This window comes from Syngnathus acus, chromosome 16 (genome assembly GCF_901709675.1).
Source record: "Syngnathus acus chromosome 16, fSynAcu1.2, whole genome shotgun sequence".
Lineage (NCBI taxonomy): Eukaryota > Metazoa > Chordata > Actinopteri > Syngnathiformes > Syngnathidae > Syngnathus > Syngnathus acus.
The window spans coordinates 4,136,170-4,424,527 of record NC_051101.1 but is presented as its reverse complement, the minus strand read 5'-3'; the positions used below and the strand labels follow the sequence as shown (position 1 = coordinate 4,424,527).

General features: G+C 39.9%; 4 protein-coding genes and 2 long non-coding RNA genes across 8 annotated transcripts; 3 read left to right on the top strand and 3 right to left on the bottom strand.

Moving 5' to 3' along the window:
- Positions 1-42,054: 42,054 nt before the first annotated feature.
- On the bottom strand, positions 42,055-73,688 carry tshz1 (teashirt zinc finger homeobox 1). 3 transcript variants are annotated; one of them, XM_037272830.1, is made up of 3 exons: positions 73,247-73,688; positions 72,512-73,049; positions 42,055-46,907 (listed from the first exon to the last, which is right to left on the bottom strand). In XM_037272830.1, exons 2-3 carry the CDS (start codon positions 72,549-72,551, stop codon positions 43,363-43,365), a joined length of 3,585 nt encoding a protein of 1,194 aa, XP_037128725.1. In that variant the 5' UTR covers positions 72,552-73,049; positions 73,247-73,688; the 3' UTR covers positions 42,055-43,362. The 3 variants fall into 3 exon arrangements, with proteins under 3 accessions (XP_037128725.1, XP_037128726.1, XP_037128724.1); XM_037272831.1 differs by having other exon boundaries at positions 73,251-73,688; XM_037272829.1 differs by lacking the exons at positions 72,512-73,049; positions 73,247-73,688 and adding an exon at positions 58,956-59,113.
- On the top strand, positions 52,408-54,746 carry LOC119135343. Its single transcript, XR_005100547.1, has 2 exons — positions 52,408-52,874; positions 53,254-54,746. It is a non-coding gene; the product is annotated as an uncharacterized LOC119135343 (long non-coding RNA).
- Positions 62,660-65,087, top strand: LOC119135342. The gene is made up of 2 exons (XR_005100546.1): positions 62,660-63,165; positions 64,693-65,087. It is a non-coding gene; the product is annotated as an uncharacterized LOC119135342 (long non-coding RNA).
- A 419-nt stretch (positions 73,689-74,107) lies between the features above and the next one.
- LOC119135341 (prostaglandin reductase 3-like) lies at positions 74,108-78,163 on the top strand. Its single transcript, XM_037272832.1, has 2 exons — positions 74,108-74,801; positions 76,501-78,163. Exons 1-2 carry the CDS (start codon positions 74,512-74,514, stop codon positions 77,429-77,431), a joined length of 1,221 nt encoding a protein of 406 aa, XP_037128727.1. The 5' UTR covers positions 74,108-74,511; the 3' UTR covers positions 77,432-78,163.
- Positions 78,164-111,931: 33,768 nt separating this feature from the next.
- znf407 (zinc finger protein 407) lies at positions 111,932-230,471 on the bottom strand. The gene is made up of 10 exons (XM_037273037.1): positions 230,357-230,471; positions 228,388-229,056; positions 226,011-228,107; positions 222,375-222,489; positions 177,530-177,604; positions 159,218-159,384; positions 153,405-153,488; positions 152,784-152,904; positions 149,432-149,610; positions 111,932-116,770 (listed from the first exon to the last, which is right to left on the bottom strand). Exons 2-10 carry the CDS (start codon positions 228,959-228,961, stop codon positions 115,950-115,952), a joined length of 4,233 nt encoding a protein of 1,410 aa, XP_037128932.1. The 5' UTR covers positions 228,962-229,056; positions 230,357-230,471; the 3' UTR covers positions 111,932-115,949.
- A 15,303-nt stretch (positions 230,472-245,774) lies between these two features.
- has2 (hyaluronan synthase 2) lies at positions 245,775-258,726 on the bottom strand. Its single transcript, XM_037274110.1, has 4 exons — positions 258,195-258,726; positions 248,348-248,974; positions 247,309-247,410; positions 245,775-247,229 (listed from the first exon to the last, which is right to left on the bottom strand). Exons 2-4 carry the CDS (start codon positions 248,972-248,974, stop codon positions 246,300-246,302), a joined length of 1,659 nt encoding a protein of 552 aa, XP_037130005.1. The 5' UTR covers positions 258,195-258,726; the 3' UTR covers positions 245,775-246,299.
- Positions 258,727-288,358: the final 29,632 nt, after the last annotated feature.

Here is a 288,358-nt window from a genome sequence, read left to right as displayed (position 1 = left end):
AAAACTGCTCTCTCTTGAAGGCCCATTTGAAATCCAGCAGGTCCTTGAATGTAAAAGAGGCAAAAATGGGACAGTCGTACTGCATGTGTTAGCGCTCCACTTATCCACTAGGCATCGATATATTCAAAAGGTCTCTTTAGGAACAGACCGCTAAGGGCTATTTGCCTTCCCGGTGTTAAGTGCGAGAGAAATTGGGAAGGCCGAAGCCCTTAATGGTGTTGCCCCCCTACATCGCACCCGCAGCCCTCCATCCTTAAATCTGTAGGGAATAAAGAGTGCTGTTAAACCAAACTGGAAGACAAATGGTTTTGTTCAATAGAAAGCCGCCTCCATAAATCCCCACTTAATGCAGTGGAGAAAGGCTGAAGCAAAAACAGGTGACTTTTCCACAAAGGGGGAAACCATTCATTACCGCTCAGCAGAGAGGTTGAACTGCAGAATGAAGGCCAGCCTGATGGACAAGTGGACATATGAAACAACAAGCACACACTCTGTCCTCGTTTCATTTTCAAGCTAGATGTTAGAAATGTCTAACTTTATTCCAAAGCCGTTTTCTATACCAGCGTGACTATGCACCTGTACAGAGAATGGTGGGATTAACTTGGCGTGGAAGAACTTGAGGGTTCTAACCTCATCCCCACTAAACCCTTACTTGAAGGGGTGAGTTGGCAATTGTCAAAAATGAACATTTATGTCATATAAGTAAGTGTGACCCGACAGTAGAATATGATTAAAATCATCTTTTGAAGAATTATTGGCCCCATTTTATGGTTCTAATCTAATTTTTAATTAAACTTGTCATGCCACGACAAGAACTGCCTATGAGGGATTGTTGTGGAAGAAGGCATAACTGAAACGTGTCAATTGTTGTAGTTAGTAGTGTTTTGCCCTTTTTTAAAAAAAAAAAAAAAAAAAAAAAGGGCAGGGCACTTCATTGTGGGTGGGAACACGGCCTACTCCATTCAATTCCAATTAAATCACCTATCATTTGCTTTAAATGTGGCCCACTCAAATCTCACATGAAGCCAAATGAAGGGGGAAAAGGATGCAGGGATCCTTGAATGACCCAAGCATTGTCAAACAGGCTGAGCTAGCCTCGCACCTACATAAAATTCCGGATAAGCCAGCATTTCCGAATGCGTCGACGATGAAACAAGATCCCTAGAAGCTAGATCCATGTTTGTTGTTTGTAAATAGCTTTCAAGTAGACACGGGTCTTCTAATTTTGGCACTAATACAACCCAGCCGAACACATAGAAGAAATTCTTCTGAGCCAATTCGACAGAGAACATAGGAGGACCCCTACAGGGTGATTTGGGGTGAAATCGGGTCACGGAGGGTTGGTGTTTGCAATAAGCGGCAAGTGAGTTATATTTAAATCATTAGGCAGCTTATACGCTCAGTGCAAATGAACTCGTATTATCATCCCGGTCTCTTCCCTGGAAATCGACTTCCGCTGTAATACCGCAGCAAAGTGGACCGGTCGTGAACTTTTCTCCTCCGCAGTGCCAGCTAACCCCCAAACGGCCGACATAGAAAGCGAGACACACACACATGCATAAGCGTGCACACGGACAGATTCACTCATACATACAGCCAATACCCTTCCTCTCCCAGGCACCCGCCCAAATCAGAGATCAAAGGCTGGATTTGTAAAGCTAATGGCTGCTGCGCTGAGCCAGGAGAAGGGAAGGAGAGAAGAGAACCACAGCAAAACAGACACAACCATGGAGTCCAAGTGACACAGGTGCATGCACCAAGAAAGTGTTTGTATTTACCACACATTGGTTAACACAGTGCTGCATTTTTCCTGCCCACAACAAATGGCAAGTTATTAAAAAAAGAAAGGGCGATACAGAATATAGTGGGTGGCATCTCCGAAACACCCTGACAAATGCCACACTCAGGCTTTCACACTTTAACTTTTATTGCATACACTTTTAGTTGTAGACTAAGTGTTGAGAAACACATCCACAGATGGTGACTATCTCTCACTCATCACTGTGTGGGATTGATGGTGTTGAAACAGACCTTTCTCTTTGTCTCGCACATGGCGCAAGTACGGCTGCAATTCCCACAGTGCACTGAGAGGCCATTGAGATAAATGGCATGCATACAAGAAAGGAGAGAAAAAGAATAATAGGAACGGACACAAAATGTGTCTCTTCCCTGAAAAAGAAGACACAAATATAAACCATGCAGTTTGCCAGTTTGCTTTGTCCAAACATTTATAATGCTTCAAGCTTGTCAGAAGTGTTCAGTCACTCCCACTCATTACATTGAAATCCTTTTTGTCACCAAAAAAAACACATTTTATTCATTTGCTTTGATTTCCTCATCATATAATCACTGAAGAGCTTAATTTTGAACTGCAGAGCATTGATACCAAATTCCATATATTACCATCTCTGTTCTAGGCTTTCTGTTTCTAGATCACCTAATTAGGAGCCATTTTGATGGCAAGCGGCTGGTTGCTGGAGTGATGAGAGAGGAAAAGTAGCTTTTGAATACATTAGTGGTGGAACAAGGCCAAAATACGAGATTTCTCCTGGTGACAACAACAGGGTGACTTCATTATCATGACAACAAACAAGCAAAATGAGCAAAAATAAGTGTCAGAGCAGCAGAAATGTGTTGGTAGCTGGTTGATCCCTCCCCCATAATGCCAATACCTTATTCAATGTGTTAATAAAGACAGCTGGTAGTTTCAAATTGAGATTTAACGGTTTTCCTTCTTTTTACGGAGACGATTGTTAAAAAAGGAGGCTCAGTAAGTATATTCCAACCACCCCATTGCCACAAACACACTTGGATGCTTGTCATGGACTTAGCCAATCTGTACTGCCACAAGAAACCATTTCTTTTTCACCCATCACCAAGACTACCATCACTCATCATGATGTGGCGCTAAGGCTCCTTCATAAGAGCCTTCCAAGAGAGAGGATGAGGAAGAGGATGATGCAGAGGGATGAGGGCCAAAGCCAACACAAGAATAGTTATCAATCATTCTCCAAGCCTGTCGGATTATGCGGATCACTATACAGAACGGCAGCTGTGCTATGTGGTGTATAGGTGTGTTTTAAGGAAGTAGTGTAGGTTTGTTCATGGTTACAATCCGTTCTGCTAGCAGCAGCAGATCACTATCATTCTGCTTACATATAAAACAATTCCGAGAGGAAGACGAGAAGTCTCACTTAGAGGTCAGAGTAATGCTCCGATATGGCAGTGTACACTACTTGTGTTTACTTTTGTTCAGGATTGATGGGACAATCTTGATATATTCTTTTTTAGTAATCTTTTTAGAGATACAGGACAATGAATACATCATAAATCAGGTACTGTACGTAAATAGTTTACCGCTTACCCGCACTCGGATCACGAGAGAGCTAGAGCCTCCTTCCCAGCTGACTGGTCAAGAGGCGGGTTGTAACCTGGAGTGGTTACCAGCCAAGCGCAGATGGGTGATTCTCATAAAGTGACTTTGAGAGTCATTTTCTTCTCTTTCGCTATATTTAACTGTTTACAGTATTGCAAACAGACTGCAAGGATAAAGTCAACAACTTGACTGAGATTTGTGCTTTATTTTCAGTGGTAAAAAATTGAAGATTTCCAATGCAACGCAATATCGTTTGAGTCCCAAGCTGCCCATATTGTGGTAATACTAGCCCTGGATACCACGCGTAGGTCACGTGTGTTCAGCCCAGCGAAGCTTTTTGGGTGTGTCCCTGCGGTTCAATTATCGGAAAAAAAAGTCTGTGATGCTCAGTTTCGTGACGGTGTTAAATGAGGCATAAAATGCATATTTTTACTCACAAACTCGAATGTGAAACCACTATATTTTCACAGCACCATGGATGACTTTGTGGCACATCCACTCACTGTTCTGTAGTCATTGTTCAAATCTGGCCCCTTTTCCTATGAGGAGTTTGCAGCTTAATTGAAGTCTCTAAATTGACTGTAGTGTGAATGTGACTGTGAATAGTTTCTCTATGCTGACTGGCTGGCTACCAGTTCAGGGTTCAGCCCGTCTCTTGCCCAAAGTCACTTGGGATAGCTTTCAGTACACCCGCAACCCTACTGAAGATAAGCCGTACAGAGAACGGGTGGATGTGTACATATTGAATGCACTTTCAACTTTGGTTCATCGGCGTTGAGGTTACATTTTTGAGCTCAGCAAAGTTTTCTTCAACATAACAATTTTGATTAAAACAAAAATGTTAGGGATGGGCCAAGTGGGCAGCAAGTTGTCATCTATTTTTGGATGTGTTATTTCCCAACTTGATTCTTGCAGAAAGGAGCATTTTTTTGAACCGGTTCAGATAATGGATAAGAAAGCACATTGGCAACGACCTCTATATAAACTCTCACTGAGGTCAAAGTTCAGGGTGAGCACAATGCAAAATGATGCAACTGGATGGAGACTGAGAGTAGCGGAGTGCTCTTGGCAAAAATCAATGTTTGACCGGTGGATGTTCTCCTTCTCAATCAGCCACCATGACAGCTGCTCCAGATGGCCACTGGGCAAGATGGCTGTCAAGTCATCAGTATCATCATTACCCATAAGGCCCTGCTCAGTCAAAAGGTCAAGTTGTGGCCTCTGCAGATTTGTCAGTCACCAAGGAAGCAACAAATATGTAGTATTGTCACTGTGTGTGACATTTATTTTAATTATGAAAATTACATATTTTAATAGTCAGCAAACATGGAATAGTGTAAGTAAGAGCATGCCATCACCTACATGGGTATGGGAATGGCTAGTTTCTCACAAAAATGTATTTTCTATGAGGTCGGCGTTAAAAAGGCATTAGCAGGTGTATTCTTTGAACTTTTCCCAATTATCTATCAATGGCAAGCTTGAACATGAAAACTCATGCAGCAGGACAAGCCTTCAAGGATCATCTGATGGTGTACATGGCCAGTGGCATCTTTCTGACTCTTTGAAGAGTAGGGAACCCATGTGACCTCTACACAGACATTGCCTTGATCAATCTGAGGGTGCTGGGTCACCCCAGGGCCAGGGGGTCATGCAAGGGGCTTTTGAATGATCTTAATGTGCTTTACTGATGTTGCTGTAGAATGAGGTAAGAAAGTACAATTGAAGTACTTAATTCTCAAACTTCCATTTTTCACTGTAACAGATGACATTTATGCCTACATATTTAGCAGTACTCATCTAAGTCAAGGCAACATGAATGACCTTTGATTTAAAAAATGGTTTGATCGACCTCAACCACTTCCACCTCCGCTTCAGAGCTCCGAGACACATTTCTTACCTTCTACTCAATGACAATCAATTATTATCTTTAGTAGGCTGCTTTTTGTTTCGCATTTACTGTTTGATCAAATTACCTGGTAGGAGTTATCTGAAGCTTTTATTTTTCAAGATAGGAATGGTTACAGGGAGTGAAACAGTAGATCTACCACTTTATGATTTGACACCGTTTGCCCTTTATGATTGGAATGAAAGAAAGAAGCATAAGCGATGTGTAGGTGTTAATATCAAAGCCAATAGTGCTGCTACTGTCAAGCCAACTGAGTGCATTTGTGTTTGCAACCGCAAGTCTCCTTCACCCCCTACACAGCCACCCACCCACCGGTCGATGCACAGCAGCCAATGTCATGTAAACAGTTCAATCAGAATAGTCAAGCCGTGTCCGGTCTGTGCATGCTCTGTCTCGACGTAATGTGTAGTGACGCCACCGTATATGCAATTTGAACCAGCGCTCGTCGGCGATGGGATAACTTGTTTTAAAGTATGTTTGAGTTGTTTTTATCAAGATGTGGTTTTAATAACAGTAATAAAACTTTAACAACTACTGTAACCTTGCCTGTAAGCTGAATTCCTGTGGTATTTGTGAGTTTAGAAAAACACAAGAATCCACAGAGCCCCCTGATTTTCTCTCTGCTGGTGGCCAGGCCAGTCACAAAGTACCAATGTTTGGGGGCGGGATATGTGGCTGCGATGAAAACAAACAGTGCTGAGGTGCTTTGTGCATTTCTATCTGGAAAAAAGGTTTGTGCTTCTTTAACTCCTTGATTAGGATTTCCATTGTGTGATTGGTCAAAAAAGACCGCTCGGTGATGCACTGGTCAGTGCGTCTGCCTCATAGTTCAGAGGTGCAGGGTTTGATTGATCTGGCCTTCCTGTGTGGAGTTTGCATGTTCTCCCTGTGCCTGCGTGACGTGTGGATCTGTGATGGATGGATGGATGGATGGATGGATGGATGGATGGATGGATGGATGGATGGATGGATGGATGGATGGATGGATGGAGATGCAAGCTCTTTAACAATGAAATCCTTTTAAAATATAATCCAACTCAAATCATCTATAAAGCCTGATAGTGTTGAAAAAAGAAGCAATGCCACATTAAAACAAAAAGACACTAAAGGCTATTGAATTGCTGCTCTTAGACAGCAGAGACAATCTGCCGAGAACAAGGAAGGGGCAAGCAGATGGAGGGGGCTGTAGTATTGTCCTCTTTGCAATGTTGGAGGGGTGGGAGGGAGCATGTGCTATGTTATTGAAAACGCAGAGTCCTGAAGCACTTTACTGTACTTCTCATTAACCAGCACAAAGTTTGCCGCGTTTCCTCTTTATTATTAAAACTACATTCCCTTATTTGCTTCTTTTTTGCAGACTTAAAGAATGTACTAATTGAATCAACAGGAGCAGGCACAATAACAAAAAATATCATCAACAATATGGCACCATGGCCTCCAGTATGGAGAGGCCAACATGTTTGAAAAGAGGGAAAGTGATGTGTGTATTCTTGTGTATGTGTGTGTATTTGTGTGTGCCTGTGTGTTAGAGATTGCAGAAATGTTAATCTCAGTTCAGCATGTTTAATGATTTTAAAGTGTCAACTATCCGTTACAACTGATAAACAGGCAATAATACTGACTCTTGTACTCAAAGCAAGCCACAGTGACCATCACATGACCCCGATTGAACAGCCAAGCTCAGTATGTTGGTAAACTGACTTAACTGACTCACCATTTATTTGGTACACACATGCACCCAACACACACACACACACACACACTTCATACACACACACACGCACGCACACTTGTAGACATCAATGTTTTTTAGGATGACTGACCTCAAGCTCACCCCATGATAGTTCATCTGACCTCTTTCTCTCCCATGACCTCTGGATAACCCCGCAGACAACACTATGACAGAAGCCTCTTTTGTACACAGATTACTTCACACACTGTAAATATTCCAAATGTGACTAAGCATACATCTCACTATATCCCTCAAAGCGACTTCTTTCCAGTTACTGTGATGGAAAACAATATAGCATATTTTGATTACAATGCATGAAAATTTGCAATCATTTAGATAGGGATGAGACTGTTCAATGCTGTAATATTGGCTGAAGGGGTGGAAGGATGCAAAAGAATATAATTCTATTGACTAATTCAAATTAATTAGTTGAGGGATTTGTTTGTGAAGGGAATAAATGACAGGCTGCAAAAATAAATGTAATTATCCAATCAAATCGTGCATGTGTGCCTGATGTTCATGTTTTTCAATGCCCTGGATATAATGTGTAACTTCAGGACGTACTATCGATTTAAGACCGTATCACATTTTGCCTGAATGACTTCTGAGGATTTTCCAACAAAACATTTATTTATTGCAAATTAGGGTTTCCTCAAACATACCTGATTATGATCATTCTAGTCATGTTCTGGAATATTGCGCATAAACCAACTAATGTCAAGTCGTAGTGAAAAGACAGCATGCATAATTCAAAACATTATTAAAAACCTTGGTTGTCAGTCAGGTGTAACATGCTCGTTAATAATGGGAAAGCAGGGAAACATTGGAAAAATTTGTGCACAATGCAATAGCTCCATCATATTTGAAATGCAAACTGGCTCTGTTGGTGTGAGACTGGTGGGAGCTGGAGGTGCACTGCAATGGCTTCTGGGAGTAGAAAACAAACAGTGCTGTCAAAACAAATGCTTTAATGCCTGCGGAGGCTGTCCTGCACTCTTCAGTTAGCGAGGCTGGTCCATATACCACCCTGCCTAATGGGCTAATATGGATGAGGCCTATTTTTCCCTGGTGGTTTTGTAAGCCCAACTTTACATCAAAGACCCTTGAGTAATTGCTGATAAGGGGGTTAATAAAACATTAATGTTTTTTTGTAATTAACTACAACTCAGCGATACAGTACAGCCCCTTTTGCCAACACCTCTCTCACTCACCCCGAGCCATATCTTGTCTTCATCTTTTCATGTCACATTGTGCTGTTCGTGCCATCTCGCCCTTTTTCTGAGGTTGAAGAGAAATCATTAAAAGAGAGCATAGTATGGGCCAGAAGGGAACAAACACAGGCCTCGCTTTGTTTATCCTGCTCTAGAGAAAGACGGGGTGGCGTGTTTTTAATTAAAGTTTTGTGAATATTAATTTGGAAGGGTGATGGAGGCTCCAGCAAGGTCAAGATAAAAAACAAGAGCTTCATCACGCTGACTTTTACAAGAACTGTGCCTCCAGAAAACAAAACACACTCATTAATTGTCTCACGTAGGCCAGAAGAAGGTTCAGGCAAAAGTAATGTTGCATCATCAAAATGGGAATTGTTGTTTTCGTTTACCTGAGACAAGAAAAAGAAAAACAGTTCCCACATTAGGTACTTTATGTGCTGCTTCGGCTCTTTCATATTATGCAACCGCCCTCCAAACATTTAAACAAATTAGTATTTTCATGTTATAAGTGGCAAAGTTGAGAACCGCAAACAATCCGTCAAGATTTCTTGTCAAGTCAAAACTTCAAAGTTAAAAAATATTGTATGGTACGGTAAAACTGATTAGAATCAGTAAGCCTGAGTATTACTACTCTCTTTATTCTTAATGTGAACTAGTGTGATATGTACAGTATGTGTGTATATAAAATCTTCGAAAGATCTTCTAAAAAAGTACGGCAGCTGACATCTGGGTTTCGCTGCGATTGTTTTTTTACCATTATGTTTTGTAAAGAACAATCATTTATCACAACAATACACATTACATCTAAAAATAAAATAGCTGCTATGTAAGAAATACCTCACAAATAAAATCACAATCATATTATTGAATGAAATAAGAAAGTTAAAAAAAATGGAACCCCATATTTTGTATAGAATAGTCAAAAACTTAAAAGTGAAATATTTTTGTTACTGATCGTACACATTCATTCTAATGACCCTTAACTGCATAAAAAATGAGAATTCCTACATAATCACATTTTCCTTGACAGGATTCTCAGCTGTGTCCAACAATGAACTGCTGACTGCTTGATGATGGGATTTAGTTGTATAGTGTATAGTGTAGTTGTTAATGTAGTTTGATGTTGAAAAGGACCGTAAGTAAGAGTCATGCACATGCCACACAAATAGAAACAAGAAATAGCTCTTTTTACTGGCAAAGCACACAGAGACACACAGCCATACAACTAGACACAGTGGATGAGATAGTGGGAACGTGTGGTTAATATTTAACAAACAGGAACAGAAATAGATGGTTTGTGTGTTCGGTGCTGAATGCGTTTCAGTAGAGTGGCCTCTGTGGTGCATGAAACATTTAACACAGTGCAAACTGTAAATCATAGAAAATAGGAAACTAAAGTTTAGGAGGATAGACTTGTACTAAAAATTGAGTTGATGAGGCATTTAGCTCACTTATTTTTCAACATTGAGAATAATAAAACTTTGTTTTACTCTGTTTATTGACATACACAAATACATATTGTTTTCATCCCAGAGAAATCGTTCCATATCTATCCATATATGTATTCAGATGATAAAAACAGGGTTATTTTAAAGCAGTCAAATCATGATTTTCATTCCAAAGACTGTGTTAACTTTAAGGCAAACAGATAAAAACATGAGAAAGGCAGTATTGTGCTGTTTTTCCCTTTTCTCAGCCTTCTCGACCTGGCACATGTGCTACCTGTACGTATGATAAATCTGTTCTTTCTCATAATCTATGTGATTCAAAATGTGATATATGTGAGCATGAACTTTGAATTATGGCCGCAACAGAGCATCGTAAATCTCTCCTCCCAAACTCCAACTGAGTATACAATCTCACACTCTTTGGTTAGGTCCACTCATAAATCTCTCCAAACTGGAGCAGAGGTGCACAATGTTTCTTTCCAAGACTCTTTCTCACAAAAGTTGCAGACTGCAGGTTAGACTAAACAACGCTTCAAAGGCCTGCCAACTTTGGGAAGCACTCGTGTGAAAGCAACTAAGTAAGGGACTTAAAGAGGATCCGTATATTTCTCTCAATCAGGCAGGAGCGGAAAATAGCATTGGCATCCTCAGAATAAAGTCAGCAATTCTGTCCATACTAAAATGTATAATTTTGTCTCCGAAAAGGAAGAAATAATTTAAGATGAATTAAATTAAATAAGAACTGTAAAATGAACCAATTGAGATGATGTGTAAAAACAATAAAATGCCGCTCACACCCGTTGATGGGAAAGAGTGGTGTGATTTTCCAGTTGGCTGACAGTTTGTGTCAAACCCAAAATGAAATTGAGAGGAATCACAGCGTCAGCACAAAAATACAAAAATGGTGAGAGGACAAACGCTCATGTGCTAATGTGACCCTGCTCATACTACTGACACTACCCTCAATAATTAGCAGGTTAGCATGAGGTACATCAGCAACACCCTCAAACAAAGACAAATTATTTGGCAACTAATGACATCCATGCGGTGATCGAAACATTTTGTGGTAAAATGTATTATAATTGATCCTGTTTAAGATTTCACTAACTACATGTTTCATTTATCTATTTATCTATTCATTCATTTCTTTATTTCTTTCTTTATTTATTTCTTTATTTATTTATTTATTTCATTGACATTGGGTTTTCTCCTGTTACTTAGGCCTCCCCATATTCCAAAAACATGCATGTTGGGGAAATTGAAGTCTATATTTAAAAAATGTAAGTAAATGTAAGTTTTCATGGTCTGTTTGTGACCTGCAATTGGCTGGACCAAAGTCATTTGGCATAGGCTCCAGCTCCAGATCCCAATGAGGATAAACAGTGTTGAAAATGAATGACTAGTATGGTGCTACATGAAATCTCTGCACCTAAAAACAAAAAATAAGTCCAGGGAATTTGAGTGAAACAAACATCATCAGTTGAGTGTTGCTCATTGAGTTAATAACAACAAATGTGATATGTTCTCTCATCCTGTGACTTCCAAATCACGGCTGTAGCTAGAGAAAGCAGCCAGATGTTAGCGCAAACCAGTGATTAAAAAAAGGATGCAATCATTGTAAACAAATTGTACTTAAACTATTCAAATTTTTACATTTAATTGTTATGTACTCAATCATATGAGCTGCTTTCAGGTGTAGTTATCGTCAAATCAATGCAATGTCCCAGAAAGTAAATCAGCCTCACTGCTTCTACTTTGTCCTCTCAAATTGCAAATGGTGATTTTTTTTTTTCATATCAAACAGAGCCACAGCTTGCGTTCAGTGAACTGATGCACCTGATATGGTTCATTATGATTGTCATTTCCACTTCTGTTCCTAGTGGTGCCACTGCAGCCATTTGCTGTGGCACTGTATAAAGTAATTAGTGTGAGTGTGTTGCTGTGGCTATATGGGATGCAGCCTTGTCGCCTCCATTTCGACTGACATTCATCGCTCATCAGTCCACTCACAAATGATGATGATCAACATACGGCGCATCATCGCCACTAATGAGATGCGCTTTGCTGATGAAAGCCATTCCTCGAAATTCAAGCGTAAAAAAATAGAAGCAGAGGAACAGAGCCAAAGAGAACGAGAGTTTAAAAAAAAAAAAAAACAGGAAGGTGCCTTCGGACAGCGCTCATTTTTCAATTTAATAGCATTAACTAAGATTCATTAACCACCAGCCATCTTTGTCTTGCACAAATGTTTGATGAGTTTGTGTGTTCTCTGTTTCTTTTTCATATCTTGTGTGGCATTTGCAATGTTTAAAATGTATTTGTTTTAACGACAATGCCTTTTTGTTGAAAATTCATCTGTAATAAGGGAAGTCAATTACAACTACCACCAATGACTTGCTCCTGAAAACGTGCCCATGTGTGTAATTATGTGTGTGTCTATTTTGTTTGCATGCACACGCACATGCGCGTGTGTGAGTGTGTGTATGTGGTGTTGCCTGTGCAGACGGGGTGCTCATCATCTCCTGGAAGGATTGATATGAACATTCTGTCACTCATGGACGGCACAGATGGCTAATTTCCGGAAAAGAGCCGATTTGAGCCAGGTTCTAAAGAGAAAAAAATAGAAATGGCTTTTTAAGGTGTGTGTGCGTGCGTGCGTGCGTGTGTACGTGTGTGTGTGTGCGCGTTTGTTTTAAGTCGCTGCGTGTTTGAGAGTGCCTATAATGTAGCCAGGGTTCAGTCAGGCTTGACCACCGACAGATAAAAGCTTTGTGTTGTTGAGCTGCCAGCCCAACATGGCTGCCTGTCAGAGTGGGGGAGCGCTACGTGTGTGTGTATTCATGAGTGTGTGTGTGTGTGTGTCTGTGTGTGTATGATTATTCAGTGAAACCTCCAATGTGATCTAGGTGCCCACAGCTGTGGAGCTCTTCCAGAGTACTAACATTTAGACAAACAAACCGACTCCACATCAACTGACTATTTAAAAAAAACAATGACAAGAAAAAAGCTGGAGACAGAAAATGTCACTTCTCTAACTGTTTAGCTTGTGTTTTTTACCAAAAAACATTGGCCAACAGTGGAACACAGATTCTGGAGGATCTAATGACCAGCAGTTGGCACCAGACTACAGGCCAGAGGCATGGAGAGACAAAGGCACATATTTGAGTGATCTTGTATAACTCCATTGAACTTTGATGTGATGGCCAAAGCTAAAAATATTCCAAAAGCAGGGGAAAAGGAAAAAAAAAAAACACAAGCACTTTATTTTTGATTGAAATAGGACCTGTGTCCAAAGTTAGGAGCTACACCTTTGGAGAACCCTGTGTTCGAAAAGTTGAGTCAGTACTTTGCTTGATGACAGGAAATTACCACATTAATAATTTTAATCTAAAATTTATGGTAACAGCATCTATATCCTGAAGGTACCTAGAAAGAGGTGCCAGGACTTCTGACACTTGAAATATTTTCAGTTTCTTGAAGGGTGAATGTTACTGTTCACAAATTGTGCATCAACTAGGAACATGGCAGCAAAATCTAGGTTTTACACATGCTTGTCAATATGTAATTTACGTTTAGTAACTGTTGATTTTTGGTAATTTGCCCCAGTTTTTACCTAAATGTCTTGGTATGAAGGTAGTGAAGTAGTTCAAGTGTAGAAATAATTAATTTAAACAATGTGGTACTTGAGTACTCCGTGTTTGGTCTCCATGTGACACCTAAAGCACTAGGTAGACCACGACATTCAACGACAAAGTGCGAACTATCTATTCATATCACACTGCCATAATGTTTTAATATGAATATATTTCACCCTGTTTTGAACAAAAAAAAAAGTCAGCTGTCATGTCACAACTCCGGGCCATAGTTCCAGAGAACCAGCCATGTGTGCATATGTTTCTGTTCATGCTGATGTTCAGTGTTGTTGATTTCTAGAAACAGCAGTAGTACATTGTTTTACACAGATGCGTGTGTTTATGTTAACTTCGGCTGTATTCTATGTGTGAGGATATGTGGTCATACATTGCAGAACCACAAATGTGTTCATTTACCACACGAAGATCTGTTGAACAATGCTAAAAACAGAGTCTTGTCCTTGCCCTTGTCAACATGGAACCGTTCGTTATCCCTCACCTAGCAGACAAAGGCAATTCTTAGAGGAAGGCTCATCAGTCGCCTTTGCAACTCGGCAGATTCACTCCATAAATCCTAATTATACCCCGCTAAACCCCCCCCCCCCCCCCCCTTCCTGCGCACACAAATAAATGGTCAGAAAGTGTAAAACATCTGCTGTGCGCATCGTCTCAGTGGTTGTGAAAGTAAATCATCCTTGTCAGGTTCTGTTATAAAGTCAAGCGTGTCAAGAGACGTCAACTACTCCGAAAGTTAAGCACTTCTTGTCTGGTTTGTACTAACGGGTCAATGACCTTAGAGTCACTGACATTAAAAATGATTATTACCTTGTGTTTATTTTTTTCTATGTGTATACAAGGGGAGATGACCTCTGGAGCAAAAATTTGGGTCACGAAATTTTGGAGTTGAAATTGGGTTGTTTTGAAACAACTCGTTTTTTGTACAAAATGACCTAACCATTTTTTTTTTTTTTTTTTCTGTGTTGGTCTAAATTTTAACCCTGCAGTTCAAAAGGTTTATACTTATATCAACATTAGAGTGGTCATGATTTAAAAAAGTCATGCCATTAAGCCTTTGCTGCTTTGCACAGCCCTCCACTACCTTGTACTCTTCTCATTTCAAGGAGACATGATTTTTTTTCTGAATTTAGAATAATGAATTTAAAATAATGTGTCTCAATACATGCTTTCATCAAAATACCACAAGGCTAAATAATTAAAGCAAACATTTACCCTATTTTGTAGCCTTGTTGAAATTAGCCTCTGTGTCGTGTCTCATGCACACGCCACTGCACCTCACCCCTGTCAAAATTGAATGTGCAACACAGGTACGTCCTTGCATTACTGTGATGACCAGGAATGGATGAAGCTTATGGGCAGGGACAAGACAAGTGCATGGCTACTTCCGCACAAGTGGTTGTAGCAGTCCCAAAAAAAACGACCACCCATTAAGATGGTAAAAGCATTGATTTTCACTTGTGGAGGCGGCACTTCATCACCAAGTTGGCAAATTACACTTGCTAATTAGTGTAGTGGAACGCTACATGTGGCGTATGCAACAGATATTGCCCTACAAAAGTACCTTGCTCCCCCAATAAATGAAGATCTATAAAATGAATAGACTGCTTGTACTGACAATACATCATTGAACATTTGAAAAAGACTGCTGAAGAGCTGATTTCAGAACTGAGAAGGTGGTGATCATCATGTGTAGAAGGTTGTTAGTTTATATTTGGGGCCATCAGAGTACCTGACAACTCTTCCGATATGCATCTAAGACATGCCATAGCTCTTCAGCATCTCATACCGTCACAATGAGGTTGGAGTGGGAAAGAGGGTGCCGTTTTGCAAAGTGTGATGAGGTTTTAAAAATAACAGCTGGTGTAAGACCTAAAAGGTGGATGGTAAATGCTTCAGCAGAATGTTTGCTCTTATAAGTGACACCAAAAATCCCAAGGTGTGAAAAGAGATCAAGACCGAACACAAGTTTAAGAAAAAAAGTGCTGTTAAATCGATGTTAAAATTACGCAAGACAGATAAATTGTGCATAGGAGACCTTTAGCTTAAACAACAGCATCTTTTCAACTCTTTTAATATGAAACAAGCGAACTAACCAGGCAGGGCCTGTTGGTATTGATAGTGCATTGTTGTTTACCCGTGTTAAAAACCAGATGGCCCTAAAGTATGTGATGTGGGGGTGAGGGGAGTGTGGCAGCGGGTTCATGCTAGTTTAGTTTTCTATGTGTTTGTCAGTGCAAGCGTCTGGTATTTTCTTCGCCCTCGTCCTTTTCTGCCTGTCTCCTCGCTTCTTTCTCCTTCTCTCCTCAGCAGCCAACCCGCCACGGTGCAGACAGGAGGTCAGGTCACGCCACTCTGTCCTGCTTGCCGTGAGTGCTGGGTCACCAGCCAGATAACACCACCAACTGTTCAATATTTGAAGAAATCAAGCATTCCATTGGTTTGGAATTTCATTATTTGTTTGTATGCAGTCTACCTCCTCTGAGAGGTCTTTTGTGAGCAAAACGAATGTAGCTCAAGGGGAGAAGGTAAAAACGAAAAAGAAGAAAATGTGTGTTATAAGAATAGATGAAGAGATTTGATAGTATGTGTCAGGAATACACGTTAAATATTGACATTACTTGAGAATAAAACGTACCCATATATATATTACCTTACCTAAAATGAGGTATTATATGCATGATAATTTCACACAGTTCGGCTATTTTTGTGTGTGATGAGAAATTTTATTGCCTTGCAAACAGTTTGGGCTGTCAATATTTGAGCCTCCGTCAGATCGGTCACCGTTTCCGGTTTTGAGACGAAGCCATTACGTGTGACTTCACAAAATGGAAGAACAGCAGAAAATCTCAGATATGCGCTGATGTTTACCAAATGGTGACAGCGTTGTGAAATGGTGATGTCGAGAAAAAACTTCAGAAAATACTTCTGCTATCTGGGGACTCACTCTTATACAAACCATGACTTCGGTTAAATCATGTTTGTTTTCATTCACGATCGTTTCCTTGTTTCTCACCTCGACCTTTTGGGACAAATCCATTTTGGGGGCCATGATTCTTGGTGAGCAGCAATAATTATGGTATTAGATATAGATTTGTGATATTAGACATTCAATACATTGAAATAATACCAAATGTTCCGAAACCTGCTACTTGTTTCTCCACACTTAATATCTGATGCACTTTATTCATGAATTTTTACTGATAAGCTTTATGCTGCCAATGGATTTTCCGATAGGTTTCGTCATATCGGAACACTGAAATCGGGTAATTAGTAAACCAGGGAAATTATCCAAGTCTGAGTCTTCAAATCTGTCATTTGAAATTTTCAGCGGGTGGCTTAGATGATGAAAACCTGTTACCAAAACAGGCCTTAAGTGAAAAGTGAAACATAACAGTAACAATTACAAGAGTAACTATTGCTGAGGTTTGCCAGGGAAGCCTGACAGTGTGTCAAAATCCACCATTACCAATGAGTTTCCAAAAGCTGCACTGCTGCATGATTAAAAAGACAGCTCCAACTCATTCTCGAATTTGCCTCATGATGTAATTGCCATTGAATACGTACATTTACATTCAGTCAATAACCCTTTAAAAAAACAGAATTTGGGCAGTATTCAGCTTTTTAAAAGCCAAGTAAATGCTCACAAACCCTGAATATGCTCTAATCAATTAGAGTCTAATGTGACAACGAATGATATTATGTAACTCAAGGAGTTCTGAGGCTGATAAAGATAGCAATCAATCACTACTGGCTACGGTGTATCGAGCCATATTTGGCATTGTTTGGAAAAAGCATTTACTGGTGTGATTTTTTTTTCTGAACATAGTATCTTATACTATTATATGGACACTAGCGGCTAATAAAGCAAAGTGGCAAATTGCACTTTGTTCTTGGGGAAATTTTGGTACTCTATTTTCACAACATCCTCGTAAATGTCTATAGGTCTTTTGTGATTTTGCACTTATCGGTAATTTTCAACAACAACAAAATCTAGAAATTAAAGTACCAGGTTTTTAAATCTAAAAAAAATCCTCAAATCAGTTTCAAGTGCTCAAGTGAGAAATTTGCCATTTCTCAGTTATAATGAATATTCACAACTACATTGTTTTCCAAGACTCTAAACAAAATCCGTGTATATCAGACACCACAAACACAGTGGTTACAGATTAATCAAAACTTGAAATCTCTCTACACCCATATTTATTCTTCAGAGACACACCCAAATAAAGACACTGCAGTAAAAATATTCCAAGATGACAAGCAAGGGAATGATTTTTGTAAGTAAATAATAAAATGTAAAAGAGAAATGAGACAATCATTGGAAAAAATCCAAGTGAATGTGTTTTGTGAATGGCCCCACAGAAAGCAAGTAAATCCTACAGCATGTAAAACAAGCATCAAAGGATAAACTTCTCCATTTCCCTTTTCATTGGCTTTTTGTAACACTTGTTTCAAAAGAAAGTGAATATAAAAGAAGATGTATCAGAAGTTATGAAAGCTGTTCCTTTCAAAGTAGTAAGGGTTTGGCCTCAAGGCACGCCATCAGCCACATCGATGATATGGCCCATTGTGAGCAGGATGCCTTCTTTCTGAACAATATTTCTAACATAGTTATCTGACATTAATCTGGATTGTGCCAATTGATTGAGCAAAATATTCCAAAGGCCAAGGTAAAATAAAGATGTTAAAATGTTTTAGCATTATAAAAAAAGATGAGATTGTCAAGATTTGGCTATAATGTTGCCATTCTATTCACTTCAAAGTAAAATATTTGGTAATTGTGAGAAGGATAAAGGCTACTTAATTTTCATGATGGTCTGCATTGCGTCTCTTTTGGTGTTTCGATCCAAGCTGCCATGCCCTCGATGCAGATAAAAAGTGGACTGTGCTCGGAATCAAAACGAGCGTATCTCCATTTTCATGTCAGGGCAAGTCTAATTTAGCTTGTTTGTGAAATTTGTATAACGCGCTGCTAAAGAAAAAAAACTCCATCCATGCACAGGCTGCATTTTGCGCAAAGTCTGTTCTTGCCACAACAATTGAACACCATACATTTAACTTTCTGTGGCTCCTGATTATTTACTGCATTAGTTGGAATTATTAATGTGCAGTATTGTTTTATGTTTAGGAGAAGGGCTTATACTGCTTTGTGGTACAATTTCACGTCATCTTCTGCTTCATGTGACTGCACAGGTTCTTTGCTCATCCTAAATCTCCCTTCCTATAATGTCCTCTCAAGACACCAGTAGACTTGAGGGGTTTAAAGTAATTGCACTCAGGGCTTCATCTTAGCACCGCTCTTCTCTCATGTGGAATCATTATCCAGCCTAACAATTACAGCCTGCTCTTGTAATTGATCAGAAACTGTCACGGGGAGGTTAAAAGGTATTAAATATCACCACTTTCTTAATTTACAGCGCCTGTCAAAGAAGAAAAGTCAGAGAAAGAGTGAAAATGAGTCTTCAGCCCACTTTCTCTCCCGGCTTAAATAATGACCCCCAATTAGAGTTCTGCTCTGTTACTATGCACTGCTCTAATGCAGGTGAGTTGGCCCTCTGGCTAATTTTGTGTAAACAGAGTCATGGAAATTTTAATTTGGCGTGCGTGCGTGTGTGTGCGTGTGTGTGGGTGTGCGTGCACTCGCCTGCGTGCGTGTCTGGTTGCTTTTAAGAACTTCTTTTAGTGTCATGTGTTTGTGCAACACGTGAATCTGCATGCATTTATTTGTGTGCCATATTTACTTTTCCACTTTTGCCAAATTACCAATTCTAATGACTTGCCACTGGTAATTATTGCCCACTTTAACGCTGACCCCAAAAGATGGGGATGTATGCTTTGTATGCTTCAAAATGAGGAAGGCAAATTATCAGAAAAACACAAACACAAGATGTTCATTGTCGTCTAAGTGGTCCATTACGTCCTCTTTGCGTGCTTTTTTAAAACACCATTTCGACTCTTAACATTTATCTATAAAATGGAAGAAACTAGAACCATATCTGGATACCCACATTTAAATTTGAACATGCAGCACATGCCTCATTCAAAAAATTGTACATTAGCATAGCAATGATAGTCCATGTCATTTTTTCACATTTACAAAAAGTACTATGTCAAATTGTGAAAGACTTTGAAGAAAAAAGATGGGCGCGAAAAAACATGTACAGTACGTTTAAGTCCTCATCTCACCTCTCACCCTCCTACCCACTACCTTCTACGAACCCTTATTAACTCTAAGTATGTAGTAGGTGACAATACCGTTGGAAGTCAAGTCACTTAGGACAGCCAATTGGAATTTCCCTTCATTCCTTGCTGAGAAGTAGGTAACAATGGACGGTCCCTTGAATCACACTCAAGGGGTTCTATTTTCATAGACAGTCCATGCAAAATTGCTGCACCCCGACTTTCATGCAGGCACAAGCCTTGCAGTGCCCGGTTGGGGAATTGGCAAACGGGTTTGCATCACGGTGAGCGTTCTGGGGTTGCAAAGGTGTAACCCTTTGACATGGACCCAACGCAGCTGACAATTTGGTGGCAGAAAGATTTTGGTAGCATTTTTAAGAGTGTATACTGTCTTTTCCCAAACCGGCCAAGCGTAGACAATGCTCCATGTTTCCAAGTCATATTTAAAGAGAATGAAAGGAGCCTTTTTAATTGGCAGAATGCCACCCCCAACACACTTTTTTTTTCTTTTTTTTTTTTTTAAATATGCCTACGCACAGATTTAGACCGTACATCGTGCTGGATTTGCACTCGTCACAATAATAGAACCCTTGGTGGTCAATTAAAAGTAGCACCAGCCGGTCATTTGCATGTTTTTCTGCCAATAATGCTCAACGGCAATGATAGGCAGACAAGGTGAGGTGGAGGGGGGTGATGCAAGGAAGACAAGGCAGAGATAGCAGGATAGAGGGTAACAGCAGGGGACAGCAGGGCTAGCAGGGTGAGCGACGCTCGATGCTTCTCAAATCAGGTCCATTTTTTCATTAGCTCATATCCTTGCCAGGCTTTACAGCTGGCTGATCAGCAATCAGCAGCCGTTTGTTTCAATCAGGCCGCACCTTCACTACTACGACAGGGCCAGATTACAGAGAGGGGGAACAAGGGAGGGATGAAGAGTGGAGGAGAAGGTATAGACAACGTGATTTGGGGAGGTTGTCGTTATCTCGCCATTACCGAGATGAAGAGGGGGAAACAAGGGACATTCAAATATCAAATTTTCAACACAAATTGAAAACATCTTGTAAAAAGAGTGTAAAGTGTTGTGGAAATAAGGAAATGTTTTCTGAGAGTGGAGAAACACTGGACTGTGAGTCATTTTATGTTTTCTCCAGTATGCTGGAAGAAGGACAAAGTGAATAAATGGTAATCTGCGAAAGGTCTTTTAACAAGAAAAAGGACAGGCTGAATGATGAGTAAATTGCAAAAGTCTTTCAACCAGTTTTTCTCTGCAAAATAAGTGAAGCCAAATTTCCATATCCCCATTTATTAAAGATAATTCAGATCCTCTTAATAAAACGATGACAGCTAAAACTCTATGACCAACAAAGATGCTGTACAAATTGCCTTTTCGTTTTCGTAAAAAAAAAAGGCCTGAAGTTTAGAGATGAGCTTCAAAGATTTCACGCGAAAGACCTCCTTCATATGTCGTGTGACCAAGTGAAATACAGAAAGAAAAAAAAAAAGTGATTTTTATGTCTCACCCAGCCAGAGTCTCGGTGTTGAAAGAAGGGAGTGAAAAAAAGATGAGTGTGAGGGATGATTTAGAAAAGCAGGAGGGATGATTGGGGGGGTGCAAGCACCATGCCCAGGGAGGCCTTGTGCCTACTGAGCGTGCCCAATGAGTGTCAGAGGCTGAGGCGTGTTGGATATATAAGCAAAGCATTTATCCTGCCACGGATCCTGAGAGATTAGCCTCTGCAATGGTGATTTATACAGACACATGGCCGTCCTTTACCTTCTATCCTCTCCATCCAATCTCCCTAGCCCACACTTTCCCTTTCCCTTCCATTTCTGTCCCTTTGCTGCGTTCCCTGTGGACCGTGTCTGTCGGGGGGCCCTGATGCCCAGTTAGCCTGCAGCTATGATATTTGATCATAGTAACTACTGTACTCTGTCAGCTCCATTTCTTTTCTGTTCAGATGCATTATAAATAAGGCTGCTATGACTTAGATGTGTGGTGAAAATAGGAAAAATATGGAGATGGATTAAAACAAGTCCAATGAATAGAAAATGATCAACCTTGGACACTGGATGAATTAACTATTATTGTCACAATAAAAACATGTCACTGTGATATAGTAGTGCTTGTCGTTCACTCGCCTGACAGAGCACGGGTTCGGTTCCCACTCTCAGTGTGAATCAGTAAATGTAAGTGGTTTGTCTCTATATTTGATCAGTGATTTGCAGGAGTCAAGAAAAGGGTGTAGTCTACATTTCTCCCGATGTCATTGGCATAAGCAGCGGCTCCGCACTACCCCGAAAAGGAGGTGTCAAACAATATGGTGGAACAGATGGATGGCAAGTTGGATGGATTGTTTAGATAAATGGACAGCAAATGAACAACAGATGGATGGATCAAATTAACAAAAAGTATATGTTTGGGGGGGCGCCTCACAGTTCAGAGGTGGTGGGTTCGATTACGGCATTGGCTTTCCTGTATGAGTTTGCATGTTCTCCCCGTGCCTGCGTGGGGTTTCCATCGAATACCCCAGTTTCCAAAAACAGGCATGGCAGGCCGATCGACCGCTCCAAATTTGCCCATACGTGTGGTTGTGAGCGTCAATAGTTGTTTGTCTATGCCTCATGTGAGGAAACATGTTTTGGTAAGTGACACTTCCTGTGTCTGTTTATGTCTCCGTATCATGTTTTCAGACACTTTTTATATGCATTCATTGTCAGGTTAATGTATTTAACATTTTCATAAAATATATTTACTTGTTCTGATCATATAAAACCACAGACAAAACGCTTGAGGTGAGACAGAGAGCATACAATGGTGCTGTTCTTTGACACAGATGTATATAACAGAAAAATATACAGCATAGTACTAAATCATGACAGAGGCGGCACAACAGTGCTATCACTGGAAGAGTGCAGGCATGTGCAAGCATAGACCCGTGGGGGCAAATACATTAAGTGCCCAAATTCGACTTATATTTATTTCAAGTTTTCCTGTGTAATACACTCATAACAACTTCTACTTGCCATTAGGATCTCAAATTGTAACTTGCATCATTTTTGAAGTGACATTTTACAGACATAAATGCATTTTTTCTATGTTCAACTGATTCGCAATGGTTAGGGTGTTACATAAATAAATATCCCCAAGCTATTGGTGACTTTCATCACCATTCCAATGTGACACTTTGATGCACTTACAAATATGCATCTCATCGGTGTCACTTTCACTGTCTGTTGGTATATAGCTATCGCTATACATTTTTCACCACTTCTAAATGTTAGGCTGCTAATTTAATATAAAATACACCACTCTATCTGGCTCATGAATTTGTAAATCTGTATGATGCAAGTGCCTCACCAGTCATTGACCTCACTACCCGTCAGTGCGACGAATGCATCTTCAAGCAGATTCCAAATACATGGTGACAATCACTTCCAATACAAAAGGTCATGGGCAGTGAGCCTTGGTTGTAAACTTTCTAATCTTGTGGTAACTTCTCACGATCACCTTACCTGCAGGTGACATTCCAGGCTCTGTTTTTGGCGTACTTAGGATGGGTCCTTTGTGCTGTGTACATATGAAAATTCTGAGGCAGAAATTTTTCTATACTTTATGCCTGCTTCAACTCTAAGTAATGGCGCAGCTAGGGTAATGCGGTTCTGGTCAATTTGATCAGGGCACAGGCAGACAGATTCTGAGCTCCTCAGACATGTGTCATGGATGTCATCGTATTTCATTCAGATATATGACAACAGCGTGTACTGAGTGTTAGTATCATGTTAGACAAGTGGTGAGCACATCAATCTGTCAGTCAGCATTCTGTCATTATTTCAGGTCGACCCAGTTCATCTGAGTCATCGGTGACAGCCAATCGGCATCAGGAACATATGTACTACATCACGCTGGCACTGCTTAAGCAGATACACAGCCAAATAAAGGAAACCTAAAATTAAAAAAATAAAGAAAAGACACTTACACACACAGTGTGGTGATTAGTTAAATTAAACTTAAATTTGGGACAATGTCATTTTTTGGTCAGTGGGACTCAAAGGTATTCATCACTACTTAATCATATCTAATTTTAATTTATTTGGCTGTATGTTTGCTTGAGTGACGCGTGCGTGTGCAGAAGAGAGAAAGAAAGCTAAAATTAGGCAGCCAAATGGTTACTAAGTTTGTTGAATGATTGATGAAATACCAAGGCACCAATCAGACCACTCAAGTTTCATTAAAGTTCACTGTGAGTGTGTGTGACGACTAATATTAGCATTTGCTGCTGTCTGTCACTTCGAGTCTGTTCAATGCAGGAATACTACCTGGTATGCTGTCACACAGAGAAAGTCTACAATTGTGACAGTTACATGTTAAGTGTACGTGCAATAAAGTAATCGAGAAGAATGCTTAAATGTAAGAAATAATGTTAAATAATTCCTAGTTACAAAATAGTGGTTATTTGAATTGTGGAGTGAGTATAAATTAAACAAAAGGAAGAGAGTAAAATATAATCATTAGAAACAAGACGTAGCCTACAATAGAAACACAAAATATTTCCGTCAAGTGTAAAGACATTTTCTCATATCCTGAGACTGGCTAAAGTGCTATTATTTAAAATTAAATAATATAATAAAAAATAAAAAATAATAAAACATTATTATATTATTAATATCTTCCAATAAAGGTTTGACAAAACCAGTTTTCATTTTTTAAGTTGAGCCAGCGTTTGTAGCTGCTGAATGTAACTGATAAAGCAACTTGTAATCTGAGTTACTTTCAAAAACCAAGTCAGTCGTAAACGTTCATTTTTTTTTTTTTTACTGAGGCAACGTTGTTAATGACTCATAGCATGCACCCATATCAACTAATGAGCCAGAAAAAAACGTGACATTGCGCAAAAGAATTTAAACCTATCCAATTGGAAGTCTGCTATTTGATTTGAAGTACAAGGTTGGACATTGTTGGAGCCGTTTTGCAGAGTGGCCAAATCTGACTTGCTGATAAAATCTAAAAATGGATGTTTTCACAATGTTTTATAAACTTGCTTGTAAAAAGCTTCACATGATTTGCAAGTCATCTTTTTTTTCTAAAGTGAGGTTCTCAGAGGGTTACCACTTGTATTTGTTATGCCATTTTTGGGCACGTAACAAAGTATCAAACACATACACTCACCTAGTACATTTTAGTATGTATGAGTATTTTAAGACTGAAAAATTAAAACAGAGAAACTCATTACACTCAAGCAGTGTGAACACATCCGTTCAATCACCGACAGCGAGGCTGAAAGCGCGTTTAATGAAAATGTGAAGTGACTTAATTAATGAGACGATTCGATACGTGTCCACGTCCCATTGATAACCACAAGCACAATCAACAATGCAAATTTAAACTTGATGCTTTGTCTAACATTAGGCTTCTTTTGGTGGTAGAAGATAGTGAGATGTGAACCTCCCCACAGCACACCACCCCAACACACTCATTTACACACATCACTTCTGTAATTGGCCATACTCAAACAAATACAGTGTGACAGGCAAAATCAGCAGACAAGTTGGGACATTATGCTAATTATGATGTGTCATTAAATCTTTAAAAGAACGGCTGGCGGGCTCAGAGTGAGGACGGGTGTCGGCGAAAGCTATATCAGCACTAGACCAATTCATTAGATACTACATACCCTCAAACCCCTCCCTCTACATGGCGTCCCTCTTTAACATCTCACCCTTTGACACCAGCCCCCTTAAGCCCTGTAATTGTCTAGTCTGACCCAGTTAGGCGCGCACACCACTGCTTTGACATATCATCACAAGGTCTCACCTCAACAAGCAATGACAGAAAAAGACTGCAGAGTGCTACTAATGACGACAAACATCCCACCGACGGATAACTGGCTTGTTATTATATCATTAATGTCAGAGTGAACCAAAAAGTGTAGAACATGAACACTGTGCTATTATGGTAATAAAAAACAAGCAGTTCTTTTTTACATGGTTTCATACTTCTTATGGTGGTCTGTTGGGGTTCGGTTAGGTCATCTGTAAACATGCTGATTTATATTATAGCTGTGCAAGTAGACACATATGCATTGAATGCGATACTGTTTTTTTGTCCATTTTAACTCACGGCAATGTACTGTAATAATCACAGCAATAATTTCAGTCACATTCCACATGGTAAATGATATATTCAAACACTTTTTGCAATTATTTGTAATATTAGGGTTTTTATCTATTGAGTTTTTATATATAAACTCAGACTGCATTCAAGTAAGAACAGATTGCATGTGGATGTTGATATTTTTTTTGTCATTATGTAATATTTGTCTGAATGCAAGTAATTTTGAATTCATCTAATTTCCTATCAGATAATCAGCGATCTCACTCTGTAAAAATCTTTTTTTTTGTCAATCTGCATGTATATGTTGTGTAGACATATCTTGATTGTAGTTTTATTCTTATTCCTGTTGGGTGTTTTTTCTTTTCTTCACCACCAAAGTATTTTGGTATAGCTACAGTATTTTGGTGTAGCTATTAAAGTGAATTTAGTTTATTAATTGCCTTTTTTTAAGAATGAACCAAACTTTAGTTCTGAGATTAATGTATCGTAGTTTTTCAAACAGATCCCCTTGGACTTTATATTATACTATGCTATATTTTTTTTAAAATACTTTGCTTCATTTAGATTCAGCCCATTACCCAGAGCATTTAGGAATTTTTCATAAAAAGGTTGTCATTCTAAAATGGTTTAAATGGTATATTTAGTCAAATTTATTAAACTCGTCAAACTTTAAAACTATGTTAAAAAACTAATGGGTTATAAAATAAACCAATATTTTGACCTGGCAGTTTGAAAAGGGTGATGCACACTCGTTGAACATTTCTCATACAAATATAATGAATACACATCTTTCTTTGGCATGAAACTCACAAAAGATAATTAAAACGTCACCCTTTTTCGGACTACATCTTATCGATTGAGTGAAAAGGAAACAAAATACATGCATTCATCATTCATGTGTGTCAATAGATTGATCAATGTATAGAATATGAATTTGAATGAATATTGAATCGCTATGAAAGTCAACAACTTTCATGTGTAATACTGTGTGCCTATGAATGAGATTGGATTGAAGTCAAATAAAAAGATGAATCACCAAGCTGATAATAAGATTTCTGTTTGCTATTTGTTTGGCGTGCATGGCGGATTAAGTAGAAAAGCAGGGTTAAACACTAGGATGATGAGCACAGGCCGCATGGTTATCCCTGTAGTTAGCAACAGCCACAGACTGCGCTCATTTGCATGAAGAAATAATGCTGGCATTGTTGTACGAGTGTTGCTGCTAATTAGAGGTTGTGAGAATACTGTTATGATGAATTAAAGCCTTCATCATTAACACTGAGAAAACCTACAAATGATTGGATGGGAATGGGGGTTGGGTGAGGTGGACCAAAAACAGGAGCTTGAAAGATTATTTACATGGTGTCATGTTGACTGACAGCCTCACCGCCAAAAAGGTGTCAGGGGTGGGGGGGTTCATTTACAAATGCTATCTAGTACGTCAGAAAAACCCCATAATGACAAGACTTTAGGTACACGTTTGTGTGTATGCATTGAGTCAACACGGTTGCTAATCGTGCACACTTGTGAGGGATGTGTGCAGTAGATGGAGCGTTCTGCACATACGTGTGTTTGTGTTATCTAAAGTGTCTAATTAAATAGCAGCGTGGAATTGTCATTTAATTTTAATTATGTGCCATAAATGAAGAGAACAGCCGGCTCGCTCTTCCGCTCTCTGTGAACTGGTCCTTCAAAAATATCAGTGACTTAAACCTTAATATATTATATGGTTGAGTTTGGAATTACGCAATCTGATGAGGCATGGGGAGGGTGTTGAGCGGGGGTACAAAGGGAGCCGGTGCTAATTAAAGTCAGCTCTCTGTCAGTTCTAGTGGATAAACACTTGAAGAAGCTTTGCAGATAGACGAGAGATGCCTTTGTGTCATCGAAAGCTCTCTTACGTGAAAACACACTCTGCAAAGGGTGACAGTCCCTGGGGAAAAGCGTCTGATGAGGACCTTGTCTCTGTTTTTAAAAAGACAGAACGGGCCTCATTAAGATCCAAAGTCATATAGATATGCCCTTTGTCTGGTTTTATACTGTAGCTGGCAACAATACTAAAAATGACAGTGGTAAGAAGAAAAATGCATCATATTCCAAACTAACTCTTCACACTATATAATTTGTGGTTTTGAAGTGAATAAAAAGTATTGCTCGCAATGGTATGACTGTGTTGGAGTAGAATTATTTCTAAAATGTGTATGTAAAAGTAGAACTCATTGTATCTCATTAATTTGCTGAACATGAACTCTCAATAGCAAAACAATCGTATTCACTGCCAGGTTCAGTTCCCAGACGTCTCCTTTGCTTTGATGATGATACTGTGGAACTTCCTGGTCATGAGAGGCAACCGAGGCCTCAGTTCTTGTCCATGTTTTTGTGGGTTAAAATGAGCGGCTGCTGTGGCTACAAGGGGGGTAGTGCCTGTAGGCAAAGCTGACCCTGTTGTCCTACTCCAACTGTCTGCTATGAATCGTCAATCCTTGCTTCAGGCTATGAACCTACAATAAGGGAGGATGGGTGTTTGCCCGGGGGGTGTGGAGGTGGTGATAGGGGCAGGCTGCATGGGCCAAATACTTGTTTTTTCTTGCTATGTTTATGAGTGGATACTCTGAAGTGCAACAGTTTACACTGGGTTTAATCCCAGTCAAACAAGGGGTTAATGGGGGAACAGGCTGAAAGATTTTGGGGGGCGAGGAGTTGTTTTTAAGGTTTTTCTTGAAGTGCTGAGTGCCCTTACTAATTAGTTATTTTGTAAATGTTATTTAAAACAATTACTCATTTCTTGTATGTTCTTTCCTTGGGAAAGCATAGGCTGAGCATTTCCATTATTTCCATTGTTATTTTTTTCCGATCGGTGGTGTTACGTGACATGATGATGTGGGTGTTTTCAAGACTAAAAACGCAATGCATGCAACCACAGTATCATTATCGTCTTCAGAAATGCTGGACAAATACATGCACTAACAATGACAGAACAAAGAGCTGAGAATGGAAGAAAGCGTATACTATATTAAGTTATATGTTGTACAACATTTCAAAATCAATGAATAGTTCTCCAAACATATCCTTTGCGAGGTTGAAGTCAGACCTGCTGGGTTAACCCAAATTGCAAACGGGAAGAAAATCATTATTTGGATTGTTTAATCTATAAGGTATAATTAAATCAAATACGGATTAATTAAAACAACACGTTACAACTGATATTTATTGCGCATCTATTGTCTCATGCAAATCGGGTACCTGTGTACCATCTTGAGGTTTGCGTCAGACAAACCTTTGGAGAATGTGCACCGTTTGATCATAAGTGAAAGACTGATGAGCAGGAAGATTATATACTCAGTGAGAGTAGCATGTTTGTCTTCATGAGACGACTACTCACATGTTTTTTTTGCATCTTGTCAAGTCACCCAATGACGGACTATAACCAATGACTCATTGTAGACCAGTTAAATGTCCAGCCAATGATGTGATACAGTCATAATAAAATGGCTGTGGATCAGAATAGTTAATCTTGCAAGATTTGGCTTTTCTTGTCATCTTAAAATCTCAATACCAATGCAAACATGGGGCTGCAATGAAAAAAGGCAGTGACGCTCTAGTTTCATCGCAAAAATTTTATTGAATGCCCATTAATGTGTGGGCAACAACTCTATGATAATGAATAACTTTATTCATATCACAACAACATCAAGAAATGTCGTCGCATTTGTCACGGTATATCTCAAACTAAAGAGTCCTTGAATGCTCTATTTGGATAAACTATTCTGAATAAACTCGAGCTGCAGAGTTGAGGCTAAACTAGCTGTAAAAGTATCAGAACTAGGTCTACAAGAATGACATGAAACATTTGCGTTTGAATACTTTAAAGATATTTACACACCTAATTAATATTAAGCAAATCATATATATCTTACATATTAGACATTTACATCAAAACTCTTCCTACTTGCCGCAGTGTACATTTATGACATGTCTCATAATCATGCTGCGCCAATTTATTCAATAAAGTTTATAATATTTTGAGTAATCTGTGTCCAGTGCCCAGGGCTATATGATGTTTCCCGGAGGCTACTTGACTTCAGCTTACTATAGTTAGTTACTTAAATGTGCAATGACACCACAAACTCTACAGTTTACCTCCCCCTGTATGCACCTCTAATCTTGATTGGTCAACATTATTATGCACTTGTCCAATTTCAAGAAAAGTGAATAAAGTCTTGTTTTTTTTCTCTTCCAAGAATCATCAAAAGAGCTCTCAAATGTTTGTCTAAAAATCTTCATGTATTCATCCCTTGAAAGACATTACTCTTGATTCTCTGTAGTCTCACTCATGTTTATTTTTTTTAACATGAATAGCTTTCTTAGAAAATTGTTTCAAATGGTGACACTATTTTTTGCTTTCTGCAATAGTAATTTGTTTTATACAATTCCGACTTTAAAGTCAGAATTCTGAGAATAAAGTCAGAATTCTGAGAATAAAGTCAGTTTATTCTTCTCTTCCGTAGTTTTATTTTGTTTACCAGTCATAATTTGTTGACTTTTTATTTTGCTTTCTGGAAAATTGTACCAGAACATACAGCATATTTCCAAAATGGTTCCAAACATCTACCTCAGTTACATGTTTTTTCAAATATTTGTTTTTCCACAATGATCTTTTGTTGTCATTGATTTTTGTTTCGTCATTACCTTATGTCTCACGTTTTTGTGGTCTTTGCATTTTCAGCATTAAATTGCATTAGGGTGACTTTGGTTGTTTATGGATCCTTTATCACAGCATCTTGACACATGGGATTATATGGAGGCACGTGCTGAAGACCAATTTAAACTTGGTGTATATTCAGATAGAAATTCACACAGATTGTAGATTGAGACTGCAGATTATTTTGTGCAATGAGTCTTGACGTTGATTAATTGGCAGTCACGTGTTTTGGCAGCATCATTGAGGTCTTGCTGAAATCATGAGGTGGCAGATCCAAATAGCAAACAGCTTCTTGAACGTGGCGATATTTTACTGAAGATTAGATTGAAAGCACAGCCACTTGCAAAATATGCATGCCTATAATTTGACAAGCGGCTTTAAATCCTCATGTCAGATGTCAACAAATTTACCAAACACCCTCCGGTAATAGTGAAAATAACAGACAATATACTGCACGAATAACCCTTATTATAACTCTTTGTTGTAAAAATGTTGACAGAGAAAACACCCAACTAGGGTTTCGTTCAAATGGGACCCTTAATCTGGAAGACAGTCAATGCATACACCCAATCCACAGTAATGCCCCCAGATTCACTCATCCAATCACAAATCGAATATGCCTTCGGGGTTTCACAGACAGTAAAACTAAGGTTTGCTAATATACATTATTGTCAAGCATTCCCTCCCTTAGTAATTTTATTTTAAATCATACACTATGATTGTGTACTCTAGCGAGTAGCAACCCTGTCGTTCAACCCCTTGTAGAAAGTGGCTTGCTAGCCAATGAATGGAAAACCAATTAATTATGCATATTCATTTATAACTTTACAGTAGTGAGTTCACACATTGGGCCGCGTATGGTTTCATCATGGGGGTGGACATATCTGGTATTCTAATTGATAACATTGATTTAAAAATAATGTAAAGTCAATTTTAGGGGTTTGGCATTGTGATTATCACAAAAAACAGACTGTACATTCATTTTTATTTTATGCCATAACATTAGGGGCTGTTAACACTTGAAAACGCAGACACAAAAGGTAGTTTGCAATGGATTTTTGGAACAACACCACATTTCTCTTTGAGTGACAGCCAGCAGTGTTTTCAAGGCTTTGCTTGCTAGTGAAGCCTGGGCGACAAACCGCACATCACAAGGTGGCCAACATGGCATCCATCGCGCAGCCCTGCCACTGATCTCACTACTGTCGGCCGCCAATCAGACTCATCACATAGATGCCTTCTGCTTGGTGACAGCAGCCAAGGCCAAGAAAGTGAACTATTCCTGCTCCAGCCGGAATTGAAATAGTACAATGGCTTTTTCTGAGTCATTCTTGTTTGTGGCCAGACTCTCTTCAGGATCCGACCAAGGCTTATCACTGTCAGCAGGATATAGATGCAATGTTTGTTTTTGTTTTTTTTAAATAAGGTTAGTGTCCATCCACCGTACTGCGGTAAATAATTGTGTGCATGCGTTTAGATAACATCTCTTACTTAATTGGGAATATTGAAGAGCAGATAATTAGATATTTGATGTGACACGTGGCGTCTAATGGGCTTGATGCAGTGGTCTCATATTGTTCCCATAGCGAGAGGGATTTTTGATATGTTGTCAGGTCCCAGTGTAAAAATAACTGAAGTGACAGCAGTGACTTGGTTGTCAGTGTTGTCGAGGCTGTTGCGGGTTTTTCACAGTCGTGCTTCCTGTGTATCCATGCGAATGTGTGTGTTCCTACATACGTGTGTGTTAGCTTTGCCAGTGTGATTGTGCATTTGTGTGCTTTGGGGAATGTGTGTTTGTGTACTGCAATGTTGTGGGTGACAGTGCTGATCGTTGTGTGATGACAGCCTATCATTGTCGCTGTGCAAGAGTGAGAGTGGCAGGGGGGCCTTTTTGGCTTGTGTTTTCTCCACGCCTTCTTCTGTGTCTATGGGACTCGAGCTTGGCTTAACAAAGGATAGGCAGGGTAGTGGGGTGGTGTGCACACGTGTGTGTGTGTGTGTGTGTGTGTGTGTGTGTGTGTGTGTGTGTGTGTGTGTGTGTGTGTGTACATGCACACGTACTGGTATGCGCAATAAAGCTACATTCTTCTATATGAATAGTGAATTGATGCAAATAATTGTTGCTCCCAAAAAGTGATTACTGATAATGATTACCTACCTGTAATAATAGTTTAAACTTTAAACTATAAATGTACTTTAAACTAACCCCAACACACCTTTCAAATTCTATCAAACCAACCACTATAATATGGAATTATTCATTTCATCTTGCAAAGGCCAATCTGCACATGATATTCGACTATTACTTTCATTTATTAAAAAATAATCTTGTGATTATTTGTCAAAACAAAGCGTTACTGTTAAGAGTCTCAGCAACCTCCTTTAACGATGTTCATTAACATTTATAGATGAACAACAGCCCGCTTGTACATCATATATTTTCAGTCGTATTAAGTAAAAAATATAGATGAATGAATTAATAGACAAAAATAAGGGCAGTCACCAACTTTAATCAAGATTGTTAGTATGGAAGTAAAAATGTGTTTTACAGCTGAAAAAAGGTCGCTACATAGTTTGAGGAAAAGGCTGGCGGGGTTCTCCTTTGCTCACCAACAAAAAACATGTTTTTAATCACTACTTTGTTGTCCTCTTTGTGACCAAAGTTTATTACAATTGTACCTACTCTATGCTGTGTCTCTCATCTTATTATTTTTTGGTTCAATAAAAAAGAGGGACAGGTGACGGGAGAAGGATGGAGGGCATCGTGAGCTTTGGGCATAAAGGGCAGCTATAGCCAAGTGGTTCAGATCATCAGGGGGTGTGGGGGACTCGTGTTCAAGACCCGAACAGAGACACGGCTGTAGTGTCCTTGAGCAAGACACTAATATCACCATACATTACGTACATATTGAAAATAACATTTCGAGCTTTATGGGATTCTAAAGCTCCATTGAAAATCATGAAAGGATTCATTGCAGGTTTTACGGACTATTGAAAGAAAACCTACACATTGGAATTTTTTCAACAGCCACCAACATAACCAGACAGTTACAGTAAGACTACAATACAATATTATTAGCAGGAAAGAAACCACCAATGGACTTGTCTGTTTTGTCCAAATGAATGTCCCAATTCAGAATACTAGAAGCCCTCAGCTTTATTTTCCAAATTCCATTTTTTCCATCCTATCATCCTATGTAAAACAGAGTCTTGTGCTTTTGTTCAGTCTATTCGGGCTTTTTTTAATCAAATGTTATAATACAGTATTTTTGACTGGAATTTATTTGAATTGAATTTATTATATATAAACTATCAGAGTTGCATCCAATTTTAAAGGCTCTAGTAGACCTTGTGGCTTTCTTTAACAAGCTTTGTATGTACCTTGGAAGATGAACGGTTGATCATGGATGGGTGGTAGGGTTAGCGAGCAGGAGTAGCAGGCCAGGTTAGCAGGCAAGATTCCAAGGAAATCAATAATCCAATGAAGTGGCTCTGTATCCGTGGGTTTTCCTGAGTCGGAATTGGTCTGAAATTTAAACTTTCAAGTAGGTTTCAAAATAGCTTTCTCGTGATTTCTTAATGGTGTCCAAAGGCTTTCCAAAAAGCTTGTATAGAGCTGTGTGACCATCAGATCCTTCAAATAATTCTACTGCTGAGATTCTACAGGTGTGACTTGTAAGGTTAAAGGTGACCAGCAGCCACTTTAGCTCTAATATACTTCAAAATAAGAGTCCATGGTGCTTCAAAATAAGAGTAAAAATAAATAAAAAATAATGACAATATCTAAATAAGAGTCCAATAACAACTCTATGTAAGATAAATGAACCAAAGCTCAATCAAAGTTTCAAGCGCTCCTATAGCACAATGTCACATGTTTTATAAAATAAAACCAAAAATGGCTCTTTCAGTCAGGGTTACTTATCTATAGTATTTTATTATCGTCATGTGAAGTAAGAGACTGGCATACATTAACTTCATTTATTTATTTTATTCATTTCTTGGGGAACAACATTTTCTGCATTAACATCCAACATCTTTAGAGAAAAAAATTAATTATTTATTTATTTATTTATTTCATGCATAGGGTCAATCAACATTTATCAACAATCTTTTAATAATTAATACATCTATATGCGTACCAGGTCCTTGATTACTCTTTACTTATCAATTTATCAAATAAACGTCTCTGTATTACTTCAGCATAATATTTAGGTGAACTATTGACATGCAAAAAAATGTTCATGTAAAAAATGGCCTTTGAACAGGAGACACACAAAATAACAAATCTGGAAATACAAAATCAGAAAAAAAAAAAAAATTACCATATCAATGGAAATAAATCAGGAGAAATATGTCTTATTCTTTAAAACACATTTTGATAAATATGTTCTAGATTCTATAGATTTTATTAGTGTTTTCTGACTGGTTTATTTACACTCAGTCAACTGCTTTAATTGTTTCAAAAGATATTAAAATAATCACTTGATCCACATAAACATTGTCAACAGGTCAGGAATTTTCTTTCTTTTTCATCTTTTCTTCCTTTTCTTTCTTCTCCCTCCTTTTCTTTCTTTCTTTCTTTCTTTCTTTCTTTCTTTCTTTCTTTCTTTCTTTCTTTCTTTCTTTCTTTCTTTCTTTCTTTCAAATAACATTTAATGGCCAAAGATTCAGTAGAAATGAACATCATATTACCATCAACCAATCAGTCCCATAATAATAGTGGACAATTAAGTGACCTACGGGCCTGTAAAACCTCCGTATCTTTATCCAAGGCTGCCCTGGATGTGGTCTGCCACGAAAAAAGGCCTCAGGGCCCTTACTCTACCTCAGAGTGATGTCTAATCTGGTTACCTCGGCAACAGTAGGGATTAGGAGAATGATGAGGGAGGGGCTTTTCTAACGAGACTGGTCATATGCATAATTCATGCAAACGAGCACAGGAAGGAGGGGCGCAGGAGTAGTTGACGGTTGATGAGCTTTTTTCCAATAGATGAAGGAGCCACACAAACATGTACATGATTCACAACTATCACTAAAACCTAACCATAACCACTTCTCATTATAATGGTAATTACTTATCTAGACACACCCACATCCATTTACCATTTTCAATTAAACCTTGACTTTATGGTTATGCAAATTCAGTACTGCTTTTATTCTTCAAAGAAAACATTACAAACACATCCTCGTATTTATTGTGAAATGTTTTATTGAATCAGTGGAGCGAAAGTAATGTGGAGCTGATGAGAAGTGGTGGCAGCCGTGTGTTAACGTAGCATTGGAGAACAATCATCCAATAAAATGACAGAGGGTCATTTCAATAGTATTAGTCAGTCACTCATGAGCAGATGAATCACAAGATTACAGCTGCAATTTGGTGACTCAACGTTCATATCACAAAAGCATGTATAAACTGACTGTTTGAAAAAAAGTGTCTGTCTGTATTAGTGTATTTGAATTTACTTGCTTATGTAGCTTCTCAGTGGACATGACAAACGTGTCGCCCCTTCAGTGTCTGCTACACGAGGACGCTTGGAGCGCCCCGGCGAAACATACACATACACACATATCCTGCCACCTCTTCACCCTCACCCTCCTCCTCATGCCCTCCACCCACCCCACGCATAATCACCCCCACCCTGCCTTTCCTGCCAGAGCACCCATGTCCAAACCAAACACAACAGATCAACAACTCGGCATGCAGATCATGTCACAGATAAATTATGCGCAGTGTGTCAGCCTCATACGTGGGCTCTCGGCTGGCTGTCCGTGACATGTGTCAGGGTGCCCCTGCGTCTCTGTCGCACAACGCTAATGACGTGATGCTGGGTTAGCCTCCAATGCACCCCACCTCATCTTCCCGCCTGCCCCAACAACCCCATCGCCCACTCCGCACACCCTCTACCCATCACCCGGCGACAAGACAGCGTGTCACCTCCAGAGAGGTCGGAAGGGGAAAAAATGTTTTATAGAAATCAAGACGGACAACAATAATAGCGAATCCAGTAATGTCACAGATTTTTTTTTCACTACAAATATACCAACCAGTTTCCAATATCTTTAATATCTGCAAATTATAACCTCTGTGTAGCACATAGAACATCCAATTCGAGAGCCTTTTTAAAACAATTTACCTGGCTCCCCGTCCTTCCATCACCATCTCTTGCTCTTAAAAATCTCGCGTCTCGCCCCTCAAGATGGTGTGTTTTATTCATTTATTTATTTCTTTTCCATGTGGTCTTTGTATGCAAATCCTGTCTGACTTGTCTGAATTATGTGTGTCTGTCCGGGAGCCTCTGTGATTCGGAGTGACTGAGGATTGCACACACGGTGATTGCATCCACTGGGCCTACTCTGAGCCTTGCATAAGTAATTGAGATGTCAGTATGTGTTCTCATATTCCCGCAACAAAACTGTAGGAAAACATGCACTGTTGAAGGTCATTTGAATAATTCCTTAATGGAAGGCAGGCTTTGTTTTTCTGAATGCATGAAAAAGCAAATGTCAATGATCAAAATCAAGCTGTGTCATATCTCATAGAGACAGCACTGATTCCTGGAGCACTTCACCCTCCATCTCCTTCTCTTTTGCTCTGAAAAGATAGATAAGGGAGAAGTGTCTTTGTGCATATCAAACACAACACGAGCCACTATTTCTCTAGGGCCTTTTTGAAACACAAATTGGTTTGGAGACATTTTCCATGTTGACCTCTTTGATTTGAAATAGGAAATGACAGGGAAATGCTAGTTCTCATATTCAAATAGAATCCTGAGCGGTCACTGATGGAGTAGCATATACAGTATACACACTGAATAATACAAAGAATTTTCAAAATAAGAAATTCGAGCTATAGACATCTATTTCAATACACGATTGAAAAAGAAACCCTTCATTCACTTAACACCATGTTTTTCCACACTTGGATGGCAATACGCACCTTAATTCTCACCCGCAAATGATCAGAAGTAATGCACCTTAAATGATCTCCGAAACCCATAAGCCTGACGCTGTTCAAACAAATTAGTCTCCTTGGACAAGTCTGTCAAAACAGCCCTCCCACTCAAATAACACACCATCGACAAAAACTGCAACCTGTCCATCAAAGGAAAGAAAACATTTTTCATCACACAGGCTGCTGTTATTGTTACATCAGCCTTAGCATCATATTATTGGCTGATGGTTGTTATTAAAATAAACTGTTCAGTATTAATCAAATTGCTTAGATCTTGCAATGGATGAGTGGCAGCAGAACAGTGACATGGAGAAAGACAAAGGAGCAGATTGGACCGAGGTATGAGTACTGTTACTTTAGAATGATATGACTCCAGCAAAAATAAAAGCTAGTCCTCGGAATAATTAAGTACTCAGTGAAAACAACTGGTTAAGGACTTCTATCAGAGGGGAGTCATTTCTGATTGATTCTGAAATCAGCATGAATGTCAAATAAATATGAATAAACAAAATATGATCGTGCACAATTTCAGACATTTTAAAGAAAAAGAAACGAAAGAAAGAAAAGTTTAAAGAAAAGGAAAAATAAGAAACATTTTTATGAAATAACTTCAGGCAAATTCAGCCTTGAGAAATGGTATTCAACGATTTTATTTCCATTTCTTAAACTGCACTATTGGCTTACCAATCAGATATTACAAAAACAGGAACAAGGCAGTTTAACAGTGGAAATAAAAAGTCTACACATCCCAGTTTAAATGTCACATTTTTGTGATGTAAAAAAGGAAACTAAGATGAATAATTTGAGAACTTTCTCTACCATTAATGTGACTCATCAATGTACAACACAATCGACATTAACAGAAAAAAAAACTCAGAAAGGGAAGGTAAAAATAACTGGGATATGACTGTTGAGAATTTACCAATCACACCCAAATTCATAATAAATGAGAGTTCAAACACCTGGCACCCTTTCATATAGAAGCATTGCTTTCCGTAATCTCTTAAATGGCTGAATGAAAAAGCAGCTTGTCGACCAAATTTATTGCTCAAGTATGGTATATTTTTTGGTCCTGATTTTCTTCACTTTTGGACCCCCTAGTGGGCCAGTGTGCTGCCCATTCTGGTGTATGCGTCTTGGCACGTGGGGGCAGTATAAAGTAGACATGGGTTTATTGATATTAATGTAAATATTCTAAATGTGAATAATCTCAATAATAATCTCAAGTCTTTGAAAATTCTGTAGTTAATAATATGTTTTCACCTTCTGGCGGTATTGGATGTTAACTCTTGAATTATGACCTGTATGACTTGAACTTTAGGGAAGGCTTGTATCCCGATTTCAACGTTTAAAGTGAGTTGTTTTGGAAGCATTTATTACAATGACAAAAAAGTATTCAAGCGAATTCAAACGCTAAAAACAAGTGTGGTAGATGGTAGATACAAGAACTTTTTTTATTGCCTCGAAAACATACAAACGACCCTTTCTAGTGTGCACAAATCTTGCACATTTTACAGACTGAGGCTTGGAAACAATTGAATGAAGTCCACAAGCTGAGTTAAATCAACATAAAAATAGACTAAGGCAGGTAGAACATGTGAATACTGATAACTTCTCTCTGAATGCAATTTCCGCAATGAAGCATATCACGAGCCAAACAGATTTCCCAGACTTTAGTTTCCGATCCAGAACAAAGTCTCTTACCCGTTGTTGCTTTCTTTGTTGATTCTCTGTCAGACATTGTTTGTTTGGTTTGAAGCATTTTGGAAGGGTATTAAACTGCAACAGGGTTCTGCGCAAAGTTGGAGGTTTTATAGACTGCACACACACAGTGAGATGCTCAGTGGAAGCTTTGTTTCATGGTAACAATGATCATCATGCTGCTATCGTATACAGGCCAGAAGCAAGAGCATATGAAACCAAAGGAAAAGACTTTAAAAAACAGAAGGGTATACGTCTGTTTCTCAGAGCAAACGCACATTGGCGATAATGCACACCTTGAAGCTTCAGAGCCGCAGATAAAAGACCCAACACGGATTAACCTCAACGTCTGAGTGACACAGGAAGGCCGGAGCCGGAATCAGTAGCATTGTATCCAGCTGAGTGTACCTGTTTTTTTTTTTTTTCGAGGAAGAGTCAGACCTGATTAAAGGGACTACAACTCCCGCCTCATGTTCCCAACCGACGAGGTAGTTTTGTTATTCTGTTTGTGCCCTCTGTCCCCACCCAGTGCTGTCTGCTGTTCATAATGCTTGTGTCCCTGTGAGGAGGCAGGCATTTACTTGAACAAAACCTTGAGGAAAGCCCTACCAATCCTCAGGGCACACATTCAGCAGCGCCCCAAAACACAAAGGCTATGCAAATCTTCACTGGCTGCGTTATCTACTCTCGGTTTCCGCTAGCACCACGGGAACCTGCATTGTGCCATGCACGGCGATTATCGCATGTAATTTACATAGAATGCGCACAGGAAACACTGCACTGATTTCTAACAAAGCAAAGAAGAGTATCTACTCAGGAGCTATCTGACGCCACAGCAAAATTATAGGTTTAGCTGCGGTGCATTAAACCTACAAAGGTGTTTTTTCTATCACCTACAAATGTTGCTTGTTTATCTGTCTTATTTGTTTTAAAACCCAACTCAAGCGGCACTTTTTTAGGAAGCTGAATCCTTCAGCCAGGCTAATCTGCCCTCTGCCTGTTTCCTTTGTCACCGAATCCCTGTATCGACACAGTGAGGTGAAGCCAGATCAGGGAGGTGTGTAATTGAACAAAGACGCTCTTGCTAAAACAGCTGGAGTATTTAGAGTGTTATGTGTGTGACTGAGCAAACGCAAGACAAGTTGTGAATGTGAGAAATAGAAGGCATAACATTGGAGGTTGCTTTCAATCATATGTATAAAGACTGCCACTATAAGCACTAGCAGAAACAGAGACGTGACAATGAGATATCGAATTTCTGATCCCGATGCAATACTTACAGGCAGGCAGCAAGAAGAAAAGCTACGAACTTACATTATCTTTGGAGTCATTGGAAGGTCAGTGTTCCTAAAATTAATTTTTCACTCTCTCTAAAGCTGAATATGAAAGTCACTGCCACATTGAAATGTAAATGCAAAATATAGTAAATGCTGATTTAAGAGAATTATTCTCAGTCAGGGTTGGAGGGGGGGGCAAGTGCTACTGGGCATCGCACATAGGATCACACACTTCCAAACCAGAAATATGAGAAAAATGCCATTTTAAAATCTGAACTAAATATGTGTGAAAATTATTCGGTGTATTCACATTTTAAATATATAATATAAAATGGACTAGTTGCAGGGGATGAAGGCCCACAAATAGCTAAAATCTGGATATAATTGACGCTCGTTGAAATGCATTGCAATTTTTTTTGGAGCCCCCAAAAATTCTTATAAAACACTAACATGCATCTTCAACAAAAAAACGGTGGTTTCCTCTACCCCCCAAAAAATATATCAATAAAATAATGGAAAAATATCCCATAAATATCCGCAAATAGGTATAATAGTATGCAGGGTTCACTGGTGTGGAGGAAACATCTTTAACCCCCCTCAAAAATGTTTTGTTGTTTTCATTACTGTTTTTATTACTGTATTCATCAACAGAGCACTCAAGAGTGTCAGTGGGCCACAAATTGCCGATCTCTCTTGTAAATGACAGATTGTAGAAGTTCTCTGTATGAAGGTGAAGGCTTGAGAAATGTTTTCTTCCTGACATGAGAAACTTGGACTGTGTTGCAAATTTTAGACTTTGTCTAACAACTAATTTATTTTGAAAAGCCATTGATCGCAGCAGACTTGATACTACTACTATGTATGTACTCTATATGTGCCATATATAGTATACAGTATATAATATACTACGTATGTATGTTTTTAGTCTTTATAAAGACACCTTTAAAGATGTAATAATTTTTGACAATATATCCATTTTCTGTGGCATAAAACTACTGTTATAAGTGAGAGTAGTTTTTAATGTTAGTTAACCTTGTTAAGCTAGACCTGCTAATAACTCTGCATAAAATGAGATAAGCACCTGAACATATTAACGGTAAATGGAAATTTAATTTAGGTTAATTGCAAATCCGCTGCCAAATGCACAATGTTACTTTATTTGATTAAAATATATCCCTAAGAATACCTACTTATACAGACTTGGAGTTGATATATCAAAAACAACAACAACATGAATTAGGTTGCACAATACAAATTAAAACACCAACAGTAAGTGTTTGGTGGTGACTCTATCAGGAATAAATTTTTCTCCAACCTTTCTTCAGGACACTTTTTAGTACATGTCTTAAGACTTTCATGCCTGCCACAAAACCACACTAAAGTGAGTAGAGCAAATTTTGTTTAAAAAAAACAAACAAAACAAAACTGTATGTTATAAAATTGATTTTTTTCGGGGGTTTCGCGTCACCAGTCAAGATGTTGATAATGTCAAGCTAAAGAGATAAAAAGACACCCATCTGATCAGATCACAGGCTAAAATACACTGCTGTCATTAATAAATGTAACAGTGGGTCTTCAGAGCAGGGCCTCCCGAAGGCCAGTCACAAGCCGAGCATGAGTTTCTCCAGCACAATCGGCACTCTTACTAGCATATCATTCTTGTCATCTTCATCATTACTATAGTCGGTGGTGGTATGATGTGGCTTTGCCATCAGTTATTTTTCTCTTAAATGTTGAAAAGAGATAAGAGCATTTGTGAAGAATTGTTCAAAATGGGGTGAAAAAATGTATTACACTGGGCTGGGAATGGATTTCGCTGTGATCGCTTTAATGTGCAGCAAAAAGGATGCTACAGAGCATTTTAATATACATTTGATGCACCATTATGACGAATGAATACACAACCACAAATGTATGACTGTTAACAACTGCTTTGGGGTTTATTTTACAATTGAGAAAGAAAAGAAACAATCTAACCGGTGCTAAAAACATTTCTTTGTTGTTTTTACAATATTGTTGATAAAACATTGAAATGTATAGTCATTGTGCATCGCTTATTTATTTTCCACATTATTTCATGCATCAAATCGGATGCAAGTAGAATTAAAATCATTTCTGTAAACCAAGCCAAAGAAGCTGAATTTGTATTTTAAAAAAAAGACACTTTGTAACTCTACAGCATATATCTATATACACAATTCATTTTTTGCTTTTTTTTTTTTTTTTTATCATTTTAGTATAAAATGACAATATAAAAGTTAGAGAATGCACACACTGTAAGATACAAAGACTCCAGGGTCATTTCAAATGATGTCTTATGGGAGTACTGACATTTCACTGGTAACCATTTACAACTGTTTTCTTTACAGCTGAAAGCAACACCGGTAAAAAGAGGCAAACTGGAAATAAAATCAAAACAACAAAACAAAAACAAACATAGTAAGTAAATTTAACAATTGGTGATACTTCACAATAAGGACTTTTTTTTTTATTTTAGCAAACTTGCATAAAATGGCGACCTTTGACTCACTGGAAGCAGCATTTCAGTTGTTCCAAGTGTTCATATAATCTTTTTTAATACAATAAAGCAGGCCATCTTCAAAACATTTCAATAACAGGAAACCATAATTACTTTTCTTTTTTACAAACGCAAAATTCAAACGTCTAAGGTGCTACTTCAGTCTTTCGGGGTGTCCTTAATTATTTTTGGTGTATACAATTAATTTTCATCTTCATGTCAAGTATAGTACAGATTTCCATTCTTCCAATGCATTTTTACTTTTCACCATTGACACAGTAGTTGTATTTTTGCCATAAGAATATTAAAATCATTTTGTTTAACCTTGATTCACTAAAGTACATGCACAGATCAGACAAACAGCATATAAATATCTTATGAAATAAGTGTTAAAAAAAGTAAAGTTTGGCAAAACAAAAACAAATCAACATGGTCCAGTCAGGCAATCATTACAACAGAAAATAAGACTTTTTTTTTTTTTTTTTTCTGTTGGCTCATTTCGGCCCAGTGCAGTTAACTGTGAACAATGTTGTTTTAGTGCAATGAAATTCTGGTCAGTTCTATAGCTGTCAATGTCTCTTGTCATTGACACCCTTTTTAAACGGACTCCATTTTGTCTAGTTTCTCTAGTTTATCCAAAGCTGTAACAAACACCAGGTGGTCCTCGGGAGACTTGCCATGGGTTTTACTGAGGTGCAACTTGACTGCGTGTTTGCTGACGAATGTCCGATTACAAAGTCTGCACTGGTACACGGAGCCAGTGTCGTCCTCTGGCGTAGTCAAGGCTGACAGGGAACTGCCGAATGTCATTTTGTCCGTGATCACCTTCGAGGCAGCCTGCTGCTCCCGTAGGTGTTCAGTTGACAGTTTGGACAGGTCCTTCAAGCTGAATCCCAAGTGAGACTCCAGGTGGCTGATATAGGAGGAGGGAGTTCTGAACTGGGAAGCGCAGTCACCACAGAGGAACACCGGCTGGCAAGAGTCCATGTTTTTGAGAAACTTGGTGCCACCGGTCCGTCTCAGCTGGTACTTGACATTGGCTAGCCAGTGGGATATGGTCGTCATCGAGAGGCCTGTGAACTTACAGATGTGGACCCTTTCCTGAGGGCCCAAGTCAGTCATAGCGTAGCGGCCTTCTGGGGTCTCCCGCAAGCTGGAGGCAAACTGTGCCTGCAGGATAAGGAGGTGCTGGGGATTCCAGTTGGACTGCCTCCCTTTTCTCTTCTGCACTGGGGAGAGATCGTCCAGAGCATCCTCAAATGCACTGCCGTCGGCATCTGATTTCTCTGAGATGGAGGAGGGTGTTGACGATTTGGGAGTCAGTCTCCCGGTGAGGTTCTTTACCATATCAGAGATGTCCATTAGAGCGTTCTCTCTCAAAGGAGAGGAAACTGTTTCCGGCATGCTAATAATAGGTTTGTTACCATTTACAACATTGTTGACCGCACCACTGCTGTTGTTATTGTTAGTATTACTGTTACTGTTAGTGCTAGACTTGCTTCTACTCAGGTCTATGGGTTGGTCGTTGTTTTCATACAAAGCAAAGTGGTTGATGGGCTCAGCGGTTTTGCCCTGAGGTGTTGGGTTGAAGGCTGGCTTTTTATCCATCATGCTGTTACTGATTTTGTAAAGCATGGACAGTGGGTCTGCTGCTGGGCTTACTCCTTTGGAGGCCTTACCCAGGTGTGTGTTCATGATTGACTGGAGTGCACTGAGAGGATTGACAAAAGGACTTTCTGGTGAGTGATCGGTAATGATGCCGAGACTGTTGCCGTTAGTGACCGGCGACTGGCATGCCTCGAGGCCGTTCTTTGAGTTGTTGTAGACATCCACAAGGCTTTCTTTAGGCTCCTTCTTGCAGATAAACTCGGATTCTACACTGCCCGGGCTGGTACTTCTCACACCAGATGCTTTACCTGCAACTAGGTCATTTGGAGAGGCCAGTTGCTCTCTCTGCTCCCTCAGTGCGGGAGAGGGGGACTTAACCAACGAAGGAGGTCGAGCTCGCTCCGCGCTGACCATCTTCTCCTCCTTTTCTTTCTTTACAGCAGCAGCTTTCCCTGTCACTTTCTCCACCAGCTCCTCCATCGCAGTGACGTTGCTCCTGAGTAGAGTAGGAGAAGTAGGGCTCCGTGGCGAGTGGATGACTGAATTGGGGTCACTGGCGAGCCCTCGAAGCCCACTGTTAAACATTGGCTGCATCTGGACACTCTGGATAGTGGGGGGCAGAACAGTAGTCGAGCTCTTCATGGCACCTTGCAACTGATAAGCTGCATGAATGCTCGGATATCCACCCCAAGTGGGAGTGCCTGTCTGAGCCTTGCTAATAGCGCTTGACACCGTGTTTTCAAGGGATTTAAGAATATCTAGACCTTCTTTCGGAGTTTCCTCCAGATCTTCTTCTCTAAGATATTTATATGATGTGGTGTCAGTCTCAACTTTCTCACCCGAGTCATCTCTCTCCTCCTTGATTTTTTTCTCAAATGGCTCCCCACTTTCAAATCTCTCGTCCTCACTCACTTCCTTCTTTTCCTCTGAGCCCGAGGAGAGGGCAGGGGAAACCGGCTGAGACTTAATACTACCAGGTACAGGGAGTCTGGTGGTAGTAGGCGGCAGTGGGATGGACTGAATCTTCTCTTCAATCACAGGATCAAACACCAGCTGTTTGCCTTTCTTGGATGCAGAATTTGTGACCTTCAAAAAGTGACCTGTGACCATCATGTGAGCAGTAAGCTGTTGCAGTGTATCATGCGAGCTACCACACTCCATGCATTTCAGGATCTGAGCTTTTCGTGCTTCAAACTGCCACGTATAGCTGGCCCCATTCTGGTAGCCATATCGGTTGTTTGCTGTTACATAAGGATTGGCTACTGATTTTGCATCTTTGCTAATGTCACCAAGTGATAAACCTCCTCCCCCACTACCGGCATGGACAGACTCTGGAGAGCAAGGGGAAATTATCGTATCGTGCATTGCTCGTTTTTTAGTGGAGGCGGGAACCAGTTTAGTGGCCAAGGCTGGCACTGGTTCTTTGAGAGGCACTTTTTGGTAATGCTTGGTCTTGATCATATGAACGCTGAGGTCCTGCAGAGATTCAAAGGAGTGGCCACAGTACATGCATTTCAGTACCTTCTGAGCATCCTCTTTGCCTTCCATTTCCATCAGGGAGCGTTTGCGGGGTTTGGACCAGCGCTTTCCCTGATCCTCCTCTTTGTCCTTGTTGTCATCTCGATAGTGGCCAGTCTCATTCATGTGGACTGTCAAACCAACCAGGGTGTCATAGGCCGCGCTGCAATCTTTACAGCGGAATTTGCTTGCACCAGTGAAGACAGAGCCATACAGCTTATTGTTTTGACGGTATAGCTGCACTGTGCTGAAAAGGCTAGGTTCGGGTAAAAGATGGTAGGGGGTCTGCTGAAAAGTCTTGGCAAGTGCTGCTTGGTGCCAGTCATAGGCCACACCACTGCCATTATTAGTCCCGCCACTGCTGCTCCCGCTGCTGCTGGTTGCATTGTGGATGCTAACCGAGCTAGCCGCTGTGCCATTCGTGTTAACGGTTGTGGTGCTTGTGTGGCTAACAGTGGTGCTGGACCCCCTGCCGTTGTGAGGACTGGTGACTATGTTGACCCCATTGCTCTTGTTTGTGGTCGTTGTTGTTGTTGCTGTAGAAACCGGGGCAGAAGAGGCAGCTTCTGAATTGTTGAGGGTGCTGTTTATACTGCCAGCTGCAGCAGACTTGGATTTCATTAAATCCATTGTAATGCTGGACCAAGAGGCATCTGAAATGAGGTTTGCATAGACGGCTTTCATCTGAGCCAAACTATCTTGGAAAGATAGGCCATTGCTGGGCGAGAAGGGCAAGGTTGTACCTTCTTTCTCGTGACCATCCCGAGAGGAGGTACTTTTGAAATCTGTTAGTCTGTCACTGGCGTCACTAAGCGGGGACCCATAGCCAGCATCAGGGTTGGTGCCATTGCTGAGGGGAGAGTCTCTATAACTAGGTGCTTGGCCTCCTTCCACATCTTCCTCTTCCTCGTTGCACAAAAATTCAGTGTCCTGGCCGTCTAATGAGAGGCCGTCATCTTGGAGGTGCTCTTCCTCCTCTTGAGTGGGCGCCTTAAGTTCATCTTCGGGCATGTACGCTGTAGCACCGACAGAAGACAAAAATGGGAGAAAATTAATTATATAAATCAATTATATAATTGATATATATAAACCATTGACAGTCCATTAACACTCACAGTGAAAATAAAATGACACAAATCTAACAATGAAAAATGTAGCCTTTCTATTCTGGAATTGTACATCTGTGTCTATATATATATGCATGCGTGACTTTATATTTCACACACATGTGGTTGTGAAAGCGTGTGGTGGAATAAGCCTCCGAGGGAAATATAAATCACTGCGCTTCTGACAGTTGTCCTTTTCCTACCCAACTCCCTATTCCTTCACACATGCCTCATGTTTCCCGGGAAATGACTGGCTGTTTGGCCTTGTTAGTCAGCTGCATGCTTGAATGTCCAACTCCCTTTTTTACTCTTTGTTTTTCTATTCTCTAAGCTTTATTGCCTCTCAATCATCCCGTGCTTGAAGTTCAACTCCTCAAATGTTAAGATTATGCAACTGATCTGGTGAGGGGAAAAAAAAACACTAATTGGAAGGGATTGCAGCTTTTCCTAACCAAGTCAACCAAGCTAAAGGTCACTCCCATTTGAGATAATAAGCAGAGAAACTGACAAAACATTGTTATTTGGAATCAAACTGCTCGTGATTGTTAAGAAGCCGAGTATGGGGTAGATAGACAATGCATTGTAAAAATGAACAGATATCGAAGCTCGAGGGCATGGGCAAGTGTGTAAGTGTGTGTCCGTACGCACATGCGCATACACACTGGGTAGAGAACACACTCCGAGCAAGCATACGCAAGAAAGACATTAGGTGGTTAGAGAACAACGTGAATGAAAAGTAGACACGGGGAATGAAGAACAAGTAAGGATGAGATGTTGGGTTTCCTCGGCGAGAAGGGGGGAGTAAGTAGAAACGTGAGGATAAAAAAATAGAGAGAGTGAGAGAGGCAGGGTGACAGGAAAGACAGCCCCCTAGCTTCTTCCTTTATCTCCTTCCTGCATGGTGAGATGTGTGTCCTAGATGCCAGTATCAATCTTTCCTGATGAAACAGATGTGCTGTCAGCTTCAAACGGCACGCTAACCTGTCATATCATAATCTAAGTGGACATAATACCTGATATATATACACTGGCACCATTTACTGCTGCCTGAGAGGAGATGGGTGGATGAGGTGGGGGAAGTGAGCAGCTGCACCGTGCACTGTGACTATGTGATGATGTGCATTTGAGCGCATCGGTTTGGGAATGCACGTTAGCCCGCACGCTCACCTTCACAATGCAGCGCACACTTAGCTGCTCTTACAGTGCAAACGCGACTCCGTCTAACCATTATATTGTCTATAAATCGAGAGTGTGCTGCGTGCTGCTGATACACCCTTCTCCAAATGAGCAACTTACCCCCCCCCTCCCTCTCCCCACCCCAATGCCTGACAGGATTTCAGTGAAATGAGAGCACTACAGGAGAACCTGGCTGCGCTTCAATCCCACTGACAGACTGAGACCGAGACAGTTTCTAAAACTCCTGAAAATCCCTAACACAGCAGATTAGCATTATGTGATGTACTCTCTACAACACATCTGCAGAGTGTCTCCGGTTAGGGTGACTTCCCGCACCAACCTGCTTCCAGAGCATAAGGATGTCAATGCATATCAGCCATCTAATATACAATGCATCCTGCAGAATGGCTAGCCATTCATCACCAGCCCCATTGTACAGTAGGAATAACCTAGCTGAGTCACTCACGTCAGCTGCAGTCCAAAAATAGCTAAAACCCCAATAGTTGGAGATATAGAAATCACATTGTAGGAAAGAGAAAAATATGTGGATGAGTGACAAAACACAGACTGCAGTAAGGAGGGGCTTCGAGCGATGAGCAGGTCGCCAGGGAACCCTTTGACGATCCCTGTCAATCAATTTCTGTCCTGCCACGTTGTCATGGAAACAACAAAGAGGGAGCTATCAAAAGCACAGAGACAAAAGGGTGGCAGAGAGAGACATCTGTAAAAATCATAGGCAGTATCCAGATTGTTTTGCAAACCATAAATGTACATTAGTGATGAAACACAGTTAAAGTTAGCCTGAAATAAATGATCTCTGCCACGCCTTTGAAATGCTCATCTGGCAGGATGCTGAAATCTGAATTGGCAATGAGGAGGTAAAAATATTAAGAGCTACACATCAAACATGTACACATCAATCACGGCTACTCGAAGATGTGTGAATGTAACATGAGATCATATTAACCTCCTTCCTTGGCCCGCAACACCATCACCGTGAGTTTGTGTCCTGGACGCACATGCGTGATGTCACAGCAGTAGGAAAGGGCGGGCTACGGGTGGGCTAGGGCTGGCATCCCTTGCGGTTTAGGTTGCAGAGAGGGTGATAGCTGTGAGCAGGGCCATCTGCACGGGCACCAAAGCGCTTGTCACTTTTGCTTGGGAACGCGCCGCATTCAAGGAGACAGGCGGCAGCGTGGCCAGGAGAGTGCCACGACTCACTGTCACAAACTGCCGCCGTCAAGCCCCGCCACCAGCCACTCTCGCAACAACGGCAATATATTAGCATCTCAGTGTATCACTCATCTACAGTGGGGAGTACGCGGCTAATAAGTGTAAAAGTGCAATATCAAAGATGGTAGATTTTAAGAAAGGTTGAGTAGCAGATATTATAAAGGGGCCCCCTTGAAAAAAAATTGATTGACACACTATGAAGCTTTAAATAGGTTCTCCCATCTCACACTACAAAATATTGGACAAAAGGTTAAACATGAGCAAGAGGCTACAAGAACAAAGTGTGAGTTTCCTCAACTACCTCATAAATTGTTACTCGAACTAAAATGGAAGAAAATTCTTCCCTTAGATGTTACAATATGATGTATCAAAATTAAATGTGCCCTTGAAGTATGTGCTCTGCTATGTAAAAAAAAAGAAAGTTATTCTTATTTCTTAAAGAGCAGACCAGAGGAGAGGCGGTCCAGCCGCACAGAGAGGACAGAGACACACAGTTGATTATTCTTGGCAGTGAACGCCCTTCATCTCGTGTCAATACAAAATTGGGCTTCAGTGTGACAACATGGTTGACCAAAGAAGAGATCATCTTTAAAACATTTTACCCCATACACAGTGACTTTTTTTTTTATAACTTGATTTCTGTAAACGATACCAGATTGAATGCAAGCAGAGTACACGTCTGCAATTTGGCAAGGAGTGGAGCGGCAACACATCACTCCTTTTCAAAACTTTTCTATCTCTTTCCCACCCATCTGTTTTTTTTCCCCTCTGCTTTTTCTCTTCTTTGCAGCGAGTCGGCTTGGTTGTTAAATCAATAACACTCTCTGTCAGGCTCGCAGAGCTTCACCATTTGGCCGCTGTCAAAGCCAAACAAACCAGATAAGAAAGGCAGAAAGAGTGAAACAAGAGTGAAAAGAAAGAGATGAAACCAGTCAGCTTCTCCTCACTGGCCCCTTTTCTCCAACACCCCTTCTTCTATTTATTTGCACACATTTCTTTATTTATTTGATGTGCGTTTGGGAAGAGGGGGCAATCACAGCAGTCATTTGCAGCACTAATGTCCAATCACAGGCCCCTTCACTCATGTGATTTAGGCAGTGCAAGAGTGGGTTTGCGGAGAACAAGGCTGGCGGAGGTGGTTTGTTGTGTGGCGGCATGGGGGGGGCGGGGGTGCAGGCCAGGGCCGTTTAGGCTGGCCCCTAATAGGAAACTGGCAGTCTTATTCCTTCCCCAGATTCTGTTTGTCACCCTGCTCTCCATTACGTGCCTCTCAACACTGATGGCTTTGGACAGGAGCTGATCAAAATGCCATCGCTTGACCTACACGCTGTGGCAGAATGAGACGCACACAGCGCGGAGAGAGTAGGGGGAGAGGGGGAGATGGGATGAGATATAAAAAAGAAAAAAAAGGGGAGGAGTTTTGTATGGTAGATAGAAGGGAGAGTGCAGCGGTGGGGAGGGCTGGAGGGGAGGGGTGATTGCGCTCGGACCTGGACAAGAGGGCTGTAAATAAAATGACATTATTATTTCCTCTGTCCCGTCATGTAGAAAAGCCAATTATGGTAATGCTGCTGCCGGCGTGTCAGAGGGAATGTTGGGATGTGCTTCCCGTGAAGCGGCTAACATGAGAGCCATGGCCTGCTTGAGGAACACAGGACTAATTTTGACAGGCGATTGCAAAGAACCGGCAGAGGACAGAAAGACAAGGGGACCGGGATATGCAGAACATAACAAAGCCCGAACCTAAACTTTTGTGTGATTCCCAACCACTGTTCGGGTGTCATGATCAGGTGTATTCAATTTCATATAATCTGGTCGAAAACCTCCTCTTTTTGTACCCCGAATTAAGTAGCTTTGTTCACTTATCTATGCCAGTGACATGTAGTTGACAGGAAAAACTCTTTCTTTAGCAGAAGGTACATATCACAAGTGCACCCACTTGTCATTTGTATACCAGAAGGATTTCACGTTGAGTTAGTAAATTGAGTCAAACATGATTATCGATCATTATTATTTTTGTTTGTGGTGTGCATAAGATTTTGGTTTTATTTAAAATAATGAAAAAAGCACAATATTATACAATATGTTAGAATGCAGAATTGTAAATACTTGACAGAATTTCCAGAGTTTTCCAAAATGTTGTTTACTGCTATGCATACGATACAAAAATTGTATAGTGAAAAGAATCAATGACGTGCACTAGTGATATGGATATGATATACGTAGCTACACCAACCTCAGAGCAGCTTTCAAGCTAAAAGTTCACCTGAACATCTGATGGGTTGAATTATGCAAAGATGACAGCGAAAGAGCCGGATATTAAGGATGAAGGCGATCATTTACTGATTCGTTCTCATCTGATTGTAGGCTTCTCCGTGTATCCCGTGCCTCCAGTGTGCCATAGGGGGGCTCACCTTCAAGTAACACCTCTGGTACATTTCCCCTTTGACTCTCAACACCCCCCTCCTTTCTTGTTTAATACCATCAAGCTCTTCCGCTCCCCCAGACGTGCTCACATGCTCACATGAGCCTCCCCCCAAGTGGAATAATAGGAGCATATGGTCTAGGCAGCACCTACAGGGCCTTAAATAACTGCTGCAGCATTCCAACTCGATGTACCAATTTATCTCTCACCCCTCTCTCCAGCCCATTTCAAAACACCTCTAGCCTGAGTTGAGCTCAGCAGATAGTAGCAGATGGGACATGTTATTCTGCAGATACATAGGGCTGCATAATGGACCTAAGCAGAAAGTGGTGGGTGAATGCGAATAAGCGCTGTACAAACAGGACGACTGCAGAAATTCTGCATTACTTGCAGATATTTAGTCAAGCAGCGGTAACAACAGTTTGCACCGGTAACAACAGTTTGCTAATAGAACTGCGTGAAAGTCTCTTTCAGAAAGCAACAAAAAAAGCTTAAATGAAAAAATCTCCCTGGGTGGCTCATGTTCAATGTCTTCACCAGCTGCCATAATAGTGCGATGGGAAAGTCCTCCATCAGCTACTTGCTCACCTTGAATAAACGCATCATGCCTAAATGTATCCATTGGAGCTTAATGTCGGGAATACATGACTGTAGGTCAAGCAGAAGAGGTCAGAGGTTAGACAGGTAGTCAGTGCTAAGCTTGTAGAGGTCACACTCTCATGTAAATACATCAATATGTCCCACAGACGCCCTTCCACCTGACCTCTAAAAAGTGCGCTATGGATTAACGGTAGCTCTGTCTTTTTACATATGATTGTGTGTGTATATATAGGTGTGGAATCCGTGTCAGCCTGGTTAGCATGTGTGTTTATGTGTGCATGTGTGTGAGAGAGAGAAAAGAAGTGTGAAAGGTACTGCTGTTTTATTTATAGAGTAAGCACTATTTATACCCAACTAAAAGATGGGTTTAGAGAAGCGGCTCTCAATTACAGAGGGCGCGTGCACACCAACACACATTCATGCATTGCTAGGAGCTGAATGAGGTAAGATTTTTTTTTTTTAAGTTTGTGATAAAAGTTGATTGACTAATGTTATTGATATCCAGTCTGCAGCCATGTTTTCCCCAAAAATAAAATTAAGCGTTGAAATAGTTTGTATGTGGCTGTGCTACCAGTCTTATTTTTGCTCAAATACTTCCACACACATGTTTTTGTAAGTTGTGAATGTGATATGAATAAAGTTGTTGTGAACACACATTTGTTGTACAAATACTATGACATAACTAGCGGCGATTGGAATGACCGAAGTGTGCGAGGCTAACTATTATTGTAGTCTCATTCACAACCATCTTTTTTTGTACTCTTGACGCTGACGTTTGTAGATCGAATTGTCTATTTAACCAGACATTTTGTTGCTGTATAGGACAAGACCGACAGAAGACGGAAAACTCAAAAATCCTGCTCAATTAGAAGGCAAGATGCCAAAACGCATGATCGTTGATTAGTTAAATTCAAGCTTTTAACGTGGAGTAAAGGCTGACTAATCGGTTCAACCACTAAAACACACACAGACACACACACAAATACACACACAAACACACGCGCACACACAGGTATGGCTGCAAGAAACATTGGGTCTTTTTTTTTTTACAAGCATACCCTAACAACACATTCAGATATTGGCAATACATATACTAAACAGCTGTATGTCAGTTGTGCAAGAGTTGTTTTTTTTTTTCTTCAGCCCACACTGACTGAGTGTTCTTCACGGAGTACGGGAGGGTTTAACATGCTGGGGATCAATACTGTGAACCAGCGGCAATCCATAGTAATTCATCTGGCTTTTTTTTACATGTTCATTCTCACTCACACTCACCATGTACAGAACCACAGAAGCGCAATACATAAATAAACACACCGGCATACCCCTAACCACAGAAACGCAGTAACACACACCTGAATGTCTGAAACGATTGCAGTCTCTATGCAAACGCAGGTTCAATAAACCCGGGAGGAATTTATTTATTTTTATTGAGCATATCAGCCCATCCTGGTCTCTGCATAACAAGGCTTGTATAATTAAACCATAAATTTAAGGGTGCTCCTTTAATTACCACAGACAATGTCAGGAGGCAGCAGAGTAAACAAATGGCGTTGAAGTGAACTAAGAAAAAAAAAAAAAACACTATGACAGACCAATGGAGATATTCGATTCGGTGGGCTTGTTGTTGCACTTGAAAAGAATGAATTGACTCTACTGTATGTGTAAAAGGAGCATGATATGTATGTCCTCCTTCTTATTCCAAGACAGCTTTTGAGTAATGCAGGCTTTCTGCAAAGTGAAAGGAAGAATAACCAGTGAAATCTTATCACTGAGCGCATGCCTAAGCGCAAATCTGTATATCTGCATGGAGAGGGTGGGAGAATGTTTAAATGTGTGTATTCATCTCTCTTACGGATAATACCGTTAGTAGTATAATGTATTTGTGTGAGGTGCATGAATGGATGGATTTGCGTGCGTGCGTGCACAAAGGCACATTTCAGGTCAATGTCAACATGCAGGCCTGCTTCCCAGCAGCTCAGCTAATTACACAAGAGCCCCGAAGGCCACTTAGAACAGGTTAGCTAATTAACAAACAGACTGATTGCAGATTAATTGAGAGGTGTTCCTAATCTCTCCCCCCCTAAACACAATGACAAATGCTAACTGATGCTAATTAGGTCGGTATGGAAGAGTGGATGTTGTATTTACAGTTGCAGTGGCTCATACGACTTGTAGCTTTAATACAGATACCTTTCAAATCCATTCATCCATCTTCCATCTGTGACTAAGGTCAAGGGTCTTGCAGCCTACCCCAGCTGATTAGGAGGCCTGAGGCAGTGAACACCCTAAACTGGTCAGCAGCCAATCGCAGGTCACAATTAGACAAACAGCCATTCACAACTACGTCAATGTGTAGTGTTCAATTAACCGACCAGAAATGTTACCTGGAGAAAAGCCATGCAGACAAGGTGGAGAACATGCAAACCCCACACACAAACCCAGAGCCCGGATTTAAACCCACGACTTTCACGTATCGAATACATTGTGACAAATATAGAATAATTTATGATATTTCACAGAGTAACTTATTACCTTCAATCAGGAAACAAGGGTAATACAGTAACACAACCCCAAAACTTCCTTGCTCACGAAGGTGTGCCAGTGACCTTTTGGTGTCCAATATGCCTGAGTTCATGTCTACTTCCTTGTATAGGTCATGAAATCTGAAACAGCCTCAACACAATGGGCTATGGCAGATTTCCGCAGCAAATGGAAGCCAATAGGTCCCTCAGGGGACCTGATCCAGCACCCATCTGTGATGACTGCCAGTGGGAAATACACACTGCTTTAACCCCCCCAACACACACACTCTGTCTCGCTCTCTTTCTGACTCACTTTCTTTCTCTCTCTCGGTGGTCGGCTGGTTAGCACATCTGCCTCACAGTGTGGAGGTTGTGGGTTCGATTGTAGCTCCAGCCTTCCTGCGTGGAGTTTCCCCGGGAACTCCGGCTTCTTCCCACATCCCAAAAACATGCATGGTAGGCCGATTGAGCACTCCAAATTTCCCGAAGGTGAGTGTGAATGGTTTGTCTATGTGTGCCCTGTGATTGGCTGGCAACCCTGTTCAGGGTGTCCCCCTGCCTAATGCCCGAAGTCAGCTGGGATAGGCTCCAGCACGCCTGTGACCCTCATGAGAAGGAGTTCAAAAAATGAATGGATAAAAGGATTGACTGATTGGTTGGTTGATTGATTGATATCACTCTCACATATGCAGTGCACATGCAAAGACAGACACACGTGTATTTTAAGCTGCCCCACAATATATACACACTTTCACCTTTCAACCTCTGACCTCCATCAGCACCAAAGTCAATAATCTTTGTCTATGCATTCCTTTCTCACTACCACCTGCATCTTTTGAAATCCCGCATCACCTGATTACACACACGGACAAGAAACCAAACAGTACATAGTACAAACACATTCACTAAGTACGCACGCACGCACACACACACACAATCCATGACAAGACAACAGCCAGCAGCAGCTGCTTCCATCTCCTAGCAACGGCCAGCCTGATACATGACCCAATGATGGATAATTACCGTAAATCACCACAGCTCACACACTAACAGGGAGCTAGAGGTAGGAGAGCTGGGGAAAGAATGGAAAACAAGGACATAGGAGGGAGGGAGGGAGGAGAGCAAACGGGCAGGGGGGGAGTTCAGAAAGAGTGGGTCCAGACTGGTCGTGTGTGCACTAATGCATCTTGAATAGCTCAAATTCATTTGCTTTTTGAAGCACACATTCATTTTGTCTTTGGTGTGCTAATGCACTCCGTCATATACAGTTTTAACACACACTCCAGCAAAGGGCCACGCAAAATAAATCCATGCATGACCACTACTGAAAACACATCAATACTGAGCAAAATGGGGAGGAAAAAAAAGGTCCACCTGCCGCTGCTCTAAGGCCATTATCACTGTAATCTGAAACTGTAGGCCACGCCTCCTACTGAAGCTCAGTCGGACGATTCAGCTCTTTCATAAGCAGGCGCCAATCAAAAAGGCAGACGGTGCTGGAGGGTGGCTTGTGATGACAAGAGAAACAGCTGCATTGATACAAAATAAATTACCACAAAAACTGAATTTTTTTCTTTTATTTGTGTAATTGGTCTACTTAATATATTATATATAAAAATAAATAAAATATTTACTTGATACACTTGATAGTTTGCTTTAATGTAACTGTATTTATATTTTCTAAACGAGATCATGCCTTTTTTTGTAAATAGTGTTATTCTAAAGTTGCAAACTTTGATAAAAAAAAATGCACGTGTTGTTTACTTCATTATCGCTCTTTGCCTCATTGCTTTGTCATTGTTTGTCATGTCCTCTTCTCCCCCCCCTCCCTCCCTGTACGAGTCCTGGCTTCTGCAGACATTTGATCTGGCTGCCTTGTGATAGATTGACAGGTAATGAGGAGGTTGAAGGAGCGACAGAGACAGGAGCAGGTGTTCAGCACAGTCTTTTTGGCCAGCGCTAAGCTGCCATGTCCTTCACTGCTACACCTCACGCGCCACTCTTCTTCCTTGCTCACTTACTGAATTCTTCCTCTCTTTTCCTGCCTTCTCCTCCCTTTCGCCATCCCCCTTTCTCTTCGCGAGCAAAGAGGACTATGCAATCCATCACACAATGACACGCTCGGACATGGACTGTCTTTATATGAAGGGAAAAAAAGAACAGCGATGTGGAAATAAATAGATAAATGAGCACTGAGTCCCATGGCAGAGGGAAAGTAGGACTTCAACTGGTTCATTCAGACCGCTTCAAGGAGAGACTGATTTGTAGCATCCAGTGCAGAGGAAACTTTTTTTTTTAAATTGGTCGAATGAAAAAAAAAACATCCGTTGTGCCTAATATTGTAGAAGATGCAATGCACGCTCAGTATCTTAATCCCTGAACACACAAATGTGCAACTGAGGTCAGCAAGTTGACATTCATTTTCGTCTTTTAATATTATTTAGTTGGTATTTATAATAATGGTGCTTTGATCGATTGGCCAGTGATCACGAACGGATAATTTCCGTGGAAAGGTATATAATTGTCATCTGATGTTTTTATACGTCTCTGAGAGAATGGCGGACATGAACCAAAAATCAGCATTCTTCTCTTTGAAATTATCTCAAATGATTTTTTGCGTACAGCTCTTGTATTGGATCTCAAGCGATTGTGCAGCTGTACATAATCAAGTGTTGTCTCAGTCGGAGCCCCCTCTACATCTGACCTGTTTCGGTACTGCTGACTCTGCATTGCTTAGTGTCATAGCTCACCAACTAAGCATGCAGGTGGAGTACAGAAGACAATTTAGTGAGAGCAGATTTCTGACAAACAATGAAAGGGAAGGATAGACGGCCTTGAAAAGGTCAAGCAAGGGAAAAATGTCTTTCCAAAGAGTAATTTCCTTCAACTTTGCTAGTCTGTATTTAAGTTTGCTTTAATTACAAGTAAAATATCTAACTAACCACTGTAGCATGAATATACGTATCTTGAAGGCAGTAAAGGCGGCGCTTGTTCTGCTGTCAAAAGTGCAGACAGTAGAATAAAAACAACAACTCTTGGGCCTATAAATCCATCTCTCTGCTTTACAACTAGCACTAAAGGGCGAGTCACCCTCCTAAATCAGCAGGCCAGAGGAGACGCCATGGTTAAAATGGGAAGCATTTGCATGTTTCTTCAAGCATTCCTAAGAGGTGAACAAGTAAGCAGTTATATCAACATTATAGTTCAAACACTTCAGATTGATGAAGAATGTTGATTACACTCAACGCGATGGATGCCGTGGACTCGCTGTCATAAAAGACTCTTCTAAAGTTAAGTGGGAGTTTGTATATAAATGAAGATTTTTATCGACATTTTCCTTTGAATCTGCATAACCACAAATGGATTTACTGTTGAAATCCAGCACCTGAGCAGCTCTCTTTCTTATTCCTAGTTACATAAAAGTTGCATCACATGGACAGTCTTACAGACACTTTAATTATTAAAAAGAAAGCCAGATAAAAGTGTGTAGAATTAAAGAGGAAGCCGCCAAGCTTAAAATGAGCCTTCCTCGATTGTCACTGTTCTCAAAGTGAATTTGCCATCAGAAAAAAAAAAAAAAAAGTAAAAAATGTCACCGATGGTATTCAAACACACTTTGCCGTCATTTAATAACTCCAATAGCCACACATATGTGCACAAACCTGCACGCGGGCACACACACACGGACCAAACACACAGACACCCACAAATACGCACTTTTTAAGCCCTCGCTTGGCATCAGCTGTCACGCAACCTGTCTCGGAAAACTAAGCAGAGACAGACGCTGTCAACTTAGAGTGCCTCAAATGCCCACACTGAGAAAGGCAGAGGAGAAATCAGGCCTGTCTCCCGGTATAATTTGCACTAATCCTTCATGGGAGATAGTAAAGTCTATGGCATATCTGCCTAATAGCATCAGTCAGCGGCAGGTTCTAATCTCATATTTAGACCCGTTTCCATCACGGACTGACGACAAAAGCACCAGCACAGTGTGATTACCTTCTTCTTCTGCTTCTTCTTCTTTTACATTTCTGCATGACTTGACTTCTGATAATGGTGGAGGTTTGACAAAATATAAGACGCAAAACTTCATCTCTTAGTGGAGGTGGGAAGAAAGTCATTCCAGGCAACTATAAAAACAGGTAGATTGAGGCAAAGGGAATCAAGTAGCTGGCTTTCCACTGAGTATAAACCTGCTGGAGTCTGCACACACAATCACGCGAGTGCACATTTACATTTACAAAACACGAGCGTATTTGCGTGCAAGCGCCAACACACAGTGCACACACACCTTTTCAGAGCATTTACAACCTGTGGTGTTTGTCCTGTTCTGCTGGCTCCTTTTACCACGTGCATTTGAATGCGGACTGGAGTGCATCCCTCTCTTTCAGACAGCACCATAAAAGAAGACGCACACAATGAGGGCTCCTTTGAGTCGAGTGGGGCTGCCTGGGGGTAGGCAAGCACCTCCAAAACTGCCACAGTGCTTTAACTTGCGTCGCAATGAGGTGCTAAGCCTTTCTGAATAATAAGAGATTACTCATAAAGATGACAAACAGAATAGAAACAAACTACACAAATGCCCTTTAGTAGCAGGTTTTTCTACAACTGCGTGCGAGTGTGTGTGTGCGTTTGTGTGTGTGCGTGTGTGTGCGTGCGTGCGTCAGTCAGCCGAGAGAAGGGAGACAAAAGTAGGGGCAGTAGTGCAAGGATCCTAATGAAGCCGTAAATCAGAGTCCGATGAGAACAGACTCTGAAGGGAGATCACATCACTGGAGATCAATGCAGACAGCCGTACGCACACGCACGCACGCACAAACACGCACACACCAGGATGAAGATGAGAAGCAGCCAGACGCAAACACATGCCAGAATTCCCTAGCGAGGCCGACTTATGGACGTACAAGCGAGTACGTGTGCATAAACGCACGGAGACCAAAGCGCACGCTGTCATCTCCAAGCTATTAAACTGTGTCCATGCTATCCCACTAGAACCCACCCATGGGTTGAGGAGTCCCACCTTTTTTGTTCAATCCAGCTCGTCGAAATCACATCGGCTGTGATATATGGTGCCATAACTCTGATAGCCACAATCAATCTCTGCTTTAAAGACACATCCATCTTCAGGAATGCTGATGGTGTGGGGAGGAATAGGAGGAGGAGAAGCAGGGGGAAAAGGGGTGCTGCTCTGACCTCATTGTTTTGGGTTTTGGGGTCTTTATAGGTCATCTGGGATCCACTGAGTGATATCTGTCAGCTCACATTTGCCTTCAAGAGTAAGGCTCATGAAAATAAATGACAACGGTGTCTTCCAAAACCCATTCCACCAACCTACAAAAAACCTCCAAAAGTAATAAAAAGTAAAAATCTTCATAGAAAAGCGCAAGCTGGTATAATTGCAAATATTGTTAGCTCCCATAATTGTTATGGCAAGTTCCCATAATAGCTACGTACATACGTATAAGTTGAGCACAGTACAGTACATTGAGTTTTGCATCTTGCTGGCGCTTGGTGGAATCCTTGCAGCTCCAAAACCATCACTTGTCAGGAGGCCCCCAAAAATGTTTAGATTGGTCAATAATTGGTAAAAAGAACATCCACACATGTGGACTGACCAACGACCAGTGATACAATGTCAAATACTTTAAGTCTCTCGTTTCACTAGTAAACGCAACACTTTCCTCTGCTCTGGACCAAAAGCTTTTCTTGGCCATTGTACGACTGAAACACTCAGCATTGGAACTCCCACACGACACACTACCTTGGGCTGTGTGTACAGAGGAGGGGGCGGGAAGGATTTAGTAGACTGAGATGGGAGAGTTGAAAGGGATGAACTATTCATGACCTCTAGGAAGGGTCACCACTCTGTGATACCGCCACTGAATATTGGCCACAGTGACATATAACGGCTTTTAACCCTCTTAGACAAAGAAAGGAAACATTTAGACTGTCAGGAAGGCTCCCTTCTGTTTTCTTCTTTTGGGGTTTTGCTTCCCTTCACTGGCTCCTTTTCTTCTTTTCTTACCACCTCATGCTGCCGAAAGTTGGATTTTTAATTATTGAACAAAGACTCTCACAGAATTTCTGCAGAAGCTCTTCAGGCTTTCTGTCCTGTCTGCCAAGTATCAATCGATAGAAGAGTTACTGGTGCATTCTAATGTTATGTAGTTTTGTTGTTTTATGATTTCGATCTAAACTTACTGTAAGTAATGTGTGAATTCTGACCCAAGTGACACGAAGAACCCGGAAGAGTGAAGTAATATCAAGTACAGGGGATGTAAAAAGTCTACACACCACTGTTCAAATGGCAGGTTTTTGTGATTTAAAAATGAGCCCAAACTAAATTTAAATCTAAATGAAATACGGGCTAAACCTGTACAACTTAAATTTAAACACGTGTGGATGTTTTTTTTTTACCAATTAGTGACCTAGTTAATGCCTTTGAAATTATTTTTCCACACTTCTCTGATTGATACCTTAAAAACAATAAGATGCTGTACTCTACAAGACATGGCTTTAAGATGTGACGACATTTGAACTTTATTTGGACTTAATCAGAGGCACTTCAAATGGTGGCAGGTCTGTGCTGACTCCCATTTAACATGAGTTTAGATGTGATCGAAGCCACATCCCCAGTTATGACAGTGTGCGAACTTGAATAACATTTACTGTTTTTTTTTACTTCTTCTCTGGAAATATTTCTTCCCAATTGAGTTGCAAAGTTTATTGTTCATAATAATGGTGGTGAAAAACAATGCTAATTCTTGTTGCTGGAGTTTCCAGTGGTGTGGAACTGAATTGCATTCATCATTGGTAAAATGAATTCCAAGACATTTTGCAGCATCTTTTTGACAATTGGGATGGCTGATGCAACAAGACAACAATCCAAAGGACACAATTAAATCAACAGGAAAATGGCTTCAGCAAAAGAAAATAACAGCTTCTTGAGAGACCAGTGTCCTGATAGCAACGTGATTAAGATACTGTAGTATCGTATCATGAGAGTGATTCACAAGGGATATTCCAAGAATATTGTGAAACTACAGCAGTTTGGAAAGGGGAATGCCCCATATTCCAAAACTCAAAATTCCAACATTAAAGTGAGATGCTTTAATGGTTCTGGAACTGGCTCCGATGAAGTTTACCCTGGCAAGGAATGACAATATGGATGGATGAAGGGTGCGGATGAAAGGTGAGCCGGTGATGGATGGGAGGAAGTTCGAAAAAGTGCAAATGCACGGTGCTGAGACATTAACTCAAAAAGTTGTAGAGAGCATGCCGTAACTTTACAGAACTAACTTGCTATTGTAACTCTCGCTTTCAGACCCCTTTAGACCTCCAACGGAGGTTCGACCAGGCAGGAAAGCAGAAATCTCCTTGTCAAACGACACTTTTGTGGCAGCTATGCAGAATGTCAATGTAAGCAAAGAATGTTAGAGGGAGAGTGTAACCAGAAGGCAGCCAATAAAAATGTCTTCAAGCCGACTCCTTGATTTAACTCCAACAATAAAGTGATGTATGTTATTGGGAGTAAATTATCAAATTGTTGCTGAGAAACCTAAACTGGTTTTCCAAAGTTAAATGATCCTCAATGTTTTTGGGTTTGGACTGACAGGCAATTTCTTATATAATTGTGGACTCACACTGTAGTCAATCAGGTACGCCCAGTTGTAATGAATACAGAGCGGACGGAACCATAACAGGGCCTTTTTTTAGCACCAGTCAAAGTGAACAGGGAGGGTTGAGGTAGTCGGTGGGAAGGGGGGAGAAAATGAGGAGAGTGAACGGCGGGGGTGGGCTGAGGGTGTAGAGATGAGGGAGGAAGGGAACAAGGGAGAGAGGGAGGGTTGAGTGTTGGAATGAACTCTCTCAGGCTTTGTGGTGCGCGTTTCCCAAGGCCCCTGCCTGGCCCCTTTGATAAATGACACATGTCATTCTGTCAGCTTGTGACACTGCAGCTGGGAGGCCCTGTGATGTATGGCTCTGCTGAAAAAGGAAATCAACTTTTTTCCCCCTCTCGCTCTCTCCTTATCCCAATGTCTGTCTGCCTCTCTCGTCCCTTCTCCCTCTGCTCTCTCCCTCCTCCCCTCAGCCTGGGCTGAGTGCATGGCCTTTTTATATGAGGATTTAGGTTTCCCCTGGTCTAGTGAGCTCCCACCTCCTCTTTCTTCCTACTGCAATAGAGAGGCATACGCAAAGCCAGGTTGAGGTTAGTTCATTCTCAAAGCCACGCATGCACACACTGCGTTATTATCATCTTGTGCAAGGCTGAAACTTCAGGAAAGGACACTGTATTGGAGTTGAACACAGGTTTCTTTCTTTCTCTCCGTGTGTGCGCGTGCGTGTGTGTGTGAGGGGTGGGGGGCACAGAATTCCAGTTAAGCAGGATGACTGGTGTCTCCCACTGGGTCATCTGTCATCCATGTGTTTGACTGGAGGATGAGCACATGCAGCTTAACTGTACACACACACACAAACACACGCACGCATGCGCACACATGCAGTCCCACAGGAACTGGGAATGAACTTTGAAAAGTAAGCCACGCACACACACATGCAAGTATAAACATAAGCCCTTGAAAAGCAAGAAAAAGCAAGGAGCCTGCACCATCAATCTTCAAACGGTGAAAACACTTATGATGTAGAGATGTTATTTTGTAGTGCAAAAGGATCCAGCCAATGAACCGTTCCCAAGAGGCCAACCCTCGGCCGCCCTCATGGCAGACAGCCTATCACAGCAACCAACTGACCCCTCCTCTCCAAGCACCGCCCACACAATGGGTGGGCTTAAGTAGAGTAACTGAAATAAATAATTACTTTAATTACAGTATGAAGGCATAGTAAAAAAAAAAAAAAGAAAATCACATCATAGTATTTTTGGGTCATAGTACATATACGGTAAACTGAGCTGAGGAGAAGGATAAAACTGAGACAAAAGGAGAAAGAGAGCAAACAAAACATTGAAGGGAATTCACAGATTGTCCGTACTGCGGCTACCTGGAGGTCATGACCTGTTCACGACCCCATCAGATGTCTTCTCTGGTTGGGGGGTAGGTCAAGGGAGGGGGGGGGGAGGAAGGCATCATTAGGACTGAATGATGAGTGGTGCGAATGTCAGACGACTGTAGAGCAGAACTACCACTGCATTTATACGTGCCAGAAGGCCCTCACAACACTGTAAACAGCAGTGTGTGTTTGTCTGTGCACATGCTTGCTTACTTGGGGGGAGGGGGGGTCATCACCACTGGTATGCACCCCGTTAACAAGCTGCCTCTGTGATCCATGGGGCAGTGACATACCCAAGGAAATTTGTTTTTTGCTGAATGTTTTGATTTCTCTGAAAATCACAATGAAAAAAGAAGAAAGTGATATAAGTAAATGAGGGAAGTGACTTGACAAGAGGGGCAGTATGCTGTCGTTTGCAAAGCCAAAGGGAGCCGTGTAGGACCTCAAGGTCAGCTGATTAACAACACATTCACAAGCCAAAGTGGCGAGAAGGCGAAGAACTTGCTACATCGAGTCTGCCCCATTCCTGTGCTCCCAGTTGCGTGCATGCACCTCAATTAATCACTGCAATCGTTACACCATGGTAATACCAAAAACAATCTTGATGATCACAGGCACAAACAAAATTTCAAATTGCTATCATCCATCTCACCTGCCCCTACAGAATGAGGAAGGGGGTTCGAGGTGGATGAGTGATCCGCTCATTGCTCTCCCTTTCTGTTTTCTAAAGGCCTCGCCAGCACCATGATAGTGAAAAATTAACAACAGGCAGCCAAATGGGTGAAGGCGCCAAGGAGATGGAATCAATGCACGGCATCTGCGGCAAGAGCAGCTATGTAAAACACTTGCCTTAAGTCAGCCGCATCCGGTTAATATTTAATCCCTCCATCTATCTCCACAAAGAGCATTTCCCTTTTAGCTTTAGCTGCCGTTTACTTTGATTACACACAAGCGTTTAGGGTGAGCGGGGGCAAAGCAAGAATGATAAGAGAGCATGCATGCTAAGTGATTTGCATGGGGATGGGAATATTTTCAGGTCTGATAATCACTCCGAAACAGGCCATTGCCAGTTTCAGGCGAAAGAGAAGATATAGGCCGGAAGAAATAAAAATAAATACATAATTTTAAAAAATGATGCATAATAATGTAACTCTAAAAACATCCTGGATTCACTCAGAGGGCTTCTTTTACTATAAAACACGAGATGCAATTAGAGTGGGAGTAGCAAAATAACAGCAATATCTGTGTGAAAAATTATTTCAAGACAGTAAATCCAAAACTCACAACATGAACATGCAAATAAATCTTTTTGTATTTCTGGGCAACCTTCTGTACTAGCATTTATTTTTATTTTTGTGCTGCCGTTTTTGCTTCTTGCTTCTACAAAGCAGCCTCGTGCTTATTCTGTATGGGAACTGAAAACAGTGTGAGCAGTGTGCCAAAAGGTCAATAAAATTTTGAAATACACCAAACACATGTGATATGCTCTATAATTAGAAAAGGTTACTTAAACTAATTTGTATCTGTTTCACACATACCGAAACCGCTATGGCCAACCGTCTGCCGGTCTTTTACTCACTGCACTTGGATGAAACATCACATCATAAAACCTTGTGCCACAGCAGAAATAACATTAGAAAATGTAGAATGGCATCATGAAGAATGTAGAATATTGGCAGCTATGTGTTAAACCAACATAGTGGATAACTGGTGAGAAACATGTTAGTTACTCTGAAGCTGCAATTCGGAAGTATTCAACACATGACAACAGTACTACCGCTGATAGAAATTAAGCTCTCAGTATGATGCAATGCAGTTCTAAAGCCACTGCAAATTACAACCATATAATTGTTAGTTGAATTTCTCCCTGAGACAGTCAATAAAACAGAACATTATGAAGTCAGCAAAAGCATTTGTTTATACTGTTCTCGTGTTGTATCTCATCAAATAGTCTGAGCTGCCAACCTATAGAAATTCCCTTCCAGAACATTTCATCTGAATGCCAGGAACATAAATTAATCATACATAGAGTAAAATATTTACTAAGATGATGATGAAGTTCAGTTGTGTCACTGCCCTTGTTTCTCATCGCTAGCACCAATCGGGGTTGGCCTCAAGTCTTTAGCTTTTGGCTATCACCGAATGTGGCTGGCACGTAGTGTTCACTGCGAGCACTACTTTTAGTGGACCACATCGGTAGAACAATGACAATCTAAAATGGGTTTGTTGTCAAACATTTATCTTGCAACTATTTAGCAAGTATTTTCAGGATTATATTTTTCAAATATTTAAATAATCATAATCTGTGTTACGGTCCTAACGAGCAAGCATTCAGTGATTTCCACAACAAAATACGAACAATCCGAAACAGTTGGGAGCTCTGTATATTGCAGGTCATAATGTTGTTGTGTTCATCTTTTGTCACTGCCATGCCTGCATTTTTACATTGTTTTTGGATAAATAAGCAGGAGATGGCACGTGGAAAAAAAAAAGGCCACTCTCACACCTTCAGTGACAGACAACGATCATCATGATCAAGCACGATCAAGCACGCCGAGTTATTGATCAGCAAGCATCTGCTGCTGGCTGCTGCCTCGAAGAGGAAGAGGAGTGAGGCTGCAACATCTATGACGACTGACAAGGGTAAAATGTTACTTTTCTCGCACCTATATCGACAGCTGGACGTGTGTGTGTGTGTGTGTGTGTATGTGCGTGTGTGTGTGTGTGTGTGTTTGTGTGTGCACCCGTATGTCAGGGGAGGAGCTGGGAAGAATACAACTAAATGTGTGTGAGGAAGAAAATGGTGGGGGTGGGGGCATTTGGCCTGCAATAATTCTTAATTGACACCTGTCAGGATAATGGCGGCGGGCACAGCTGTTGGGGGAGAATTTGTCCATCGTCTCATTCTTCTGTCAGCTCTAATACACATCCTAAAGCGGCACGTCCACCCTTTTCCCTGCCTGCCGACCTTAAGCCCCTATCTCACTGAGCAGCGAACAATTGCGAGTTTTTTTGAAGGCAGCGTTCTCGTCAGGGTTCGTTCAAGGTCGCAAATGTTCACCAACAATGGCCTGCACTTTTTTGTTGCAAGGAATTTCCTTATGACAAGAAAACGGGGAAACTTACTGTAAGTGCAAGGGATAAAAAAGGAAATAGGAAGTGCAGGGGTAAAAGGCGAGATGAGAGGTCCTTAAAAGAGGTGGGGGAGCGCGAGAGCGAGAGAGAAGGGGGGGGGGGGGGGGGGGGCATTAGATGATGCAGAGGAGCATGCCGGGTTTGGGTGTCCCTGGATAGGACTCTTGTGAAGTGGGCCCATCTTGTTTGTCTTGTTTGTTTGTTGGCATCAAAGCTGTGCCTCTCTCACTCCCCCTGCTTACTGATGTAATGAGTGGGTAAGCTCCATGTTGTTGTTGTTTTTTGCTTGCACTGAGGAATTCAAATACTTATTAGACAAAATATTCTGTAATTGCTCATCTTTTATTGATAGAAGCAACATGTTAAATTTGGCTCGAGCAGCCAACACGCATTGCCTCTTGAGCAGCCAAGGCACTGATCAAGAGAGCAAATGTACCCTGCCTCCAAAAATGTAACACTTTAGTTAAGAAAATTTTAGATGTCAATTTTTGCGCCTTAAATCTTGCATGACTACTTCCTTCCAGCGATTCCCTGCTTGTCTTCCTCATGTCTTTGAATAATGCGCCACAATGTTTCGATAAATTTGCCCTTAAATCTCACATTTCCTCTACTAAAAGCAATTTTAAGAAGTCACCCTCAAAGCGCAGATAACAGCATGCGTGCATTTATCAGAAGTTTTGATCCAATCTTAATGTCACTAAACAAAAAGACTTCACTGCTACTGCTTTCTGCTGCGACATTATAAAATTACCAATAAACAATAATGATTCAGAAATTTAAAAAAATTCCACGGAAATCAGGAAAAAGACTTCATGTCAGCTCAGTCCCGGAAGGCAGCTTTCTATCCGTTTTAAAGTTCTTTTTCGGATCCCATGACTTGTTGCTGTTTTTATGCACTGCGAGGCAAGCAACAAAGCACATCTGGCTACTTTAATGATATGATTTCCCATCATACTAAGCCACCTGCATGGAGCTGGCTTCACTTTAACCATTAGGTATGTGTGCGTGTCTGTGCGCATGCATCTATTTCTGTGTGCATAAAGTGCAGCAAGGACAACACAACCACCCGTTCTGATGGGAGAGTGCCTTCGGGGCATGTCTGGTTAAGGATGCCCTGAAACAAGGTGGTTTCTGCATATCTGGTCTTTTTTACTTCCTTATCTATGAAAGTACACAATGTTTAAACTTCCTTAATAGCGGCTATTAGTCACTCGTAATCAATACCATACTGTTGCAGCAGGTATTGAGAACACTCATCTCTAACAGTTGCGAGCACAGATGAGACACAAACCAACAGACCAAGAGTCTTAGTGACATGAAAGTAGCCTTTAAATGGACCAAATTAAACAATTTGTGAGATGGCGCAGGAGGAAAAATTGCTATTGATACATCCAATCAATGCCACATGCTAACAGAAATTCTGCCCTAACTATAGTAACCTTGAGCGGAGTCCGAATAACACACACACACACACACACATACACACACACTGACTACGAGGGAATGCCTCAAACACACACAGCAAAACTAAAACAGGGAAATAGAAGGGGTTGCTGTGGATCAATGTGTTTTCCAGCTCCCCTTTTGATTGTGGGGAGTGAACAGATTTGACAGACTGAGGTGTTAAATGTGAGAGATACTTTTCTAAGGTTGTTTTTGTGCTCCAGTAGGGAAACAAAACAAAAAAAAAGAGATGAGGTGTGTGTGTAGTGTCTTTGAAAATGGGTCCTCCTGCAGAGGATGACTAACATGGTATGGTTACAATTACACCCGTTCAAGTTATTCATTCCAGGAAAACTAACTCCGGTACGTGCTCAGATACACTCTCTCTAACGCTGTTACACTCTTGAAATGGATTCGTTTACACTCTCAATTTCACATACAAGTAATTTTTAGCGTTGATTTTGACACAATTGTTTTATAAAATGCGGAGTCATCATTAGAACGACATTTGACAATTTTGGAGGTGGGGTGAAAAAAAAAGCCAGTTCTTTTGCTTAAACACTTTTTTTTTTTAAAAACTGGGGAACGAGCACACCTCGAGATGACACACTCCGTGGGACAGCGGTTTAGACAGAAAGGCGGTGGGGCACATAAATCCGGGCATACTGTTGATTTCAGGGGGAGAATATCGCATAACAGTATCATCAAGTAAGAGCACAAAGGTCGCTGTGTAATCTTAGCTACCCCGAGCATGCAAAATCATTAATCCCTGGGCACAGCAAGCCTCCAGCTGGGAATAAACTGGAGGCCTTCAGCGAGGCAGCGACAGAACTGAGGCGGGACGCCGTTTTCTTTTTTTTTTTTTTCCCCCTCCAACTTTCACACAGCCAAAATATTATGATGTGGCTGTGATTTAATCCGAGGAGCGCAACATGCGCTAAAGTGTAAACACGTCTACGGAATGCCTTATTTTAAGAGGGTTCACAAGAGGCTTATACATGAAGATGTTGGAAGTGGTCATTAATACAAAAATGAAAACTTCTGCAACAGCTGGGAATGCTCCATCCACTCACTTTTTTTTTTTTTTTTTTAAGAAAAACGTTTCATTCCACTTTTAATTACAGAAATGCATTTGAAGTGAAATAATGTGAAGGAAAAGAATTTGAAAGAAAATGTGGTTCGCCGTCGTTGCTTCAACATGCTTATTACTAGGTTATAAGAGGGGTTGGCGGTGAGGGTGGCGAGGGCTTACTAAAGGTCATTAACTGGCATTGTCTCCTGACGTGATTAGTCAGGTAGCAAAGTCCATTTGTCACCTGCACAGGCAAATTGAGTTGGTGCTGCACTAGGGGCTATGGGGACTGTATAATATCAGCTTGATTACATCAAGGCAGCTGCGGACTTGACACCTTACTGAATTTGTCAGCATTAATCGTTAGGGCCTGTCACAAATCCATCAGCAGCACAGATAATTAGGGCTCTCTCTAATGAAGCCGACGGGTATAGCAACCTTTCCCCCCTCTGAATGTGCACACACACACACACACACACACACGTTTATAATTACCATCAGGAGCCACATAAATAAAAAAATTAAAAAATCTATTTCTCTTACTCATCTGCACCCTTTTAAGCTGAATGTTACCCTTTGTAAAAGACAGCATCAATCTTTTTTGTTATCCTACTTTCTTTCCTTTCAGTAAAGTCGCTCAATGATACAGGTCTATAAATTTGATAAGACCGCACACAGAAGTAAGGAAATTATTATTGTCGCCAGACTTTTTAATGGGAAAAATATTCTTTGTATAAGAGTTATTTTCAAATAAAACAGAAATAATACTGGGAGCGTAGTATCGCCTATTTATGGCCAGTTTAGTGGATTTACAAAAATGACCCAGCTTAAAAAAGTATGTATCCGGTAATTTTAACAAATGTGTTTCATAAGAATTTTTAGAAAGCGACAAAAAATATTAACTGTAAAATAGGATGAATATTAATAGGGTCTATAAAACACCAAGTTTTACTAGAGTGTCACAATAATATTCTGCAATAATAATTTGATCACCTTGGAAACTATCATAAAAACCAAAATGCTGATAATAAACGTATTAAAAACTTCAAGAAAACACATTTAAGAGTTCTTACATTGTAATATATACATTGATATTTGTTTTTAACTTTTTTGGCTCTGATTTATGTCTAAATTTAAGCGCTCTCCGTGTTGTACTAAGTGGTAGCCATAGGCCACTATTTGGCCTCACATTAGTGTGGTGTGTGTGATGTGTGTGTGTGTCTGCATGAGTGTGTGTGTGCGTGTGTGTGTGTGTATCGTATATTAGTTATATGATGCGATTTGGATCATGGCAGAGTGAGCGGGTGCTACTTTGTACGACTGTAGAGTTGATGGGAGAATAGAAAACATCCTATATGCCAAGTTGTGATGGACCATTACAACAGATGATGGCACTCAGTGGACAATGTGATGGATCAATGGGGTGTGTGATATGAGCGGGAGGGAGCGTGGGGAATGGAGGGGTCAAAGAGATGTCATGTTTTCATGCAGAGGGCTAATGAGAGTCACTCTGATTCCAACAAGGGTGACCTTTTCCAGAGGGGGTATTTTATTGAAATAACCAAACCTCCGACACACGCACGTGCACTCGAGAGAGAAAAAGTCTGCCTGAAAATCTTGATCTGAGTATTTTCCACACAGTCTGGGCTTGAATTCACACGAACGCGGCTTTGCTCGAAAGGCAGAGAGAAATAAGTCGACTGTGAGCACCGGTTGCACGTTCTCGACTCCTCCACATCCTCCTCCTCAACATCACCAGCAGCAGCTCTACGCTTAAAAAGATAAAACCTGCCGAGTTCAAAGTCTTCGGCGGCTGGCCCTCCTCTTCGACCCGCTTTGCACCTCATATTTCAAAATCTCTTTAAAATTCTGTAACTGTCTTTTGTTCACTCCAGTTGTTAATGCCTAACTTCAAAGAGTCAGCCTCATTAGCACAGAGGTAGAAACCCCTGTCACTCATTTACATTTGTTTAAAGGCTGCAGGGAGACGAGAGGGGAAAAGGGGGAGTCCAGATCCAAACCACTAGAAGTCAATGGTGTCAGCCTTCTGCCAACACCTGGGTTTATCAGCTGGCCACACAGTAAATATTAGACTCCCCTTCAGCGCTGTATATCGATTCCGATACCACACTGAGTCTTGGCGAGGATGTAAGGTGAATTTGGATGGGAATAAAAAAAAACACAACATTTCTTCGTGACAAAAAGACTGCTTGATGTGACACAAATGTGTTTGTTTACGTGCATTTTTACAATTAACCATGCAGCACGCACACCAGACTTTTTCATTTGACTTTGCTCCCTCAATTTTCCCGTGGTGAATCAAAACTTTTTCTGATCCTTGCTGAGACAACAGAGGGGTTGAACGTTAAACCTGACAGTGTGCCTGTCTTTACAGAGGAATTTGTTGAAGTTTATCAGGTATGAACAGACCAGAGAGAGCCATGTGACAGGCGATCAATCACCAGTCAAATGAAGGATGGCAATCCTCTAATAAATTAAAAGAAAAAACAACAAAGAAAAGAAACGTCACTTGCCAGTTTACCCCTTTCATTCCCATTCATCATTACTCACTCTCGGACCTCAAAAGCTTCCTTTTATTCCCCCAAAACAGGGACATTCTGTTCAATTTCCCATCTCTAAAACGTCCCTGTCAGTGAATAATCGAAATGGATTAACGTACAGAAACGCGTGTCATCTCTGTAATTATACACAAATAACAAAAGTAGGGGTCTGGAGAGGGGTAGGGACATTATGAAAATAAATGTAAATAAAGAGTTAAATCGTGTGATTTTAGCATGCAGCACAAATAAAATAATGCAATGTTAAATAAATAGACTACATGAGTGAATATAAAAGAAGTACAGTATTTCGCTAGGGGGGAGAAAGGGGCGGGTGATACCTGCTGATCGGCGCGGCTCTTGCTGCTTTCTCCTCGGCATAGTGACCGTCAGCCTCCACGATGTTTCTCATGCAGAAATTACAAAGAACTCGAGACTGTCAGTGGTGAAGAATCATCCCTTTTTGGTGGGAGAGCGTTTTGATCTCGGAGCTGAAAATGTCAGTCTTCTTTTTCACACTGGCAGATATTTTTAGACGTAATAGCTGGATCGGCTCCAGCGACGTGGAGCTCAAAAATTACGAACGGATTGGAGCAGCTCGGGAGACCTTCATGTCCATCAAATATCATCTTCCTTCATCTCCTTCGTGGCTGGGTCGGAAAGAGGTCGAAAGCCAAAGTTTGCAGTTCGCTTCGGCTTGATTTAAAAAAAAAAAAATCCACAATCTTCAATGTCTTTGAATGGAGCGAGTTTGCTGCACTTTTTACACACGACAAAACTAAAATAATAAATAAACAAAACAAATAAATCCGACGTGAAAGTCACGCACACTTCTTGATAACAAAACGAACCCCTGCAGTTTCGTCCGAAGCCAGAACCCTAAAAAAGAGGGAGATAAAAGACACACAGGCATTAGATGGGTTAATGTCAGTTCCGTCACCACTACGCCAGTTCAGCCCGCCCGGATCCAGCCTCACGCGTCCGGCGGAGACTTTTCCTCCCTCTCGTTCAAACCACTTTCTTTCGGCGTGAGGAAGAAAAAAAAGAAATAAACACCGATTGTCTTGCGCTCTTACCTACACTCTAGGAGTGGCGCAAACGATCGCTCGTTGCATCTCGAGGACAGAGTCGCATTTTGGGGGGCGGCTGTTTGATGCGGCGAGAAGGAAAGAATCACTTGAGAGGCGAACAAGACGCATCCAAAGCTTTCGCCAACAACACATCAGATCGACATGGACTACTAACACGTTTGTCTCTTAAAAGAACGAGAGGACAAACGAGGGAGGGGGCTACTCCGGCGACAGATCCGAGCTCTTTTCCCCTCTTAAAAAAAGTCAAAATTGAAACACGACGGATCCAGAAGCTGTTTCAGACATTCTCAACTGATAGACAGACGCATCGAGTGGCTTTTCCTGCTACATTTTTACTCCTCCCCTTCTCCACAAGCGTCACCCCTGACAGAGGAGGCTACCTGTCAATCTTTTTAATTGTCTTGTCCCCTTACCCAACCAACTCTCTCTCTCGCTCTCTCTCTCTCCCTTTCTTTTTCTCTCGCTCGCCCTCCCTGTCCGCTTTGCTGTGAAAAGGAAACCCGACAATAGCAACCCATCAGATTCTCATGAAGCCATGAAAAGCACACAATCAAGAACCTTGAAGCACACTGAAATATTAAAACTACGTCCGCGTCATCCTTAAAGAAAATTAAAGTACAAAAGCGACGCAGCCTGAGTTGGCAATTCAGTGCCTGAAATGTGTCATCAAAACAGATCCCCCCACCCAACATCTGCCTATTCAATTAGCTGTCCAAGCTAAGGTTACAGGTGTACTTCTCTGCATGCAACCACGTCTTTCTCAACACGTCGCTTGACCTATAAACGCGCTACGTTCTATTTGTAATATTATTCGAGTGTTGAATGTGAACACGGGAGTCACGCTGTTATTATTTTTACTGAGGAAACGGAGGTTAGGATGTGTTGGGAACCGGGGACTGATTTGTTTCACCTTACTAGGAAGTGAGTGTCGCGTCCGGGAAGAAGAGGAAAGGGGAGGGACTCCAGCGACGCCGACTAGCGTGTGTGGGTCGCTGCTGTGCTTCTCTTCTCCGAGGCTTCGCCTCAGCCAAACGTTTTGTGTTAAATACTCCACATATGGACGGAGACGCTTTGCGTAAGCAAACGAGAGTCGCGCTACGCGGTACCGTTATGTTTGTGCACGGTTCAAAGCAACAGAATGGGCTCGTTTGAGCGGGGCTGGGCCTCTGTGTTGTACGCGGGTAGGACGTGCTTTTAGCAGGCTAACGCCACCTCAAGTTGCCCGTGAACTTTGTCACATTTAGGGGGCAATGTCCATCGCGATGTGGACAAAAAGTGCTCGGAAGGCGTTTTTGTTTTCACTCGTCGGTTCGAGAAGAAAAGGCAACGACTTACTTTCTGGACTTCTTCCGGTTCCGAGGCGCCCCATCATCGATATGTCCTACTCGGCTCACTTCATTGATTTTAAAGGATCCTCCATAGCGAGCAGTATGAAAAAGGTGGTCGTAAACAAGCTGAGCCCAAATTTTAGAGAGGCCGCCTCGGTGCAAACTGTTCCGGTTCCGACACCCGCAGACGCAGACTTGCTCGTCAGAAATCGGTAAGTTGTCATTTTCTGAACGTTTTCAAACCAGACCACAATCGTGTTCTCTCACTATGTGTGTGTTATTCTGATGTGTTTGCAAGTTGTAAATAAAAGAATCGGCTTTAGCCCCACTTGCCTCGTTTCATGCAGCCATGTCCACCAGAAGCAGCAATCATCCACATCATAAGATGGCAAAATACGTGAGGAATAAGAGCTGTACTGTAATTCCAAGTTCCGCCCTCTCTGCATTTGTCTATCAATCCATCTCGGCATCTCCCCCTCTCTTTCTCCCTCTCCCTCCCTCTCTGTCTTCATGTTTGTCTACGTCACCAACCTGCGAATACAAAGTCATGGGGGTCCACTGGCACCTGCACATGTGATGATGGAGGAGACGTGCAGCACTGTCTTTTCAACTATTCAAAGGAGCAGAATACTGGCCACTGTACTTCTAGGCGATTTAATCGCAATTCCTAACTATCTGGTTATTAAGAGGTTAGGATTAAACGTAAGAGTTTTAAGTTACTATAAATCCTACTGAAAGCAATATTTTAAAATACAATATGCTTTTTATTCGATATGCATGCTTGACCAGAGGTTTTATGTGAAACACACCTTTCATAGTCCGCTTAGGTTTTATATTGTGACATTTACGGCCCAGTAAATTGTAGTTTTGCACCAGGCTGAGTGAAGATCATATTATAGCCTACAGGATTGTGATTATTTGCTTGTAAACTAAGACCTTTGACCATCAGATACTTTGCGGTTGTTGATCACGTCGGCGTTACAGTTCTGTATCGCAGATGGTTTAATTTCAGCAAACGGACTAAAAAGCACATCAAGGCTTTTTCAGCAAATATTAATACACTGGTCTTAGCCGCCACAAATATGAATCTGGCAGAAATACGACTTGTCCAATAATTATGTAATACACATTGAGAATATTTGCACACAAATAAAAACTTGCATAGCAGCAATCTGAGGCAATAATGGAAGTGTATCATTTGTCAGGTTTCATTTTGACATTTCCACCTTTATCAGGATAATTGCCTACAATTCCGTATGAAATCAAAACAAGATGTTTAATTTAACTTTTAAAGTGAAGTAAGATTATCCAAGTATAGGTGAAAATCTAGCCGTGGGAGACATGATTAAGGCTGTACAATTGATCTTACTTTTAAATAGATTGGAAAGTCAGTACCACACGTATTTATTTGACCCCATGTCTCCTCTGTATTTTCCGTTTTGTCTGTGGTACTAGTTTTATTTTGAATTTGCAATCAAGTTATTCAATCACTTTGACCCATCCCTAGCCTGAGGAAGTATTAGCAGCATACTTTCTATGCACTGTAATGAGACCTAAATGCTGATCTAAAAGACAGTAAGACCGTTTATTTATTCAACTCCTCCATTTCACATGTTTCTTTCCATCATGTTGCAGATGATGAAGAGTCATCTTTGTGTTGACCCAACTATGTATGGTTTTGAAAATGCAGTCTGTTATGGGTGTCTGAAGGCAATGATTCATGATATCAAGCATTGTGTTGTCATACAAGAATTTCCTGTCAGTGGAGATTGCAGCTCTTTTCAAAAGAAAAAGCGGATTGTTACTAGAACAAATCCAAGTACAGAAGTATCTAGACGGATCAACGTATTGACGGTTTTGTCTCATCTTTCATCCTAAATGAGTTTTTTTTTTTCCCCCATTGTCTTTCAGCTTTGTGGGGATCAACGCCTCTGATATTAATTATTCAGCAGGCCGTTATGACCCGACCGTGCAACCTCCCTTCGATGCCGGATTTGAGGGTATCGGTGAGGTTGTCGGCCTCGGTCTCAGCGCCAGCTCCCGCTGCACTGTCGGGGACACAGTGGCCTACTTCAGCAGCGGCGCCTTCGCTGAGTACACCGTGGTTCCCGCCAAGGAAAGTGTGCCTGTCCCTTCGGCAAAGCCCGAGTTCCTCACCCTGCTCGTCAGCGGCGCTACCGCCTACATTGCCTTGAAGCGTCTAGGGGACCTGGCCAAGGGCGAGACAGTTCTCGTCACTGCGGCTGCGGGAGGAACGGGACAGTTTGCGGTGCAGTTTGCCAAACAGGCCGGCTGTCATGTGATCGGGACCTGCTCGTCCAATGAGAAAGCAGGTTTCCTTAGGTCTATTGGGTGCGACAGGCCAATTAACTACAAAGCGGAGGATTTGGCCAAGACCTTGAAGACAGAGTACCCACAAGGCATTGACGTGGTTTATGAATCAGTTGGGGGCAGCACTTTTGAACTGGCAATTAACTGTTTGGCTAAAAAAGGCCGACTAATAGTCATTGGCTTCATCTCAGGTTACCAGTCTGCATCAGGAATTCCCCAATTCAGAGGGTCAACTCTACCCGTCAAGCTTCTCCAGAAGTCAGCAAGCATTCGAGGATTCTTCCTTCCTCATTTCATCAGCGACTACAGGGAGGCTCTGACTCGTATGATGCAGATGTTTGCTATGGGCAAGCTCACGTGCGAGGTGGATTATGGGGATTTGGCCCAAGAAGGGAGGTTTGTCGGCCTGGAGTCAGTCTTCCGAGCAGTGGACTACATGTATGCAGGAAAGAACCTCGGGAAGGTGCTGGTCGAAGTGGCACCTCCCTGTAATTCAAATAGTAAACTGTAAATGTTTTTTGCCAGAAAGATTCTACTTTTACTTTCAAATCATCCACAATGCAAGTATGGCCTGTAATGAGCAAAACTGGCAATGGCTTTTTTGCCAAATTAATAAATCAGCTATGCAAAACACCTGTGATACATATGTATGCATAATTTTGTAATGCCAAATAAAAAAACTTATTGCAATTTGAAGTGTTTGGTCAGTTGCAAGATATTACTTTGCACAATCAGAATCCAACATCAGAAAAAAAAAGAAATTAATTTGCATTTAAAAAGCTTGCCTAAACTTCTATTTCAGGTGCCGCTGCAAAATGATCCCAGTGTTTAATGTTCAGACCCACTTTCACTCATTTCAGACCAGATGCCTTCACTCCGCTACCTTTTAGCACTCTCCAGCACTTCATCCACCATAAATGTTTTATAGACTTCATTGTTTGTCTTTTAGGGGCTTACGTGGATATGTCAAAAGTGAATACTGCTCCAGGTATGCCTGATATTTTATTGCCCGTGTAGCTGACAGAAACACAATCCAAACAATCAATCTTTGCCTTCACATGCCCCAAAGCTGCACGTAATAACAAAAAAGTGTCAATTTAACTAGTAGTCAAACTTGAAATTGCTGTTTTTACTGCAATAATACCCCCCCGCAAAAGAAAAATATGTTACTGTGCCCTACTTACACTTTGATATTTGTCATTTGTATCCTTTATGGCAATAAAGCAAACATTCCGGGTGCTAATTCTGCATGAGGGGCCTATCTATTTTCAAATGTAATTAGGTCACACTTGGAGACTTTTAAAAAGTTTTAGAGCCTTTTTCTAAAGAATTTAAAAATAAAAGGAAATGAAACGACAGAAGATAGCTGTAGCCTTAATATACCACCGACATGTTATTTCCTCATCCAGGTGGCCGCTCACAGTCCAACCCAGTGTGACATACTATACAGGTGTGACCCAGCACGCACGGTGGCTAACTTCACCAGATGGGACAGGAAATCACAAACACACCCAGCCAAACTCTGTGGAGTAAATCAGGGGGAAACATTCAAATTAGGCATTGCAATTGTTGCTTCCTGGAACTCTAAGAACATTTACAGGTACATGCATAATTATCAATTCAAAGTTGATCTCTTCTTACTGGGGTAAAGTGTATAATTAAGGTGCAAGTGAAACCGAATAAGTTGATCAAAAACACAAGCGGGTGATCGTTTAATTATCACACTCACCTCAGCAACACACCTGTTGTTTCAGCATTATGGAATAATAAAAAAAAACAGCGACAAAAGGTGAGAGGGGAGATGATGGCGATGCACATGGATGTTTAGATAAATTTAGCATGCTTGGCTGCTGTTTGCATCTATGTTGCATGGCAATGAGGAGGCCAGGTTTAGCAACTCTTCAATTAACAGGAGAAGCCTTGTCTTTGCGTCCTCCAGGGCCCACCTGTACCTCGGCTGATTAGTGAGCAGTCACAGCCCCAATTAGAGAACACGGGAACCTGGAGAGACAACACTCTTTATTTAATTGGATTGTGTTGCAGAAAGAGGTTTCTTACTGGCTACATCGGGAAGTAACCTGGAACTGCTGGGAGTAAACAAGACATTAAAGACTGCAATAATCTTTTTAAGAGAGTTTTGGTACAATGGTGAAGCTGTGTTTATTGATTCCATGAGTTGTCTCACTTATAAATTTTGTGCTACTACCCATAGAAGAATTAAGTTCATTATAGCTAATGAGAATTCACAAAAACACTAATTGAAAGAGTCTTTAAAATAAAATACCCACCGGAGTATAAGTCGCACCAGCCATAAAATGCCCAAAAAAGTGAAAAAAAACCATATATATGTATATAAGTCGCTCCTGAGTATAAGTCGCCCCCCCACCCAAACTATGAAAAAAAACGCGACTTATAGTCCGAAAATTACGGTAAGTGTTTAAAAAATATAACTAACATTACATTTTTTTAAAACAAAGTATAATTATAGTGAAAATGTCCTTATAGTTCATTACGCAACATTTAGTGACATTTTTTAAATTTATTTTGCACTTGACAAATAGCGTGTGTGTGTGTGTGTGTGTGTGTGTGTGTGTGTGTGTGTGTGTGTGTGTGTGTGCGTGCGCGTTTTTTTTTATTTTTACAGATGACTGATCAGTCTAAATTGTTGAAAATAGCTTGCTCTCTTTGACTATAATATATTTTTTTGGTAAATATGTCTTTTGCATCCTGGATCAATCCATCCAATCTTTTTAAACAGCTTTCAAGTTACTGTACAGTAGACGGGATCTATTAGCAGGGTCAAGGACCAGCCTGGCCCACGGCTTGCCAAATTTGACATAAAGGTGTTGACTATTGAAACACATTGGGAAAAAAATAATAACACTTAAACTGCAAGAATTCTACCCAAAATGCTAATAAATATTAAATATAGAGAATGTGATGTAGTACTTCACTGCATTATGCTGCAATACTGTAAGTTTTATAATTTGTATTAAAAAACAGCTGTATTTAAAAACAAGGCAACACTATTAGAAACACTGCACAAGTGCAATCGCACTAACATAAATGTTGTTCTAATTCTTGGGGTCAGTTAAAACAGGAAACTTTGGATATACATATACGTATGTCTTGTAATAAGAATATACATAACGATAGATTCATTGTGTAACGTTTATATAGTAATAGAAACAACTTGCTAGTTGTATCAAAACTAGTCTGGTACCCTTATACAAGACAGATAAATCAATTATTTTAAAATTTACCATTCCAGGTGATAGTGTCCAATTCAAAAACAAGATGTTCTGTCTCTCTTCATTATGAATTTGCTTTTTTTTTTTAATTCAGGTTTTTGCCCGCTGTAACATGTGGCACGAAACAAAGACATCATCGCTGTTGTGCGGGCCGGGCCGCCAGATGCCTAAGGGACATTGTTGGGCTGGCTGTTGGCGCTGCCAGACAGTCCAGTTTCTTTCCCTGCAAGTCAGTCAGACACCCTCAACTCCCCAACTCCCACAGCCCCCGTCACTCCTGCCTCTGTCTAATTACCAAACCTAAAACCCCACTCAACTAATTAGCCACAGCAGACCCAGGAACTGTGAGTAAAGGTAAAGAGATGGCTTCATTCAAGAGTGTGCCTGCATGTGCGTGCACGTGTGTGACAGAGACAAGAAGGGAGACAAAATGGAATATTTGAGCCTCCTTTCGCTAGCCTGTCTCTACAGCCAATTAAAGTCATTTATTAAACTCTGCAGAAGCTGTTGAGTTGTGTATGACAGAGTGATTGGGAATGTGTTTATTGAGGCCATTTTTGTACTCCACACTCTCATGCCCACTCATTTATCCTTCTTGTGCATGCACTTGCATATGAGCAAATGGCAATATGTCTGTTCCTCTGTCCATCATCAGCGCCAGAATGCAGTGGGATATAAATTACGATATGTGGCAGCACCACTTGTGTAAGTCTTAATGAAGGGGCGAAATAATGTTATTCATCAAGTCCCTCTGATTAATTGTAATGAAGGTGTCATCTATAAACTTGATTGAGTAGTTAACGGCGGCAGAGTTTGTCCGTAATTGGGGTGTTGGATAGGAAAAAGCGGGGGCTAACAGGTGTTGCTTGGGATTGGGGGTGCAGTGTAACAGAGTGCTCAGAAATTTTGGAAGCTATTCTCACAATCAGAAAGGAGGAAAGCATCAATGACTAAACTGATGGACACATTATTTGAAGGCAAACAAAAACAGGAAATGATGCTTAAAATGAGGCAAATCTCTCAGTTTTAGTCAAGTACTCAGTCCAATATATATCAAAATGGAAATTACATTTTATTTTGTGGTTTTGAATGAATGTCGTTTGATTTGTAATTTTACAATATTATCGCATGTGGCCTAACAGATCTGTGACTCATTAAAATTGCCAGTGGCCTTTTAAAGATATGTATTTGAGTTCACCTGTTCTAAAATAAACATGTGGCAATGAATTTGAGTGTGAATGCTTGTTTGTCTCTGTGTCCTGCAAGTAGCTGGCAACAAGTTCCAGCTTCTCACCCAAAATTTGCTGGGATAGGCTCCAGATCAACCACAACTCGAATGAGGAAAAATGATACAGAAATTAAATACATCAGTGGATTGTATTTGTGGAATATGGTTTTCTTATTGGCAAATATTTAACCGGAACGTTATAGGCATGAGAGATCATGCAAACACTGTATGGTAAAATAAATGTGATAATAGACTTGAAAAGTGCACCGTGTGTGTTAAAATCTCTTAATCTCTAAAAATAAGACCAAGGATGTAAGGATGGTTGTGGCCAAGTCCGAAAGCATTTTCACAACACTGTTTCAACAATAGCATATATAACCGCACGGTAAATGAATCATTTAACACAATACAGTGTGATAAAAACTTGCCTTTAGTGGCTGCGCAGCCTGCAAAAAGATACATACAAACAAACAATTCAATTCAACAGATGAAATCACACAGCACATTCATCATTTTCTCACCTATATTAACCCTTGTGGCAGCCTCTAGAGGGGGTCTGGCTCCCCAACTGCATCTGTGGAGATGTAGATATGTATTCAGGTGAGCGGTAAGGACACTATTCAACACTTTTACGATTAATGACGGCATCATCGCTGTTGCCTTGCTGACCAGCCCTGGAGTTTCATTGGCCGGATAAGAGGAAATGAGAGACGGCGCTGGGAAGAAAAGGGAAATATGAGCATCCTGTCGACAGGATAACGGACAGGTCCTCAGTCGTTCCCCTAGGTCCCCCTGTCCTCATTCTTTACTGGCCGAGAAGGCTAGCCAGACAGCGTTCTCTGCGGCCAAGGACACAAGGGTGTCAGCTACGCGTCTGGGTAACATCGTTCATCAGGGCCGCATCGGTAATGGGTATCTCTCTGTGACAGTGGTCATCAAGACACAAAAGCAAAAAGGCTCATAAACATTACATGACAGATGGCAGGGTGGACAGCTTTGGACACAGGAGGTGGGGGGTGGATGGAGAGTGAGAGATAAAGTGTGATAGTGAGAGAGAGGCAGAAGGACAGAGGTGGAAGAGAGATCTCAGTTCTATGAAAAGTCTCAAGTGCTGGATGCTTTATGAATGCTCTTGTCCGGTGTCAGCTGTGAAAGGATGAACTGAAAATCACAAAGGAAATGCTTTGTGTCCATTGTCCTGCAGAGGAGCTAAGTGCAGTTAGCACCTATAAATCAGGATACAATGTTACACCAAATCACAAATCTGTTCTAAGCCCGTATCTCACTGAGCGGTGAAGGTTTGCACACGTGGTGTTGTTTTTTTTATCAGGGTTCATTCAAGGTTGCAAGATGTGTTCATGCAATAAATTTTGAAACATGGCAACAAGAAAAAATGTGACTTTTAAAAATTTCTGGGAATGTCTAGCGAATGTCTTTGCAACCTTTTGTGACCCTAAATAAATGCTGCCAAAAAAAAGCAACATTTGCCACGTTCGCTAACACTAGCAAACTTTCACCACTTTACTATTAATCATGCACAAACACACCACAACATTAGACCACAGACAAATCCGTAGCTCTATCAAAAGAAAAATGTTGTAATTGACTTTGTCAGTGTGGTATTAATTGAACGATTCTTACGTTTGCATCAGTTCACTGCATTGCATTATAGCAAGAGTTATGTCTAACAAATTTACTCTCATGTAGCTACAAACCCCATATTCAATTGAATACACTACAAATACAAAAGATATTTAATGTTCACGTTGATGAACATCATTATTATTATTATGTTGTTTACAAATATACTCTCACTTTCAATTTGTAACAGACTTAATCATAAGTCAGCAGCTGTTGTTTTGGACTTCATTCAGATAAGCTTAATGTTGTGACTGTTCAGTGTAAAGGAAGAGACATGTTCACAAAAGAGATGGACCGTAAATAATGTCACCACATTTAGCCATTTAGAGTAGTAGCAATACTATATGTACTTTATCCTCCAATTGGTGTATATATAATATGCGGTGTTGGCATGAGTTGAGCTCAGCATAATGAAACTTGTTCCAAGCAGAGAAAGAAAAAAAAAAAGTTCAACTTGTGGAGAGCAAAACAAGCCTACAGCGCTGATATGTCAAAGGATTTCATCAAACACATCACTGGCACGACTCGGTCTTTGAAGAATTTGACGGATAAGCGTTGGAGGAGTCTGCCTGAGGAGGATGTAAATAAATTGTGGTCTATGCAGTTTGAAGCACACTGAAAGTATGCTAAAGAAATAATTATGGAGGTGGCGACAATGACAAAATGTGAGAAACAGGTTGTGTGAAAATGAGGTGAGGGTGTCAGGCCCGTCTTAGAAGCAAGCAACTGTCGAACCTGTTACAGGTCCCCTCGGAACCAAGACGATTGTTGTGTTAGCAACACCTTTTTCCAATTGCTGATGTTTACTTTGTCGGTACAAGTCCCAAATGTGAGCTTCAACAGTCAAATGACTTTGCTTGCTTTGCAGTGATGCTGGAGGCCTCCTCCTTTGTTTAGTTGAAATAACCTTGCCAACGAGTAATCGTCATCCATCCTTTGTACCTGTATAGAAAATGGAAATTAGAATATCCATCACCCGTGCCAAATGTCAGCATGACTGATGGTTTAGTCACAGGATCCCCTTTGCCTTGTACCCGTGTCAATGTTTCAGAGTGAGAAGTGAACATTATCTAGCGCCATGATCTGATTTAGTCTGCACATTTCCATCGAGGAGAGCTTTTGGAGTGGATGATGCACAATGTCTGCAAGGAGGCAGCCAGCAGAAGCTTTATGGAAATCTAATACCATGAGAGCTTTTATGCTATGTTGGACTTGTTATTCAAAGAGTGGCCAGGCGACATGTTTGATATAAGACAATGGAACGAGGCAGAATCTCATATTTTTGAAGTGTTTCTGTCAAACTGCTCTGAAAGATGATGGGAAAATCTGTGCAAACAGGTTTTGAGTGGGGTGTGCTAAGACTAAAATACCAACTGTTCTCAGTAAAAAATCCTTTAGTAAATAACAGGAAACGACCCTTGAGAAGGCGCTATGAATGCCAGAGAGCACAGACGCAAGACTGTCTATTAAAACAAGTATTGAAACACATAAATAAATAAAACGATTCCGTGCAAACAGATGAACTGAATAAAATGGAAGCATCAAGCCAATGTTAGGCTTTTATCAAAAACACACTGCCTGGAAGGATATGGTGGTGCAGCTGTGCACTCAAGATGTTAATTTAAGTGGGAAATATTCATTGCGAATAATGTCAATCCAAACATACCAACAACTAAAACCCCACGGTGGTTTAAGATGGTGTCCCTCCTTGCTCTTTGCCTGTTTATATGTGTGTGCACTTTGACGAGGTAGAGACAGGAGCCCTAACGCTGCAGGATGGAGAAAGGTGAACAGGAAACAGAAGGTGCCCATGGAGGAGGTATATGACATCTGTCAGGTTCCAGGGTAGGTGGGGGATTCGGCAGCCCCCTCCGTCGGCCATGGGTCACCCATTGCCTCTGTAGTCGCTGAAGTTGTCACAATGCTGTGACACTTTTTTGGCAGTGGCGGGAGAGAACCGTCAGGACAGCCATAGACATCCAAGGCACGCACATATTTTGGAGCTAAAAGTATCTAAGGGGAGGGGGTGGGGGCCATTTTGTATATGCTGTTTTGTTTCTTCTCCATGCAGAAATGTCAGCGTCCCCCTCCTCTCTTCATGGCCCTGGATGGAGGGAGGTCAGCTGACATAGCAAGGTCAACAAACAAACAAACAAACAAACAAACAGAAGGAATTAAACCGGAGAAAAAGAGCAAACATGGCAGTGTGTTGTAACCAGTGTGAGGTTGATGACATGGAGCGGCCATTACTCTCAGTTGTGTCCTCTGCCCCCCATTGGCTGCTACAACACCGCCTGGCGAGGTTGCCAATGTCACGTCAACTCGAGCATTCACGAGGAAGATTTCACCTCGGTGATCGTATAATTGTTTCTTTCCGTTTTTGTCTTTGCTCAAGGTGGCTTTAAATCTTGATTTACTATCTAGTTTAGCTCACTCACCAAAAGTCCGTTCCATTTTTACTAGGAACTGCGAGAAGACCAAAATAGCAGATCATTATGGTTATTTTACAACAGAAGAGTTTACAAGCTTTTAGGTTGAACACCCCTGAGGTCTTTTAATTTGTTCAGCGTAAGACATCAGCAGGCCTCACGAGACCTCCGTTCAGCCAGAATCAAAGGATTAACTGTCTGAACTCAGGGTGAGTGAGGCGTTAACTAAAAAGGGAAAAAATGGGAAACACCTGCTTTGTTTGTCGCTAAAACGATGGGACCAAACCATCAAATTTTGTTAATCAGTTCAATTGCGAATCGAAACTTGAAGTAGTATTGTAGTTATCAAGACGAAGAAGACGTCCGACGTGCTGAATATGTTACTGTGCTACAAAACAGCTGATGATCGCCGAGGTAACAGCAATATTTTTCACATTAAAAGACAATAAAATACCTTGAAAATTAGTTTTGGAGGTTAATCGCTTTTAGTGTGCAAGTACATACTGATATGATATTCAAAATAAATCCTAATGCTTTGTGTTACCGCTATAACGATGATTTTAGAAGGGTACTAATTTTGGGCACTAGAATTGTAAAGTTAAATGCTCTCACCGTTTTATCTTCACATTAGAATAATCCTTTTTCGCCCATCAGAGCAGTGTTTGTGGTGACTTGAATTGATTCAAGCTCCTGCGAGCTTCTGCCTCACACATCTGTATGCAGTGTGCCATTTAAAACAAAAAGCATGGTTCTTTTGTTTATTTTCTGCATTGTCTTTTCCTTTCCGAGTGGAATTTTGACATTGGAGATGACAGGTGTCTGTGGGGGTGCGGAGGAGGAGGAGATGGTAAGAAAACAATCTTTGACTGCCTATGGGTGAAGGCAGACTCCTCCAGGCAAGGCGGCCTTCAGCGTTTAGCTGGGGGCGCAGTATCAAAATCACAGCCTCTGCTGTACCCCTAAGGCACTAATCTCAACCAGTTACCGTCAAGTGCTGCTGCTTCTTCATATAATCCTTCATTTCCCCCCTTTCCCTCTGCTCTTGCCATCTCCACCAGCCTTCCACTGTTCCAGACGCAATCCACAGAGGTGAGAGGATAAATGACAGCTTGAGCAAGTGCAGAGGAAACCAGACATCTTGAGCTGCGAGCAATATTTCTTTACTTTGACCACAGTACAAAGCAACTGGACCAAAGTAGATGACAGATGTTTGAGACTATGCTGTGGCCATCTTTCAGATGCCAATGGAGTTTGCTGTTGGTCTCGACGTGATTGCTAATTTAGGAAATGCTAACGTACCTTTCAATGGTTGGAGGAAAAACTCAGAATAATAAATCAACCTTCTTGGAATAATCCATGTATGCTAAGGAATATTTGAATGCATTCAGTTATACTTAGCATAATACTTTGAATATAGTGAGAAAGAAGTGCGTCAAAAGTATTGGGCAGCATCGTTATGAGACGGGCTCAAACATGCTGACTAATAGAAAGGGGCTGCAAGCATTTCTGATTTGGCTTCACAAGTGGGATGCTCTGCCTTGACACTATTTATACACAGGCCGACAAACACTCACAATGAGTCTTGACGCAGACAGTTGGTGAAGGATGCTGTATGTCTGTCTTATGAGTGAACGGCGATGGAGGGAGCGGTGGTCCGGTTGGAGGGATACAAGGGAAGAGGAAATGGGAGGATTAGATGAAACCTTTCAATGCGTGTCATCATCCCTGACATTCTGTAGGGCTTGACCTTAACAGAGCAGCATCGTGTCAGAGGCAGGGGCTCATCACTGACTGGGAACACACACATAGACGCACGCAGCGAGCAAGAAAAAGGGAAGTCTTCAAAGCTACGCAACATGCACACACACACACACACACACACACACACACACACACACACACACACACACACACACACACTCATACACAAAGGAAATAACACAAAATAAAGTCTCCATTGGTGTTCACTTAAAACTCAATTTTAATGTATTTCGCAAATTAGAATTAAAATCTGTGCACTCACTCATTTTAAGGACCTGTTACATAAGGCGAATTGAAATTCAATGAAATGTTTCTTTGTCTAACAGATTAATTTGATGATTAGGTTGCATACTTGTAGCTTGTCGTTTCAAGAACTGAGTAGATATAGTACTGTCTTTACCCACACTCATTTTGTTTAAGTCCCATTACCCATAGAATTTTCACACAGTAACTCATAGGACAAGGATTCCACGGGAATTACAAAAGCAGATTCAGCAAAGAAGTGTCATTGTATTTTGGCGAGGATCTGAATGAAGTTGCAAATACAAGAATTTACTTTTAACATTTGAGTCACAGGAGTATCAAATCAACATTCCACCCTGTAAAATAATAGGCCAATGGCATTAGTGACAGCTTATCATCTATCGTGAATCAGGAAGAAGTGTAATAATGAATAAACTAATAAACAAACACAAATATAATGGTTAACAATTTTTTTGATAATTTTTTTGTGGCGGTCCTCTCCATTGTGTTATAATGTTACTAAGGTCAGTTGGAATAATCAGGTTCGTTTTCCATATTGTTAGATTATTTTCCTACAGGTGAATCTTGAATTGCAGTCTTGTGACCAGTTTATATAAAGTTAAATCTTTTCCTCACGAATGTTCTATCTTGAAAGAACCTTACATAAGGCCACGCTATGAAACAGAAAAAAATCCTGCAGAGTCCTCCCACTTATATACGTATATAGTGTGATAATAAAGCAGGCGCCAAATTTTATCGCCCACACTTTCTCATTGGTAGCCTCCCTATTCTTTGGATTTAGTGTCGGCCATCACACTGATACTCCAAAAATATGGTTGACCTTTGAGGACTCGGGATGGTTTAGAGCACAATTGTTCCTTCTCTTTGCTGTTTGGACAGCCTGCTCCTCTTGGACTTATTAAGATGTGCTAGTTTCCTTCAATGCTCCCAGTCACTTTATTAAAAAATTTAAATGTAACGCCATTAATTTTTTTGATTGACCCCATAACAGAGGCACTCGTAGTCGTATTTTTTCATGGAAGAGTTAACTTTGCGAGAGAAGCTCAATGATTTACATTATTTCCATGTCTTTCTTAATTATTTGAGATATTCTCCAATTCTGCGCTTTTTTGTTGCTAATCCATCTTTTTGTCATTTCAGATGGTACAATTCATTTCAGTGAATATTTCCATCCGCAAGTTAAGAATGTTGCCTATATCAGTCACATAAAGTCACAATAAAAGCGGCATGAAACTTTAGCTGCTTGGGGTTTACATATTTTTTGACCCCATCATGCTATCTGTTCTAATGATGCTCAGGCCTCCATCAAAGTAGGGACCCCTGTGGTTCCTGGGGCCCCTGGGCTCAGGCACTGTTGCTTTGCTTCAGTTTTCTCCCCTTTTTGAGGCCTTGCACAGTAATGAGAAACAAAATTTCAAGAAAAACCAAAATCAAACAACAAAACTCTCTTAGATTGACATCCAGCCTGTGATCTGTCAGCCTTGCTCGTTTTCTGTACATCAAATATAAAGATTGTTTTAATGGTGCAGTTCAAAAACTGTGACTAGCTTTTGTTCAATACATCTTTCTCTTCCTCTCTAAACACATCATGAAGGTGCATATATGCACACACAGACAAACTCTCGTTCTCATCTAAATGGACCAAACGCAACATAAATATGAAGAATATAGATTCGTAGCCAGACTTTCTATTGATCCTTGGAGACGCATACATTTTGTCAGTTACACAAGAAAATCCAAAATAGTCTCAGACTTGTTTTGTCAGCCACCAAGGCAACAAAGATCATCCACGTAAGAGTGGGGTCAGGACGCTAACAAATGCAGTTTCACTGAAATTACATTAAAATATCCTCCATTGTTGCTCATGTTTGCTGAGTTTAGCCTTGGAAGTGTCTTACTGTCAGGTCCAATATTGACACCAGATTAACTGCAACAGCCCTCTATAACCAACATGGCATCTTAGTCTCTGTTTTACATTATTGATAAGATTCTTGTAAAAGACATCTATGGCCATTGAGCTGCCAATCGCATGTGATGTCAAAAAACATTTGGCCGTCAGAGTATCATGCCCAGACTATCACTTGCTTTGCATACTGTGTATGTCACATTTTTAAAGGTAAAATATCTTTGACCAATTAGACATATGTATATACTAAACCAACCATGCTCATCTAAAAAGAGGCATAACCAAATTTCAAAATATTTGTATTTCACAGTGAATATTTTCATTTCTTTTTTTGTCTTCAAGGAAAGTAATATGGTGAGGACCATGCATCGTGGGGCGGACCCTGTCTTGACCAGCTGCCACTGTTTGCACAGTCGTATACTCGCGGATTAATTTTTTTATATATATGTTTTACTGTAAATGTTTGTCAGTGTTTTGTGAAGATTTATTAAGAAGTTTGTTTAGCTTTGGGTTTTTTTAACCCTCACCTAAACCACCTCCACCATGCATTTGAATGGGCAATTCTACCCGGAGTTTCACTATTCGCCGACTGGCCCTCCCTCACCCAAACACATTGACAGTAATATATTGGTAGAACATACTATTTCTGATTAGTTCGAGCATAAAGTAACACAATTAAGTGAGCATGAGAAAACGATATTGCGTTACTAAAACAGCAGATTTATAATAAATTATGCTAAGACATGTTTTAGTTCCTGTATAAACTTGCTTCATGACATATTTAGCCTCACCCAAGGAGCAGTTAATTGCTAACACCTTTGCCCTGAAAAGAAGGAAGTCACCCCCTCGCCCCCTAACACAACGCACAGGGGAGGCGCTTCAAACAGACCAACACAAATTATTACTGCAGAATGAAGACATAATGGTTGTTGTATTTTTTTCCTCGTCACGTTGTAGTAATTGAAAACACTACAAGCGTCACAGACTAATACAAGATTATTTGTCATTTTGACAGACAAATGAAGATGAACTCATCATCGCTCAAGCCATTTTACTCTCACCACGCCTTTCACCTCTGGATGTTCTACAACTCTCTGGCCAGGGTGCATCCTTCATTCTTTCCACTAAATTACTTAGATTATTACTGTCATTGTCTATTTGTTGTCACTGTGTTTAAGTGGTAATATGTTTCCCTGTCCCTCATCCAATTTGCTTGAAGTCGATGCGTTTTGGGGGATGTGTGCAAAGAATAAAAAGTGGAAGGCTTCTGGCCAACTGAGGCTAACTGACTCTCCTCAGGTGATAATTGGCTGCTGATGCAACATACAACCCAATGTAATTAAAGTGTGTGTGTGTTGTGTGTGTGTGTGTGTTGTAACATACAGTAAATAGCATATGCTCATTTCTATGTCGATGATGTAATACACAAAATGTATCACTTTACCTCCTTACTGAGCCTGGTGTTTTGTTTGTCAAAACGAGTTTGTGTAGAGGGGTGGCAGTGTAAAGTGCAACTGCATTTAAATTGATGAAATGTCATCTATCATGTAATACATCAGTGCCAACAAATCACAAATACCTGTACGAATAATATAAAGAGACATTATTCGTTAAATATTTGTACATCTTTACTAAACCAGACTAATTTTTATAGGCAACCATCTTGTTTTCTTTCATAATGTTCAGGGTTGCAGGGAGCTGTAGCCTATCCCAGCCAACTTTGGATAAAACAAAGACGTGGTTTCCTGTCAATCATAGCAAATTTATAGGAATTTATTTAAAAATAATTTGATTTGAGTACTCCGCTTTAAAATGTAAGCGTTTGCATTTGGCATATTGACGTCCGATCTGCCAATTTACAGTGGACTTATGACTCACCCTTGCTGGCAAATATATGGACTATAACACTGTGGAACAAAAAAATGTCTGGGCAACAAGGTGACAGTCATCATGAGAGTACAAAATACTGGTTCAGCTATTCTGATAGCTGTTGGTCTTGAAATGTTATTATTCATATCACAACACCTTAACAAACATCACAACACTTGAGTGGCCTTAACATACCGTGCCATAACACTTGTCTCAGCACGGCCGTGTGGAAATATTTTGTCAGGTGTCTATCCTGAAATACAATAAAAGCACATGAAATGGAAGCAGTGAGAGATATGCCACATTTCAGGCACAGTGATCAAGTTTCCAAGGAAAAGTCAGTGTAGCTGTTGCAATTATATCCTTTCAACATGTCATTTTGGCAAAACTACTTATTTCATGTAAACACCAGTCAATGTAAAAATCTTTCTTTTTTCAGAAACTGCTTAGGTCCTGACATCAGAAACCACAGCATAACCTGTCTGTTTCCGTAAAAGAAAAGAAAAAAATACGTGGAAATTCTAAACAGAAACATTTATAACATCAGTACCATCTTTCTTATTATTTTACATCAGTCACTCTAACAGACGACAAAGACAAAGCAGCTGCTTCTATTTGACTGATGTCAATTCGTCATGGAGGTCTTAACAAAAGGCTGCCAAAGGCCAATGCTAATGTCTTTACTTTTGTTCTGAGTCATTCTGATGGCAGGCATTAGGAAGAAGCAAGCCTGCTTCCCTAAGCTTTGTTCTCTGTTGACTCCCAGTGTGAGTTCCGTGTTAATTGGGTAAATGACGGTGTGTGTACAAACGGTGCCACCCAGCACTAATGGCGAGACCAGCAATCACAACAAAAGGGTCGCACCAACTAAGGCTAAGTTTGTGATTAAAGCAAAGCCGCCATGGTGAGGTGCAACAAAACGGCATACAGTGAGCTTTGAAGCTTATTTATGGCGCGTTATCTAATCCCTACCACCCGTGGCTATGAATGAGTTATGGATGTATTATTCATTTTAATGTATGGCCGTAACCCGTATGCAGATTCATAACAAAGGATTTCTTTTTTTTTTGCACCGCAACATGACCAATTATTTTTTAATCTTGCACCAACTACGAACGGATGAAATAAGAAGTCAGTCAGTGTTTTGATGTTTGATTGAGCCTTTCATTTGCCTATCTGTCTTGGGATGCTCACACTCACGCAAAGAGAGTTCTTCGTGCAAAATGTACTTGGAAAATCACATTTTCTTCACTTGAGGGAGGCCAGAGAACCTTTAGTCTCATCTAAAAGCCACAAAAGGAACACAAAGGGTCCAAAAATAAAGACATATAAATTAAAATTGTGTCTATTACACTTGTGGATATATTGTAATTGGAAGCGAGAATATTCCCAATTTATCAAAAATTAGATATTAAAAAATGTCTCTGTTTCTGATCCTAACATGAAACAGCTGAGTAAAACACAAACACTCTTCTCAAACAGGACACTTCTCGATATGTGGGTTTATCGATCGGCCATCCAATCACTGTTAGTGCCATTTCTATCAGATTACTGTCATGATCTTCATCTGCAGGCCATCTCTGGTCTGCAGATGGGAGTTCATGTAGTTTATAGTATGCCAGTACCCAAATTAAAGAATATGACTCATTTGTGTATGATCAGGTATTTGAAAGTTTTGTCTTGGCCTGGAGTAAATCCTAATAATTTGCAACAACTAATACATGTTTAATTAGATATATATACATTTCATGATGTTCATTTTACGCTAAGTCCTCTTTACTAATGTTGCCAATACTCCAAAGTGCAGCTCAAATCGCTTGGAATACGTCCATAATATTTATTGTACTTTATTAATTCCATTAGGGAAATTCTTTGCACTAAACTGGATTCTTTTTTTCATACTTTAGACAGAAGATTGGATTCACTGCAAACATATGATATTAATGCACTCAGAGGGAAAAATATATTATGAAGAAATACGGATGATATGGAAGGGTGCCCAGGTCACCAATGAAGGGCGAATGACAGACCGGCAAATTTCTCACCTCTGCGTTTAAGAAATATCACACATAACAGAATGGCATAAGGAAGTTTGGTATTTGTCGTGTGTTGATAAAACTCACACTTCTCAGAGCTTGGCTGGTAAAATTAGAGTGTTATCATGTACCTTCAAGTTCTAAAAGGAATTGATGACTGCATCTTTTCCATCTGCATACAAACTCAAAAACCTACACAGTTCCGAATATCAAATGATTAGCTTGAGTTAAGCATTAATTGTAACATATTTTGCCATATCATAAGCTCACACGTTTCCTCATAAACATTCGAGTAATTGCATGAGAAACTCCCAGTTTGAACAAAAAAACGATCCTCTCCTGGGACACAATTCATACTAGATGCTCGTACTTGTTGTGAGTGGCTTTTGTTTTACAGCCCATGATTCCGAACAAAGTTCATGAAGATTGCTAATAAATAATATTCTGATATTCTTTAGTGAGTACTGATCCAGTGCACACACAATACAAAATTAGTAGTGAGTGCCACACACAACACTGTTACTAGTTAATATTTTTAATAGTTGGTTGAAACAGTCAGCAATAGACCTGTTGCTAAAACCTTAAATTGCTTTTAATAACATGGCAGTGACAGATATTAGTATGTACATTGTTCGTCAATGTATTGTACGTATGCTCTAGTCTAGTAGCTTTCAGAGGAGCATGCAAAAGCAGCAACACCATCAGCTATCAATGAATATTTTCTAATCCCACCAACGGTAAAGTGATTTTTTTAAACCTTGTAATTATTGTTATAGGAGGTTTTATCTCATCCACCCCTATGTGTCTTTCTTTCACTGAACCATTTGTTCCCCTTCTACTTTTCAACCCAACCAGTCAAGCAGACGGCTGCCCCGCACCAAGTCTCTGTTCTGTTCAAGGATTCTTCGTTAGAGCTATTATTTTTCTTTCCTTTGCCGCTGAAGTACTTTCTTATAGTGTGTTTAGTTGGTTTTCTTAAATGCTGAGGAGTGGGCTTCTCAATCTGTTCCCGATGTTAAGTGCCTCGAGATCATGTTGTGAATTGGCGCTAAATAATTGAAAATGACTTGACTTGCTCAAATGGTAAAATGTCGAGAGCTCGCTGAAAATGAAAATGCATTAGAGCACATGACGGTGGATGGTCACCGAGACAAATAAGTGGTGCTGGAGTTATAACGTCGTCAATCATGATAGGCAAGAGTAATAAAAGATCAAGAATCCAAGACATCAGATATCAGAAACTTGAGTTTATATTTTTTACATAAAAATACAGACTACTAGAACAAATGAACTTCATTTTAAACTTCTACAAGGATAGCCTTTTCCCCATAGATTTATGAAGCAGTTACATGTGATGACTTAAAAAATAGAATATATTACAGTAATAGAATATATTACTGCACCTAAAATTAATGAACAGTTCATATTGAATAAAATGTATCTTTTTGTTATTGGTTATCACTTATACATTTTTTTCAAATATGTTTTTGAGGTTTGCATTTGGATTAAAACAGCATCTCCCGTGGTTTTTATCTGATCAAATGCAACGCCTTACATTTGAAGGCTATGGTGCAGCACATCAGAAAAACAATGTATGTGTGTGACATATGTGTAAACCACAGCGCGTGTGTGTGTGTGTGTCTGTGTGCATGTGCGTGTGCCACTTTCTCCTTCTGACTGAAGGAGAAAAACAGCCAGGGAGAGTCTATCAGTGTGGCACCCTGCTCCAGAACATTCTTGATGAAGCAAAGGTTGTCTTCATTAGGTGCATTAATATTCATGACAAATGGTAATTTTGACACAGAAAAGGTCTCAGTAACCTTTTCTCGTGCATTTTTTTTCACTTCTCAAGGAAATTACAGTCCGGCAATGACTTAATTAATGCTTGGTTTCCTCGCCAAGTCGTTTGAGGGCCTGTCACTTTGAGGTGGGATATCTGTCTCATAGCGACACCAATCGAGAGGGAGAGATAGAAAACAAGAAATGGAGGTTTTTTGTAGTGATGGGGAGAGACATGATCAGTTGATATAACGTCTTTCTTATTTATCTTTGAACCCTCCATCTCTCCTTTGACTCCACCTCTATACCATAGCATCCAACCCCTCCACATCTCTCTGCCTCTTTCATCCTCTGTACGTTGTGGCGTGTCGCCCTCAAGGCCCCTGAAGGCCTCGAATTTCAGCCTGCAGATCATGAGACGTGACAGGATGTGACTGTTCACTTTCCTCTCTTTATCATCTCAGGGATACTTCTGCAGCAAAGCTTCACAATGCCACTGAGCAGCGGAGCACTGCAGCCCTCCATGCATTCGCCTTCTCCGAGCTGGCGTCGACATAAAAACAATTCATGTCACACAGCGTCACCGGTGGGGAACAGCTCATGGACATCTGACTTATTTGACATATCACCTCTGTTTGAAGGAATTTTACTCATACAGAACTATGTTTATGAGCATATTTGAAAAGAACTAAAATATGTGGTTCACCTTTGATTTTGCTGGATCTCTAATTGATTTATATCCAACACAAGATAATAATGATATGATATTAAAGCAATGTCTATGATGATATGATATTAAAGCAATGTATACAATCAAACACACGCACACGTACGCACACATCAGTGACCCCCATACATGTGCATATCTGAATGTAACAACAAACAAACAAAACGAACTGAAGTTAGATTTACCCGCAGGGTGGCAATTAAGGGTGCTTGCTCTTTGTCTTCCCATCTTCCTCAGAGTTATTATATCATGTGGCAGTGTATTACTTGTTTATTGCATTTTAACCCCTTAGAAACACATTTTTATGTGACTCTAACCAATCATCACACTATCTGTCAGCTCCAACCGTACAGACAATATACAAAACCACATGCGCACGGACACACACACAGATCAGAACACAAAACACACATAGCAATCTACACCACTCAGTCCTTCTCTCTTGTTCTTAGACAGTAAAACATTTGAACATAAGGCAGCATTTCCTTTATCATGTCCCATAAAAAACAGTAATTTGCTGGAACCCCTTGTAGCACAATATGGAAGGCAGTGTGTTTTCCTGATAATGTAGAGATGACAGATAGCTCCGTACTGGGAGGTTTCACTTCACTCCTGGTACCAGTGTAATAAATTGCAGAAAGAAAGAAGGAGGAGAGAAGGAAAGAGGCGGTCAGAGGCAAGCAAGAGATGGGGTAACAGATAGCAACTCCTTTGACATCTCTCTTCTCTGGCCAGTGGAAGGCTGCACTGATTTTACGCTATAAAAATATAGGATTAATTAGGCCGGCAAGGGAAGGCAGCCCTGTCTCATTACTGGCAGACTACCCCACCATGTCCTACCCCCCTCACCCCCCCCCCAAAAAAAAAGATATCGCCACTGACAAAGCTGTCGCACTAATGCCAGAAGACATAGTCCTCTTTTTCTCTGTACACCGCCCTTATTATCTTATTTAAAGCCACTTAAGGAGGGTCCCAAAGGTGGACAACACAGTGGATTCTCCACACTGTGCACCACTTTAATCAGGGCTTCTCCTCTCTTTTCACCTTAGTTACTCAGAAGAAAATGTAGCTTTCACTGACTTTCTCAGATGAGCGCCACATGTGTGACTGGGTGGGACACTGGTGGCACACTTTCCACTTTGTCACAGGAATAATTAGTCTACGGAGACTGTGTTGATCCTCTGTTCTTCTTTCTTCACCCATTTTCAGAGTTAACGTGTGACACAGTCATCGTCTGCCCCTTCCTCTGATACATCAGTGACGCTCCATCATACACTGCTCAGGGTCAGCTCGTTATTCTTAGTCATCGAGTGCATGGAAGATCACTATAGAGGATTTTTCCCATTTTCAAGTGATCATTGAGTTGATAATCTTGCAAAGATTGCTTTGCTTCATCATCGTCAGTGCACAACTGCCACAGGTGGGGGTCTTTTGCTCAGTTTTATTGCAAAACTGTCTGTCTGTCCCATTAACCCATTGTCTTTGCCTCTTCAAAGAAGACTTTGGGGAAGGGGACAGACAAAGGTTTAGGGGTAAGAGGGAGGAATGGGATTCAGCACAAATTCAGCCATGACCAGAATCATGCACAGATTTGCACATTCAGCAAACATTTAGTCAACACATAATAAGAAATAAAGGAGGTAAAACACACCCTCTTACTGACCAACAATCACAGCAATTTTATATTGTGGAACATACAAGTAATAAAAGCAATTTCCATCTTCAACTGTGAAGCATTATGAGATGAGATCATCTACGCCCTATTGTCTGTGGAAGTCATGTCACATATGCGCCAAGTCACGTTTTCTGCACGTTGGCGCCTCACATGTACATACCAATCAAGGAAGTAGAGAACTTCACATTTTTAAGCTGGAAATACAGTCCCTATGTTGGTTTTGTGTCAACTGATGATGACAATATTAAAGTTGTTTCAACACTCCACACTGCCAACAAATTGTATCGAGAAAAAAAAAAAGACATCAAATTTGAAACATTTGGAGTCGCAGCATGGTATGTTCACGCTTTCAAAGTCCCAGCTTGTGTGAAGTAGAGCTGCGACTAATGCACGAGGTTGTTGAATTTTTTATTTTAATGTACATTAATAAGTTTGACCTTTATAGAATCAACAGAGAAGTATGTTATGTAAAAATAAATCTCTGACGGTGAGACAGACGTGCCAGCAACATGCTCTGCCATTCCGTTCAATTCAACCAGATAATTACCATGACAGCTTCGAACATAAGGCTATGTTGACCACTTCTTGTTTTGTCAAGGCGAATGTTCGATGTCTGAAGAACAAGACGTGAGACTGTCAAGAGCAGCCACTCGTGACTGTGACCTTGTTGCCCTGTGCACCATGCACACCTCGACGCCAATTGCAACATGTTGTGGAGCCGACATCACAAAACCTAATTAGATTGTTGAGTCAATCAGCATCCCACAGGTACCTAACATGGCTGTAGAGAACAACAAACCTTTCTAATTGCCTTGAGAATGATTACACCTCTCACCAGGATGAGTGCTTCAAACATGCTTGTTTTTGTTTTCGATTGCCTTGTTATTACGTACGTTAATTGCGCCATGCAAACCCGTTGGAGCGAGCTTGGAGACGGAAGTCGAAGTTGATAGCAGTCAGTAAAATAAGACTGCACACAAACTGGGCTCCTGCAGTGGAAATAAAACAATTTCAACCCACCAAACTGTTGTTCAGAAGCATAGTTAGAGCGTCACCTACGCCAAGCGACGAACATAATTAGCCAGGTTGCACTGCGATAACGCCTACTGTCACTCCTCATTTACAGGGCCGGCTGGAACTCTACACAATTAAGTCATAAAACATGTTCTTTGCTAGTACTCTCTACCACACTGATGCCACCAGACTCTAGTTAAATTGCTAAGAAAGTTATGCAAGGAAAAAAAAAAAACAAGTTCCTCATTGAATCTTTGAACTCATTTAAACTTCTTCATCACAATATAGTTCTGCAAAAACTCATCTACGAGTGAATATGCAACACTTTATGTAAATACATTGAAAGAGGCTTTGCTGTCTTAAAAATATACCACCAATCTTTTGATGAAATACGGAATCACACTTAAAAAATGAATTCCTGAGGATGTTTTCCTCAATAACAAAAATAATAATCAAAGAAAATGGATAGACTGGGAATAGATGAACCGATTAGAATAGCTGTAAAAATGATGGACGACAAAGCGTTAAAGTACTTACTTATTCGAATGTAAATACAAATATGAATACTTTCCATAAACTTCTCCAGCTGTCTTTTTACTTCCTAAAATATGGTGGATTTAAAATCATGAAAAGGGAGAACTGTGCAACATTACGGGGAGTAATGAAAGTGTCCCCCCAGTATTTATGTGCTCACCTACTTGTCACGGTAATGTTCCTTCTCAGGAGTGTCAGCAAGCTGCGACGTCTGTTTGTGCCCTACACTACAGAAGTATAAAAACAGCTATATTAGCACGGTGGGATTTATGCTCTCAAGCAAATATTGCCAGCTCCTCAAATGCAGGCCAGTTGTGGTGGCAACGGGAGACCTGAGTGCTAGAAAAGAAATGTGGTCTGATGCAAATGTTGGCCTGCAGTCAGAGCCCTAAAGTCGAACCTGAGGCAGTTAGCCTCGTCCCACACTGCCTTGTACACTACGGTGGATGCAAAGTCGCCATACTAAAGTTGCGTTGTCGCCGCTCACCTCACTGCTTTTCCACTAGGAGCTCTCCAGGGCCCCCTTCTCAGCAACACTCACCCGTCTATGCACTCATGCCTGAGACCCTCACCACGCCTCTCAAAAGGGGTAAGGCTCCTCTACAAACTGAAATATGTCAGTATTAAAAATGCCAGAGATAAAGTATGTACATGCACCGTTCGCTGGAAAGGAGTCAGCACAGGTGTCATAAAGAAGCACAGTCTTACATGACTGCTGATCATCTGGGAAGAGTCATTTTCACTGGTCAGAATCCAACAGTGTATAATACAGTGCACAATCCTCATTTATTACCCAGGACAAAGTTTTTATTAACTTCCATTTTAGAATATGTTCTCAAATTCTGGTGCGTTTGATTGCAGTTGCTCAAACTTACAAAGCAACCATTACATTTGAGATTCCACATTTTAATTCTAGAAAAAAGTAGCATTATTATACATCAGTGTTTCCCAACCAGGGGTACATTGGGCGTATTGCAGATGGAATGGTCGGCTGACTTATCCCAGTGGACGGCTCACTTGCCTCTCCCCCCCATTCAAGTTTCGGCGACACAAATTGGTGTGTATAATTTTCTTCCACAATGTAAAAAATCAAGTTGTCTGTATACCCCCAAATAGCTCAAATTATGTTGATATTATAAATGTTCCTGCGAGCTTACTAAGATACTAAGTTATTCGGCCATGCGTGAGAGCTTACCAAAATACTGCATGAAAATGATCCAGTTTAAAACAAGATACCAGTAAAAATCTAATGCACATGAAATACATGAGGGTAACATATTTTTAACAAGCAAGAGCTATTTTACTGGAGAGGAGTGCAAAACAAACCTGCGCGAGATGATCACACAAAAATGGCCTCATGAAAATTGGCGAAAACGAGACAGTTCTCACAAATCAGAGTATGAAATATAAAAGAGAAGTTTTCAACCAATTGTCCAGCAATATTACACCAACAAGAAATGAAACCAAATTTTGCCACAAGAAAAAGTTTTAAATCAGGATCAACTGGCTTACTAAGCAGAGCTGACATAACAGCAGATTGTTTTCGTCGTATTTAAGGTTAACACAAGTTGAGTGTGAGGCCAGGGGTCTTCTGACTCTTCTGACTATAAGTTGCAGACCATTGCCTCTACCAGGCTTCATATTAATGAGTCACTTTGAAAACTGGGAGGCGGCTCTCATGTCTCTTAATTGCAACATTTCTTTCTAGCTTCTCGCTCCTTGATGCTTCAACCTAGAAATTATTCTCACTCTGCCATATTAGGAAGCAACTCAATTGGCTTCCATGCACATCGATTGCGTGTGGATTGAGCATTGACTAATTTAAACCAAGGATTCACAGATGTGTATACTTTGTCGATGGAGTTTTGCTACAGTGACATCGTATGAAAATGGGCGGGTGCAAGCTGGATCGTAAACGCAGCGGCACTTAAAATAAATAGTCTTTGTGATTCCTTGAGTATTTTAATTTAAATGGCAATTCTTTGTTAAAATGTAAACAAAATCAGTTTCACTTGAAATTCCTCTCCTGAGTGTGTCAGTCTGTCATAAGGGAGGTGCCCACTGATGACTGAGGGTGGTTCTCCTCTGTGGGAACAGAGTAGAGGACTGGCTAAGCTCTGTGCCATGTCAGCAGCATTTAGCAGAGACCAAAAAGCCTCACTGCTGTCGCTCATTGTGACCGCAGTGTGTTTGCGTTAGCGTCAGCTCACAACACTTGATGCTGAGCAGCACTCAGACATGGGCCAACACAGACAAAGGAGGAACATGCAGAGGAACCATGAGTATTTTGGGTAAGGGGATCCAGCAGGATCATGGCAACCTGCCATACTTTATGGACTTAGTTAAGGGACTGTTTATTTTTTTTTAAATAGGTATATAATTGTAATGCTGTTTTTGTTCCATACTCTAGTAGCAAGGAGCCTATGACATATAACAGATGAGAACATTTGAAAAAAAATTTGGATTTTCAAGTCAACTGCAAGATGAGAATGTTTTTTTTTTAAATTTAATTATGGTTATTATGTAATAAGAGAATGGAACACGATTTCACATGGTACACCTCAGTGGTACTCAAAATGTTTCTTGTTAATCCAAATATAAAACTGTCCCCAGTCACTAATTTACTGCATCCCTTTCAATCTACTGTTGAAGAAGCCATTCACTTCCCTCAGAGATGTTTTAATTTAAAATTGAGCAAACATTTGAAAGGACATCCTTTTACTTTTTTTTGCAAAGCACATTTATCATGATACTTCTTACCTAACGTAAGTGTATGCAGTTTTGAGATGTCAGTGAATGTTGCAAATCAGATTTTTTAAATTCATAAATGAACACAAAGAAAAAAAATGCACGTGGTTGTTATTTAAATGTGAGTTTGTCCTTCGCGCTCATGATAAAAGACTACAAAAGTGAAGTACGACGGCCAAAATGACATTAAAGTTAAACACACTTCTTGACATTTTACATCTATAAAATACGTTGAGTTGCTCAGGCTGTGGCTTGCGGACCATGGTGAGAGGGGGATGAATATCGGAGGCTTTTAGTGGAATCAGCACGGTATGACTCCAATAAGGTATTACGGCTTTATCTTATGGTTTCAAATCATAGAGAGACAATTAAAAGTGTGTTAAAGAACCTGCTACTCATCCCAGGAAATTATGATTCCAGTTTACACCGCTTAGGTGATGAGATCACATGCCTATATTGGGATAGCCTAGAATGTGTTTGTTGTATAAACACCCCACCCCCCCCCCCCCCCACACACACACACACATACATACACACTTCTGCATGTACACATTCTTGCATCAGGAGGCTAATTACTGGAGCTCATGCGTTACTGATACAATCTCTTATTTTTCTCCCCTTCCATGTCTAATGGCTGTGACAGTAAATGAAGAATGCCTGGGGGGGCATTTTCATTGTGACACGTTTGAGAACGCTAGCAAGCATGATGTGCGTGTGTGCATCTGTGAGCGCCAGTGAGCCTCTTTGCGACACTTCAAAGTGCTGTCACAAATCACAAACACACACACTGAAAGCTTGATAAGATCTGTTCAAATTCTCCATCAAAGATCCACCATTAGTTGTCATCTGTCACCACTGTGTTGAGGCTAGGATGAAGCGGTTATATTTCCATCAAGATGCATATTTTTTTATTAGTATTATTACTATTTTTATTTTTTTTTAAAGGATGGATGGCTTGATAGCAGCAAGATAGACCTGGCATCTCACAATTAGGTCGCTATTGTTGGTGTTCACAGCTGACCACAATCTTGTTCTCCGCATCGTCTAATTGGAGCTCTCACAAGGACTTCACTTTAATAAAAGAATACATAATGTGTCAGATAAAGTGCCTTTTACATGTTCAGTTTGTTCCTATTCCATTCCAGTAAATCACAGGTGTCAAAGACAAGGCCCAGGGGCCAGATACGGCCCGCCACATCATTTTAGGTGGCCCGCAAAGACAAATTGTGCAACAAATTCCAATTCATTTCCAAAATTTCAAATTGTTTTCACTTTTAAAAAATAGAGATATTGATAGCAATTTTTATTACCGTTCATTTTTTTAAATAATTGTTATTTTTAAATATTTGATTTGATTTCAATACAGTGAACCCTCATTTTTCGCGGGGGTTACATTCCAAAAAGAAACAAAATAGTGACCTTTATTTTTCTTGCAATTATTATACGTATTTCATTTTTAAATATTTGAACAGTTTTTATTAGTCTCTGTTTTGAAAACTAGTTATTCATCAGTTTGTTGTGTAGCCTATACTATATTACTATATGAGACATTCATACATTTATTTGAGTTGACAATTTTAATGGTCCTTTGAGGCAACCTATGACTATGATGCGGCCCGTGACAAAAATAAGTTTGACACCCCTGCAGTGGGTGAACAAGAGTTGACATTGCAGCCTGCTATCAAATCTCAAAAGTTAAAAAGGATATATTGAGATCTTCCAATGGTTCTGGCGCACTCGATCTTGTCGTTTCTTAACAAATGCATGTCAACATCAACATCATTTTCAGCATCAACTTTGTTTTGATCTTTTTACATGGGTCTTATCCTAATTCTCATGACCTTGTTTATTTTTACAATGACTCCTCTATCCTGATGTCTATTCTAGTGTATCTATAGTGCGACAGATGCTGTCCCTCATGACATTCCTGCAAGGGAATGCTTAAGAATGCAGGAGGCCCAGCACTCATGGATCACACTGACATGTGGTCAGCATCAGCACATTATGAACTCCAGTTACTTGACACCTCACCATTGTTGCTCCATCTAAATATGAACAATAAGGCTCATCCGAGGCCCACACTGACAGCACATTTGCGCTTATCATTTCGGCGTAGTCACCTCGCTTGATATGGCCACTTCGCTTCTATTCATCGGCTTCCCAAATTTAACCGACTAAGATCCCCTAAAAACAGCCCCCCCCACCCCTCTTGATGTTTCAGTCTCTTGTTAGATCAACCACAGGGCAAGTGTAGAAAGCAATGTGGCAAAGGGCATGGAGGAGCTACTCAGTGGAAGATGATCTTATCTTGAAGGCGCCTCAATGTTTTGTCTGAGGCACTTGGGGGCAGTCGTGTTTAGCCCCGTTTTGGCCGACGTGTCCATCTTGATGGTTCAGTGGCTGGATGTTCCTATAATTGCGCGGCCATCGGGTTGATTCCCACTCAAGCCCTTTTGTCTCGTCGTCATTACTGTCTCAGTCCTCAACTGCTTGTCACTGAAAACTGTCAGTTGAGAGCAACGTCCTTTGGATAGATCTTTAAGAGGTCAGAAACTGTGCAACTTTTGAGCATCGTTAGAACATCAACTCAACTTTCATTTGACCTCGGGATGCCATACATTTTCATCTATAGCAACACATCTGTTTGATTGGATTGGTTATGCAAAATAAAAATGTAAATGTAAGTTGCGGGTCTGTGATGGATGGTGAACTCCTGCGTGAATGTCCAATTCACCTTCCGCTTTGCTATTTATAGACACATTACCTCCTATTTTGGTGTTGAATGTACAAGTAAGTGCTTATGGGATCATAAAGAATATTTTTGTGTATAGTGGTTGGAAGTACTGGGGGTGGAATAGAGCCTAGTTTGGTTAATGGACTGTTTCGCCAACCATGACACTGATCTGCACATCTACTGTATGTCACCGTCAAATACTCACACCCTCTACCAGCTTCTAATGAGACTGCTGAGGTCCCTGTCGACAGCATACCTTACATAAAGAGCAGGAAGAGAAGGGAACAGTGGCTGAATGAAGTAGTGGATGAGAGCAGTGTGGGGAAAATTAGGAAGTGAACAGAGGTGGAGCGCTGAGGCTTTGTGAGAGAAGAAGAAATTAACAGGACCCCGGGGATGGTCAGATCGCAGCCACAGTCCCTGGAGAGAACATGCCACAGGGCTCCCCGCCCAATGCTTGTTACGCAAGGCGGGGGCCACTAGGGGACTCCTTGGGCTACACTTCACAAATGTGAGGCTCAACTTAAGTTCACCCAGCAAGCTGGTTAAAAGTCAGCTTGGATGGGAAGGAAGCTCACCACAATTATGGCCTGCTTTAAAGCATTCTATTAGGACAGAAACCGGGAAATTATCATAAACTCAGATACGTTTAAAATCAATTTGGGAATAAATCCTCACAATGACGTAGTCTTATTCTCTGAGAACATTACACTCAATAGGCCGAGTGAGTCCCATGTAGGGAATTTTAGGGGACTGAAATGTCAAGCAGATCACTAGGGATGAGGGAATTGGCCAATAATATGCGTCCAGCTCAATGACACTGACACCTTCCATTGGCAGCACCATAAATTTGGGACTGCACTTTTCCAAAGGACAGGCGTAGCATCACATTCAATAGCAGTGAAGAGGGAAAAAAAACTCAATACAGCAAATGAGATCATGCTGAGAGTGGTGGTGTCACTTCCTCATTTTAAATTAGAAGGGAGAGTAACAGAAAAGGAGAAAAGTCACATTTTGTGTTTGTACTCATTTATATACATTTGACACTGTGATGAGGGCGGGCAATAGCATGGTAGTGGTATGAATGGAAACCAAGAGATGTTTATTCATCTTCACTAAGGGTATTTGTAATGCTCCTATTCTTGCCACTCGGTCAAGTTTGCACAACATAACGGCTCATTCGGAATGGCGAGGTGGAAACGGAGAGTGTAGGATAAGGAGGGACGGAAAGGAAAGGATCCAACGATTAAAAAAAAAAGTCCTTTATGGTAACAAAATCATCACAGAACAATGTTACAGTGGCTGAACTAACAAGCACTTAACACAGTGTGCGTCACAGTTATCTCTCCACTGTGGAAACAAGATGACTGCAAAAATATTCAGTGACAGTGAGATTGCAAAATGTGGTCGCACAAAAAATGAGGCTTTAGTTGAAAATGCGTTGGCACCATTTAGTCAACGTTTGTCACCAAAGCCCAGTATTTCAGCGTCTGTTCTGATGCATCAAATTCTGGCCACACAAAGGTGTTTCCTTTCACTGTTCAGTATTTGGTGAATTAAATTAAATCCAAATAGTCTTATCTACCTACACCAGTTATATCAGTTACATTTCCTCCTACGTATTTGTTTAGCTAAGAGTAGCAAGCACCCACAACACTCTAAGCAATCATGTAAGCTGTTTACACTTTACATTGCTACATTTGGTTATTCTTACAGACTGTGAGAAATTACATTACTGGTTTTTATTCCACATAAATAAACAGAACCTAATTATTTATTCTCCCTTTTTCCCCCAATACTGCCCCCAGGTGTCCACAACAACAAAAACTGTCGAAAATAAACCAAAATAATAAAGGCCTGCTGTCAAATAGTGTCATTTTTACTAACTAGAGCTATAAAATTGAAGCGTAGATGGGTGATTTTTACCTAGGTTTAGATGCGCGAAGGGCCCCGTTGCTTACAAATAAAAAGGTTGATTCGATAGTTAAAAATTTTAACTTAAAATCTACAGGATTTTGTCAGACACAGGTGGCAAATTTAAATTTTAAATTTAAAGGGAGCACGCAGGAGCTGTCAATCAAACAGTGCGAGCTAAACAATTTAAAAATGTCTAAACAGCAGCACAACAATGTTAACTATAGTAAACATCACACAGTGTACTCACTCGATGCAAACTCCACACAGGAAGGGTCGGAGGACCACTTGACAGTGAGGCAGCATTGCAAACTACAAATCCAAAACACCCTACATTTTTAACAACAACAATAATAATAATAATGGCAATTATTATTATCATTATTATAATGATATCTTCTACATCATCTTTTTTCGATGTGACTGACTGATGAGTGTACCTAACTAAAATTCATACACCAAACTGCATTTACAACTTTGCACTGTACTTGACTGGATGACCGCACTGCATGACCCATTTTTGCCATGTAAACTATCCACGTCATTAAACATTATTCCAAGATTTGAATTAAAAAAACAAATCAACAACCCAAATTAAAACATTTTATTTGACTTCATCCATCACACTGTTTATTTTTCCAAGATGAAAACAGCAACAGAATCAAGCCCTATGCGGCAGTGCTGACATAAAGCAGATGGCTGCAGCAGCCGTGTAGAAGGTGTTATCGCAGGCTGACAGTGAAGATCTGCTATTCAAGCAAGAGGGGCGGAGTGTTGGCATAAGGTAAAGTGCCACCTTCTCTCAGTCTAAATGCAGTATTGCCACTGTGTGATAAAACATGAGCTGCTCTAATGGCAGTAGTTAGATTTAAACTTGAAATTCCATCAATCTATTTGCTCTGTTTATTCTGTTAAGGGAACTTGAGCCTATCTCAGCTAACTTTGCGGGGAAAAAAAGTTACTACTCAATCACGATGTATAGAGACAGATCACCTTTCATACTTTCTCTGAGTGGGACCTGGCTGCATGAAACTCAGGCAAGTCAACTAGGACATGACGTTAGCTGACATCTTTAGAACATCAAACAATGACTATTTCGATTTCGAAGTACGGTATGGTTGCTTTCAGAGCACTCTGTTTCAAATTAGTTTCAAGTAGCCTTTTCCAAACTTAGGGTCAGGAACCAAAGCAGAATTTGTTATGCCAAAACACAATTTATTTTTAGATGTTTCAGTGCTGGACTTGCAGTTGTCGATAGATAGAATCTACATGTTTTGAAGTACAGACCTTGCACTGTAGCTGATTTTGTACTGATTTTGTTTTAGGGCAGTTGTCCCTAGGAAGAAGAAATTGCACATGACTAATGCTCCATAAATAGTATTATTTGTATAGTTACACCCCTACATACCGTTTTACTTTTACTAACATAAAAGCAAACAAAAACGCAGATCAACTTACAACAAAGAATAACAAATGTTTTTTGAGTCTGTTACAGAAAAGATTTGAAGAACATCAAACTGCCCAAAATTTTAAAAAAAAAGAAGGAAATAATAGCTAAAGATAAGAATTAGGAGAATGTTTTTGATCTGGTTAAGCAGATAATTAATGGGAACAATTGTTTTGGTTTGTGAACATATCAATTTGCAAACAGTCTCAGAAAGAATTAAGTTTGTGGGCTGAGGTGCCATTGTGCCAGTATTTGACAACGAAGAGGAGTCATTAGCAAGAGATGAATTATTCATTCTTTTCTTTATCATTTACATCCCCTTCATTCAACACTCAGGGCCCTATTTTCATAGACAGGTGCCCTTGCGCTCGTTGTAAAAACAGGCGCAGCTTCATTTTTGTGCAGGAATAAGTCCAGTTTACCATGTTTGAGACCGTGTTGTGCCTCGCTGGGGGTTCCGGTGGACAGAGCTGCTGCCCACGGCGCATCTGGCAATTTGGTGACAGAACATGGACTGCGTTTGGAGTAAAAATGCATGAATTTTCATTTTCACCTCTCGTTTAGTGTGTTTGTGAATTTGGCAAACCATCTTCTCTTTCCACAGCGCTTTAACTGAAACTTACATAATTGTTTTACGAATGTGAGCTAATCAGGTCCATTTCCAATCAGACTTGGTATTTAATATAATACTGCCGACTTTGAATGGGACACAAGTTACTTCCTCTGTGGCTTTAAATTCTTTTTGGGGTGTAAAAGAAAGCTTCCCTATGAAGGAGCAGAGGATGTTTGCCAGTTTAGAAGGTGGCGGTTGGTAGAGTGGGCTGTCAATTTGTGTGTATGCTATGCAGACCAACGATGGGGGAGGGGGCTCTAGACAGGGATTAACATGATCAAAGAAACAAATGCAGAACCACATAGAAAAAATAAGAGAGCCAGAAGAGCCATGCAGGGCCCATACAACATCACCCACTCTTAGTCCTTTCCCATAATAACTCCCAGGGAGGCAAAGAACTAGAAGTGAACCATGGCTTCAACTGCTCTCAACCCCTCAAATACAAAAGAAAGCATTTTTTCTTGTATCTGGCATTAGTTTGTACACATCATTTTGAAATCATGTGCTGGCATGTGCAGTATCGGACAGCAAATAAACAAGCAAATGGAGTTTAATAGAGTTGTACCTGAAGCCTCCAGGACATGCACACATGCACGCAAACACACACACATGCACGCACGCAAGTAGAGCATATCATAGCTGGCATGCTAATACTGCCAAAGGGAAGCCAAAAACTAATAGCGGAGACATTAAGGAAATGATCCCCAGGCTGATGTGTTTTCTATTGATGGCGACTAAACACAATTGCTATATTTATCATACTCCGAGAAACAGAGCGAAAGAGAACCCCACACCATTCTCACTGTCGTCCCTCTCACTTGTCCCCGGGAGAGTGATGAGAGTTGCCTGCAGGAGGGAGAGCAACTTAGTGTTTCGTGTGTATGTGTGCGAGTGTGTGTGTGAGTATGTGTGTATGCATGCGAGTGTGTATGTGTGTGTGTGCATGTGTGTGTCACCCATCATTGTACTGCACTCTCGAAACAGAAATAAGTTACGAGCTATACACTGCACTTGTTTGACTGGGAATATGCATATTCCTAGTACCAAACTATGAAAAGGACATTCTTTAAACTAGATTAAGAAAACAGAAGACATTTTGTACACTTGTATGTTCAATCTCTCTTGCTACATTCTACCTTGAATCCTTTTTAAAATGACGGGGAACATTGCACGAGTGGACAGTGAGTCGCAGGGCATATACTAGATATAAACAAACACAGATTCGTGGACAACTCAGAGTAAATTTCAAGTTCCTGTAAAGTGAAATCATAGATTTGTTTCTGAACACATTGTAGGTTTTCGAAAAGCTATTCATCAATTATCTGAAGGAGTTTATCCTTATAAGGGTCATGGGCAGTAAGGTGCACCTTGAACTGGTTGCCAGCCAATTGAAAGTTCCATCCATCCATCCACGCGGAAAACATGCAAACTCCACATAATCAAACCTGCACCCTCTGAACTGTGAGGCGGACGTGCTAACCAGTGCGAACCAGTGAAAACTTGCAAAGGACTATATCGTACTCACTTGTGGAAATCCTGTCAAACTACAGGTGTCCGGTCTCGGTGGGTCAGTATCCCGATTGTTTGTATAGTTCACTGGCATGGCCACTTTAGAGCGCCTCGTTGTCATGACATGGAACATTTCCACCATGGCCAGATTGGATTTATAGTATTCCACCCAGTGGCACTGAAAATGGGAGAATGAGAAGGATAATTCTTAATTGACAGGGATTAAAATACTGGCACAACAACATGACAGTCAGTAATAAACTAACTTTAATTTACAATGCACCAGTGGTAGGTAGCACCAAGTGCATTTGCTTTGCATAAGATTTTTCAACATTGAGTTCTATAAAATGCTTCAGGCTACCTGCTCCTACCTGCAGAGTGCTAACTTTGCACCGACAGGGAACGGAAGCTGAAACAGCAGGATGCCTAAAAGAAGAATACAAGCTCTGAAAGGAGAAAGGTGTCAGACAAGGTGGATCTGCTCGTGGATCATGTGATGGAAAGTTCTGCAACACTCTTTGTTGTCTTTTCGTAACAGTTGACATATTCTATTAGCTCACTTTAATCTCCTCATAAACTCGGAATTGACCCCCTCCCCTCCACTAAAAAAAATGGGCCCCAACTTTTGATAGGGGTTATTTATTGAATTTTTTTGTTTTTAATTTGGTAGCGACTGCAGTTATCAATAATTTGTGCTGAGAACATCTTATTAAAAAAAATAGTCATTGGCTTTTCCTTCTCCTTTTTAAAGCATGTGCTTGAGATGACCACCATTCAGCATTTCTTCTTAATCTTCAGTCATAGTCTATCTTCATGAGGGTTGCTGGTGGGTCATAATTGTTTTGGATATTTCATGATAGTTACTATCTTAATTTCATTTTGAGTTTCTTTTGATTAGTTTTTAGAGTGGGTTTGTTAGTTTTTATTTGTTTTCTTTTGCCCTCCTCCAAAATGCTTCATTTTAGTTTTGCTTTTATTAGTTAAGTATTATTTTTTTAAATATATTGACTGTATTTTGATGGCAAAATAAAAAGGTTATCTAGTTTTGTGTAATAAAGTAAATAAAACTACAATTCTCACATTTAAAATGAATCCCAAAAACTCACGTGTGATGTTAATTGAAAAATTATAAAAACAAGGGACATTTTTGTGATGATTCCAATTCATTTTATAAAGGTAATATGTAAGTTTACATTGTTGTTGTTGTTGTTAATAACCTTGCTCCGAGGCCTGTTCACACCCCGATGTGCCGCCTTGACTGGTTGCCTGTCTTGTTCATGCAATCAGGGTCATACTAGTTCAGGGAAGAAAAAAGTCAAAAGACAAACAAAACACCAAAATATTTTTCATGTACACTTAAATCTACACTTTTCAGTGAAATAAAGAATACTGATTTCAATATATATTTCACAAATAATGACTTGAGCAGGTGAGGTATGTGACACTGGACCTGTTGTGATGAGGAGAGGCGGGTGAATCCAGGGGGATGGGAGAGGTCTTTGGACCAGTGCCAGGTGAGGCACCCCCTCTCTATTTAAATATGAGAGGGACATTGGCCTGAAACCCAAATCATGTTTTCATTATTCATACTTTTCCTTTCTTCCCATTACATATTTGTTTGAAATTGAAACTTTATACTGTGGTTATTGTTTTTTTCTGTAGTTTATTTTGGTATGATTACTGTTTTTGCGTCTGTAAGTAATAAATACAAACGAGTCTCAAAAAAAGTATTATTCCTCAAGATAAAAGTTTTATTTATTTATTCAAAACAAAAAGCTTTCTTCAAATACACACGTCAAGAGGAGCAACAGTAACTGTTTGTATGTCAGTCCTCTGTGCCCCATGGGAAAAAGCCCAAGTACATTGGAAAAAAAAGGTGTTTTATTGACTCACTTTTATTTTGTTAGTGGTTGCACAAAATAAAATCATCTGGATCCAGATACGTATTCTAAGTAGAAATAAAGTCTACTTTGGAAATGTATTTAAAAATGAAAAAAAATTGAGAAATGATGCAGAGGACACATAGGAAGAATTCAAACCCACAATGTCTTGACTATCAGGCAGATGTGCTAACCACTATGTCCCTCTGCTGCCCGGCTCCAAATTTGGAGGCTGAATTAGACCTTAACCATGAATTGTCAATGTATCACTTTGATGACTTTGTGGTGCTTTGTGAAACTGGCTTAGAGGTGGTCCTGCTTCTCTTGAAGTCGAAAATTAGCTCTTTGGTTTTGCTTGTGCTTGTATACCAGTTCAAATTAGATTTAATATCAGAAGAAAATTCAAGTTTTTTCCACACATAAGTGGTCATTTTATATCACACTGACAGAAATGATGATTTATAAGGGTTATCGGAAAAAACAATATAATTGATTCCAGTCAAAATGTGGGAGGGATGTTAAGTCGGGGGATTAAAATCAGGATGAAAATGCAACCACAGCAATTTACTTTCTCTTGTTGCTACTCGGGGCCCCATTTACATGTTGAACTGAAAATAACTTATTTTCCCAAAATGGTTTAGTTTTGACTTATATACACTGTAAGAAAGCAAGGCAAACACTTCAAAGTGAGTATCAAAGTAAAGTATTAAAAAACTAAACAATACAGTGATCTCTCACCACTTCGCGCTTCATCTTTCCCGAATGTGCTACTTATGCGGGTTTATAAGTGACGGGAGAGCGGCGTTCAAATACATGCTGATAGGAGTTGGGACAGTGGCAATGAGCCCTGATCGCGCGGGGCGTGCCTCTGAGCAATGTGCGTCACTGTGGACGTAACTGAGTTCAAGTGCAGGATGCGGCAGCTGGCCACGCGCACCAACTGGTGCAGAAGGAGTTGGTACACGTAACAATATCACGTGATTGTTCTTTTATTTACTGTAAAGGTACAATACAGTGTGGGAATGGTAATTAAGGGAATGGGAAAGGTTTATGCAGCGTAAAAGTATTGGGGAGGATTCAAAAGGCCTTAATATTGTGTACTGGACCACAATGCAACAGGAGATTCATGCGTGACTCATTTTGGTTTCGCTGTGCATGATGTCCCCTGGGTTAGTGTAGCGTGGTAATTCTGAAGGTGCACACTTTGCAAAGCTAGGCAATAAAACCACTCCCCAATTGACTTGCAATACACCCATGTCCCCTAACGGCCAACAAGAAACAGTGTTGGAAGTTTCATTACAATGGTGTATAAATAGAAATACAGATATCGTTTCGATTTCGCGAGTCTTCGTTCATTGCGGGTAGATCTCGACCGCACTTCCTGCAATAAACGAGGGATTGCTGTATTGTTTATCCTATGTAAAAAAACAAAACAGAAAACTTCAACTGAACAGCAAAGCTCTTATATCTTGCTCAAGATAAGCTGAATAAAACTTCTCCAAAAATAGTTCAGAAAGAAAATACTCCATAATTATCATAGTACTACCATGACTGCTATTCACAACCCAAGGTTTTAAAAATAAGATTAAAGATAAAATTATGGATGAGACCAGGTAGATCAAACAATTGGTTGTAATGCCCATCGTACAGAAGCAGGGTAAGGAAACAAAAAATTTCTCAGGCATTGTGGGAATTGCGCGACTGGATCTTCTGGATGTGGAACTCAATGAAAAAAAAGCTTTTACACTTCAACATCTTTCCCAACAGTGTGTTTTTGTGGCTTACATTCGCAGAGAACAGCAAAGTCCGTTCCAACAAAAGAGTCGCTTCCTGATTAGTCATCCTTGAACAAAATACTTTTACCGTGCATCATTTGCAGCCTCGTCTGTACTTTGTCACGCTCGTCTCTCATTCCCCGACCCCCCTTGTCCCCCGCTGCCCTTTCCTGCTCTCCAATTAAACTTCAGCGGCAGGTTTCCATCAGCCGTCTGGTCATTTGCAGCCGAAAGCCTGTCAGGAAATTAACTCATCACTGGGTGACAGCTGCTAATTTCTCCCTCCTCCGTGTCACACAAGTGGTCTGCTGCAGTTAATAACGAGACATCCTGCACTGATTACGGAGATATAGACAGGGAGAGAAGGTGGATATGCATACAATACAGCACACAATCACTCAGTCAGACGTGGAGAATAATAACTGCGCAGATGAACAGACAGGCGTCCATATTTAGAGCAAGATCATCAGCAAAGTTTGCAGCGGAGGGCATAAAACCTGTTTCACTAGGTTCCGCTTTGATTGACACACAGAAATGCTAAATTTACTGGCAAGATGAAGCTTGTCAATAAAAATTCAGACATTAACCGCATCGCATTAAAGGCAGCAGGGTTCAAACTCCAAACATGGGAAAACGTAGTCCGTAAATTACGGTATGTACCGATAATATCCCCTTTACATAATAATAATGCTCGTATACTTTCTCAGGAATATTATCAATAATCATATTTCTCTCCTGATTTTCTTTTGTCATCTGAACCTCAGCGAGTTGCTAAAATACTTTCAAAATAAAATTGAACTGACTTATCTGTTTTGAACTTGCAATCCTTTTCAATTCAGATCTTATATATATGGTCAACCTTTGCGGACTAAAAGTCACAAACTTGAGTGCTTTATACCAATCCAACATTGTGTAAATGTTGAGCATTCAAATGTGATTCCTCCACTCAGTGGCTGTTAAAACATTGGATGTGCATGACCTCTGATAAATGCGCAGGGTCTTTGCTGAAAGAGGAGGGCGAGGGGAAAAAAAGAATATAAAGTGTGACTTTATGAAATGCTGTATGAGCGTGAGAACAGAAGACAGGTTGAAAAAGCAGACGGGTGTTTTGTGAAATTGCAGGCTCCATGTGTGTTTGTGGGCTTTACTGCTCTTCCACTTCTGTGTGGCTTCACCTCTCTCAACATCCATCTGAAATCCTCTCATTTCTCCTGCCCACTCGTCCACCACTTTCTCTCTCAGCCCACCTCCTCACTCGCTCAGTGTGTGTGTGTTGGTGTTAAAGGGATGATCTTTTGATGCCCTCGTAGTGTTTGAGTGCTTTCTCCCTCTACTTTTAGCGGTCAGCCATTGTGCTCACAGCCGTCATACTGCTCTCCCACTCACTCCATCAGAAACTACAGGCCTGTGTAGCGGCCTAAATGAATATTGATTCTCCCTCCAGTGCCAAATACTGCATCGAGGGGGGAAACGATGAGTGTATTACACGCAATGAAGGGAATAGGCCTGATGGGGGGAAAGGAAGAGAGGATGGCGATTAGGGTGATCATTGTGGTGATAATGATAATGGTGATGATAATGACTGTGTTAGTGATCACAAAGCATGATGGGAGCTATCAGTAAATGCATGTATGTGCATGGAGGTTTCTCACTGGACGGCGCAGTGCTGTGAACGTAATTGCCGTATTGATGCTGAAATGACATGACAATCACAGCGCACGCTACAATAAAGTGTCAGGGCAACAATGAAAACCTATGGATGCACTTGTTCAAAGTGGCTCGAATGTTTATTGTTAGAAATTAAAATGAATTTAGAACACAGAGAGCTTACAAATAAGCAGCGGCCTTCCAAACATCTACATAATGTAGCCAGCCAGCATAGAGCCTCAGCAATGCATAAACCAACAATAAGGTTTTAACTATGCAAAACAGTGGTTCGTCGCTCATTGTATGCTAATAAGTATAAAAAGGAGAAGAAAAAAAAGACAAAGGCTTGAAGTTATGTTATACAAAAGGATAATGGAGGGAAACAACAATACACTGCAACACTAACAAGCAGATTACATATGGACACCCCACTGATGGCCAAATACAATATGTGATAATAAATGCAAAAGTAATTTTCAGAAATGTGGCATGACATTAAGCTTTGTATGGGTTGTGGCAAAACATTTAAATTCACCCAATTATACAAAAAATCCTCTTTCCTTTGTTGTATAGTCAATGATAGGTTGAGGGGTGGTGATGAAAAACTAAATTTCAATTGCTGGCCAAGACAAAATGGTGCTTCTCCAATTACGGGGCATCATCGTGACGGCCCTCGGCCTGCTGCTCTTCGGTTTCGCCTGCTGCAGCCTCTTCATACACACCTCCCTCCACCTGTAGGGTGCAGTTGTCCAGCTCCGTAACGATGTAGTGGGTGCCCTCATCGTTGACAATGACCTGGGTGAGACCTTCTTTTATCATCCTCGAGGCTGCTAGCTGCAGCAGATTCTGCATCTCTTCCTGGCCCGTCTGGTTAATGATGTGCACCTCCTCCTCCTGCTTGATCACAGGCTGCGCTTCACCTAGCGCCGGCTCGGCCGTCGCCGTCGACATGGCCTCGTGAACGGCTGACGCCTCTTCCTGCATTTTCTCCTGCTGGCCCATCTCGCTCACAACGCTGAGCAGGGCATCCAGAGCAGTGGACGACTCAGACAGGATGTGACCTTTTCCTGCAGCTGCACAGGCTTCGTCTGCTTTTTGAGCTGCGTCCTGCAGCTCATTCACAGCCTCCCCTGCTGACAGCACCACATATTGGGCGCTCCCTCTGGCCAGCTGGGCCCCTGAGGACGTCACCTCACTGCCTGAAGCGATCACTTCTCCATCTTCTGTGATGTGGAGCACCTCTGTCACCTGGCCTGCCATAGCCAGAGTCTGCAGGGTGGCGGCAGCAGACTCCTCCAGGGTTTGCTCGACGCCCACCTCTCCATCGCCGTAGCCTTGGATGATGATGACCTGCTGGACAGCTCCTTCATCACTGAGCTTCCTCTCTACAGAAGACTCCACAATCTCTGTCTCCACAAAAGATGCTCCCTGGCCTTTAAGACGGCACTCAAAAGCTTTGGACACGATACCTGAGGACAAAAAGGGAGGCACACGTTAGCACCACATTGGCTTGTGACATTTACTTCGTTCCCCGATCAAAATAATTCAAACAAGCAAGTATATGTTGCATGTTCTCCCACTACTCTATATGTGTTTGTGGAAGAGGAATTAAGCAGATTTTTCCATCCATCTCAGGGGGCTGCCCCTCTGAGGCCGACTAAAATTGACGTCAAACTGCCCTACGGCTCTCGTTGCATATGTCACATGACCAAATCAAACTAATAAACTGCTTAACACTGATGGCCATGTGAGCCTGAAAGCAGTTTGACCTCAATTTCAATCGATAGTAGAGGGGGATATCAGCGTGGCGGAACTTCATTGCATGTCTAAAACAAAACAAACAAAGGGAGCAAGTAGAAATGAGTGATCAGCATACAGTCCAGAGGGGAGGGGCAATTTCAAATAGTGACATGTCACTTTTACATATTTGTGTGACTTTTTGCTTGATATGACACAGAATGGAGAGATAGAAAAGGCTGCCAGAAAAATGTAGAAAGAGACATCTGGTACTAATTGAGCCACGTGGTGCCCTCTTGGATCACAGGTTGCCATGGTGTTACCAAGGTGATAGGAATAGTGCTAAAATGCAATGTCTGGCTATGACACAAAGACTAATCTTTTCCATGAAAAAACGGTAACTAGTAGGACTAATAATACTGAAGTGTGGATGGTGGTAAAACCTCTGAGAATGGATTTACTTATTTGAAAAGCACATTTTACCTGTTGTTATTACAGACTGAGGAAAAATGAAAGAAAAAAGCTCGGAAGATTTGACTTTTTTTTTTTAAAGGAAAAAGATATAGTTTTCATGTATTTTTATGTATGGCTTAGGTGACGTTGACATTTTAGAGGTCCAGGATTTAATGCTCAGATGACATCACAAAGATCTCCGAGTGTATGGAGGGAAAAAATCATCCATCACTGATAGAACTTATCTCTCCCAGACATTTCATGTCCAGCACCAAAGGTGACAATGTGATCACAAAGTCAGATTTGTTTCTGCAAATGCGCCTTTGCTTTGGAATGCAATGACTACAATGCTGTATCATGACAAAACAACAACTAATTGTCATGTTTCTTATCTAAATTTTTGTTACGTTGCATTATTGGAGGCATTTTTTTCCTCTATGAATAATAGAGACACCTTAATGACAGCAACATGAAATCTATTGACTAACAAAACCATGGGTGAACGTTTGTGTGTTGGCAAAGAGGTTAGCAGGGGTTCGTTCTTGTTGTAAAGGTATTTTGAACAACAAGAAAAGTAGTCTGTTGAGCGTTTCAGTTGGATGGCTTGTATCCCAAGTGAGGCGAACATTTGTAAAGCTAGTAAATGTTGCGTTTTTGTCAGGTTTTGTCCAAGGTCGCAAAAGCTCTCCAAACGGTTGCCAGAACTTTTCTTCTGGCAAAGGAATTTTGAATATGTTCCTTGCGACAAGAAAAAACATTAAGACTATTGGCGAGCGTTATATACCGTGTCATACTATTTATAAATCTGATCAAGAGACCTACTTACATGCTGAAGAGTGGACGATTTGGTTGACATTTTCAATGATTTGTTTGCCCTTTTACATAAAACTCTGTCTCAGATTATAGACGGTGGTATGTATCTGAAGGAGGTTACCGATACGAGAAAGATCCTAAGAAGCTGTTTGGCAGGAATAAGTGTTAGATTCTAAACAGAAAAACTAAGAGGAACAAGTGTTACCATTGACAACAACAAAGCACTGCCTGTAAAATAGGAGTGCATGCTTGTAGTCTTTCTTCATTGCAAGCTACCAGCACGACCTGATGTTTAAGTGTTTTCCATTGTTTTTTTGTTTTTGGGCATGGGGTGTGTGATAGGATCAATTTAAGATAAAACCCAATACAACCCCAAAACAGGAAACAATTGCTCGCTTCTATTTCACTCCATTTTTTTCATCCATCCCTGTGACTCTTAATTCTTCATCTGAGTTGAAGGCATTTTGAACTCTATGCTTTTCTCTTTTCCAGCACGACTGATCCCGTAAACGTAATTGAACGGTTTTATTTTAGGTGAGCTTGAACAGAAACGTATTTAATTTTTTTTTCGTCATGTTACGTGCGTTTAAATGCACATTTGTTTATTTTTGCATTTTCGGCATCTGTACCTATATACTTTCATGGACTGTACAGAATGCCATGTAAGAGTCCGACTTGCCAATGTCAATGCGCTATCTGCAAATGGATTGTTTGATGAGGATACCTCAGAACGATCGCCATACCCAACAGAGACCTTTCAATATATAGCCATGCTCAGTATTTTTTTTCTCTCCAGTACTTCATTTGTTTATGACTATCAATCTCACATTACTATTCACAAACTGTAAAATGTTCAGACAGATGGATATTAGTCCGTTCCCGTTTCTATTAGTACAAGATGTCCCTGTATGTGGTTGTGGGCGTACTTATGTTGTGCCATGGGGGTGGTGAGGCTATGCGTTGCTAGTGTGTGTCACATTAGCCATGGGGTGCTGTTGGCAGGTCCCAGTGGCGGCCTGCTGAGGTTTATGGAGTGTCACTCAGTCGTCGCAGCCGTGAATCAAGTTAATGTTGCACATCCCATCTCTTGTGCTGTCCTGCACTCCCGGTGGAAGAACAACATTTGAGCAGCGTGATTTGGCCCTGGCGAGAGGTTGATGCCTGTTTAATATGTGTTCTGAGTGTTCTACGTGACTCATTTCTTTAAAAGGAAGTACTAGAAAGGATGAGAGAGAAAGTCAAGAAGGCTGCTTCATTTACTGAGATGTGAAATAAGATGGAGGATTGCTGAGAGGAGTGAAATAAACACGAAGAAAAGCAGAAGCTGAGATTGTGATGTCATTTAGAGGTTTGATAACAAAAATGTCTAGGGTAACTGTTACTGGGGCACTGGGATCAATAATTAGAATCGTTATGACATTGTTAAGATTTTTGGCTCAATGGCGGTACATTTTTTTTTACTACCGATGTGCAGTGTTGTTTTTGGGAGCCAATTTATTTTTGCTCAGTCTGCTCCACTTCCAAAATCACCCTTAAAAAGTTGTTTTCCCTTCCTCTGTACTTGTGTACAACACAGTTCTCTGATTTGTTGGCATCCTTTGTTATACTGGTCAATTTTTTGTTTTTCGAGTGGCAGAGATATAGTTTAATGGATTTTAAGTAATTCTGGGCTGCTGAGTCTAGAAATGGCATCCATTTATTTGAATGTGCTCTATTTTTTATAATTCATGATATTGGATAAAAAATGAAAAAGTACTGTATTGCGTGAAAAAACAGATACAGCTTCAAAGTTGTGGATTAAAGGGAAAACAAATGCCAAAATATGCATATTTTAGCCATTTTTTAAACAAATAAAATCTCAAAATTTAGATCTAATTGAGAAAACACTGTCATTTTCGGATTCAGCATTATCAAAACTGTAAAAATGCTCTTGCCACGAAAATATTTGTTGACCAGTGTTATCAGAGTGACTATGAATGGGGGATTAGATTCAAAACATACCAATAAAAAATAAATACCTTTAAATCCAGGTTAAAAACTCATCATAATTTTGTCATCAATGAGCCATATTTGGTCTGTCACTGTTTAGTTGTCATCATGAAAAACGGGCGTCAACAAAATCATTTTGTCATCGTCATTGTTGACGAAAACACGGTACCTACAGGGAACATTAATTGCTTGCGAAATTATTGCTGTTTTGGTAGATGATGCTTCTCGTACCCTTCAAGTGGTAATGTATGTCGTTTTTTTTCCATGCGTGCGCTACGCGGAGTGCCGAGTCTAACAGCAGTTGGTGTGTTAGCATCCTTGTTCGGTGTATGCTCCAGATGCAACTATTGATCACTGGATCAATGGGTTGGCCAGAAGCGAGGGCCCGAGGCCTCTAAGTGGCATTACTTAAACTCAGAGAGGCTACCAAGGGAGTGGTCAGACAGCACTTACCAGCAGTTACAGAAATTAACCTTAACACTAAGACACCAGTGCATGCAAACACAACCAATTACACTTGATGTGACACAAACACACGCACACGCACACGCACACACACACACTTAGAACACACACACTTAGAGCAAAGTTGAGGTTAATCCACCCTGGTCTTGAGCACGTCCAAAACACACAGAAAAATAAATAAATAAAGCTGAATTGTCAATTATAGTAATAAACACAAGCATACTGTATCAAACCATAACACACGAGAGGACAACAAAACATGATCAAAATCTGTTACAAGGTCAATGGCAGCAGCACCATGAAAGGCCAGAGTGGAGTGACACAGAACTCAATCAGTTTATCAAGCAATTACCTTCAATTATAGATATAAAGGGAACGTGGTTGAAAAGAGCAAGATGGAGACCTTTGAACCTTACACGCATATGGCTGTTATTTGGGTGGATAGGTGGGAGGGTTAGAGAGTAGGGGTGTAAATGCGTGTCACTGGTGCAGGTTATTTTGAAGGTGAAACTGTTAAGTTGATTAACTGTCAGTTGTTGGTGTATCTAGGTCACGGAAGAACAATAGTATTGTGACATCTATCCATCTACTATCCACCTATCTATCTATACCCGTTTAAAAGTGAAAATTCTGCTTTTTTTTTGTAAAGGAAGCATATTTGATAGAGCTCTTATTAATGTATACAATTTTTGCGTGTGCTGACTGCATGAACAGAACAACTCCTCAGTCATGCATGTCTTTATTATGGTTCTTTGGTCAAGCAGTGTATTTGGTGACCTTAACAGACTTACCTCTCCACACCCACAAGACCTGCATGTGTTTTCTTTTTTTTATGTATTGGTGTGTGTGGGGCGGTGTAAAATGTAGCGGGTCAGCTGAGGTCCAGCTAGTGATGGCTGTACTTTGTCTGGTAGGGATAACCGCTACTGTCCCCTTTACAAACGCCATGAATCAACACCACTGAGGACAGTCCGGTCGACCAAAAAACAACCAATTATACAGCAGGCAGATTGACACCAAGTGGACAGGGCAGCGAGATGGCGACTCACTCAACCCCAAAGGACGAACAAACAGAAGACAAGGAGGGCACAGGCTGACAGAGGGCCTTCTGCCTTCAATTTGATTCAATGACACGAGTGTGTTTAAAAGTCCCTTATGGCTTCAATCTCCTAAGATTGATTTGATTGTTACTGATGTTGTATTATTCAATTGTATATACATTCAGGTATTTGCTCAAATGGTGAATTGAAAGACAGGGGATGACATTTTGTCAGCTTCTCACTAATTCATCTGAGCAATCAAAAGCTAATGTCGAGAAAATGGTATACGTTTAAAAGTCCATTCTTTTATGTCTCATTTCCTACGACTTATATTGCTCAGGGTCACGGGTGAGTTCTCAGCTAACTTTGGGTAAAAAGTGGGGTTCATTGCCAGTCAATCACGGGGCACATATAGACAAACAACCAAGTTAAGTTAAAGTACATAGCTAACGTGACATTACATTAACTGGTGATGGAAATCCACGTCACTGGTATTTCAAGTTTACTCTAAACTATGAAAGTGAAAAAAAAAGAAAAGGTAATAACAATAAATATTGCAATTTGCCGATTGAGGTGCACAGAACTCAGAGGGGGTTGGAAAAACACAAACACGGAGTAAGCGTGGGCCGGGGGGGGGTCAGTGTCCTGCTCTCAGCTCTTTTTCTGCTGACACTGGATGACCCAGTATAATCTAGTCCACAATAACTCGAACTCTATCCCCCTCGGGGTCAAGTCAGCGGTCTAGAAGAAAGGAAACAACTACAAATAAATACAACTTAGGAGGTGTGTAATGTGGTATAGAGTAGATCTGCAGAGTAGAACATAGCCACCCTACAAAGTCTTCCCTATATACTGTATCTGGCAAATTACTTGGACAACCTATATGAGCACTAAATCTTCTAAATCTTTCAAATTTCTGGCCCACGTAATTTTGATTGTGTCAAATGTGAATGTAACATGGAACAGCAAGAGAGCTTGGTAAGGTAAATGAAGATGCACCCGTAACCTTGAACGAGGGTAAGTGGTACGGAGGAAGACATGTTCTCGCATTCAACATGAAATGATGTAACAACACCATGAATTATGTTGACTTTCAGAAGAGCACATCATTTAAAAAATGTATATTCATTCATTCTCCGAAATGCTGATCCTCACGAGGGCTGCGGGCGTGCTGGAGAGGCTCGGTAAAATGTAATATATGACACCCAAAATATGATGACGAAAGGCAAACTTTGTCTCGGAGTGGCGGGAAAAAAAAATGTGTTTGATTTCTTTGGCACTTGATGAAGAGAAACCTCAAATCTAATTCAGTGAGAGGGCAACTGCTGACTGTTGGTTATATCAGCTGATATTGGCCATTGATATTGGCCTTGAAACCCATCAGACAAGCCATCTTTTCAGCCAATCAGATACGAGTAATGTAATACCATTGGTTGACATGCTGGTTATTTCCTTGATGCTGTAAATCTTTGCGATTCGCTCTTTACAGATGAAGGTCAGAAACGATCAGTGTGATAGGGCCAGATACAAGCATTGGAAAAAAAAAAACCCAAAACAGATTGAATATAAAAACCTCATCTCGGAAAGAATATGACATTTGACATAAGAAATGATAACAACGATCACTTTCTCGCTTCTCCCTAATAAGCATTCTTTCTATTTCTTCGGCACGTATCCTCTCTTCATTTTTTCCCTTTCAAAATCTCGAGAGGTGGACCTTTGATTGCTCCTTTAATTAGCCATGTCAGACGGCTCAGTGGATTTACTAGGGATGTTGAACTTGTGCAGATAATTATGTGTCTTTTCCTTTTCTGTCTATTGCTATTGCATTCACCCCCTCCACCATCCATCCCCCATCTTCCTTTCACTTGGCCTCCCTATCTATCCGTCTCACTCACTCTCCTATGATTTAATGATTAATTATGGATGTGAGTTTGAGAATAAAAGCTTTTTTTGCTAATCAAAATGAAATGTCCCTCATTCTTGTAATTACAGTGTGAGAAGTCTCTTTGTTGCAAAAGCCTGGACTTCACTGTGATCAGCAGTCCATCAAGGCAAATGAAATGAATAATCGTAACGTAATGACTTCAGAATGCAACTGAATTTCAAAACAAAAAAAGGGGATTGATTTGTAAGAGAGAATAAACAACGAATAACTACAGTGGAAATAACATAGAATGCAGAACAAATGCTCCAATCTAACGTCTAGATGCCTAGAATGGCTAACCTAAGTTAGCACAGCTGGTGATAGAAAGTTTCAAAACCAAGGACGAATGCTAAGGTCACACTTGACGCGCTTTTACTAGGGGTCACATCTGCTGGTTGGGTAGTCGGATGGTTGATCGACAAGCCCTTGTCTGACGAAATTCTTATTGGTTGAGCAATTGCTGATGTCAATTTAGTTTGTCAGAATGCCCATCATTAAAAATACACCAATGAAGAAAAAATATCATTAGACTCGCTAAAGCTCACTAAAGGACTACGAATGTGGACGAATATTTACGGCCCGCTCTGAGCTTTTAGACATGTTCAAATGTTTTCTTCAGTTCACTCGTCTTGGAACATTTCCTACTCTTTTCCAAGCATCAGCACTGCCAAGATAATGACTGGGTCCTCACTTTGTGACATCACCAAGTGAGGAGGCACCACTGTACCACCACCGCAGACTAAACACAAGCTTGGTTTCTCAGAGCAGCTGTCCGTAAATGTTAAATTGGCATGCAGGTTTTCTATTCAAGACACATTTAATAGATGCACTGCGATGCATCCTCGCAACATCGCAATACGTACATGCTCACCCAGGCGACCCAGCCGGGGTTGATCAAGTCTCAACTTACCTCCCATTGCTTTGCTAGCAGCTATGATGGCCGTCTTTTTTGCCGTCACTATAATGCACAAGCGATTTAGGACTTTGCACAGCTGGGGTCCCGAAAACCGACCACCAATAAGAGCTTTTGGGCAGCAGCTGAGGAATGTTCTAGAGTCTCTTCCACAGCAAAGAAGATTGAATTATTTTGGTTAACCTATGCATTAACATTTCTTATTCAAGCCAATCAAATTCGTTGTTTCTGTACATATATGAACAGAACTGTAGAAACCAGGGGCAAGACAACAAGTAAGATTAAATGCAAAAACAGAATGTGTTTGGATGAATGGGCAAATGTGTATTATTTTCCTCAAAAGGACACCACTAACCCTTTGAGTCTTATATGCATCCAATAAAAAGCATTGGATTGTATTACGGAATTAGGCACGTCTTTTTTTGCTACTTGCCGGGGAAAACACTTTAACATAATTATTTCATTTGATAAGTTATTTTTTATGGACCGTCATCAAAGCAAACATTTTGGAACAAGACCCATTAAGTAACTCAGATCTACCGTATATCCAGTCCGCACCAACAACAATGACGATTTTTCCTTTAATTTTGCGGTACACTAACAACATTCGAGCTTGAGCGCAAAACACAAATATGAGAAAAGAAATCAAGATCTCAGCATTTATTTTGCTCCTTTTGTTTGATCCCAGCCACTTTTCATGTGAGCAAAAGAATTGGAATATGTTACTGATAGGGTTTTTTGTTGCCCATGCGTGTCTTATTGATATTCATTATTCTAACAATAAATAGTGCTGAATGTCTATGCTCAGGTTCAAATTTGGCTTTTGTCAACAAAAATAAATGAAAACCAAACAGCTTTCTGTGGGTGAAAAACAAGCAATTGTAAAGCTGAATGAAGACGGAAAATCAATCAGCGCCATTGCAAAAGTATTGGCTTTAGCCAATACAACCATTTCTAATGTCCTGAAGAAGAAAGAAACCACTTGTTTTTAGCATTGAACGGCAGACAGAAACATGCCTCTGACATATTACAAATGCAGGATTTTGGTAATGCCAGTGGGTGGGTCACACACTAGGTGCCGTTTGCAATTACGTAAATATTGGATTTGCGATTAAAGTATCAGTTCAACTATCGCTACAAGTGAGGTGCTTCACAATCATTGTCAAGCTATATTTTTTCCACATCTGTCCTTCGACCCACCATGCCATATTTACTGGCTATTTATTCACTTAACAGAGGGATACTCAAAATATTTATCGTTCTGATGGCATTATAGGGCCGATGAGCTTGCGAGAGCAGAGGCAGGCGCGGTGGGAGGTTGTTCCTCTAATCTCCATCTCCAGACTGACAGGCTTGAAAAGGCCCTAATGAATGGATCTTTTCATCTGCACGCCTGTGTGTATGTGACAGTATAAATATTTAGCAATATTGGAGTCAGCTCGTGATTTTACACAGATGGAGTGATTGATGCCTCAACCCTGACGCATGCCAATGAAAATGCCGGAGTTATATAAACCACATCTTTCCCTCTAACACCGTCGTATCCAGCTCACTTTCTCTCTATGTTTCACACTGCCTCCTCTGCTCTCCGCCTCCTTCCCAGCTTGTCTTCTCACTGTCGATCTGCCCTCTGTGGCACTGCCAATTGGCTTCATTGTTGAATTTGTATCATAAATTGTGGCATCGCTATGGTTAAAACAAAGCAAACAACCTGACAAGGAAGGTTTGAGCAGATAAGTGCCCTGTCAACATCGTAAAGTTCATATTAAATAAAAAAATATCTTCAGGATTAAACGGCCCAATGCTCGCACGTCTGCCTCACAGTCATAAGTTCAGCTTGTTCTACCACATGCCGTGTTAGTTTCATTGAAGACTCTTCATTGCCCCAAGGTGTGATTAGCAACTGGTGATCAGCAACTGGAATCCGTCTCACGTGCAGTCAGATGGGCTAGGCAACAGCTCACGATAATGTGAGAAAGCAGTAGAAAATTGATGAATGAGTCAAACAATGTTTGACAGTATAAGCTAGGCAAATGTCTATCGGATAGTGACTTTGGGAAAGTCAATTCTCAGGTCACATTTCTCAGTAAACTTTTAGATTTACACAAGATCAAGATTGTTATGTAGACGTAAACTCAGAGGTTTCTGGTTGTGATTGCTATGCTCTTCCTCACATAATATATCAAGACTGAACACTGGGTCAGTTGACACATACATACCACCCAAACAAAATCTCTTCGCCCACACAGAAGCAGAACATGATTCACACAACATTCAGTTAAGTAAATATATTTGTCTTCTCTTTAGCCAAAACCAAACCAAACTATGCTTTCGTTGACCATATCGACTTGAGGGTCACTGTTTAAAATTCGGGATCCGGTGAGGAAAAATGCGGTTATTTATGTGTTGCTTCTGGGTTTCATACCTTCCAAACCGAGGACAAAAATGTAACGGAAATATATTATGCATAGTATATACTGCATTCATAACGAAATATATCTATTAATAACATATTTGTCATCAATATATTTAGCGAGTAATGAACATTTATTGTTTCATTTGGATAAATTTGTTGTTTGCACTTTCACCTTGCGTTTGCGCTCATTTTCATTTATCATATCAATCTGAATCTAACTGTGCATTAGTGGTAATATATTTCAACCGTGATCAGCACCCCTGAGTGACTTTGCCACTGCTTGTAATTCCAACAAAATCTACTCCAATTCAGAAACTATAGTGCACTTCAAGTGCACTTCTGCCACCCATTGACAAAGCATTGATTTGTATTTGTTCCAAAATGAGAACAATTAGTCTTTTACTAGGCCTCCATCTATCATCTACATGTTATTGTGCCACCTAGCCCATCCCTGTCTTTAAAACCCAGCTGGTAGTCCTTTCTTTTGGCAGGCAGCACAAAAGAAGAAAAGAAAAACACAGATGAGCACACCATAGAAGAGCAATAACAGAGAATTGTTTTTCCGACAATGGCAAAAAAGTATGACTATAATCTTGTGCAAGCAGGTCAGACGTCTCACCCTATGTGCTTCTCGATTAGGTTATTATAGTCATCGTCAAACACTGTAGGGGATACTTGTTCCACTTTTTAAAGCAATGAGCAAAACTATTACAATGAGGTCTTGTTGTCATATCCTCCCCAAAATGTTGTAGTATCTCCAATAACTGAAAGCCATTAAATTAACTTCTAATGGCGTAACTGCACAACAACGGGATTCAAATGAGTTCAGTAGCCTGATGGTCAAAAAGTCAACTGGAATTATGGTTGGGTTAAGCGTGAAATGGTAGGAGACATGTTGAGAGAAAAGAATTAATTTGGTATTGGGGTAAATTTTAAAGTGGTCAGTGGAAGGTTTAAAAAAAGAAGTAAGGGCAACCACACCGCAAAAACATTTTGCTGTAGTTATGTGCTTTTATTTATTTTTGAAAGATATATTCGTATATTAATTAGCTAAAGTGCTAAATTCTTTTCAGAATGAAAATATGGGAGTATATCTCAGAACACTGGGGTTAAAAAGAATCAATGATCATCAGTCAGCCATAAAGCTAAACAACCAATCACAATCATATTCCCACCCAAGGGCAATTCAAAGTCTTCATAACATCAAATATATGTTACTGAAAGCTGGGACGATAATTTGTACAATCCAGAGTTTTTCGTATTGCTATTCTTCAAAATGTCTGATGTTAACGTGTATCATAAAAGGCTAAAACACAATCATTTATATTCAGCCATTAGTAGCCATTTAATTTCTGCTATGGCAGAAGAGTGGCAGCTGGGGCTGACTAGCAGTGATCAGGAGACTTTAGATCCAATAAACTACTTGACTGACATGGTGATTTGTGACTGACTGACTGACTTGATAAGTGGCTGGCTCTTTCAGTGAATTTGTGAGAGCATGTGCGTGCGTGTGTGTAACAGCTATGGCCAGTGAGGAATGAAGCATGTGAAATAATTCATTTCTTTTAAGCCGTACTCACCCTAATGATGTATAATAGCCTGCAACTACACTTAGCATGACCATTACTGTGGTAAATACTGACCGAGAGGCACGGACAAACACGTATCCTCATAAAGAACCTGTTTTCTAGAGGCTGTTTACCAAAGGCTTTGAGGGCAGGAAATAACTTGGCATGCAGAGAAATGAAGGAGTCACAAATTACACTCCGTCAAATGCGATCCGATTGCAAGATGTGTAAAAACATGCACCCTGACAGCTGTATCCTGGTTTTCTCGCATCCATCTCTCGCACTTCACTCTGTTGTAATAAGCTAAATGTTACAGTTATAATTTGAATCAGTCATCTTAAAATTAAACTCTTCTTTTGGTATGATTAAACATGCAGTGTGTTATCCAGCCCTTTAACCCTTGATACATTCATTAGTGCAAATGAGATGAAGCTCATCACTAACATGCATACTCCTTAAGTGTCGTGATGAACGTGTATGCATGCAAGACAGGTCAGAGACAGTGGAGAGACAGTAAATGACAGTGTCACGTGAGGCGGCTACTGTATGAAACCTCAGATCTAATCAATAGCGGTGAGGAGGACGCCAGGCGCCAGCCGGAGGGTCACCACTCATCACTCAGGTCAACAGTGAGCATACTCACGTACACATATGCACACATTCAGAAGCAGGCCATTGTGTAGGTCATATTAGTAGACAAGACGATGAGGAAGTAGAGAATGGGTCAGAGAGAGGGTGAAGCACATAGCAATACATAGAAAGCTGGATCAATAGGAGAGACTACAGGACCAGAATCATGGATGTCCAGAATACCGCCAAGCAGAGTAAGCAGACAGCTTAAACAGTTTTGCACCACAGGTAGGAGGCAACAACAAGCCACCAAAGAGCTTAGGTAAAATGACAAATTTTGATTTTCATCACGGTTGAAAGAAACGGTCTAATTACCAGGATCTTGAAAAAGGGATTATTGAAGAGGGATTCATGCAATGTCTGAAACATAAAATAAACTATAACAGGACAGCAAAATTACAGCATAGAATTAATGCCTTGGTATTGTTATGTGTTTTTTGTGTGCATTTGACATTGTTCACTGAGAGAGATGAACCACGCCTGGTGGCATTTAGCCCTCCTCTCTAATGACACTGAGAGCTGGGGAGGAGACACAGCCACTGTTATTGAATTATTGAAGGTGCACAGTGAGGTATAAATCCACCATGGTGTAGCGCGCAGACACACACACGCAAAGTGAATATACAAACTCATACACAGAGGCCAGTGACAGGGCTGGCGTGACGACTGCAGGCTTTGACTTGCTGACCTTGAGGTTGTTAAAACAAGCACTCTGTCAGCTTTTCTGCAAATGTTTACATCTTGAGAGGGACACACATAGAGGAAGGAAAACTGCATGCGTGCTGCGCTGACAGAACTGTGCTTGTCAAAAGCAACAAGGGTTAATTGTTTTATAGCTTACTTATAGTGATAATATTCCATTAATATTGGTGTTACAGCTTCAAATCATAATTACAATGACTACTGTGTTTTGTCTCTGAAAGTAAAAGTTGATTTTCAACTTCTCTCATTCGGTGCAGACCACAAAAGCAAACAAAAAGAGAAGGAAGAAGATGTGAATTGTCAGATTAGAAGTAGAGCACAACATACAGGCCGAGGTGAATATGTCAGACACATGTTAAGATGCCATGAAACATGGCTGTATCTTTGAGTTGTCTCTGTGATCTTCACCCCAAAAAGGTTTTTTGTAGTTCATAATATCACTGTCATTTAATTGTAATTATAGCTCGTACTTTTAAGTATATTCTTTGGATGGATTTTATAATTTCTGCAAAATCTGCCTACGGTTTCATTTGGTGCATGTCTACATTTTGGTAATATTGTGATGATAGTGAAAAGCGTGTTAATTTTTGTCACATTTTCATACCGTTTCATTTTTGCAACAACATTGAAGGAGAAATAAGGTGACAAACTGCCGCGCCTGAATAAAAGGAACATTGTGACGGAAAAGGCAGATGAAGCAGTGAGGCTGCTAACAAACAGATTCCTGTGAAGTCACGGTGCTCAAACAGAATAGCCGCATAAAGCAATATATGGGTAAGTACATGTGTGCACCTGTAGCCAAACTCATACATCAACCACCAATTACTGATTTTTATCTGTTAAATAAAAAGAGGAAGAATATTGTGACATGCATGAAGACCTTGCGATATCACATGTGGTAATTCCCCCTTCCAGCAGATTTTTACTGCATCCACAATTGCATTTGTACTTCTATTATTATTTCTGTATCTTGGTAAAGAACGGGGTGTCGTTTCTCATTTCCATTGCTTTCTTTTTTTGAACAAATGAAAAGCCTTAAGTGCAATACTGTCAGCAAATTGTGTGACGAGAAAATGTCGCTATTTGTATGAATGCATATTTGTGCATGGATATCTGTGTATGAGGGCAAGGCATTGGTGTCTGTCCTGTAGCCAAGGGGAGGGGGGCTCATCTTATTAACATCATCAGTCTGCATCATTACTGGGCTGCCAGCAGGTACCATAACAGTGCCATGGCTACAATGGCCCATACAATTGTACTGGCAAAACACACACACGCATGCACGCTCACACAGCGGACAAAGACAGACTCAAAGCCCCCTTTTTAAATCCTCCAAAGGGTATGCTGGGTGTGTGTATCTATCTGTTATCCAGCGGGTGACCATTGGATGCCTGGCCATGTTTTCACTGGGTGGGACAGACTCCATCCATCCTCTTGACAACAAGGCTGTGATACACAGCAGAGGGTGGAATAAACTCGAGTCAGAACATGGGAGGGTCCCAAAGTCAACCATCTCTGAATGAATAAACACGGGCAAACTATTGGGAAACCTAGCTGTTATCCCTACAGATATGGAAAATGGGAGAAAATGTAGAGCTTGTCTACCTTTTACATATAGGTTTTCCTTCAAGGTTTTACAGGGTGTCTTTTGGACTTTTGCGCAAATCATTCAGGAGAACACTGGTAAGGTCAGAGGTCACCGATAAAGGACAAAAGAGCCTGTTCTTTAGTTAGTAGTGCTTGATGCCAGGACGAAACTCAACCAGTACTTCATAGAGCTTGCTTCGTGCAATGTGCAAGGGCCTTCCCAACATCAATTCACGCTACTGCATATCCTGTTAATGGTCACAGGAAAGCGTGCACCTAGCCCAGCTCACTGCAGGCAAAAAACAGACTTTGCCGTGGATATTTTACCCGTTAATTGCATGGCACATAGTAGCAACAGAACCATTCAAACCCAAATCCATATCTATGGCCACCAAGTGGTAATCATTTGCCAGAAGAGGTGTAAAAAATAATCGATTAATTGACAACAAATCCACGATCACATTAAACACTTTGTATTTTAATGAGCAAATAATCTTTCAGAGCCATTTAAAAAAAAAAGGTTTGTCCAAATCTTTTAATTTAAGGCCCTCAAAAATAATAATTCTCTGATTTCACTAGGGAAAACAATGGGCACCAAATTCGGTATAGTTATTAATCACTGAATAATATCAAAACAAGTACAATTGGTTAATAAACAGTAATCAAAGAAAAAATTAATACACTTTAACGCAAATAAAACTGTGTGAAATTATTCAATTGATTGTTTCACGCATAACAGGTCAAAATGAGTCTGTGACATGCTTTAATTTTGATATTTATACAGTTTGCTGTAAAATAATTGGCCTGCAAAAACAAGCGGATTGAATTTAGACTTTACTCTAATTATCATATCGTACAGTAGCTGACTGATTAAGTTCTGTGTCTGGAAATCTTTGTCCATAGTATCTAATAAAAAACAACACATGGTGGAAATTCCAACATTGCATAAATATTCTGTAAGACATCATTTGCATATTGATAGACGGATAGCTGTAGAAGTGAAGTTAATGGTAATAAAATACTTTACGTTATTATGGCATGTAACTGGAGAATGGTAATGAAAGCTCTACTGTAGGAATGGCAACCTGCCCCAGTCTAAGGCGCCTGTACGGCACCACCCGTGACACCAAAGATGCGTCAAAGGCATCAGACACTCAATATAGCGCTACTCTACCAACTGTTATGGATTATGTAGCCGGTAAGCATTCATGTAAGATACACATTGATTTGGCATTGACAAACCAGTTCATATTAGCCAGGGTTTGCTCTTTACAGCATCAAGGACAATCAGCCCAGCGATACCGGATCAAGCTAAATTTAACCTCCTATCAATACAAATGTGATTCAAGTTATCCTGCTCCTCTACGAAGGGGTTTAGTAAATACCAACCTATTAAAAAGATTCAAGTAAAAATGAATGAGCGACAAGTGATGACTGATACTGAGAGAGAGGGATAGAGTGATAGAGGAAAGGAAATTCAGAATGATAAATGAACGAATGCATTTGCTCTCGTATACTAAAGCAGGAGAAATAAATGTTGCCGGTTAGTTAGTGTTGTTAATTGGGCATGCAAAATTAATATGTTAAAAGTCACCGCTAGAAATGCAGAAGGGCCCTCTAGATGTGTTTGACCTAACAGAGCATGTTTCTTTTCATTCCGTTTCTCTCTGCCACGTGTCTCCAAAACTAATAAAAAAAAGCCGCACAAATCCCCCATGAAACTCTCCATATGAACTGTCACATTAATAACACTGCACTATCGTATTCAAATTTTCTGTCGAAAAGCTAAAGAAAGATTGAATGCCCTGCCGTTGCACAGCCAAAGATTGAAGACGTGTCTCATTGACATTGTTAAAAGTTTATGAAAATATATGAATTCTCAAACGTGGTGGGCCACCGTGCAGCTCCACTCTCAACACTTCTCTTAGAGACCGTGGCTTTTAATCAAAATGATTGAATACCACAAGTTTGGATTCAGGGATTTTAATAGAGGACGGATAAAGTGTCACGGTCCAGAACTAGAAAACCCACATGGGATCACACATGCATACATAAAACCTTACAACACTTTTCTTGCTTTCTAGTTACGAACCAATGACAAATACATGTTTCCCCAGTAATACAACGCTCAAATGAATGACATCGAAGGTGATTGAGTAGTGGCTAGTTTGTCGTCAGATTATTTTCCCATAATGTTTTGGCGCTGGTAATCATTACTTAAATGGTGGTTTTATAATCATTAGTCACGTACTCAGTACTCAATTCAACTCAACTTTATATAGAGCACTGTAAAAACAACCATCGCTGTACATGGAGTAAAAATCAGACATACAAACAAAGACAAGAAAACAATGAATGAATAAAAGAAAAACTGGTGTCCACATCTAACCCTCGAGGGCCACTGTCCTGCATGTTTTAAATATTTCCCTCATCCAACAGACCTAATTTAAATTATCCTGATCTCTATCAGGCTTCTATAGCGCTTGCTGATGAGTTGATAATTTGAATCAGGAGTGGTGGAGGAGGGCAAAATCTAAAACATACAAAAATGTAGTGGCACGCTTGGACCGGATTTGGATACCCGTGACAAAACAATGGCAAGTCTCATGCTGAGTTAAAAAACAGACTAAGAATGGTGTTTTAAGGCGAGTTTTAAAAATGGACTGAGAGTGGGCTTGCTTAGCATTTACTGGGAAGTCATTCCAAAGAGATGGACCTGCAACAGAAAAACCTAGCTTAGTCCGTACCTCTAGTAGCATCTGGTCCACTGAACTGAGGCACTGGGCACATGTTCAGGGGGCCAAGACAATTTAAGACTTGAGTACAAGTGAAAGAATCTTAAAATGAACTCTAAAATGTACAGAGAATTAGTGAAAGGAGGCAAGGGGGAGTTATGTGCTCCCTCCTACGAGCTCCAGTTAGGAGGCGAGCACCAGCTTTTAAGACCAATTGAAGACACTTGAGGTAGGACTGGCTGACTCCAAAATAAAGTGCAGTCGAGATGAGGAACCAAACAAGCATGCACACGTGAACGAGCAGGCAGATGGACAGACTGACAGACACAGTCGGCGGTCTTGTCACTGATCAAGCACTCTTTTCAGTCCACAGTAATGCATTCGCACCAAATATGTTGCCAGTGTTTCTGGCGACGCGATTCAATCACATTCAGTGTAGTTTCCGTATGCGTGTGCATGTGAGTGTAGAGCGTTTGGACTGTGGGATGCGGAAACGTGCAACGCAAATGTCCTCATTCCGCCTTTCCGCTGGATCAAAGTGAAGGCAACGTTTTAGGTGCTACACCTTGTATCAGCCAATCAGCTTCGAGAATATACCACGAGACACTAAAGCATACAAGCTGCCACTCGCATTCGTCCGCTTGCATCACACACACCCCGTGTTTGATGTGCACGTAGCATTAGGCCTAGACTACATTAAGATGACTATACCAAGATGCAGATAGATAAGCAGTCAAAGTTGAGATGGTGTTATTGCATGCCTTATAGTGTTTTTAGATATTTTTATTATTTGTCATTATTTCATGTTGCACAATTGTACTGCAAAAAATATTTTGTGAACTCCTTCCCTGACAATGGTAATAAAGTGAATTTCTGATTCTAAAACTGGGAGTATTTTTTTTTCTTTCTTAATGCATATTTCTGATTGTTGCCTGCAGTGGTTCAATGGGTAACATAAGTGCAGTAGATTCCATTTCCATGTACTGTTTAGTATACTTTGTCTTCTCATGTTGCTGTGGTAGGTGGTATTTTTCTCTCACTCCAGAAGGCTACCCAAACAAAGAGGCTTTTTTGCCAACATGCTGTATCACTCTCTACTTTGACATCCAAAATGGTTGCGTGGGGGGCCGACAGGCTGTGAGGCGAGAACAAGTACAGAAAACACACTTAAGGAAGATGCTTGGGTACACAATGTATGGGCCGCCTGCGTGGTGTTGTGGGAGGTGACTCTTACCTGTTTACATAAGTATCGATGAAAACTGGTTTTACAGTCAAGGCATCACTTTTAGGGGCAAATGAAGTCGCGTTCACATTGGAGATGATCTCTTTCTTGTAAACAGCACAGAAAATCATCCTATGGTAGTCTAAAGATGACGATTTGAAATAAATTTCACCCAAGCCGGATGGAGCAGAGGTTGAAGCCCGTCCAGTAAATGTGGTGAGTTGCAAGTCCTTCTACAAATAAACGTAAAGGCCTCATCTTTCTCACAGTTGGCCTTTTCAAAGAAGCTCAGGAGCCACAGCTATCACTCTCTCTCCCCCCGCCCCCCCTCCTCCACCCATCATCCACCTTCTTGATTCTCCTTTTCATTATCTCTACAGCGAGTGTGGGGGGGCTAGAGGAAGAGCGGAGAGGTCTGAAGAGGTTTTCAAATCCACTGAAGCCTGTCACATTACAAAAACATGTCGCTTTAAACTAAATGTGAAATATCAGTAATTGAAGCCATAAATCCACTTTTGTGTTTCCCTCCTCACCTCCGCCTCACCCCCTTTCCTCTCTTTCTCTAAGCTCCCTCGCTTTCTCTCTCTTTTTTGTATGAGTGCTTTTGATGAGCAGTAAATTGGAAATTATTTTGTGTTGTACTGCTGCTCTGAAACGTCTTCCCATTACCATGTGTCAGTCAGCACTGACAGTGGAATTACTCATCTGTCAATCTGGCAATCAAAAGACGTTGGTGGAGGTGGTTTGCGGAGGAAGGTGGGAAGGCAAGGAGGGGTATAAAAGGAGGAAGAGAATGATCAATAAAGATAGGGTGACGGGAGAGGCTGCTAAAGGGAAGACGTGTGGGGGTGGGGGAGCGTTCAGTCCGTCATTTTTCTTCTGTTTGTCTGATTGAATAAATTGAAGCTCTTGTGCCATTTATTGCCACACTGCTGGAGAATGTTCTAATTATGGGTGTGTGTTTTTTTACATGGTATTGGCGCCATAAGCTGATAGAAGGTTGTGAGGGCAGCGGCAAATTAACCAGAATCGCCAATAAAGGAAAAGGGAGCAAAAAAACAATGTCGTTGTATGGCAGTGTGTATTGTTGGGGTGACCTGGACAAATTTCTCTTCCTGACAAGATGTCCAAGTCTCAGATGGTGGTGCGTTACATTTTTTTTCATTTAAGAGGCCATGTGGACCTCCGGATGATGGTATAATACAGGTAGAATTTAAGTGTAAGTAAAGCCTATTTTTGAGCTCTCACATTGACCTCAACGGTCGCTTCACAACAACTACTTTACACGAACATCATGAAAGAAGATGATTGCAGGATGCAGGTTTACAGTGTGATTGTGCAGAGTCAGGTTTTCTTGCTTTGCTGAGTTCTGTGTAAACGAGGTTTTCAAACCCTAAAGTGAGACGCACCACCAACAACGTGCACTATTTTCAAAAGAAAGACATACTCTGCCAATATTTAGAATCACTTTGGAGTTTAAAGCAATTCTATATTCTGCTAAAAATAATAAATACTAATGTGACCGTTTTTCTTAATACATATAAATAGTGCATACTTTCCAAAAAAATCCTACCATGCGGTCAAGAAAAGACTATTTGCATAAAAACCTTCACCCTCACCTGCATGTTCAAGGATAGTTCATGATCATGTTCTAGTGACATCACTACAACACTGTTTTTGCTATGTGTCTGTAATGAATGCTGGGGTTGAGAGGTTTTGCATTAAATTCGGACATAGAATTACAAAGACAGAGGAGAGTGAGAACTACTCTATTGCTCAATGCTAAATTAATTGCACCAATTATTCACAGAAAGAGTTGTCGAGTGGCGGCCTTTGGGGGGCAAGGCCCTGACCGCTCTCCCTCATTTTTAATTGGGTGTCCTGTTGAATAATTGATTGGAGCAAATGTGAAATGGATGGGAAGGTCCAAATGTCTTTCATCACAACTGGCTGGCTGCTCTGACAGTCGGTCACAAACAAACTCTGCTGCTGTGCGCACTAAACAAAACACATGCACATACACAGCATGTGTAAATACGCGGGCGCACACACTCACACATATACAAACACACACACACATGCGCACACGCGCACATGCCTGCTGCAGTGTGGTTAGAATAGCAGATATGACTTCAGTAAGACCTCTACCTATGACCCCCCCTCCTTTTAGACCCCAAAAAGAAAAACAAAAATCAAACAAATGGAAAAAAAAACAAATCCTGACAGACACAAAAAAAGAAAAAAAGAAAAAACGAAATAAATGAAAAAATAAAAAAATCCTAACAGGGAAGGAAGCACCTGTGCAGGTGAGCACAGTGGCGATTTGTATCATTGAGAAAAAAGGGACATGATGGGAAGAAATACTAAGAGTTCCGTACAAGGAAGGCACTTCATGTTCAGTCAATTTATAGTTATTTTGACATATTGTAACCAAATGATCAGCATGAGGGTAAAGGGATTATCTGTACCAAAAATACTCTCAAATCTGCCTGAAATAATATTTTGGTGGAGCCCCACAATTTATGGAGGTTGTTTTCCAAATGGCAAATTTCCCCTAAAACTGAGTCATTTCCATACCTAATATTGAGACACAACAGTGCTTGTGCGAGTTTTACGGCTGAAACAGCACCAGAAATAAAGGCAAAACTGAGCGGACTATGGAGCTGATGCTTCCTCCAACCACTCAGGAGATAACTGAATGACAGTACAAACATTTGTTCAGTGAATATATTACATTGTTTCATATTCTTAAGTACACACTCGCACGCATGCACACGTGGCAATCTGGTAATCAAAGGCTATTAACTCCTGATGCTTTCACAACAAAACAGATGTAAGATTCATGACTTCCAGCCCATGTCTGTTGTCTTTGCCACAGCCTAGTAAAGAAACAATTAGTGCAGCGCTAGCTTCACTGTCCACTCCAATCGATAGTCCCTGATGGTCTTCTAAGCTTATTGACTGAGAACCGTTCCTCTGTCTGACCCCCATCTGTAGCAGCCGACAGCAGTTTAAGTCCACCTTTCTAGATCATGAGAGAGGGTTACAAGGTTAACCAAGACCCAATCCATACTAAGAAAGCATTTATCAAGACCTTCTGCCTCAATCTGCATTTTTGTGCTGAGATGCAATAAATTTAGGTCAAAAGTGGATACAGTGAGTGACAGAGAGTCTCCACTCTTGAATGTTGCTGTGTCCCTAATGATCTGATTGTCTTGAAAACCTATCCTATGTCTAAACCCTGTCATTACTTTACTCAAGATTTTTTTTCCTTGTAAACGTAGCCACTGAGGCAACATGTTGATGTTAGTTGTCAGTGTCTTGACAAGAATCCGACTCCTTTCTCGCATAAAAGAACATCTGGACCTGTTTTATTAACCGCTACCTCACCTGACGAGCCTCGCCTCTGTGTTGCATTAGTGGGAGGAGGGGACGAAGGAGGGCAGCGAACAAGGAAGTGAGAAAAAGGCTGAAGCAGTGGGACGAGAGCAGCTGTAAAGATGAAGTGGTGAGCAGTGGTGAACAGGTGTCACTCCCACTGACAGGCTGCCGCTGTGTCCCACCATGACCCAGGCTACCACGTGCACACCCACACAGGGTAGGTGTGTAGCAGTAAGTGGAGAACGCGCTCCTTACCAGACGCCTACCCTTCCTTATCCTCAGTCGGCATTCAAGGCCCCTCAATCTGGCTGTTTTGCTGACATACTGACATACAAACACGCACATATGCCCTAATTAGCAAACACAAATGTCTGTACATATTCATAAGTATATGCACTGGGCATAAAATTGCAAATGCATGCAAACAAATTAAAACAGAGACCTTTGTTAGGATTTAGTTCTCTAACATGTATAATCTCACAAAGTGATAGTTCCAGTCAATCATCACAGCTTTCATTTTGACGAAAACTAAATGGGTTGCACAAAAGTGGAGGTGGCACCTAACTGTTTTTGCTAAATTGGTAACATTTAATTAATAAGAAAAATTGGCACGATTCAAGAAACTTCAATGGTAAATGAACTTCTTTTATCCTGTTGACACTACACATTGGTAACAAAAACACAAAATTTGTATTCCAGTTCATTTAAGAATCGTGCACCAGCCATTCCCAAAGTACTGAAACCGTGAGATTCTTTAAGAGTATTTTTGGTGCAGAAAGAAAATATAGACTAGACATCTAAAATTAATAAATATAAAATATAAAAAATATGAGACAGTACTCATCCATCCATTCTCAACACCACTTATTCTGTTCAGAGTCGCCGTGGGTGCAGGAGCCTATCCCAGCTCACTATGGGCGAAAGGCAGACTTCACCCTGAACTGGTATTTAAGTTCAACTCATTTGGTAATGAATAATGTTTTATATATTTAGTACTTGTTTTTTTCGTCTACTTATCTTTCTTGGGGCATTGCAAACATTCCTGAATGTAAAATAGTAGGAGTGAATGATAAGTAGGAGTGAATGATAGATACTGATATCTGTGCAAACCTATCAGACTGGTTTTGGTAAAAAAAAAAGTTCAGACCAATATCAACAAGACTGGACTGACAACAAGAGACTGTCACGTTTAAAAGCTAGCGCAAAGCCTCTGTTACATGATGTGGCACGGCCATCACTCATCACCGTCACGAACACGAGTGTGAATTTTTAACTTTTACTTTATTCCAAGCCGACACTACTTTGCAGAAACGTGTTTTACCAGAACAGTACAATTTTGTTACTACACAAAGCGCGGGACATCAGTTTTACAACGGATGTAAAGACATCTGACATTAGTCCAGTGATTACACGCTCAGCTTGACAGTACAGATGGCCAATCACTACAAAAGATAAGCAGCAAAACTTGTGGGGTACATTCACACGCACATGCGTGCGTACACATAGCAAGGGTGATCTGGAAGGCTTTCAAACCCATTTTTCGGCAGGGGAACATAAGAATATGGTACAGGTCCTGAGGGACGATGCGTTTTTTAAGGCGTCAGGTCGCTGTAAGAAAGACTGTGGTGAGCCAGAGGACCAGAGTGATGTTTTTCTGTATTTCGATCGTTGATGCACTTTCAGGACTGCTACCTACATGTAATGACTGATTCTGATCGGGCATTGAACCCGCACTTTCAGCATGAAAGGAAGCAGCATGTACCCACCACACTACCTCTCTTGAATTTACGTTATTCATCATTGCTAAAAAATACAGTTATAAATGTGAGTGGTGGGGTTCAATCTCTTTCTCGAGGACAACTCACTGGAGCTAAACCATGGCTGGAGAGTCAGAGGGAATATTAACTATGTCATGTCTGATGACATAGATACAAAAATGATAGAAAATCAAAACATAGGTCTATGTCTACCCATCGCAATTGATTTATACTAAAACGTCCCTTGTAGCCTTGGGTTTGTGCATTGGGTGTTGCAGGAAATTGTGGATGGGTAGGGGTGGGTGTGTGGTTCCAGAGGGTGGTTGGGGTGTTTGTATAAAACTGCTATCCGGCCCAATAGATACACCTAGACACAGACCACTATGCCCTCAGCCCACTTCCACTCCCTCCTCTCAGTGTTGCGGTGGTGAGGAGGTAAGTAATTACTCTGGTGTCAGTGTTGCTAGGTACAACTCCTCCCCCAGCAAGGGGCGGCGGGCATCCATAACCCATCGTCCTGCCACAGGGTAAACGCCGCGCCATCCATCACGCACCCACTTGACAAATACCTTCCATAATAGAAGTTTATTTTTATGGGAGGCTGAATCAAGGACTTTCCCATGCATACAAAAACGTGTCAGAATTATTTATGGCTTGTGCTGAGACGCACAATATGTCATATCAAAGCCCCATCCCATTTGCCGGCGTTGCTGGAAGCTGCCTTGTGCTTGGCCTGTCGATATCTTTGCTCGCTATCAATAATGTGGAACACTGCCACGATAAGCCTCGGTATTCGGAGGTCATACGCACACAATCGCTTACACATGGGAGCTGATAGACATAAACAAGCATTACATGCATACACAGGAAAGGACATTTACAAAAAACACACACACAAGATGACACACAGAGATGTGCTTTGAAATGCATATCAAATAAAAACGCACACATTGACGTTTAACTCATGCAGGAAGGAAAGACGCACCCAGATAAAAATGAAAATATAAATTTAGTTTCACACATCTACAACAAAAGAAATATGTTGCATACAAAAAAACTATACAATAGAAATACTTGAGTCCAGGCCAAATTTAATTAATTTCAAATCCGATTCTGTGGCTAAAACCCATGCCTAAACAAAGATGTTCACTAAGCTAAATGTAACCTGCAACGTGCTGAGCAGACTACAGATTGCCATCTGTCAGCTGAAATCACTGCCAAGGTCAGACCAAAACAAAACAGCAGCTAATATACAAGCACATGTGCGATCTTAAAAAAGCAAAAATAAACATGACAACTTAAAGGAAATCCCAGCTCTACAGTCTGCACGGCTGAGAGCTGTCAATCACTTTGAGTGGCAACTCGCTTTGGCGCTAAGAAAAAAACAAACAAACCAAACAATAAATTGGGTTTCCTGATAAGACCCCATTACAGTGTCTGACCAAGAAGAAAAAATGAAAAGAAAAAATGAGACACTTTACCGTGGGCCACTTGAGTGCTGTCAATCAATTTGACTGGCAGGCTTACATGTCACCAAAGAGAGCAATGGAGGGAAAAATATATTAATGTACAGAAGAAAGATCTGTGAGAGCGCAAGTGTGAGGAAGAGAGACAGCATTAAGCAGGACAGAATGAATAAATATGATAATTGAAATTGGGGGCCTGGTATTGAATACACCCAAACGGATTAGCCCTTCACTCACTGTCATTTTTAGCCCTTATGTCCCATATATACACACAAATACTGGGCCCATGTATAAATGCCCCAGAAAAATACATTATTGATGCTTTCTATAGGTATAAAGCTGGGGTGGCTCAAAATTAGAGTGGTCATCTCCCAACCCAGAGAATGGGGGTTTGAGTCCCAACCGTTGCGACCATTTCAAAGTGTCTTTGAGCAAGACATCAAATTGTTCAGTTGCTCTTGATGGTTTGTCATCAGTATGTGAATGAAGAAGCAGCGTGAAGCGCTTTGAGTACAAAGGATAGAAAAGCGCAATACAAGTGACAACCCATACCATTTACCATAAAGCGGAAGGTGAAAACCTTTAAAGTAGTTGTTATTTTATAAAAGCAATGAAAAGTAAAACACAGTTTTAAAAAAGTGAGAAGCAGCGGCATAACTTTGTCCTGTGAGGACAGAAGATGTATGGCTTAGGGTAGATAGTAGCAACAGTAAATGATTACCTTTTTACAAACTGGGCCTCTGTAATAAAATGCATACGGGTGAGTATTATCAATTCAGCAGCCAGGTGAAGATAACATTTCTGAAGCCACAGCCAGGCTGATCACTATCTACAGGGGGACCTGAATCTGTATTCTTCATTGTGAGTCCAGAAGGGTGAGTTTGAGACCCGCTTGTATGTGTGTGAGTAAGGGAAACGTTTTGCTTGTGTGCTTCACTGAGAGAGAAATCCGTTAAGGTCTCTTATGCCCGCAGGTTGAGATTTGACAGAACTAAGATCTATTTTCCAGGAATGAATGTAGTAGAGTGACATATGAGACTCCATGTTCACATGAAATCTCCAATATGCACAAACATACACACTTAGTCCTTGGGCAAAGATCTATGAGGTCGTAAATGAAATCCGGTGTCTGTTTTTGTATCCGTACAAGCTGTGTATTGCATACCGAGAATCTCTATTAACCGTCTCACTCTAGGGAAACGTACGGAGATGTTCGCATACTCCAACATCACGCTTGAGAGCAGTCAAATGGAGGAGATAAAACACCAAAAAGGCAACAAAGACACAGGTAGACATACAATAGTCAGACAACAGATATTATGGATGGACGTTAAAAGCCACTGCCCAGCACATACACAGGAAATGATGAAACTGGCGACACGTTGGTAAAAATAAGTTAATCCCTTTGCCTCACGTTAACACCACACATCATGGTGAGCCTTTAAAGAACACATTTTTGCGTGACATTTAAGTTATGTTGGTTGGGTGAAAACATGAGAAGAATTTGAATTTTGAGGCTACGCTGTATTATCTTATGTATCTTACTTGGGAGGAAGCGATTAAAAGAATATACTGTCATGCAAACTCCTAATTTATTATAATCAGTACCCCTTATCAAAAGCATAATTGAGGGACAACTTTCTTAGAAGATCCAAATCAAAGACTGTTCATAAAAAAATGACTTTATACTGGATAGGCACAACGGAACAACAGAGGCCTTATATGGGAAAGAGTGATAATCTCCCAATCATCATGACACTGAAACACTCTGTAATGCTGGAACAGAGGTACCTAACAATTTTTTTCTGATTATGACGTGACTCTGCTTTTTGTGGTTGTACTTCTTTGATTGCTAACTAATTTTCAGGAAAGAAAGTGCTACAAAAAGCCACATAAAACCAAAAAATACAAAGCTCATATGCAGAGCCATATGCTACTTTGTGAAAATTTTGGCCTACTTCCAAATGGTAATTAATAAAAGAGGACTCAACAGCTTAGTCAGTCTATTGGAAAAAACACTTTAGGAAACTAACTAATTTAAGAGCAAATACGACGAACACTTTAAATAAATAAATAAATAAATAAATGAGCGACTTTCACTTTCGGCCAACACCCAGGATTGCCAGTGACGCACCAATATTGACTAACTAAATATTGCTGTGAAACTGTGAGGTGTCATTTTGTAAGAGCCCATTCATCTCATATAAAAAAGAAGACAATATGTCTTGAGATCTCATTAAGACATTTCCCCTTTTTTCATCCTCCTTGTTCCTTTTTTTTGGCCTTTTTTTGAATTTGCCACACCCCTTTTGAGTGCTAATTTACCCTTTTAGATATAAACTCTCTGTGAGTGGCTTCTCTTGCCCTTTAATTAGGCTGTGGGGAGTCGACACCGACACTAAACACACAGACTTTAAGACGTGCGCACTTTCTTTTTGTAACACACGGACACGCATGCACGTGCACATGTACACACACGTACACATTCTGAATTCTCATATCAATTCAAAAGCTACACTCTGTGGGCCTCTTTCTCACTCTGGCCCCACTTTAGCAGTCACCAAGATGCGACCAAGACAAAAGCAGGGATATGTTCAGAACATCCTAAAAGACAAAACAGGTCCTGTTGCGGAAAGCGTTTAATTCCAAACTTTTTTTCTTCTCAAATCTAAAATCTGCAATAAGACGCATCCAATTTTGCCAGAGAGGCCCATGAGGCAGCAGGAGATAGATGTTTGCATTTGTAGTTTAGCAGCTTCAGTGCCTATCTATTTGCTAATGAGAGGTTTGTGATATGTGCACTCATTAAACCTAAATAAAAGTGGTTGAAAAAACATTTGCAATAGATTAGGTTGAGCACTCCCCGATGTTACAGAGGCACTTGAATTACATCCATCAGTTTCATCATGAAATCAGTGTTTCAGGCACAGCACAGATTTATGTTGACATTAAACTTACTCTGCAAATGGAAGCAGACCATAAAATTTAATCTCGAAAGAAATGGACTAAACTCCTTTGATACAGCTTGTACTGTAAAAGACTATTTTGTGTAGAAAACAGGAATAAACAAAGCAGTGAACCACGTCAATGCAACGATTGAGAGCTTTGTATCTACACCACCCCTCGTTTCAGTAGTTCCTCATTATGTGTGTGGGAAAAAAAAAAGAACAAAAGAAAAACCCAAAACGCTGTTAACACTGAAATTAACCTTTGCCCTTTTATTTTTGCACTCTAAACAGAAACTGGCCGCTAAAAAGAGAACTACAATAACACCAGTGGCAGTAGCGACTTGTTATGTTGGAAATAAGAGGGCACTTAATTGGGATCTGATAGTCTAATAGGCAGGACCTCTGATTACCAACTGCACATTGCCTTAAAATAGCCCACTGATTAGCAGCCAGGGGATTCAATTATGCTGGGGGAGAAATAAGGGTCCTTAATAGGCCACTGTATCAGAAAACATGGGACTCGGCTTTAGCTAAAGCGCTGATAATTGGTTGTTTAGTTGGAAAAGTTGAACCTGCTGGTAATTAGCGATGCTTCTGCTGTGTCTGGAGTCACCAAACAGACGACGAGAGGCAAATGAAGAAGACAAAGGTTGCTTCGTACAGTAACAGAGGGCAAAGGTCACGTCAGAGTTCATAAAAAGAACACTTGAGCCAAAGAGGGTGTAGATGAGGTAAGGCATCGAGACAAAGGGTTGTCTTGGCTCAGTAAAGGTCAAGATTTGGCTGAAACTAAAAAGCTGCTGTCTCAATATGCTCTCCAAAAGTTCTAGTCCAATTCTTTCATTTGGTCACCATTCCCCCCCGTCTGTATATCTCTCGCCTTAGACAGCTCAGATGTATCTGGGTAAGTAGTGTGTGTCTGAATTGAGGGAGAAGGTGGATTGAATAATGGATTAGGATTTATAGGACGACGGCCTGCCTGTCTGGTTTTCGTCACTATCCCATGGAGGAACAGTGCTGCACTCGAATATTCCTTCCATACATCACTCACAGGAAAGGACCTCGTGTGTGTTTGACTGTTTCAGTTTATGTATAATACACAGATATTAAACCGCACACACTAGTGTTGCTCAAAGTATTCCTGCACTCAAACAGGTGTTGCTGTCAGTGGACGAAGAAATGACGCCAAGTCTAAGTTTTGACAACAGTTAATATTTTGTTTCAAGACAGCCATTAGGTGGATGTAGGCATATGACATCTATAGATAACATGTTGTTACAGCAATCAACCAAACGTTTCCTATGGATGCAGTCAAGATGTTTGTATGTTTATTTGTCTTACTATGAATGTCGACCATCTGAAGTAGTTAGTTAAAAGCGATATACTGTGACTTGATGGGAATAAACTGCAGTATGTATGTAAAGCATTTGGATGAGATATAGTACAGATTGTATGTAGTTTATCACAGCAGCTGCTATCACCATTTAAGTGGATCAGTCATTGGATAAATGACGGTTTCTGCAATGCATGACCGTGCACGATGCCTTTCTCAATGTTGCGTGTGACTCACTACCTTTTTGCCTTTCTCGTCATCCAGAAAATATTGGTAAATCATTTTACACAATATCTACACATTTTCATTTTAAAATTCCTTATTTTTCCCAGACCATGATCTACAGGCTTCTTGTAAAAAATAAAATAAAATCAAATATGTGGCATGTGAGTAAATAGATGTTTATCATTTTAATTATTTATATGCCATTATGTCACTAAACATTTTCTAGAAGATTAATGATATATAGCTCATGCAATTCAGTATTTTTTTTTTATGTAAAGGCTCATGAAAGCTGTTTCTGTCTCTATCCCTCTGTCAGTCTTCATAGACTGGTCAGTGGCATATAATTATCCCAATATATCACTCAAAACATCAACAGTAAAGTGTCCATTGTATTTGTTTATTTTTCTGTCAGGAAGTGTCTAGTAGTTTTAATCGCCTATTGTATTGTTTTCTTTGTTTTGATTTCAACCATCTTGATTGAGAGTTGATTTAAAAGGAACCCCGACTTTAATGACATGTTTGCTCTATGAGTTTTGTTTGGTTGTTAGTAGCATAATTGTAAGACACAAGTTTCAAAAATAATTTCCAATTTAATGTTTTGTAGAAACTTCATTTGCATATCTGTCGCCATTGTAGTTTGTCATAATGCACTCTGAGTAGTGATGTAACACGCAAATTACGTGTTTTCTAAATTTCATCATGTGACATTCACAATGTGAGCCGTGATTTGCTGTGGTTTCTCGTATTTAAAAGATAGGAAATAAACATTGCTGAGATACAGAAAATAAATTGACAATTTGGGGGAAGTCAGCAACTGCATAAAAGCCATGTTTTGTTTGAATTAACTCGACCCAAGTGTGTAGCAAAACTGCAGCTCATCCTGACATACTGTCCTGTGCAGAGCGTACTGAATTTGTCTGGCATATCTGACTGCCGATCGCAAAAGAAAGACAATTGCCATTACCATTTGATTACACCAAACCCTCCCTTTTCCTCATTTTCTTCTCAAATTCTAATCATCATTCCCAAGCATTACTTGCAGAGTCTAATTCCCTTCTTTCTTTCATTTGGAAAATCCCTCTGCTTTCATCCCTGAGAATGGTTTTAATTCAAGTTGCAACACTGAATAAAGAAGGGGAAGATGGAGAGAGACGTGGGTGAAGAGAATTATTTGGGAAGACAGAGCAGCAGCCAAGATATTTGGGTGTCAATCAATCCGAAGCGATGGGGCTGCAAGGAATCGTGAGTAGGGTGCGTTTGATCTGTGTCTTTCAAAGGGGAAAAAGCAAGAAGGGCCATCACAGATGATTTGCCTCTCGCTGCTGGCCCTGGTGCCACTCTGACAGAGAGCAATCACATGCAGGTTAATTCAACATCCACCTTCTTAATCTTTTTTCTTCTGTCTCTTTCTTTTGGTCTTGTTCTGCCTAGTTAGATGAAACAGTTTTTTTTTGGGGGGGTGACCATCTCACCTTTTTTTAGAAAGCCGGAAAGATCACAAGCGTAATTTCAGTGATTCCAACCTCCCACCAACCACCTATAGCTTGAATGCATTGATGTGGGGAACACATTTTTTTCCCATTTATGCAATGATATATTACCATGCCATTTGACAGAGGCAAGATCATCACATCACTTAAGATGATCATCGTAATTTATAGTCAACATAAGTGAAGCCATGTTTGTTTGTTTACTGTGTTATATTTTGTATTGGTCATGTGAAAATTGAATAAAAGAGGAGAATACTATTGTTCCTTCACAGGATACATGTTCCATACAGGAGTCGACCTTCAATCTGCAACCCTGACCATGAACTATATGTTTACAGTGCTTTATACGGTTAGAATGAATTGTGGTCATAGCATGATGCCCATAAATGTGACCTTGAAATTTCCTCAACAGGATTTTGGAATAAGTATTGTGTTTTCTTATAAATGACAATTAAAAATGAAAGGGAACAAAAATCTAATAAAAAGCAAAAGAGTCTTTGCAGCAAAGTCATCCATGTAAGCAGTGAAACAGAGGTGAGGGAAATTATGGGGTGAAAGGTTTTCAGGAAGGGCTGGGTGCGAGGTGAGAGGATACGATTTAGGCTCAGCTAGAGTTTTAAGAAAGAACACGTCCTTGCATCTGAAAAATTATTATAACTTCATAACTGTTTGGGGGAAAAAAAATCAGAAACCACACAAGGGTTGTTTAGTTTCAATAAGAAATGAAGAACAATGCCGCAAAAAATGCATTGTAGTGCTACAGTTTGAAGAGGTCAGAAGGATAACAGGATAAAGGCTACCTCCTCTGTTCCTATGAAGGACAAACACTCTGTCAATCGGATTTGGTGGCTCTCCAAGGACAAATGAAGACCAATGGGATCCAAAGAAACCAACCGAGGAAGATCATGATTTCATCTGTCTCTGTGGTCTGAGTGACTGACAGCAAAGACTAGACCGGCAATCTTTGAGAGCAGTGTCTTTGTGACTGTGAATAGCAAGACTTGATCTCCAGACAAAAAGAACATTCAGTGAGATGAGAAGATCTGACCTCTACAATTGTCAAAGAGCTTGGTTTGGTTGACCTTAATTACCTCAGATGTCTTTAGTTGGATTTATACAAAACCCATTAATAGAAATCTATTCCTTGAAAGTTAAAAAAAAAAAAATACAGGGTGAAATAAAAAAAAAGAAGCGAAAGAAAGAAAAACAACTTAGCAATAATACAAATGGTGGAGGACAGTCAGTGTGTAATTAGTGTATGAAGCTGACATAAAATATGTATTTGTGTATTAAATGTGTTGTTTTTTGATAGGCAATAACAAAGATTACATACCTGCATGGAGGTAAGCAAGGTCTGGATTCTCAATATCGGGGTGGCTTTCCTTTAGGTGGTTGCGGAACTCTGTGGGAGAGTTGGTGCCGTAGTCACATTTTGGACAGTTGTACATCTTCACCCCCTCATGTTTTCCCGTATGGAGGATGTGCTTTCGAATGTTTTCAGCACAGTTGGATCTGGCAAGAGTAGAAGTTGGTGAAGGCAAATAAAAAAAATAATATTTAAGGCCCACCACCCACACTGATCAATGGAAGTCGCCTAAAGGGCTCTTTAAACAATGTTTGGAGGTGTTGCAGATCCTCTACTTTCTCAATCTGACCACAAACATGATGGTGAGCTTGTCGAGGAAGATTTCCCTGGCCACTGTAGCTTAAATAATACAAAAAAAGGTGAGTGTGTGTGGATAAAGCAACCGTAGTGTCCAACAGTAGACCACTTCTAAAAATGAGAGATTAAACCCCGCACAGTGCTAGACAGTTCAGTAACATAAGAGTGTGTGTACCACCACAATATCTCATTTATTTGTTCTTTTCCCTTTTAGAAAATAATTTTTTTGCTCAATAGAATTACAGGACTCTCTCAGAAAATTAGAATATTGTGATAAAGTTCTTTATTTTCTGTAATGCAATTAAAAAACAAAAATTAAATTAATAAAAGGCTTGCAATATTTCTGTTGATTTGTAATGAATCCAGAATGTATGACTTTTTTTTTTTTTAATTGCATTACAGAAAATAAAAAACTTTTACACAATATTCTAATTTTCTGAGACAGTCCTGTATATAGGTGATAGGTGAGCATGGTCTCATTTTCGATATAAAAAGTGGCATTTTAACAGTGGTATGGAGACTTTTTCTTTAATCCACGGTAGATGTGATTCTGCATGTACTGCACATATGCTTGTAGTAAGACATCATTTAAGCAAGAATGTATAGGTAGAAACCTTTTTTTTTTTTCTCCGCGGACACAAACACACACCATCATGCGATGATGGATGGGATATCCATGCTCAGTTTGGACCTGACGTTCTGGACAGTACAGTGCACAATTACTCTCCCTTATCACCTTGGCCAGGCCAATAAAGCCTTACTGTGCCATAGCTCACACAAGCTGAAGAGAAAATTTGTTTTCACTTTTGCAGAGACACCGATCTCCATCACGGGCCACAGTCCACTGGAGCTCCCCAAAAAAAATAACCTATATGTTCTGCTCACGCTGTATAAAATCCATGAACACTAGCCATTGATCAACCTTGAGAGCAGGTCACAAGGATGAAGGCCAATGTGTAATGCTGTGTTAGCCCAAATATAAACTGTTCATAAAAGCTGCATTTAGATATATTCTATTTGGCATTGGATTCCTGATGAGTGCATTGCACATATCCAGTAAAACTAACAAGTCAGATTTTCAGGTAAGACCACAAACACAACATGTGAAGGGAGCATAGCAATAGCCGTCATTTCCTTTGTGATTGTTTTCCCTCAGCAGCACTGAATATTTAGTCAAGGTCAACCAAGTGCTATTGGTCACAAAATAAACAACCCAAATAAATAAATAAATAAAAACAGAAACACTTTGTGTATTAAAATGAGTTTGTCACGTTCTATGCCCTCGTAAGTCACTGACTGTATTGTTATGTACCGAGCGTGTCATTGAAGTAGTGACTCCTAACCAGTTGCCTTCATAACTGATTCATCATAACTAACTGATCAGTGTAGAGTCACCAAATACTGACAGTCCTCACAATTATTCATTCATGAATCCAAGGGATCAGTTATTCAATTCTACACATAGCGTATGAATACTGTATGTATAAACATTAGACTCCTCATACATCTGCGGTGGCCATATAATTATATGAAACTGTGAAACTAACGGACATATGAATACTGTATCAGTTGTTGATTAAGACAGAAACTGTAGTGAAATATGCATATATTACAAAGAGTGACTTATTTTGCAAAAGTGAGAGTAAAATGTGTATTTAAGGTGACACTTAAAAACTTCTGCAGGGCGCGTAGGTGGATTCCTAGGGGGTATACTATCCCTCAGATATGGTAATGGTGTAATTGTCATATTAAAACAACACAGCGAGCATTTAGAAGTCAGCAGGTGCCACAGTTAGTGAAAGCCCACACCAGCCCTCCTACTATACACTGTATTAATTAGCCCAACACTGTTTCAACTTCCTCCCCCATCAATGCACTCACCATGGGAATCAGCCATACTGATGCTGAGCGCGTTCATCACCCTTTCTGTCTAATTCTGTCTCTCCTGCTCTTCTGCCCTCCTTTATTTTAATAATTTCCATATTTCTCCTTGCAGCAAGCGTATGGTAATTGGAAAAGTGTAATTGAGAGGCACTTGTGTAGAGGACAGTCAAATGTGTTTGAGTTTGTTAAGAGGTGCATGAGGGGCTTATTTAGATCAGTGGTGTTTTCTGGACCTTTTACTGCCAAGAAAATCCCACTAATAATCATTACCAGCCTCCACATACCTGCTTTCACTTTACAAGGTTGCATACATTTCTGCCGCTGTCAAGAGGCGTGTCATCCTCAAAGCCACCATTTTTCAAACTGAGGCAGTATTTTCATGATTCAGGTATATATAAGACAATGAATGTAGCACCGATACATAAACAGTCATTAGTTGCTGGCAGGAGTCAGAGGCTACTAACAATACGACAATTCAATTTGCAACTTTGACTTTAAGAATATAAACAAAACTAATAGGTAAAGAAATTAATATCAAATAGCATGTTTCGCAATTTGCAGAAAATGCTGAAAAATAGTGCCATCGATAGAATTAATCGTTTGTTCACCTGAAGTACAATTCTGCTCCTCTCACCTACGAAAATCTTGTATGTATGCGCTAAACAAAGTGCTCGATGAAATTTGATTAAAAAAAAATAATATTCGAGCTTTAACAATGGCCTTAATGGCATTCAAGTAATACAAATACTGAGAACACAGAGTAATAGGACTGTTTCCAATTACATAATTTACATTTTTTAGTAAAACAATTTTTTATTTCACTCAATTTCTTGTTTAATTAATGATGTGGTATGATGGGGTTATAATGACATGGACCTGCCAATGTCGGCAACATTGTGTCTGAGTGGGCGATTTTACTGAGATTGTTGATAATGAGATGGAGCAGTGTTGGAGATTAGAGCAGTCTCCGCTTCACCTCCTACATCCAGATTTTATACCAACACACATACATGCACGCGCAGAAACTGTGCCACCTGCTTGGCAAATCACGTATTCCCCCAAGTACCATACACCGGCTCTGATCATCATTGGCCATCAGCACCACCAAGTGTGGGCAGGTCAATGAGCTGATACCAACCTGTATTCGCACCAGGGGCAACGGTATGGTTTCTCCCCAGTGTGAACCCGACTGTGTCTTGACAGGTGGGACTGCGTGGTAGAAGCGAAGCTGCAAAGTTTACATTTGAAGGGTCTCTCTCCTGTGGGGTAGAGATTTAAATAGAGATTTGACAATAAAACAGACAGCAGAAAGAAGAAAAAAAAACAATTGATTGTATTAATACATGCAAGGAAGTGGAAAACAAACTGAGTTGCTCAAAAACTAAATTAGAAAAAAATTAATTTGAACTCATAATGTGATTATTGATCCTTGGGCCCTTTCTTGACAACAGTTATGTTGTTTCATTTCCTCATTTCCTCCCCCCCAAAAAACACTATTATTGACAGCCCATCTAAAAATATCCAATTTCCCTAAGCAACAGACTGACATGGTGGAATGATAACTAAAATTAAAAATCTCAGCCATGCTGCTACACATGCCTATCACTGACAGCGGCGTGTCACACCGATGGGAGTCTTGTTTGTATCATAGTTGGTAAAATTATGTACAGGGGAAAAATACTACTTTTTTTATCTTAAAGTGTCACTCTCAGTCCGAGATTATTGAGTTCACACATTGCTGCCGGTGTGTATTTCGTACCTGTGTGCTGGCGTCTGTGTTTGGTGAGAGCGTGTCGTGTGCCTCCAGCAAAACCGCACAGGTCACATAGGAAAGTCTTTTCACCTGTACAAGGAGGAAAAAACCTCATTTATTCAGATTATTGTCTACTTAGCAAAACACGTAGTAGACACATAATTCTATATGCAGGAACATTATATAATTAGCACACAAAACAAAGCTGAATGTAAATTTCACCAGGTTGTGTTGTTGTGCTTTTTGACCATTGTTATTTTGACACTGGGTTAAAAAAAAAAAAGTCTTTCTGCAACAATTTTAAGTCGACAGTATCAAACGTATTTCTTATTTCAAAACTAGGTGGAAAAAAAGTCACGGCTATGGTACCACTAAGGAAAATAATTTTAGAAAAGCCAATGTTAAGACCAAAAGGGAAATGTGTTAGAAGGGTGATTTAAAGTATTATAAAAAGAGAATAGAACAAGTAGAGTAAATATATGAGAAACAGGTTGAGTTGGCTCACAGATGAGCCATGCAAAAGTCACAGATCAGTAGTGTATATCCATCAGAGCTCTCGCAGCTAACTAATTCCTCCAATCAGATGGATCCATGTAAATATGTCAAATGGGGGACGGGAAATTGCCAGTGTGGTTTATTGACTGTGATAAAATCTGAAAAGCACCGCTGAACATAATTACATACTTGTCAGAGCCATAAAAATTAGCTTTATTATCAATGGGATGGTTTTCTACAACTTCATTTGGGGGCGATGCCTTCCAGATGGGGAGCGTGGAGAGCTTTTTCACACTCCTCCTCCCTTCTCTGCATCTGGCCTTGTCATTAACAGCATGATGAGCTCCCTCTCTCTTTCTCCCTCCCATTTGTGCAGAACTTCACGCACAGTCAGACACACATACACACACCTGCACCTACACACGCACACACAACAACACGTTTTTTGGTAATAATGGAGGCCTTTTACAGAGTTGACACAGATGTCTTGCCAAATAATATGTACTATGTCCAACACACATCGTACTTCATGTATTGTGATATATTTTTCCATGCATGATGATTCAAATACACTTCAGTAAAAACTGAACTCACGCACACTTGCACATAGTATTTTAGCAAGCCAAGCCATTTAAATATTCATGTGAATTCAAATATTGAACTGCATTTTCTGATCATGGAAGTAGGTTACTCTCGCAGCTGGGCCTCTGTGGTACGCCACACGCTTTTCTGAAACGCAGATAGCAACTTTCAGTGAGAGCCCAGAGAGACAAACTTGCATCAAGTTTCCTCGAACCTATCTGTTTAAAACCCCTCAACTGTGAAAATAGCTTTAATGCAGCACCATTTAAAACAGCCTTATAAAGCAACATTTTTCAAGCTACATGAATAGATTCACTTTTTTCAATGAAAACTCATTAGTCTCCCCCAATTCGTTAAAAATCTAATAATGGCGGCCCACCGGGTAAAATTGACAAGATAAATACTGAGATTTTATTAATTTTAATTTTAAGATTTGTTTTTACCTTTATTCAATTTATTACACATTCAGCAGGTAGCTCAGTTCAGTATATACTTCAGTTCAATATATACTTCAAATACTCCAGTCAAGATGATGATTAAAGGTGCACCTATTTTGTGGTCTGCAATGTGACAATGATCACAATAGTGTTTTGAACAGATGCCCAGCACAAACGAGGTCCGTTGTCTCTAGCCTGTAAACCCTATCTGCTTAGACCTTGACTTTATATGAGAAAATACGATGCTGGTCACTCTCGCCCTTTCCCTCTCTCCATCTCTCATTACACCCAGCGCTCCAAGACCTCACCACAGAAAAAATCCATCACCATCGATCCTTATGCCTAGCTGCGGTCGCCACAATTATTCTTGAGCATTCTTGAGGAGAAAACATTGGCAATAAATTACTTGCGCGCTGTTCATCTGCTGATATGTGGTGGAACACTCTTGGCTGACCAAAAAGGCAAGGTGGTGCAGCGGAAGAGTGATACACAGTTGTCAAAACTAAGGGTTGTAGTGACTTTACTAACCCACAATGACATGTAGGGCCTGACGTCAACCAGTCACTAATCACGCAGTTTTCACTTGCAAACACTTGCAAGTACACTGAATGAAATACATCCATCACAATGAACCGGTGAAGAGGAAATAACTATTAAAGTGGAGGGCGGAAATTACTTCATCCCACACAAAGATGTCCCCCATTATTTGCAAACACCGCAAATGCCCACCATGCAGAACCTGCTGCTGTGATGGGCCCGGAAAGAGAAAAGGCCAAGTTTGTGCAAACATTATCTGGTCGTTCCAATAGAAAGCAAGCAAGAGGATTTTTATCTGACCTCTTCCTGTGATTGTTTCATTTACAGTACTGAACAAATATTCACAACATCATCAACGACTAGAGGGCATCGATTCGACACGTAGAAGAAAAATTTAAATTGTGCAGTTCCTAGTAAGATCACCTACTGTATCTAATCTACAACTAAACACCTGAAAATGTTCACATGTAACATATTTGCAGTATTACCACTAAATTCTAAGAGTAGTCATTTTATTATATTCTTAAAGTTCTTTAATGCAAAACAATAAAATAAGTATCTTTAAATCTAAACAGTACAACCTTTCCTACTGTGTGTGTGTTCATATATATTCCATGATATGTGTGTATGTTTCAACCCTGAAGGAGTCTGCATGCTATAATTGCCACCCTCATTAGTTATGTTTTAACAGGAGAGGACGGGAGGGCAATTAATTTTACCGCTTAATTTTTGACACGGAATCCGCTGCTGTATTGATGTGCTCGCCATTTTGGCTCTCATTTTTCAGAGAAATTAATTGACAAAGTACGAAGATTTATCAGCATATCGCCAGATTAAGCGACAAACTGAGGCAATGAGGAAATCAATTGTAGCCCTGTCGCTGTGTTCAGCCCCCAACGCATCGCTCCCCCTCACCGCGGCCCCCCTTCCCTTGCAATGCCCAAGAGCATGGGGGAAAAAAAAAAAAAAAAGCTGGGTGGGTAAGATGCAGCACACTTATTTATTTATTTGTGTCGTTCATTCATCAGCGGTTACAAATGACCCTGGCGGCTGAAGACCACAGAACTCCCCTCGCTGCACCCCCACCCCCCTCCCAATCGCTCAGACGACTGCCGTGTGAGGAAAAGTGATTAATAACAAAAGCACACAAATCAGAAAGGAACAACGCATGCAGTTCAGGGCAGTAAAGGAGAGCTGGAGGTGCTAACGTTTTTCTCTTTAAACAATAACAACAACAAGGGGACCACCGTTTAGGAATCACAGTTAATATGGACTGCACTGGATATCACCCCCCCCCCCCCCAAATATATATATATACTTGCCATTCAAGATGAATGATTACCCCAAAAGTCGTTTGGTTGTTCTTAAAAGACAAGATATCAACATTTATTCTATATTTCCAGGTAATCGCATCTGGTGAGCAAAAATATAGGAACATAGAGATATAAAATACCATAAACAGGAGTTAAGATTTAATTGTAAACTTTTTGCTTGCAACAACTGTACCAAGCCTGTAACCTACTGACAGTAAGAAACATTCAAATTCTTCAGTGATGCTGTTGCAGGATTTCACCTCATCTACTTTTACTCCAGTCTCTTTAGCATGGGAAAAAAATGCATGCTCTACAAACTTTGTGTCTGGAGACTGAAGTGGCCTGATGTTTTTATTGGTCTGTCAATCAACATCTGCAACTTAGTACACACCACTGGGTTCTTTCTTCTTCAGGACATTCCCAAATGTTGTCAGGGCTATGTGTAATGGTGCCGATTGATTGCTTCACAATAGATTGCTTTTCTACACATAGATAGTTCTGTGGTTTTTATATTGGTTAACTGTTTTTTTTTCCATGAATAAAACTCAAATCTCAACAATCAGTGCTTTTTAATGTTTAAATAATCAATGCAATATGACCTGGCAAACAAAACAATACTGTATAAATCAGATGTATTAATATCAAATATTGTTAGCATTATTATGATTTCTCACAGGAAGTAATTTGTGAATGACATCCCCCAAAAAGTTGAAAAAATATCGGATTTGATTAATAACTTTAAATATTGTTACTATAGCAATTATATATAAAAATCCCACGAGGATGTTATTGGAAAAAGAATTGGTAATATTGAAACATGCTGATGTTTATTTAGTATTACTTGTCTTTTTAGATGCCATTACTTAATTAAATTAAAAATTTCAATCGAAAAAAACAGTCACATCTTAGGCATAGCAAGAAGTTTAAGTTTGTTAAGAAAAGTTACCTTACAATGTGATTATTAGATTAATGACTTTTAGCTTTTGAATTGTAGAATAATGCCGGTTTACTCTTTTTATTCTTTTATTTTTGTGGATTCCAGTTTGCCTGAAGGTTGTGGTTCTGATCAGCGCTTCAACAACTAAACAAGGTTATTTTAAAATGCTTGTTTTTCTATTTGTCGGTCTGAAATTACTGAAATATTAATGCAATTTTTGAGTACGGGGCTGTTCTTAGTGAATGACAACATTACAACAACTTTGGGCTCATAACCGCACAATACAGTCACTGCCCTGTGAGTGCATTATTCATTCTCATTCATTCTCTTTTCAAAATGTTCCCTTTTCCATCTCACTTAATTCAGTCGTTTCAAATTGGTGTTTCTTTTCTGTCCAAGACAAAAACACACACGTACAACGACAACTGCACACGGCTCTCCTGGTGACAACTGGGTGACAGCGATGTCCGCAACCTGATGGGGAATGATGAGTGCTTGATACAAATGAAAATGAAATGTCTAATTGTGTCAGAGGTGCCTTGACATTATATCACTGTTGAAACACATTTAAAATAACATCCAGCAAATCTCGCTCTCACACAGCAGGCACCCATGACGGATGGAGAGCTCTCCTGCAAGCATTCAGTCAGGCTGTCAGGCCGCTGGCTGCTGCTGCGTCTGTCACTGACTTAAACGGCCACGTATGGGACATTATTAAAGCTGAGGGGGAAACTGCTTGGCTGCAACAAAGACACATTTGGGTTGACCTGGACTACCATAGAGGTATTATTTAGGGGAGGGGGGGGTTAACGGTGGAAAATTGACTTTTTAATTGATTGTATATAAATATTTGGGTCTCGACAGTGAACCCATCAAGGGTTGTGCGTCTCTGTGTGCCCTGCGATTGGCTGCCAACCTGTTCAGGGTGTCCCCCCGCCTACTGCTCGATGACTGGGATAGGCTCCAGCACGCCTGCAACCCCCGTGGGAACAAGCGGTATAGAAAATGGATGGATGGATGTTCCGATTATATTAAAATTATTTGTGGTTGGTGAAAAAATAAGGATAAGGAACACCATACTAACCGGCGGAACCTGGTCCAAATATCTAAATTAAAGTAAAAAATAAAAACAGTCTTTTTTTATCCCTTTGAATCAAAATTGTTGATTACAGTACTTTATATAAATTTGATGGCAGTGATTGAATCTGGAAGTTTATGCGTTTCTAGTTTCAATGACTGCTCAACTATCTCTGGGTGTTGAAAATGAATACAGATGGCCAATAGTCAGGCAAAAATGTGTGATTTTCGAAACAAATCTGTGAAGTTTTTTTTATGTGAGATGACGTTTTCACAGTTTACACACACATTTCAGCTTTCTAGTTTCTCCACCTATTGTCTATCTTTTTTTTTTTCAAACACAAGAATGGTGTTTCATAAACTAACTGTGGTGTTTATTTATGAGTGCACGTCGTTGTAAATAATTACTGGATTTAAAATAGAAGTCACTCGATTTCTTACCAGTGTGTGTACGGTAATGGTCTTTCATTGCTGACAGGTTGAGGAAGGCGTAGTGGCAGGACGGCCAAGAACACTTATAAGGTTTCTCCCCACTGTGCAGTTTCAGGTGGTTGTTTAGTGCCCATTTTTCACTGAAGGAGCGCTCACACAACTTGCACTCGAACTTCCTGTAGAATATAGGGGGTAAGGAAGAAAGAAGGGAGGCAGGGACAGGAAGTCAGCAGGGGGGAAACTGTTATTTACCGAGATCCTAGCACTAACATAAAATACTGGTAAGTTTATGACATGAGAAAGAAATGGAGGTTGCTGGGTAGTTGCAGTCCTAGTCACAGTGCACGGGAGCATTTGATTGTAAGCTGTATGTCTACACTGGATGGCACGCACGCACACACACACCTATATACACACACACACACCTATACACACACACACACACACACACACACACACACACACACACACACACACACACACACACACACAGGGGCAAACACAGGAGTGTAGTTGGCTACTGGTATGTCATGTCTGTATAAGCAGGCATTGATTTTTCTGTCCTGGCCTGCCACCTCTACCATTTATTCTCTGCTTTGCACCAGGGCCCAGAGGACTACAGAAATTCTGTTACAGACCACACACACACGCACACACACAAACACACGCGCGCACACACACACACGGGGTGGGTGGAGATATTGGAGGCCTGCGGGGAGAATAAAGTTCACCTGTCCAGCATCCCTGACCACTTAGCAAGGGTTAAATGAACAGTTATCAACATTTTAGCCACCATCTCTTGAGCCCCCTGGACCATAGCTTCTCCACCTCCTAAAAACTCCTTTCAAACACTTACTCATCCGTGTTTTTATCATGAACACACTCCTCTGCATTAAATAGACAGTATTAATCTCATAAACGTGAATGTGTGGATACAGTCCACCGTTGCTTGCTTTGCCAAAATGATTTGGGAATGCTTGACAATTGATATGTACAACAATTGAAAAGAACGAGAGCATATTTTCAAGATTTCAAATGGAATCCACATTATAAAATTTTTAATTATAAAATACAAATTGACTGGATTTATAATAGATACTGTATAATCATAAAATATGATCATACAATATAATATGATCATACAGTATAAAACATGTACAGTACACAATATTAGAAACACCTCTCCAATACAATGCAGTGCAATTTTACGACAGTGTACTTGTACTTACTTGGAAAAAAACAAAAACAATTGTAAAATAATTTTTTTTTTTTAGTGGCAATTAAAATCTGCTCTTATGTTCTTTACAAAGGCTGTTTTTTTTATTCCATGTTTGTAATGCATCAGGATAGTAGGTGTCAGGAGTGTGAAAACGCATCTTGTTTTTACTAACTCGACATGTGTCTGTTCCTCATGCTGACGCCTACATTATTTGACACACTGTGGTCTATTTTGTCTCGTGTGGGATGTCTGCCCCTATATTCATCTGCTGTGCTATTGGGCTTCAAGAAACGAACAGAAAGTGAACACAATAGAAAAACTTGGGCTGGAATTAATCTTTACCCCACTCTATAATTTAGACGCAGAATGACTAATGTGCAAGTCATAAACAAATGATGTCAGGTTTTGGGGAACATTTGTCTTGCAGTGAGGCCCGTGTTATTTTAGGGAGGGTGGCTGTCTTTAAGTCCTGATTGTGTCGTTTAATCCCCATGGTATCTGTTTCATAGCGAGCCGCATGACACTCACCTGAACAAATAATGACTCCACGCAGCATGTAGCATGTGTCTGAATCAATAATTCATACTCATACATCTTCCTTACTGGAAAAAGGGGGGGCAACGGAGTAATAGTAGAGAGACGTAAAACCAAAAAGCCAGGAATTAAAGGTGGTGGGGGTAGGGGGGGGGGCGGCGTATTAAGAGCAAAATGACTTGTCATGGCTACAATAACAATCTATATGTTCAATGAATTTGACTTTGGATCAGATATGCAATAGATGTTTCAAGCACGCTTACGAGAAAGGAAGGAGAAGCTGTAAAATGCCGCCAGTAACCGCCAATGCTTTATTAAACAGCCTTATTTCTTTCATCACGTGACTTAGGACAAACATAATTTGACCAATAGATGTACATTTGCATCTGTTTTTCTTCATTCCCTGCGGTATTTATAGAACAACTCATTGCTCGTGCCACCATGGGAGAGATAAATAAGGTGAGTGAAGAGATGCTATCTTTTATTGTAAGCAATATGAGCAACAGTCCTGCTTTATGAGCTAAACAGGCCATTGTTTATTATGCGGCCTAATCACAAAGTCAGGCAGGCCTTGACAATGCTGCGATGGAGAAAAACGAGAACCAATGCAAAACAGAGGAGAACATGGAGGAAGGTGCGTGCGCTACCAGCACTGACTATCAGTCGGTGGTTTGTAAGGATGAGAGAAGAGCTTGGGTCTGTTTTTTATGGGATCTTTGATCTTGTTCCCCACATGTCAGATTCCGTCACGATTTACTGTCTCACAAATCCATATGCATATCGCTTCTAAATAGCAAGGCACCTTGCAAAATTCATTGAAGGATCATGTCCTTGCTGTTAATGTGCAATTGCAAAGAACAAAGAACAATTTAAGGGCTGAAATTTTTTAAATGCATTTGCAAGCAAAGGACATTTAAACCCTTTGGACTCTTTTTATGTATTTTTGTATAGTTTGCATGGTAGTTTTTGAGGTTGTTTCTGAACATCAGACATTTAAAGGGTCATGATATTAGGTATGGATGCTGAAGTTTGTGTTTTATTTTGGTATTGACTGGACTACTGAGTACCGATTCATAATCAAATGGTAACCTTGTTGAGAGTTGGTGATTTTTCATGGCACACAAACACAACAGAGCACGTACTCAGGCGTAATTATGTTACTCGCTCACGCTAAAAATACCTTTCCTGGTTTGAAGCGAGTGAGATCTCACTTCAGTATATAATTTATATTATACAAATATATTGTGTTTCGTGGAATGAAGACAAACACTAATACACAAATAGCTTAGGCTCACACTGTAGTTTGTAATCATTTATTATTTATATTTTTAAAGCATTATACCATTATTTTTACTGATTTTAAACTCAATGTTATTTTGATATATTTGCTAAATGCATGATTTGAAAAAAATACATTTTATTACTGAATAACATTGAATGGCTCGAGGTCACCATATTCACAAAAATGCAAGTGGAAGGGATTGAGAATCAAATTCGTGCCCATGGCACCTGTATGTTTTTTTTCCCGCTTTTTTTAAGTGATATATATTAACAATGCACAGACCAAACAAATCAGCATCACTTTCAAGGATTCGACCCGAATCCTGACTAGAAGATCACACGATAAATACGCTTTTGTGACTTCGAACCCGTTCCCTTTTGAGTCTTTATAATGCCTTTTCTTCCACAATATCTTGCCTCTGTATCCCCAGGTCAAGCAGTGAGATGATATGACTGGCATGCGGTGGAGATTTATTCAAAGACCCAGGTGGGCTTGTTGCCTCTACTTTCTGAAAGCTGCCGGCTTCCACGAGTATACCGTCACTCATTACCATATATCGTGGTGTGATCTTGTCATGAGTTCAGGAATAAAATACTGGCAAAACATCACAGGCCACACTGGCCTTAATTGTGATATACTATATATATCCTAGGAGGTTTAAATTTGTATCGTTATCAGTAGTTGTATTATATAGATTAAAAAAAAACAAGACCTGGTTCCTTACCATAGACTCACTGCTGCCTCCAAGTGGTAAGGTGTAAACGTGAGTGTTTAAGTGACACAATTGCTGGCAATTATTTGGATTATTTAGGTTAATTGTAACAGGGGGAAAAAAGAAGACTCAATAAAAAGATTCACCAGAAATCTCTGTTCCTGGTGAACGTCACACCAATCAATGACGGGAAAACGTTTTTCTTTCAAAGAAAGACATTTTTGATGGACCGCTCAACAATATTTATTTGTCAAGGTTGTTGGCCAGTTGGTGTGCGGAACTAATCTCCAACACTCTCTCATGGCAACACAAAGACAGAAAAAGAGAGGGGCCGACTCTCGCCCGAAGCCAAACTGACACAAACAGACAACTTCAAAGTGAAGACTGTTGTTTATTGGGCAACGGGAAAGGGGGGAGAAAATTTATCTGATATGCAACTGTCAGGAGAGCATTTTCACATGCAAAATAGCGAGTGAGTGAGAGAGATTACCTAGAGGGAGGAACATGACAGCATTCACTAGGGTCAGGATGGATCATCATCTTCAGCCCCCTACTGCATCATCTCTCTTTTTCTCCATCCATCTTTATCTCTCAGCTACCCTCACTTCTTCCTTCCATTTTCCCTTCCCCAGTATTTTCCCTCTCGTCCTGTTTTCAGACTTCATCACTCTGCACTTCGACAAGCTTTAGATCCAGACTAAATTAGCTGAATGAAGATTAAATCATTGGCCATGAGCTCTTTCTAGATATTGGGAGAAAGAGTGAGTAAGCCTAATATGCTAGCTGACTGATTTCGGACCTAAATATGTGTCTAAAGAGATGATCCTCTTTAAATAGGGATCAATGGAAACCCAATTTGATTGTGGTACAGGGTAAAAAAAAAAAAAAGCAGAACAAATTACATTTATCTTTCCTCAACACGGATGCTGGCTTTGTTATTTGTCACGGGCAAAGCCAATCTGGACTAAGCTATCAAACACTGCTCAGGGTGATCAGGATAATTCTATGAGATTTGTAGTTATTAAAATAAGTTTTCTGCTTGGTGTGAGTCAACATTCAAATAAATAAAGAAAGCTCTCTATTGCTGGCTTCAGCATAAACTAGGGAAAGACACTCCTGTAAGAGAATTCTCTCTCCTGGGAAAGGCCAAGAATTACCCTAACAGAGGGCCGTTTTAAAGTATACAGCCTGCATACTCATCACAGGAAAAACAAATAAATACATAAAACCACAGTGAAGGGGCTGCGTGTGTCTACACACAATTGTGGATGAACCTCCTATAGAGGACCGCTGCAGATGACTGCAATATAAACAACGGCACACAACAGAGATGGTGTGGCTGATTTATGTTTACCTTCTATCCCAAGAGGAGGAGGAGGAGTGGAAAGAAAAGATAATGAAATAAATAATAAAAGGCCGAGCCCATCAGATAAGCTCCTGTTTATCCTGCTGTAGGGCAAATACAAATTGTCAATTTAATGAACACGGCAGACGTGACGAAAGCGGGGTGAAGGAGCCTCCCGTCTGACAAACAATCAGGAAATGTTATCTTAATATTGTTGTGCTGTTATTCAGCCCATAACTTAAGGACGGAGAGAGGAAAATGAGGTGGCATGACGGCAGAGGGGAGTGAGGGGATGGGCAGTGAGGTACAAAGGCCATGTCCCTCTGTGGTGGCCCTGTTATTGCCTATTTTTATTATTAGCCATAGTTCAAGAGTCCCAAACACACTTGGAAACAGGCAGTCCTAAATCTTAACACACACACGCACATAATTATGAAACTAAAAGAATAACAAAACATACCCCAGGTGTTGCTTTTCTATCGTGTGCTCAAGCAAGTTTGCCGTGATGTTTCACCACAAGCTACTGGCCAAAAATATACCATGGGGTATTCTCTTCAAACATAGCAAACATATTGATTTGCATGATACACTTTGGCTCACGCTCAAACATTCATCTCCACCCATCTTTTACGGACCGCTTAAAAGGGGTGTGAATGGGTCATTCAAAGCTTCATTATAATTCTTTAATTTAAGGCTTTGCAATCTGCGTAGCCACCTAACTTAACCATTATCTCTATATTTATATATTGCGAGCACTAAATTGCGTCAGGAAGAATTACTATCAATATGAGTATCTGCAACAATAACTCAGCCCTGCAGCTAAGGACAGGATGCTCTTTATCAGACTCCTGATAGGCCTTAAATACAGCACAAGGCAGCCATATCAGAGCTTTTTCTCTCTAATATCAAGCTGCATTAGCACGTCGTAAATCAAATTACACTCAGAGAATTTCATTTGGGTCACCTGCCAGTGCTGCGCTGCAACAGAAATATTTATGTTTCCATGCTGCAGATCAGCGCTTTCAGGTATACAAAGAGATGGGGAGGGGTGGGGCTAAGTGTGAAAATTGGGTATAAACCTAATTATCTTTTCAAAATACAGAGAAAGCATGCTGTAAATTGTGGAACTCATGAAGCAAGCAGGCGTTATGGAAACCTGTGAGGACGAGGGGAGCTGCTTTAGCGGTTATCTCGTCCCTAAATTTGCTCAAAATAGAACAGGACGATATGTTGATTGAGCGGGCCCTCATAAACAGGCTAATATGGTAAGGCAAACACAAGACTCCTAATAGGGCAAATACCTATTTTAACAGGATTGAAATGTTATGAGAAGGGTTCTGTCTTTATTATCTAATCATCGCCAAAAAATTCACTTTCAATTTGTTTATTGGATTATATTTGCGGCCCTATTAGGATCATCTTCCTGTGGGATAACACTTCATAGGTCCGGATCATAATCACAAAGGGGAGTTTGATTAGACACTGTCAGTGACTGGGATGGCTGTCACGTCATAGAAAGTGCAGAAAACATGTCAAACAACATGAAGCAATAAATCATTAGGTCTACAACAACAATTCTCAAAGCCGAGCGTCAAACGGGCTCCTCATATTTACTCTCCGAAATGATTTTAGATGAATGAGCACTGGTTCTAATCCAATTACATGGGGGCTAGTTACATTCATATTTGTTTTTTCTTTTCTCCTCTTTTCTTCCTTTTCGGAAATTGGGTAAATCATTTAGCTCGCAGATAGCAGTAACAGCAAATTAGCTCTTTGGCCTGACTGCTACAAGATGGCTGTAGTGCTATCTCATATGTAACACCGATACATTGCAACAATAGGCCGTTTATCCAGAATTAAGTGTGTGTTTGTGTGTGTTAAGTGTGGGTCTGTGTGTGCTTCAGTAGGTACAAGTGAAAGAGCAGGTCCATTCTCTATTATTACTGGAATTGTAATTCAATGATCACCTTAGATCACATGCGTGCCATAAATCAGATAGGCATGACAGAGGATGAAAAATTGTATTAATAATGTGAAACTTATTATACGGTCCCAAATGCTCCCTTGATAAATGACATTGTTTGGGTTTGACAATGATTGCATTTAAAACATTATTTCTGTGTGTCCGTGTGTGTGTGTGTGTGTGTGTGTGTGTGCGTGTATACTGGACATTGCAGCAGTGTCAGATTGTTGGGTGGGGAAGACAGAGGTGGGGTCCCCTGGTTTCATAAAATATTCAAGATGTTTCTTCCACTTCTCTCTGGAGTCAATGGGCATATAGTAGCTGTGGCAGTTAGGGTATAAATATTTGTGTGAGTGTGTGTGTGTGTGTGTGTGTGTTTGCGTGCGTGCGTGAGCAACATTGTGTGTGCATGTGTGTGTGCGTGTGTGTGTGTTTGACAGAGTGTGTCTGAGCAGGAGTCAAATGATGAATAACTGAAACATGCACATCTTCAAGTTATGAAGCAATTATAATCCATCTCAGTCAGATATGCACATCTTAAAAAAAAGGACACATAAAAGCTAAACAAACTACACTTTTCTAAGCTCAATTATTTATGAATTGTTTTGTTGGATTTATTTTTTACCTTTTCATAATCTATTTATCTTGGTGTGTGACAGAAAAGGATCCAGTAGTGGTTTCCTTTCTATTACACGTGCACAAACATGCACAAACACATTAATTAATGCACTAATGCTTGTTTATGCTTGTTTCAACACCCATTCATATGGATTAAGTGCCTTTCCTTAGTGCATTAGCTATATTGAAGGATGTGAAGTCGAACATGGAGCCAGAAACCCAAACCTGCCTGCCAACTTGGACTGTAAACTGCTGGACGGCAATGTCAGCCATTTAAAAAAAAAAAAAAAAAAAAAAAAAAAAAAAAAAAGATTGTACAGCAACTCTGACAAAATGCCACTAAATAAGTACATACAAATTGTCTTCCTGGAAAAAGTGCATCAGGTTGTGTGTTGAATGGCTTTCTTAATTGTCTGGATTATTTGATCAAGGAAATTACATCAAATCCACAGCAAAAGATTTTGTGTACCATTTTGTGCAAAGTTTATTGTAATGGAAGTTTTTTTTCCCCCAGTTTACAGGGCAGCTCCAAGTGTCTGCAGAACTACTTTTAATTAAATTTTTTGACTTGAATGACAATAATGAACATGTGCAGTGTGCACTATGTTTCATAGAGACTTCTAAATGTTGGGCTGGTTCTGAATTTTCCTGCCTAATTTTATTTTGGCTTTATTTTTGGTTGATTCAAAGTTGTGAGTAGTAACACCGTGACCAAGAATGGCCTTTCCCTCTATTTTTAATCGCCCAGACCCTTTGTCATGTCCTGCGCAGAGTGACACAAGTTCTTCCTAAGGAACTTCTCAATACCACTACACTAATCATTTTCCACTCCTTTTCTCTTCCTTGCAAACAACAATAATGGGAGGCTATTCATCTCTCTCTATTTGAGACCACAATGAAATAAATCAAGATATTTTCCCACAAATATAATAATATTTGTATTTGGGGTAGGGCAGACATAATTGATGACTGTGGCCGTGCTAATTAAAAATGGCAGAGGTTTCATTAATCTTGGTCATTGTGTTGGGAGATAGTAGAATAGCAGCTGCAGAGCTTGCCGGACAGAAGAGACATCATCATCTATGTGATTTGGCATATTGTTGAGTTCATTGGCGGAATTGAGGTAATGTGAGACCTCAATAGTATCTACATTTAGCGTTGTGTTTACAGCATGTTGGAGAAGTAAATTTATTTTGGTGGATTTGCATTGTAGTCAGCGTCCCACTATTACATGCATACAGTTCAACACAAACAAATCTATTGTATAGAGGTTTTCCTGGAATGAACGCATAATGTCATTCTACCAGAGCTGCCAATATATTAAAATTGACTTCCCGAACAATTTGTCTGAATGTCGATGCTTTCATATATATTCTCTCTCGCTCTCGCTCTCTCTGATTTTGAAACACAATTCTGAAAAAAAAAATTTAGCTAGTCATTTTTTTTCATTTTCCTTAAAAATACAGCCATGAAATTGTATTTTGTGCCGTTTTCCTGTTGTGATTTTTTGGGGGATTTTCTGATGAACTCAAAGAATATGTTATATAATATATGTTAATTCAAAATGTAAAAGTGCAGGGAGATTTTAAAATTTCTAGTACTAGGCGAACGAAAAACATTGCTTTAGTCCGTCTTTCGAAAAAGCAGAATCAGGCTAGCAGGAGTTTGAAGACATGGACATTAAAGAATTAGAATTGACCAAAAATGCTGAAGGAGTAGAGCCACTGGTGGCCGGGCATCTTACGTTGCCAATCTCTGAACCTGCCTATCTTGAATACTGTACATTGATTTCTCTGTGGCATTTTCACTGTTTTCTGTCTCTTGGTTGAAGGTTCCACTGAGTATGGCATACAGTTGTACCAATAGTTCTAGGGGAAAAGCGTTAAATGCTCATTTTATCAGTGATCATTTTTAATTTTCCGTTTTAAGGTGTATATCTCTTAGCGCTACTTAAATATTTGCCTGCGTTAGGTTGTCAGAACCATCAAGAATGAAAAAGAAGCAAAGCCCATATACGTACAGATATACATAGTTGCAAAATGTAAACATAACCTAGGGGAGGCGTAATCTGCACGACTGACGTAATATACTTTGAACGAACGATGCAAACAGTGAAGTTGGTGCTTTGAGAGGCTCTCATTACCCCATTCAGGGAGCCTGTAATGCGAACCTAGAACAGTGTTTTCAGGGAGAATATAATAACAATGGCAACCTAAGATGGAGGCCCATCGGCTTCAGCCGCGAGGGGCATGTTGTAGTCCATTCTATGGGCGCGTTCGGAAATCAACACTGCCGGGTGAGCATCTAGTGGAAGGCAAGTTTATGATTGTTCAGTGACATCATGAGAAATGTCATGCCAAAAATCATTCAAAAGACAAAGATCAAGACGAAGGTACAAGAAAACCAAAAAAATATTCCTCAGACAAAATTATTCACAACATACTCCACAGTACATAAAAATCATTATCAATGAACTATTTTTTAACTGTACATGGGTGTATGAAACACACACATGCATACACATTTGCATGTTGCATAATATACTATCAAATGCACAGCGCCTATATGTTAACATATACACACAAACGTGTCTGCAGTTCAGAAGGACAGCGGCAGCTCAGAGCCAGCTGTGACCTGGCGTCCAGGTGCTCAGGAAAACCGCTGTTAACAGCAACGATTGATGATCTAATCAAACTGTCACCACAGCAATCTGCTTTAGGGGAGGGGAGTCTGGGTGCGTGTGTATCAGTGGAAGGTGAGGAGAAGTAGGGTGAAAGCAGGTGGGGTGGAATATCCAGGAGGCCTGGTGCATGCTTACTGTTAGTCCAAATTGAGAGTGACAATCTCAATAGTGAAAAGGCCTCGCCACCCCCTATAAGTAATGGAGGAAACTGCTACAGCCTTCTTCCGGAGGATGTCACATAATCAGGGGAGCCCCCCAAAAAAACCCTCACCCCACTCTCGTCATTATGCCTTGATTCAAGCGTGGTGAGGGGACTACCAAGAAACGTATAGCGTCTCGATCTGGCATATACAAAGCATAGCTGCAATGTCCGGACTGCCACCTGTTATTTACAGGGCAGCATTAAATTAAAATCTATCCCGAGTCAAACTTCTGTATGTGTTTTGACACTGGGTGGCACTGCTGTTTACAAGGCAGGGGAACAGTAGAAGAAGAGGTAGTGCCATGGTGTCACTGGTGTGATACGTAGACCAAAAAGCAAGTAATAATAAACATTTGAAAGAATACAATAAACCTCCACTATTCACAGGGGATAGGGAGCGGCAAAAATCTGCTTAAAATCATGTAAATGGTAAATGGACTGCACTTATATAGCACTTTATCTACACCACATGGTGCCCAAAGCGCTTTACAATGTCTCAAGTTCACCCATTCACACACACATTCATCCATGCCGCTGTAATTGTTACTATTTGATTTTTTTACCCCCCGAATTTCTTGAATAAGTCGGGATATACCGGCAATAAGTGTTTTCTTGACTGCTCAGTGCACAGGCATTCATGCATCGTGGTCTTACTGCGATTGTTTGATTGTTAAAGCTTCGATTATAAAATGACACGTGGCTTGTATCAAAACTGGATGTCTGATGTTTGTGTCAAAATTGCTAAAGAATTCATTGAGTTTTAATGAACAAAGAAAATCACAAAGACCAGCTCTATGGTCTTCTTGTTCACCGCCTTCTTAGTTTTCTTCTTTGTCTTTGTCCACCACACTTCCAGAGAACCACTCCGAGTTTTATTATTTTTTTAAAATAAATACTTTTTTTGGGAGGTCTTTTCAAAAATATCCAAATTACACATATAGCAGTTGTAACTGTAATTGCATTGACAATTTAGGTGAAGGGTTGCAGGTGAACTGGAGTCCATCCTAGCTAACGTTGAGTTCCAGGCAGGGTACACCATGCTTACCAGCAAAAGAACCTACTGGTTTTGTGGGGTCATGCATGCACAAAAAAATATTTTCAGTTTGGTACTGCTTACAGTTTCTAAGTGCATCATGCACATATGATTTCAATTATCTTTTAATTAAAATTGGTTGCAATGCCTTAGGTACTTGCATCTGTAATGCTTTGTTTTACAGCTAGGGATCATTTAGATCACTATAATCATTTCATCTTTAGCGAGGACCTTCTACAGCATCGACTCATGTAGTCTTTTTATCCGATAAATATAACAAAACGTGTACAGTAAATTAGGGCCAAAAATTATTAAATGCAAATTGATGTCATTTAGCAAAGGGTGGCAAATATTTGATTATTTTTAAATACAAATAAAATTAGTGCATTAAGAAAGATGTAATATATGCAGATTAAAATAAATATGTATACATATGTATACCGTTGAATTGTTATCCGACATTATCATATGTTATTTTCCATTATATAGCCTACTACAAAATCTACATAGAACATGATGGCTAGATACATAATGTACCGTAATTTTCGGACTATAAGTCGCGGTTTTTTTTTCATAGTTTGGGTGGGGGGGCGACTTATACTCAGGAGCGACTTATATACATATATATGTTTTTTTTCACTTTTTTGGGCATTTTATGGCTGGTGCGACTTATACTCCGGTGCGACTTATAGTCCGAAAATTACGGTAGATAGCTAGACAGGAGCCTTCAAACTTAATAGTGGCTTGTTAATCGCTGCCTGTTATGCTTGTGTTAATCACCTTCCCCAGGATATATCCACGAATGCCACTTGCCTGTCCAGTTCGCATTAATTTAATCGCTGCCCGGCTAATGCATTGATTAATTGGTTCATTAGTGATGCCTGGCAACATCCATTTCTACCATGACAGTCTAATGTTTCAATCGAGAAGAAAAACAGGCTGGCAACAGGCCAGTTTTGGCACAGTCCCACTGTGCGTAATGTCTGACCACCATCACCGGTGAACCTCACAATTGTGTCATCGTGCAGTCGAACTCCGTGGGTTTGTGCCACGGGATACGGTGAACTATGTGCATTTTTTTTTCCTGTCTGGTTGAGTCATGTTACTTGGATTATAGAAAGGGGTGCCATAATTATTTAGGCAAGAACAGCTTCAAAAGTTAAAGGGACCGATGGATGGTTCTTACCGCTGCCACGAAGATGAGGTAGACACTGTTGTGAGGAGATAAACTACTGTCGTAGGGTTATTCCATGAGTCAAGGTCATGTCACTTTGACATGACAAGTGGCTTCCAATTCTGGCACAAGCTGTCCAATACTAACTTATATTATTGTTCGTAATAAGATCCAGTAGGGCCCTGCTGCACCCTGTAACACGGCGCTGGATTATATTTTGATTTATATCAACACGCAGCTTGACACAGGCAATGCATGTGACAACATTGGCTAAATGATGACAGTATTCTCCGACGGCTTTACTTCAAATTACACAGGCAATTTGTTGTACTTTTCTCACTGTTGCTGTTCTAAAACACTGATAGCACTGTGTTTTATTTAACTAATGATGATCTTAACCACAGGGGTGGGAATTTATGTTTTACAGAGTGTCAGCAGTATACTTCCCTCACGCACTGTACCCACAAAAACACACATATCTTGCACAATTCTGCACTATATGCCCATGACAAGTGCATAAAAATCGCTCCCAAGTGATGGCACAAGCCAAGCCATAAAAACTTAATGCATCTAATTTTCTAGTAATCAAACTTTTATAGACTGCGATGGCTTTTAAACTAACAAATTGTAATTATCGCTTAATTTTAACAGCAATATTAGCGCAATCCTTCATTCTGCGAGTGCTCATTCTTCATGAAATATTGAGTAGGGTAAACAGTGAGCCGCTGTCCGTGCAACCCACAACGCTAAAGGTCTGGTAGGGGTCGCTGAGACGTGGCCAGTGCCACAGTGGGGCGGCTGCAGAAACCTCTGGAAACTGATCTTCATGATTTTCAACACACAAACTAAGACATACAGCAAAAGAAAATAGTGCTGTTAGCAATGGTGTTTTGTTACGACCCTCACTGTACTCTTTTCATAAGCTTTGGATGCCGTAGCTGAGACAAACAAGAACAGACTTTAACGATGCTTAATATCCCGTAGTGAGTTACTTTGAAGTTAACATTTTCTTGCTGCCTTGCCAGTGTTTCGTGGTACTAATCACTTGCTTATGGTCCCAGCAGCATGGGATGTTACTGACTGCTGCCCTTGGGTGGCTAGTAACTACGCCTTCCCACCCAACATCAAGACAGAGAGACAAAGTGCTGACACAAGCAGATAAGGAAAGGAAGAAAGAGGAAGATGAAAGAGCAGATTCATTATCAATAATTAAGCGAAAGGCTTTATTATAATAAATTAGAGTCTGTTTTATCAACTCTTATCTCCCTACCACACAACGAAGACCCTTCCTTAGCCAGCACAAATAGAAATGTTGCATGCACTTCTGGGTATGTATACTTTTTGGTGTGGGGCCTGCTCTATTTAGTCTATGTGCTATCATCATACTGACACCAGGCAAGATTCTCCTGCCCAGTGTCCCCATCTGGCCAGCATAGTCAATATGGCTGTACTGTGAAGCATGCTGGGATGTGGCTGCAAGCTCGAAGCCAAATTGTGACCTGGCACAACCACTTGACCACACTAAGTAGGAAGGTTTGCATTACTGCTAGTTTTCTTGGTGAAAACTAGACGAAAATGTTTTTGCCATCACATACCTTTCACCGGACAAAAATTAGACTAAACGAAACAAAAAAAAACCTCAATTCCTTAACAATAACTGGGATGAAATCAGTATGCATTTTCGTTGACTAATGAAGACAAGATGAAAATGTAGAAAATTATGTAACGGGGCGGTCAACTATGCTTTTATACGTTTCCCCTGACTAAAACTAGACTAAAACAAGGTGAATAAAATTACGCTTTCTTGGACCAAAATAAAGACTAGAATTCTTGACTAATAGTCGACTACAACTAAATTTAAAAATGTCTGACAAAATGAACTGCATACATTGACACAGTCGTGCAAAAATTACAAACTAGATTTTAACTGATATGGAAAGAAAATCTTGGTAGGACTCCACCCCACACTTACTCCAATATATATAACTTCTTCTTAACGGAGACGTAAAAATAGTCCGTGGTGTAAAAAGAGATTTGGGGACCACGACACTACTACTAGAACTTTGCCAAATCAGCTGATCCCTTGGTCCAATACTGAAAAAAATCATCCAGTGAGGTCAGTGGGTGGAAAAGAAACAAAAGAAGCATCAAGCAACACCCTCTGTTGGTAATTTGAGAACCAGTCCAAAATTGTTATATGAACCCCTGATTTTGTATTAAGCCATTTTCTTTTCGCTATAACCAATCATTATTTTCCCACCATGACTGGCTGTTAAGATAACTGTAAACTACAGCAGCGTCAAATGCTAACCAAACTTTGCAGGCTGTAGCAATTACACATCTCTAAAACAGTGAAATCATTATTGCCCCCAAAAAAAAAAAAAGTTAAATAAATATTTCTTTCATTTGGGCTGTCAGCAGCCCCTGTTTTAAAAATGATGAGTGTATTAGTTTAAGCGGTTTATTATAACAAGCAGGAAAATTACTGGCGTTTTAACAATTACCTGTGAAAACAAGTATGCGAGACAGGCCAGTTGTCTTTAGGCACCCGTTTTGAAAGACTAATTACAAGCAATTGAGTCAAGGTTGCTGCTGTCAGTCATTCTCCCATGAGCCACTCCCCTGACTTTTTTCAAACGAGGACTTTTGACACTCACTCACACGTGCCTTTGCTTTCACACAAATGTGCATCCGGTTCGATGCACACACGCGGGTGCCCCTACCAGTAAATCATAGGTGTTTCGATTTAATTGACTACATATTTTAAATATGAATTGCATCACCGCCAATATGAAAAAGATGCTAAATAAAGTCGTCACCTACTTCATTGTTCTGAGCAATTTCAACAGTAAAATTATACTGTAATTCTCTCTTTGAAATGAAATCAAGATACATCCTGTCACAAGTCATCAAAACACAAACACATGGAATGCTTCCCATGAGAAGAGTGCACATACAGTTAATACATGCAAAAGGACAAAAAGCCCTTATCTCGGCTCAGTGCCTGCAGTGAGGAGTGGTGGTATGACAGAAATGAAGACCCAGTTGTGTCACTTCCTAACAGTTCAAACATATGACTAATATTTAAATGATCTTGGACGCTAAACAAAAGCATCGCCAGACTTTTTTTTACTGGGCACATGCCCCAGTTAATGAGCTGTGCCCTAGTATTGGGTGCGGACGAGGCATCACACTGCCGGTGCGGCCGAAGCGGGAAGAAGACAGAAAAAAAAAATCCGGAGTACTTATTAATTTGTTGCAGGCAGCCACCCACAGTGTTTACATACATTCATTATTTGATTAATTTGCTCTCTGCTCACGATAGACCCTCCCCTTCCCATTAAATTTGGGGCATAGATGCTCCGCTACAGAAAATATATGTTCAAATTGGTGGTGTTGGGCGGAATCCTCATATCTCCAAAATCATCACTTTTTAGTAGAGCAAAATATAAAAAGTTCATTCAAAAGTTATTATTGCATCGTGAAAAAGATCGGGGCATTTCTAACACTTTAGACTACCGTTTGTTTCCATGTATAATGCGCCCCCATGTATAATACGCACCCTAAAAATGGCATGTTGATGCTGGAAAAAAGCCTGTACCCATGTATAATACGCACCCAAATTTTGACTCCTACTTAAGTCCGTAAACGTAAAATTATTTCAGAAAAAAGATCATCTTTGGGAACAACCGGATGTTATTCTGCCGGTCAGTATCACTGCGCATGCGCTAGCAAACTCAATAGCGAAGAAATGTTTCGGATTTGTGTAGGGTACATTGTGACAGCAAGCGAGCAGGTGATCGAGCAAGCGTCTGATATGAGAGCATTGTGTTCGTATGGAGCGTGTTTGAAGTGAACAGCAGAGAAGAAAGCGCATCTGTAATGGCGGCCTCCGTATGATATCCGGATAAAAAAAATAAAAAAATTCAAAAAAAAATGTGTACCCATGTATAATGCGCACCCCAGATTTTAGGACAATAAATTAGTTAAATTTTGCGCATTATACATGGAAGAAAACGGTAGTCAATAATTTAAAAATAATACCAGGGTTCTTGCAGGTTTGAGTAAGTGAAATGTGTGTGGAGCAAACGGACCCCTTGGGCTGCCCAACAACATGCCCGACCTAAATTAACGTAACAGAGGACCCCTTTGGCTATATTTTTGATAAAAAAAAGCTACATGTGTCGAGAGGTACCAGTCTCTGAACAAGTTCTGAATTTGTCTTAGTCCGCCATTGCACTCGACCTCCCATTTGATTTCCTCCTGTTCTTTTTCTCCTGTTCTTTTCTTTGTCAGGACTGTACACTACTCAAAGTATATAAAATTATTTTATTGGATTCTCCAAATGGCTCTGGTAAATAGTGTGTTGAAACCGTATTCATAACACTTAGACTCATTCACATTTTCCCACCTTACAACCTCAAAGGGTTTCTACAGAGATGTAAAATGACAGATCAATACAAAGCACCATATAATTGTGAAATTTTTGGAATAATCAAAATTGGATGGAGGTGGTCTCCGATTTTCCAGTCTTACCGCAGATGCTTAATGAGATTAAGGTCCGGGCTGTACTGGCCTATTCTGAAACTCTTTTGATCAAACCATTCCATAGTAGGGTCATTGTTTAGGGTCATTGCCTTCTTGGAAAATAAATCTACTACGCTTTTGCAGCATCAGACAAGTTTTCTTCCTGAATCGTCCTGTATTTACTTTACTACTTCTCTGTCCGTGCACACTACACTTTTTACTATTATATTATTCTATTTGCTGATAATGCTGAAAACTATTCATAATTTTTATTCACATTCATAATAATATGCTACTTCAACAAACTGACTGTAAAGTTAAGTGTCAGCCGATGGCAAACCTGGTGTCTTCCTGCTGTACGACTTATTCTTTGACTAACAGTTCTCCCCAGCATTCTAAAAATATCAGGTCACCAGAGGTGGTGATGAAACTGCCTCTCTAACACTGTCCCATTCCATCTCTCCACTGGTTGCCAACCAGCATAAAGCATATCCGCCATTGGCTCCCCCCCACAACACACACACACCTACACTTTCTTTCTGTCTTTCTTTTTTTGTCATACATCCAAATTTTCCATTTGTAATTGTCATCCTCCTTCATACATTTATTCTCTTACATTTACCAAATTTGTTCCACTCAATAAGCCCTCCCCAGTGATTTTCTTCTAATTAAGCTGTTGAAAATGTGATAGTTAATTAATGAGGAGAGATAAAACATCTGCAGGATTGTTGGAAAAATGGTGACACCTTGTGCCTGATAGGTTTAAAGAGACCTCATGATTGTTGTTCACCTGCACATGAAAGGCACCCATGCTTATTCCCCTGCATATGCTGTGCACAAAAGAGTGAAAACTTCTGTAAAATCTCGAGTATAATACGCCCCCTCCCAAATCAACCTTAAAATGTTGCTGGTATATTTGTTTGTAATTGGGCAACTGCATGTTTTTAAGGCTCCCAAAACAAATTGCACGATACAATGGAAAATATTCAATTGAATCACTGTGGAAATATAAGAAGTTGCAGACTTTACCTCTCTTTACGTTGGCCGATTCCATGTTTGCCAAGTAGGTGGGTGCTGAGGTGTTTCTTCATCACAAAGGCCCATCTGTATTAACAAACAAGGAGAGCAGGAGTCAACCACATAGCAATCTCAATGGACTATTTTATACCTGAGCGCATAAGTGAAATTCAAATGATCAGTCTTAATTTCAAACTTTTTTAACAAATGGTATCACATCTTGTGCATTGACATGTTAAAGAACTGTGCAGAAATAAAACATACCCAAATACTTGTGTATGTGGAGTACAACCAAAAAGCAAACAGTCCAAAAAAAACAGGGATGAAAAGGAAAATAATCATGGAGTACTGGAATTTCCCAAAACAAGCAGCTTGTTCTTATTTTCCTGGATTTATTGTGTCTCCAAAACAGCACATGGAAATATAATGAATGGATGTCAAGACCTAAATACTCAAACATCCAAGCTACTCCCGCAATGATTCATCCTATGGCCTTTTCATTTAGCACTCATCATTTCCAATTATTGTGGAACAAATAGACAATAGCCACATCTAACAACGGAGGATGGAGCGCTAAAAGAAACCAAGTCATGCGGTCACGACTGTCGCTGCGAAAACTCAGGTCCCCTTCTGTACAATTCTTTTCACTTCCCACTTTTCTAACTTGATGTTCATCATTCTATTTTTTTCCCCACAGCAAATTAGCGTGTTTTGCCACTGGGAACGCGTCTATCAAAGAAAAAAAGCATAGTTATTTCACCATTTATGTCACTATGTCAGATTGAGAAGACTAACGAGTATTACACACACGAACACACACAAAACTATGTCCCCGCCAACATGGACCATCCACGATGCCCTTGAGGCAAATGCTAACACCACTATAAATATTCAAAATGTTCCACTGTGTTCCTTCATGATAATGACGCTACATTTTCTCAATCTTTTTCTAACTCAATCTACTTAGAATGTTGCCTCAAAGTCAATCTGGGAGAGTGACTCTGACTTAGTCTTGCATACTCCCTACAGGGAAACTTAAGAATCCCAAGGATCCTAATAAGTCTAGCGCAAACTAACTTTAGAGTGCACATTGGTGGAGTTTTCTTTCTTTTAGTATTCTCACAGATGTGCACAGTTAGAAACTGGCGCTTGTAGCATTGTGGGCGTGAAGACAGCCGACTTGCTTTCCTGCCAATGAAAGTGACTCCTCTCGTAATACACTCAGAGCAGGAGAGGCTGAAGTCCATGCAGAAGATCAAAACGTACCAAGTATGTTTTAAAGGAACTGCAAGAAGGATGATGTAACGTCGGCCAGCGAGATCACAGATCCCTGCTAATTTGTATTTGTGTGTGACAACCTCCACATAGTAAAAATATATAAATAAATGATGATAATAATGCTTTCATTTAGGGCTGAGCAACAGCAACATATCAATATGTAATATGATAGACACATGATCAATATTAATAGAAAATACAATTGATGAAATGTTCAATACAAAAAATAGAAAAAGAATTAGGAAGAACAGATTGTAGCAGATACCGCAATTTCCGCACTATAAGGCGCACCTAAAAACCTCAAATTTTCTCAAAAGCCGCTTTATAATCCGGTGCGCCTTATATATGGACCAATATGGATTCGTGGATGAGGACTAATTTATTAAAGTAAGCTTTATGTGTTGCTGCACTTTGTACTTTATCACTGCTGCACTTTGTACTTTATAATTATCTTATTTCATATTTTTATATAGAATGTCACTTTTTTAACCAGCCGAAATACCACTACATTGTTGAAAGCCGTATGCAACGAAATTTCGTTTTGTACACACCTAGTGTTGACAAAATGACAATAAAGTTCTGTCTAAGTCTAAGTGTTTATTTTGTGTGTTGTGTGATATAAATGTTTGAGTTATTGATATATTGTTATTGTTTTCACTATTTGAGGTGTACTATATTGTGATTGCATTAACGTTTGAGCAACGTTGAGTTATTTATTCTATGCGCCTTATAATCCAGTGCACCTTATATATGGACAAAGTTTTAAAATGGGCCATTCATTGAAGGTGCACCTTATAATCCGGTGCGCCTTATAGTGCGGAAAATACGGTAATAAAAATGGACAGTTGTCAGTTTTTTTATTTTTACTCCCCCCTTATATATACGTATATATATTTCAACTGAGTTCTACAGAAAGCATTATTAGATGAGGGGAAAAATTGATATATCTTAGTCTCCTTTTTTCATTTAACAAAAAACTGGAACAGGAGCAGGTGTCTGTAGATTATTTTATAGCCACTTAAAATAACGACACAAACAAAAGCATAATTAAGCATAATTAATGTTTTTGAGAGCAGGTGCTGTTGATGCATCAATAAAAATTGAGAGAAAAGCGAGGCCTTGAGAAAGCTTAATGTTGTTTGTGTTTGTATGTAATGTGCTTGTTTAAGTCGTCGTGTTTAGAAGTGACGAGAAAAAAAGAAATTTGCAAACATCTCTGTTAATTATGTATTACAGCTGTCCATAAACCTAATTACAGAGCGCTGAAAGGCAACAGGGGCAATTTACATATGTGCATGAAAGACAAGTTATATGCAAAATATGATTTTAATTAGCAGTTCTTGATAGCGAGGGGTACAAATCAAACTGGCATTTTTTTCTACTAGATTGATCTCAGAATATTGTGAGTAAGACGGGTGGGTAATGCCCTGAGGATGCCCCTCGCTCAAACTACACACAGTCATGCTGTTTGAAAACTGAAATGGTTAATAATTAACAATAATAACAGTAATAATAATAATAATAATAAATAAACTGATCAATATACAAACAATTTTATCCTAAGCATCCAATTACACAAAATTACACACATCAGTGCAAACTATATCATTGATCCCATAATACACGTGTTTAAAGGGAAATAGGTTTTTAATTTATTCGTCAATCAGTCCTCCTGCTTTATATATGTCTGGTTTCCCTGGCATCCAGGTCAAGGCCTCAGCTTGTTGTGCCGATGCCTTGGGCTGCATCATCAACCTGAACCATCAGCCTTGATGGTTATTGTAACAAAGGGATACTTTAAAACGCCTTTCATTCGTATCAATTCTCCCCCCCCCTCCCCGTGAAATGAGCTAATAAGGCTGTGCCTATGCCCTCCAGGGAGGCTCATAATATCCATAGCAGATACGGAAAAAAGAAAAGAAAAAGGAAGACAGAGGCCGTGGTGTTTCACGTTCGACTTTCCCTTCAGACTAATCGCCGCGCCACAGCTCGTTAGGTCCGTGACGTGCCGGAGCTTTACCGATAAGCTTGGGAGACACGGCTCAATTACCCACACTTACAATCTTTCTCTCTCTTTTCCCTCCCACCGGCTAACGATGAAGAGATAACGTGTCAATATTTGATACAAACAACTTCATTTGACTAATGGTGTTCCTCGATAGGCCCATCTACAGGTCTGGAAGCCATGTAAGATCTAAGAAAAGGCCCCAAGGAACACTTGGCTTAGACATATTGTCTCGCCCCCAATTGGCGTAAACTCTCTGCACAAGGCATGCCGCAATAGTGCTCGATCAGACACAGTAGAATAATATACCAACTCGTTTGATGACTTGGAGCAGAAGTTCAGAAATCGGTCAGATAATAGTAACTTCCTTTCACTGGTGGACATATGACTTGACTTCAGCGATTTTTTTTTTTAATTCCAAAACTTAATGGTCTACATGTTAGACTTTAATTAATAAATCAGTGTCTTCTTTCCTCTTCAGGCTATTCCAAATTGTTGTAATGGTTGCTCTGATAGACTTCTCATCCTTTCAATTGCTTTTTTTCCGCCCACTGACACCTAGTTTTGTGTTGGTTACACCACAAGATAATACCCATGCAGCCTTCACGGGGAAAAGCTGAAGCTCATAGTAGATTGTCTTTTGTTAATCAATGTAAAACAGACCAGGGCAGAAAAATACCACGTTTGAAAACTTTTACTCGAATGAAAACATTGAAACTTTAGGTACTTCTTCTGCTAAGTTGTGCCTCAGATTCAGATCTAAACACTTGGAATGAAAAACTGAAAATGCTTATCAGTTGCCTCAGACCCAATGTTTCCCCAAGAGGAGCAAAAATAAAGATAAAAAAAACTACCTTGATAATTCTCAAGCTATTCTGTCCATAATAAATACCAGTTGATATACTTATGTATGTACATTAGGCCCGTGACCTTGTTTTGGTATGCAAGACAAATTCTATTAAATCCTTTGGTTTAAAGACACTGGTAATGTATGCGAGAGCTGCTAGGTGGAGCAACGACTCATTCCCGTTCCAGTGAAGATGTCGAACCTTGGCTTAAAACTACAGACGTGTCACGATGGGAGAAATGAAATACGGGGCCAAAAAGAGTTCTGCAGCGAATTTTGAGGAGATGCACCAAACCCACAGACAAATTGTGAAATGGTCTACTACGCCACGGCCCCCTGTGCCTGCCCTAATGATGGCCTCCACCTGCTGCGTTAATGTCACAGCTGGATCGCCCTCCATCCCTCACTGACTCAGACTGCTATCAGCAGCAGGTAGTTCTCCTCAGTGCACTCCTCCCTCACTTCAAAAATACCTTGACGTCCATCTTTTTCTGACATGGCAAACTCTATCTTGATCTGCATTGCTGTTTTACTACCCCATAAGACTTTACATTCACATTAAACCGTTACTCCCATTTATGTTGATATATTGTCATATTTTTTTTTTATTACTGACATACTTTATCAATTCTGCATGCATCCATGTCAGCTCACCTTACCGTCTTCAGCTGCCCGGTTATTAGTTGTTTATGAAGGGCAGGGTCTTTACGAAAGAAAAATATGGTCTTCATTAACGAGCCTGGAAGCATTCTATCTGGCAGATCTCATCTTGACAATAAATCTTTTAAAAATGTTATCAAGTCAAAAAAAAATTAACGAGGATATAGAAAAAAATGGATAGAGGTGCTTCGACGCACATCACCGACTTATTTAGCCATTAGAGCATTCTGGAAAAAACTTATACTTATAGAGCTCTTTTTTTTATGCTAAGAATCCATTTTACAATTTTACAATTACAAAAATAGCAAATGCTGTTCAGGAAGTGAGTTATGAGTATTTCAAGGTACAATTTTGGCCCATTTCTGCAAATTTATTGAGGTCATATTTTGACAAACTCCGCTTGGAGATTTTCTCAGATTGTTTTCAAATTTTGGATGTTTCCTTTGGATGAAGTTATTGAAAGCTCTTTATTTTGTCGGACATGGTTGCAGTGGCAAAGCGCGATTTACAAAGCAAAATCAAGCTGGTTTTTCAGGGTGTGAACCTTGGCAACATTTTATTTATTGTCTTCTGTGCAAGTACATGCCAGTAACCCAACTTGGCCAGGGTTACGAGGGCTCTTCATAAAACATATTAAACAGAGGAACATGCTGTGAATTTCCATTTGTTAGTTAAGCTATTGAGTTTGTCAAAGAGTATGATCAAAGTTATATCAACGCATTTGACATATGGAGCTGCCAACCTGTTCTGACTTGAAGTATGGTCCTCACACATACAATCCAAAAATGTAAATAGTCATGCTTGTAAATGAATTATTATTTATGAAATTAGTATTTTTGAATTAGTATTTACTACCATTTCCCAAGTAAATGAAAGCAAATGATTGCTCCTTTCTTTTACAACTCATCCTCTAAAAGTAGAAACATCGGAGATACAGTACGAAGACATGTCTCATCTGAGTAGCTTTGACAGGCAAGTGATTTGACAGAAGAACAGAAAGTGACACTTGGCTGACAGCAAGCCTGCAGCACTGAGATGTCAGACAAACATATAAACAGACAGGAACAAGAAGACGAAAGATAAGACATTTGTTGATAGACAGTCAGTGTCTCATGACAGTCGAACTCAAGAACCAGGACTGAGAAAGTACGGATTCTACCAAGTTTCGACTTTCAAATGTTTGATAGCTGGGTTCTAGTAGCACAGAATGTGAAGAAAGCGCAGTATCATATTTTCAAATACAGTTGTAGTGATAAAAAGATGATTAAAAATAAATAAAGAAAAATCACATGACGAAAAAAAATAATCCTGTAATGGAATAAATAGTATAATGTCACGAGTGAAGTACAGTTTCACCCGATATCCCTAATCCTGTTCAATGAGAATAAAACACCTGGATGAAATTGATGGACAAGTTGCATCAAATGTAAATTGACAAGAAGAGCAATGTCATTTAGCTTAACAGAAGCGAGAGGTGACTTTGCATCAATATCACTCGGCCCTTAAGAGCTCCGCTAACCGAGACATCCCAATCGTGTAACAGATATAGGGGGAAGAAATAAATAAATAAAACAGTCAAATTGATTTTGGTTTTTTTCCCCCCCCCTGCGCTGTTGGGAAGCAAGCACTTGATCTACTCTAACGTGATCTTCATAAAAAACAAAAGGGAGTGTTTCCTTGATGACCGATCAATGTCAAGTATCTGAATGAAACAGACACCATTTCTGACGCTCCATTTTTGAGTGCGTAGCCGTGTGCATGCACACGTGTGTATGTGTCCTACTACTCTAAGATGAGGTACATTAAAAGCTCACTTTGCTTCACCAAAGGGGTGTTTGGGTGATCTGCTGAGGCAGGTGATGGGGCTTGACGGATTGATTGAGGCAAAGTTCTCATCGGCGGTGGCAGCGCCCCATCGAGTTGACAGCTCCAGTGCACACTGTTCCATTAAAGGATCATTTAGAGGCAGAGCAAGTTCCACCTGTATGTGTGCAGTGCAGACCCTAATGTGAGATGAAACAAGACATTTCCAAGCTATGGGGGGGCAAAAAATATATAAAAGGGAACTCGAATAAAAACCATGTTCCCTCCCAACAGCGCATTGTGTTTTTCACGAGAATAGCAATTGATTAATTATTTATTATTGAAGAAATGATGATGCGCCGATGGCAGTTTTAGTGTTGCGAAGCCTAAAGCTCAAAGAGTCGTAGTAATAGTTGAATATTAGGCTACTCAACTTCATTATATTTTCTAATTAACAGTTTTCATTTGGTATTCAAATCTTGAAATATGCTGAATATTGCCGTCCTTTGTCTCAGATGAAAGGGGAGCTGTATAATGAACAAGGTAGAGACATATTTTATTGTTAACGTATTATGTTTATTATTAGGGATGCGTTGAGATTAGCACATTCATAGCTCAGGTAAAAGGGGCATCGTGACAATAGCCAGAATTCACACGAGCAATTAAATACAACTCATTGATTTTTATTTTGCCACAGTAGGATGGTGATTGTACCCTTACAATTCCTTGTGTTGCTGGTATGTGAAAATCCACATTTTTTTTTTTTAGGGAAATGATTTTAAGAAGCTGGTTGTTAAAGGGGTTTAGCCACTATTGCTAATGCATCTCCAGTTTTCCTTCCTTTCTAAACTCTCTGCAGAGCAGTTAAAGGTATGAAAAATATATGCGCTTTTCTCCCTCTCCTCTCCACTGTGCCATGTTAAATCATTAAAAGAGAAGTCCTGCTCATTATCTCTCTAAACAAAACTCCTCTTATACCAAATAAATCACAGTTGTGCAGCGCGGCTAACAGCCGTGAAGGGATAAATTACAAAGCGCCGCTCTGGCAGCATTGGTATTTTAAAAAGCTTGCAGCACAATTTCTATGATGTGAAGTAATTTGTAATTCACGTTTCCTTGTGTTTATAGCAGTCTTTCCAGGTGTATAAATTCTGAAATAACATGTTGTGCAATGGCAACGGCGAAACACCTGCACTAGTTTAATTCCAAAAAAAAAACTATTTAACCATGCAATCTTTTTCAGACTCCCCCAAAAAAATTAACATTTAATCAGAAAGTAAGATAATTAATTAATTTATTAGACCTCACTTAAATTGTTTTATTTTTTGGACTGCATGTTGAAGATGTGACATTCTTTTTCATCCTTACTGCACAGCATGTTTACCTTTTGGGTTTTTTATAAGTTACAATATCTGAAACAGATGATGATTCATGATCGCACGTGGCTGGCTGTGTTATATGTCATAAATTTGTATTTTTGTTTAAGAGGTTTATAAATGAGGGGTGGCACGTCCACCTCACAGTTCGGAGGGTGCAGGTTTGATTCCACCTTTGGCCCTCCCTGTCTGGAATTTGCATGTTCTCCCCATGCCTGCGTGGGATTTTTCCGGAAACTCCGGTTTCCCCCCACCTTCCAAAAACATGCATGGTAGGTTGACTGAGCGCTCCAAATTGCGAGTGAGGATGGTTGTTTTGTCTCTGTGTGATGACTGCTGGGATAGGCTCCAGCACGCTCGCGACCCCCATGGGGACTAACGGTATGGAGGAGGATGGAGGAGGTTTATACATGATTACAATGATAATCTTTCGCTGATCTTTTACCAAAAGACTAAGATATTCAAATGAATTAGTCACCCAAAAGAACGTCTTACATATCAGTGCCTGGTGAGGTCACTATCACCCCAAACTCCACCTCCAACCTTTCATTGCCCCCCCACTGGGCAGATTAAACTGCACTTGGGTCCTTTTATAGCAGCAAGTCCCACCCCCCCCTTCTTATTCCTCCTGAGGATAAAAACCAACACTAGCCTTAAGACACCCCCACTTAAAAAAGAGGGGGGAAATAGACCCATGATTTATTCAGTCTGTTTACTGTACACTATCTGCCTATCCTCTGAGATCAAATTAAATGTATGAAAAAGAGAGTGAAAAAAGAAGGCTAAAATGATGGATGAGAGAAAAGAAAGGGAAATATATCAAAATATAACTAAAATGAAATTCCTTGACTATAAAGGCTTAGGCTTATTGATGGTGCAAGTTGCTTGGATGCCTGTTGTTCTAAAAGAAGAACTGTAATGGCCGTAGACAACTACATTTTTATATCTGTTATGCAGGTGAGCCATTTTACATTGATTATTCAACAATGAATGTTTACACTCTGTTTCAGATTTCTGTTTTGTCTCTAAGGACTAAATTTGGACAAGTTAGAAATCATGAAAAACAGAGAACAGTCTATGTGTGAGGAATCCTTCCAATTGTGAAAAATCTGTCACACGATTGACAGCCATCCATCCGTCCATCCATCCATCCATCCATCCATCCATCCATCCATCCATCCATGCATCCATCCATCCATCCATCCATCCATCCATCCATCCATCCATCCATCCATCCATCCATCCATCCATCCATCCATCCATCCATCCATCCATCCATCCATCCATCCATCCATCCATCCTCACAAGGGTCACGGGTGTACAGTTTTAAATCCTAGCGTAAGCTTCTTGGGTTTCTTGTTTAGTGAGGGCTTAGGCATTAAAAAACAATGTACTTTGAGGATATTGAGCAATACAGCCTAGGAATACACAATACACTGTAAAGTGTTATAATAACTGTTGTTGCCTCCCACTCAAATTGAACATACATCTCTTTGAAAAGAGCACGCTCACTCACAAAGTCACAAAAGATGTCTTTGTTTAGCTATCGCTGCTGTTGTCTTGACACCTACCATCTGCTACCCCAGTAACAGAGAAGAGTGAAGAGGGGTTTGAACAGGAAACTGTCCGCCTGATCCCCACCCCCAAACGCACACTGTGTAGGGGTTTAGTCATAAGAGTGCAGGCCTCCCTCCCACTGCTACTCAGATACTCAGATACTTGTGCAAGTTTTAACACTTCTCTTTAAGCCCTTTTTATTTTTCATGATTATTTTGAAAAGTCACATTCTAAACATACAGGGTCCGGCAAAATGATCGGACACATTTGTAGGTTTAATAAAATGCAAATAAATTGAAGAAACTTTTTTTTTCCGAAAAGTACATATAATGCCATTTTGTTTTGTTTCATTTGATTTTGTTTTCGAATAATGTTATTTTGTTTCGTTTCAGTTGCTAACATGAATTGGACCGGAGCATCGCGCTTTCATTGTGGAAATGTTTATTAAGAACAAATCTGTAAGTGCAACACAACGAGCGTTCCGTTTGCGCTTCAGACTTCGTAGACATGATCCCGTACCTGCTCAAAACACAATCTTGTTATGAGTTACTAACTTCGTTTCAGCATTGAAACTCAATAGGCCGACCTCGCACCGCCAGAACTCCAGAAAATGCGGCAGCGGTAAGACCAAAATAACATTATTCGAAAACGAAACGAAAATGAAACTAAACAAAACAAAATGGCATTATATGTACTTTTCAAAAATAAAAATACTTTGTTTCTTTAATGTGTACATTTTATTAAACCTACACATGTGTCCGATTATTTTTGCCTGACCCTGTGCATGTGTGCATTTATGTGTCCACAATGGCAGGGTTGAGATGAGTCCTCCTCAGTCACCATCTCCAGGCACACAAATCACTCAGACCAACCAGTAAATGAATAAATAGTGTAAGCAAATAAAGTATGTTATGCAGATAAGGGTGACAAAGTCTCCATCTCGACCTGTTCCACAATGCCCCCACCATTCATCACCTGCACATGCAAAGCGCTGTCTACGGTCCTTAGCATATTCGCATATTATAATGAAGGCTTGCATGCAAATCAGAACGACCTTTTCCTATTGGCTTTTCTTTTTTTTCCCCACATCACAATTTTACAACTTTACATTAAGAGGAAGAGAGTGGAGAATAGAGGCTGTAATGGCTGTTAGAGCACAGGCTGAATATGTGACGTGATCTAAACTCACAGACTCTGTAATTATACTAATCTATTAAAAGACGGTAGCTGTCAGAGATCTTTATAGCAAAGGACAGGCTTTTCCAGATACTTTATTTATTCAAAGTGTGGATGTGGTCAGTTACAGTCACAGAATGTAGCAACATGGTCACATGAGCTCAGCCATGGGGAACATCAACACTGGACGATACAAAGGCTCTCAAACCTTTGTGGTAGCTACGTACATGCACAAACACAACATTATAGTAAAGGCAAGTTTCATTTTAAAACAGAGATGTCTATCTCAAAATTGAAAAGATACATTTTCAGTCACCATGACTGCATCTGAAATGGTAACTGCTAATTAAATCCAAATCAAATAAAAACCAAATTATATGACGTGAAATATCATACAAGCTCCTAAATGCTATGTTTGTGCTAAATATAAAAAAGCCTCTTCACCTCTTCTTTTCCATTCTGTCACTAGTGACCAATGGGAGGGGGGGGCGTCATAAAGTCCACCAGGCGCGGTCCTGTGGCGGGCCGAAGTTATCCTTCCTTACTATGACTTTGAACTTCCTCGGATGAGGCATAAATATTGAAATATTAAAATGAAAGATGCGGCAGACGCAGAGGGAGTGGGGGTAATGTTTGTGTGTGCATGTATGTGTGTTTGGGGTATATGGAGGGAGAAAGGCAGAAGACAGAGACAGGAAGAGCCGATAGATGGGGTGGGGGGCGGTAGATGAGACAGGAGACCCACTGAGAGAAGAGACAAGGCCCTCACCCCTCTGCCAGGCTGCATTCTAGCAGGCCGACAGTTATGGATAGGAAACATTACTGCTGCTGGTAATTAAAGCAAAAACTAATACTGTCTCTTGGATGAGGGGGCTTCATAGTGAGCATCCATTTGTCACTGCTGCACACTTGCCAAGGCCAGATTAAATTGCTCACACAGCCCTGCTGCATGCAGAGGATCTATCAACCCATCTATCAATCTATTCACTTTTCTATCTAGCCAATATCAGAACTAACAAGGTAAGTGTGAATAGTTTGTGGGGAAAAAAAACATGTCTCAGCCTTCAAAAGTAAATAAACTGTATGTGAGCTACTGCAGACATTAGTGACTGACTGAATGACTGACTCTAGAGTAGAAGTGAAAAGGCCACTGGCTGGGTGGGGGTAGGAATAGGACACGAGAACATGGAGGAGGGGATGCCATGTCACTAGACGGAGGGGATCGGTGACACTGAGCGTGTCACAGGGTGACGGCTGCACTCTGCTAGGACCAGTAGCCCCTCCAGCGCTGTCAGAGGAACCAGCAGCTCCAGATAGTGACACTACCAGCCATACTGACAGGCCAAACATGACTCGTCTCCACTCTAGCCAAAGACAAGGCCTGACGGCGCACAGACACACGGGGCTGGAGCAAGAGGATGGGGGGAGGACTACAGCACATTGATGTCTCCCATAAATGGACAAAAAGAGCAAGGTTTCCAAACAATGTCTAAAACGCAAAGTACATCAGTTGTGACATCGAAAAAGTGATAATATTGGCTTTCTTACTTTAAAAGATGAGAGAAGATTGAGAAATGATTGTCTATCTTTAGCTTTAATCGTATAAGCACAAACTAAAGTTGTGAATGTCACCTTCTTGTGTCTAATATTTTTCTAAAGCTGTAAAGCTACCATATTTCTGACTGGCTGAAAAAGATATCTGAGCAGTGAATGATAAGTGAAAATCTATTGTCTTGTCACTTAAGACAAAATAGGAGATGAATCAAAATGTAAAATGTAACTGAAGGAGTGTTGACTTCATACCTTAAAGTAGGTATTGGGTGGGCAAAGAACACGTTTTTAGAACATTTGGATCAAACAAGAAAGTAGATTGTGGGGAGGAAGTAGAAGACAAGAAAGCTGACAATGGTAAAATACAGATGGAAATATGTTGTGAACAGGAAAAAAAACAGGACTGGGGAGATTGCCCGTGGGGGAAAGTGAAGAAGACGGAAAGGAGAGGAAAAGAGGGCGGAGACATAAAAGACTGTGAGAGAGTGCAGTTGTGAGACTGATCGCTGTTGATCTTCACGATAAGCGCTCTCGACAACTTGTGACCAAAGTGGCGCTTCGACACTAATCGGCCGTGAAGGCTGACCTGCAGCAAGAAAGTGCAGTTCAGTTCACATACAGCTACCGCTGCCGCGCAGACAAGATAAACTCGGACAGGAGACATTCAGGCATCAAAACTCTCCGAGAAATCGCAACATAGCTTCAGTGCACTATGAAAGGAGCTTAAGAGGGAAACACACAAGCAATGATACTCTGCTGCCTCCGTCAAGGCAGACGGAGTTGGCTGAAAATGAAAGAGAGACAGACAGAGGCAAGAGGGAGACAGGGAGAGAGTGGGGGGCAGGAAGAGAGAGAGAGAGAGAGAGAGAGAGAGAGAGAGAGAGAGAGACACACAGAGACACAGAGAGACAGAGACAGAGAGAAAGACAGAGATAGACTGAGAGAAAGACAGAGAGAGAGATGTATCTTACATATCAGTCATCAAATCCAAATCTGTAATGTTTGTCTTTCTTCTTCTGACGTGATAAAAAGGCAGCCTGGTTGTTAGCAAATCTGCGCCACAGTCAAGAGGCTCTGGAAGCAAATCTCAGATGGAATTCCAGGGTTCCTACACTTTTGATATTTCTAAATTCCCTACTTCTTCCCAGACTCTAATTTCCAGACTTCTCTGTTTTAGAAAACTCAAAAAGTTTGTGAAATTTGAGAAAATGGATGTCTATCATTCAGATTAGGAATGCAAGATAACTACGGGGCCGATATGGGAAGGCTCAGTTTGCGCGCGCACACACATACACACACACTCACACACACACACACACACACACTCACACAATGTTAATTGCATGCTTCGATGTAAGGGGGATTTACCCACTTCAAGTTCTTGTCACAAGGCAAGACGACCTACCATTATATCAACAAAGAGCTCTTATGATGCGGGCTTCATACAGTGCGTGAGAAGAGTTGTGGCAAGACTAGCTTCACAGCTTACTTAATGACAATGCACTTACAATGAATTCCATGAGCATCTGCCAGTTCCTGGTTTAAAAGAGCATCACCATGTTGGAGGAGCCAAATCACTCAAACAGGTTCAGCATGCCTCCCACACCTTTCCCGAGTTCAAGTGTCATTAAGTGGACCCATTTTGATTATTAGACTACAAAATAATTTTTCTGAAGGAGAAAATGCAGTGTAATGTTGGTATTGGGCATACCTTTTTTTAGACCAGTCATGAAACATTCCTGACACCTCTTATAGGACATACAAAAACTTAAGATCCACTTATTGTGATTATGTGAAAACAACCACAAGGTATCAAACTGGTTGTAACTCTTATCGTGACACGGCACGTATGCACGCACCCATCCTGTTTGGTTGAATCTGAGACAGGCACTGGGATTCTAGAAATATTATGTTATTGATTTGTTGTGGGAAGATGCTATCTCGTTACATAGCGTGCAGATCACTGGAGCCAGTCGTCACACACGCACGCACACACAAAACAGTGAGAATGTGCTATCATCTACAAAGATACACATGAAATATTTGCAAACCCACACGCGAACTTAGATAAAACTTTTTTTTGCAAGACAAAAAGATGCCGATATAAAAATTGTCCAATTATTCATCTCCAATTCTTAATGATTATTATCTGTGACAAAACAGCTTGCTAAATCTGTAAAATGTGTAAATCTATATTGCCTATATCGCGATCATTATCTACATATAAACTGTACATATGCACATTTACATATCGATATCTACCGCTTATCTGTAGTCGGGCCGTGGGGGCCACATGCTTCAACGGGGAAGCCCTGAAATGATTAAATGGGTGTTTTTCAGACATGGCAAGAAGTGAAGTTCGTTAAACTAAGTAAATTGTTAAAACACCAGTGTCGTATTTTAACTAGGACTGATCAAACCTTCTATTCTAGTGCTTTCTATACACCTGAACTAAGACCATAACTTTTCATTAAGTTCCAGCAGTCTCCAGCACAGCTTGTATGTAACACTGGCGAGTTTCATGTAAATTAAACCGTTTTGTTTGCCTTCCCTTCTTCAGCTGATTGTCAAAACATCTTGCCGGGAGCATAAGGTTTTGTCTACACGTGTAGGAGTATGCTGGGTATAATGTATGTGTGCATTACATGCACATGCAACACAGCAACAAGTGAGCAAGCGGATGTGTATGTGCAAGAGCTATGGTATCTACAACACACACACACACACACACACACACACACACACACACACACACACACACACACACACAAACACACGACCCCCAGTCAACCAGATGTGCTCCTGACCCTGAGCTCAGTCACTGATATGCAAAGTGGAATGCCTACTTGGGCGCTCTTCATTTCAGCGCCCGTACAAGCAACTGTCACAAACAATGGGGGGGGTTAAGAAGAAGATGGAGGTTTGGGTTTGCAACAACATGCTCTCAATATAAATCATATTTCGCACGAGACAAGCCAGTCTGCTACCCAGCCAGTCACCCAGTCAAAGAGCAACAAGGTGCTCTGCTGTTTTTCCTTGCTAAATGACACTACGTGCAATAAAAAAAAAAGCAATCAACCATGTTCAAAGATCCTCCTTAAAATATGAAAACTAGAAATGGTTCAATTGTAGACACAATTGAATATCAAACAAAGAAACCAGCAGACTTCATTAAGATGACTGTCTCCTTTTAGACTGAAGCTTTTTTTTTTTCGAGCATCTTCCGACACACGTTAACAAGATAAACCATTGTTCAACATCTGCAAGGACTGTGGGAAGAACAAAGCAGGTCATTTGAAACACACTTAATGTATTTGAAGTGGTTGACAACAATGCTGAAGAAAAATTATGACTTTGTATGTACTCATAAATGCATTTTTGTTGATTAATGGTCAAAATCTTGGTTGCTGGGTCTTTGGGTTTTTGAAAAGCGCTATACAAATTTAATTAATTATTATTATTATTTACTTGAATGACATGTCTACAGCAGAGGGTCGCCGTTCCCTCGGCCTGACTGATCGTGGCCTCCGCCTAGGGAATGGCGGCTTCGGGATGGGATTCGGACGCTACAGGGTGAGGATGACGAGCCACTGAATCGGAGCGGCAACCAAATGAATGAGAGTGAGCGCTCCATTCAAAATGAATGAGCACTGGCAGCAAGCTTTGCATACCGATCGTGAAACCACTATCACACTATTTCATCCATGGTATATATGAAATTGAAAACGTAGTTCAATATTGTTATGAGACAACAAAACGTGTGCTGAAAATACTTTTTGTCATGATGGCGCCCTGCAGCTGTCTTAAACTTGGAAATAGATTTTTCATCTAAATCAGGCATGTAGCGTCTGCCAGTAAATTAACAATGTGTGGCCTGTCAGCAAATTGATCACAGTACAAAATATACATGTACAAATATCTATTTTATATTTCACCAGAAGATGGCAATAGACCTGTGGCCACACTCTCGGATGCTTTCGGAAATACGGTCCGAGCTCATTCTGCCCTTCCGAACACAACACGCTGTTCTATGGGACGTTGCCACATTATACGACGACAATTTATATTTTGAATCGCCCCACGGTGTCTGAAACTCCCGAGTTGTGAATATTATGACACGCTGCGAGTGTGAATAGTGCGGCGCAAGTTTGCAAAGTACAGTTAGTTTTAAATCTCAAGAAAGTCCATCTACGTATAGTAGTTTCATCGGATAATACACAATAGATGACATATGCTATGCATGGAATGTAACACAAAATCAACAGCATTCTAAATTTCTTACAATCACTTTTGATAGCAATGATGACAACTAAATCATCCCATCCAGTGATTGGAGCTTTTTCCGATCGACTTTGGACAAAGTGAAGAAAATGATTTTGTGAAAGTGAGGTTATTCATCTTAGGAGCAGGTTGCATGTACAACAGATTTAACTAGGGAGCCTAAACATCCTTCTTCTCAGCCTCTTCATCCAGCTCCTCGGGGAGGATTACAAGGCTTTGCCAGGCCAACCAGGAGACTTAGTCAGCATGTTTTGAGTCATCCCTTGGGTTTCCTCCCAGTGGCAAAGACCTGGAACACCTCACTGGAGAGGTGCAGTGGCTCTACTCTAACTAAGCTTCTGTGTTTCATCATTGGTACACATAGTATGTTTTCCCTATGGTGTTGCTTGTCATGCTCTGCAAATAACAATTATGTCACAAAGTTGACACATTGATGAACAATAATAGTCTTACATGTTCTTTTTTGTTTAGGCCTGGCGAGAAATCCACTGGATTACTTGTCTTTACAGGTGTTAGCCACAACTGTAGTCTGGTGCTAACTCAGATCTAGAAGTTTCTACAAACCTTGGTCTCCTTCTGTCACTCAAGCTGGAAAAGCTAATACTGAGTTGGGCCTCCCTCACCACTTAATGACTCTCAGTGCTGCAAAAACCTCATTTGAAGTGAATGTGTATAGTAAAACAGTCAGGGCCACTGAGAGATTCTACTGGACATCTTCCGATCAATTAATTATTGCAGGAAAATCAAGAAATGCAACATCAACATATCAAGAATAGCAAGAGGCTAAACATGTGCCCAATGAGACGCAAACAAGTATGTAGCAATGCAAAAAACAACAATGCTAATATCACACATTGGGTTTGCTAAAAAATGGAAATGTGTGAATTTCCTGACAAAAAGGAATCACTTTTGTGAAACTGTGAACAGATATAGAAAGGTGTGAGTATCTTAAATTAATGTCCAACCCCTCCTGACTAGGGGGGGGGAGTTTGAACAAACAGGGTACAATTGTGTCCTATCATTATTCTTCTCGATCGCGCACACAAACTGACTCGCACACCACACACTGAAAGCATACGGTGACCCCCCCCCCCCCTTTTCTTCCTCCTTCATCTTTCTTATTCTAATCTCAAACTAATCTTTTCTCATTCTTACCTCCCCAAACTGAATCATATTTCACTGGCCATATCTTTACATTTTCTATTATTCTGCACTGAAATATGTGACCAATGGAGGTACTGTTTTGAAATAATATATGAATCACCCAGATGAAGACATGTTGTGGCTATTATATATTTATTTATCTTTAATTCATAGTTAAGCATCAGTAGCCTCTGTCTGCTATGGTTGATATCCTCCTTTTTTGAAGACTGCAAACTGAGTTATTTTTCTTCAACTCAGTGACATTTTTAGAACTAGCAATTGTATGTTTTACTTTTTCCGCAAAACAGTGAGGCCGCGAACGGTAAGCCGCAATGTCGCGACAAAGCACTGTATTATTTATTGTATTTTCAGTACTCTGTAAATGTAATTATTTATTTGTACGTCCTATTATTTATGTATTATGATTGTCAAAATAGAATTCATTCCGAAGCCTACAAAACCATTTTGTCGGGCATTTTACAGGAAAATTCATCTAAACCAATGTGAACAAGCTTCATCATGCAACAAAACCATGACCAAAAAAAAAACTGCCCAAAAAATAAAATTTCAAAAGGTGTGGCAGGGAAGACCAACCCCTGCCAAGCAAGACGTATAAGAAATTGAAATTGAAGCGAGTTTAAAGAGGAATAATAAACAGGAATTGAAAAGTAACAGAATTGGAAAAAAAAGTATGAACTCATTTTTGTGCAAAGCAATATGTATGTGCGTGTGGTTGTTTATGAAGCTACAAATCAAACATCTTGCATGTATGCAGCTGCTGTTAAAAGTATGTCTGATGGTGTCTGCTTTGCATGCATCTGTGTTTAATTAAGAGCAGTGTTTTGGCTTCCCAAGCCACCACTACACACACTTACACAACAACTCAGCAAGCAAGGGTGGATGGCTGGCCCTAATGTGCATAATTAACTTAACCCCCATCACTTGACTTTAAAAGGGCTGTTTGGAGGACTGAGCCAGGCAAATGGAGGCTGGGAGAGTGGCCCTTTATGTCTAAAATATTCATTACTACATTTGGAAGTATTTTGAAGCATCCGCTGATTTTTGTTTTCTCGTTCGGGGGACAGATTGTTGCTAAGCACTTCTGAGACAACCGGAGAGGCTCGTAGGAAATGGGGACATTCCTCATTAGACACAATGAAAAAAAAAATTACAAAAATATTACATATATAAAGACAGAGCAAATAACAAAAGTGGAAGAATCGCATGTAGTACACTCCGGTACCTGCACTGTACTACTCAAGGACAAGCCAGAAAGTATTTGCATGAGAAACAACAGTCGGGCGAAGGACATGAGTAGAAAAGACTGTCCAATAAAATCTCTAAGCCCTCCAGCCCAGTCCTTTTTCTTTCTCCTTCTCTTCACCCCGCTGTGCCAGAGCTGACTGCTACCAGCCACACACTTCACCTCTCATCAGGGTCAGAGCGCCAGCAAAAAGGTCAGCAAGACAAAAGCTGATTGGCTAGGACGGCTCCGGTCAGCATCGGGTAGCCAATGGCTATCCTGACACACCTGAAGTGACACACCGCTTCAAGCATCCTCTTCAGAACAGGCCACACAACAGTGTACCCCACACAGTTTTGAAAACTTCATTTTGGAGCCAACAATATATGTACATATATGTATTTTGTACTTCATTGACCAATATGCACAGTAAATGTGCAATGAATGACTTTCGAGCTACAGTGGTACAAGTTTTGAGGTCAATCGCAGGCCACAAACTGTTGCCTATTAAGTATGAGACAATTTTTATGGAAAAATATGCCTGGTAATAATCACCCGTTGAAGTTTTTTTTGTGAAAATGAACCAAAGCCGTTTACTCAGTTTCATAAAAAGCATGAAAAAGAAGAAAGAAAACATTGGGGGAAAGTAGACGAGAAAACAACAAATCACTAGCATGTAGTCACTAGCACTAAAACCTACACCCTGCATAGAAGTGATGAGCAGTACATAAAAAAGAAGGAAAAAGTTGATTTGAAAAAGCTGATGTGACATTCCTTTGTACTCTTTTGCAGCATTTTGATTATTTTTTGTTGCGCCTTCTGTCGCTCACACCAGTAGTTGACTTACGCAGGAAATGTGGGTGGAGGTAATTGTTCATGTTGTGCCCTTGAGCATCCGTGCCAACCCGAAAAAGTTAATGCACGACTTGTTTTGGAGCACTGGGTGGGCTGGTGGTTAGCGTGTGTGTGTGTGTGTGTGTGTGTGTGTGTGTGTGTGTGTGTGTGTGTGTGTGTGTGTGTGAGGGGAGAAACTGATACCCGTGTGTAAATTGTCCACTATCCTTAGCCAAATTCCTGTTAATGGCTGGATAAATATTTTAAGCTAATAAGCATCCAGCCACATTGATGGTTAGCTTTGCAAATGTGATTTGCTGCTTCTGGAAATTGAATCTATGAGGCTTGGACTGCTTTGGAAAATATATCTGATGACTTTTATCTATTGTGGAAATGTATAATTTAAAATTCAACGTTCAGACATTTCATTTTAAAATGTTCCCTCCCTAAATTTACATCAGCCTTGGCAAACGTAATTTTTATTTGTTCTTATAACTTTCAAACATTCTACAGAAAAAAAAAATATATTTTTCAAATAAATGAATAATTGGCTTACTAACACATTTTGAGCAATTTATGACGTACTTAGATAAAGCACTACGTAGGTCTTCTGCAATCAGTATTTAGGAATAATATTATTCATGTTCAGGTAAATACGTACAAACACACACACACACACATACACACACACTCCAATCCCCTTGATATAACAAATCGACTTGAAAGCCATTCACTGATATGGCCACAAATGATGAATGAGAACTATAGGAGCAATTCCAGGCTATTTATGGTGTAAGATGCATTTCGATTGATATTAAGAGATTTGTTGATCATAGTATTCAGTCTTAAGTGGTTTCAAATTTTAATTCAGGCATTTATCATAAATTCCTGTAGTCTACAGTGTTTCACTACTTCGCACCCAAACATGCTCCCTTTTTTTCCTGTTAATAATGTTGGGTTGACCATAAATTGAAAAGGTAGTCTGCAAATAAATTATTCAAATCGATCATGTTAACCATAAACACACACGATGTTAACTTGAGAATGTTCAGTTTTATTTCATAGCAATTCATCAAATGTACCGCTTTCATCGTGTCCCTTTATCAACACCTTGATGCCAACACGCCACCACTGTAAGGCAGTCTTAATATTTACCTAGTTCATTTCTAATACACATCAGCATCAGGAGTGTGTTTTCACTGTGCTCTTGCAAGCCAGAGAAAATATTTGCTTGTCTCAATGCTCCCCCTCATCCTCTAAAAACCACTGCGCTCCAAGAACCTGCACGGACATCTATTTTATATATATATATATATATATATATATACACATTTATATGTATTTTTTTTCATATGTATATATGTACGTACATATACGCACGCGCGCGCACACACACACACAAGCACATTAGCAAGAGATTTTTTTTTTTTAACCTTTACGTGTTTAGTAAGTACTTGAATGTAAGAAAATAATCTGTGATTGAAAACCATTTTGCTTATTCTTTCCAACAAGCAGCAGGCTAGTTGAAGAAAAAAACATGTTACACAGCTTTACACAAACTCTTTCTAACTGGTCCAGTGAGGTGGCTGGTCGACTCAGGTTTCAACATGTGGGAACTCAGACACACAAACACATGTAAGCCTCCTCCCCACAAACGGTGTATATTGCGTCTCATTTTCTTCACCTTTGTGAAACATCCATGACATTGTGTGTCAGCTCCATTATGGTATGACATTAAAGCAAACATTACAGTGTCTTTATACAATTTAGACCTCCCTTCTGGTGGAATATCAAAGCCAGATGAGATGTCAAAAGCCTATATTAATCAATTTCAAACTGAACAGAAAATTGTTTCCTACTCTACACACTAACAGCTCTGATGTGGACCAATCTTGAAACCTCTGAAAAAAAGATTTCACCTCTTTTAAGTGAGAAAAGAGGAGGAGGCATGAGATGGAGTTGAGCAGAAAAAGAAGAAAAGAAAACCGTCAGTCTAATTAGGAGTAATTACAGCCTTTTCATTTCAAACATGATGAAATAATTTGATTCTTTTCAAAGATGGGGTCTGGTTTGCCTCAACGCAGACAAAGCGCCCCTACGTCGAAAGTTGAGAACTGTAGCAGGACAATGGTGGTCCTTCTGAGAGCTGTGGATCACACCAGCCCATAAATCATGGCAAAGGTAGGCTTCAGAAACAGTTACTTGACTGTGCCTTGCTGATGACTGCCATACAAAGGTGACCCACATTACCGACAAAATAAATACGGGCGATGGAATAGATGAGAGAGAATGAAGACCTGAGGCGCCACAAAATACTTTTAACATACACCCATAGTGCATCACTAATGTTTCAACTCTGTTTGTGATGACAAAAAAAAAAAAAACTATGGAAATAAATAAGTTCATGAAACAATATGCCTTAACACTTGAGCAGGAAGATGTTTCACCGGCAACAAAATGTAGAAGCAGATGACAGTGAAAGCAGAGCAGGGGAAAAAGTGATTCTGGCATAATTACTGAAGATACAAACATTAACAGAGAATAACAGCTCTAGTCTGTTTCTGTGGCATGATCTCAGAAGTTTCACCTTTTGAAATGTCAATTTAAACAACCTCCACAGACTTGAACAGTTTCACCTTATAAAGAAAATGGGGAGATTATGAACAGCACAAGGTTAAAAGACCAACTTAATCATCAGCAATGCTTTCATTGAATAAACTCAACTTTTGAACTGAAGGTTGGACGGAAACTTGTGTTGGGTACAATTTCATACGATATAGAACGAACGTATGTTTAGGAATATAATATTTGCAGACATACATTTGAATGAACTTGTCAATGCTGCCAATGTGCCATTTCTTTCTAAAGTTATATAGATATACCTCCAATATAAGACAATTTTGTACATATCTGGGTGGTCCTCAGAAGGTGTGTTCCAGGGTGTGAGGTCAGTGGTCACGTTTTAGCATCTTGGTGCCATGTTGAAGCCAATTGGGGAACTTCATTTAGACAAAAGTAGTGCTTCCTGCTGCACCACTTCTCATGTCCTATGTTGACTTATCTGCGTCTATTTATGAGTTTATTTTTTTGTGCAATGCAGTATGGTCTTTTCCTTTCTGTATCACAATTTGTCAACAAATTACACTGCAAACAGCCAAAATGAATTGTAAGCACTTTAAATATCCCTTCAGAGTATATTGTAGTTATATTGACATCATGATTTTGTAATTTGACTGTCATTTCCCAAAAATGACATAAAGCTTGTCGTTCTGATGGCACTGATGTTCGGTGACACAAATAATCATTTTTGAGAGGAAATGGCTTTTCCAGGAGAACCATGATGTTTTGCTATTCATATGTTGTTTTGAGGAATGTACTTATCGTCACTGCCGAGAATAACTTCAAAATAAAAGCATATTGATACCCAGTATATTCTCTAAACTAAAGTTTGAAGTTGGCCTTCTCGGATGTTGGCAGCGTGTTACTGTCAGATATTGCTTTAAAATATTATACCTGCGGTTAGCTTGTACAATAGTGCCAGAGTTAAATAAAAGGATCCTTTTACAGTAAATGTCAAAACTTGTCTTGCTAAAACTGGTTAAAGGGAAGGTATTCCTCAATTTTACTTGAAGCACTAAGATATTCAATTGGGGAAAAAAAGATAATAGAAGAAAAATATATATATACTATATTTATATAATTTTTGTAATTACAAGGAAAAATCTATATCGGGATATACAAATTTCACGCATTAAATATTTTAAAAATGACCTAAAAAAAATTCCAGTCAAACCCTAGTTAGCGATACTATATTTTTGTAATAATATCTACTATTATTTTTAAGGTAAAATCATACCACTGTGTAGAATTTTAAGTAATATTCCTCAGGGTTGCAGGATATTTTTATCTGCTTCCCTCACCATCACTGTGGACATTGTTTTGAGTTGTGACAACCTATTGCAGTTTGAAGAAAAGTCTGTGATATTCTTTCCAACAGATTAATGTGTAAGGACATAAAGCCTTTTTCTAAATACACAGTTATCGACATGTGTATCTGTGACGGACGCAAAGAATGTAAAAGCAAGAGAGATGACGGAGGTCAGAGCCCCTTTTATGCTTACAATCATAGCAGAAGCCCCACTGGGCGTGTAAAGCTGGACCAGGCATCTGTCTGTCTTTCTTAAACCTCTCGCTCACACACACACACACAGTGAGATATAGACATAACTACTCAGCCAGAGCTCCCTCCTTTGCCTCTCGTCCACCTGGCCGTTTGATGAAGCCTCACTTGCTCATGACAACACATCGATTTTACTTCTAGCTGCCGTGTAAGCCGTCCGCCTGGAGGAATCCATTAGGACCAAACACTTCTCATCCTCCCATTGAGTGACAGCCATGACAGCCCCCACCCCCAATTGCCTCATTGCAGACTGACAGCTCTGCACTCCAACAGGCCTTTTTCACAGCAGCTCTAATAGTTTGAAACGCTTACCAATACCAAGCACAGACACAAGGGGGCTGGATTGAGGAAAGGCAGAAGAAAAAAAAGATGGCAAGACAGGTGACAGGTGACTAGTTTCAGCGAAACCCACTACTCTTTTGTTGCAATCAATTGCTTTCATCTTGTATCATTTGCTAAAATAAGATGTCAGGGGAAAATCGCTTGAGACAAAATTCTTGATCTTCCAATGAGAACCTTCTGTTCAACATCTGGCATGTACATTACCATTTCTATCTGAGACAGAAAACCACAGAGGTCCAAGACATTCAATCAATATTTGTGACCAGAGTATCATCTTTCACAATTATCAAAAATGCTCTTCAATAGGGAAGGGTATCGTAAAGATTTTAACAACACTACTACTCTAACAGTACTGCTTATTGATACTTTTTTTCCAGAAAATTCATAACAATACCAAAACAAATCGGTACCAAGAAATCAGGCGTCAGCCACAAACTACGTCCTTTTCAGATAATCGAGACTCCCCTCCGTTATGCCTGGATTACCACTTTTCTAGATTTTAGAAATTTGATTTCAAACCTAAATGTAAACCCTCTTAGTTCCGTACGTTTGACATATTTAGTATGTATGGAAAGAAAATACTCTTGGGATTCTAACTTTTTATTTCATTTATTTATTTTTATGGGATTTATGGACTCATGACATATTTCCGGGGGACACGAGCTATCGGTTTGCATTTATTCCAAGCTACCAGCATCTGGAGGAAAAATAACCTCATTCTTTAAAATTGTCTTTGCGTGGGAAATGTCACTTTTTAAAGACGAAGGGACCTCTATTCTAGCCAACTCTGTGGCGTGCCGGCGAGATAGAAACATTTATACATAGATTTAACCATTGCAACATTCGTCAACAACCGTCTTTTGCTTTGTTTTTCCCTGCTAGGCCTGACGACGACGAGTCATGAAGCTGCCGTTTTTTAAATCCCTCTATGACCCGCTGTGCCTGCAAACCGCACACGACTAAATGTACTCTCATCAAATCTGCAAGTCTTATAAAAACCTTATATTACATGTTCCTCATATCAACAGCCACTCAAGAAAAAAAATGACCTGTCATAAAAACGACCCAGGGAGGAAATTCCAGTGACAGACATACTACATAGAAATATGCCATGACTGAACGACTGAACAAGTACCCAGTGATTAATTAGCTAATAATTAAGACATGGGGCAACATGCATTTTCAGATTAATTAAACCTTACCATGCACCATGAATCAAGCGTAACTGTCATTGTTTTACTGATTCCAAGCAATAATAATGTTGATTGTGTAACTGCAGGGGTTGTCAAGGAAGAAAATCAGCATGTGTGTGACAAGCATTGACTTCACTCCAACACCCCCAAACCTTCAACCAGCTCACAATTGTGAAGTCAGCTAGCATGCTCAAAACCAGCATGGTTACAGATCAAGGTGCAGGTCTTTTACTTTATGAGAGATTATCAATGGCTATGAACAATAAATTACATTTCAATGGGAAACTGGAAGGTCTATAGTGACAAAGTGCCCGTTTACTTTCATTGCACACAAAAGGAATTTCATTACCTAACATTTACAAACACACAAGCCAATGGATGAAATTGTTATTTCGAATATATATTATGTGTCACTGTTGGCAAATAGTGTTACATTTTTCTTCCTAGTTAGTTATGCATTAAGTTGCCGATGTTGTAAAATGATGTAAACAGATGCACACAAATTTCAAGTATATTGTGACACCCGCATGTATAATGAACAATATGAGCCACTGGCATCATTATATTACAAAATGTGTTATCTCCGTATCCATAATGAACTGCCGATTTGATTCCTTGATACAAACTATCAGCACTCAATTGCTTTTCATAAAATGGCATTGATTCATGTGGACACAAACACAAGACATACTTCACTGGTAATTACTCAGAAATTCATGAACGGAGCAAAGCATTGCTTTGTGGTTCAATTATTTTACCTCCCAAACTGTTATTTTTTTACAAAACGACAGACACTATTGCCAATAATTAGCAACTGCATAATTTTCAGGAAAAAAAAGAAATTGTCTTGACAACTATATAAATGCACATGCTAAATGCATAATCCACTGGCAGCTAAGAAGAATTTATATATTCAGACGATGTCTACAAGTTGCAGCCTGATCAGTTGGTTTTATTTGTATGTCTATCCTCTTAAGTTTTTGAGCCAGCTTGGTCTATGTTCTAACCATTGAGCCCTGGGCTGGCATACTAATATGGCCTTGAGTTTGAATATATTACTGCTCAGATTAGCAGGAAGGATGAATAGATTTTATTTTTAGAGATTTGAATATTTGTTACATTATTAAAAGGGGGGTACATCCTTTGATTTTTCCCTTGTCTTATTTTTTTTCTTCCTCTGTGAGATAGTCCCCAAACTGCCTACCTGTGTAAAAACAAAAGTCTTCGGTGGACGTGAATATGGCTTAGGGAAATGAAAGTGAATGTCTCTCCCTTCTGTAGCCAGGCGATGTGCAAGGCACGCCACACAAACTCTATATTTACTGCCACAGCACATTTCTTCCTGCCCCCAGTCCTGCTTTCTTCTTAATTCACTCAAATCTTTTGTTATAGGGATTATGGAAATAAAGTGGATTGATTAATAAAAAGTCTAAAGAAAATAAGGGATTATTCTACCTATACACACACAAAATTACTGATCTGATGAAGACATTTTGGTGATCACTAATTTTTTATAGCTATTCTGAAATTAATTGTGGCTCTTGGTCTCTTTATTACCTACCAAGGAAAAACAACACCCTTAACATGGTTTCTCAAATGGTTTTATGAAAAGGGAGCACCAGAATTTCTGCAGCATCTGCAATTACCTGATTTGAACCGCAACGGGCCCTTTCAATTAGTAAAACATATGTGCCTTCATCCCATATTGATCTACATTGTCTGCTAGTGAGGCAGTGATGTGATAGTGATGCAGCAGACTATTGACTAACAAGAGCACTAACCCCTACATATACAAACATTTTTTAAGCGGCCTCAAGGCCCCTCCGGTCGCACCCAAAGGGCATTGAGATCTCTTTCTCCAAGACTCCGTTTCACTTTAGACTTCTGGGGGTGCGAGTAGAAGGGTTGGTGGTCACTTCAAGTGTGTTAGAATACGTTTGTCTGTGTGCATGCGCATGCGATGGGCTGATTAGGCTGATGCCCTGAAAGAGGAAAGATGAGCAACAGAGCAGAAGAAACTGCAAAGTCCTCCATCCCTCCGTCACGTCAGGAGACATTCTGTCGTGTGAGACACTCAGTCAAAGTGTTATAATGCCTAATTACCACCAGCAGCACTCGCGGCAGATCGACTTATGCGGACGGATGGCCTTTTGTAGATTCACAAGGAGTAGTAAGAGGGGGGGGAAAGAAGAAACAGATATGGCCTTTTGGCACTGAAGGAGTGTGTGTGTGTGTGTGTGTGGGGGGGGGGGGTGGGGGGGGGTTACTAAATAAAACAAAGAATTAAGTGCAAGACTTTAAGTTTATTTGACTGCCCTATTTTATTTTTCTGACTCCGCATGACACATTTCATCTTAGGTGTAATGATATGGTATATGTAACAGCATCACTTGCAGAGGACTTATTGTGCATCTTGATTTGTTAGTACATTATTTGATAGTTAAGTTACAGATTGAGAAAATATTACAGCTAAATTTGTGAGAAAAAAATTAAAAAGTGAGTATTTTCAGAATGTGAATGGACATTCACAATCAAAATTCCACCAAACTGTATTTTTCATCAAGCAGTGCAGTACAACATCAAAAATAAATCATAAATATTCAGTGCATCATCGTCCAGTGACGTATTTTCTTGCCCGGAGGAACATCCGAGCAGAGCTAGTCCTGTGCCATTAGTTGTAAATTGAATATAATTTCATGGCATCCACAGAGTGCGTCACCAAGGATTTGTTTTGAGGCATTCATGTGGGCTTGAACACGAGGAGCAGCAGGGAGATCTCACTTTGGACCATTTCACTCCGAACTGGCATGCTGTCTACGGCCTCTCCGCCTCAGACACACACACACAGCAGTGGGTGGCGGGGTGGAATGCGATGTTGTGCGAGAAGAAGTGTTCAACCGGCACACTAATCGTCATGACAGAAATAAAATAAAAAGAGTCGGACTCCGTCACAACATGTATGGCCCCTTAACCAGAGAGCCAATAAAAGAGCTACAGCAACTTGTCCTTTCAGCTGAGGCTGCTCGATCCCACATAGTCACATTATCTTAATTCAGGGGATTCTTTTAAGTGTCTTCTTAAACAACACAAAGAACCCGAATGGGGAAAGACAAATGAGTCTACACGTTTTAGCAGGGCTAAGTGTCTGAATTCAGTGCCATCGATCCCTATCGAGATTAAAACATGACTAGGATTTGCCACTGGAACAATGCTTGGACTTGGGAAAATAAAATGGCATATTACAAGCTGCACAGAAATGTGTGTGTCATCCCCAGTAGTGCATGGTCAATACCTGCAGGCGCCACAGCAAGCACATTCACGCATGCAACTATTCCAGACAACACGCACGCGCACTCTATTGGTAAAGGGAAGCATTCACGATGGTCTGCCCTCTGAATCCACAGGGATAATTGATTTTTTTTTTTCTCGCTTGTCTTTTTTTCCCCAAGAAGGCGCTAGGCAGCTTTTTAACCTAACACTAACCTGAGTGTTAATGCATAAAGAGACATTGTGTCCCATTGATCCATTGATGCCGCCACAGTATTTTCAAATGTCTGAGAGTGGGAAATAACCTGAGAGGATTGTGATAGACTGATCAAATATCCATGAAATGAGTAAGCACTTTTTTTGGGGGGGTGGGGGCATCACACGCATATGCAAACAGACAGACACACACACACATGACCCCGTCCATGTACATGTATTCTAAAATACTTGAAGTGACGAGCAACCCTGAGGGTTCCAGTTGTAATTTATACTCAACAATCAACTCTACGCATCTTTACAAAACGTAGCATGTTAGTAGACAATTTTCGAAGAACTTTGAACTTAACTACCTGTAAGTGCAGTTCAGAATACAACTGTAGATATAATTATCCCAGCAAGGCACATTCTGTCTGATAATTACTGTTAAAAATAATAATGATGAATAATAGATTAAAGAAATTTCGGAAAAATAACCAAGCCGTAAAACATATGTATTTTTAATACTAATTTCAGTGAATCAAGAGCCTCAATTAGTAACAGCAAGCAAATTGCCAGGCAAAGCATAATTACTGCAAGGTCAGGAGGTATTATTCACAGTCACTTTAGTTTACCACATTAGTACAAGACGGTATGCTGGGTTAAAATTATATATTCCATTCCCATATCTGTCCAATTCTGATTTAGATGGATGAAGAATAATTAACTCCTAATTATTCAGATCACTTAAGGCACTTTCTGGATCCACAAAAGAGATGCAGCCACGTCTCTCAGCCCTCTTCAGCTGTTATCAAGAAAAGCAATCCAATAACTTGACAAATGACAACATGGTCAAACGGAAAAGAAACCCGATTCTGGCTTCTTTTCTGGCCGCCTCCTCCCATCCGTCATCTTAGCTCTAACCTATACTACCGCTGAGGGTCTTAAGGAAGCATCCTTCCTTTAAATTTATACATGCAAATTTCAAGATGTGATTTGCATTTTAAAGTATTTAACTCCCCATATTTATTGGGCTTTAAGGCCTTGCTGATCATTGATTTATGAGCTTCCGGCAATGGTATTTCCATATTTTGTGTGGTTTTTAACGACGGTAATAATTCAAATATGCAAAAAGTTGTTCTTTGAACGATATCTTTAATTATATCCTCAAAGCATCATTCTTTTTAGCCTCCTTTTCCACACAGCTGACAATAGCTATGGAACAATAAATTATTATAATTTGTCATGCAACTTTCCATTGCCTTATCTACAGAGAGACATCTTACTGTAAGAGTGTTTCCCCATCTCTTGCACTACAAACAGACTTGCAGCACTCTGCTGCACGGCCACTTGTCTGACCTTGTCCTCAAACCATTTATTAATAGTGACATTCTTTCACCTCAAATCCAGTCCCACATTGTGAAATTTGTCTCTTATGTGAAACCAAAAATAAAACAAAAAAGCAACACGTGCATAAAAAAAAAAAAGAACCCCCCCCCTCTCTCTTTTGCCGCTAACACAGAAAGTTTCTCTGTCACCTCTCCTTATTAGAGTTGTCAGAGTCGCCACATGCTCTTATGAAAGCAGTCACTACCCACATGATTAAAAGTGGCGGGTTCCCAGCACCGTTTGGCCTATCAGCACAAGCAAGCAGCCATCAAATATGTCCGGAGTCATCCTTGCCCATATTCACATTGACACCTCGGCATGATGTGGAACTTTTTAGAATTGCTCACCCATACATCACCATGAGTAATAGATTTGATTAGTGGTGTTTAGTTGCAAAGAAGAAAGGAGACATTTTATTATCTTGTTCACTTGGTAGGCTACATACTGAGATGCAATATGAACATAAAAGACTGATTCATTCAGTAGGAGAGCCTTTCAATTAGTTACACACAATAATATTGGTAACAAATATTTTACTACTAAAAATTACAGTGTAGTGATTAAAAGTATCAGACTGGTTATTTAAAAAAAAAATCATTCAAGTGTGAATTATCAAAATAATTTGGAGGGGCTTTAAAGACAGGACGAAACAAATAAAATATTTGAATTTGCTCTTGAAATATGAAATTCAACTGGTTCGATCACTGCTGAGACTTGCACTGAGGAACGCATTTTACAAATCCCACCTACAAGGAGACTTCTGGCAGGCCACCTTCCACCATCAAAGATCCATTCTGATTATTATTTCTATTATTATATGCATGAATACGCATCCATCCATTTTGTAAAAAAATGATAAAAGCCAATCAATCAGGCTCCTCTATACAATAAATGGCTCAAGTGATGAAGCAGAGTGTTACCTCTTCTCTCAATTCCTGTTACCTGCTCTGATTCGCTATGAACATAAACTGATGATTTGAATAAGCAGAGCTCAAGAGGCTCTCTTATCAGATCCCAGATGGGTGTGTGAACATAGTAGTATTAGTCACAAACCGGCGTTACCGCAAAACCCCTCTCTCCTCACCCCCTGCCCCATGAATGAGTACATAAGGAAAAAAAAATTTTTGCATTTGCATTCAATTCCTTAAAACACAATATGATTGTTTTGGGGGGGGGGGGTTTCTATGCAGTATATATATCCATTGGTACCTTGCATGAAAACACATCAATTTATTTGACATGAAATGTTCTTATTTTTTTGCAAGTTCGATAGTACTTAAAAAAAAAAGTCAAGAAGTGATGTGTTAAAAATGAAATGATGATCTGTTATTGTGCAGCATTTACACTCCAGGATATGTTCAAATTTGTCATTGGCTCTTTTTTCCTCAGAGGCACGCCCTTAAGATGATCATTTGGAGTTGATGGTTGTTTGCATTTTGCTCCATGGAGGGGAAACCACCAGTAGGAGAAAGCATCGTTCAGGGAGTTCGTAAGAATTGTAGCTATATGACCTCTGGTAACGTATCCTCTTTGGGTATGTTAAACAGTAAAAACACACGCAAATACAGAAAAATTGCACACTGAGGCCATGCTCATCACTGGTTCTCTTAAGAGGCTAACCTGCTCTCTTCATTAGGGTGCTGTGGGGACTTATCACTGCAGAGTCTTTGTCCTTGCTGTAATTGCCCTCTCGGCATGTCAGCCCACACCACCACCATCATCATCATCATTGTAGCCGCCCCACACCCTGCAAGCCAACCAAGCCAGCATCAGCCCCCTTCGTGACAGGCCCGGTGAGACGACAGAATGGGGAGCCTCTCCTGAGACCTGCTGATCGGCCCCTGAGGTGCACCGTTATTGAGAGGCTTGTCCTAGTTAAAGCAGGACTGCCTTTAGGAAGATTTCATCTGCCCTGCCAGGCTCCAATTCTGCTCGTTTACAACAAATCTGATCGTGTCGTTTTCTACTTAAATGTATTCTATATTATTATTATTATTATTGTCACACTTTCCATCTTCCTTCAAGGTCCCAATTCAATTAATCACAGATGGTTCCATCTTATTGGATCTGAAAATTGTTTTGTCCGACCAGACAGACAGACAGACACACACTGTATGTGAGATGTGTTTTCACAAAATCACTCCTGTCACGGTCGGTGAAAGACAGTAAAGAGATTTTTTTTTTTCTTCAGAAAAAGTTACTTTTTTTTTTTTTTTTTACACACTATTTTCAAAAGATAAAAATGCTCTGAAGCTAATCTGAAAAAAATCTCTTTTTGAAATCTATTTAAAAAGTCACTATTTCAGATGACATTTCCACCTTGAAAAGCACAAGCACCAAATGGTGTCCCCGGTATATTAAAACAAACCAAAACCGTAAACTCATACGCCTCTTGAGTCTTTCCACCCAAAATGTGTCGTAAGTTACAATGCATACAGCTCATAAAATATATTTAATAAGAATCCCAACAGTGTGTTCTTTCCATACATACTAAAAATGTCTGTTACTACGTAAAACTCAAATGTATGGTAAATAAGGGGTTTTCATTTGAAATGTTACATTTTGAAAACCGATTTTATTAACATTTACATTTGAAAACTTCTCTAGGTAAGGTACGTAACTCCGTCAATTTTACTCAGAGTTCCATGCATCATTTTTATTCCTTATAGCCTGCTGCAGAGGTGGGCCTTCTGTCACAGTGACATAATGGTCCATCCGTCTGTTACAAACGGACGCCCATTTTGCATACGAAGGATGGGGGACAAGGAAAAATAAAAGGTGGGGAAGTGATTTTCCGTCTGTTCATCCCTATCCAGGTCAAGGGCCAACTAACCTTTCAGACCAACCAACGGAGCGTTTCAGCACACCGACATGGAAGTGTCACAAAAATAGGGCAATCCCTTTATATTAGGGCTGCACGATATATAAAAAAAATATCGCCATCTCGATAATGGCACGCGGAATATGCTCGTAGCAAAGACATACGATAAATTAATACTTTCGCATGGATTGCGTGCTTTGTTTTATGAGTTGGCGATTACCTAATTCTGACCAATCAGATGGGACATAAAATAGTGATCGTCACCTAACCCACTAGATAGTGCTCTCCCATCGGCTAGAGTGGGCTCATCGAGCACCCAGTGAGCAGCCCAGCGGCCGCAGACAGAAGAAAAAAGCAATGGCAGACACGGGAGAGGAGCAAATCAACAAGGACGAACACAATGAACCACTTGTACCTAAAAAGAATAGCACATCTGAAATATGGATCTACCGCCAGCTCCAGGAGAGAAGTTATCATCGTTTACTGGTTGCTGTTTGAATTATGATGAAAAATAGATACAACACAACCACAATAAGCTAAGTAACAAGACTCCCAAAACTACTAACGTGAAGCAAGTTGTAAAATAGCAGCAAATTTACAGTCAACCTTTAAGATTAAGGACAGTTTTGAGAGCGTCACACCTTATGAGAAAACTTCCTAGCGCCAGAGATATTACTGCAGCATCTCACCTTTCCGCACTTGAGCAAACTCGCCAGAAGGTACCTCAAGTAAGCGGCTCACGTTCACAAGAGACTTTTTAGTGCCTCGGCATGTAGCTACATTTAGTTGCCGGCGTACTTCTTTGAAAGTGAACTTGGGTGATTTTCATGGCAAAAAAAATACCACATGAATTTGTTGTGAAGTAATGATTTTCAGGGTTACTGTTTACATTAATTCTAAATTGACAGAAAAGGAAGATTTACAGCTTGGGAACTTTCTTTATAATTATTTTATTTTTAATATAATTTATCTCATTTAAAAAAATATGTTAGTTTGGTTCGATATCTTGTTTATATTAATGGTATGTTATTAAGAAGAAAACTGACCTGAAATTGGGCATTTTGTTTTCAAAAATAATATTTTACATTCTATTCTAAATATAGGAAAAACCAGATCTTGTTAACATCAAGGTTTGTCTAACATCGAAAAGAATCTCAAACAGAGTTCAGCATGAGCACTGTGAGAATTATTATTTGTAAATTTACACCAATGTTAAACTTCTTGGAAATTACATGGTTGTCACTTACACATGGTTATGCGTGAATAAAACAATTGATCAGAAGTAATGCTTTATATATTTCACACACACACACACACGCACCTACACACGCACACACACACACACACAAAACACTGCAGCAGGAAAAGCGACCCACTGTGTAATTAGTGCTTGCTGTGTTCACTCCCCTACAACAATCAGATGCAGCGGACACGTTTTGTGCAATACATGCAAAATGTATGCAAAGCAATTAATAAATCTTTGTCTTCAATGGCTTAACTGCATATCACTCAAACATGGTGTCCACATCCCAGCAGACAATAGTCACACACAGTATTGCAACTGGAATCCTTGCAGGTTTTTAGCTAGTTGAATGGCGCCATCTAACGTTCAATTAAGTCATCAGCATGGGTGTTTGCCTCAAAAGTGAATTTCATGGAAGGAATTTGTTTTGGTATTTTTGAAGCTTATGTAGCTTGTAAACGTTTCAGTAATCACATTTTGCTGGGGGGCTTGAAAGGCCAGGCAGCCTTTGAAACAACCATAAAAGTGATGAAAGTGAACCGCCTAATTTGAAATTTAACTGTAATAGACATCCGGCTATCAGTGTTTCAGCACAACCCTGACCTATGTTTGTTTTGCTGAACTAACAGAATAAATGAATAAATGCTTCCGCTTCACACAGCGTGCTCCTCCTCATCACATACACAATGCCCCCAACCCCACCCCACCCCAACCCCTGCAGGGATAATTGATGTGTCAGTGTTTTTACGGTTGGATGCAGGGTTGCAGACCTACAGTGCCTTATTTAGGAAGCCGAGGTTTGTGGGGTTAACATGGTGTAATGTGAAAGGATCACACAGACAGTCTGGTTGACAATGTGTCCGCTAATCTTTCCTGCTGGCAAGGTCCAAATTATAAATGCAAGTAGAGACAAACATTATCATGTTATTGTTAAGAATAAAAAATTGCTAAATAAAGATGAAGTCTGCAAATCAACATTTACTTTCAATAAATACCAATCCAGCTTCACTATGCACATTTTGAAAATTTAGAAATTATTAAAAAAAAAAGGATCTTTTTAATGCATGCAAGACACCGTGAAATGCTCTTATAATTATTAATGACACCAATGATAACAGAAATATGTAATCTGGTGTGTTGGCACACTTTGCAACTACCGCAATGCATTCTCCTCATGCAGCGCAATAATCATCAGTCTGATAAAAACTGAAATATGAGTGGATTGTAGGTGAAAAATGATCAATCTACTGAGCTCCTTTCGACCATGTTTGGTCCAGCACTGTAAAATGTGGCTGATGTCATCTATTTATTTGCTGTATAGATGCATTCCTCTTTCTCCGACGTGCACACCCAAAAACACAACTACTTCTCAAAGAGATGTGATGATTATGAAAATCTCAAACTCTAATACCACCCCTTTAGAAACATTTCCATCCCTAGTTGCAAGCATGCCCCAACAGCCTCATTTCTCCACTCTCCATCCTTTTATCTCCTCATCTAATTCTTCCCAAGTGACCCTGTCAGGAGTTTTGGCCTAATTTGGTGGCAATTGTGATATATTGGCTCACCTATAAGAAGAATAGTGGATGCAGGCAAACAAAGAAATAAAAATGTGAGATGCATCTTAACACCCGTATATAAGAAATGCACACATTTAAAAAATAAATAAATAAAAGGCCAATGTTGCATTTTATTAAATGCAGCAACGTATTTCTGTCAACATTATCTACAGTCACTCCACACTTGGACCACACTTGCAATACTCGATCCATCCATGGATGCATCCCTACAAGCCTTGAGAGTTTTCAACAGGTTTTATGCCTCCCACGATACTCAAAGACAGTGAGATGTTGCTTAGAGCACACAGAGGATTCTAGTCAAGGACACGAGCACCATCACTCACCGCACCATTATTTGCTCATATTTAAAGCTGGGTGGCACAGAGGCTACCAGAGGGGCTGTAGCAACGTACACAAAGAAAGATGGGTGATGTTAGAGTCCGACGGGTGTGCTGAGCAACTGGGAACTAAAGGCGATGCAACTCAGGTACCCGAAGAGAGGATGGGACGCAGGGCTTTATGTCAGCCCGGTGATATGAGCGCTTTCATGGCCAAATATTTTTCCTGATGTCACAGTTGGAGAAGAAATCACCATAACGTTGGGGACTAAGAATACTGCCCTTGAGGGCCCACTGTGGCTGCTCCTGTTTATGGTTGACTAGCAGTCGGCCACTGATACAAGACCCACAACCTCTCATCCATCCATGTCAGCAATTAATCAATTAAATGAACAGCAGGAGTGAGCGGGATCGTCTAGGTGTGTTAATACATGAGCATGTTTAGGTTGATCTCATTTCATCACTAATGTCACCCATTTATCATGGCTTATTATCTGTTTTGCTGAGACAATGGTCAATACGGATTCATGAATATGGGAATCGGAGACCTTGGGATATGAAGCCTGAAGGAAGGATGGTCTGGGACAATTTAATTGTTCAAGGTTTGGTCAATATCCGGTGTACCCATTTTTGTGTCTAGTCTCATATTTGCCAAAATAATCCCCTTTCTACCGTGTGACGTCATGACGTTGACAGGGCCATCCGTTTCACCCATCACTTGTTGCATCCCTTTGACAAGGCAGCTAATATCTTGGTGAGGGACTCTCCATGAAAATAAATATAGTACACCTAGAGCAAGTCAATCAAAAAGGGCCAAGGGAGATGAAGTGTTATGTGACTTCTTTTGAGCAGGCCGTGAGTTTGTCTGAGAGAACGGGCATGTCGTTTGACTACTGTGTTAGTTTAGGTGATGAAAAGTTTCTATTCATAGTAAAGACATGTCAGAAAACAGATGGCGGGAGAGGGACAAGATTGCTATTGGAAAACCTTTTAAAGACCCCCCCCCATGAATATTAAAGAGGCCCTGGCAGCAGACAGCCTCAGGTTTACAAACCAGAGTAATGTGTCCGTTCGCTGAGGGAGAGCTTCCGTCTGGATATCAATTAAATCACAGGTTGTCAGTCTGATGGCCTCTCGATAGTGAAGCAGCCCATTCCCCTTTGCCCATCAACTCAACTCTGTGTCAACCATCCATCTCTCATTGTCCCCATCACTATTTCTTCCTTCTTATTTGCCATCTTTATCCTCTTCGTGTCTCTCAAGCAGCTGGCAACTGAATGCACAAATTACTCTCCCCTCCACCTTTAACTCAGACTAAATCTTTTCCTTTCGTCACTTTGCTGAGCCAGGATATTTTATTCTCCCATCAAATATGTATCCCATTAATTAAGTTAAATTACTCCTGACTGCGAAATATTCCCTGCCTCTATGGGCGTCAACAGAGAAAATAAATGACTATGAACCTCCAATGACACGGGCTCAACACTTAAACATGATTTACAGCCTTTTCAGCTCTATCCATGGGCAGATTACCCGGCACTTTGCTGGAATTCACCAGCGTTCTTTTCTTCCCCTCGACCGTGCTTTTAATAAGTGCGCGATGGATGACTCTCACGCTTCGGATAATGAGAGGACTAATATTTTGATTATACTGTATACGTTTGTTTCATTTGACTTTCTCGTTATGGTTTAATTGCTGTTGTTAATCCCTCATTATATTCTTATTTCTTTTCCTGCCAGAATATACAATGAAACAACATAATGCATTGTTACAAAAAAAAATAAAAAAAAATCTTCTGCTTGATGTGATAAAAGCATCTTTTTTTGCACGTGCTGAGTGTTTTTGGTTTGTTTGTCTCTTCCATATTGGCTCTATTTTATATTACTATTAAACTGATACGTGATGATTATCAGGTCCCCAGGTCACGACTATGTGTGCACTTTATGAGATTGTTATTAAAATAGGACTGGTACAGAAGAATATTTCTCTCTTTGTCTCTGGCACTCGGTAAATGCCGAATTGGGTACACTTGGAAAACTTCTTTAAAATGAAAAAATAAAAAAAATAAAAAAGAATGATCAAGCAAGAAGCGTTGATCTCCCTTAAGGTACCCTTGGCGCGCGAGTTAAAACAAATATTTGTATATTACAGCCACAGAACTTGAATCGCCTTTATCTTATAGTTGTATTAACCACTGAAAGTTAAGCCTATTATATATCCCTATGCAATAATTATTTCATGATCCAGTTAAAAATTCAAGAATACACTGAAATACTGATGTGTGCAATTCTCTCTGAAATGTTTTATTTCTTCTCTCCTTTTCCTTTTTTCTGAATGTACACATGGATGTGTTTCTTTTGCTCTTTTGCAAAAAAAAAAAAAACATTAATTTTACAAACATCAGCCCAAGGCTACTAAACATCTAATCCATTGTGCCACACGTTATCGTGTTATGGGGGGTAACGGGCTCTAAAGCTGTCTCGGTCATAAAGAGTGATCACAGAGTATCGAGTCAAACCAGCACACCAAGCTCTCCGAGCCAAACGCAGCCCTTGTTATCATCACAACTGCTCATTCACATACTTAACCTTTCCAGACCAGCCATGCGGCATTATTTTCTAAATGACCTTTAGTGTTATTCATTTCATCTCCAATAATGGTGGACTAAATTCAGTTAAATGCATTAAAGCATAATGTGTGGTTTTTTTTGGTGAAGGGGAGAGTAGAAACTGAAAAGGACTGTGTTCCCAGGCAAACATTCAATTCAAAGCTTTTCCTGATGTGAATGATGAGGCCTAATATTTGAGAAGGGGATATGACCAAATGGCTCCTTTAGCATTTTAAATGGAAATGAAAGAACTGAACAGATAATCAGTGACTTTAGTAAATTAATATATTTCGGGTAAATATAATAATAGCAGTAAGTCAAGCACGATCACTTGTGTGAAGGCAGTACAGCACCGTTAAGGTTGATATAAACTAGTAAGAAAAAAGTACGCAAATGCAAACACAAAAGGTTTCACAAAGTCATTCACCACATTTATCAAAGTGTTGCAGATTGTTTTCCTCTACCCAAGAAATGGTTCTTGCTTGACACCCACAGACCCCAAAAAGTCTAGCAGGTGGATATATTGTATCAAAACATAGTTTTCCAATCGCTAAGCTTATTAGGTGTAGTATTTACCGTTTTTTCCGGACTAAGAGTCGGAGTTTGGCTGGGGGTGCGACTTATACTCAGGAGCGACTTATGTGTGAAATTATTAACACATTGTATCATTTCACATGTCATTTTTACACTAAACTGCAAGAGGTCTCTCGAAGCCTGTGGATCAAATGGAACTGCAACTGACGATGAGTCTTACGTAAGCGACGTAAAAGAGAAAATGCCGCATCTCCTACCTCCGGGGTTAGCGGAGTTGTTTATAAGTGACACTGAGGATGAAGATTTTGTTTGATTTAATGATTTGGAGTGAGATGGATGGTTCGATAAACTTGTTAGCATGTTATATATGCTAGAGTTATTTGAATAATCTTAATATGTTACCTCAGGCACTTTTTGAGTTCCTTGTTTATGTGTGTACGTAACGTTAGCATACCGTACTGTTCAGCCTGTTATTGCCTATTCTATTTTTATTTTAAATTGCCTTTCAAAATGACATGTCTGTTCTTGGTGTTGGATTCTAACAAATACATTTCCCCCAACAATGCAATTTATACTCTGGTATTTAGGGCTGGTGCGACTTATACTTCAGAGCGACTTATAGTCCGGAAAATACAGTAATACCCTTGTAAGGCATGACGAGGGGTAACGTGTGCTCTTCGTAAAATCGTTAAAGTACGCAATGATTAACTATAACTCAAAACATTGTGTGTGTTGTCCATTGGCCTGACAGGCAGTAATTCTGTGTATTATATCCGGCCGTTTAAATTGCATGCCACCACTGTGTCCCTCTGACACGTTATGAAGCGATGATGTACAATTATTACGAAGCGGCGGGAGATCATTGGGGTGACATTATAATCATCCTCAAAGGGATCCTTCTCTTCATCTGCGACAATTATTAATGTTCAACTGGGAGGGAATAAGGGGGGGGGGGATCATAAAAATAGTTCTCAGGGAGTTCTAACTAAAATCTGTTTGAGGATTACAGAGAATCACGTCAAACGAGAAGGAGAGGGGTGTGACTAGACAATAGAGGGTCCGCATCAAGTGACGCTTTCTCTGGATAAGTAGCAAGCTGAGATGCTCCTCTCCTGTCACTGCCAGGCCTCACAGTACTCAAACAGGCCCGGGCATTAACGCACATTACTACGGATGAGCCATACAGGGTGGAACTGATGGGCTATTCTGGGAACAGACCAGACAATCTCACAAGACAGGAGGACATAAAAACCCTGACATGAGTCAGCCCCGTCCTGTTAACAGTCAAATCACACACCCGACATGAAATCATGACTATTTATATATTTTCTCTCCAACACATTAAGTCAAGAGAACTGTAAGCACGGAGGGAGGATGCCTCGGCTGCAGGGAGAGAAAAAAAGGCGGTTGCAAACTCTGCAAACTTTTGAGTTCCAAGCAACAGTTTTGAAAGTTTTACTTAAATTCCTGAAGTGACACACAGTTTATGACTCATAATAATAAAAAAGCAGTCCACAAGAGAACAATCCATGCCTTTGATAGTGTTAATACTAGTAAGGCCAAGGCTGAGGGGGCTGATATTAAACCAATGCCTCAAAGCATTTAGATTGTTTATGCATAATTTAACACCTACAACAACACTGCATGTCCGTCTGGACCAGAGAGCAGGGGGGTGAAAATGCTGAATGCAGGGCCTTTCTGGTAGATGATGGAGTAGAGGAAGAGGAGGCTCATTAAATGACCAAGCCCCACTGTGGACAAAACATGCTGGGAGGAATACACAAGAACTTACCACCTCATGTACTGGTGGAATTTTTTTAAACCAATTAAATATGAGAAATCTTATCGCGCATGCTAACGGCCAATTTGTGTTTTCTGCTGTTGTTGCACCTTAGGAGTTCTTTATAGGCAAATTTAAAACACATCTCTTTGTTGTGAAATGAAGACACCCATATGCAGATAAGTAAGATCACTGACAAGCATGCGAGTGAAGGAAGTGAGCAAGATGGCAAGGCAAGTGTTTAGGGTGATGGGCTAGACACAGACCAGCCTTCTCTGGCAGCATGGTCAAGAGTTTTATATATGTCGTGGCCTCGCATTTGCATTTGTTAATTAAATGCCACAACAATGTGATCTTCAACCATCAACAACTTCCCCCACTCATGACAAGACCTTAACAACAATGGACAGGTAAGGTCCAGCAAACCCAACTACAGAGATTTAGGTCCGAGATAATCTTGTGGCTTTAAGCTTCAACAAAGCAGAAACAAGAAAATTGATGGCAAGGTGATGAGAAGGGTTTGGTAAAGCAAAGAAAAAAAACTGCACAACGACATGATAGGATTTGTACATTCTCATTGATTTTCTACTCCGTAAGGATGTGTGTATCGTCAACTAGTAGCTAATCACGTGTTTTTGGAATAAGACGATGAAATTACAGCTGAAGCTCGATTTTACGCACTTTGATTCTACGTGATTTTCTGTATTTTTTATGTCGCATCTTAAATTGATGATATAAAGACCGTACGAAGCTAAATGAATAGCGTTTGGACCTTAGTGCTAGTGATTTCATTTTCGTGACTAATTGAAAGGTGTTTAATGAGACGGCAATCGGTAAGGGCTGTTTGATCTTTTTGACTGCTTATGCTCATAGGATAGGACGGTCCCTAGATAATTTTTAATAATTATATCGTATTGGTTTCCACCCAGAACAATGTATTCCCCAAATACAAACAGGTGCATCGTGTACGTATTTCCCTACTCCAATTTCCCCGATACACTCATATGCACGGCTCTGATTTTATTAAACTTCCAAGATTTTCTAGAAAACGCATTTTCGGGGTTAAGGCAATTCTCAAATTCTGGACCCCAAAGTCTGCGTAAAATAGTTCAGCTGTAGTTTGTCACTTTAACTGATTTCAAAATGCTTCTATTCTTGAACGTGCAGATTTGTGAAGGAGATCCAGTCGTAGGGAAATGACGAAGTTTGTCTATCAAAATGGAAGGAGAGCAGGGAATTGTCATACCACACGCAAAGAGGTTCGCTAAAATTTGCAACGCATATGTCACAATTCAAACACAGCTGTTGCTGTGAGGGGCCCAGAATATGCACACGTTTCTCTGTTTGGACATGTTGTGCAAAGGTGAACTTGGCTGCCCCAGTTACAAGACCACCAGTCAGAAGCATTTTTTTTCTGTTTGGAAATACCCTCACAGGACAGTGTGTGAACCTTCACCCAGCCCGCAACATGGTCTTGTATTCTTATGGATATGTCCAACATAAATCGCATACATAAGATATCCATTTACCAGCGAATAGAAATTATTCCACAAAGTTCCTTCCTCCTGTAATTTTTAGCAATTACAACTGAAAAAAATGACTTCATCAGCGACGACGTAAAATTTAGGCGAGAATGAAACATCAATTGTAATTCTTGTAAATTAATTAAAAACACAAAATGCTCCATTTTGGGTTGAACTAAATATTCTCTGAAAATAACATTGTACAATGCAGAATTTAAAAACTTTTTTTTTGTTCAGCTAAGTCGAATTTGCAATACCGTAATTTTCGGACTATAAGTCGCGGTTTTTTTTCATAGTTTGGGTGGGGGGGCGACTTATACTCAGGAGCGATTTATATACATATATATGGGGTTTTTTCACTTTTTTGGGCATTTTATGGCTGGTGCGACTTATACTCCGGTGCGACTTATACTCCGAAAATTACGGTACATTATAGATAATAGTAAACTTGGCCCACTACATGACCAGGCCAGTACTAGTATAAAATATAAATATAATGAAAAAATATTCACATTTTTTAATAATAAATATTAAAGATGTTAAGTTTTATTGACCTAAATTGTTCAAACATCATTGATCATTTTGCTGCGTTGGCCACATTTCTTTGAGGTTAGACGCTTCTATAAGCAGGGGCATGGTGGCAATCGGGAATTTTGTGAAATTGAATTTTCTCGAACGGCCGGTGTGCATCAGGGCTAGTCAACGCACTCATCAGCCGCCTCACCATCGTGACGACTGCCGTCCGCACCCCCCCACCTCGCCAGCAGCAAATGTTTTGGGGCGCGTGACGGCCAATGTTCTCAACAAGGTCACCACCAAAAAAGGCCTCGTGTGGGACCCTCCACTATGTGGCCATGGACTAGTGATGTATTTTAAACTAGAATTAAGGAAAAAAATCAAACAGCAAAAGTTGAGGCTGTGTGTGGTTCTGTCCTTAATGAGGGTGTTTCTGGGGGGTTTCTTTGTGTTTGCTCCTATTTATTCAAGATGAGGGACGGCCCGGTAATCAGTCAGTAATGAAAGCGCACACAGGGCCGATTTGTCACCAATGGCCAGCTCTGGCAGCACTTGGCTCCTCTGTGCGTATGATTTGTGAAACCAGGGACCGAATTTAGTAGTGCCATTTAAAGACATATTGGAGAACTGTTCCATATGTATTTGTGTGTATGTAAAATGTCACATTTGCAGCACTTGGGAGAAGAGGGGATTTTCGCTGGAGAGCTTGTGAAACATGAGCATTTCTACTCATTAAAGGAAAAGCAATGTTTAGACCAAAGCTTGCTTGCGCCTGCTGTAATATATTTGCAAACATCGTTGAAGCAAATAAACATTCACTCAGCGGCTTTGGCCTGCAAATGAACTAAGTGGAGTCAGTGACAGAAAAAGACACAGAAAGAAAAGTTTATATCTTTAAATATATATAATAAATAATAGAATAAATACATTTCTGAAATTTCTAACTGCATGCTAATTACAACAATCGCAAAACACTTACCTTCTTTACCAAGCACTTGGGTGAAATACACACATTTTAATTTTGGATGCACAAAAAAGTGTAGTTGAAGTAACGATTACTTAAACTGCGGGCATTGAATAGAAGTCTGTCGTTTCAAAACTGTAAGCAAGAATATACTTTCACATCACCAATCCCTCCACAATCAAGTTAGTGCAAGGCTGCGGGGCTGGAAATTCATTTTTAATATGAGTAGATAGTTGAAAAATAATTGGATTTTTGTATATAGTATATAGTCCATAATGTGTGTTGTGAGCATGCAACGACAATCAAAAATTCCAAGCAAAGTATAGACTTCGAAAGGTTTTCTAATTCTCTGCAAATGTTTTTTTTTTAGTATTTAAAACATCTACACACGTTGATCAAATTCAGCAGATTATCTAATCACTTTTGCATCCAACTAGCTGCAACAGCGTGTGGAATGTCTGAGACAAAAAAACTTGTGATTAAAATTGGAAAAATCGCACACAGCTTTGCTTCCACTTAGAAATGTTCAAATTATGCCAGAGTTGACCACAGTTTGTCACATTCCGTTTCTAAACTCGTATCATTTGACAACAACATAGTGCAAGCCCAGTAGACTGTAAAATAGAAAAGTTACAAATCTTAAAACTCACCCACAGATGTCGCATCTGTACTCCCTCATGCCAAGATGCCTTTTCACATGGTTTCTGGCATCTCCCAATTGAGCCGTTGCAAAATGGCAGATTTTACAAAGAAAGGGTTTCGATCCTGTGAAGAAGAAAAAAAAGAGTTCATGCACAGTATTATTAAAACCCACAAACATTTCAGTTGTAGTGTTTTTCTATTTTATCTGTAATTATTCAGTTTAATTGACATAAAACTCAAGTCTCGCCTGTGGTGCTTCATTTTTGGAATATGAATGTGAATGTGTAATGGAGGGTCCATAAGCACGTCAGCCTGGTTTTCTGACAAATGATGAGAAACTGATAGAAGATAACGTCTCTCTGCCACAAGACTGTCAACACTCTGTCAGTTTAACATGAACATGTTCTAAATTTCCTTGCGACAAGAAAAATACAGGCCAATGTCTGTTGAACGGCTGGCGACTTTTTGGCGAACATTAGGAACTTTGGGCGAGTAGACCAACTACTTTGAGGTTCAGTCTTAAGTCAGGCAAATGACTCAGATGAAAAAGTGACCAATTTAGCTAAAGATGCAAATTCTAGTGGTACTTCCGTTGAAGAAAAAAAAAAATGGAAATGTGCACACGTTTCTTTAAGGGACAAATTGACAAATCTTTGTGCAACCTCCCACTACCTTCAGTAATTAATCAAAGGGATAAAAACTAGGTCGTAATTAAAAGGATCTGGACATGATCCCAGCTTCAAAAGTGGCAGACCCCCATTGAGCTGTTTCACAGTCCCATAAACAAATTCCAAAAATAACTGAATGCCATAAAAAAAGGGATTAATTCACAATAATGGAGCATAAACAATACTACAAAATTGCAAATGATGCCAAAAAGAAGAGAAATTTGTGCTTTCCATAATTATGAAGGGCTTGAATGAAAAATTTGACATCTGTATTTTACGGAAGAGGATTAGGGCCAGTGAAGAGAGAAAAAGGCTAAACTATCTCTAAATTAAACACTATTTTAGCACTTTCCAAAGTATGATATTTTTGTCCAAACCGTGAGCTGGCTGTAACTCCATCAAAAAACACATCTACACAAACACACACATGCAGATTTTGAAAGGAACCCCTTCCTTGCTGTCGAACCTTGCCTTACGAGCTAAAGCAGGGGTGTCAAACCCGTTTTTTTCGCGGGCCGCATTGTAGTCATAGCTTCTTTTGGAGGGCCATTATGACTGTCAACCCAAATAAATGTATGAGCACCTCATATTATATGCAGTAAAAGCTACAAAACAAACTGACAAATAACTCGTTTTCAAATCAGACGAGTAAAAACTGGTCAAATATTAAAAAAATTAAAAAAAAGATATTATGAAAAGTGAAGACAATTCGCAATTCTAGTAATGACACGAATTTGATGCACAATTTGTTTTCGCGGGCCACATAAAATGATGTGGCGGGCCGTATCCGGCCCCCGGGCCTTGAGTTTGACACCTGTGATCGAAAGCATTTCTCGAAACCGGCCACGTGGTACAACAAGGAGTGAAGCTTCGGATGTGATTATTTTCGGCCCCTCCCCTAAACAAAGCGAGCCTCCAAACACGCTTTGCATACATGATGTATAGACACTCCAACTGCCATTAAGAACAAAATAACTGTGCAATTGTGCTCACAATTGGTATTCAAGCTCCAATGAGGAATCAAATATTGGCAGTTATAGATCAGATTTGGCAGAATAAACACAAAGAAATGCCTTTTATACTGTTGCAATTTGTCGGAATGCATGACAATCTACACCAACTACAATCAGAGAAAATGGATTGCTGATTCGAAGGCTCATTAATGCTTGAGCAGAGGAGGGGGGGGGATGAAACATTCAAGGCAGAAAGGGGCATTTATTGATGGTTCCCTCACATCTCATTTGTGCATTAAGTTGATTTTAAAAGCAATTAATACACATGGTCAGGGAAATGTAATGGAGCACCCTATGTTCTTAACCTGTCGAACATTTCCCAGTCAAAGCCCTGAGCGATGCTCTGCTTTGCATTATAAATGACAGGATAAATCTTAATGGATTGGGGATAATCAACTACCTATGAAGGCTGACATACACACACATTCACTCAGCATTCTACCACTTACACACAACTGTGGACGTTCAGACACAAGGGAAATTAAAGGCTTTGAATACGTCTGCATTGATTATTTTAAATTATTAGCCCACCTCTCTTTGGACCTCCAATGCTTTTAGCCTGAGCTTTAACACATTTACAGAGACTTATTGACTATAATTACAACTGAGTCTTGGTAATGGACACATCAATTATAAGTCGCACATGTCTCTGACCATGCAAGCGTTGCTCAGGGAATCCCAATCTGCGGTCCATTAGTGTTTCTCTCGTTGATCTGAAGCCTAATCAGTCTTTGCCATCACCTAGCTGTACTTGAACAGCTTTTACCTGGCTATAGTAGACATTAGCTTTACCATAAGGCTGTCTGGCAATAGGAGGTTAGTTACACGGAGGGTTCATTCAAATGATATTGCGTTGTAACACATTCAAAGTAGACTTACAGTCCGTGAGAGCAGAAAAATAAAACATCAATTAAACTACTGATATAAAGATCACATCCCATCGGAATGGATTATTACTGTCCATCTGTTTCTAAAACTCTATTTATTGGGTGATAATTAAAGATTTAGGTTTGGTTAGGATTAGTTTCGCCCAGTCTATACGACACACAAGGTTTCACCACACCAGCATTTTTATGGCCCAATCTACACTACCTTGACATGGCACTTTCAGCTCATTTTATGGCCCAATCTGGTCTGCTGTGCCCTGGCACTGACAGCTCATCCCATCTGTATAATTGTCAAGATTTTACTTACATGAAACAACTTGTCAGTTTTAGAGTATAGGAGAATTTTTGATTATACATTTTGATGAGGGCCTGTTTTGAAAAAACCATGTGCGCCATACAGGTTGAGCAAACATGCCATATGTAGATTCAACGGAAAAGAGATGATTGTGGAAGAAGAATACCGCCCGTCGCCAACATGATAGAAAATAAACAGAAAACGATCGTATGCTGAAATAAAATTATTATGCCACTTAGATAGCATTAGCATTTCATGTTAGATGTTAATGTGTCGGTTAAGAAGACGGCAACATGAAAAACAAAATGTCTTGTAGCCAGTGAAGACAGAAAACCCTCGTACGCCGGATAGACTGTGATTGAATGCAACAGAATATCTACAGGAAATACAGCATAACATAACACAAATTGAAATGACCTTTAAATGCTGAGGAATACATTTTACAAAATATCACCACATTCTGTTTTGTTTACCGTGACTACTATAGCAAATATTTGGACAGGCATCCCAGATGTCTAAGCCTGTCACCTTTTCCCATTTTATCCCCATGTCAAGGTCATTCCTGTATGTATGTGAGTGCCTAGTGTCCAAGACCACATAAGTAAACATCAATAGAGTGGCTTTGTCGTTTTAGGTTTCCTTGAGATATTTTTTCACTTGATGTGGTCATGCCATAACTTATTTAATGCGGTAAAAAGGTTTTTACATAAATGTGTTGACTTTCCATAATCAATGCGCATGCAAAAGCAAGGGAGGGAGGATATAAAAACATTCTACCTACCAGTATGTGTGCGAATGTGTGCCAGGAAGGCCATGGAATTGCTGCTCTTGCACACCTTGCCACAGTACTTGCACTTGTTGCCTTGGTGCTCCTCCCGCTCACGATTGATCTGTTCTGTGTCCTCGATCACATACTTATTGACTTGTCTCAGCAACTCATCATGTTTTTCCTTGATGTGAATGAACAGCTCTTGTTCCGTTTCAAAGCGATCTGTGCATTTGACACACTTGAAGCACGCTCTGCCGTCGAGACCTTCATCCAGGCTGTTTTGCTCATTTCGGATGTGGGAAGCGCTGGCCAGGTGTTGATGCAGGTTGCTCTCAGTGTAGAATGACTTGCCACACACCATGCAGTGAAAATGTTTATCCTTAGTTGGGTGCTTCATGGAGATATGCACATTGAGGCCGCTGAGACCATCCGCCAAAAAGCCGCAGTCGTCGCAGCGAATCCGGGCGCTTCTCACTTTGGCTTCAACGATCGCTTGCTTGTGCTGAAGCTTTTTGACATAATGGGGCAAGAGCCCAGAGGGCACTGGTGCTTCTCCTGTCAAGCCTTTAACAGCGTCCGCGCCTTCGAGAGCAACGCCCTCCAGCAATGGCTGCCCCTGTTCATCGAGGGCCTTTATGGACATAATGCAGGTATCAAAAGGTCGGGAGGCGGACATCCTTGGAAGTGAAGCACTGCTTGTTTCTAGGTTGGTACCTTCGGTGCATTTGTCATCTTTTTCGTGCGGTGGAGATTTTTCCACTTCAACTTCAATTTCTGCTTGGACCATATCTTCAGACTGTGCTGTTTTCCCTCCTGAACAATCATCACCACATGACGATTCCATGCTCTCTGGTTCCTTTTCCTTTGCTTTGCCAGCTAACTCGACCACACCGTCAAGGTGATCGACAAGTACGGAAGATGCCTGTTTTGTTTCTTTTGGGCTTTCTTCTGAATTTAGTTTTGGATTATCTGGGAGCATTAAAGGTTCAGATTGAGGATGAACCGTCGCACTGCTGGGATCAATGATCTCGTTCTGTTCTTCAGGGGTCGGCAATGATTTTTGGCCACCACGCTCTTGTAGTTCCAGGAACGTCTTGCTTCGCTGCTTATGTCTCTCTGTACTGGCATGGCGAGACATTTCCTCGCTTGTTACAGCATAGTATCTGCATGCCAAACACACATACTCAAAGTCTCTCGTGTGCTTTCGTTTCACGTGAAGATTGAGGGAGGAGACTGAGCAGGCTATAAAATTGCAGTGACTGCAAGCGACAGAGTCATCTTCTCCTTCGACTGGACACTCTTCTTCACTGTGTTTTTTTGAGCCTTGTGATTCCTGTTGCACATCTCTGCTCTCCGAAGCTTTATTTGATTCCGGGGATTGTGTATCTGTAAGTTCCTGTGGTGAAGGGTCTACATGAATTTGAGCAAGGCTGCTATTTTCACTCTGCTGCACACGTTTCCTGTGTTTTTTAGTGATACAATGGCGATCAATGTCTCCTTTGGTCACACAGCTATAGCAGCACAGAGTACACCTGTAAACATACTCTTTGCTGTGTTTGCGGCGGACATGGACACTGAGGTTGGTAGCATTAGACACGACCAAGCCACAATAACCGCATTTGGTCGAAGACACTTGTTTTGGTCTCCCTCTTTTAGGTTTTGGAGGCTCAAATTCCAAGTCTTCCTCATCCACCACCACTTTAGCAGCCTCCAGTTCCTCTTGAATTCCCTGAGCTACACCATCGATGTCATCTGTACCCCAATCTCCTTTGGATACCCTTTCAACGCAATCAGTGGAGGAATGCGAATCACTATCCTGCGTGCTCTGATGTTGCTTGTGAATATCTGAGATGAGGTGTCTGTCCATCCATTCAGATGTCGCAGAAAAGAAGTTACATAATTTACAGCGGTACCAATCCAGGCCTGGATGCTTCGTGCGAGCATGACTCTCCAAGAAGGAAAGTGTGGAAACCCTTAAATCGCAGTTTGCACACTTCATTTTAAATCTGTTTCCTGTATCTTTTGGGTCCACTTGTTCAGGGGTTATCTTGAAAGGACTTGCAGTGTCCTCAGCATTGTCTTCTTCCTCCATTAACTCTTCAGCATCAACTGAAAGACAAAGACAGCTACTTCAGGCAATGCAATTCTTGAGGTATATTAATAATGTTGATCGTAGCGCAATATTTTCTGTTATCGGTTTTCCGCTATACATTAAAAAAAACATAGCGTGTGACCTATGGTAATTTTTCTTGAAAAAATTAGTCCAAAACTTAATTATTAGAAAATTGGGTTGTTCATAAACTGTTTTGTTAATTAATTAAAGTTACGCTGTAATTGTTTAGGAAGCAATATTCTATCAATGACAGATGTTCTTAGAGGAAATACTCACGTGTGCGCGGGCTGTCTTTGCTGTGGTAACGGTTGACATGAACATCAAGAGGAGATTTGTCCCGAAATTCAAGTCCACAATAGTTGCATGAATAGATAATCTTGGGTTTTGGTGTTCTTTTGCTCACTCTTCTCTCTTGATTGGATACAGATTGGTCTTGTTTTGCCTGCGTGTCTGGTATTGCAACTTTATTGCAATCTTCATGGGAGGGAACAGATCCCACACCATCAGGTCCTGGCCCTGGATTTGACCCAGCAGAACTTTCAGTCTCCATGTCCGTCTCTTTATGAACGTCACCTGGGCTATCATCGGAATTAGTTTGCTTGTCCTCAGCAGGTTTTGCAGCTTTATCTGTGCTTTTTTTATGTTTCCTTGAATAGTGAATCTTCAGTGATCTAGGGCATTTTGCTGAGAAGTCACAAACAGAGCAACGAGTACTCACGTCTTCATTCTCATTGGATGCCTGCAGACATTGAGTGGGTCCTTCATTTTCTTTTTCAGGCTTCATAATCTTTTTGGGTGAGTTGGGTTGTTCATCATATATTTTCACATCTTGGCAACCCCTTTTTGGCATTTTGTTCAATGGTCAGTATTTGGTTTTCATCTATGTCTTAATCCATTTACATAAAACTGACAAAACTTGGGGTACGTTGATGATGGATGAATCACCTGCACAAAATGAGACATCATATAACTTCAACTTGGCATCCTTTATTAGTCTAATACAAAATGAAAGACATATATATTGAATTACATATTGTAAACCAAGTACGTCGGAGTCAAACTGCCCAGTAGCAAAAACAACAAACGTGCAAAGGTCGCCATCTAGCGTTTGAACCAGCACATTGTTTTAAAAGTACTGTGAGTGGGTTCCTTTATCGAGTCAACTTTTTATTCTTCCATACTGTGCAACAATCTTTTTTTTTTTTTAAACAAATCTTCAAGTTACAAAGTACTGAGCGGGGTCATCATAAACAACTGGCACTTTGAGGCCAATCAAAATATTAATAAGCCTTCTCAATGAGACAGTCTGAGTCTAAAAATCATTGACTTACGCAGCTACTTGAAATAAATACATTCCCTATGGAGCTCAGCGATGTTTTGTTTCATCTACAAAACGTACTCAATTCACCTTGCATGGAATAAACGGGCTGTCTGTCAAGGTGTACAAAATATTTGAATGACAAATGCATTTTGCAACTTACTTGCAGATGCAAAGCAAGGCAATTTTATTTTTTTGCAGCATAATTATAGACCCAGATCAGCTCCTCGTATCGTGGTTTTTACACTCAGCGAAACCTTAATATCTTTGTTGCCTTTTGTAAAACGTGCAAAAGGAGTCCTTTGGAGCAGACACAAACTAGGACAGGGGGGTGAAGATTGCCCACACACTTCATAAGATAAAGCCATTGAAGCACATCCCAAGACATTGTTGTTTTTCTTTTTGGTTCAAGTTATACTAAGATATTAGTTGTGCTAAGCTTGTTGTCAAGAGCATTAGCTAAAAAGTAACGCGGAGTTGACCTAACTACGATCGCTATTAAAAGTATCACATGACATGATAGTACGTCACAACCAACATAGCTTGCAAATTCTGTGGCGTAATTAATGTCTTGTTTGTGTTTGTTGTTGGTTTGTAATGCACTGTTTTGTCAATGCAATGTGGCAGGCGTGGAGCATTGTGAGCTAGCTACGTGCTCTTCTTCAGTATGGAAAAACTAACCAATTGAATTTCGTCGTTACCCGTGCAGGCCAATCACGGCGCAGTCCAAGATAGGTTACAAGCGTCGAAACTCAGAAAACGACGGCGGCACAGAGGCCCAAAAAGTAGGCTAACGTCGGCCACCTAAAACTGTGCAATAATATCAACAACATAGAAGTTAGCACATAAATCCGGTGGGCTCAGACCTTCGCAATGTAGGATAAGACCAACACTATTGCAAAAACGCGTTCAATAGCACAAACTCACCTTTGATTATCCCAATATCGCCGTCGTCCGCGCTTTTTGTTGCTAGACACAAATGGCGTACCGTAGCATGAGCGATACGTCACATAAAGGCGGAACTTGCGGCCGCCTTTTCCCCCTGACTTCAGCTGGTGATGCATTCAATGTCATGGGAGAAACTGTAGTCACAGTGTTATAATCGTTAAGCCAATTTAAAGTCACAGGGCGCAATGTAAATTAATAACTCCATTGATTTCAACACATTAATCATCTATGTGCTGTTTATAGTCGAGCCAACATTATAAAGGAGAAAAAACAATTTGAAATGTGCAATTTTCAAGTCTTGTGTGCGTGTCTGTGTCGCGTGTGTCTGTGTGCATGCGTGCATGTGTGTGTGTGTGTGTGTGTGCGCGTGTGTGTGTGCGTGCGTGCGTGCATGCGTGCGTGCGTGCATGCGTGCTGAGAGAGAGAGAGAGAGAGAGCGAGCGAGCGAGCGAGCGAGAGAGAGAGAGAGAGAGAGAGAGAGAGAGAGAGAGAGAGAGAGAGAGAGAGAGAGAGAGAGAGAGAGAGAGAGAGAGAGAGAATTTTGACGTAATACGTTAGTTGACTTTTCTCTCCACTAGAGGGCAGTATCTACACATTTATTCGGCAGCTTGCAATAACACAAACAGCTGAACATGGATTGGGGTATTCCATGAACTGCCGCATTCATTCCGCAAAAAGCAATTCAGAAAAAAGCAACAGTCTCCTTATCCAAATCAATAATCAGACCAAATCGTTTTTTTCATTGTATTTTCATTTTTTCATTTTCAAATGTAGGGGTGACTCTAGTGTCAGAGATTTAAGGGTGCTCATTGAATGAGCTGAACATTTATAATTTGAAATGGGAACGGCATGAATCTGCTTTGTTGGATGTGTCATTGAGAATGATGGGGATATTTTTTTTGCATGAATTTAGTGGGGAGAATGGTGATTTTGTTTTAGTTAAGAAGAATTATTTGGTTGAAAAAAAGGAGAATTAGGGGAAATCCATGAATATTTGGATGAGATATAATGGATGCCATGTATTTATTATGTTGACCTTTCAATCAAATGACACGGTGATCAACTGGTTAACACGTCCACCTCAAAGTGCAAAGGTTGACAGTTCAATTCCGCCTTTTTCTCCCCATGCCTGCTTGGGTTTCTTCCGGGTACTCTGGTTTCCTCCCACATCCGAAAACATGCATGGTAGGTTGATTGACCTCTCCAAATTGCCCATAGGTGTGAACGTGAGTGCGGATGATTGTTCGTCTATGTGTGCCCTGCGATTGGCTGGCAACCAGTTCAGGTTGTAACCCGCCTTTTCTCTGAAGTCCGCTAGGATACGCCCACAACTTTTGTGAGGAAAAGCAATTTGGGAAATAGATGTATGGGTGAAATTACAATCAGTGATAAATGTAGAAAAATGAGTGAATAGATAAAAATATACTATGAATTTGTGAGGCTCACTTTCAGCCACCTCTAAAAAAGCAGCTGAAATTGACTTAGATGTCAAGGTAAAAAGATGAAGAAGAGGTGACTACTTCCTCTAGAAAGGGAGGGAATAATATACAAGAGTTTGGACTACATTTGAAAGTATTTCTTTGAGGTTTGTGCTGGTTGGGAGTATCCGAGTTGAAGCAATGTGTTGATGGACACAAGGGAGAAGCGCCTTACTTTTCTGGAATCAAACACAACAGCGCACTACACAGCTGTGGGATACTCCTATAAAAGGGTCACTCTCTGTCTCAACCCCGCCCGCCACCCCTCTCAATCCTTCGTCACTCTCATCCCCCCCCCCCGTTTTATCCATTCCTAGAAGCATTACCTCAGACCACATTACGGAGAGCCTGAGGTGTCACCTGGGGAGTTTACTAGTACAATAGAGAGTTTGAGGGTGAATTAGACAAAAACAAAATCCTCTTTGAATATTTCTGCTGAAAGTTGACATTTTTAGAGCAGTGGGTGGAGCACCACAAACTCAATTATTCCCTCTTCTGTTTCATGTATTTACATTGCTTCACCAGCAACTTCAAAACACAACATAAATAGTGATAATATAATGCGGACAAACAAATCAATTGCATGTCTACATGAAAGGCGACACTGGGGAAAAAAAAGAACAGATAACATTTTCACTGATAACTCCCGGTAGTCAGAAGTTCAAATACATATACTCGTCATAGGCATGATTGTCAGATTAACGTGGAACTTTTAATAAGTGATCTTTTTTTCCAAAGGTGGAATGATTACACTACATATATATAAAATGAGTGCACTCACAAGTTTATATATCTTCAAGATTTACGGTTAAAACTATATGCACTCCTTATAGTATGTAAATATATTCACAATATTATCGACATAAGTGCTGATTAAAGTTGTGGAATATTTTTAAAGATGACAAAGCCAAGCCCTCTTAACTTCTTTAGAGGGGTCTTGATTGACTACGCCTGGTAGTTTGTCTTTGCAAAGCATAAAAAATAGTCTGACATTACTTATCGAGTTGACTCATACCAAGAACAATGGGAAAATCGAAGTAATTCATCTGACAAAGATAACAAAATATTTCACACGAGCTGGCAAAGTCTTTTGACGCCATTTCTAATCAAGACAAGATCTTTGGTTCAAACTATTGTGCACAAGTACAAGTTCAAGAAATGTGTCATCACTTTGCCTGTTCCGACATGAACACTTTCAATTTCGACAAAAAGGTTTTAGCTGAAAATGTAGAGAACCCAAATATCTTCTGGACAAAGGTTTAATGGTCAGTTTGTTATTGCAGGTATCAATATGTGTGTAAATAGGTGAATGTGAGATTTTGGAAAGCGCTTTGAGCCACATGGTGAAGATTAAAGAATTACATAGTAGGTCCACTCCATTTGTCGTTCCACGGTTGTCATTTTTGCTAGTGTCTTTTTGGGGGAAATAGTTGCAAGGGGGTCAGAAAAGCCGCTCAACATAGTGAAAATGTGGCTAAATCGGCAACACTCTAGACCAGGGGTCACCAACCCGGTGCCCGCGGGCACCAGGTCGCCCGCGGCGACCACATCAGTCGCCCGCAGCGACCACATCAGTCGGCCATAGGCCAGTTCTAAAAATAGTTTACAGTACACTGGTGAAGAGCATGCAATGCCAGGCTTCCCACTAACATTAATGTTCAGTGTCTTCACATAGAATATCATTAATAAAAATATAAAATTAAAGGTACACTGTGTAACTTTGTTATTTCGGAAGTGTATTATCAAAGTGGTCGCCCTTTGCATTATTCGGTGCCCTTGAAGTAGCTCCCAACTTCAAAAAGGTTGGTGACCCCTGCGCTAGACATTAGTCATAGCTCATGAACTAGGATCTACTATGTGTGTGCCCTTACTACAATAAAAGCAAAATCAATATTGTTCTACTTTGATTTCATCGACATTGTGAGGTCCAGTCAGACACTATGGGCAGGCTGGATTTGGCCCCCAAGCTGAACTTTGCCAATTTCTGATTTATTAGTTTGGGTTTGTGTATACATTTGCTTGTAATGTACGGTGTGGATGACAGTAAATCAAAAATAACTTCATATTTGTCTTGTACACCCAATTCATTTTTGTATTGTAATTAAAACTTATTGAAAACGATTTCAACCTTGAATGATAAATCTAATGACTGGTGACTGCTACTCAATATGAGTAAGATCACAGAAAATAATATGTAGCGGTCACGTCGTTAGACAATAGTAAGCCAAGCTAAATGGAGAGCGAAAATGTTGTTGTAGAGCCATCAAATGATGCTGACAGTCATGTAAACATCCTCGAGGTTGTGGTTTATGAAAGTGGCTGTGTATAACATCAGTCAAACAGCAATGAGTTTAATCTCACGGACTCTTCAAGCCCACCCAAAGAGACAAGTGAAACAAATGGAGAGTGGTTTACATCTCAGTGGCCTAGTGGTAGAGTGTCCGCCCTGAGACTGGAAGGTTGTGGGTTCAAACCCCGGCCGGGTCATACCAAAGACTATAAAAATGGGACCCATTGCATCCCTGCTTGGCACTCAGCATTAAGGGTTGGAATTGGGGGGTTAGATCACCAACTGATTCCCGAGCGCGGCACCGCTGCTGCTCACTGCTCCCCTCTCCCCCAGGGGATGGATTAAAATCACACGGGGATGGGTTAAATGCAGAGGACAAATTTCACCACACCCAGGTGTGTGTGTGACGATCATTGGGACTTTAATCTTTAATCTTTAATCTGCCGCTTGCTTTTCTTCATGCTCGCCTCACAAGTTTGACCTAATCTTACGACTCTTTTCACTCCTGAGTTGATTTTATTGTTCTACACACCACTATTTTGTGGTTCTAAACTTGATCTCACAATTAATCTTAAACCTATGTTTTAAGCATATTACCGTAAATTTCGGACTATAAACCGCTAATTTTCTCAAATTTTGAACCCTGCGGCTTATAGTCCGGTGCGGTTTATATATATATTTTTTTCCGTGATTTTTCTCATGACTAATACACTTATACACTCATAAAAAGGCTGTTGTGCTGTTATGTTAATAAAAGTTATGTGTCCCTAAATAATCATCTCTTTCCTGACAATCATCTTTGTGTATATTCTCTTACAGATGGAAATTAAACATTAAAAACCTTACGCGATCATGCGGCGACTTTACATGCATATTCCAATCGGACACTGAGGAGGAACATTTTGCTGGTTTCAGTGGACAGGAGGAAGACAAAGACGGCTCTCAGTGACTTTGTTGACTGGTATGTTATTTTTTTACCCGCCTAGTTAGTGCTGTTACTTCCGTGTTTACAACAAAATGTTAATGTTATTAAATCTTTAGCCCAGCTAGTGCTGTTACTTCCGTGTTTACAACGAAATGTTAATGTGATTAAAACTTTAAAAAGGCTTTCTGTGTACTGTCTTTCTTTGTAAATAACTTGTGCGCACGTGCGGCTTATAGTCCGGTGCGGCTAATATAAGTATAAAATTAAACAATATCACAAATTTTAGCTGGTGCGGTTTATAGACCGGTGCAGCTTATAGCCCGAAACTTACGGTACATTGAATGGAGGTACAGATCCAAAAAAAAAAAAAAACATACTCTTTTCCATTTTGACTACAGTAAATTCATATTCATGAAACAGCACATTATCATTTGGAGAACTTGAACGGCACTTTGGACTTTCTAACAATGTACGTGCTTGAGTATGGCCTCAAAGGATACTTTTTTGTGATGAATGTTATAGAATTGTGGAGGAGTGGGAGTCGGGGGTGGATCATGTAAAAATGTCTTTGGGTGATTATGATGTCATGCTTTTTGCTTTTTTTTTTTTAAAGCATTCCAGCACTCACGTCAAACACAAACCTGCTTGCTTCCGTCATAGACATGTATATGGAGACTTATGCACGTTCACACACATGATTTGCAGGAAATGGGTCCTCAGAGAGTATGTTTAGATCTGACCATTGACCCACAACAGTTGATATGTGGGGAGTTGGTTGTAGGCAAAGAGCTGCATTAAATGTCAACTTGTTGAAAGAATAATGAGTCGAGTATACTGTACTTACTGTATATTATATAGAGTGTATTCATTCTTTAGATCTTGGTATGTAATTCATCAATATTGTTTATGACTGAGCCTCTTCCTACCTAAACAGGATACTATGGTCACATTTTCATAAAAGGCCAGATAAAAGATTTACTTTGCTGGTAAATTTCACACTTGATGAGTGGGTGGGCTATTTCTTTACAAGCAATTAAACAGCCAGTGTTCTATAATCTGTCATTGGCACACGCTAGTGATGGAATTGCAGCGTTGGAATGAGTAAAATTGTTCTTTTTTTTATCATTTCTGAATTTTCTAAAATTCTCTCCTTTAGAAATTGAGTAAAATTGTATTTTTTTTTATTTCTGAATTTTCGAAGATTCTCTCCTTCAGAAATTGATTTCACCATTGGGATGAGTAAAATTATTCTTTTTTTTCAGAATTTTCTAAAATTCTCTCCTTCAGAAATGGATTGAGGAGCAGGATCTATTATGTACCTGACAAGAAGGAGACAAAGATGAGATTGTAGAGAAGAATACAAAGAATATCAGTAACTACAGCACAGTGTAAGTAAGCACCGGAGCGGAAGAGTGACAAAGACTACTTTAATTAGACCAAATAAAACCTAATACGTATAAGTGTCATGGAACAGAACAGTAATTGCACAATGACTGTTTATCCTAATTATTGAATAGTGCTGTTTTAAAGGCGGCCAGAGGAGCATCTCATACTGTAGCTCTCTCCTTGTGGAAACAACAATCGAGGTGTATCTTGCGTGTAAAGAAGAAAAAGCACCACTCGGAAGTTCATTTCATTCTAACTGGATTACAGCGTTTATATGGGTGAACTCAGACTACATAAAACTTCAAATGACTACACGGAGACTAAACTGTGGTTTGGTTTGTGCTGTGTCACCGTGATCTTGACTCAGAATTACTGTCAGTACGTAATGGTGTCATATTTTGCCCATTTATTAATCACGTTTGCAGGCCACTCTGACCTAGTTGGCACGTGGCCATATTCCACATTAGAAGTGGGCATTTCTGAAGGCGTTATTTATTTATACAAAATGAATGGATAAAATAGAAAATGTTCCTGAACAAAAAATACATACACTGAGCTTGTTAGTGAAAAATTTACAGTCATGGCCTTATTGTCGCTTTAATATAGTTAAAGGTCAACTGTCACTGTAATGTAGATGGGACACAATACATACAAGGTGCTTAAGTCGATAGGAGAGTCTGCACGACCCAAAAAAAAAAAGATCTGCAGCAGCACGCCTTTTTTGAGCCGGGAGAATGTGCCCCAAAGTAAATCACACTTACACGTGCCTCCATTTAGTTCCATTGCATTTGCCATGGCTACTGTATTTAAAACATATAATAGTGCTGAGTGAATGCTTTAAACTCGTGAATTTGGGAGGGATGTCACATTGTGTGGAAGTGAGGGCATGTGTGAGTCCTCTGTGGGTGTGTTTTAATAAAATGTCTGGGCGTTCTGGGAGGGAAGGGTCTGAAAAAGGTCTCTTCTGATGTCACGCACATACTGATGGAGTTACAGCTGTCAAGCCACAAGCCTCTGAGAACCTCAGGAACATATTCTAGTAAAAGCCTGGTGTGCACTTCCAGTCCTGAAGGAACCAGGAAGTCCCCTTTTTGTTTGTGAAACATCTGGAGCACAGAATCCCTGAATCCCTTGTTCCCCTGGCAACACTAAATCAGCCAGCCCACTGCCTGTCTTCAGTGCAGTTTGTGTGTGTGCGTGCCTGCACGTACGTACGTGTGTGTTGTGTGTGCGTAGTCTGCAATTGAATGAACATGTGAAGAAAATGAGTGTAGAGGTTGTGTGAGGCTGCCTTGCAGGACTAACTTGGGGTACCCTGAAAAAATGGTTGATCTTATACAGTTTGCACTCAAGTCTGAGATTTTGGAACTTGTTACTGCAGTAGTGTTGTTTTCAAAGCAACTTTTTAGGAATGACATTGTTCGCCGAACTTTTCTTTATGACTGAAATTTTCTTGAGAAGAATGCGGAAGTCGGTTGCCCAAATACTGGAGATCTCTAACTTCTGTATTTGGTGTAAGTGTTTACTTTCAATGATTTTTTTTGTTTTTGTTTTTGTATAAATGATCCTTGAAACTCTGATTTGGATTATAATTGGCTGTCCAACATCTATTGTTCTGCTAAGTGCCCAAATAAATTTTGAAGATGAAAAAGCTCCTAATTTAAAAGGGGAAATACCAACGGGCAGAATCATGAAAAGGGAATGTTTGCTTTTGCAGAGAGAGAGAGAGAGAGAAAGAGAGAGCAAAAAAAATCAACCCCGCGAGAGGGATTAATTGATTCCAATTTTCAGGAAAATAACTCCACTGTATTCTGGGGTGGTCTGTACATGTCATGACTAAAATCTTTGTTCTGATTGTGGAATAAATTGCATCTGCCAGATTTCAAGCAGATGGATGTTAGTAGTCCTGTCATGCAGAGACACCTCAACGCCATGTTCCAAGTTTCCTAGAATATTTTGTTTGTTTTTCATTTGATTTTTGACAAGCATTTAAAACTGACACAAAAACATTATTTAAAATAAATGAGTGCATTGTTTTTTAGGCTGGATCTCATTAAAGATTAGATACTGAAAAAAAAAAAATGATTTCGACGATAGAAGAAAACATTCATATTGTGTCCAGGCTTCCTCCTTCCTCTGTTGTTTTTGCCAGTCTTATTTTTTTCATTTCTTTTTACCACTGGGATATTGGCATTAAAACCCACAATTTGACCCTCATTGTTTTCCATCATCAACTGCATTAACATGAGAATGGCTGGGGACAGTGATGTTTGTTGGATTTTGAATGCTTCCTTGTAAAAACAATATTAATTAATTATTTCTGGGGGAAGAAAATCAACAAGAAAGAAGGGTTTGGACTAAGAATTTTATAGAGAGGACAGCCCTCAAATTGTCATTGGGCGGTGGTAGATGTAACAGCCCAGACACACTGGGTGGCGACTGCAGCCATCCGGATGGATGGATGGATGGATGGATGGATGGATGGATAAACTGGCAAAATTTGGTAAATGCCAATTTCTGCCTTTCAAGGCATGTCACATCTCCGCAACACACCTGGACTATATGGAGAGGCGTTTTCGGTAAACCGACAAAAAGGCATTGATAATAGGGTTGTGTATTGTGTTGTGTGTATAAGTCTGTGCCCTCGATTACCCGTCAGCACAACAAAGCACATCGTCTAGTTGCCATGCAGACGATCTCGCTGAGTCCTTACCAGTGACGTGAAGAACAGGAAAACTGAGGGTATAATGGGTATAGGGAGGCTCCAGCGTCCGGCTGCATCAATATCCAGGAGATAAGGGTCCAAGATAACAGTTTTTGCGGGAACAGGCTGAGAATAATTTGTCAGCCTTGAGTCTTTCACTAGAGCTCTCAATGGGCATCGATTGGCCGAAATGGCGATCAACACTTTGAGGTGAACCAGATTGAAAGAGTAAAATATAAAATATTCTAAACCTAATCTATGGGGTAGAACAATTTATTTTGATACAACAGCTCCTCAACATACACTTACAGTGTGCATGTTTCTAGACTAGACATACCCCCAACATGGACAACAATTACCAATTTTCTGGAATGGAACGTTTTCCCTGCTCTTCTCTTTCTCATATGGTAAAATTAAGCAAATGCCGTATTTTGCGGATTATAAACCGTTATGTTTTTCCCCAAGATTGGAACCATGCAGTTTATTCATGAATTTTTACATATACAATTCATGAATAGATTTATCCAAAATCTTGTCAAATATGACCAATGAAATATACTGAGCAAAAATAACCTTTGAGATGATTATCCAAGGAGTATCCAAGATTGACCCTAAGGCTCTGAAGGTGGAGCCACATGCTGAAATTAAGAACCCAATCGAATACATCAATGGCCAACTTAAAAGTGGGAGCAAGAAAGTGAGGTTAAAACCAGCTCTCTAATGTCCACGCTATTCAGAAAAGAGGTGGTTATTGAAGCGCTGCCAACCTCTGTCAGAAGCAGACTGAGGGTGTGGGACTGACGTCACATAGAGAATTCCGTGAGCATGCCGTTGAGAAATACAGAAGGAATCAACCAAGGATCCAGGACAAAGACAGACGCGTTCAAAAAAAGCTTGACTGGCTGCAGCTCGTCATCAATGCTGTCATCCTGAAAGCGAGAGCAATTTTATAGTCTGCCAATGAGGAGACATTTATACTTATTGCAACCAGGGGGGGAATCGGGAAAACTGAATTCAGCTGTCAAACTTTGTGGGTGTGTTTGCATTGGTATGTCAAAAGCGCAATATCCTTTGTGAATAGCAGACAGAGCAAACTGCTAGTGCAAAGGCGCCTTCAGGAGCTAAATGTCATTTTTTGAAAATTTGGCTCACTGTTTAATTTCTCACTTTTATACAATGTGAAAACATAGGTACCGTATTTTCCGCACTATAAGGCGCACCTAAAAACCTCTAATTTTCTCAAAAGCCGACAGTGCGCCTTATAACCCGGTGCGCCTTATTTATGGACCAATATGGATTCGTGGATGAGGACTAATTTATTAAAGTAAGATTTACGTGTTTATTTTGTCTGTTGTGTGATATTAATGTTTGAGCAACGTTGAGTTATTTATTCTATGTGCCTTATAATCCGGTGCGCCTTATATATGGACAAAGTTTTAAAATGGGCCATTCATTGAAGGTGCGCCTTATGATCCGGTGTGCCTTATAGTGCAGAAAATACGGTACTTAAATGACAGTTAGTGCATCACATACTTAAATAAAAGCTTCACTATCACTTGTGGCTTTTGGAGGAAAAGGAAAACACATGGGAGTTTTTAAAACAATTAGCTTTGGTGAATGAGCATAATTATGTTGTTGGTGGAAGGGTCAGGCAAGAGGAAACCTAAAAAGAGAAAGTTACTTTGACTGGAGACATTTTGGGTGGAGGGGGTTGGGTAGTGTTCAACTTACATTACTTAAATGAAAGTAGCATTGACCCATTGTGAGAAAGCACTCAGGGAGGGTGTATGGAATGCATCTCAGTGTTTAGAATACTCTACCCTGACATGTCAATTAGGGGAGTCAAAAGGGCAAGTCGCTATCACAGGTCCAGTTGTTACTGAGAAAAAAAAAGAGCCTGGTTATAAGCTATTGGTCTTCTCTGACTCCAGAATAGGATACGTCTCCAAGCCAGAAAGGATGTATATAAAATCAAAAACAATAAATACATATCCAAATGATGATTCCATCCATTATATAGTTATTGTACAGTAAATCTTTCTCAATTTTATTTCTAGTATATCTCTAAGTATATTTTAACTATAACTTTCTTCATAAATGAATACATCCCCTTTGATTTTGTTGTTGTTAATCATTCCTATGTGAATCGGTATGCCGATGGAGAGTGGGAGTCGTTACTTAAATTGCAGTGGCCACTGACAATATTTCCCAAACTTTTAGACACCGGGCAGGACATTTCAGTCTAGAATATCTTGATAATCTTGTGATTTTATTTACCCTGCACAAATTCCAAACACATATGTCACATCTCGTCCCCGGCCGTTTTACTATGTGTCTGTTGTCATGGTTTCTGTCTGTGTGCTCGCCCCTCCCCTCCTGTGTGCCCATGATTAGTGTGATCATTCTGACCTGCTTCTTGTTACCTGTCGTGTATTTAAGTCCTGTTTGCCCCTCACTCCCGGTCGGATCATTGTTGGTGTACTGTCTTGCTGTCGTCATGTCCTGCTGTCTTCTTGTTTCACGTCCCGGTCAGTCAGTCAAGTTGTTGTTTTGTTAAGTCATGTCAGTTTGCCTTTTGAGTTCCCTTCAATAAACCCTGGTCCAAGCTGCATTTGGTTGCCCTGCTCCATCCGTTTCCATGACACTATAATTGAGTCTGTTTTACAAAAACTGCAGTGTTCAGCTAAAGTTGAATTACCGTATTTTCCGCATTATAAGGCGCACCGGATTATAAAGCGCACCTTCAATGAATGGCCCATTTTAAAACTTTGTCCATATATAAGGCGCACCGGATTATAAGGCGCACCTTCAATGAATGGCCCATTTTAAAACTTTGTCCATATATAAGATATATACATTTGGCGCGCGGGCCGGACTTTGGACACGCCTGCTGTAGTGGCTCAATGTTGATCCATATATAAGGCGCACCTGATTATAAGGCGCACCGTCGGCTTTCTAGAATATTGGAGGTTTTTAGGTGTGCCTTATAGTGCGGAAAATACGGTACTTTGATGGATTTGTTAGATCAAACGGCTAAGTAAGGAATCAATAATAAATAACCAAAACAGCAGCAAATTGAATCATAATGTTTTATTTGGCACAACACAAAAGTGCTTAGTAAATAACACCTGCCTATGACTAGCCAGGCATGAAAATGAACTTGTGTTTAGTTGGAATAACACCAAACCTTATAATTGTAAAAATAATGTGTATTTCTTTTTTGTTCAGTAAAGAATCATTCACCTTACAACATAATTTTTGTACTGAAATTAACGTGTTTTTTTTTACTTTGTTGACTTATGTTTCTGTCTGCACTGGCTTAACAGAGCATTCACCAAATTTGTCACTGACGTAAGCATAAATAAATCACATAATTTCACTGATGCAAACAAATTCATGTAATTGCACTGGTCAACATTTTGTTTTAATCAGAGATGAAAGGAAACTATTCTAGATTTTTTTTTGCTTTGATTCTGAATCATTTTTCTCTAGCTCATTAGGTTTTAATAATAATAATAATTATAATAATAATAATATATTTAAGAATATTTATGATTTAAGGGTTAGGTTCACCCCGCAACCCTCATGAAGAAAAGCAGTTCAGAAAATGGTTGAATAGTCGGGTTAGGTTATCCCCAAAGAACCTGATGTGCTAGAAAAAAATAGACTTTTTTTTAAATCAGCGTCAAAATATGTTTAGGACAAATAAAGCCATCTCTGATTATCATTTGCTGTTGATCAGTGTTATGTTTTGTCTCGTGGAAGCATTCAAACCTTCACTGTTTAACCGTTTAATAGTTTTGAAATAAGTGTAAAAATTCAACATAAAATATACAATCTAAAATTATTCTCTCATTTTGTGTTGTACCTTCTCAACCTTACTACTAAGCACATTTAACATGGAACATAATGCTGTAATATAAATATGAAGATTTTATACACAATCACAGGTTCATCATCTCTCATGAAATCAATAACTTACCCCTCCAAATTGCATTTGTATTGCTGTTATTGCAGACAAAATCCCCAGCTCATATTTTCACATTGTTTGGTCAGATAAACAAGTCAATGCCGGAACAGTTGAAAGCACAAAATAGATATTTTTTTACAAAACATGAATAGAAAGCATAAAATGTAATAAAAAAAATGCATATACAATACTGGTCAAAAGGACTAGGACAGTTTCTCATTAGAAAATGTGTCAAAACCTTTGACTGGTAGTATATGCTTTATATATACACTAAATACAAAATGCACAGAAATACAGGGCAAAAAAATAAGTCAACAGGTACAGCAAAAGACCAACAAGGCAGAGTAATCTATCTTTAAACTCCATATAAAAAAGGCCACTTTTATATTTAACAAACAGATCATAAATTACATAAGCCCTTTTAAATGCATTAATCTATGAACGGCATCCTGCATGGAAAACCACTGAGGTATTTCATCTCGATTATGCCATTACAAAGGACGATGGGAGAGACATACTGTAAAAGTGCATAAGAGTTCAACTCAAACTTCATCTGGCTTTACTACAGCAAACATTTCATTCCAGAATTCTGTTTCCCTTCATGCAAGTGCCCTTATTCACTTTAATTTGATCAGTTATTCTCGTTAGGTACTTTGGTTACGGTTGTTTGTTATTTGTTTGTTTGATCCCACACCACTGCCTACTGAATCCCACAACCAACACACACTCACCCACCCACCCCTCTATTACTAATAAAAGATTTAATACCATCCTGAAGTGGACACGTTTAACGAAAGGTCACATGATGAAAGGAAGGGAACAAGGGCATGAAGGCATGATTCACAACGTCATTAGATTAGAAAATGTTGTTTTCTTGGTGATTTTCATGAAATTTAAAGGTCTAAAGCAGGGGTGTCAAACTCTGGCCCGCGGACCAAATTTGGCCCTCAGTGTCATTATATTTGTCACGCAAAGACAAATTGTGCATCGATTTTATGTGTCAATACAAAAATTGCAAATTGTCTAAAAAATAGAGATGTTGCTGGCAATTTTTATTACCATTCATCTTTTTTTAAATTTGAACAGTTTTACTAGTCTGATTTCAAAACTAGTTATTTATCAGTCTGTTGTGTAGCCTATACTGTATATGAAACAATACATTTATTGGGGTTGACCGTCATAATGGCCCTCAGAAGGAAACTACGATGCAGCCCGCGGCAAAAATAAGTTTGACACCCCTGGTCTAAAGCAACAATATAGTGTTTAATATAAAATCATCTTAAAACACAATTCATTGTTTCTGGAAAAAGATAAAATTGTCACAGCAGCAATGATACACAGTCTCTCTTCTGGTCACATTTTCACTTGATTTGGTGGAAATTATACCTACCAATCAATGATCAGTTTGAGATTCTTCACTTTGTAAACTTACAGAAAAATACTGAATTCAAGTCATATGGGTTTCTCAACAATACTTGTAAGTAGGAATAGAAAGATTGTTGTAATATATCTTATAGAATTCTCTTCTTCTAATATTATTATTATTATTATTATTAACCAGAGATATTGCGTTGGACGCTTGTAATCCACACAGCAGGGGGGGGGGGGGGGGGGAAACAGCCTCCAAGGTTAACCCTAACTGAATAACTCGTGCAGAACCAAAATGGTTAAACTTATCAGTTTAATTGTTGTTTTTTGTTTTGTTTAATTGATTCCACCCCTAATGTCCGTATCTAAATAATGTTAGCAGCAGGCACGCGCACAGACATTTTCGAGGACAGGTGCTCAAGTCCGCTAAAATGGGCACCCTTCGCCAATAATTAAGATCAGTGCCAGAGTATGTTGGACGGGAGGGGATTCGGCAGGCATGGGGTAACCAATGATATAGATTATTTGTATTATTTCATTCCCTCACCCAATGAGAATTGATAAGAGAATGGATACGGAATCAGATTGTTAAGCAGTATCAACAATGGAACCACTAAATTCTTATCAATTCCCATTGCTACTTCTACGTGAGTCATTTGTAGAGAATATTTTTGGGGGGTTCATTTAACAAACAAATGATAACTAGCATACACACGAGATTTTTGATGAACAACATTATTCGGTTTTTTTTCAGAATTTCTTACAGGATTGTCCCCATATGACTTGAAATCAATAAAAGAAAGAAAGCAGCATTCCATTTCATTGTTGTTTTGCAGCCTTTCATATTTAAAAAATACCATCAAGGTACAGCAATATAGAGCCTCTGAAACAACAATGTACAAATGGATGACAAAAACAGTTCCACACACACCATTCGAAATATTATTTTGTTTGGCAATAGCTGCACACAAATGATAGCAATAAGTTCTGTTTACATTGCCAAACATAAGTTCAATGCTAATTGTAGAAAGCAACCTGCCAGATGCTGATTGGTACTTTGTTATTTCACTTTTTCAGTTAAGGTAAACCACAGGTGTCAAACTCAAGGCCCGGGGGCCGGATACGGCCCGCGAAGACAAATTGTGCATCAAATTCGTGTCATTACTAGAATTGCAAATTGTCTTCACTTTTAATATCTTTTTTTAAAATATTTGACCAGTTTTTACTCGTCTGATTTGAAAACGAGTTATTTGTCAGTTTGTTTTGTAGCTTTTACTGTATACGTATAATATGAGGTGCTCATACATTCATAATGGCCCTCCGAAAGAAGCTATGACTACAATGCGGCCCGCGAAAAAAAGGAGTTTGACACCCCTGAGGTAAACAAAGTCTTGCATAGTTATCCTCTGGAGTTCCTAATGGTTAAGAAAAACCTTAATGAGCAGTATCGACAGTTTCTTTGGATGAGATATGACACGTGTTAGAGGTAGCTATCCATACAAAGCCATACACGCTTACTGAAAATGCTTCCTCTTGTCATACTGGGTCATCTTGTGCAAACCTATACAAGTTGTTATTCAAATGAACATATAAATAGGCACGATTAATTATAGTGTTGTCCAATAATTATGAATGGTGTGGTGCTACCGAATGCATGGCGACAGTCATTTTTGTATTGTTGTCATTCAAGTTTGAAAATTTTGGTTCAGCCCATTGCAGTTTAACTCAACACAAACTCCAGAGATGCTCATCTTATCAGAATGTCCTCTAAGGCATTGAGTGGTACATACTGAAGGCAAAGTCAAACGTCCAGCACCATATCGTAGTGTGTTTCCTTCTTCCTTTTACCACACTTGTTTATGAGCACTGCATACAAAGTCAGCAGTATCACCCAATAACTGGCATAGACGACCGCCCCAATGATCAGAATGAGGATTTCTGATTCAGGAAAGGTATTTTTAGTCTGCAGGATTGTAGTGTATATGAACCCAATGAAGAGGATGGTGAACCAAACTGATATCGGAATGAGACCAATGAAGTTCACCACGATTGTTTTCCTCCCAGAGGTGCCCCATCCAGATTTGTTGATTGTTGCTATTGCAAACATTTTGGCTGGCAACAGGCTGGACATGTACAGTACAGAATAAAAGGACATAAACACCATCACAATGTTGCCTCTGAGGCAGCTGGCGAATGTCGATTTGATCAGTGCCACTGCCTGGACAATAAGAAGAAACAATAAAATATTCCAAAGTCTTCCTTGGTAGAAGAGTTGGATGGCGGTGGCAATGAGAAAAAATGGGAAGAACCCAGTAATCACAGCCTCATAGGTCATCCAAAGATGATGTTTGTGGAACCACATGGAATTGTAGAGCCATTCCCGGAAATAGGACTTACTCCACCTAGTCTGTTGATTGAGCCACCGCAAGTATGTGATCGGTGTCTCTGTTAGGCACTTGGACCGTGCAGTGTACTTGGTTGCATACCCAAGACTCAGAACTCTGTTTGTAAGGTGGCGGTCATCCCCAAAACTGCAGTGGGATCCCATGAAGGTCTGATTGTACCAGTCCTCAAGGAACTCGTGCAGGAGTGAGTTTCGATACATTCCTAATGGTCCGCTGATACATTGTACACAGCCAAAGTAAGACTGGCAAGCCCGCTCAATGTTGAAAGCCATCCAGTACCGGACGCTACTCAGGAAGGAGATCCACGACTCATATTTGTTTAGAATCTAGGCAGAGATGTATGAGCAACACAATATCGTCAAAATATAAGTGGTAGAAAGGAAAACTGTAGTTTGGTTACCTTACCTGCACATCACCTCCAACACCACCCACCATAGGGTCTTCTTCAAGAACCTTTACCATCTCCACTGATGATGCTGGATCCAGCATAGTGTCAGAGTCACACACCTGGGTTAAAAACACACACACAAAAAACATGATAATACATTATCCGTGCAAAACGCAGATGAACAACTTTTGTACATTATTTTTCTTTGGTTCTATGATGGCCCGAAAGTCCAACATTCGCTAAAACCCCTGCCAAGACAGAGAATTAACCGTGAACCAGGGAAGGGAGTAAATGCTTTTTATTGTCTGTTAAAACATGCTGAGTCAGAACGACAATAGCTGTAATGTTGTGTAGTGTGTAATCATTTTGTTAGCGCCGAGAAGTGAATCGTAGCTTACTGTCGATCCCAGTGAGCGCTTTCATTGTGTATTTGTGTTTCGAATCTGTGTGGTGGATTGAAAAAATATGAGAGGCAGAAAACCACATCCATATGAGGACTGGGATTTCACAAATGCTCATCATTTATTCAAGCTGCAATCTATTAAACCTGGGTGAGCAAAGACTATTTGCTATACAAACATGTTGTCTGTTACAATGTGTTTGACTTTATTTTACCACTCAACAAATGGCTGAAAATGCATAAAATATTTTGCTCTCCTTTTTTTTTCACTTGACTCAAGATGTGGCTTCTGTGAAGTTTGCGGGTCAAGTGATTAGTGTCAATGACTCGTTTCTCCAAAATGTTGTAAATAATAATAGTGATAAAATAATAATAACAATAATAATAATAATATTGATAACAACAACAATAATTTATTATTATTTGTATTTAGATGCGTCAATTTCCTTCTTTAAATTGTCATTTTACAACCTGAACCGTGTTTAGGGTTCACATGTCTTATCCATGTAGTTCCTTAGTGAGTATTCGGATTGCTGGCTTCATTACAGTTTATCAAATGCTTTTTCAGGGATTCATGTTATTTTGGACGATTGACCTTTATACGGCTCCCGAGACACCAGTCGTACAGCCATACTTCACACAACTTACATTCTCACCTGTACATAGTCAACGCTCCTTCCAAGCGCTTTAAAGGCTGTGTACATGACTTCTCTCTTGCCTCCCCATTTCTGCATGACACACACACACTTGTTGTTTAAGACCAGTCTAGAGACTTGCTGAAGGCTGTCAGCGTAGCTCTCATCTGTCTCCTCTGGCCCCCTGCTGTGAAAGTTACTCCTCCACACATACGTGGCAACTTTGTCCCATCCCATGATTTCTTTGAAAATTTCCATCATATACAAGTCATCCTCTGAGTTCCCATCGACCACCAAGATGACTTTGATTCCAGGGTACGTCAGCCTCTTTACTGACACCAGGCATTTCCTCAGGTAGTTTGGATCCTCTTGATATGCTGCAATGCATAGGGCTAAAGATTTATTCAGTTTAATTGGCGTCTCTAAGGACCGCTTCATATTTCGGTGTTCTAAGAGTGCAAAGATGCTCTGGATAAGGAGATGGATAACCAAGATGGCCCCGTACAGTCCAAAAGACAGATGATTGTGGGCAGTGGTGAAGAACTGGTAGCCCATGATGTATGCTGTGGAGATGCCCACCAGGAGTGAAACACCAAACATTGTGGTCCCAAATATCCGCAGATAGGTGAGGACTCGTTGACCACTCATCTGGGTCGGGGGGGGGGAAATGGAAAGTAATTAATGACAGTGGTGGAAATATTCAGATTCAGGTTTATATATGTTTAATGGGGTGCAGACATTTTATTATATAAAAACAATGATTGAAATAGTAAAAATACAATTAAAAAAAATACTAAATACAATATTTTTGGGGTAAAATATACAAGAAATTCCTTAAAATTGGCGTTTAGCATACAGGATTTGCAGACATGCATTTCCTCTTGCACGTTGTGTGGAGCTGTTAGTACATGGGAGGTCCGTGAAAACTTCAGTTTGAGGGCACTGGGGACATAGACGCTTATGGTTGGGATACTGAGATTGTAATCTCGTGATCAGATGTTCCAAACTGGTAGCTGGAAATGACATTAAAGCGCTCCTCTAAAATATGCCAATGCCCAAAATTTCGAAGACAGACCAAAACAGGTTAGCATGATATACAATGAATATTAAATGATGAAAGAAGTTTTGCTTTTGTAACAGGCTGCTAATTCACGTAAAGACAAGACTAGGAAAAGACTACCGTATTTTCTGTACTATAAGGCACACTGGATTATAAAACGCACCTCTATTGAATTTATTTTAGAAATGATTTCATATATAGGACGCACCAGATTAAAAGGCACATAGAATAGATGCTACTGCATCAAACTGGGGTTGACTAGGGTTGCGGTATGCGTCCACTAGATGGTGTTGTGCTAAAGGGAATGTCAACCCAGTCAATGAGGTAAAGTCCAGCTCCCTTTCTGTATGAAAGTGATATGGTTTGGCTTCTTACTTGGTTCAGCAACCCCACTCATTTTTTATGCTCATAGCTTCTTAGCTTTGGTGTCTATGTGCTGCGGGGGGGTCACTGTGATTGCCTCCCAATAGGTTTATCCGTATGTCAATCAAGCGATGGGATTAAAGTGATTCCGTTTGGCCTCTTACTTGGTCCAGCAAGCCCACTCATTGTAATTTACTATTCGTACTAAAACGTACTGAAAGATTTTGGCAGAGCGCTGTGTACAACCAGTATGGATCAACAAATTCATCAATTGATCCATATATAAGGCGCTCTGCATTATAAGGTGCACTGTGGTTTTTTGAGTAAATTTTACATTTTTAAGTGCGCCTTACAGTGCGGTAAATACGGTAATATAAAACATTAAATTACCACCATATACTAAACAAAACTTCCTACTGACTTTCAGTTTTTATCAGGAGACTAAAAATTGTGAGGTATTAGGAACACAGACATTCCTATTCGCATTTTATCTTGTGGACAATTTAGACTTTTAAATTAACCCAAGAAGCATGTTTTTAAAATGTGGAAACAAGTTAATATGATAGATGTATTAACCAAACAATATAGACAGTTGAATGTCAGCAATTGTTCCAACTCCACTGTTGTGTACACATGACAGGACCTCCTGACCTACTTTTGACAACAAATGTGAAACGTTTAGGTTCCAAGTCCTATTTAAGTTTTTTTTTCTCCACTTTTCATCAGTGACAAGCCAAACATCCAATACATAAATATCTGATTTAGGGGAGTTTGCCTTTCAAAGTAATTGCGTTTTATGTAGGTACTAGTAAAGACAAATCTCTTTTCATTGGTCTCAACTATCAATGTCGGACTTGTATGAAATTGCTCTGCTCGCAGCCTTCTTTCCAGCAGTCATTATGTTGCTACTTCCATCTGTTTGGCAGATCAGCGGAGACCCACTCAGCGTGGCTCAGCGCAGTGCGGACCACCCTGTGATGTCATCTGTTTATATCTCCGTGGGAAGAAAAGGACAAGCGCTTTAGGGTTTTCTGCTGCTGCATATGTGCTCAGTCTCTTCTATCACTTGCAAAGAAACTGTTATATCTGCTGTGTAGTGTATAAAGCTATATACTTGCATGGAATCTATTTCACAAAAGTGGGTAAACGCCTACCGATTTATAACATTTGAACCGATTTTTGAGATGTCAGGCCCTGTGACGAGGACAGAAATGTGTGTTATACTGTGTGGTGATATTTGGTGACTGAGAGGGCAGCCATTGAACGACGCCCGGGCAGAGCTCCAGGAGGTCGGCTCGACTCTTTTGAAAGCCACCCCTGGACTCCCGAGGCCACCCCTGGTACCTAAAGTGCCGAAGGCAGCCCGGGCACCACGCCCGGGCAGAGTTCCAGGCGTTCGGATTGACTTGCATGAGCTCCCTCTGATGATGACAATCATTATTATTTTATTTTTTTTATCATTATCATCATCTATTTTGCATTATCCTTCCATAATGAAGTTAAAAACTCAAATTTGGCTATATTGTCTGCATGTTTATACTTTTATGTTTTATTTGGTTTGTGAAGAAAATACGTGAATTGTATGGGCAATGTTTGCAACACATATCCTAATGAATCAATCATATTGGGCTACATTGTCTTAATTATCAAGTTTGTTTTTAAGTAGGCTTTTTTGTTGATGTAGCATGACTTTGCCCTAGTGTACATACAAAGCAAGATCTATAATCTGACTTTCATGTGGGAGAAGAGATGTGACCGGATAAGTCTGACCCTTGTATTTACTATTTGTGACCTTTGACAGTCACTCTAAAAAATTATAGTACTTTCTAAGAGACTGGAATTTGTTAACCATCTTTTCTTTTTTTTTCTTCCAGAACATATAATCATAATGGACAATATCACAATATTTATGATGGCAGCATCTCACAAAAATATATAGTTAACTGGACCAACAACAAAGTTATTCAGCTGACCAGTACAATTACCAAAGTAGACCACCCAAAGATGTGCCGTAGGGGGCATTTGGAGTTCTTCACACACTACCGAAGAAAGATAAAAGAAGGGATAAAATGATGGAGACAAAAGAGCCAATGCTGATTGACAAGGAAAGAAAATACAACAAGCCCGTAACCTTTTAAGTGTGCTGTTGGACACTAAAAAAGGAGTGAGAATGCAGATAACCAGCAACCAAGTCCAAAAAGCTTTTGGCCCTAAAATAATGCCTTGTTCATTTCATTATTAGATGAAAAGGCCCCAAGCAGTGTAACAGGCCTTCTCTGGCAAGTGTCGAGGCTATTAATGTCAGACTCTCTTATACAAGACCTTTTTTATACACACACTCTATTCATGCATGCTTAAGACAAATGCACACAAAAGCTCATTAGAACTGAGCAAATTCTACTTTTATGTAAATATACACAAATCAACCTGAACCCACTTCAACATTTGTGTGTTCGCTTCTATTGTTCGTGCACAATGTTTTATTAGACAATTGGAACAGAATGGATCGCTTTGCCCTTTTCTTTTGGATCAACTTTCAATGAAACAAGCCGCTCGCGTCGAGCAATAAAACATTCATCAAAATAGTTTTTTTTTTTTTAAATACACATCATAATAGGACAAAAGCCACAATGACTAGAATCAATCAGGAAACAAATGTATTCTTCTTATGCCACCATGAACTCTCACCCTGACAAAGACACATTCACACCTTGGTGTTCCAGTTCCCCTCCTCAGTTTGTTTTTGAACTCCAGGAGATCCTGATTAAAACCACCACAAATCCCTGGACAGCATGCAAACATCCATGGTCAACACATTTTGTTACCTTCAGTCTTTCTTGTTTTTTTTACCATTAGCACTCCATATGGTACATGAAACGTCTGTTGATGAGTTTGTTTAGAAAATAAGGTGTTAAATTCCATTTTGTTACCAGAGACATTCACAATTTGTTGCCGTGCTATTGCTGTAAATAGGGTGGCAAACTGCAAAGTGTCAAACTTTTAGGATATGTGTGAATTCACGATTATGGCGAGGATGACGCTCTACAAACTTGCAACTTGTAAGGAGGCTTTTTTCCTTTGTAGCATGCCAAAAGTCCTTTTTAGTCCAATCCAGCAGACCAAAGGTCAGATCACCAGTTGGCCAGTGTGAAAGTTAACGCTAACAGCAGACAGAAAGTCTTTACAGTTCCGGACAAAAAGTCGTTGCAGTTTCTCTAAACTTGGGTCAATTTGCTTTGACATAAAGTAAGAGTGCGTCAATACATGAAGAGAATGTCACAATGTGGCTCTCCATCATACAGGATAAAAATTTGCAAATTGAAGTGGTCATTAATACTTGTCGATGAAATCATCACAACTTCATGCTTGTTTTTTAAATTTGGCACTTGAAAATGTAATGGACGTATTAACCATGTCATTCTGATGTCACTTATTGAGTAAACTCCCTTTGGCTCCATTTCACACAAGGTCATAGTAGAGCAAATTTTGTCTGGGTTTAAGTTTGAGATGAATGAAAAACATGAATAAGTGAATGAATGTTAAAGGTGGGCTAGAGAAGACTGTGCTGGATATTTAAAATGATAACAATGTCTATTCTCCTGAGATTTCCCAGCCAAGCAACATAATGACAGATGGGTGTGTTTGGAGAAGCAGCAGCCTTGACGTTTGCATATTGGTCACTGGGGACATAGTGAGGCTTTGAATACCTGCTAAGCGGGCGAAAACATCAAGCAGTGAATTCCAATGAGACAGAAAATGAGACTTTTATCCATTTTATTTAGCATAAGCATGATGGTATGCTCATGCGAGTTACTTTGAACTTTTTAAAGCCTTAAAACATATCGCTTCAGTGTTTTGATATAACATTCTATTTATTGTGTTTTCCTGCTTTTCGACTTAAACAAATGCCAATAAGGGTTGGGATAACATTCCTTTGCTGAATTTCATGGCGTTTACAAAGCGAATTTATTGACACAGCTTTGCTACATGATCAGAAAGGTCTCATCAAATGTATGCATGAAGTTTCTATACTGCTTATTCTTGCTAGGATGCGGGTTTGTAAAGCGAGGTACACCCTCGATTAGTCGCTGGCCAATCGTAGGACACTTTGATTCTCATATTCACACCATATTCACAAAAATGTGTGATTAATTCATTCAGTCAGGCTTAAAAACTAACAGAGTAGAGCAGAACGGCTTGTATTTAAGTGCGAGGTTTGAAAAGAAACGTCTAGAATCACATTGGAAAGTTCCGGTATGCAGAGATGTAGCATTACTTGAACAACACATACTGTAATAACTCCAACAAATGTTAATGTATGAGTAAAGTGTCAAGAATGTTAATATGGAAGACCATATACATGTGCACACAGGAAGACATGGTGAAATCCCTGTTGGCGGAGGATTCACGGCCTTTTGGATCTTTATACTGTATAAAAATGGAGTGAGTCCACATTGTGTGTCATTAGCGCTCAGTAAAATTTGTTTAGATCGATTACCAAGTGTTTTTTTCCGATGCATAACTCCCTGCTTCATGTCAAGACTTTACTGTAATGTAAAAAAGTCCCCCATGTCTGCACATCCAACTCAAAAGATGTCTCTGGGAAAAAAAAGATACCTCTGTTATGGCTGATATTCAATGGTGCATTTTGCCAGAATTTGCTCTGTTTGTGTGAGCGTATTTGCATGTGCGTTTGTGCGTGTGTGTGTCTGTGTGTGTGTGCACACGCGGGCGTGTAGGCTTACGTATGTGTGCATATGTGCATACACACTGTGCTGGAGGAAGTATTTTAAAGGCATTAAATGCAGAAATTGGCCTCCTGGTAGTAGATGGAGGATGTTGGAGAGTCTAACATCACGCTGAGCAGAAAACGATGCAGAAGAGCAATGAGGGAATCAACTTTATCGACTGTAGTTTCTCTACTTTTTTCTCTTGCACTCTACGGTAAATGAGGCTTTTGCATATTGCTGGAAATATGTCTTTTGGGGGATTGGAATCAATGATGACGCAGAAACTATACATGATTGTTCTTGCAACACTCAGGAGTCACACCACTGCCAAGAACAAAACTTTCTGCAAACTATCGTACTCATATCCAGCTCTGTCTTGCCCGGTGCATTGGAAAGTCCAAAGTGTCCCCAAACTGCACCCTACCTCAAATCAAAGCACGGCTGAATAACATAAATAACATGGAGAATTCTTAACAATTATTGTTAGTGAATAAATAAAGTACAGTACAGAATACACATATTTGTGACGTTTGGTTAAATCAATATGTATGACTACTTGAGGATGGTCTTTAAGCATTTCATCCCAGGAACAGGACAGTCCGGGATGATCAGACGCCCATTTGGTGGACAAACAATAGCCGATTTGGATTAATGCAAGGTGGAATCCTAGGTAAAGTAATCAATCTAAATATTTTTTTTGGTGGTGTTTTCAGTTTGCAAACAAAAATAAGTGGATGTGAGGCTATCTAAAACTCTTTGGCAGCCAACAGATGGGTTTCTCATCTGTCTGACTTTTTTTATACGGACTGAAAATGAACGGAGGCACGTACCAGTGACAGAAGCCCTTTTAGAATGACAAGGACAAACGGACGGATGGACGATTATATTATGAATAAAGACGGACAGACAAGGACGAAAGAGTGCCCAAGTTGTGGACGAAGGTCAAACCAGCAAAATTTGGTAAAGTGTCCACTTCTGTTATATTTCACTGTACTGTTTTCAGCCAGGCGCACTCATAAAGACAATTGGGCAATTTTTGTCCTGATTTTTCCCCTTCCCGACCAAGGACATCAAATGGCATCAAAAGGATTTAGAATATATAATTGCACTGATTCATTCTCAATGTTATCACTAAATGGTACTCTTAAACAGTTTGCTACACATTCTTAGTCAACACTATGGTAACTTTAATTGTGTTTGACAGATGGATAAAAATGGTGAGCTACATAGTGTTAAAAAAAAGTGAGAAAGTGTCTTGGAGTTTGTTAGCGAGCAAGGGATAGGAGACCCGAAGAGAGGGTGGGGTTAGAAAGAAAGACTGGTAGCGTTGACTCAATTTATTTTCAGTTGGAGCACGAGAGTAAGTGCACTGTGGTCGACGCTTATGTGTTTTGGCAGGCAGATTAGCTGAGAATGAATGCCATTTTCATACTGCAACTTGCATAGTGTAAATAGGCACTTCAGCAGCATAACAATAGAGCTGGGATTTATTAGACTGTCAGAAATGTGCGTTAATAAGGCGGTTGCTTGCAGTGTGCTCTAATAAAATAAATCATTACAGTACAAGCGTTTCCCTGTCTAAGAATTGTTTGTCACTCCTTCAGGTTGAAAGAAATAGATTAACAAGTTCTTAGCCACTGCTGCTACAACTGTTGCTTAATCATGATGGAGTGTTGCTATCAGCCTTGTTTTGTCTTGAGAGCTGTCCAAGTCTTTTTAACTTAAGTTGCTAACCGGAGGCAAATAATTCTGCCAAGGAAACAGACGCTGCTGGGTGTCCTCGACGACACGGCGAGGCTGCACGTGAGCCCACGTGTATATATCAACAACAGCCCTGGGTCATGTCTTGTGCAGGATATTCTTGTTATGACAAGACAAGTGTTAAAAAATAATTACAAATAAAATCATAGGCATAAAGATGGGGACAAAGAGGGGTTAATTTGTAATTTTTTTTGTTTTTCAAGGGTTGGCTTCACTGACAGTTGTCCTATATATTGCTATCAGGATCTCCTTGTAAAGCAACTGTTTGTGGACGACTTCGTTGAAAATTCTATTTATACTGTCCCGTATTATCACGTAGGCCAAGAGATAACAGTCACAATCAGTTACAAGAGAAACTATAAATAGCAGCATTTAAAGCTTAAAATGTTTAGTTTATGGGTGATTAGCAGGAACGACAAGGTTACAATGCACCAATGTATTTGGCTAGGTTTGGGTCATTTAGTACACTGTTGGACCTCAGTGGTGTCGTCAGTACTCCCTGTGTGACTCATAATGAGGTCGTGGACAGCTCAGATACAACCTTGCTCACATATAATGTTCACTATTACTGTCTGACTGAAGCACTGACTTTCTGCTACTTTATCTTTAAAAAAAAAAAAGTTCTGCTTTGACGCAAAATCGATGAGGTGGATGGTGATGTATGTTTGATAGGGATCCAAGGCACTCCCTTCCAACTTGAGTAGTAATTTGGGAGCCCTGAGGCCTATGCAATGAAGGACCCTGCACAGGCTGCACATCCTGGAACGCAGATGATCTGAGTGTTTGCCTGTGAACAAGACTTCTAACACTTTGTGGCACCGCCTTTCTTGTACAGCTTGCAAACACACATCTGTAGTACATTACTACAAATTTACATGAGAAAGTTCTTACTGTACCACTAATCTGCAGACTCCTTTAGGGCTGACAATATAGGGACAATATGCTTTCAGTTCGGTTTGCTTGCTACTGATGTGAACATAAAGTGTGCTGGGGATAATTAGATATGTATGTTAATAAAGTGTGACATTTTAAGAGATGATGAGCAGATTTATATTGGGTCTTAATTACTATGATCGCAAAAGACGTGCATGGTAGGTTAACATTTTTGTCATTTTTGTCACAATTGTCATTAGGTGTGAAAGTAAGTGTGAATGGTTGTTTATGTGTGCCCTGCAATTAGCTGGCAACCAGTTCAGGGTGGGTACACCCGCGACCCTCGTGAGGATAAGTTGTTAGGATAAGGGATGACAATGGATGGACTGTTTATTGCATGACATTTGGTTGAATTTGATTCTGTGCACACATAAATCATTAAAAATCATTGTGTCTAATGTGTTTTAACAAAAATACCTCTCTGCATTGTGTGTGTGTGTGTATATATATATATATATATACTTTATATATATATATATAATATATACAGATTTACACTAATTCTCTTAAGAGGAACAAACTATGTCTGCATTATTAAATAAGTTATAAAACGCGATGCGATTTCAATGAAATGATCATCTCAACGGGTCGAATTACGCGCCTCGTCAATGACGTACACAGGACCCAAACGAACCTTTCCCATTGGTGCACACTACGAAATGAATGACGTACATGCCACTGACGTCTGCGACCAAATGCTGCATGGGCTCTGGTTTTAATTACTGGTTTAGCCATGTGTGGTTTTATATGAATGAAAAGAGTCGTTTACATTTCCATGTTAATGCAATCCACAGACAGCATTGCATGAAGCAATTTAAATGCCAAATAATAATCGCGCTTTGTAGATTTGAAGACATAATTGGAGAAAAAAATAGTAATTGATTTCAGTAAGTATAAATGCGCCTTGAAACATGTGACACACCACCCAAATTTATAACTAATTTACATTTACGGGGTTAAATATCATATTTAAATAAATAATAAATTAATAATGATTGGTAGTCATGATGATGCCACCTACCTTGAGGCAGCCGTCGTCAGCTCGCTGAGATACGGTCACCTCGCTGCTCCAGTGAAAGAAAAAGTCTCGATAAAGTTTTACAGGACACTTGCGTGATTCTCATGAATCCTCTCAATATGTTGATTTTAAAGAAAAGAAAGGGGCAAAAGAAGTGGCGTTTCCTCTGACTTGGATGCTCAAGCAAAAAAGACCAATTTCCTCTTGTCCGTCAATATCATGGCAACATGTCTCGTATAAATAATCAATTTCGGCATTAATGTAAAAAAGTATACACAAAAATGATCCGTATAAAACGTTATTTTTTCTCTATCAACGTGTTCATGCATGGTTTAAAAGTCTTTTTAAAAAGCAGCCATCAGCTTTGACAGCATCACTCATTTTCAAAATAGTGAGGAGAAAAAAAAAATCTTCTAGCAATCATTCTAGGGCTCGAAGTTGGATTCGTCAGTCTTTTGGGGCATTTGTGTGAGAATAGTCTGTCCCAGCATCCAAGCCTCGCAGAGCAGAGATCATTGGTGCTGTTTCAGCTGTCCCAAAGCCCCTTTACCGGGCTGCACCAGGTTGGCGTGTTGTTTTAATAGTAGGGGGAGTTTGGGGGGAATTGGAGGGGGTGACGAGCAGGAGGAGAGGAAAGAAAGTGGGGGCGGTGGGGGCGTGGGGCGACCTAGTCATTCGAGCTCATTACTAGAGAAAGAGGAGCGCCATCAGAGCAGGGCAGTGTCTTGTTTTTTATTTATCTAATTTTTAAATTACCTCAATAATACATATACATATTGTGGTTGTGCCAAAACGTGATTGTTGAGTTTTAGTCTGACTTGGTTGAATGATCAGAAATATTGCATGGACCACCAGCTGGAAGTAGGAGAAAATCTGTGTGAGAATTGCAGCTGGAGTTGAGCAGCTGCAATTGGGCTCTTTTGGTGCACTTACAAGGTTCGATCAGCAGGCAGTGCTGAAAGACGTTTATCTGATGGGAGGACTCTGTCATATTACAACTTACTGGAAGCTGGAAGTCGCTCACTGAGGATATAATTGCCATGTTTGTCAAACAAAAATATTTTTTAACATTTGATAACGAATTGGGATAGAAGAAATAAATTAATTGAAATGAATGAATTTGACAACACAATGCAAAGGTGGTGGCAAAAAACTGTGCATTTAAAAAGACAAACTTGATCATAATGATGAGGTTACTTCACATTTAATAATATTATTAATGTTAATTCATTCATTATTGTTTGGGTTGTTAGGGTTTTGCTGTCAAAATGCACTGCATCACAGCATGTCTGCTTCAAGGTTTTGATCTCCTGGGTTTGTTTCTAGTCTCCGACCTGCCGTTCTCCCAGTACTGCACCCCCCAGGATATGAGTTATTTGTCCACATGGTGAGGGATAATTTATGGCCTTATGTTTTGGTGGCTTAAGACAATGATGCTTTCAAGTATTGTGGGAAAAAACAAGTGTCATAAAATGTTATTATCAATATCCATCCATCCATCCATCCATCCATCCATCCATCCATCCATCCATCCATCCATCCATCCATCCATCCATCCTCATCATTTGAAAGGGCTTCTGTCACTGGTACGTTCCTCCATCCATCATCAATCCAAGTAAAAAAAAAAATAGAAAAGAAAGTCTAGTCCAATAGATGAGAACCCCAATTTGATTAAAATGGTTGACTGCATGAGGTGGCAAGGTACCATCCATCCATCCATCATATGTACCGCTTGTCCCCATGGTTTTATTTTGAAGTCTAAAAAGAGAAAACCTGGCATCCTTGAATGAAAGTAAATGACCGTTCAAAACCATTCAATGGACCCAAAATGTGCGCGTTCGCAAAAACGTCCATAGAGCAAATATGCGCTACGTTCAGTTCACGTAGGTCTTGCACGCACGGAACGGATTCACAAAACTTCGCTTTTCCATATATTATTTTTCCAAAATAGAATTGTTACAACAGGGTGTCCAGAATTCCTGAACCAAAAGGCAGAGCAAACACAAATATGAGGGAAATAAACAATCATTTTATTTAATCTAGGAAATGCAAAGTGAACAAAATTTGAAGTATCGAAACGAACAAAAAGTCCTCACTAATCTTGATGCAGAACAAGTGTGCCCATTATTCCCTAACATACATTCTACAATTTTATTATTGTATTTTTTTCTAAATTGACACTGTGGGGATGTAATGACATTGTGGCATTTGGACATAAACGTGCTAGTATGTACCGCAAAACTCCTTTTTATATTTTATAGTATGAGCTTTGCGAAAAAAACAAACTTAAAAACGTTTGCAAACACGCTCACCTCATGTGACCCCGTGCTTTTAAACATGAATGCAGTCTGTGTCATGTGGATATGATTAGTTCAAAATAACATGAGTGCCAGTGGTCATTTTTTTAACCCCATAGTGTGAAAAAATACAGTTAGGGTCCACCTGTGTCACTTTCAGCTGTCTTTGCAGATTTTTTACCTCCAATTGTCGTGGGATAAAAGGCAACAGATGTGTAGGGGTGTTGAAGTGTTATCAAAGGGCCGTCTTCACAACATTTTTTCTGCCTTTATTGCGAGCGTGTCCCCGAGTGTGCAACATTTCTGACAATTTCATGTTTGAAGCTGGTCCCTTTTAAAACAATCACTAACAATGACTCACTTTTGGTGTTCCAGAATTTAACACAAAACAAATTGCAGTGATGCTCTTCACATTCTCGTCAGTTGATTTGAAAGCACCATGAAATTGATGCATTTGCAACAAAGACATGTTGTCATCCAACCAGTTGTCTCCTTTTAACCATCCTTAAACTAATCATCTGACCCTTGATTCCATTTCATTTTAAGAACGTTATATATAGTCTGTTTAGTGCTATTTAGTCTTATTTATTGATGTTTTTCATTCTGCATTTTGTTTGTTCCTCCTGTCATAACAAGCTCCTGTTTTAGGAGGCAATTAAAAAATATATATATATAGATAGAGAGAGAGAGAGAGAGAGAGAGAGAGAGAGAGAGAGAGAGAGAGAGAGAGAGAGAGAGAGAGAGAGAGAGAGAGAGAGAGAGAGAGAGAAAATGCATTTTAATTACACCAATAGTTTGCACTTTATCAGCAAGATGCCAAATTAAACTTGTCAATTAGTCTGCAGACATAGGTATTTGGCACAGCTGGACACACAGCCAAGCACAAATATGCCCCTACCCCCACCATGTCAACAACTTGTCTAATTTCACACTTCATGGGTGGGCAGGCACTCCAGAGAACTATTGGTAAAAAAAAAAAAAAAAAGCAATTAAAAGGTCACCTTTCCATGATATACCTCCAATAACATTTCCAAATATGGAAAATGGCTATATATAGGAATGCATTAAGATATTTTCATTGTGTGTAATTTATTCCATTTTTTTTTTTTTAGCATCGGCAACTGAAAACACGGTTGCGAAGTGGTAATGAGCCAACACCACTCCTGGGGTTCTTGGGATTATTTGTCATGGTCACAAATTACATCTATCACAGTAAGGTTCACCATCGGCCTACAGAAGCTTGAAAATAACCAGTTTTTGTTTTTTAACGTGATAATTGTTTTTAAATGATATAACATAATTGTATTAGATACTTAGTGTGCATATGAGACGTTAATGCGCTCTTCTGATCAGAAATTTTATGTAGGTGAAGCCATTTAAAACACTTTCATGCATCAACGTTTGGATGGTATTCATCAGCATGTCTCAGATGTTGAATCACAAATCTGTTGCATTTTCAGGCATGCTTTATAAGTTTAGTAAACCTCGACAATTCAATCTACAGACTCTAAAAACAGGCAATGATGCTATGTCATGTAGCTTGTGGGATTATGTTACAAACAGCGCACATCTATAAAACAATTTGAGTTGGGTGTGACACCATGGATGAGACTTTCATTAGATTCCATTTCTTTTTCCTGGTTGAGGTTAAATTGGTAACGTGTTTTATACTCCGAAATACATTGCAACTTTAGATCAATGATTACAGTATGCCTCTGTGGGAACTTCCTAAATTAATCATTTTTTATTTTCTAATCTTCAACAAGAGGAAAAGAGAATGTCACAGTCCAGCCAATATGCCAAAATGTTAACAGGATGGAATTATAATGAGATATTTAAAATGACAAGCAGGATGTTTGTCAAACACATTTGTCATTTTACTCCTTAATAATATCTTGTGAAGACAACCGTGTTTATCTGAGCGGTGATTTCTTGTTTTCTTCAGCCTCTCAATATGTCTGTTCATAGCGACAGAATAAATCATTCATAAATGGCACAAAAAGTCCGTTTCTGTTCCTGATACAAAAAGGTTGACTCACCGCACTTACCTCTAACAAAATATTATTCCGCTTGTTGTAGGTGCGCCGTCTGCATAGCCTGCTTGTCCAAGTTTTGATTATATCCCTGTCTTTTGGGAGACACAAATGTTGTCACTCCTTGTGCACTACAAACGAACTGTCAACGGTTCTTGTAGGGGGAGAAAAGAAACGTGTCACGTGATGAGCGGGATTTTGCCATGTATCAACATTGTGCACTGCCAGAGAAAGGTCGGAGGGCAGTCGAAAGACGTGCACCACCGAAGCAGGTTAGGAGGACGGCCGTGGGTGTTGCGCCACCTGAGCAAGGTCGGAGGTTGGCTGCAGAGCATGTGCCGCTGGAGAAGGGTCGGTGCGTGGTGCTGCTAAGGAGTCTGCAACTGCCAAGGCACCTGGATGTTGGAGAGCAGAGATGCGGGGAATGAGGGAAAGTGAAGGTGAAGTAGGTGAAGTAGCAAGAAAAAGAATGAACGGGACAAGGTGAAAAAGAAGACAGTGTACAAACAGGCTTGGGGACATGTTTGGAATGGCACAACTTGGAGAAGGCTGAACCAGAACTTTTATGCCATGATGCTCTCCCTCCTTCGCTGATGGTGAAATTCTTCTTCTGGTGCGAGGCACAAGTAAGCGATGTCTTCCATCTCGGATTGATATTACACCTTACAACCGATCAGCTAGAGTAGAAGAAATGTTTTGAGCAAGTTGGAGAGAAAAAAATATGAGAGGGTTACTTCAGATGTGGGCCCCAGCGGGGTCGCCGTTCTCCATGCATTGGTAATAAGTATTTGGATCGCTCAAAACTTAATTCTTGTCCAAAATATGTAGGATGTTTTCAAATCAAAAGTTTGGCAGTAATGGATAGATTTAACCCTTGGCCCAGAGAAGAAAACCCCTTTCACATCCATGTTCTGTGTTCCTCTGGGAGCTGCTTCAGAATTTCCACAAGTTGCACGGCACCCCTCAATCCTCATCGTCCACTTTCAAAAATGCAATGAATGCAGAGGAATGATGATTATATTTGTATTGATTTGATTTGAGAGCGTTAACTCCCATTAGTGGAGCTCTTGTAGGAATGTATGCTTCAGTGCAGATTGTCAGTGTGTGTGAGCTGTGTTAAAAGACAGAAACAGATACACCCCACCCTTCTTGTTGTGGTATTGTTGCCACGGCGACAACTAACACCAGTCCACTGTGCAGAACTGAACCAGCTTTAAAGGATAACTTTCTCCCTGCTTCCCGCCCGCCTCCTTTCCCCAACACATCAGGCTGATGTCTGGGCAGCTGCTGAGTGTTATTTGAGGTCATGTCAACTTCTGAGCCACATGCATTCAACCCCCACCCCCCAATTACAAGAACATGTACCATATGCTTGCCAACTGGCAGCATATTATGATATAGTCTTTACCTGGTTAATGATGGAGACAAATAATCGTGAGTTGTCATGATTACTAATAGTTAATACAAAAATTAAACCTTAAATGTCATATGAATAAAGATCACTGTTGAGCAGATCTCTGTGCCTAAAATTGTGTGCTTAAGTCAATACATTCTGAAGACTGTCACTAACCTATGCGAACACAGCAGTGAAATCTCAACTATAATAACACTTCTAGGCCATCATTCTGGGAAAAAAGTAATTTAACTATCCCCCAAATTTTTTATAATAAATAAGCCACTCTGTGCATAAAAAACAGGATGAAACTGAAAGTTCAGTATCGATGTTCTCACCCTAGTATCGATCTGATATTGACGCTGAGTTAATATCAATACCATCGATATTTGGATCGATACTCCACCTCTAGTTGGGTATCGATATCATCAATCTTTGGATCGATCCTCTACCCCTACTTAGGGAACACTTGTTTCTATGTCCCAGCTTTCCGTTTTACATGTGCAACATATGGTTACACTACACTCTAATTCTGGGTCACCTGAGCTCTGGGCACGTTTCGCAGTTTTGAGGCGCACACTTGGCACACTCCTGACCTGAACTAGGGCTTTGAGAGGGGCCAATGACAGTAAAACACATACACGAGCGTGCACCAAAGACAGGAAGTCTGTTTGTGGTTCTTTACAACCCTTGCCTTCCTGTTCTTGGCTTCAAAGAGTCTCTGTTATCAGAGTGGCCTGTTAATGGTTCTACTCACACAGAGTTCCCAGTTGCTTTAAACTGGGAAGTCGTGATGGTGAAGTGGTGGAGCATATTAAATGAGAAATAAATGAAGCAATGATTTGTGTGGTAGTTTGATATCATATTGATACCATTCATCCATCCTGTTTGTACCCAATAAATCTATAGTTTGCCTCATATTCAACTGTATTAGTGCACAATGTAAAAAAAAAACTACAAAAATATTTAAAAATGACAACGCAATATTATTGGTTTTGTTTTTTGATGGGGGAGAATCGTCCTTTTCAGGCAAAACTTTTACCTATGTGCACACCAAAAGTTACCTCACTTGTCATATGGAGCATGTTAAGCACCATTATCAATCCCAAACCTGGTCATGAACTGTAAATGAACCTGAGAACAAAAGCTTGTATAATCTGCTCTGAACCATTCTATAACACACTCTTGTTAATTTATGTAAGCGTTCCTTTATTAAATTAGAATTTGTTAGTCTTACACGATAGGCCAACATGGCACTTTTTAATGATCTTATATTAATGCTTAATTATGGGTCTGAAATTGCCGTAATAAAAAAAGCTAATCTAATCTTCAATATTATGCATAATCCTTTTTTAAAGATTTGAAGGTGTTTATTCATGATAGGTTGGCGTCAACCTTGCACATTGTCCCAATACATTGTAGCCCGATTTAAAAAATAAAGATGTTGCAAGCAATTATATGACCATTCATCTCACCCTTGCTCTACGCTCTCTGATGTCTTTTATGTCTGACATACAATACAGCCATCATCAATACATCTTTCAGTCTTTAGTTGATTTATTTGTTGGACAACCAGAATTCGTTGTGTCAGACACTAAAGCATTAACCCAATAACTGCCTTTCCCCTTTGATTCCCCATAATCAGTTACCAAAGCTAATTGCACTTAAACTCATTTTTTTCGCGGGCCGCATTGTAGTCATAGCTTCTTTCGGAGGGCCATTATGAATGTATGAGCACCTCATATTATACGTATACAGTAAAAGCTACAAAACAAACTGACAAATAACTCGTTTTCAAATCAGACAAGTAAAACCTGGTCAAATATTAAAAAAAAAAAAAGATATTAAAAGTGAAGACAATTTGCAATTCTAGTAATGACACGAATTTGATGCACAATTTGTCTTTGCGGGCCAGATAAAATGATGTGGCGGGGCGTATCTGCCCCCCGGGCCTTGAGTTTGACATCTGTGACCTAAAGTAATCAAACTGTACCCCATACTCAACCATTCATTCATTTTCTATAGTGCTTGCTCTGTCGGGTCCTGGGTGAGTTGGAGCCTACTGCAGCTGACTGGACTGGTGTGCACCTTGAGCAAATTGCAAAAGGTCCGTTACACCAGTTTAGTACTGTAATAGCAAATAAATAAAAAAATGTTCTTAGCAGATAGGGTTCATTTTGACAAAGCAAAATTTTAAACATATTAAAGAACGCGCTCAAGTAACACTATGATTCTAACATGTGACACATACCAACCAGAGGGACCTTCCTGATTTTCACCGTGATGATGGGAGCACACCAATAGAGAAACCTAGTATCTGCTCTGCATCTCGCCGACATCCATTATTTGTAAAGCCTGCTTCCTTCTTTACACTATAAAGGGAACTGTTTGTCTCAGTGCTGTCATTCTAAAGTGCCGTCTTTCAGGATGCCTAGGCTGTTATGTTAGTGATAAGACGGCATTCATGGGCTTGCTAATGTATATCTGGCCAGGACTGATTCACACATACAAACGGTACTTGAAATGACAATTTTTCAGCTTTCATGTGAAGACCTTCACAGGGCTGCTCGGTTGCAGCTTGTCAATCTGTTTTACTGCTTTCGTCTTCTCCTCGCAGGTCTGGTGAGATAAGGCACAAAGCCATGTTGTGTTGTAGGCATATTTCATCCAAAGGTCAAAGGGTATGAGGCTCAACTGTTCAGATTAAGGTGCCAATAGTGAACGGTAATCTGAAGGCTTCAGCAACAACAGCCACCCACCATTGCACTCTGTTGATGAGAGATTATTAGGAACAACCAAAATTTGTCTGTGCTTCATCCTAATTGAGACCCATTTTCACGTTAGCATGTTTTCATGGGTCTGTCATTAAGAAGTAAATCTTTTAAGATGTTAGTATGATGCTGATTTGGTCCTCCACATGGAAGGTGTTTACCCACGAGCATCCATGTTAACTTCAGATTCTAAGAATTATTTTGACATTGTTTCTGGAATATGTTTTTCAAAACTATGAATGACGAGTGGTTAATATTTGAATTGTTTGAATTACCGCAGCTTTCATGGCTATGTGACTGTACTGTAGGACACGCATGTGTATGTGTGTTTTGTCACAACTATGGCAACAACTCCATAATTAAGTCCATTTGTACATATACAAAAAAAATCTGAGACCTTTGATCTGTGATTTGTAGTAACGCACAAAGAAGCCTTGTTGCTATTTGACAGATGCAGGGATTAATTAGGGGAGCAACGTCACAAAGATGTAAATGCGTCATCGGCGGAGTCTCCTTTGGATGGACTCATTCACACTCTTGACTCCTTAAGCTGTATTCATTCACACTCGGGAAATAGTGGGTGTGTTTCAACCCAGAGAGCCTCACTGGGAGACTTTATTTGGGATTTATTTGCGTTCTCATTTTGTTCCCTAAAACCTTAGCAATAAGGACCAACACAATTGTTTTTTCTCCAGTTTTCTTCTAATTTCATATTTACCTTCTTGTATTTCAGCCTCATGTCATTATGTCAACTTTCCTTTATCTTGTGTCTATTTCTCCTGACTTTGAGCATGGTGCACACGGGGGCTAACTCTAACTCCAAACACCGCAGAGTTAAAGCAAACCCATTTTGCCACAATAAAATAAACTACTTTCCCCCTTCGTTTTCTCTCTCTTACAACCCCCTCCTGTCTCCCCTTCACTCCAGACCCCCCTTCCCCCTTTCAGCCCGAGTGAAAATAAACTCTTCAGCCTCTATTTATTTTGCTTAGAAAGACTGGACCACCACAGAGTTTCCTCCGGCCCATTTCAGCTCTAACTTGCTTAATTTCCCCATTAGAATAATTTTATTCAGTACTTGCTGTGAAATTTTGCTGATGAATCTCTGGCAACATCATCTTATTCGATAATATGTTAATTTGTTGCAACATATGTGATGTGTCATTTAAAGGAATTGAATTTTACCATGTCACATGGACAAGCATGTTACATCATCCCATAAACAGAAAACCGAGCAGCGTTTTCCCGTTGCGCGGATTAGGTGACATATTACAGATGCCAGGAAGTGCGACAAACAATCATGCAAGGGATCCTAGCAATGGTTAATGACCAAGGAGTCAGCCAGTAAAACGCCTCAACAATACCATCAAATTATTCATACCAGCACAAAATAAAATGATAGCACAGTTCTGCAAATGTAAATTACTTTAAAACTGATGAGAGATTAATACGGTGAATGTATTTCTAAATGCATCATTCAAGTAGGGCAGGTATGAAGAAAAAAAGGTGAAGCTGATACAACCCTCCAAAACACTCAGGACGGTCGATTTACCACTCTTGTGGGAATCATCTGGCAACTGCTGGCACATTAGGGTCATGCAGGGTGGGATTGGGGGGTTAGATCACCAAATGATTCCCGAGCGCGGCACCGCTGCTGCTCACTGCTCCCCTCTCCCCCAGGGGATGGATTAAAATCACATGGGGATGGGTTAAATGCAGAGGACAAATTTCACCACACCCAGATGTGTGTGTGACAATCATTGGGACTTTAATCTTAATCTTAATTAGGAGAGGTCTAAAACTCGGTTGATTGCTGATGAGCTGAGCAGGAACGTGCCCCTCAGAAGTTGACCCTGCTCAGCCAGGATCAAGGAAACAAAGTCAAGCAGGAATTCACCAGAATGAAAGGCAAGCTCAATGATGGTTGGCAATTTAACAAATATTGCTAGTCCATCCTTTGTCCTTAATCGTTGTCCTGGGCAACCATCCATTGTCAGTCATCATTCATAAAGTAATTGTCCATTTGTCCTTCCATCCTCTACATTGAGAAGAGCTTCCGTCACCAGTCCATTGAGCCTACAGATGAGAAACCAAATTTAATAAAAATGATGCAGCTGCCAAAGAGCTTTAGAAAGTCACACATTCACGTTTTTATTTTGCAATATTAAAAAGCCAATGCCACTCTACATTGTAGGGTAGAGTCAAATCAAAGATTCTGTTATTGCGGTGTCGTACAAAATATCTGCCACACCAATGGCCATCAGCGACATCCTGAAGCTGAGATGTTTTCTATGGGTCAAACTGTTTTCATTTTCTGCCATGTGAGAGTGAAACTAATGGCTCAGGTTTCATAATTCATAATAACATTTAGAGCTCATTAGCGGGCGTCGTTAATGGCGCCTGTTTTCCCGGGTTGGCGGTTTGAGCATTCGTAAATTGATGATAGTCTCGAACCAGAACAAGTTGTGCTAAAATGACTGTAATACCGAAACAGCATTTGCATTCCGAAGTCTAACACACTCACATGTTTGGAAGACATTATGATCCGTTATGAAACCAAGGTTGAACATTTTGACAGTAAAATAAGTTAGCTTTGACATGAACACAACATTGATCATCACCAAAATAATAATAATAACCTTGAAGCATGGTGGCAGAGTAATATTTTGGCATTGTATTTCTTCTGATGAAACTGAAGATTGCGCAACACCAAAACAATGATAACAGTCAAGCATGGTAGCAGTGTCATGTCTCAGGATAGTTTTTCTTCACATGAAACTGGGCCTTAAAAAGGAAAGAATTATGAACAATCCAAAGTAGCAACCAATGTTAGCACAAAACCTTAAAGCTTCTGCTAGACTACAAAACAATGTTTGGAATAGCATACCAGAACAACTGAAATTTATTTGGTCCTGATCAGAGCACTTTAACCGGAGGCAGATGTGTGTTTAACATGAGTTTGAATGGGTGTGCACGTTAGTGCAGCTACTTCATTTGATTTCTTTATTTTTACTTCCTCTCTTGGAAAAAAATGGGAATCATTTTCAATCAAAAATCACTTTAGTTTTACAGTCACATCAACAGTGGCAAATGTTTTGAAATTGTTTCATTTCTGTCGACTTTTTCTAATTTTTACAAACTGGCATTTAAACAGGTATTGTGTATTGTTTTTATATCTGCATTGTGAGAGCTTGATTTTACGACTCATGATATTTTGTAAACTTCTCTAGTTTTTATTGCTCTGATTCTGAATCTGCCATTGTTTTTTCACGAGTACATTAGGGTTTCATAATAATAATAATAATCATCTAAAATCGCTAATATACGGCAATATGTAACATAGTAATATTTGTAATATTTACAAATTAAGCGTTGGGTTCAGCAACAGGTGGAATTTTGATTTGTAAATTTTATCACATGGTGAAATCCGTATCATGCGAACTTGCATAGGTCAAACTTAAAAACAAAAAATCAACTCTGATTAAAATTTCCTGGTATATAGTATAAGGTGACTAGTGATATTGATCATTTCAGTCTTTGTGTATGTTGAAGTTTTCATACTTCTCAGGAGCCTGCATGAACAATAAATATATGCGTATGTGAACGGAAGTGTCTTTATTTGAATCCATATGTTTCTATGTGCTCTATGATTTTCCAAGGACAGAGTTTATTCATCTGTATTTCTTGTTAAATGGTGATAGTGGGCCTGTGATGTGTCTTTTTGATTGATCAAATAAAGAACACATTGAGGGGGAAAAAGTGTGTGTGGGGGTTTTTGTGTGCGTGCGTGCGTGTGTGTGTGTGTGTTTGTGTGCGTGCGGCGTGTGTGCGTGTGTGTGTGTGCGTGCATGCGTGTGTTTGTTTGTGCATGTGTGTAACATTACACACACTAGACAACATCTGGCCCCTGTGGTCTTTATACTTCCTTTAGCAAAAAGAAAGACTGTATTGTTTTGAAACACACTCACTTTGTGCGTGTCTGATTTACAAATGTGTGTGTGAGTGCGTGTGTGCATGTGTGTGTGCATGCGTGCGTGTGTGTGTGTATGTATGTGGGTGCGTGCGTGCGTGTGTGTGTGTGCTTGTAATTTAAAGAAAAATAGTTCAGGCAAAATCCTGAAAAGAATAATGCAACAATTCAAGACATGCAATCATTCTATTAAAGTTTAAACTCTGTAATAACAGCAAGCATTGTACCAAAATATAACAAGGCCTGCTCTTGGCTAATTGTCATAATCCGAGTATTTGTCTGTGTGATGTTGTGTCGTCAGTCGCGTGGATGGGAGGAGCCTCCTGCGCATACAGTATACGATTTGACTGTAAAATACATAGTTTCTCAACTTTATCTCTGTATGGCTCTTGGTTTATACCCTATCAATCGCTCTGACAATGGTGACCCAAGGTTGCCTTATGACATCATCGCTGGCTCTAATTAGTTTGCTAGGGAAAATTCCCTGCTCTCAGCCCCAACAGCCACTCATCATATCTGCCTATAAGTCTTCTAGGAAACAATATTTGGGTGGAAAGTCCTACCCAGTAGTGGAGCTTGCAAACATGAAGTTTTTATAGAGTGATTTTTTTTTTTTTTTTTTAGATACCATCACACATAATGAGCGTCCCATTGTACGTAATGGTTCGCACTCAAATACTTGTTAAAATCTATAAACTATTTCAATAAGTTTATGCATTAGTGTGGATTTTTGCAAACACACACACACACTTGTGCACATACAAGGCAACAGCTGTGATCAGTCAGAGCCAAGTTACTGTCGTGCTTGAATAAAGAAATCATTAATATTCTCTTGCTTACCGGAATTTTTAAATCAGCGCATGTAGGGTTCAAGAGGCCCTTAGTTCCTTTCATACGACTTGCTAAGTGATATGATTGAAAATTACAACTTAAGTAGTGTAAGTTGACCAAAATGTCTGAAGAGCATTGTAAACAAAAAAGTAAAAATTTGCCTCTACTGTGAGATAACAGAACCTGTGAAACTTTTTATCATAGTCTTATCATATGCGTCAAAGACGCATGCAGGTGGCCCAGATTAGCATAACTACATTTTGTTAATCCAACTAATTGCAATATTAATTGTTTTTAAAGATTGTAAAAGTGCAATGTAATATGTATAAACAAAGAGGAGAATCAGAGGGAAAAAATTGGCATGTTTAATGTGACATCTCATCTGTCAGTTCATCTCCATGTGTTTACATTTTGGATGCTGTGAATATTTAAATTCCACATTGCCCTCATCAAAATCATTCAATGGAAAAATGGTTAAAAACCTGTTCACCATGTCCAGTTGGAATAGGAGCCAGAGAAAACATGGGTGTAACCTCAATGCGCAAATTCTCTCATATGCCAGTTCTGAGAAAGACAAGTGTTAGAAGAGCCCAGGATGGATGAAGTGAAGAATAATGGAGGGACTCCAAGGAACAGATGGCGGCAGAGGCGTGGTGGTCAGCACGTGTACCTCACAGCTCTGATGTTTGGGTGCAAATCTCAGATCTGCTCAATTTGCATGCTACTTGTGCGGGCTTCCACCCTTATTACAATAACGTGAACGTTACCTTAAATAAATAATCTCAATTGACCACAGAAGGGGGAGCCTTTCTGTGAGACTTTTTTACTCACTGCAGGGTTCAGGGGTACGATCACGGACATGGTCTTGGGTTAACGTTAGGGTGACACGTTTCTGATGATTAATGTTCATTTATTTATTTATTTATTACTGGTGCAAGACACTTTTGTAAGAATCTACTGCATTTCTGTTATCCTCTTTTATGTGCCCGCTTTTGGGGATGGATACTGCTGGACACTGAATTTCCCCATGGGATCGATAAAGTACCTACCTACCCACCTACCTACCTACCTACCTACCTACCTACATACATACAACGTAATCACCCTCTTACCTAAAGTCAACTGAGATAGACTCCAGCTCACCTGTGACCCCAGTGTGGACGACCGCTATAAAAATTCAGTGGACGATTCTGCCGGGCCAGACTTTATTTTGAAGTCGAAAGAAACCATACCAATAAAAACATTGTGACCTAAGTCTACTCGCATGAAAATGTTGAAATCTTGTTTTCATGAAGAGTTGGAGCTACTAGACAATTTTTACTAAGACCTCAAACAGTGAGCGCTGAATTGTGTGTTTCCTCTAACTTGCATCTGATATATTGCTTTATTTAACTCTTCCCGAATGTAGGGCAATTTACCAGACAGGTGCTCTATGAACCCAAATGGCGTAACATTGCATTTAAAACTCACTCAAATCACTCAAGACTATTTTTAAGAGCCATCTGTTTTGAGGCATTTGACTTAATTTGCTCAAATTTGTCCTGTTTGTCAATTTTTGTTTCGCCCTCTGGACTGTGCGTGTAATGGTTTGTGACTGTCGTTGCTGCTCCTTCTGCTCTAGCGCTCTAAGTTCAGCAAGCAGTTGGCTGTCCATCATGCCTTTACTTGAAGTGTTGACTAGTCCATGACTCAATGACATTTAATACTATAATGCTAAACACCCGGAAAACTGCTCTGGGAGTAGCAAGCATCATGTCACACAGTGGGCTAACACACCGAAATTCTGAGCTGAAAGTTTTGGCACAGGTGATCGCCGCCGATGTGAGTTGCAGTGCGCCGGTGTTCTGCGGAGAATGAAAAGCATCTAAAGCTGAGAGATTGTAAATCAATCCAGTAGTGTAGTGCAGTAGTAGTGCAAAGTAGTGAGGCTTGAGTTCTGTCCTGGAACAATACTTGTCTAAATGTGGGTAGTTACTGGCTCAATTGCTGGCCAGAACCTCAACAGTGAAGAAGGGTTTGAGGTTTGGATTGTTAGGTTTGGTTTGGCCCTTGACGTTTCTCAATGTAATAACGATGGGAACAAGGAGCTACAGGGTAAGCAAATTCACCAATTGTATTTGATTTATTGTGGGATCTCTCTTAGTGACAGACAAAATTAGAGAGTAATTTTATTCCATTTCTACCCCTCTTGTCTTTTTCTTATCTGATGTCAAATCAAACCACAGAGGAAAGTTTCTAAAGTGACAAATTATTCTGAAATCAAGCTCCTTGAGTCGTGATTACTTCATATCACATCATTAATCTTGTCCATTATCACTTGTAATCATAGGTCTGCTTGATCTTGAGGTAGACGTTTTCCAAGACGCTTTCTCATCGTGTTAACGGATTTTAAGGCCCATGAGGCATCTCTCAAAGCTTAGCTACTTCTTCTACATTTACTCCAGTTAATTGGGTTGAACTAATTAAGGGATAACCAGTAATGATAAATAAAATTAATCTGAACTCATGTCTGATTAATTTAAGACATGAGTTCAGATTAATTTTATTTATCATTACATGACTGACTGGTAAGAAGCTGTTCTGCTAATCTTGTTCGTTTAGCGGTCATAAGTTAATTCTGCCTTGACAAGCCATAGGATGTAACTGGTGCTGTAACAACTTTAGTTTGCGTAAAGAACCGTTTCTTTGTGACCACACTTGAAATATGATAACCTGGATTGTCAACCGACCACATAGGATCTTTTTGCCTCCAGCTAAGTCATGACGCCACATTGTTTACAATAATTGAAAGGGTTCATAGTACGCTTGGATCATATTTTTTCTTGTCATATGTACCCCCATCCCAAATCCTCATGATAGATAATGACAATACAAACAGTTGTGACGGAGATGCTGTAAATTATTCCCCAGACATTTTTATGATGATAACTTTGACACCAAAATATCCATCCATCTATTTTGTACACCACTTGTCATCATTTGGCTCACAGGTTACAGCCACATCAATGGTCAATTTAGTCTTCAGTTTAGCTAAGAAGCACATCTTTGTCTGAGAGAATGTGAGAGAAAGCCCACACAAGCACAAGGATAAAATTCAAATAAGAAGGCCCGAGATACAATTCAAACACTGAACGTCTTGATTGTTTGTCTCTTTCGATACTGAACGACACCTATCCAAATGATCACCATCTTCAGATGAGTTGATAATTTGAATCTCTCAATTTAGCTGCAGAAATAGCTGTATGGATTAAATTTCACAAATAGAAAAACATGATTTATTGAGTAAAGTTCTTTGTTTATCATGAGTTTATGCATCCATCCATCCATCCGTCTGTTCAGGGTACTGGGGGTTGCTGGAGCCTATCCCAGCTAACATTGGGTGAAAGGCAGACTACACCCTGAACTTGTCGCCAGCCAGCCACAGGGTACATATAGAGACAAACAGCCAATCCCAGTTTATACATTACAACCACATTTACAGCTGTGGTCACTCAGCTGCTTGAATTCATCAGTGATCATCAATCACGTGTGATTCATGCTGTCATATTTGATTTGTCTCAAGAGGAGCAACATTTTTTAGACATGCATCGTAATTTTGCAAGCAACACACCAGTTTGTCAATCATGTTAGCTGAGGCATGACATTGTTAATTGGCTTTAAATGACTTGATACATATAGACACTGTGTTTACCAGATGTGTTCATTGGTCACAGTTTGACCCATCTGTATATGCATGGATAGTATTAAGGATATTAACTGTGATAAATACACCATTGTTGAAACATTATGAAAACATTATGCCATTAGGATTATTTATAAGGCTTGTCTTTCTTTTAAGTTTACTTTCATATCCATTTCCATGAGAAAAAATATCACAAACCATAGTCTTCCAAACGAATAGATTTCACAACCCTAATTATATTCAAATGTTATTGTTTTGTGAAGAAATCTTCCGGCCTTCGAGATTTCACAGTGGTAAATAAGTTCACATGAAGAAATTTCTGTGGTACCATCTTTACAAAAAAAAGGTGTTACACATTAGAATTTGTACAGCTCAGTATGAACTATTGTTTTATATTATCAGTTGCCTGAAGAAAATTCTCATGAGACAGATGGAACAGTGTTTGCAGCAACATTTATCTGCAGACTGAAATGATTGCCATGCACATGTAGAATGTTGTTTCGATTAATTCCCAAAAGCCCTGGTATTGAAGGATTCTCTAGAATTTTGCAGTTATCCAAAGCTTCTAGGAATAGACAAGAGGGACCATGTGGTTTTATGATGGGATCAGCTTACTTGGTCAGGTTTGGAAAATGTTTATGATTGAGCAACTCTCTTTTCAACACACATTTTCTCCAACTTAACCTCAAAGGAGGTGTCAGGCACATCCATCATGGTCTTTTGTTGAAACAAAATTTCAAGAAGTTGCCCCCCACGAAGAAGAGGGAGGAAAATCAAGAGATGATGGTGGGGGATGTTTTGATTCTCTGATCTAGATGAGTTCATAAACAAAGGTGGTGTTGTTGAATACATATTACCTACCTACCTACCTATCTACTTAACCACCCATCCACCTACTAATCTACCTACCCATGCACCAGGTGAGGTGCATGGGTAGGTGCTTCCATAAGGCATGTGCTTCCATAAGCACTACATTCATACACTCATACTTGCACACATTTATAGTATAATTGAAGAAAACATAGAACTACAATTTAGAAATCCAAAATTATTTGTGTATTAAAAATTGGCCGTTTTGTTATTGCCACACATGGTAGCTATAAGTGCCGGATATGTTGGAGCCAATTTGGTTTCCTTAAACTTAAATTTTGGTTAAGATTGTCTGGCCTTCGGCCATGCACCTTTATTTTGAACTTTGGTTAAAATTTGCTGGCCTTGGTCCATGGACTTTTATTTTGACACAGCCTTTGGTCACCTGGTCAGTCACCTGATCAGGTAAAGACGGCTGCTCCCACATGGCAGTTTGCCTCAGTCAGTCTCAGTTAGCCAAGAAGATAATAGTGATATTGTTTTTTACCGCTTCAAGCTTACAATTTGGATTGGCTGCCACCCCCCTCTCTCTCCTTGCCTGCCTGTTCTTGCCTCCCTACCTCTGCCATGCTTGCCTCCATGTTGGACATTCTTCCTCCATCTCCAACAAGGTATGAGCAACACCTGTACACAATGTTTTAAGACAAGTGTGTGACAACAACTATACAACATCTAACCCTGGAAATAATTGAATTGAAACTGACACTTACATATCTACCTACCAACCTACTTGCCTACCTTTTTTTTGTATTTGATGGCGCACAAATCAAAATTCTGTCCTAACATATACAGGACAGTATTGAACTTTTTTATATATATATATATATAATACTTTTTTTCCATGAATATGATGTTTTGAAGACGGCATATCAAGAATGACCCAAAACTGTATTTATCCGTAGGGATAAACCCTTAAATGTTGTTTTTCAACTTGAAATGTTATGTTTTTTAACCTAAACATTGGGAACATTTGGTTTTGTCTTTGGGTCATATTTTGCCTGACGGTCAAAAATCACAGTGGCATGTTTGGTGACTGACTAGTGACTACAAAACGCGCACTCACAGATGTGGATACAAATGTCTTAGAATGATTTAAAATGTTTTAGGGCAGATGTACTTACTAAATATTCATCAAAAGGACTATTAAAAATACAAATAAGGGCGGAGGACACGCAACTGCATTTACTGTGAAGAATTCTATTAATATACGGTGAATTTACAGCAGTCTATTAGTGTAGTTTGTAATAATCATAAATTACTGTTAAACAGTCATCCTTGCAGGTAAAGTAATGTCATTATTAGGCATTTAATACAATAAATTATTAGACATTTAATACAATAAATCTACAAAAGTGAAATGATCACTCAGATTTGTGATCAAAATTTGAGGAAAATGGGATTTGTGCATGGAGAAACAGTTTCTGCTCACAAAAATGGGAGCTAAAACAAATGTGTTGCATTCATATCATTGTTTGTGTATATAAAACTGATCATCGCCATTTAGAGACAACTACACCGTTTCCTTTGGGGGGGAATGCATCAGAAATTCAAATTAATTGGAAGTTAGCCAGCATCTTGAACAAACTGTTTGACTTTTGAGGTTTCCGTGGTTTTACAGTAGTTGTTATTTGAACAAATTTAATCCACTGAAGTTAACAAACATGACAGATGTATCTTGACTCACCACTTGACTTTAAATCCATCAAGCTGAGCTCAATGACAAACATTGTTTATCCTGGATTTGTTACAACCATTCTAAACTCAAAATAAGACCTTCAAGGAAAAATAAGAAAATGAAGTTTTTCCAAGTGACGTGTGTTTTACACTCTTCAGAGGTGTGTTTAAAATGTTGTCATTGAGCTTGTGGCTTTGCGTCATTTCATGTGAGGTATTCACACACACTGGTGTTAGCTATCCCCAATGGAACAATAACTGTCAGTTTCAACATTCATTTGGAGCACTTTGAATATGTGCATAGGCCAAAAAGGATCACACAGTTTCACTTTTACTGTAATCTTCAGTTCGGTCAAGTGTTGTTGTGATCACAGGATATTTTAGAATGTTTTCATATTTAGTAAGTTCCCTTTCATCCATTTCTCTTTGGTAAACTCTGCTCCCTAGCTCCAGTATTATGGCGGCCATATGCTACATATGTTTCTGGGACAAATGCCAGAGTTGAGGAAGAGAGTTGTATTCACATTTATGGTGCCAAGAAACACACCAGTGTGTTGCTTTAGACACAGACTCATGTCAAAGGGAAAAAAAAGTGTTTAGCCATGTAGTAATGGTATTCCCCATGCATATTGCTCAATAGATGACCAAATACATATGCCATTAAATTCAAATTGCCATTGCTGTGTTCCTAAGAGTCATGTTCCCATTTGTAATTGTTCAGAATGTTTTTGTAGATTGGATGTATGTACTCTGTGAAGTGAAATTGCAGAACACCGTTGACATTTTGGAAGTATTAAAGTAATTTTATTATGAACTCTGTCAATCTTGAGTCATGCAAAGTAAAGATTTGAGCTACAATCGTGACCCCCCCCCCCCCCCACACACACACACACACACACTCGCATGCACTTCCAAAATCTGCATTCCTGCTAATGATGTCTCTCAATCACATTTAAAACAAACCAAGGATTGAAAGCGCCAATGCCATGCTAGCAACTTAACACACACGTTTTAAAAAGTTTATATTGTTAGCTTTAGAAGGTTCTTCATCCATTTTCTATACCACGTATACTTTTTATTGTTATGGGTGGGCTGTAGCCTAAAGTATCTCAGCAAACACTGGGCAAGAGGCGACATACTACCTGGACTGGGCATCAGCGAATTGCGACAAGTACTTGCACTCAAATTCACAACTCATCTTGCACGCGTATGTTTGGAAGGTTGGAGTAAGTCGAAGCACCTGAAGAAAGCCCAGAGAAGCAAAGGGAGAGCATTTCAACTCCACACAAGAAGGCCGGAGCTGAGATTTTAAACTCTGACCTCTTTCTTTTGATGACATCATTTTGAGCAGAAACTTGAAATTGTTAGTAATACAATTTCAATGAGAAAATGTTGTTGCTCAGTTTCAGTTTCTCATTTCATCATTCGCCACCCAACTTTTGTTTCCCACAGAACTGTCTGACTGGAACAAATGACCCTGGTTTGAAACTCATGTTTCTTAGAGATAATGGAGTATAATTTACATCACCTCAGCAGTATTTTGCACCTATTATGACCGCAAGCCACACTATATTTTAGTCTCATTTTGACATTGCTGACAAAAATAATACATAAATCCTTTTTATTGCCATAGTGATAGCCAAAATAATCAAAAACCACATTTCTTTGTTATTTTTTTTAGTTTATTTGCCTGACCTGAGCGTTCTGTCACACCGGTCTTGCTTCTGCAAAGTCACTTTTTCACCATTCTCACTCCAATTCACACTGTCACAGTGTGGGAAGTTAGGATATGAACATAATCATTGTATCTTTAAAGTGGTATGTGCTGAACGGGTGGCCCCTTCAAAAACGTAATCCAGTTATCTTCAGTACAGTACACTAAAAAATACAATAAAATAAAATCTCCAGTACAGTACACTAACAAATACAATAAAATAAAATCTCCTATGATACAAAAATACTACATGTTTCCAAAGCAGTTTGGATTGATCATGATGAGATCCAGTGGGTTTGGAATGGTTTTCATAAGAGTGCCCTTTGTCATTTACTCATCAAATATAAAAATGTGTGTGACACAGAAAGACCATTATTCAAAATACTGAATGTGTTAACAGGCCTCTGCAATGGAAAACTGGTTATAAATGTCTTATTATTTCGCAATTGACTAATCTTCCCTTTTTTGTACACAAGAAAAAGATAATAATGATGGCGCCGCTGCTGTAAGAGGCTGCAATTTGTGAATTCATCACAGTAGTCAAGGGGATTTTTTTTGCTTTGTCAAAGTTTCTCTGTTGCCATGAGTTCACTGTAGTGTTCTGCTTATAACATGTCAGCACTCAAAGAAACAAATTAAAGCCTCTGGCATGAAAATCTGAATTGCAACATTTCTTTTTGGTCAACATTTTTGTATTCACGGATGAGCAAAAACAAAACTACTTTTCAAATTTAAGCGCTGCGTATTATGATAGTGATGCAAACTCCAACTACAATAACAGCATGTGTGTAAATTGCTTTTCTTTTATGATATTTTGATACAACTTCATCACACAATTGTTGTATTGTTAGCTGAATGTATTTTGTGGAGGTAAGAGACAGAAAATTAATCAAACCCAGTTGGTCTGTCATCCATTACGTATATCTTGAAAAGCGCTAATTGGAAATGTGAGCTTTGTGAGAGAAAGTTGTAAGAGAGAAAACAGCCACCCTCCATGCTGAAGTATGAGAAAATTGTGCCTCGTAGTATCTGGATTTGAAAATGCAAACATGTCAATCATGTACAGCCACAATGTAGCAATCTACATTTAAAAGTTGAATGCCTGACTCCTATGAGACACACACTGCAGCAGACAGCAAATGGCTTTTCACTTGAGCTTTTCCACCTGTTAAGGCCCTCAAAGCGCTCCGGATAGCAAATTATTCTTAAACTAGAAATTTGGTGTGTTGCTAGAAATCCTTATCATTGTGATCAAACTAAGCTAAAAAAAAAAACTGTTTGCACGCAACCTTCAAAGCACCAACTACAAATAAAGGCATTATGTACCGGATTTTCCACACTATAAGGCGCACTGGATTATAAAGCGCACCTTCAATGAACGGCCCATTTTAAAACTTTGTCCATATATAAGGCGCACCGGATTATTAGGTGCACCTTCAATGAATGGCCCATTTTAAAACTTTGCCCATATATGATATATACATTTGGCCCGCGGGCCGGACTTTGGACACGCCTGCTGTAGTGGCTCAATATTGGTCCATATATAAGGCGCACCTGATTATAAGGCGCACTGTCGGCTTTTGAGAAAATTGGAGGTTTTTAGGTGCGCCTTATAGTGCGGAAAATATGTTTCCTCTAATGAACAAGACTTAAGCCTGTTGCAATAGCTTGCTTGAGCGCTATTGTTGTTGTAGTAACAATCATTTTACTGTACCTACTATTAAATGTAAAAGTTGCACATGGAAAAGAGACTGACATAAAAACCTTGCTGAAAACCTCAGCCATCTAACCCAGGCACTTATTCGCTGTTTACAATATAAAGTGAGCTCAAAAACACATGAAAGACAAAGTACAAAGTGCTTAAATCACTTCTCTAACCACATGCACATTAACACTCTCTGAACAGGTGTATCCATCCTCCCATGAGACACACTCGGGCCAAAATAACTAGAACAAATGGCTGCAAAACCAATAAAACAGAACAGCCTCTGTAGTTGCTATTTCACTGCCTTGTCTAGACAGAATCCATTATTCTCAGACAAGGTTCGTAAATCTGGAAAAATAATTGTTAGTTTGTATGATTTTGGATTATGTCATTTGCGTTCACTTAGACTACCTTTGACAGCTGGAACACAGAATATTATAATAATACGAGATAATATCAAGAACAAATGTTTTGGTGTACCAGACCACACCTACAGAATGTGAAAATGGAACAAATTAGGGAGTCACTGCTCCTCACTTTCCAAGATTATATCTATCTCTAGAACATGTCTGTGGGAATTTGTGTCATTAGTTCGTTCGCTCATTCATCCGTTCGTTCATTCATTCATTCATTCAGAAGAGTATTTGTAAGGTCAGTGGTCACTGATATTGGAAGAAAAGGCCTGGCTCACAATTCACAGATGTTACTAAAGCCAAGTTTTTCATGTTTTTTCATGTCAAATTCATCCAATAATACCATTTATACGTAGACCTTGCTTTGTGCACTGGGGCAAACTGATGCAGGTACGGGGGGAAAAAAACTCTCCCGATTGACGAAAGTACTGACTGGGTTGTGTCAATACTTTGGACCTTATAGGGTGGGCTCAGTCTGTCTCAGGGATTCTTGTTCTCATCACTAAAGATGGGTGTGACTGTTTTCTTAAGGCCCTTTGGCCCCAGAGCGGTATTGTGCAAAGACTACTTTTTGTGACCGTATCTTTATCTTTGTATGGAGCCCCAAATTTGACTGGACACATCTGCTTCAGTGTTGCTACCTCGATTTGTAGCTCTTCCTCAAACGGTGCCGTTTGACTTGTCTCTGCAGTACAGGCCAGATTTTGATTTTCTCCTGAGCATTGTTCTCTCTAAACTGTGCACATGCGCAATAGCACACTGCTCTCACCCTCTCAGCGCAATAAATACAAATAAAAATAAAACAATATATAATTATTTTAAAAAAAAATATATATATATATATATATATTTATTTATTTATTTATTTATTTATTATGTAATTGTATAGATAAAACACTACAGACAAACCCTAGCAACAAGAGCCCAACACATGGAGTCAATTGGCAAACAATGAAGCCTTTCAAATCCACTTGTATATACTCAGAAGAGTAAAGCAATTTTCCAGGTCAGATCGTTTGGGTCAGACGATATGGAAAATAGAATGGCATCAATTCTCATCAATTTGTTGGATGGAAAAGTGCTTCCTGGTTGTTGGAAGATGACGTTAAGAACAGATAGATGGAGCCAGAGGGGAGACTGTTCCATTGACGACATAATGACTCAGTCAGCAAAAATATTTTTTTCTAGAGATTTGATCCAGAGCGGAGTACATCAGCCCCACCTGCTTTCTCATTTGACATCAAGGCCTTGGATATATTTATTCATTAATTTACCTTCTGTCAGTATTGACGCTGGAAAATTGCAAGAACGAGTCAGATTCGTCTGAATCTGACCAACAAAATACTGCGTTGTACTGCGATATCCCCAATACAGCCAACAATCGCAGTGTGTTCCGCAAACGTCTGCACTTTGCAGAACTCAGTTGTGCTGGAAGTCAGAGGTGGAAGAGGAAGCGAGAGAGCACTGTTCCCTGCAGTCCTCCCACGCTGCTCCTCACTGTGCATGACATACAGCCTCCTATGGGCACATACTGAGGTCTGCCCATCAGGTAGTCCATGATCGATGCCCTCACCTTCTCCTGATATGCAAATTGTAAAGGATCGAGAGCATGCCGAACCTGAGGCCTGAGGTGGTGAAGCAGCAATCGCTCCAGAGACTTCATCATGTGTGAAGTCAGCGCGACTGGACCGAAGTCATTCAGCTCCACAGATCGTGATTTCTTTGCGACCTAGGTCTGGACCTGGATTATTATTTTTTTAGCATCTGAACTTTAATTGATTGTGACTGCTGACATTTCAGAAGTTTCAAATAATAAATATCAAGACGTATAATTTAGCAACACAGAACCAAAATGCCTTACTTATGAACATTTTGTTCTTGGCTTTACATATCCTAATTATGTGGTTTATCAGATCTGCAACAAAAGTGTGGAAAAACGACCCATCAACTCGCCGCCACTCTGCAAAATCTGAGGCTAGTACAAGAACTTCTTGCAGTGAGGGTGCCTCTGCAGGCCTCAAGTTGGACCACACACATAAATAGACTGTGAAGGTAGTCTACATGGATTGCGCAAAGAACGGCAGCTTTAAATTAAAGTGACATACGAACAATAAGTGCAAAATTGTGGATGGAAATAATTCAACTGTCTCTGCAAGAATAACGAGCTGCCCTATAACTACAAGACCTCAACGTATTCCACAAACCTCACGACAAAGCTTAAAATGAGACACATGGCTGCATTGTGTCCAACACGTGTGCATTGCAATTTTGACCAGTTCATGAATTTTATTATGACTCCTATCATTGTTTTCCATTACTTGTCACAGATGATCCTGTAGGAGAAAAGAGGGAAATGCCAATGCCTTTACACTTTATACCCAAACTGGTCTTTCCCAGCTTCTGTGACAAATTAAACCCCCACGCAGGTTGATGGTGGGTAGGACAAAATATACTGCTGGAATTTCATGAGTTCATCAAGTTTTTCCGTAATACCGGTACTTTCACATCAATGTTGTTACATGCACTAACTCTACTGGGATGTAAAATCCAAGCCACTAAAATACAGTATATACAATGGATAAACATACTAATATGTACGGATTTTTTGTTTTGATTTGAGGATGACGGACGGCGGCATAATGCAATAGCTGACAAGGAAAGTGGCACACAAGGACACACAACATATGATATGTTTACGTGACACAGATGGGAGAAAAATAACAAACCACACACAAATCATGAAATAAGATACAGCTGAACAGGACACAAGGGGAGGTAAGGAGTGTCCTGGCTGAGATGCAGAGTGGAAAGGCCAGTTTCGCCAAAGTGGATCTAAACAAACCTAGACAATATAACTCCAGATAGCTCCACTTGGAAAAGTCCATCCTCAAATTAATTTATGAACTAACAGCCCAACAAATTGGACTCCCACCGTTTCATTTTTAATATATAATATATATTTTTTATTCTTACTTCTTTTTGGTTCAGTGGGTAGAGTGGTTGTCAACTCAAAGGTTTTGGGATCAATCCTCAACTCTGATGACCATGTCGAAGTGTCTGTGGCAAGACACTGACACGGTAGCCTTCCACTGGTGTATGAATATTTGTGTGAATTTTTGCAGAATATCTTTAATTATCATCATTATTATCGATATGTCACTTGTGTTGCATGCGCCCAACGTCCGTATAGGCAACGTAGGTTCAATTCCCACTCACTGACTATGTGACTCGCCCATCTATCTCAAAATGGGTCCCGTCCAGAATGCTGTCTCCTTTTCGCCTAAATACAGCTTGGATAGGCTCCACCGCCCTGAACATACGTAAATAAATAAATACACAATAAAAATGCATATTCCAGTAGACAGTAATTTTAGAAATAAATAAATTCAGTTCACGCCGGCGCGGTGAAACACTGGTTAGCACATCCCCTCACAGTTCAGAAGTGCGGGGTTTGATTCCGACTCCAGCCTTCCTGTATGAAGTTTGCATGTTCTTCCTGTGCCTGCGTGTTTTTTTTTTGCTCATTTCCTCGTACATTCCAAAAACATGCATAGTGGTCAAATTGACCACTCCAGATTGTCCGTAAGTGTAAATGTGTGTGATAGCTTGTTCGTCTGTGTGTCCTGCAGTTGGCTGGCAACCAGTTCAGGGTGTCCTCCGCCTGCTAAGTCAGCTGGGATAGGCTCCTGCGTGTCTGCGATCCTTGTGAGAAACGGTTCAGATAATGGATGGATAATTTCAGTTCACAATATAAATCTTTGCATCTTGGGTATACGTATATCCTGAGTAATTTGCAGAAATTATCCTCAAATTAGTGTCATGAATATAAATGTGGAAATTAAAATTGACTGTACTGCAGCTTCATTTAAGTGATTTAGGTAAAGGAGCACAACCACAATGTCTCACTTAGACATAGTATTTATATGTTGCTGTCTTGTATGGTCAATATAACACAATACTAAATGGATAGGGAAGAGAGTTCAGAAAAAAAGTGGAAGCCAGTTACATTTTGTCATAGACAGCTGGAGGATACAAATAACATATAAACAGTCCTCCACCAAATGTGAAGGACTTACTTACAGCCCACATAAATATTGCACTACAGTATTATAAACCAAAGCATGATGTAGAGTGCAGACTTCCACCAAGGGTGGACATTAAAGTAAATTATTTGGTCCTATTTTAGCAGATACTATAACTTTGAGAAAGAAATAGTCAAATATGCAGAATATACGAGATCTTCTATCAAGTTGCTACTTTGCACCTGCACATGACTCTCTCGCAATTTTTTGGGGGGTGTTCAAATAACATCAAAACATAACTGACATGCATTGTTTACCTGTATGATTTTTTTCCTTTTTTTTACTTGATATAAATATTAATAAATAATGTTAATAAACAATAATAAGCCGAACTTTAACAGACAGTCCAGCTCTCATAGACAAGGCAAGGCATGTTTATATATATTGCGCAACATGGTTCAATTGTGCAAGCATATGTGTGTGTAGTTGGTGCTCTGTGGACTTAATTGTGTTTCAATTTACTGTTTTCACTGTCTTTGCGGTCGTCCCATTGCTCAATGTGAAATGCACTATGTAAATAAAGTTGTATCGTATTGTATCGTATTAAATGAAACAGGCACATACTAGTATATATCTGTATGTTGTTTTTTAGTTAATGTTTATTATTGATTTACCAAAATGTATGATACATCATATTCTAAGCAGACTACATTTGCCATCACTTACTAATAGGAGTAGTGGAATCCAAATCATTTTTTTTTTCTATTTTATTTTATTTTTTAAAGGATTGCATCTCAAGTTTCATTTCTCTACTAATACTGGGTTTGGTACCGACTCCACACTTAATTTCAAAGTGTGATGAATGATGTGGTTTATATCCAGCTGGCTCTATGTTTTACCATCGACATAAACACCCTTTTTAGGAAGTAAAACAAAAAGTGTTGATTTACAACATCAAGTCATTTTGGTCCTGAGCAACAATCCACAACAAAACACACCTATTGACATCAGAATCTGAGTCAGCAATGAAACTGCTGTCACAAGCACCTCTGCATGCATTGACATCAGCTAATATCCATCATTCTGACAAAACGTTGTGTGTGGGAGTGGGACATATGCCCAGATACAGATGAACAAAAACAACCATCAAGCTGTAAATGCAAAGTTAAAGCTCTGCTAGGCACCCCTGCACAAGCAACACTTACAGCAGTGGTAATATCCCTGATTCTTTCCAGTTTTGTTGTGCAACAATCGTCTCTTGTGTGCCTCTGAGCTATCTGCTTATGACTTTCACCTGTGTGTAGTTTGCTCTGTTAGCTTTCCTACATCTTATGTGTCTTTGCCAAGCCCTTGTGTTTCTTTTTGTACAGTCTAAAACATTGCATTGATCACTTAGTTTTTATATCATTTAAAAACATCCCCCCCCCTCATAGAATACATCTCTCAACTCTGCAGCAAAAGGAACCAATGTTTATTTTAAAAGTGAAAAAAGAATCCTGTAACTGGTGTGCAATGGATACAATTTAAAGCCAACACATGCTTCAAATCAATGTCATTACTGATCATTTGCATGTGAAGACAAACTCCAAATGAGACTATAACAGCTTCATTGAAATAATTCTGGTGGTGGAGCACAGCCGCAATCCATTATTTAAGGATATTTAAGTTATAAGTAGCCCACTCTGACATGTACTGTAGTGATAAATTCTCTGCATTCATGTACTACAAGTGAGAGATCTCATTAAAAAAAGACAGTCAACATTATATGGCTGTGTGTGTGTGTGTGTGTGTGTGTGTGTGTGTGTGTGTGTGTGTGTGTGTGTGTGTGTGTGTGTGTGTGTGTGTGTGTGTGTGTGTGTGTGTGTGTGTGTGTGTGTGTGTGTGTGTGTGTGTGTGTGTGTGTGTGTGCGAGTGTGCGTGCGTGCGTGCGTGTGTTCGTGTCTTAGCCAGAAGAAAGAAACACAAACTTTCCGAAATAACAAGGGTTATTAAAGGAGGCATATAATGGAACGTTGACGTCTTCATTACTTTTACGTATAATATACATGATTTAGTCTTTGGAATCAACAAACAGCAAAAACACATTCATGACATAAAATGTCAAGGACAAAAGTTTAGCTCCATTGACTTTTTGGAGACGAATAAATTAGCAAACATTATTAGTCTCTGATAACTACCACATACTGTAGCTTGGGACGTTTATTGAATGTACAGCGATCTCTTACCACCTATTCACTATTTCACGGGTTTATAAATGATGGGAGAATGACATTTAAATACACACTGGTAATGAAAGCCTCAATCAACAATGGTTCTTCAGTAGAGCATCAGGGCACATGGGATGGCTTCTTAAATGGTGACGCAAAATTTTTAAACCACCCTCCAGAGTGGAAAAGTTGAATACGTTCTGCCACATACACGGCCCCAAACTCGCGTTTACATCTCAAACGTGCCAGTTCAACAAAGGAAACAAACATGTCTGACAACATTCGGGGGTCCTTCTAACGTTTTTTGCAAACTCTTGAAAAATGTTTGCTAGTCGCCATTATTTAGGGTTTGCACAGCTCAGTGACAAAGGGAGATTTTACACATGCGCACATTCATGGTGAAGTAAAATACACAATAGAATTCCACACACTCTTGCGTAACTGTATGGACACAAGTTTTCTCTGATCAACACTTGTCTGAAGGCGGAATAAATAATGGGAACAAGACGGCAATTGCATCTTCTGTTCAGATCGTCACCATATAAACGTAGCCTAAAACACTGAAATCTGAAAACACTTGTAAAG

Excerpts from the sequence above, each read along its gene's own strand:
- LOC119135341 (XM_037272832.1), top strand. The coding sequence starts at position 74,512 with ATGTCCATCGCGATGTGGACAAAAAGTGCTCGGAAGGCGTTTTTGTTT. Across the intron at positions 74,802-76,500 it reads GACTTGCTCGTCAGAAATCG|CTTTGTGGGGATCAACGCCT; the intron begins GTAAGTTGTCAT and ends ATTGTCTTTCAG.
- tshz1 (XM_037272829.1), bottom strand. The coding sequence starts at position 59,049 with ATGAAGTTTTGCGTCTTATATTTTGTCAAACCTCCACCATTATCAGAA. Across the intron at positions 46,908-58,955 it reads AGAAGAAGCAGAAGAAGAAG|CGTACATGCCCGAAGATGAA; the intron begins GTAATCACACTG and ends TCGGTGCTACAG.
- znf407 (XM_037273037.1), bottom strand. The coding sequence starts at position 228,961 with ATGCCAAAAAGGGGTTGCCAAGATGTGAAAATATATGATGAACAACCC. Across the intron at positions 159,385-177,529 it reads ATCGGCCAACGTAAAGAGAG|GAAGTTCGAGTGCAAGTTGT; the intron begins GTAAAGTCTGCA and ends TATATTCTACAG. Across the intron at positions 149,611-152,783 it reads TGCCCCTGGTGCGAATACAG|ATCCAACTGTGCTGAAAACA; the intron begins GTTGGTATCAGC and ends TACTCTTGCCAG.
- has2 (XM_037274110.1), bottom strand. The coding sequence starts at position 248,974 with ATGAGTGGTCAACGAGTCCTCACCTATCTGCGGATATTTGGGACCACA. Across the intron at positions 247,411-248,347 it reads GGAGCGTTGACTATGTACAG|GTGTGTGACTCTGACACTAT; the intron begins GTGAGAATGTAA and ends TTTTTAACCCAG. Across the intron at positions 247,230-247,308 it reads GTGTTGGAGGTGATGTGCAG|ATTCTAAACAAATATGAGTC; the intron begins GTAAGGTAACCA and ends ATCTCTGCCTAG.